The sequence below is a fragment of the Callorhinus ursinus genome, unplaced genomic scaffold, assembly GCF_003265705.2.
Source record: "Callorhinus ursinus isolate GAN/ISIS: 27379988/994484 unplaced genomic scaffold, GSC_fseal_2.0 scaffold12, whole genome shotgun sequence".
Classification (NCBI taxonomy): domain Eukaryota; kingdom Metazoa; phylum Chordata; class Mammalia; order Carnivora; family Otariidae; genus Callorhinus; species Callorhinus ursinus.
In genome coordinates, this window is record NW_027397074.1 from 84,823,082 (window position 1) to 85,086,312 (window position 263,231).

General features: G+C 54.6%; 9 protein-coding genes, 2 long non-coding RNA genes and 10 other non-coding genes across 66 annotated transcripts in view; 14 read left to right on the forward strand and 7 right to left on the reverse strand.

Moving 5' to 3' along the window:
- Positions 1–14,753: 14,753 nt before the first annotated feature.
- Positions 14,754–14,825, forward strand: TRNAC-GCA (transfer RNA cysteine (anticodon GCA)). The gene has a single exon. It is a non-coding gene; the product is annotated as a tRNA-Cys (tRNA).
- Positions 14,826–18,837: 4,012 nt separating this feature from the next.
- On the forward strand, positions 18,838–18,909 carry TRNAC-GCA (transfer RNA cysteine (anticodon GCA)). Its single transcript has one exon. It is a non-coding gene; the product is annotated as a tRNA-Cys (tRNA).
- Positions 18,910–19,862: 953 nt separating this feature from the next.
- On the forward strand, positions 19,863–19,934 carry TRNAY-GUA (transfer RNA tyrosine (anticodon GUA)). Its single transcript has one exon. It is a non-coding gene; the product is annotated as a tRNA-Tyr (tRNA).
- A 1,319-nt stretch (positions 19,935–21,253) lies between these two features.
- On the forward strand, positions 21,254–21,325 carry TRNAC-GCA (transfer RNA cysteine (anticodon GCA)). The gene has a single exon. It is a non-coding gene; the product is annotated as a tRNA-Cys (tRNA).
- A 6,633-nt stretch (positions 21,326–27,958) lies between these two features.
- On the forward strand, positions 27,959–28,030 carry TRNAC-GCA (transfer RNA cysteine (anticodon GCA)). Its single transcript has one exon. It is a non-coding gene; the product is annotated as a tRNA-Cys (tRNA).
- Positions 28,031–34,865: 6,835 nt separating this feature from the next.
- TRNAC-GCA (transfer RNA cysteine (anticodon GCA)) lies at positions 34,866–34,937 on the reverse strand. Its single transcript has one exon. It is a non-coding gene; the product is annotated as a tRNA-Cys (tRNA).
- Positions 34,938–39,916: 4,979 nt separating this feature from the next.
- TRNAC-GCA (transfer RNA cysteine (anticodon GCA)) lies at positions 39,917–39,988 on the reverse strand. The gene has a single exon. It is a non-coding gene; the product is annotated as a tRNA-Cys (tRNA).
- A 3,533-nt stretch (positions 39,989–43,521) lies between these two features.
- TRNAC-GCA (transfer RNA cysteine (anticodon GCA)) lies at positions 43,522–43,594 on the reverse strand. Its single transcript has one exon. It is a non-coding gene; the product is annotated as a tRNA-Cys (tRNA).
- A 3,907-nt stretch (positions 43,595–47,501) lies between these two features.
- TRNAC-GCA (transfer RNA cysteine (anticodon GCA)) lies at positions 47,502–47,573 on the reverse strand. The gene has a single exon. It is a non-coding gene; the product is annotated as a tRNA-Cys (tRNA).
- Positions 47,574–50,950: 3,377 nt separating this feature from the next.
- Positions 50,951–51,022, forward strand: TRNAC-GCA (transfer RNA cysteine (anticodon GCA)). Its single transcript has one exon. It is a non-coding gene; the product is annotated as a tRNA-Cys (tRNA).
- Positions 51,023–56,319: 5,297 nt separating this feature from the next.
- KRBA1 (KRAB-A domain containing 1) lies at positions 56,320–84,565 on the forward strand. 5 transcript variants are annotated; one of them, XR_012380393.1, is made up of 19 exons: positions 56,320–56,556; positions 62,787–62,913; positions 63,315–63,434; positions 64,108–64,254; positions 64,885–65,040; positions 65,921–66,052; positions 66,280–66,462; positions 67,447–67,602; positions 68,254–68,472; positions 68,942–69,115; positions 69,479–69,652; positions 71,504–71,656; positions 72,306–72,488; positions 73,351–73,527; positions 73,619–73,750; positions 74,646–74,747; positions 75,210–75,371; positions 76,787–83,044; positions 83,726–84,565. XR_012380393.1 is itself a non-coding variant. In XM_073899338.1 (18 exons), exons 1-18 carry the CDS (start codon positions 56,416–56,418, stop codon positions 77,707–77,709), a joined length of 3,561 nt encoding a protein of 1,186 aa, XP_073755439.1. In that variant the 5' UTR covers positions 56,320–56,415; the 3' UTR covers positions 77,710–84,565. The 5 variants fall into 5 exon arrangements, 4 of the variants coding, with proteins under 4 accessions (XP_073755439.1, XP_073755440.1, XP_073755441.1 ...); XM_073899338.1 differs by having other exon boundaries at positions 76,787–84,565; XM_073899339.1 differs by having other exon boundaries at positions 64,888–65,040; positions 76,787–84,565.
- An 8,184-nt stretch (positions 84,566–92,749) lies between these two features.
- On the forward strand, positions 92,750–99,399 carry LOC141373928 (uncharacterized). Its single transcript, XR_012380395.1, has 3 exons — positions 92,750–92,949; positions 98,635–98,701; positions 99,267–99,399. It is a non-coding gene; the product is annotated as an uncharacterized lncRNA (long non-coding RNA).
- Positions 99,400–101,709: 2,310 nt separating this feature from the next.
- On the reverse strand, positions 101,710–110,079 carry ZNF467 (zinc finger protein 467). 6 transcript variants are annotated; one of them, XM_025854839.2, is made up of 6 exons: positions 109,685–110,079; positions 107,918–108,028; positions 107,531–107,606; positions 106,913–107,029; positions 106,015–106,128; positions 101,710–103,584 (listed from the first exon to the last, which is right to left on the reverse strand). In XM_025854839.2, the coding sequence occupies exons 3-6, from the start codon at positions 107,562–107,564 to the stop codon at positions 102,086–102,088; spliced, it is 1,764 nt and encodes a 587-aa protein (XP_025710624.2). In that variant the 5' UTR covers positions 107,565–107,606; positions 107,918–108,028; positions 109,685–110,079; the 3' UTR covers positions 101,710–102,085. The 6 variants fall into 6 exon arrangements, with proteins under 6 accessions (XP_025710624.2, XP_025710623.2, XP_025710626.2 ...); XM_025854838.2 differs by having other exon boundaries at positions 109,598–110,079; XM_025854841.2 differs by lacking the exon at positions 109,685–110,079 and adding an exon at positions 108,971–108,989.
- A 3,019-nt stretch (positions 110,080–113,098) lies between these two features.
- Positions 113,099–164,867, forward strand: SSPO (SCO-spondin). The gene is given in 125 exon segments (XM_073898559.1): positions 113,099–113,136; positions 113,372–113,420; positions 113,422–113,531; positions 114,169–114,232; positions 114,235–114,253; positions 114,369–114,548; positions 114,804–115,048; positions 115,143–115,242; positions 116,238–116,396; positions 116,485–116,564; positions 117,019–117,156; positions 117,381–117,552; positions 117,757–117,940; positions 118,237–118,397; positions 118,400–118,428; positions 119,212–119,326; positions 119,412–119,586; positions 119,671–119,899; positions 120,103–120,268; positions 120,488–120,722; positions 121,486–121,624; positions 121,627–121,677; positions 121,821–121,915; positions 122,102–122,358; positions 122,687–122,736; positions 122,739–122,823; positions 123,495–123,691; positions 123,821–123,948; positions 124,033–124,042; positions 124,044–124,143; positions 124,474–124,623; positions 124,788–124,881; positions 124,978–125,147; positions 125,345–125,470; positions 125,667–125,747; positions 125,750–125,887; positions 126,351–126,511; positions 126,513–126,549; positions 127,318–127,409; positions 127,503–127,743; positions 127,876–128,028; positions 128,146–128,286; positions 128,376–128,558; positions 128,666–128,816; positions 129,440–129,593; positions 129,731–129,785; positions 131,300–131,404; positions 131,725–131,910; positions 132,010–132,119; positions 132,742–132,895; positions 132,990–133,174; positions 134,441–134,609; positions 135,320–135,646; positions 135,938–136,081; positions 136,866–136,993; positions 136,995–137,037; positions 137,122–137,286; positions 138,018–138,197; positions 138,315–138,437; positions 138,578–138,707; positions 138,791–138,916; positions 139,124–139,215; positions 139,973–140,073; positions 140,075–140,147; positions 140,483–140,529; positions 140,532–140,649; positions 141,468–141,720; positions 142,725–142,771; positions 142,945–143,118; positions 143,401–143,526; positions 143,751–143,899; positions 145,165–145,259; positions 145,911–145,963; positions 146,133–146,173; positions 146,175–146,340; positions 146,469–146,484; positions 146,486–146,637; positions 146,742–146,821; positions 147,869–148,038; positions 148,575–148,621; positions 148,735–148,926; positions 149,017–149,187; positions 149,447–149,519; positions 149,521–149,569; positions 149,571–149,654; positions 149,994–150,091; positions 150,202–150,410; positions 150,773–150,924; positions 152,029–152,100; positions 152,102–152,190; positions 152,378–152,601; positions 152,786–152,827; positions 152,997–153,094; positions 153,097–153,145; positions 153,674–153,883; positions 154,058–154,110; positions 154,112–154,226; positions 154,975–155,106; positions 155,201–155,447; positions 155,727–155,772; positions 155,774–155,880; positions 155,963–155,989; positions 156,154–156,503; positions 156,863–157,042; positions 157,653–157,783; positions 158,028–158,152; positions 158,377–158,423; positions 158,699–158,977; positions 159,319–159,477; positions 159,654–159,770; positions 160,212–160,350; positions 160,489–160,691; positions 160,868–160,942; positions 160,945–160,994; positions 161,096–161,185; positions 161,187–161,239; positions 161,350–161,396; positions 162,189–162,373; positions 162,375–162,407; positions 162,654–162,752; positions 162,904–162,964; positions 163,261–163,286; positions 163,288–163,395; positions 163,996–164,146; positions 164,752–164,867. Coding segments are annotated over 125 exon segments (15,432 nt in total). The 3' UTR covers positions 164,775–164,867.
- A 2,802-nt stretch (positions 164,868–167,669) lies between these two features.
- On the reverse strand, positions 167,670–170,004 carry LOC141373927 (uncharacterized). Its single transcript, XR_012380394.1, has 3 exons — positions 169,895–170,004; positions 169,065–169,301; positions 167,670–167,945 (listed from the first exon to the last, which is right to left on the reverse strand). It is a non-coding gene; the product is annotated as an uncharacterized lncRNA (long non-coding RNA).
- On the forward strand, positions 169,593–205,254 carry ZNF862 (zinc finger protein 862). 9 transcript variants are annotated; one of them, XM_073899342.1, is made up of 10 exons: positions 169,723–169,841; positions 171,012–171,175; positions 172,226–172,421; positions 179,925–180,036; positions 181,834–181,938; positions 183,643–184,337; positions 186,006–186,183; positions 197,481–197,585; positions 198,435–200,549; positions 202,145–205,254. In XM_073899342.1, exons 4-10 carry the CDS (start codon positions 179,976–179,978, stop codon positions 202,318–202,320), a joined length of 3,435 nt encoding a protein of 1,144 aa, XP_073755443.1. In that variant the 5' UTR covers positions 169,723–169,841; positions 171,012–171,175; positions 172,226–172,421; positions 179,925–179,975; the 3' UTR covers positions 202,321–205,254. The 9 variants fall into 9 exon arrangements, with proteins under 9 accessions (XP_073755448.1, XP_025710650.1, XP_073755443.1 ...); XM_073899344.1 differs by lacking the exon at positions 169,723–169,841 and adding an exon at positions 170,640–170,694; XM_073899346.1 differs by lacking the exon at positions 172,226–172,421.
- Positions 205,255–205,399: 145 nt separating this feature from the next.
- On the forward strand, positions 205,400–212,105 carry ATP6V0E2 (ATPase H+ transporting V0 subunit e2). Its single transcript, XM_025854924.2, has 4 exons — positions 205,400–205,621; positions 207,037–207,084; positions 209,588–209,702; positions 210,354–212,105. The coding sequence occupies exons 1-3, from the start codon at positions 205,518–205,520 to the stop codon at positions 209,679–209,681; spliced, it is 246 nt and encodes an 81-aa protein (XP_025710709.1). The 5' UTR covers positions 205,400–205,517; the 3' UTR covers positions 209,682–209,702; positions 210,354–212,105.
- Positions 212,106–214,171: 2,066 nt separating this feature from the next.
- Positions 214,172–232,660, forward strand: LRRC61 (leucine rich repeat containing 61). Of its 10 annotated transcripts, none has more exons than XM_073899354.1 (5): positions 214,172–214,238; positions 214,306–214,466; positions 220,116–220,498; positions 220,664–220,838; positions 222,783–227,419. In XM_073899354.1, exon 5 carries the CDS (start codon positions 222,821–222,823, stop codon positions 226,019–226,021), a length of 3,201 nt encoding a protein of 1,066 aa, XP_073755455.1. In that variant the 5' UTR covers positions 214,172–214,238; positions 214,306–214,466; positions 220,116–220,498; positions 220,664–220,838; positions 222,783–222,820; the 3' UTR covers positions 226,022–227,419. The 10 variants fall into 10 exon arrangements, with proteins under 10 accessions (XP_073755455.1, XP_073755452.1, XP_073755457.1 ...); XM_073899350.1 differs by lacking the exons at positions 214,172–214,238; positions 214,306–214,466 and adding exons at positions 218,150–218,571; positions 218,694–218,816; XM_073899355.1 differs by lacking the exons at positions 214,172–214,238; positions 214,306–214,466 and adding an exon at positions 218,151–218,571 and having other exon boundaries at positions 220,116–220,284; positions 220,349–220,498.
- A 194-nt stretch (positions 232,661–232,854) lies between these two features.
- RARRES2 (retinoic acid receptor responder 2) lies at positions 232,855–236,468 on the reverse strand. 5 transcript variants are annotated; one of them, XM_073899380.1, is made up of 6 exons: positions 236,350–236,468; positions 235,122–235,319; positions 234,778–234,882; positions 233,655–233,864; positions 233,162–233,287; positions 232,855–232,972 (listed from the first exon to the last, which is right to left on the reverse strand). In XM_073899380.1, the coding sequence occupies exons 2-5, from the start codon at positions 235,293–235,295 to the stop codon at positions 233,171–233,173; spliced, it is 606 nt and encodes a 201-aa protein (XP_073755481.1). In that variant the 5' UTR covers positions 235,296–235,319; positions 236,350–236,468; the 3' UTR covers positions 232,855–232,972; positions 233,162–233,170. The 5 variants fall into 5 exon arrangements, with proteins under 5 accessions (XP_073755481.1, XP_025710488.1, XP_073755482.1 ...); XM_025854703.2 differs by having other exon boundaries at positions 233,655–233,750; positions 236,350–236,466; XM_073899381.1 differs by having other exon boundaries at positions 236,279–236,435.
- Positions 236,469–245,602: 9,134 nt separating this feature from the next.
- On the forward strand, positions 245,603–251,994 carry REPIN1 (replication initiator 1). Of its 13 annotated transcripts, none has more exons than XM_025854693.2 (3): positions 245,603–246,220; positions 247,588–247,785; positions 249,210–251,994. In XM_025854693.2, exons 2-3 carry the CDS (start codon positions 247,629–247,631, stop codon positions 250,934–250,936), a joined length of 1,884 nt encoding a protein of 627 aa, XP_025710478.1. In that variant the 5' UTR covers positions 245,603–246,220; positions 247,588–247,628; the 3' UTR covers positions 250,937–251,994. The 13 variants fall into 13 exon arrangements, with proteins under 13 accessions (XP_025710478.1, XP_025710486.1, XP_073755473.1 ...); XM_025854690.2 differs by having other exon boundaries at positions 245,605–246,220; positions 247,659–247,785; XM_073899368.1 differs by having other exon boundaries at positions 245,606–246,220; positions 247,659–247,785; positions 249,213–251,994.
- Positions 251,995–254,758: 2,764 nt separating this feature from the next.
- Positions 254,759–263,231, forward strand: part of ZNF775 (zinc finger protein 775) — an 18,273-nt gene continuing 9,800 nt past the window's right edge. Inside the window, exon 1 of one of the 4 annotated variants that reach the window (XM_025854751.2) lies at positions 254,759–255,037. In XM_025854751.2, coding sequence (XP_025710536.2) covers positions 254,896–255,037 — 142 coding nt within the window. In that variant the 5' untranslated portion in view covers positions 254,759–254,895. Of the gene's footprint in view, positions 255,038–255,125; positions 255,293–262,364; positions 262,385–263,231 lie in introns of those variants that run through there. The other 3 variants (XM_073899384.1, XM_073899386.1, XM_073899385.1) reach the window with 3 other exon arrangements.

A 263,231-nucleotide genomic window follows, 5' to 3' on the forward strand; every position in this document is an offset into this window, starting at 1 on the left:
ACAATGTGAGCAAGAATTCCAGCGAGCGCTGAGCTGCTGCATCGAGGGGGGGGGGGGGGGGTGGCGCGCGTACCTGCAACAGAGACAAAGTGAATACAAACAGGAGCTAGTTTTCAGGAACGTGACTTAAAAATCCAACTTTTGATATGTGCCATTTCTGGGTAGAAATTGCCTATCCGAGTGGATTCTCAGACCAGCTCCATCTGTGGGAAATCTTGTGAAGGGTATGGATTTCTGGATCCCGTCCCAGATCTACAGAAGCAAAATCTCTGGGGCTAGGTCCTGAGTTTTGTGGTGGAAACTTTTTTAAAAAGATCTATTTTTAACAAGCTTAGAGTAGGGGGTGGGTGCAAGGGTGGGGCTGGGGCTCTGATGCACAGCCAAGTTTGGGAAAGAATGACTGGCCCGATCTTCCACCTAAGACAAGAATCCATGGCAAAGTCCCCCTAGCTGGCTCCCCAGCCTCTGTTTGCAAAAAGCGTGAAGACAACCCCTCCCCCCATTAGATTAAACTTTATTTATTTATTTGAGAGAGAGAGAGAGCAGGAGCAAGCATGAGTGGAGGGGGGGAAGGGCAGAGGGAGAAGCAGAGAATCTCAAGCGGACTCTGCACCAAGTGTAGAACTTGACACAGGGCTCGATCTCACAACCTTGAGATCAGGACCTGAGCCAAAACCAAGAGTCAGCCACTCAACCGACTGAGCCCCCCGGGGGCCCCATTTTTTTAACTTTATTATTATTATTTTTTAACCTCTCCCCCTGCCCTTAGATTAAAGCAAGACCTGTACCTCTCCCTCCATTTCCAACTTGATGGTGCGGTCTGTCCGTATATGCATCAGAAGCAGGTGTGAGGATTTCCATGCCTATGCCTTATCCTCAGATTCTTTCCTCTCCTTTTATCCAGACAAAGCCCCCTAATCTGTCCCAGACCAGCTCATGCCCTAATTCTCCCACAAAGCCTTTCTATTCCAATCAAGTCTGTAGTGAACTCTGCCTTGGCCAAGCTCGTAACTTAATATTGGTACCATTTATTTGACACTTCGAGAAAAATAATAACACAAGGTAACGGTGTCCTAACTTGCCTCATAGATTATAAGCTTCTTGACAGCAGCGGCTATTTCTTCTTTCTTGTCTCCTCTACCGTGCTCACTAGGGTAGGTTTACAGAGCATGCAGTAATCCCATAGTATTAATCTTGACTGATTATTTTCTGTGGTGTGATGAGCGAGGGTCTCAGGAGCTCATCGCTCTCTGCTGGTCCGTTCCCATGCCCACTCCCGTCACCTCCACCCTCCCAGAAAAATCCAAGGTGGGTGGTCATGGATTATCTACAGCTCACCCTGCAGGAGGGGGGAGATGGTGAGCATGAGATCCTCTGTCAACCCAGGGAACTGGAGAGGCCTGAAGCGTGTGGTTCAGATGGTTCAAATGTAGGGGCTGCTGAGCCAGGAACCCCTGCTGTACTTCCTATGCTGGGGCAGGCATAGTTGTGTGCAGGGACCTCCATTTTTCTAGCTGCTCCCTTAGGCCTAAGGTTTTCTCTTGGGCCCAGGCACACAGCCCAGAATCTCAGTGCTAGGCCTTTCAAAAAGGTTGTGGTAGTCATTACAGCTGGCCACCAAATATTTCTAGTTGGCTCCCCTGAGGGATGTGGCTGGATTGTGTTTCCTGGCCTCTTCTGGTTGGTCTGGTCAATGAGTTGTCGTTTCTGGGCTGAGCATTTAATTATAAGTTGGGGCCTTCCAGAGATTGCTTTCCCACCACGATGGTGCTCAGCAATATTTGAGAAGGTGGAAGCTGTTCTGTTAGCCTGCATCCTGGAGGGAGGAGACACTGCATAGGACCCTCAGCCAACCCTGATAAGCATGTAACAGGAGCATACAACAAAAACAAAAACAAAAACAAACCCCTTTGCTGTAATAAGTCCCACAATTTGGGGGTCGATCGCTACCGCAACTTAACCTCGCCCATCCTGACTGATACCAGGACCCGGTGGAGGTTGGCCAGGCGTGAGGGCAGGTGTCCTCAGCTGCAGGTGGTGTCTGTTCAAGCCTGACTCCCCCCTGGCTCTGGAGCTCCTCCACTGGGCCGAGCCGGGGCCTTTCCTGGAACAGCTCAGGAAAAGCTGCACAGAGGTGGGGTTGGGGGTGGGGGGGGGCTTGTTTTCAGCTCTAAGGAGCTTCTCCGCCCCTGCTCTGTTGCCAGGAGGCTCTGGCAGGCTCCGGGACCTGGACCCCAGCGCCTCAGCAGCATTCCGCACCACATCTCTCCAAGACAGAACAGAGCAAGGGCGTGTCCCGTGGGTCTGGACGCTACCCGGAGTGGCCTCAGCAAGCCAGGAGTTGTCATACACGAACGATCACATCAGTTTTGTAGTGCCTTTATAACACTTCCATGCTTGTTTGAATTTTAAAAGATTGTTTGGACTTATTGGCTGGTGAAAAAATATGATGATTCAATGCTTCAGGTGCTTCAAGCACCTCTCTCTTGCTCCCACACCCCTCGTCACTCGGGGCCTCCCTTTGGGGTGGTGGGGAGGTCCATGCCTCAGTCAGAGAAAGCTAGCTCTGGGGTCTCAGGTGCTGCTGAGTTTCCATTCTTTTTTTTCTTTAGATTTATTTATTTATTTGAGGGTGAGCGAGCAGGGGGAGGGGCAGAGGGAGAGACTATCCAAGCAGACTCCTGCTGAGTGTGGAGCCCAACGTGGGGCTCAGTCTCACGAGCCATAAGATCAGGACCTGAGCCGAATTCAAGAGTTGAATGCCTAACCGACTGAGCCACCCAGCCGCCCCTGAGTTTCCATTCTCAGCCAACCTGGAGGTCAGCTCCGAGGTAGTTTAAGAGAGCTGGGGTAAGGTGGGCATGTAGCAAATGTGTAGAGGAAGATTTAGTGCCCTGGCATCCGTGATTGCCCTTCATACTTTCTAGAACCTTCTGTAGCCTCAGTTATTCTAATATGCTGATGTCAGAACTTGTCTACGCTGAGGGTGCCTGTGACTGATAACAGCTTAGAGAGTGACCCATTCCAGGGCCCCGGCATCTCCCATGGGGACAGAGCTCTGAGCCTCAGGAATGAAGACTTGAACCCTAGGGCATTCCAGGCTTCCTCAACAGAGGGAAAGGCTCTGGGCCTGGACTCTCTGGGGCAGAAGTGAGGTCACCTAGAGCTGGTAAAGATGAGGAGTATAGCAAAAGAATGTAGGTGGGCCTCACTTTAAGCAAACTCCCCATGTGGAAAAATCCAGACTTATATGAAACAAGCATCAGAGTTTGTTTTTAGATTTACTTTAAACATTCAATAACTGAAGTTATTGAATTTCCCCATAACTAAGTTACCCACAGCTTTTGAAAATAGGAAAATTAGATTTCTCACCACGTACATTAAAGAACACTTACTGCGCAGAACATGACCCACCCCAGCAAAGACATTATTAATTATAATAGAAACAAGCTTATTACTAGATTCTGACTCATTTTTACGAGAGATTTTGAAGTTTTATAAGGCTAACCCTTGAGTCATCAATTTTGGGTGACCTCGTAATGAATACAGTACTGCCTTATGGTTTTCGAGGGTTGTGGGGGGTAACCTGTCACAACAAAGGCTAATCAGCTGAAATTAGGAATATTTTATAGGGACACCAAGTTATTTCTAGCTTGGCTAGGGACAAAATCCACTCAGTAGAAATTAGTCAACAAGTCCATACTGAGTTACTAGCAGGTTCTCAGCCTGGTACTGGGCAGGAAGACTATATAGTCAAGGTGACCATATTTTCTAAATAAAACCTCCAGGGTTTTTAGTATCACAGAGGATTTTTTATGTCACTTACTGGTGCTAAGAGATAGTCTGGGAAATGTAATTTGGACCCTATCTCTAGAAAAATCTGGGGCAATTTAATAGATTCCAATGGATAAAAGGGAATATCTGAAATTAAAACTGTACAAGGGGGATGCCTGGGTGGCTCAGTCAGTTAAGCCTCTGTCTTGGGCTCAGGTCATGATCCCAGGGTCCTGGGATTGAGTCCCACATCAGGCTCCCTGCTCCATGGGGAGCCTGCTTCTCCCTCTCCCTCTGTCTTCCTCTCTGCCTACTTGTGCTCTCTCTCTCTCTGTCAAATAAATAAATAAAATCTTAAAAACAAACAAACAAACCCAAAACTGTCCAAGGAAAACAAGCATGCAAGTAAACAAGCACGGAAGTAAACAACTGCTCGGGGCTCAGCACAGTGATGACAGATGCATGACTGTCTAAAAGGAGCTCCCTGTCCAGTGAAAAGAGGATGAATATGGAGACAAACCCAGTAGAGGGAAGGAGTGCTCCGTTTTGCCTGGGGCGGGTGCAGCGAAGGCTTCTTGATTCCAGGAATAAATCAGGGTTGATTTAACAATGATCAATATAATTCATCTCATTAATAGAATAAAGGAGGAGAATCACACAACTTGAACCCAACTGTGAAGGGTCAGCAGGAGTTTGCTAGGCAGACAAGGTTAAGGAAGGAACATTCCAGACAGGAATCAGAAGGTCTGAAGCATGGGGTGGGGTGGAAAAATAAACAACACACTTCTAAGTAACTCATAGAAATTAGAAAATACTTTGAAATGAATGATAATGTAACTAGAACATACGCAAAGTTTTCATGTTACAGCTAAAATCACATTTAGATAAAAATTTAAATCCTTAAATTCACATATTAGAAAAAGAAGAAAGGCTGAGAAATCAATAATCCAAATTACCATTTCAAGAAATTAGAAAAAGAACAATAAATGAACCCCCCCAAATGTAGAAGGAATGAAATCATAAAGAACAGAAAACAAATGTTCATAGATAGGATCAGCAAAGCCAAAATTTGTCAGTGAATAAACTAACAAAATTGATAAGCCATTAGCAAGAGTGATCAAGAGAAAATACATATGGATAATATGTCAAAATGAGGGGCCCCTGCCTGGCTCAGTCAATAGATCTCAGAGTCAGGCTCAAGCTGCACGTTGGGGGTGGAGCCTACTTAAAAAAAAAAAAAAAGGAACGACATATGAGAGAAACTGACGGAGCCACCCAGGCATCTTCCTTGGACAGTTTTATTTTCAGATATTCCCTTTTATCCACAGGAATCTGTTAAATTGTCCCAGATTTTTCTTGAGCTAGGGTCCAAATTACATTTCCCAGACTATCTCTCAGCACCAATAAGTGACATAAAAATCCTCTGTGATACTAAAAACGCTGGAGGTTTTGTTCAGCTGACTAGCCTTCAGGTCCTGGAGACACCAAAGAGATATAAGAGGAATATTATGAACAACTCGATACCAAGACATCTGAAAAATTAGATGTAATTTTCAAGGAAATGTCAAATTCCCTGAAAAACATAATTTATTAAAACTGACCAAGAAGAAATAGAAAATTGAATAGTTTCACATCTATTAAATAGACTCTTGAACTAGAAACCTTCCCAGAAGGAAAGCTTGAGCCTCAGATGGCTTCACTGGCGAATTCTCCCAAATGTAAGGAAGAACTAATACTAAACACATATACAGCTTCCAGAGAATTAGAAAAATTGGGGTTACTTCCGACATGTTTTATGAGGCCAATGTAACATTGGTATTTAAACCTGACGAGATAAGAATGGACTAGTATGGGAAAATCTTTCTTATGAACTAGATGCATCTGAGACTGTCTAAATGGAGAAAACATCATGACCAATCAGATTTATTCCAGGAATAAATCAGGATTGATTTAACACTGATCAATATAATTCATCAGATTACTAGAATAAAGGAGGAGAATCACACAATCATTTTCGTAGATGCAGAAACAGCATTTGAGAAACTCAGCATCTCTTCATGATTTAGAAACACTTAGCATATTATTCATGGGGACTGTACTTTCTTCTGGCCACTGTAACAGATAACCTCAGACTTCGGGGCTTAAAACAACCCACATTTATTATTTTATGCTTCTGTAGGCCGGAAGTACAAAACCAGTTTCACTTCGCTGACATGAAGGTGTTAGCAGGGCGCCCGGAGGGAGAATCCATTCCTTGCCCCTTTTAGCTTCTGGTGGCTGCCCAGCATTCCTCGGTTTGTGGCCACATCCCTCCAGTCTTGGGCTCCATGTCATATTGCTTTCTCCTCTTTTGTCCGCGCAAATCTTCTTCCGCCTCTCTCTTATAAGTACACTTGCGATTGCATTTAGGGCCACCCAGATTGTCCAGGATAATCTCCCAGTTCAATATACTTAACTTAATCACCTCTGCCAAGACCCTTTTTTCCATATAAGGTAACATTTACATGTTTCCCGGATTAGGGCTTGATATCTTTGGGCGCCATTATTCAGCCCTCTGTGGAAGGCAATGTTATTAACCTGATAAAGGGGTTAGAAGGCTTTCATAGTAAGCACCATATTTATTTTTTTTTTAAGATTTTATTTATGTGACAGAGAGAGAGAGAGACAGTGAGAGAGGGAACACAAGCAGAGGGAGTGGGAGAGGGAGAAGCAGGCTTCCTGTGGAGGTGGGAGCCCGATGCGGGGCTGGATCCTAGGGTCCTGGAATCACGACCCTGAGCCAAAGGCACATGCTTAACGACTGAGTCACCCAGGCATCCCGTAAACATCCCATTTAATGAGACACTGGAAGGTTTTCCTTTGAGACTGGGAAAGAGGAAAAGACATCCAGAGTTACCACTTCTATTCAACTATGTTTCCAAGGCCCTGGCTGGTGCAGTCAGGAGAAAAAAAAAAAAGGAATAAAAAGCACAAATAATAAGAAAGGAAGAAATAAGATTGCCATTAATCACAGATGATAGTATTATGTGTGCAGAAAATCCAAAAGAATATACAGATGAGGGCGCCTGGGTGGCTCAGTCGGTTAAGCGTCTGCCTTCAGCTGAGGTCACGAGCCTAGGGTCCTGGGATCGAGTCCCGCATCAGGCTCCTTGCTCAGCGGGGAGCCTGCTTCTCCCTCTGCCTGCCACTCCCCCTGCTTGTGCTCACTCTCTCTCTCTGACAAATAAATAAATTAAATTAAAAAAAAAGAATATACAGATGAACCATTGGTATTAAGTGGATTTGCCAGGTTGCTAGATACAAGATGCCAATACAAAAATCAATTCTATTTCTACATGACAGAAATCTAAAAGGTAGAAAAATTGTGAACAGTTCTATTTCAAATAACATACAAAAAATCGACTACTGAGGAATAAAAATAAAGATGTATAATATCTCTCTACAGAAACCTATAAACCATCCCTGAGAAAAATTAAAGACCTAAAAAGTAGTGGGATGTACTAAGTTAGTAGAATGAAGGGCTAATATAGCAACAACAACAGTTCTCCTCCCATCTTTATAGATTTGAATAATCTCAACCAAAATCATATAATTTTTTGTGGATATTTACACGCTGATTCCAAAAATTTTATGGGCATGCAAAAAGGCCAGGAACAGCAATACACTCATGAAGGGGGACGAAGTTGGGTGAATTGCACCACCAGATATACTGTGTATAGTAATCAGACGGGGTGGTAATGATGGGCGAGTAAGGATGTAGGCCAATGGAGCAAAAGAGAAAGTCCGGAAACAGATCTACACATATATGGGGACTCGATTTATGACAAACTTGGTGCACAGAATAGTGAGGGAAAGAATGGTTTTTCCAGTGTGCGAGGCTGGGTTAGTTGGATAAAACGTGTGGGAAAAGGTCTAGACTCTCACCCCACATACCAAAATCAATTCCTGGTAGACCGTAGCTTGAATGTAAAAAATAAAACAATATGTTTCTGGAAGAAACCTTTAAAGAATATCTTTGTGATTTGGTGAAAATGTAACGATTTACTAATGAGAATGCTGAAAGCACTAAACATAAAGGGGAATCCTGATAAATCAGACCATTGTAGTTAAGGGTTCAGTTCATCAAAGGACAGCTTTAAGAGAGCGGAAGGTCAAAGAGAAGATATTTGCAATGCATATAATTAACAAAGGACTTATATCCAAATATAAAAGTAATGCCTACCAATCAGTGAGAAAAAAGACAGACAACGCCAGAGGAAAATGGGAGCGGAGCAGGCATTTCACAGAAAACATTGTCCAAATGGCCAATAAATTGGTACATACAACCACCCTGGAAAATTGTATGTCATTAACTATGAAACAGAATGGTTGCATACCTATGATCCAGCAATTGTGCTCCTAGCAGAAGTGCATATATAAGTTCATCAAAGACGGGCACAAGAATTTTCACAGCTGCTTATTCATAACAGCCCCAACCTGGCAACAACCTAAATCTTCTTCAACAGTAGCTTAGATAAATAATGAATATTCATGTAGCAGAATACTATACAGCTATGGAAGGAAACAAACCCTTCTTACATACAATAGTGTGGCTGGATATTGCACACAATACGGGGAGACAGATATGTAAAATCCAAAAATAGGACACAGATGGGGTCAGAAGTTAGAATAGCCGTTACTTTGGAGAGAGGATGTTAACAACTGGCAGGAGGCACAGGCATGGGTTTTGGTTGCTGGTAATGTTTCTTCTTTTTGTTTATAAAGGAAATTCTGAACATAATCTAACTTTTTATTCCAAAAAATATCAAATCTAGAGAAAAGTTATAAAAATGGTACAATGAAAATTTTTATACTCTACTGGGGTCACAAGTTGCTAACATTTTGCTACATTTGCGCATGCGCTCTCGCTCTCTCTCTCTCTCTCTCTCTCTCTCTCTCCCCGTGTGTGTGTGTGTGTGTGTGTGTGTGTGTGTGTGTGTGTGTGTAAGGTTTCTCCTGACTCATTAGAAAGTTTGTTGAGGACATCCTGGCACTCTTCAGTATTCCAACATGGATTTTCTAAGAACAAAGGCATTCTACATAACCACAACACATGCAGGAGGCTTATCAATGATATGATTCAGTCATTTATTATGCAATCCGTAGTCTATATTTCTCAGTTCTCCCAATAATGTCATTGTTAGTCGTCTTTTATTTCCCACATAGGGTCCAGTCAAGGCTCGTGCATTGTATGTGGTGGTCACGTGTTTTTAGATTGCTTTATCCAGAATACTTCTCCAGTCTTCTATTTTCTTTCATGAAATTGACAGCTTTGAAGACTCCGCGCTGGGTGACTGGCAGAACTGTCCCTGCGGTCAACATACGCATGACAGTATGCTGGATCTCACCAAGAGTATGTGAAGTCCATAAATAGGCCCAAAAATGTGTTAACAGTTAGGATAGTGGTTTACTTTTGGAGAGAAGGATTTGTCTGATTGTTTCCTCATTATTTGAAGTTCAATATTTTGGCAAAATGACTACATAGGTGATACTATGTCCTGTTCAGGTTTTATGTTTATGTTTATGTGTTATATATGTGTGTGTTATATATGTTTATCTTATGTCCGTGAATGACAGCAAGAGGCAGTGATGTCACTTGGCTCCGCTACTAATGAGATTGAATTTGGTTATTTAAAATGATGGTTGACAGATTTTTCTTTTTTTTTCTTTTTTTTTAAAAGATTTTATTTATTTATTTGAGAGAGAGAGAATGAGAGATAGAGAGCACGAGAGGGAAGAGGGTCAGAGGGAGAAGCAGACTCCCCGCCGAGCAGGGAGCCCGATGTGGGACTCGATCCAGGGACTCCAGGATCACGACCTGAGCCGAAGGCAGTCGCCCAACCAACTGAGCCACCCAGGATACAGATTTTCTATATCCTGTTCCCCAACCATCCTCACCTTGCAAATTTAGCATCCATTAATGATTCTTACCAAAATCAGTTATTACACTGATGGTTATAAAATGGTGATTTGATATTTCTATCAGTCCTTTTACATTTATTAGTTGACTTTTTTGGAAAGAACAGCTTTCCTTTCTCCACCTAAAATTTTAAAAAAGTATTAACATGGATTCATGGATTCTTTAATTTAATGAGCTATCACACATTCCTATCTTAATTTGTTTGGATGCTCAAGTTGTCCCAAACTGAGCTGTCACCAGGGCTTCTCAAGCGAGCCCTGCATTCTGTTGACTTGTACTCACCAGTGTTGGAGTCCTCTCTCACTTTCTGGTATGCGATGTTGCGTTGTTCACCTTTTAGGTTTCCTGCCCGGACCTGGAATCATCCATTTCTCCAAGAGTTAGTTCCTGGTTCCTTTTAATGGTATTTAGTAACTTCAATTCGAGCATTAGGAGTGCTCATTGCCACTGCATCGTTGTTTCTAGCCCTTTTCAGAGGGCAAGGTCAGGAAATGTGTGTGTGCACGTGTGTGCACATCCATGTGTATATTCACACTGCTGCTGACAATTCCAGTCCCTCTCTAGGGGGATTTCCAGTTCCTTGCCTTCCTCCACTCCACATTAATATCCCCTGCCCCCCATAGTTAGAGCCCTGGTTCCCCCAAGTATCAATATATTTTCTCCTGTGCTCAAAAATAGATTTTGTAAGTTATACCAAAGCAACTTACCAAGTGAAGTTCAATGTCTCATTGTAGTTCAATCTCTTTTTTTTCCTTAGAATATATAGGACTGAGAATGTTTTCTTTTTTGTGGTCATGTTATCAAATGATATACCATTAGGGTTTTGGGTTTTGTTTATATTTATTTTTAGACTTATCTCCTTATACTTATTGCAGGTTTTTTTTTTTGAAATGTAAAACATTAAAATGGTTCCAAAGTCAAGGCAATATGAAAATGTATACTCAGGGCAGAGCCACTCCCCTGTTCCGGCCCTCCACATCTCATTTCCCATCCACCTCTGAATAATGTTCTATTTCTCGATCTGGATGTAGGGTTACACAGGTGCATTTCTTTTTTTGGTAATTCATAAAGATGAACACTTACAATCTGTGCATTTGTGTATGTTTCCCACATGAATGAAAAAGTTTACAGCCAGTGCGAGACTCGATCGCAGGACCCTGAGACCACGACCTGAGCCAAAGGCAGAAGCTCAACCAACTGAGCCACCCAGGCGCCCCTCACAGGTGCTGACACCTGTGCCTGTGTGTACCAGTCCGGAGCCACCGCAACTTTCCACGACTTTCCGAGCGTCGTGGCTCCCGCTTCACTTCTGCCTCCCAGATGTCACTCAAGTTCTTCTGTCGGCCAACTCTCACTGGCACCTACACTAGGGAATGGTTCTGGGGAAGTAGTTCTAGCTATACCAAACACATGCCAATGTGCTCGATATTACTAGTCATTAGAGAAATGCAAACTGAAACCACAATGAGATTAAAACCACCGAATACAGTGGCACACCTAATAGAATCGCTAAAATTAAAAAAGACGGACCGTACCAAGTGTTGGCAAGGATGGGGAACCACGGCTAGAGGGAACACAGATGTTCTTGGTCAGAATGTAAAATGTCACCACCATTTGGATCCAGTCATTCCACCCGGAGGTATTTATCCAAGAGAAATGAAAGTATATGTCCGAAGATTTACCCATGAATGTTGATAAGAAGCTTTATTTGTGATAGCCAGATACTGGAAATAGCACAAAAGACCAGAACAGGTGAGTGGTGAGTGTTAATAGAGCCTATGGTCGACTACTACCTGGCAAGGGAAAGGAATGAACTATTGATACACACGACAACCGGGACAAATCTCAAAACAGCCATGCCGAGTGAAAGAAACCAGGCAAAAAAGTACATAAAGTGTAATTCCATTTTTATATCGTACTAGAAAATGCCAAGTAAGCTAGCGGAACGGAAGGCAATCAGAGCGTGCTTTGTTCCTCTTGTTCCTGCCAGGGTGGCCCCAGCATTGATCCTCTCTATACCGGAGGCATGGGTTCTGGTTGCCGGCTTTCTTTGGCCATTCCTGAACCAGCCTGATGGGCAGGGCTCCCCCGGGAGACGCCCCCGGAGCTCCTGAGGCACCAGCGCCGGGTCCTGGCCAGCCGGAGCCCCCACTCTCCAGAGCCCCGCCTCCAGGCTTCCCCATTCTGATAACTGCAAGCTCCTCCCTTTTTTCCTCTCAGCTCCTGGGGTTAGAAGCTTGCATTGCCCTGCCCTTCCTTCTCTTTCCTTGCACGTCCTAAGGACGGCTGAACCAGTTCCCCACGTTACATTCTGTCCGTTGAGATGCCCAGTGTCGTTTCTGCTTTCTGACTGTACCTTCACGGGCAAATCTCTCCTGATATGTGCCTCACCTTTTCACTTTCTTTCTGGAAGCTTTTTAAGCACAGAGAAGGTCTTCATTTTAGCGAACTAGAATGCATCACCCACCCTTTATTCATGGTCTTTATGCGTGTGTCTTAAGGAAGACGGTCTTCTCCTACGCCAAGTTCCTTAAAGGTTTTTCTCTTATATTTTCTTCTGAAGTTTAAGAGATTTGTCTTTTATATTAAGTCTTTGCTCCACCGGGGATTTATTTTGCGTCGGGATGTCCAGTTGTCCTGGCATCCGTATTGGAAAGCGCATCCTTTCCCCCCTGCTCTGCCTGCCACCCCTCCTCTCCCATATAGCAAGTTTCTCTCTGAGGAATGGCTCCATTTCTGGAATCTTCATCCTGCTTTATTGGTCTTGTCTGTCTATCCTCGTGCCAATACTACACTGCCTTGCTGCTTTATAATATAATCCATATCGGATAGGGCTAATTTCCTTGTCTAGCTCCTTTTCATTAGGAAAATCCTAGCCGTCCCCAGCCCTTTCTCTTCGCACATAACCTTTAGCACTAGAGTGTCAAGCGCTATGAAAATCACAATTGGGAATCTGATTAGCATTGCATTAAATGTACAGATGAATTTGGGGAACATTAACATCTTTACCAAATTATTGTTTTGTCCTATCCAAACACATAGCATATTTCTTCGTTCACTTAGGTCTCCTTTAATGTTTTCCAAGGAAACTTTAAAATAGTCTAAACAAAGGTTTTGGGGGCGCCTGGGTGGCTCAGTCGGTTGGGCGTCTGCCTTTGGCTAAGGTCATGGTCTCGGGGTCCTGGTCTGCTTCTTTCTGTCCCTCTCCCTTGCTAGTGCGCTGTCTCAGATGAATACATAAAATATTCTTTTAAAAAGGTTTTTTTACAGCTTATATTTATTCCTAGGGATCCTGCATTTTTGTTACTATTTTAAATGACATTTTTTCAAATATTTTATTTCCAATTCTTCATTACTGATGTATAGAAGTAGATTTGATTTTGATAACTTTATGTTTTATCTTGTTTATTAAACTTGATAATTCAAATAATTTGTAGGTTATTTTCTATGGAGATAATCCTAGTATCCATGAATAATGGGTGTTTTGTTTCTTCCATTCCTTTCCCCTCCCCTTTTTTTGCCCTAATTCACCGTCCCTGGTTTTAGGTACAATCCTTGCCTTGTTTCCAGCTCTCGAGAGAAGGTTTCCAACATTGCCCCACTGAGTATCATGATTTGTGGAGGTCGGTTTTTGTTGTTGTTGTTGTTGGATGCCCTCCTAATGGATTTCCTTTTTTTTTTTTTTTTTTTTTTTTTTTTGGTTTGTTTTTAACAAGAGGAATTTTAGTTTGGGTATTTCTCCGATTCCTTCCCTGCCTCTTCCCTTCTCAGTAAGAGAGGAGAATATTGCTAAGAGAGCCAGGAGACCCGCAAGGGAGAGCTGAAGGGCATTGCGTGGCCGTGAACTGGCTTATCTCTGGCAACAGAGAGGAGCGCCCCAATTCGGGGGAACGGGGGTGCCGAAGTTTGAAGGAACAGACACCAAAACACTAGCGGTGTTCATTTGGCTGATGGCACCTCAGATAATCTGTATTTACTCCACCCTTAGACGCCATTGTGAAGTTTGCTATCTGTACCGCCGTCCAACAAATTTATCGCCTGTTAACTTTTATGCTTAACGTCGTGGCGGGTACTGTAGAAAGATGTGGAGACATTGCTTTTTAGTTTTTCAACAAGAGGGACTTACTACCTGTGGAATAAACCCTGAAAGACACTGAACTAGATTGGAGGAATGATGGGGAGATACTCCCCTTCCCCGGGCTTTCCTTTGCAAGTCTCTGTGCACCGTGAGTGTTGGTTTACCTGACACACACATGCCAGGCACTCTCACGGCCTCTGGGTGGGTGTCTTTTCTCTTACGCTTTTGAGATCAATGGACTTTTGATCTTGGTCGTGTGTTGGCCAGGGGCCAGCCAGGTTCAGTTGCTAAGGCTGCAGGGCTGTGTCTCAGGGCAGGGGTCCGTCTAGCAGAGGCATCTCTGGTCCTGGTTCTCAGGCACAGTCTCTGCTGCTCCAGCTGGGCTGACCTTCTGGTCGGAGGCTCCTTGGGACAGTTGGGGCAGCTTCCTGGGCCCCAGGATGAGGGTTGCGACCTCCCCGGCTAAATACTTCTAGTAATTTGTCTGGGTTCAGTCAGGATGCTGCCAAAATCCAGGAGGTCGCTGTGGCGAGAGGGCAGAGCAGAGAGGAGATGCGCAACAAAGCCCCGGATCCATCCAGCGGTGTGGGGGATGAAGGTGGGAAGGGAGGGTGCAGAAGGCAAGTTGCAAGGAGGTGCAGCTTGTTAGGAGAGCAAGGAAGGCAGAGTGGTCCAGCTGTTAGCAATGAGTTTTTTCGAGCAGTATCTTCAAAGTGGTGCTAAGAAAAACGAGGCTGCAAGACTGTGAGCGAAGAAGTTTCTGGGAGCCAGAGTTAGGTCGGGGGATCTAAGTGGAGGGACAGGGCCAAAAGGTGCCGATTTCCTGAAGGGAAACTTTCCACATTTCCAGACTTTCTAAAAATGAATAGAAATTTCAGTGCACAGGGGAGCTGGGTGTTGCAGAACGGGTGAAAAGGTATTTCTTAGACCCATAGCAAAGTAGGGGGTATAGCTCAGGGGTAGAGCATTTGACTGCAGATCAAGAGGTCCCCGGTTCAAATCCGGGTGCCCCCTGACCCAAGTTTAGTTTTAGTACCTACACCAAATGGCACCCTCAGGCTGTCGACTGATGTTTGGCAGACTGGGACAATGGAAATTCCCAGAATCAGGAATGTGGTTCAAGCCGTGACCGTGGTGTGTTGTTAAGGTGATATATGGACCCAAGGTGTGTCTGAGCAGGAGGATTACCAGCGAACGTGGTTAAACATCCATTTCCCAGGCCCCCAATCCAGAGTCTGGTTTACTGGTCTGAGCTGGGGCCTGAAGAGCTTTATTTCTCAATAAAACCCTTCCTTCTTTTCATCCACCCACATCACAGAAACACTAGATGGTTTTCCTGGGCCGCCACATTTAGCAACTGCTGTTCGGGAGCATTCTAAATGCCTTTCTAGGGTAACATCAGGGGCTTTAGATGTCTTGGTCAGGCACTGGGCGGGAGGAGAAACTGCAGGGCTGCCAGGTGGAAGGAGGTTGGGGCCAGAGAAGGAGAAGGTGAGCAGGAATGGATCCAGTCTTTGGCGGAGCTGGTCTCGTGGGCTGACTAAAAATAAAGAGAGGTGTTGATGGGATGACACAGGTGTTTAGGAGCCAGCTAGAACAAGGAGGGACACAGAGGAGGCAGGGGGTCTACCTGCAGATCAAGTGGTCTCTCATTCAAACCACATGCCTTGTACCCCCTTCTAGGTTTTTATTTACGAAGGACTGCCTTGTCGCCGCTGGGTCCTGCAGAGCTGAGTCTCCCTGCAAGGAGAGAAGGGAGCCCAGACGGTGTAGATTTTTTGCTAGAAAGCCTCTCCAGCTTCTTGTGGCTGCACGTGAACTTCTCCAGGACTGACCGAGGCCCCCTGCTAACACTTACCCTTAGAGCCTCGCAGATGTGACCCTTCCTGAGAGTTGTCCCACCTCTATCACACAGGGCCACCTCCGTGGCGGGGAGAATGGACCTTTGCCTCCTCTCACATGCACTTCATCCCTACTGAGCTCAGGGCTGTGCCCACAGCAGACCCCTAGGGCTCCGGTCGCTCTGCCCTGAGCTGCCTTGGCAGGGAGCGTACAGAGCAGAGGGCCTAAAGGGAGGGTGGCGAGAGGGCCCTTCAGGAAGCACGCTGACTGCCAGGACCTGGCTTCTACATATGAGGGGCTGCGAGCCACTTCACTCATGAGGCCCTGTGCCACCCTGGGGCTACTTCTCTGTCCCCTGCGTTCACACAGGGACCCCAGTCACCTGCCTTGAACAGGGACCCCGGGAATGCACTGTGGGATGTCTGCTTTCCATCTGAGCAGCAGAGACAGGCAGGGCCCACGGGAGTGAGTATGCTGCAACATGTTTTTCAGGAAGATGAACAAGGTAACCTGGTCAGGGAGTTCTTTAATGCTGGCTGGTAGAATTTCGGAGTCAGACTGGAAAGACAGTGGTTTCAGTGGTGTTCTAATTAGCGCCCAGTTATACTCTGTGCCAGCATCTAGATGGTGGACCAGTTGTCCCTCGAGGGTGTTCACATTTCAGGTCAATATGCCCACATCATGATCATATGGCAAGGTGTGCTTCTCGCCCAGTCATTCCTGCAAGCTGTATCAGTCTTCAGTGTGTCAATTTACTGCTCTGTTTTATTCCACTTGAAATTCTTATTCAGGACATCAGGAAAGCTCTTACTCTGTTTGAGCTCTCCATAGACCCAAAGGCAACAACTAAAAGCAAAAATCTAAAGCCAGTCCTGCATAATCCCTGGCAGACTGCCCCCCGCAAACAAAGGAATAATAATAGTCAATAATAATATCATTGTAGATACAATCTGCTTACTCACATAAAATATTAGCCTAAGAAACAAATACCATTATGTTGTAAGGGGTAGGGCAGTTTCTTTGCATGTTTTGAAGAGTGGAAGGAAGCTGGTGCCTCTTCCAGGAAGCCTCCTTGGTTCTTGCCGAGATGCAGGCAGGGGCAATCAGGGCAGGAGAAAGAGCATAAGCAAAGGTGGGACATAAACTGCCCCCAGAGGTGTCCTAAGTGCCTGGGGACAAAGAGCAGAGGGAGTAGGCTGGAGCTCCAAGGGAAGCAGGGGCCAGGGGTTGAAGGGCTTTATATTCAGGACTCAGAATTTGGTTTTAGTTCACTGAAACCCTCCATCCTTTTTCAGCCCTCCAGACTTTTCTTTTCTCCCTCTGCTCTCTGCATCAGTTTTCATCTCTCACTGAGATCAGCTCACTCTGCTCTGGTGGGAAAGACACTGCATTGCACCCGAGACCATTCTGCCCTTTCTCCTCCAGAGGAGCACCAGGTGGTACTATTTAATCAACATTATTTCCTGAGGCCCAATGCATAAACGTGTCTTTTCAAGGTAAGCCAGAGCCAGGAGTCTCTGAGAAGCTGCATGCATCAGGACTTTACAGTGAGAGATGGTTTGGGATGAGGGCCCGTGAGTGGGGCAGGAGGGAGCGGAGGGAGTTTGCCATGAGGAGCTCATCCTTCTGAGGCCGAAGTGGGCTTTGTCAAGGTTCCAGCCAGTATAGTTTTTATTTGTAGACTTCACAGATTCAGGACCTAGCAGGTGCAAAGTAATGAAAAGTTCAGAACCGTCTATGTGGATGTTAAGCCAGACTACAAGAGGGGCACTCGGAATTGAAGCAGACTTCTTGGTCCACACTCTTCCCCTAGAAGCTGAGACTCAGGGTCTTGTTGTTCTGTTGCTATTCCTTTGTTCTCAGTGTGCCTCCCAGCTCACCAGCAGGCCTGTTCCATTGCTAGGCAGCCTCCTTGCCCTTCCCCCCCCCCCCCGCCCCGGCCTCAGCCTGGCCTTCAGCAGGCCCTCCTCATCCCTGACATCCCCATCAGCCAGGAGGGAGTGGGGATGGAGAAGCTAGAATTGCTTCTTTGGAGTTCATTTTGGCTCTTCTGGTAGCTAGGGAGTGATTAAAGTTTGTGGAAAACCTTAGATATTCAAAGAAAACTAAGCAGTTGAAACATGAGGTTATTACTAACTTCAGGAAAAACCAAAAGTTTTACCAGAATTCTTAGTTCCACTTAGCACCATGAACACTATTAACTAATAACAATGAAAATATTAAGCATAAAAACATAGAAAATTATCTAACCAAAAGTCGAGATATAGTTATAATAGAAAACTGAGAAGGGAAGGAGGCACATAAATTATGATCTTCATCAGAAAAGTACGACAGTTGATGTCTAAACTTGATTAAGTTTGATATTACATATCATGAGATATTTATATTATTTGAAATCATGGCAGCAAATAGACTAAAAGAAACAGACAAAACAGTAGAGGGTGGTTGCCTCTGGGTGGCAGGAGGGAGATACAAAGGATTGAGTTTTTTCCGATAATCTTTAAAAACAATATTTGACTTTTAAAAATAATTGCACAAGATACTTCAGTAAAAAACACAAAATATAATATTAAAAACATCCGTGTTCTGTGGGTGGAGGTGTAACTCAGGGTAGAGCTTTTCACTGTAGCTCAAGAGTTCCCTGGCTGGAATCCAGAAGCTATGTGTAGCTTCCTCATGTCTCCATGATGGTCCTAGGACAATGCCTTGATCCAGGTCGGGGACTGGAAATTTCACTAACCTCCCCAGCTGCCCCTACTACCACCCCCCAGGTTTGATGAATAGACGCACACACTGGAGAGACATCTTCAGATGTAAGCACTGCCTGCGTCTCCGAAGAGGTTAGGTAGGATCTCTTCAAGTTGCTGTTTTGTGGTGTAGAATAAGAGAAACACAGACAAATAAATCTTAAAAGCCCTCCCAGTCGTTAAAGTCAATGCTCCTTCTGGTTGCTGCAGTCACCACAGACTGAAGAACGGGGCGGGGGGAGGGGGCGGAGATGCAGGCACGTAGTGGGGTAAGGCCGGGGGCTCTGGGGAGGACCTCTCTGGGGTGAGTTTGTGGAGGAATAAATTGCTGGTTTTATCAGCTCTCTAGAGACAAATAGAAACTCCCAATGTGCAATAGGAGTTCTGGGTGTGACTATGAAGGTGAAAAGTGTTTATTAGACATCCCTAGGAAGCAGGGGGGTATAGCTCAGGGGTAGAGCATTTGACTGCAGATCAAGAGGTCCCCGGTTCAAATCCGGGTGCCCCCTACCCTATTGGTTTTCCTAGTCACAGCTGTTGCCCATATTCCAATTTCCCTTCATCCATGCTAATTATGATCCTTCCTGAAATCGGAAGCCACTGGTCAGCCCTTGCACAACGGCAATCTGGGTGGATTGCCCCTTGCATGTTTGCCTCTACTAACGCTCTGGGTATCCCTCCTTCTCTTGGCACCTAGCCTTTTCCCTTTCTGCATATATCTAATTTCTTCCACTCTATTGGGTCTTCAAAGAGAAGGCAGGGACGCATGCTGGGAATTCTGCTGGGTTTTTCCAGGGCAGACCAGAGTAGATACAACAGACTTCCCAGGATCAGACAGTAAACGGTAACCTTAAATCATCACCCTCACCCCTCCTTCCCAGCAAAAACAGTTTGGCACAGTGGAGTCGTGGTGAGACCTACGGAGACAAATCGTAGCATCTAGGTTCTCTCCATGTGGGATATACATTTCCCTCTGGGGATCTGGTTTTTCCCACACCAGAGCTCACCCACGTACTTGCTTCAACCTTCTGGGGTCTAAAGCCTGGCTTAGCTACTCTGACAAGGGAGACAGACAGTGTTGCTCCCCCAACTATTGGAGCTCTGCAACACTGTCTGAATTGGAGTCCATTTCTGTCTTCACTGAAGGGAGAAATGCGAAGGGCTGGGAGCCCCGATGGGGTGGGTAGTTTGGGAGACAGTAGGCCAGGTCCTGGGCTAAATCGAAAAGGCAATGGGAAATGGACTGCGGGTTCTTCAGGCGGCTTCTCTCCCCTTTTCCCCACCAATGACCCACCAGGGACTGAGGCCTGGGAAGCCGCAGGGCTGAGGGAGGATGTCTCACCATGAACCAGGTCTGGCAATTTCCAGAAAGTCAGTCCTGGAAGGGGGCCATGACTTCCTTTTGCAGAACTGAGTGTTACCAAACAGATGAAAGGTATTAATTATGTAGCACCTACAGTCTGGCGATATAGCTCAGGGGTAGAGCATTTGACTGTAGATCAAGAGGTCCCTGGTTCAAATCCAGGTGCCCCCCTTACTTATGTCCAAGTTTGGATAGTCCTTCCCCCTGCCTCCCAGTCCCCCTTCCATCCTAGGCTCCCAGTTAAAAAGAAAGGTGCCAGGAGGTTGTGCACCGATTGTCCAGTTATATTCATTGACTCACCGAACACCAACTATCGGCCAGTGCCAAGCCCTTCTCCATGTCTCGGAGTTGTGAAGGTAAGTTGTTCCTTGTATACATCTTGCAGCAGTAGGAAGACCTCAAGTTCCTGTGGGAAGTCTGGTTGATTCTAAGGGTCACTGGGTGAGGTAGGGAGTGTCACCCCAGGTAAGTTGCTCAGTCTCCCTTGTGCCTCAGATTTTGCATTTATAAAATGGGGGATAATAATAGTACCACCTCACAGGGTGTGTGTATGTGTGTGAGAGAGAATTTAAAGCATTTAGGACAACACCTAGTACACAGATGTCAGTTGTTATTATTAGCTGCAAATCTGCCCTCAGGTAAATGAACAGATGGTGGTTGTGAGTCCTTTCATTATTGAACTATTTTGGAGAGTGTCTGCTAAGGGCAATGATTTTGGTCTTAGTGGATGTTGAGTTATTCTTTCCAGTGGATATGAAACTCTAGGACCAATGTCCTCTGGAGAAATTCATAAAACCGGGCCACCAGGGGCAGGGGGTGCTTGTCTCTGTTCCCTGTGGCAGAGATGTTATGATAGGTATAAGTTGATTCCTGACTAGGAGGGAGTCCATGGGGCTTCTTATACTACTTGAATTTCTTTCCAGTCTAAAGAATTGTTCCTATAAGCCCAATTTATGTAGTAAACCCCCTGAATCTCTGTTGTGCTCATAGCATTTGAACCAACAGCCCATTTCTGTCTGTGGACTCCAGGGCGAGTGAGAGATAGAGACCACCCTCTACAGCTTCCTATAAACATTAAGGGAACGGAGGCATGTGATTACACCTGACCTTGCCTGCTCCCCTCGAATCAAAGTGGTCAGGGAGGCCTGGGTCTGCAGTTTTGATGGAGAAAGGGTAATCTTCTGGTGACTGGTGAAAACCAAGGAAGCAAATCAGAACCCGGCCTTGGTGACAGGTTGGCCAGCTCTTGGGCTAAAGCGAAAAGGCAATGGGTTGGGTTCTTCAGGCGGCTTCTCTCCTCTTTTGCTTGCTAATGACCCCACCAGGGACTGAGGCCTGGCAAGCTGCAGGGCTGAGGGAGGATGTCTTACCATGAACCAGGTCTGGCAACTTCTAGAAAGACAGTCCTGGAAAGGGGCCATGACTTCATTTTGCAGAGCTGAGTGTTACCAAACAGATGAAAGGTATTAATTATGTAGCATCTACAGCTTGGGGGTATAGCTCAGGGGTAGAGCATTTGACTGCAGATCAAGAGGTCCCTGGTTCAAATCCAGGTGCCCCCTTACTTTATGTGGCAAGGCTTTGCATTGCCACTGGATTGCAATGGGCTATGGCATCCTGCATTCCTTCAGGGTTCCTGCAGGGGTAGGTTCCTATCACTTAGGACTCTTAGGGCCTGGTGTGTTTGGGGAGAGACCAGGTGGGGGAGGTCTTTGGCTTCACACAGCTGTGGTACAAGACTCACGCTCTCTCCTCTGAGCCTCACGCATACCCAGTCAACCTGTAACACACTTCCAATGATGCTCTTTTTCTCTTCTTGCTGCTCTTTCTCCTGTTTCCAAGGCCAAAGACTCAGCTACCTCCTGCGGGACCTTCTGAGTCTATTAGCCTGTGGGAATAATTGTGGGCTGATGTCTCAAACAGATCGTCTGCCTACCTGGGAGAGCCGTGGAATTGGGAGAAAAGTCGCCTGGTGTTGAAGAGGCCATGGGCTGCTGAGTCAGACAAGGACTCAGAGCTGGAAGCTTGCCTTGGTCCAGAAGGTTCCTGATCTCCGCTGCTCACCCACTTACCGAGGGAGAGGGGTCTTGACGTTTAACAAGAGTTCAATGAATAGAATGGAGAGAATGGAGAGTGTGTAGTGGGCACGGAGATGTGATCCGGAGACCTCTCAGTGCCCTGTCTAGTGTACGAGGTCTAAGCTATTAGATGTCCTGCCACCCCACAGAGGAATGAGTGTATCTTCCCAGCAAGTACCTTTTCTGTGTTGAAGCCACACCATGATTTTGCCCTCCTGAATAAGCAGGGTTGACCTGTAGGCAGCAGGCAGCCTGCCCACTGAAAATGCATCTGTCTTTCTGCTGCGTACTCTCCCTTACCCCTGGGTCCCCCTGGGCCACCTCTGAGCCCTCTGCCCTCAGCCCTGCTGCCTCCCCTCCCCCATCTCTCTCTCTCCCTTGGCAGGACCAAACCCCAGAGAGCAATCAGCCCTCTCAGTTAAATTCCTCAAATGCTTCTTGTGCTGAGCAAGAGGCCAGGCCTGGGGGTCCAGAGGTGAGCCAAATCTAGTCAGACATTTTCCTTCCTCACTCTTTTCAGAGGCTCTCCTTCTTTTGGGGAAGAGTGATTTGCAACATAAAATATATTAGCTAGAAAGGAGCCTGGCGCCTCCGGGCTGACTCGGCGAGGGCTCTACGGAGATGGTGGGGTCAGCTGGGTCTGGACGGTGAATGTCAGGCAGTGTGTGGGTAGCACATGCACAAAGAAACAAAGGCGCCATGTATTTGGAGTGTTTTCTGGATCGAAAAGTCATGCACGGGTGCATGTTTCTATGTACCTGTGTGTGCAGAGTGGGTGCACATGTGTGTGTGACCATGCGTGCAGGGGTGTGTGTGTACCTGGAGGAGATTGGAAGTGTGTGTGTGGGCGCGACGGCTATGCAGGGGACAGGGGGGAGGGCACGTGACTGTGACCTAATGTCAGATGCAGACTTTCAACAAAGGAAAGTTTGTTTGTAAGGGACGTTTCGGAATTCAGACTTTGTTCTGTGGGTCACAGGGAGTCCTTCGGACTGCAAAGAAGCAGGACTTCTTTGCCAGTCCCTTTATTTAGGGGACATCACTTAGGAGACATTACAGAGAATGCTTACATGACCAAGTTTACCAAAAGACCCTTCCTTAACTGGTATTATTTTTTTTTCGAGCACCTACTATGTGCTAGTACCACGCCGGGCAGTTTATCTGAAGTGAACCGTATTTGTCACAAGAAACTCATCCCTGTTTAAGACGAGGAAACTGAAGCTAACAGAGTTAAAGAACTCGGCCAGTGACGCAGACAGAGTAAGGAAGCAGAAGCAGGGGAGAAAAGGAATTCCAGAGAGACTTTCAGGATAAAATATACAGGACTTGGTGGCTGATGAGATGTACAGCATGAGCAATAGTGTGAGAAGGTAGAGTCAGATGTGCGGATTACTTTTGTCCAGAGAGAAATACAGAGTAGCTATAGGGAAGGTGGGAAGCCTAATCTAATTTAGGCTAGAGATCGGAGCCGGCTTTTGGTTAGGGGAAGGAATAAGGTGGAGAAAGAATTGAGTCAGCTCAGTTGTGGGGACCCGAGTAGAGACGGAGTGGTTTACTTGGAAGGGAGGAGAGGCATGTTTTCTTTGAGAAGAATGGGAAAGAAGAGAGGGGAAGAGAGGGGTCTCTGAGGTGTGGTGGGAAACCAAGCCGCTGCAGTCTGGCTGCTTCTGCACGAGCTTTTGTGCTGGAGCGAGAAGACAGAAGTGGGGGAGGGAAGTATGTCCTCGATGAGCCTGTGATGGAAACGAAGGAGTCAGAGGGTCTGCTGTGGGGAGGGGTGTAGCTTTATTGGAGCTGTGGTCGAGTTCTGCACCTCTGTGAGTCCGCCTTTTGTGGACAGTGAGAAAATTGCTGTCCCCTAGAGACACTTGTCCCCACCCAGGTCAGCACAGGAAAAGTGCTAATGATTTTATTCTCTAGCTCCTTCTTTTTTATTCTAGGCAAATGCCAATCCAAGGAGTCTAGGTCACTCTCAATAGCAGACAAGGTTGCCGGTTCCCTTGCCTACACTCTGGTTCCAAGATCTGTCAGCCCCACACTAACCATCTTTTGTGTGATCCTACCAGCAAGAGAAATCTGTTAGCTCCCTGGGCTCTTGTGGATTTTTACCAGTTCCATTCCACGGTGCAGGGATCTCATCTGTCAACTCCCGCTGTCTCTTCCTATAGTTGCCAAAAGAAGACAGTAAAGGAGGCAAAAGAACCTAGAACTTGAAGGACGAAGAAGATAGATGGCTTAAACCAAAGTATTATCAGTATTGACATTAAATATAAATGTATAAAATACCACAGTAAAAAGACAAAGAATGTAACTGGATAAAAACAACAACCACTATAGGATGGTCACAAGAGATAGGTAGAAAACATAAGGATATAAATATATTGAAAATAAAAGGACAGAAAGAGATGTAACTATGACAACCATATGTCTTGTAGCTATATTAATACGGGACAAAATCGTTTCTGAGGCAAAAATTATTACCAGGGATGAAGATGGTCATTTTGTACTGATAAAGTGTTCAATTAACCAGTTAGGTACCACAATTCTAAATTTGATTGCACCTAAAAATAAAGCCTCAAAACGTATGAAGCAGAAATTAACAGATTAAAAAGGGAAAATGGACAGCCCTCCAATCGTGCGAGAGATCTTTAAAACCCTCTTTTGTGAATTGATAGGACAAGCAGAGATAATATCAGAAAGATATAAAAGACTTGAACAACATGATTAACAAATAGGACCTAATTAACACATAAAGAACCTTACACTCAGCAGTTAGAGAACTTGCATTTTTCCCCCCATTCACTCATGGAACATTCACACAAATTGACCATATTCTGAGTGTAAAGCAAGTCTTAACAAATTCCAAAGTATTTCAATCACAACAAGTATGTATCCTGACCAAATTAAATTAAAATTCAAGTAACAATAAATAACAAGAAAACCTAACAAATAATTAGACAATCCCACCTTCTTAGAAATTAAAAACTGTACTTCTTAAATAATCCAGGGGCCAAAAGGGAAATTGCAATTGAGTTAGAAGTTAGAAAATATTTGAACTACATGATGATGAAAATACCAGATATTGAAACTTGTCAGTTGCAACCATAGCAGTGTGCAGAGGGCAATTCTTGCATCCACAGCATTATGAAGAGACAAGGTGAAAATTAACTAGCTCTGCATCTATCCCAAAAAAGATATAAAAGGGACAGTAAAGCGGCGCCTGAGTGGCTCAGTCGGTTGAGCGACTGACTCCTGATTTCGGCTCAGGTCATGATCTTGGGGTTGTGAGATCGAGCCCCGTGTTGAACTCACGTGCTAGGTGGGCATGGAGTCTGCTTGGGATTCTCTCCTGGTCTCCCTCTGCACCCGCCCCACCCGCTCTAAAAAATAAAAAATTTTAAAAAATGAAAGGGACAATAAAGCCAAAGGAAAAATAAAGAGGAAAGTAATGAAGATGAATTAATGAAAGCATAAACTGATTAAATAGAAAACAAATGCATAAGAGATAGGACCAATGAAGCAAAAGTTGTTCTTTGAAACAAATAATAAGGGCGCCTGGGTGGCTCAGTTGGTTAAGCGACTGCCTTCGGCTCAGGTCATGATCCTGGAGTCCCGGGATTGAGTCCCGCATCGGGCTCCCTGCTCGGCAGGGAGTCTGCTTCTCCCTCTGACCCTCTTCCCTCCTGTGCTCTCTATCTCTCATTCTCTCTCTCTGTCAAATAAATAAATAAAATCTTTGAAAAAAAAAAGAAACAAATAATAAAAAATGTTAACCCAGACAAGACTGACAAAGGAAAAAGAGAAAACACTAATAACCAATAAAAGAGATATTTGAAAGGATACCTAACTACAATTCCAAAGACATTAAAAAGATCATAGGATTATATTATGAGTGACTTTGTGCCAATAAAATATAATATTCAGATGGCATGGAAAATTTTCTAGGACAATACAACTTACACAGAGTGAGTGAGTTTAGCAGGACTGAGCTGGGTCAGTGGAAAAATCCACGATTTTAGCTGATAAAGGTGCCAGTATACCAACTTCCTACTCAATGAATGGCAAAGCTCTTCACTCTCCTGTCTCCCAACAAGGTCATTTCCTTCACCAAAACTTCTACTCTTACATGGTCCCTCCAAACTTCCTTGTAAATACATGATACACATATATACATATCACCGATGAAGGGTTCATATCCAAAACACAAAAGGAACTTGGGCAAAACAATAAAAAGGATACAGACAACCCAATAGAAAGATGAACAAGAGATTTGAACAGGCCCTTCACAAAAGAAGACACTCAAATGACCAATCCGGATATGAGAAGATGCTCAAACATCATTAGTCTTTGGGGAGATGCAATTGGAGCCACAGGGAGATACCACCAGATTCTCACCAGGATGGTTAAAATGGAGACCGATGGTACTGAGCATTGTGAGGATATGGAGCAGTAGTAACTCTCCTATGCTGTCGGTGGTAGTACAATTTGATATAACCACTTCAGAAACCTGTCTGGCCTTATCAGTTGAGTTGAAAATGCGAACGCTCTCTTAATCAGCAAGTCTATTCCAAGCTATATACTTTAGAGTGCACATGTACATATAAGAAGGTTCATACCAGCATTTCTCTTAATAGCTTCCAACTGGAAACAGCCCGAACGTCCACCAGCAGCAGCATAGATAAATAAACCATGGTACAGTCATACAATGGAATGCTAAACAGGAATCAGAAAGAACACATTACTGTCACAGTGGCTAAACAGGCATGAGTCTGAGAACCCTGAGGTTGGGTGAAAGAAGCAAACTCAAAAGAATAAATCCAAGAACAGGCAAAACTAATCCATGGCGACAGAATGGTGGTTATCTTTGGGGAGAAGGGGCAGTTGGGAAGGGCTGCAAGGGAACCCTATGAGGTGCTAGAAATTTTCTGTGTCTTGATTTGGGTGGTGGTTTTGGGTGTGTGTATATGTCAACATTCATTGCGTTGTACATTTAAGATTTGTGTGCTTTGTGTAAATAACACTTCAATAAGAAATAAAAACAAGTTAATTACATCTTTCATTTCGAGAATGTCTTGATTAGTTTTTCGAATATATGTGACCATTTCTGAATCTTTTGCTCCTCGGTTTAGATTTCATTTCTCTCTTTTAAGATACTCTTTGATTCATTCAAATAATGTCATAGGTGGAGTCTTTGCAGGTCCAGTTCCCATGTTTCCTATTCCGTCGACTCTCACGAATGTTAGCTAGTTTCCTCGTGCGTTTTTAAATTTGCTCAGTCACAAACAGTGACATAGAGCTTCCTATGTGCCAGTCCTGGTTCAAGTGTTTTATGCGGATTAACTCATTTAATCTACCCACCAGTGCATCAGGTATATGCTATTATCATTTTACAGCGTATGCGGCGAGGCACAGAGAGGGGAAGTAACCAGCCAGAGGTCCCACAGCTGGGGCAGGACTTGGATCCAGGCTCTCTGCCTTCAGAGTCTATGCTGTGGGTCTCCATGCTATGCTGCCTCTCGAACACTTAGATTTATTAAAACCCGACCCGTGGGAGTTCTAGGAAGCTTGTTTCCTGGTGCATTCCTTCAGGGAGGATTTTCATTTGACCAGGAGCCTAGGGCACCATCCACCCGAGTCCGACAAGAATTAAAATAACTCCCTGTAGCTTTTCAGACCAGATGAAGAGTGCTCACTCAGGGCCCACGCCAAGTCAGCCTGCCAGGGGCTGTGGATGCTCGGGGTTGCTTTTCTCTTTCTTGTCTTCAACTCACTTGCTCCTTAAGAGCTTAGCCCTTGCTAAGTGCTGTCTTTAGGCAAACTTGTCTTGTTTCAGATTGCCCACCACGTGTGGGGCCTGAGACTCTGTCCCTGGGACGGCCCCCTCACCCTTTTACTGCTCCCACCTTCCTACGGGCTGTAGGCCAGGAGGGCACAGGGTGTGAGGCTTTTGAGGAAGGAGGCTGTTGCTTGTTATGCAGCATGTTGGTGAGTTTTCACTGAAGCAGGCCCGGCGGTCCCCGAGAGAGCGCCTTCCGAAGGGGTTACTCATCACTTTACAGGTGGTCTGGGTGTGGCTACACAGATGAAGAATATTAATTAAGTCACACCATAGCAGGAGGGGGTATAGCTCAGGGGTAGAGCATTTGACTGCAGATCAAGAGGTCCCCAGTTCAAATCTGGGTGCCCCCTCTTTATCCCTACCTTAAATTGATGCTGCATTTTTTTTTAAACTTCCTCTTCCTTATTAGACGTCAATGTGAAGTTGTTTTCCCCCCACCAAAACCATCAAATGGTGAAGCTTCATACCATAGTTGCTCGGTCTGCCCAGCACCTTGTGTTCTAGATCTTCTCAGATTCATCTCTAAGTGGGCATCCTCGGTGACCCGATGTTAACAGTATCAGGGACAGTCACTGTCTCTGCCTTGTGTCCTCAATACTCTCCCTTCTCAATTCAGGCATTCTGTGAATGGGGTGGAAGGGGTCTTCTCTTTCCAAGCCAAAGGGCTGGGATCTGTGGCTCAGAGGGTAGGCCCCTCTCCACATGTTCAAGTGCACATTGAGGAACTATTAAAGACAATCGTATATCTTATTCAAGCTTTACAAGTAAACTTCTGCATAAGGGACCCGTGAATTATATCACCCATCTCAAAACTAAAGTGTGTAATGCCTTTCTGTGGTTTGGAGAAGGAGCAGCGGAGCATGTTGGTAGACAGTCTCAGAATTCGTTGTGAGTTCCGAGATACGGCATGGAATTCACAAGGGCAAGCCATGATTTCTGTTATGCCTCACACCCCTCATCTTTTATGACCTTTCTCCCATTTCCCCACCCTCCAGGCTTCGATCAACAACAGAAATCTACACTTCTGATGGGCTAAAAACAGGTTCTCATAATGAATTCTTTGACAGCAAGAAGGCCTCAACCCCCTTACACCGGACGGCGGGAAAGGGCAGCATAGAAACAGCGTGGTCAGACTTCGTCTACCTCGGTCAGCTGACCCAGAGCTCTCCGTCCGACACCCCGGGTTGCAAAGGTTCTCTATCCTGCGTTCTGTTATCAGCATACAACATGAGTGCCTGAAAAAACAAGACTTCTTTTATCCTCAGGGATGTGCTTTGGAGTTTCCCTTTCATTGAAGCTGACTCCTTTTTGTTAGCGAGAGACTCAAATTTCTGACTCAGTGCTTCTTTTTCCAGTTTCGTAAACACTTGGAGCTTTGGCCGAGAGCCGGGTGGCTTGTTCCTTTCCTGTGCCTCCCCTCCCACGACACCTTCTGATGTTGAAAGTGACTTCTGGGGGCAGCCTCCGTCCGTGTGACCTCTCCCCCGCGGGACCCTCCGGATTTGTGCAGGAGCTGTCTCTGTTTCTTGCCCTTCCTGCGGGCTCCCTAGTGGCCCCCGCCCCCTGATTTAACCATCTCCCTCTTACGGGAGAGAGCCTGCGTATTTGAGGCTGTGTGTACGCGATTTTCATCACCGAGCCGGGGCCTGTCCCTTCCTCGATTGTCTTGCTCTTGAGTGTGGATACGGAAACCTTTCTCTACCTTTGGAAATGTCACCCTTTGACTTTATTGTGAGTCTCCACTGACCTGGGAGGCGAGCTTTCCTCTCATGATTTTCAGACTCCTACATGGTCTGTGGGCCCGCCGGGTGCGCCCTCCCTATACCCTTGGCACCAGAGCCTGGAGTCCGAGAGGCCTCTGGGGAGGCTGAGAGGTCGGGGCGGAGAAGCCAGGTGTGGCAGCGGCGGTGTGTGGCTGAGGGGCCGGGCGGTGCTGGGGTCCCCGGGGGGGGGGGCAGTGGGCTGGCCCTTTGTCCTCACGCCAACCGAGGACACCGTGCATCCTGGCTGGGTGGAAGTGGACGCCCGGTGTGTGAAACCATGACGACAGCGCTGGAGGGGAGGGGGGGGCAGAAAACCAGCAGAAAGGACAAATGCCTGCCACCACCACGGGGCAGGGGTAGTGGGGGAAGGACGGATCGGGAGGGGCTTGGGGCCGGCGGGGTCTAGGGAGGAGCAGGAATCAGGACGCGTGCAGCTGCGGAAGGCAGGAAAGGAAAGAATATTCGTAGTGCTTTCTCTCAGTTGTTTTTTAACCACGCAGTACCTGCAAGGCTGGAGTGTGTAGACGTTTGGGTTATTACGTGTGTGAATTGGAAAATGAAAGAATCCCCCACCCCCTCGTTGGCAGTAGCTGTCTGGTTTATTTTCTCCCATAGTAGATGATATACATATTTTATAGATGTGTTATATATAGTATATAACATATAAACAAATATACAAATTTATATCTAAATTTATATTTTTAGGGGCGCCTGGGTGGCGCAGTTGGTTGGGCGTCCGACTTGGTTTCGGCTCAGGTCTCGATCTCTGGGTGGGGGGAATCAAGCCCTGTGTCAGGCTCCGGGCTCAGCGTGGAGTCGGCTTGAGATTCCCCCTTCCTCTCCCTGTGCCCCTCCCCACCTCTCTCTCTCTCTCTCAAAAAATTGTTTTATATATATAAAAATTTATTATGTGTTTATACGTAAATATTTGTATGTGTATATAATCTTTTTTAAAAAGATTTTATTTATTTATTGGAGAGAGAGAGAGACAGAGACAGAGCATGAACAGGGGGGAGGGGCAGAGGGAGAGGGAGCGGCAGACTCCCCGCTGAGCGGGGAGCCCTACAAGGGGCTCCATCCCAGCACCCCGAGGTCATGACCTGAGCCAAAGGCAGACGCTTAACCGACTGAGCCACCCAGGCGCCCCTTATTATATAATAATATATATACCTGGTATCTTTTTAAAAGTCCAAATGAGTTCATATCATGCACATGCCATGCAATTTGCTTTTTGCCCTTAATGATATTAAGAGTCTTCTCATTGTCATACTCCGGACCTATGTTATCTTTTTCTGTTGCATCATACCCCATCCTCTGACTGCTTTGTAACCTGTTCCCTGTCAGTGGAGAGTTAGGTGGTTTCCAATTTATTGCTAACAAAAAAGATAAAAGCTGCAACGAGTCTCCACCTACAGCGTCTTTGTGCACTCACATGAGTATTTCTGAGGGATAAATTCCCAGGAGTGGAACTCTCCTAGAGTATAATTTTTCCTAAGTAACTTTTTTTTTTTTACAAAGGCCACAAACTCAACATGGAAAACTTGAAAGATAAATAAAAGCACAGAAAAAAGCTGAGATCATCAACAATTTTGTTCAGACACACGGTTTTGTAACCTGCCTTTTCACTTGACAAATTATCATGGATATTCTTTTTTTTTTAAGATTTTATTTATTTGAGAGAGGGAGAGAGTGCGAGCACGAGCAGAGGGAGGGGCAGAGGGGGAGGGAGACCCCCCCCTGAGCAGGGAGCCTGATCCCAGGGCCCCGGGATCATGACCCGAGCTGAAGGGAGACGCTTAACGGACTGAGCCACCCAGGTGCCCCTTATGGACGTTCTGTGTAATTAAGTAACCGCTGGACATGGGCTCTGAACCTTCTCTCCCCACAGGGAAAGCATTGCAACTTGTCACAGTTATGTCACCGTCCCAGTGTCCCTGACCTGCTGTGGATGCTCAACAACCATTAGGGCTGAAGAGAGAAATCTGGATGATTTTAAAGCTCTGCCCACCTGTAAAGGTTAACAAGGCGACCAGGGGCATCCTCAGCCAGGTGCACACAGTAGAGACAGGAAGAGGAAGGGCTGGCTTCCTGCAGGAGGAAGGCCAGAGCTGAGAGAAGCAGAACTGGCCAGGACATTCCAACCAGCAAAACTGAATCCTGATGTAGCAACACAGGCAAAAGGTGTTACTTATACCATCTTCCTAGCTCAGGGGGTATAGCTCAGGGGCAGAGCAGTTGACTGCAGATCAAGAGATCCCTGGTTCAAATCTGGGTGTGCCCCCTTCCTCAACTTTTAATCACAAGTGGGTTCCCTGTCCTACAAGAGTAGCTGAGCCAGAAGGAGCCCTGCAGTAGGGTTGCTGCTTAGTTTTCTGAGCCCAGCGTGCTGGCAGCCCTGCAGAGGCTCTGGCCTGAGGCTCCCTGACTCAGGTTGTGGAGCTCCCCCTGAGGCCTGCCCAGGACTCACAGACCCACGCCCCCAGGGAAGAGCAGGATTGTGCTTGGCGCTGTGGGACTGACTCCAGGGAGGGAAACGCTGAAGAAGAGAGACCTTCCGGGGCCTCTTTTCTCTCTGTCCTTGGTGTAGAATCACGGGCTCCAGTGAGGGAAAGGAAGCTGGAGTCGCATTCCAAAAATCAAGAACAGGTAAGCAACATCTGTCCTTAAAAGCTCACCTCACTCTGACAGGAAGACTTCTGGCCTCTGTCATTAATTCCAGAACTCCTTCAGACACTGACATACCCCCTCATGTCTTGTCAGTCCCTGAGACCCGCTCTGCTTCAGGTGGAAGGCATTCCTGCCCACCATCCCCTTCTGCACCATCCCCTGCCTATGCCAGCTGTCCTTGGCCAAGGACGTCAATGTCAAAGCAGGGCTGTGTCAGTGGAGGGCTCTGGACTTCTCTAAGGCCAAGGGTCCCCAGCTGGACGGCCCATCACAGCACCCGGCGTGTGAGATGGTAAGAGCCATGGCGTGTGCTTTCATGGAAATACAGCTCGCAGGCCCCAGGTCAGACTGCCTGAATCAGCATAGTTGGGCGCAGGGCCAAGGGACTCTATTTTTAACAAGCTCATGGGATGATCCCAGTGGAAAGTCAGAATTGGAAACCACCAATTTAGTTTGGTGCCCCATGTTACAGGCTTGAAAAGAGGCCATAATTAAGAGATGTGCCCAAGCACACACACCTGATTAATCATAGGGTGGGGGCCAGATCCCACATGGCTGATCTTGGGCTCTTTCCACTTCCCTAACCTGGGACAAGACGCGACGGGGCCCACTGCCTTCAGCTGCTTCCTTCCCCCCGTGGCTGAGGCTGCCCTGGGCTGGAGGAGATAGGCCTCCCCAAATAATGATCTGAATGATGTCCACCCCACATCTAGGACTAAACAGGATGAGCTCACAGCAGCCTGGGAATCTGAACTGTGGCCCTCCCGACCCGCAGTCAGATCTTTTCCCCGGACCCAGAGCTTACTTCACATCGTTTCCTAATTGACATCATTTCATGGTTGTGGCCTCCCCCAGGGAGGGACCCTCCTCCGGCAAGACCCAGTAGTTTCTATTTACTCCTGCCGGCCCCATGTCCTGGCTGACTCACCCTCTCCTGGCCAGAAGCTCCCTCCCCTTTCCCACTGACCCTCATTTGAATGCCCTGAAGCCCCCTCCGCCCTGCTCAGCCCCTCCCCTCCTGTCTCTCGCTGATACACTTTCCTACCCCCCCCCCACCTTCCCTCTTCACTCCACCGTTCCTGGGCTCATTTGTTCTAACCCCTGCTCCCCTCTCCCCCCAGCTTCACCTGTTCGACTACTGGCTGGATGGATCTTCTTTTTCCCCTTCTTCATCCCAAGGCCGAATCCCGGGGCTGAGCCTGTGGGAGGCATCTGGCCAGGAAGGCTAACACCACCCTCCCGCTGAGCAGCCCCAGCTGCCTTGAAAGGCCTCACGTCTGGGGCTTTGCACATCTGGAGGGGGCAGGGATGGGCTTTAAGGCTGCCTGTTTGGGCTACCAAAGCCTAAAAACCTTCTGAACTGGCATGGGGACTCTGACTTTGCTGGCTGAGCCACTGCCTAGGGCAGTCAGACCACACCTGCCTCTCCCTGGGAGGGGACCGCACACTGTCCCCTCCTGGAGCCACGGGCTATTTGGATTCCAAAGTGCAAAGATTCTGATGGACAGGAAAGACCCCCTGGGTGTTTTCAGTTTCCACAGTGAATGGACAGCTTCTGCATTCAGTGGGCAGGGACAGGGGTGCTGGACCCTCTGCGAGCCCTTCCATCAGTCCGGATATAAGAGGAAATCCGTGGGGATTGGTGGCATTTGGAGTTGGGATTGATTTCTCCATATCCTCTCATAAATTACAAATTTGGGAGGACTGTTCTTCCCTGATAAATGCCCCAACATTCACCCAAGAGACCAAGAGTCTCCGAATTTCAGGGAATTTAGCAACTGCTGGATCAAAGTTTGCCTCTGGTGTTCGGCTCTGCCACGTGGTGCCTTAGGCAGATTTTCTTGGCACAGTCGTCAGAAGCCCCGTGTGTCCTTCTGAGAACTGGATGTAGTATGATCTAGTCATTCCTGGGGTGTTAGAATCCGCCACCAGGGCGCTTGCTCTCTGTGGGCACTTGATTTCAGCTGACTGCAGGCAACAATGCGTCTGTTAACACTGGTTTGCTAGCTTCCTAGCCAGGAGGGACCAACCGGGACTTTTCCTGCCTTCAGTACAACGAGGTCTGGTAGTTAACCCCCGATCCCCACATATCTGCATTTCTCTGAGGATCTCTTGCTTGCAAATTACCCTGGGTACCAGTTCCCATACTAGTCACGCACACAGGTGCAAACCCAGAATGTGCCTCTGTCTGATGGAAACAGACTAGACAGTCCCTGGCAGGCTGTCAGGAGCCCATGGCCCTGGAGAGACGGTGGGAGAGTCAGGCTCCAAGGGACCCCAGCGGCCCGAATCCCAGCCAGAGCCACTGCGGAGTAGCATGCGGGGCAGGAGGCACTGTGGCCCCCAGGGGGCGCTGGATGAACCAACAGCTGCGCCGAGCTCTAGATCCTGGAATGAAGCTCACTCTGCAAAGTGTGAGCTGGGCCCCCCGCCAGCAGTCAGGGGGATAGGGGCTGGCAGTATTTGGCACATCTGTTTGGTACAGCAGGTTGCAGAGCTGGGCTTTCCACCAAGACTCACTATTTTGGTTTGGGGTTCAGGTACTGGGCAGTCAAAGAATAACACAAAGCCCTACCTGCAGCCACCAGAGAGGGCCCGACCAGCACAGCACAGTGGGGTTGGGTGGTGGAGTTCACTTGTGTCTGAGAAACACAGGAGGTGAAACCGAGGAGTCCTGGTCCATCTCTTCTTTCCTCATAGAGGTTTCAATGTTGGGGGAACAACAGCTGTTATAGGGGGTAAAAGCCAGCATAATAGGGGGCACCTGGATTTGAACCAGGGACCTCTTGATCTGCAGTCAAATGCTCTACCCCTGAGCTATACCCCCACTTGCTTATGTATGTCTAATAAGCACTCTAATCCTGCAGAGCCACACCCTGACCATCTCCACCTTGTGATATGTTCTTGGTAGTGCTCTGCCATCCTATGCCCCTGTAAGCATGCCCCACCTGCTACGCCCACCCTTGCCTCTTGCCTCTACTCAGAACTAGCGTTCTTCCTCCCCTCAGCCCCTAGCTGTAGGCCCCGGCCTTGAAAACATTGAGGTTTGCAGCTTGAACATCCTCTGGACTCATTTAGAAGGAGCAGGGCTCAGAACTGGCTCCTCAACAGACCCTCTGATGTTAGGGTTGGGGGCGGCTGGGAAAAGTCAAGGTTCTTGGGCCCCCTAAACCAGACTCTCTGGGAAGGGGACAAGGGACGATGGGAGCTTCTAACAAGCTCTTGATGATTTTGGAGCTATTGATTTACGTTGTGCCCTACCTGGTAGAGATCTGGAAAAAAAAATGACAGCAATTAAAATCATGCCCGAACAAAACACAACTTGGTTTAATGACCAAGTTACCACTAGAATCCACGTTTATGATTAAAGGCCTCTTTGCACTAAACTGGGCAGGAGATGAACTACCCCCTTCATCTATCTTCCTTTGTCCCCTTATTCTGTTTGCTGCATGCTTCCGTGTGTGGGACGGAAGATACAAGCTGAAGAGAGGGTGTAATGCATGGACAGGCAGAGAAATGGAAATGAGAGATTTATGGTCACTGGAGCCCAGACGCAGGACAGGGTGATTGCAAACATGTGGTCAGAACAAAAGGAAGGGCCAACAGGTGACACATAGCCTTGAGCCAGGGACTACCTGGTATGTGGTCAGATGCTCTGCCCCCGAACTATGCCCCCTTATCGGTTTGGGCGTTGCTGAGGGGCCCCATGTCACCTGTGGGCCATAGTGCCCTGTAACTCATCTCTAGTGCACTAAGGGGAACTGACTGACTGACTAACCTCATCCAGACAGACCTCTGTCTGACTCTGAACTTACTCTTTCCTTCTCCAGAGATGTCTAGAAATCTTCCCTGCCCACAGCACTGCCACCTCCTCAGGCTCCGTGGGGGGGGCACAAATCATCATTTAGAGCTAGAATCTTCCCTCTTTTCTTCCCTCCCACTCAGGTTTTACTTCACCAGCCCCACTCGCCCTGGTCCCACTCGGACGCTCATCCTCGGCACGATGGGGTTCTCTGGGCTGCCTTACATTGCTTCCTCTGCTGCCCCCCACCGCCCTGCTCTTCTCATCCCTTACTCCTTGGCTTTAAGGGAAGATGCCTCACCAGAGAGGTCATGGCACCATGCTGGCCCCCCACCGTCAGTCAGCTCAGCACAGCTGGATGACTTGGGACCAGATACAAGGACTGGCTATTTGAGCACCAGACTCAGGCTTCTACTGCTTCCTGGGCTGTGACCAGGGGTCTCTTCCTCTGTGGATGTTTCCCCCGGAAGTTACCCCTATGACGCTAAAAGGCCACAGAGACCCCAAGGATGCATAGAAAGGACAATCATCCAAATGCGCATAGCATGTCGAGACAGAACGAGGTAAGAAACAGAGATGCATCTTTAACAAGACCCTTTGCAGATTTGTCCGTATGGTGGAAGTCAGAAACTGTATAGGTGACCAACAAAGGCAGGTTGGCTAAATCAATTGCAGTCATAGCAGTCATACAGAAGAATCCTCTCTAGCCACCAGGAAAAGTGTCCTAAAAGCTTTTTCTTATTGGCATGAAAAAGTAATCAATTCTTTTTCATGTTAAAAACATCATAGAAGAACAGTATCATCTTTGTAAGAAGTGATATGCAAATTATGAACGTATTATCTCTGAAATGACCTATCTGCTTTTCTCCACACGAGTTAGTTTTGCTTAAAAGAAAAAAAAGGCAACAATTCCAATTGTCTGTGTCCCTTAAACAAGAGATGCTTTTATCTGAAAAGAGGCTGATTCCAACAAGATTCAAAATGGGTCAGTGGAGACAGGTCCCAACTGCCCCGATCCCACCTGCTCCCTTCCTGATGATGTTGCACCAAGGACCCAGTGTCCAGGCTGGTGGTCTCAGAGCACAGGGACATCCAGATTCAGGATCTCTGACCTCATTTTGGTGGCTCCAATGGTCTTATTATTTGGGAGAGTTTTTGCATTTCTGTAGAACCAGATGGATTTTTCTTACAAAGCTTCTGTCCCTCATCCACTGGGCCCGTCCAAGTGTGTCATCACGCCACATTCCAGTTGTTAGAAAGCAAGAAGAAGCTGAAGGCAGTTGTATCAGGTGGTATTTTTCAGCAAACTGCCTTTTTTAATTTGAGAAAAGAACTGAATGGAAATACATCACAGAATTGCTAGGAGGCAGAAAATAAAGCTTGGGAAAGGCATGGCCACATGGGCCTCAGAGACTCAGGGCAAGAGGCCAGCGTGGTCAGGGACCTCCATGTGCATGATCCAGAACCAGCCACTCTGGGCGCTTTGTCTCTTGTCCGTGACCTGAACCCCGAGGATAGCATCTACATGAGACAGCTAGCGTCAGGGCATGCCTACCCCCAAGGTATAGAAGGTCCTAGATTCCCGTTCTACCAGCCTGCATCCAAGGAAAACCGGGATGTTACTAGGAACGGAGATGGGTGTTGGGAAGCCAAAAACAATTCCTACATGCCCACAACACCAGTTTTTATTGTGGCACTTGCATCAGCAAATATATAGGAATGGCCGCTGTGCTTGACCAAGGAAATAGTCGTTGTCACATCTGGACATATGAGAGAAAGGGACCTTAGGAGTTCAGCGTTTTCCTGTTCTTTATCTTTTGCTGACGTGTCTGCTAAATACCCCCTTGACTAAGTAACAGGGCTGTTTCTCTTGTTACAAACCTCAGGTCATTACTGACTAAAAAGCAGAAAGGCTAGGCCATTACATTCGCTCAAACGGGAGATATCAAAGTTTGTGTGTGTGTGCATGCGTGCAGGTGCACGTGAGTTAAATATTAGAGAAAAGCTTTGAGGATTATAAAGTATAAAAACATACATACACGGAGGTAGAACTTGGCAAGGAGTCGCCATCCCCCTTGTTCTTCCTGACCATTCAGGGAGATCCTTTGTGCCTGAGTATTTTGTCTTCCCTGGAACCATTACCTGGGTAACAGGAAAAGCCCCAATGAGGCCTAAGGTGAGAGCAAGATGTAGCAACTTGCTTGTGGAATTTGAGGAGGTGCCCTGACATCCCGGGAAGCTTCACTGCAGCGGCAATGCATCCAAGAGGCGGGTGCAACTGTGAACCCAGCTGGGCTCGCCATTGGATGGTCTTGTCTTTGTGTTTCAGGATCTCAGTCACTCAGCAGCACGAGCTGAGTTTTTAGTGCAGTGGTCAAGAAGTCTGCCGTGTCTGTCCCCGTCAGAAGAGAATATAGACTTGAGCTTTCCATTGTATGACACTGAGCTTCCCTAGACTATCAGCCTTGGCTTGGCCCTTCATCCTGTTCTATAACAACAACTGGTCCCTGAAGGTTTTGTCCTCCCGTGGGAACTCTATTCCAAGAAAGGGTGATACTCAAAATATCTAGCCATCTCTACAGCACGGACATTGACCAGAATGGACATCAACCATAAACAGCCATTAAATGCTTCCCAGGTGGATAAGCTGCCACCAATCCATTGGTCAGTTGAATCTACGTGATCGATTTATCAGCTCATTTACCACTGAGAGCCCTTGGGTTCTCAGATTTCCAGCCCTGAAGAATCCACTGGATTTCCACTTTCTTCTATCCCGAGTAGGGCAGAAAAGAAATCCTAAATCCACCCCACTTTTCTCTAATATTTAACTGACGTGCACCTTTTGCCTGCAACCAACTCCAAATGCTGTATCAGCCTAGGCACACTGTCACAGAAACAGAAACTGGTTCTGTCCATGGGAAAAGATGAGACAATCATTGTCCAGGTGGCAGGGAGCCCGCAGCCCTGAAGGGAAGGTTGGGGCTTGTAGGTTCAGGGGGCAGGGGCGATCCAAGGGGACTCAGCCTGCGAGGCTCTTGGGTACCGGTTAAGGAGCTGCTGGACGGTGCTTGAGCTCTGCCAACCCTGGAATTTGTGTCACTCGGTCTGAGTGTAGTGTGAGTCAGGAGCACCTGTTTGGCCAGAAGTGCTAGGGGGAGAAAAAGGGAAATAGCCTTTAATTCTGCAGCTGCAAGCAGAGCCATTTCTTCCACCAGGGCTCACATAATTGGGGATCCTCAAAAGATGGAAAGAGGGCTCAAAGGTTGGGAGGGAAAAAGAACACATCTGAATCGGAATCAGGGACTTCCAGGTTGTCAGTCAAATGCTTTACTCGGTCTTGTCTAATAAGTGTGTTTCAATTTTGAACTTCATTGTGGAGTCAAGTTATTAGTTATGGGCTGTCATCAGGCCTAGCAGGACTGGGCCCGTGTGACCTGTCACCATGCTACCATGGTCACATTCTCTTACCTCTGCACCCCCGGCCACTCTCTGTGCTTCTCGCCCACCTCTTACAATTCCCTCGGTCCTGCGCTGAAGGCACTAACTTGAAAAATCATTGATGTTTGCCACCAGAATGTTGTTTAAAATGACATAGCGTTGTAAGTTCCAAAATAATTTTCCAGCCACTTGGAATGAGTGGATGTTACCATCGAAGTTAGTGGGGGGGGTGTGCCTCCCCAAAACAGAAGCTCCCAGGCACCTCCTCAGTTCTACTAAATCCTAATTCCTAGGGCTGATCTGTATTTTTACTATGGTCCCTAAGTAATTCCGGTGCAGACAGGCTAGGTAACCGCTGATCATAACATAAACTTCAAGAGGGAAGTAAGAAACTTCTACCACATACATATCATTAACAACAGCACCGTGACATGCGCCTTGCCCCAGAATTCACTTGGGGAAAGTGACACAGACTCAGGGAGGGTGCTGATGTAGGTGACTTTACAACGAGCAGGACCCTAAGTGAGGTTGTTCATTTGCACTTGGCAATAAGGTAAGCCACCTGCAGGGGGCACCCGGATTTGAACCGGGGACCTCTTGATCTGCAGTCAAATGCTCTACCCCTGAGCTATACCCCCTTACTAGAGTTATAGTCCTCTTTAGCATAGTTCACTCGCGCTGCCACACCCAAGCATTTCCTAGTGCACTGGACATTCTATTCTCTCTTGGTCCACCTATGAAACTGGCAAGCCCACCACAAACTGGCTGGAGACCACCCTCTGGCCAGGAGTTGGCCCTTCCATTCCCCAGAGACCTTCCCTTGTCTAATAGTCCTTTTCTACTCTGTAGCGACAACCTGAACTCCTTGGATAAACTGCAGTCTCCTCCCCTCACCTCACTCAGTACCTGGTGGGAGGGGAAGGGAGAGGAAGTGTAAGAATCATGCCTGGATTAGCTATGTCCACCATAATGCTTCATAACAAATCATCCCTAAATCCAGATGAATGCAACAATAAACATTTATTTTCATGCATGGCAAGCAGTGGATCTAGTCTGGGCTTGACCTGGTGGCCCTGCTTCAAGCTGGGGGTCCATCTGTGCTTGGATCCTTGTTGTGAGTTGGGCTCAGGTTTGCTGAAAGTCTGTTTATTCCTGGGTCCAAGTTGGAAGAGTGGCAGCTAGCAGGGGCACTTTTCTCCTGGCAGTGGCAGAAATGCAAAAATGTCCTGCCCAACTATGCGAGCAGGTTTCAAGCCTCAGCTTGTAATCCATGTGCTAACAACCCATCAGTGAAAGCGAGTCTCAGGACCAAGCCCTACATCAAGGGCAGGGAAATCTGTTCCTTGGGAACATGAGAGCATCTGAAAAGTCTCATGGCAAAGGGTGCACACAGAATAAGCTCAGAACCGGGGCCAACATTTTAATCCACTGCGGTCTGCCCTCTTGGTCATAATTACTTACCTCTCTCCTGCATGCGTAATATACTCAGCTTTTACCTTTTGCTCCAGCCAGAGCCCCCTTCTGGATCCCAATGTCAGTATTTGTCAGGCTTTTCACAATAATATCATATAACAAACCACCCCAAAACTCAGTATGATTAGATTCTGGTTCTGCTGCCTCGGGAGAGCTCCCCGTTCACTGTTTTTGCATGACTCTGAGAAGTCTTCCTTTTCCTTCAGGCTTCTCTGCAATTTTTTATTTATTTTTTTAAAGATTTTTATTTATTTGACAGAGAGAGACACAGCGAGAGAAGGAACACAAGCAGGGGGGAGTGGGAGAGGGAGAAGCAGGCTCCCCATGGAGCAGGGAGCCCGATGTGGGGCTTGAACCCAGGACCCTGGGATCATGACCTGAGCCGAAGGCAGACGCTTAACAACTGAGCCACCCAGGCGCCCCCTCTGCAATTTTTTAAAGAGATCATTGGAAAATATGTCCTTTCTGGTGGCTGAGCTTTCTTCTCAGCTTGCTTCCCCCGGTAGAATGTTAGAAGCCCAGGTCCTTTTAACTTCCCAGTCTTCGCGTCTTTTCGTCCAAGCTCGTAATGCTTTTGATAGTACAGTTCTCTCAAGCAACGTGTGGGTTTTCTATTTATTTGACTCCATGTGCCAAAAGCCACATGATCACAATTCTTTTTGACATATGCTCTCCCTCCGGCTCAATTATAAGTATTTGGGCACACCCTTAGTCTTTCTAGGAATACTTTTGTCCAACTGAGAGGATATACTTGGTACCAGTTTAATTCTTCAGTGCTCTTAATAAAGTGCATTCAAACTATGAGTGTATTAAGCTTGACTTGGTTTGAGACTATGTCTTACGGGAAGGCTCTGGAGTTAGTCTTTTTCCTAAAGTGCTGTAAGAAGGGCCTCACCTTTGTTTTGGAGAGAATGGTTTCATTTTTCTGACTATGCAATTCTGAGCTATCTAGATTGCCTCTAAATTCTGACTGCAAACCAGTAACCTCTCTTCTGAACTCAAATCTTTTTTTGCAGTACCTTATCAAAAACAGCCTGTAACAAAATAGCTCACGCATTCAATGTTTTTCCTTGAAATATCCTACCCTAACACTACAAGTGCAAGCACATTTTCTGCCTTCCAGGTTACCACGAGCCTCTGATCTTCCTGCCAATAGTACTTTCCTATTTTCCCACTGATTGTTAACAGCTCTTTTGCTGCCCATTGCTTCATTGCAAAGGCATGCCATGTACTTTAGCCTTTTGTTATAGCAGGAGCCCCCTTCTGTATGTCACTTTTAGTATTTGCCAGTCTAATCCACAATAGTGTCGCAAAACAAGCCACCCCAAACCGGTGACACACAACAATAAGCACTTATTCTCATGCCCGTGGGTCAGAATATTGAATGTGAATCAATTGATCGAGGCTGGGCTTGTCTGAGTAAGGGCGCTTCAAGCTGCGGGTCCAGCCGGCCTTGGCTCCTCTTGATGAACTGGACTTAAGATTGGGCCATGTGCGTCCACGCTGGGGTCCAGGCTGAAGGGGCAGCCGCTCACAGGATAAACACATCTCATGGTAATAGCAGAAGTGCCGGAGGACAAACCCAACCTTGCAAGTTGATCTCAAGCCCCTTCCTGCATAACCTGCTAACATCCTGTTGGCCAAAACAAGTCACACGATGTGCCAGCGATCAATTTTTTGACTCTCCGGTCCAAATTCATGCCCCCATACCTGCCCTGCAATAACCGACTGGTTTCTGTAAGCGTTTCTCCTGTAATATGAACAGCTGTCAGTAGAGGGCGCTGGAGGGACGTTGCTGGAGAAAAGGAAATTGTCTCCCGAATTTCTGCTGCGTGTTGTTGTTGGTGGTGGTGGTGGTGTTTTGTTTCGTTTTGTTTTTTTCCCCTTCCCCTTGGTCTCTGTTGCATGGTTGGTCAGAGGTGTGGGTGTGTGAGGACCCAGCCAGGCCCCCAAAGAATGGAGTCCCATGGCGACCTCGTACCCCAGCGGGGCTGGCGACCACCTCTCGGGGCCCTCCCAACTCTGTGTATGCACCTGCGGGCGCCAGCCAGCCCCGCTTGTCTCTGCCCCTCAGAGGTTTGGTCCCCCGAGCCCTCCAGGCGCAGATGCTGCACGCTCCAGACCTCATACCCGCAGGTGCCTCTCCCGTGCCCAAGAGGTTTGCTTGCTGCTTGCCCGGAGACTGTGAATACAAGGTCAGGTTGCGGCAACCTGGCGAGTGGGCTGCAACCACACCTTCCCCCGGGGTCTAATTCCTGCTTTGGGGAGGGGCCCCCTTCCGAATTTGTCCTTCTTTGGGTTCTTCTCCCCGCGCATAACTTTAGTTTTCTTTGCACCTTTGTAGTAACTCTTTGCATAACACAATAATTCTTTATATTAAACTTCCCGCTTAAGTTACTGTGTGGGTTCTGTCTCCTGGTTGGTCCAGACTGATACCTATGGCCGAGCCCAGAGCAAGGGGGTGCAGAGCGCACTCGCCCGTGGGGGAGAAAAGGAAGAGTCACAAGCAAAAGCCACAGAAACCGCGAGGTGAAGAATTGCAGCCAGTGGGTCAACCACACTTCAAAATGCCAAGCGAGGAAAAGACACGGGGCGGGGTCTGGGGGAAAGTGGCAAGGAGGGCACCTGGTGACATTAAATGGATTGTGGTATCCGGGAAGCCATTCCTCCGTGTTCGGCAATAAAGCGGAGGCCCAGCAGGGGGCACCCGGACTTGAACCGGGGAATCTCTTGATCTGCGGTCAAACGCTCTGCCTCTGAGCTACACCCCCGTGCGTCAGGTTGCCTCCTCTTTACACTATTTCACCTGTGACGCCACACCCAAGCATCCCATAGCGCCCCGTGAGTTCTATTCCTTGCTGGTAGGCCTATGAGACCAGCAGGCCCAGCACAAATTCACCAGGGACCACTCTGTGGCCGTGAGGCCGCCTTCCCATTCCCCAGAGACCCCTCGCTTTGTCTAGTAGGCGCTTTTCCGCTGCAGCCGCATCCGAACTGCGGGAGACACCGGGTTTCTGCGGGACCCCGCCCCCCACCCTCCCTTCCTTCCTTCCTTCCTTCCTTCCTTCCTTCCTTCCCTCCCTCCCTCCCTCCCTCCCTCCCTCCTCCCTCAGCTCCACCGGCTCTACCCCATCCTCCCCAGCCTAACCCTTGCTGGCTCTCTGTTTTCCTTCACATCTCCACCCCACCCCCACCTTCTCCCCGGCCCAGTCCCCTCCTGAGGCAGTCTCCGAGGGGCTTGGTTGAACCCGGGAGAGACAGCGCCAGCGAGGCAGTAGCCCCTGAATCCTTCCGGCAGCATAACCGAGGGGGCTAGAAGGCTGCTGTTTGGGGGCCCACAGCCCCGACCCAAGGGCCCCTGCTATAAGGTCAGAGATCTCTCTTTCCTCTGCCCCACAACAGGAGAGCCCAGGCCGTGCGTATGCCCCCCCACCCCCTCCCCCTCCCTCCCTCCCTCCCAGCTTGCAGACCTTCATTCACACGGTGAGGACACCCACCAGTCCTTCGGAGGAGGCATCAGGGCAGTAACCGAGGGGATGTTAGGGGGCATCAGAGACCGGTGAGATTCACTTTCCAGAGACCGCAGAGGACACTGAGCCATGGGAGATAGGGGAGAGGAAGGGAGATTCTTTCCTCATTCCCGTGCAGCCTACCTATAGCATTCCTTTGTACACACACAGGTAACCTGTTTCACTTCAAAAACATGATGTAAACTCAAAATAAGTGTTCCAGTGAGAACAAAGCAGCGCCCCATCCATGATGTTTCTAACATAATCCACCTGCTTCCATGCTGCTGGCTGCTGGCTGCTTGCCCGGCCTCTAAAACACCATCTTTTTTTTTTTTTTTAAAGATTTTATTTATTTATTCATGAGAGACAGAGAGAGAGAGAGGCAGAGGGAGAAGCAGGCTCCCAAGGAGCAGGGAGCCCGACGTGGGACTGGATCCCAGGACTCTGGGATCATGACCTGAGCCGAAGGCAGACGCTTAACCATCTGAGCCAGTCATTTGCCTGGCATTTGCCAGGTGCCCTAAAACACCATCTTTTTATTAGGGGAGGTAATTGGAAAGTTGGGTGCCCTTCCCTGGCATGGCCAGGTTTGGGGGGCGGGGTGTGTGAAGTGCATTTGGTGGAGCTGGCTCCTGGCCTCCACGCCTGGTTTTGACCTTTGTTTCTGAGTCCACCGGATAAACGCCGAGTGGGTGCGAAGATCCCACTCTTTTCTGATTCGTGTCCTATCTTTCACACATGAGACAAGGATACTGTTCCTTTAACTGACCTTGTAAGTCAGTAACCCACTTTTGGTTGGAGGCCTTTTCAGTTATTCCGAGGTAAGAGTTAAGGCTCTCTGCACTCGGTGCTGGCTAGAGTAGAGGGTTTATACATTTGAACTTCATTTTCTCTGAGTTCCCGTGCTGACAGAATTAGCCACTCTACTGTACGGTGTTTGCTGGTGTTCTATGGTAACTTAGTACATCAGGGCCTGGCCCTCCCCGGGCACTTCGGTCCAGGTGACCCAGTCAGTATTGAACTTCCCTGCTTTGTCACTGTGTGTCAGTGACTGATGACTGCCAGGTTCCAATTCCTGAATAACTGGCCGGATGGTCACTGATTTTAGCCCCAACCAGACCAGATAACCAATGCCATGTTCCCCTCATTTCCTGCACCTGACTTCTAGGATCAGTTTTCACACGGCCAGCATTCCATCTCAAAAATAGAAACTGATAATGGCTAATTGAAGCAAACAAGGAAATGACTGGCACGAAGACAAAAATCTCAGACCTCTCAAGGAAACCTAGCAATCTACACTCAGGAAATGGGCAGAATTAAAGGACAGCCAGGAGGTCAAGATCCTTTGCCCCCAAACAGCATCCTGGTTAGGGGGTTGGTGATGCCCCCACTGCACACTGGCTGCAGCCATCAGCCCCACCGCCAATGTCAGAGCTCCCCTGGAATAAATTCCAAACTCCTGCCTCATTCCATGTTCCAAGTCTCAATCATGTGTGTGTGACTGGCTAAGCCGAGGGCATTGCTGGGGTTGGTGGGAGGGCAAAGTCTGGTACTTTTGGTAGTGCAGGTAGGTCCTGGTTTCCACCAGTCATGCACAGCTGTGGATCCCCCCAAATGGAAAGGAATTTCAAACATTGGGGGTGTAAGAAAGATAGTTGCATATTATCTACCGCAAGTCTCATAAGTGAGACTGGATCAATGCCAGAATAAGGAATGGGGGAAATTGGATAGTGCTGTCAGAGCCTGGGGAGGTTTTCTGGAAAAGGCCTGATGTGCTGCTTCTCTCCTCCCCCCCCTCCCCTTTCCCCCCTCCCTTCTCCTCCTCCCTCTCCTCCTCCCGCTCCTCCTCCTTCTTCTTCTTCTTCAATTCCAATGTGGTTAACATCCAGCATTATATTAGTTTCAGATGTACAGTATAGTGATTCAACACTTCCATATATTATACGTATATTACTCAGTATTATATGTATATTACTCAGTGCTAATCAAGATAAGTATACTCTTAATTTCTCTCTTCTTGCAGGAAGAGGCAGTTATCTGGAATGCCCACAAGTCTAAATAAATACGGCGGCAGGTGCATACCATGGAATATTATTCAGCCATAAAAAGAAATGAGCAAAGCCTATAGCTAAGTGAGAGAAGCTGATCTGGAAAGGCTACATATAGTATGTTTCCAACTCTATGACATTCTAGGAAAGGCAAAACTAGGGACAGTAAAAAGATCGGCGGTGGCCAGGGATTGGCAGGAGGGGAGAGGAATGACTAGGTATAGCAGGCCGGATTTTTACAACAGTGGGACTATCCATGACGTTAGTTAATTGTGGATACGTGACATTATGCATTTGTCAAAACCCGTTAAATTGTTGGGAACTTAATGTAAACTATCGGTGTCAGTTAATAATAATGTATCGATTGATATTCGTTCACCAGTTTTTAACACTAGTGCAAGATCTTAACCACAGGGAAACAGTGTGTGTGTGGGGGGGGTATATGAGAACTCTCTGTACTTTCTGCTCAGCTTTTCTGTGACCTTAAACTGCTCTAAGAAATAAAGTCTACAACATACATATTTTTAAAGACAGCCGGTGGGGGCTCCCTGAATTACGGATCAGAGACCGCGGGATATGTGTTCAAATGACCCGCCTAGGAGCAAGGCGCCTTCCCCCCCAGCTGCCGTACGCAGAGCTCTAACCCGGCAAGTAGCCGACGTCTTCCGTGGGCTTGCCTGAGACCGGCGGGGTCTGCTGCGCCGGGACGGACCGCTTTGCTACCAGGCCTCCTTCCGCACCTGGCAGCTTCTCGGGCCCCTGCCGAGGGCACCCGCTTTGAGAACCAAATACATTTAGGCCAAGCGCCCTTTAGAATCACCCAGCGTAGTCCTCCCCCAAATGCGCCTGTCAGATCTAGGGCGCATCGGGATGGAGGGGGAAAGGAGGAAGGGTAGAGATAGACGTCATTTTTACAATAAAGGTGCCCTCCCGGCCTCCTGCATCCGGGTCCCTGGGCTGAACCTATGAAGTCACTTAGGAGAGATCAAACATATACGTAGGTCGTCAGAGGGTCAGGACAAAACCTCCAATTCTGGACGAGCAATTTTTCCATCTCCTGAAGCAGAAGATGGCCTTTCCCACCATCTGTCAGCTGAGCCCCGGGTGGAAAGAAAACCGACAGGGGGCACCCGGATTTGAACCGGGGACCTCTTGATCTGCAGTCAAATGCTCTACCCCTGAGCTATACCCCCACACATGCTATGAGCCTCTAACTAGCACCTTTTTACTATATTGCAATAGCCGGCTATCCTCCAGTATGCTAACTGCCATTCATTCTCAATGAACCTGCAGAACGGCATCCCTCTGGCCATCAACCTCCCCTACAAACTTCTCTACAGACTCTATTTCAGCTGGACTGATTTTTTTTTTTTCTTCTATGCGAAACTAGTTAGCGGTCATCCATTTTGTCCCGTGGGTCTATACCGTCTTTATTGCTTTATTATAATCAGGAAAACATTCTTATTTTAAAAATTTGTATGTTTAAATGAAAATATATACATAAATAAAGTAAAATTAAACAGATCTAACAGGCAGATCTATATTTTAGTAGGAACCCCCCACATTTTCCCCCAAAGTAAAAAATTCCAACCATAACTCAAATCGCCACAGCCTCAAATGTACAGTTTGCACTGTTCGTTGACATAAATATGCTCACACTAAACCCAGGATGGTCATAATTATTAAGGATTGTTTAAAATGCATATTTTCTAAATCATGTAATTCCTTCCTTTATCGTGTGTGTTATTTAAAAAAATAGGTTGTAGTTGAGAATTATAATCCAAAGTATTAAGCACTGATATACATGACCTTTTAGTTGTGTAGATCTTGAACCACGGCATTTTGAAATTAAAAAAATTTTGATGCTTTGGTGAGATGAATAATTGAATAATAAAGTTGTCTTTATTGATATTTTATACTATTATAAAATTAATATTTTTTACATATGAAGAAAAATAACCTCCTCCAAGCCTGCATTCTGGATCCAGGTAAACTAATATTTAAGCACGAAGGCAAAGGAAGGACATTTCAGATGAACAAGATCTGAAAGCATTTATTAGAGCAGAATCTCACTAAATCCACAGCTGACGGAGAACAGAGATGAACCCTGGGGAGAAACAAGGACACGAAAAGCCCATGGATGACGGACCCTCCATTGGGACCTGCAGCCTCCTTTCGGAGCCAGCGCCTCATACTGGACATCCTCATTCAAGATCTAATAGGCCCCTCAAACCAAACATGGGAGGAACAGAATTATTACTTCTCGCCCCTAGCCAGCTCCCCGCTGCACCCCGTGTTGCCCACCTAAGTGGTATGATTCTCCTGGCGACTCGGGCCAAACCCCTGCCAGCCACTGTTGGGTCACTTCCTTCTTTGGCATCCGAAGCCGGCAGCAAGTCCTGTTGACTTGACTATGTGTATCTCAGCAGTTCTCGTGGTCACGACCTGCGGTCCAGGCCCACCTGACCTGTCGTCATACTCTCTTGGCAGGTCTCCCCCTGCCTTTTCCCCCTACTTCCATTTCCACTGAGACGACCGTTTCAGACGGGGGTCAGATCATGTTTCCCGCTCTGTTCAGTACCTTTCCGCTCCCGAGAACAAAATCTAAGTCCATGCTGCAGCCTATGGGACCTGCGGGAGCTGGCCCTGGCTGCTTCCTCCCCTAACTCCTTCCCTTTCTGCCTCCAGCCACACTGGTCTTTGCTGTTCTTCCAAGGGCGCCCCTCCAGAACCTCCCGGTGCTCCTTCTCTTCGCTCAGGGCTCTGCCCACCATCAGTTCATCAGCAAGGCCTGGTGAGTTCTGTCTCTGGTGGTTCTGTCTAAATTGTACCCCATCACTTTTATCCCCTTGCTCTGTTTTTGTTTTCCTCACAGCCCGCATTACGGCCTGTATTATAGTAAGATAGATTTTTGTTAATTATCTGTCTTTCTCACTACTCATGGCTTAAAAAAATGACTCATAGCAAATTAAGAATAGAAGTACATTTCTATGAAGGAAATCTCCAGACAAGAAAGTCTGGCTGCATCTCTGGAGGAGAATGCCGTATTTCTACGTTCTAACCTGGATACTTTCCTTTGTGGGGCCAAAGATACCTTCTTGTCTTCTGCTTCATTTGTGGACAGGAATAATCTTGCAACCCCCCCCGCCCCGAGCCTGAGTTTGCTGAGACAAACTAGGCTTTTGAACTCATCCTGGGCTGCTCCAGAGAGAAGAGGTGCATGTCTGCCTTTACTTGCTTGAACAAGGTCTCCCCATATTGGGGAGGGGTAGAAACCTTTTTGGGTGTTAGTTTACTAAATGGGAAAATGGGAAGAGGGCTAACTGACAACTACGAGCACCCCAGTCGGTCCTAGGCAGGCATTGGGAGGAGAGGAGAGGGACCTCAGGACACTGTCTTCGGTGGAGTGAAGGCACCAGTGCCTGGTGAACATGCAGAAGTAACGGTGGACAGGTGCCTTGGGTGTGGCTGCAAGTATGACAAGGGCCTGGTCACAGGTGTGTGGAGGTCTAGAGCAGTGCTTCTCAAAGTGTGGCCCCAGACCAGCAATATCAGCATTACCTGAGAACTCGTCATCACAAACCTTTGGCGTGGGGGCCCAGCCATCTTTGTTTTAACAAGCCCTCTAAATGATTCCGAGGCACCCTAAAATTAAGAACCACTGATCTAGAGCAGGATTCAGAAGATGAGCAGTTTGACCATGGTCTTTGGTTTTAATCCTGGCTGATCCCAGCGGGCGCTGGAATCCAAACCCATTCCTTTTTTTTTTTTTTTTAGGTGTTGCAGTACCCGAGTCTTCCTGCAGGTGGTGCAAAGGGAAGCTGAGATAGACCTGTGGCAGGTGTTTCTCAAAGTGGGTCGGTCTCCTGACTTTCCATAAGGAGCTTGTTCCTAACCCCAGATCGTATCTGCATGTTTGACAAGCTCCCGAGATGATTCCTAAGCACAAAAATCTGAGACTGGCCCAAGGGATGCAGTTCATGCACCACATCAAATCCTGGTGTCCCCCATTAGTTTTCCCCTTTGGTCTTTGAGCTGTGTGGCACATTCATGCTCTATGAAGCCTGCATTCTAGTCCCCTGATGGTCTGAGGTCTGTATAAATCTATTCAGATGGCTCCAATTATGTGGCCTTTACATGTTTTGACCGATGGAAGATAGGGCCAAGAGGAAGATAAGAGAGTCGCTGGTTCAGTAACAGGGTTCTAAACCCAAGGATCACGAAGAGTGGATTCAGGTTCTGATCCCCTTAGTAAAGGGCTTTGTGTGGTGGAAGACTAGTAATCTTGAATGTCTGTATTCAGATGCCCACTGTGAACGGCACAGACTAGTGACTCTGAAGGCCCTTCCAGCTTTAAATGTTGGTGTCAGTGCTCTTCCAGAAAAAGCAAGGAGGCAGCTACAGGGAGGGGAACCTGTTGCTTGTTTTGCATCAGAGAGAGAAAACTGTAGCGAGGTAGGCTTGGTAGCTTCCAGGAGGCCCGGCCAATGAATATTTGGTACAAAAATTTATAGGGGTGTTGGGTGTGGCTGCACAGGTAAAGGTATTACTTGGGTCCACACCTACATCTGGGGGTATAGCTCGGGGGTGGAGCATTTGACTGCAGATCAAGAGGTCCCTGGTTCAAATCCAGGTGCCCCCTACTGTCTCTCACTTTTGTTCACTAAAGATTCAGCTCCTTTCCCTAATACTGAGCCTTAGGATATTGAGACTTCCCAAATCTGGAAAAAAAAAAAAAAGTCATGGGTAACTTAAAACCCTGTCACTGAGCACCACAGCCCCAGAGTGATAGGTTCCTCCAACTCTGACTTCATATTTCACTTACCACAGGTCTTGTTCTACATAGGCTTAGGCTTACTTTTTCTACACATTTTCATTGCTCCACATCAGTGGTATGCTGCTAAATATTTAACAACCAGCTCTTGGGGGAAGGGCATTACTGATTTTTAGTGTTTCCCAGTTCCACGGTATAAATAATCTCACCGTGGTCAACTTCAAGCTACAAACATAAGATCACCAAACATGGAATGGGGCAGATATACTAACAAGTGACTCTCCGGCGCGAGCCAGCTCTAGCACTCCACTGTCCCTAATCCATCTTCCCCAAAGAGGCATGGATGGGCTTTTTGGCCCCTACTCCATCCTAACAATGTTGTCTGACATCAGAGCAGTGACTGACATTCATCTGTTCATCCATGGAATCATCCATTCACTCAAGACATATTTGATTCCCACTTGATATCAGACATAGGAAAGACAGAGCTGAGCAAGAACTGTCTCTGGTGGGCAAAACAGTCAAATGAAGAAATGGTCATGTGACTGATAAGGACAGCTAGACAAAAGAGCGGGCTATTTTATTTTTTTATTTTTATTTTTTTTAAAGATTTTATTTATTTATTTGAGACAGAGAGAATGAGAGAGAGAGCACATGAGAGGGGGGAGGGTCAGAGGGAGAAGCAGACTCCCTGCCGAGCAGGGAGACTGATGCGGGACTTAATCCAGGGACTCCGGGATCCTGACCTGAGCCGAAGGCAGTTGCTTAACCAACTGAGCCACCCAGGCGCCTGAGAGGGCTATTTTAAAATAAAAGGATTTCTGTTACCAGAAATATGGTAGACTAGATCATCTAAAACTCCTTCTACCTCAAAACACCCAGAATTGAAACATAAAATATCATTTTATCAAATGATATCAAACAAATATCCAATCACAGGTACAGCTGATCTCGCATGACAATAAAGGATTATCTTGGAGGTGGGGTGGGGGATGAACTAAAGTTCTGACCCCAAGAATGCCCGTGGTTATGGTGAGACAGCTGAGGTGTTGGGTTTTAACAGCCATGTGGATCCAGGAGATTAGGTCTCGACCTGAAATGCCCCTCCCGCATGTAAAGTCAGACTCCCAGAGAGCCACACCATTAGTAAAAGGGTGGGCTAATGAGACATCAGCACAAGCAGACAAGAGGTCTTTCTCTTGGGTGGGGGGGGGCATCTCCCCTGAAAATTCATAACCGCAGATCTATCTTCACACTTGTTAGAACTTTGAATTTACACTACTTGCATGGTTCAGAAATTCCCCAAGCTAAAAGTTGACATAAAAAGTGTGCCTAGGCTAATAATGATTATGGAGTACCCAGAAAAAGCAGACACAAACACTGAAGGGCACATCTGCAAGCCAGGCCACACAGAATTCCTATGGATGAAACCTGGCTTAAAATGGGTTCACAATTCAAAATAATAAAATTAACAAGGAATCAGCCAACCATGAGTGAAAACCATCAGACAAAATAAAGAATGTCAGATAGGAGAAATATCATATAGATACTATGAAGTAAGTGTGGTCAAAATTATTAAAGACATAGGAAATTGAATGTATGAGAATATATGACTTTCAAAAAGAGGAAGCAACCTCATCTAAAATGAAAAATACAATAATTGAAATTAATAGTATAATAGCAGATTAGGCAGAAAGAGGAGGGATTTGTGAATGAAATAGAATATAAATCTTAAAAAACTACCAAGAATGAAGCACAAAGGTCTAAAAAAAAATGCAAAACAAAAAAGAGTGGCTAAGAGAGGTACAGAATAGAATAGAGTTCTGATAAATGTCAAATATGAATTCTACACGTATGAAATATAATGATATAATACCTGAGAAATTTCCAGACTTGTACAAAGACCTCAGATTAGGAATGAGTTCTAAAAAAGATAAATCCACATCTAGGCACATGGCAGAGCCTGAATACCACAAAGGGATGATCTTAAAAGCAGCCAAACAGAAAAGACAAATCATGTACAAAGGAATAATAATTAGAATCACAGCAGACTTTTCAACAGAAGCAATGATGGGTGGAAGACAAAGGAAAAAAGTATTCTGCATGATGGGCACCTGGGTGGCTCAGTTGGTTAAGCGACTGCCTTCGGCTCAGGTCATGATCCCGGGGTCCCAGGATCGAGTCCCGCATCAGGCTCCCTGCTGAGCAGGGAGTCTGCTTCTCCCTCTGACCCTCCCCCCTCTCATGCTCTCTCTCTCTCTCTCTCAAATAAATAAATCTAAAAAAAAAAGTATTCTGCATGAAAGACAGTAACATAAGTTAGAATTCTCTACTCAGTTCAACTATCATTCAGAAGTGACAGAAATATAACTGAAAGCATTTACTTCTAAGATATCCTTGCTGAAAGAACTTTTAAAACTTGTAATTCTGAAAGAACACTGAACCCAGAAGGAAGGAGAAAGACAAGAGAAAAAATGGTGAACAAAAATACTAGTGAGCATACTTGTAAATCCAAACAGTGCTGATTATACAAGACAAAAAAATGAGTTGGGGAGGGCTTAAAAATAAGATTTAACCAAAGAGAACAATTACACAGAAGACAAGGGCAATGATGTGATTGAACTAATACATTAAAGTTCTTCTTTTGTGTGGCAGAAGGGTAGAAATACTAATTATTGTTAGACCATATCAAATCAGATGTGTGTGTAAAAATTTAAAGAGTAACCCCTAAAAGTATAGAAAAGGAAGACTAATTAATTTTCAAATTAGTAGCAACAGGTGAATCAAGGTGAATTCCTCAAAGGTGAATAAAGAAAAAGTGACCAATTCAATAGAAGAATGGAAAGAAAGGCATAGAAAAAAATCAAAATAAATAGAAAGCACAAAAAAGATGGGAGAAATGAATAAAAATATGTTACTAATCACAATAAATGCAAATGGACTATTTGCCAATTGAGATAGAGATTGTCATACTGGATTCAACAACAAACTCTGCTATATGCTCTTATAAAACACACTCCTGAAACATAAATATTCAGAAGGCTTGAAAGTGAAAGGATGGGAAAAGATATACCAAACGAATACTAACCAAACTAAAGTTAGTTTCACTATATCAATATCAGATAAAATGAATTATAGATTAAAAGTATTATTAGGGCAAAGAGTGTTACTTCATAGTAATAAAATGAACTTTCCCTGAAAAATACAGTTCTATACTTGTATACACAGTGTCAAGATATACAAAGCAAAAATTGTCAGAAATACAGGGAGAAGTTGACAAATGCACATTAATCGATTTTAATACATCTTTCTTAGTAACTGATACATCAAAAGGCAAAAAATGGTAAGATGGAGAGGACACAACACAATCAATAATCTTGATTTAATAGACCTAACTAGATCCCTACAACCAACGTTAGAATATATATGCTCTTTCAAAGAAAACATGGAAAAGTTTCAAATATTTATTACATACTTGATTATAAAGCAAGTCTCAGAAAATCCTTAACAAAAAGCAACATCGTATACTATATTCTCTTGTACAAGGTAAAACTCAATAACAAAAAGGTAACTTTAAAAAAGGACCCATACGTTTTGAAGCTAAAAAGTACTTTTAAATAACCTCATGGATAGAAAAAGAAATAATGAAAACTAGAAAATATTTTTAAATTGAGCCATTTTCACATGGAGGAGTGGACAGCACCATTTATCTTTAAGAGAAAGCTAGCCGATTTGCTTGGGAAAACTATAGCTGGCTAATTCACCAAAAGCCAATTCACAGAATGGCCAGGTAGCCAAAAGCCAAATGTGATGAAAATTAAACCACTGGATATCGATTTGCTGCAAACCCATCTGAATTATTGAGCATTTAAAAAAAAATCTGTTCCATCCGCCCTCCTGCCTTTGTCCCTGTCCAGAACTGCCAAATAAACACTTTAAATGGAATTTAAGACAGTTCTCCACAATCCTCTTGCACTGCAGATACAGAGGCGGGGGGGGGGGGATGCAGGAATGGGGTCGGAGGTACAAATAAAACTTTGGGCGTGGAGGGGTAGGAAGGTTTCTCAATCACTGGGAGAACTGGCCATTCAGCAAATTGAGTTTTGGCAAACTGGTCATTCAGCAAATTGGCTGTTGGTGAATTAATCTTAGCCACGGCTGACCCAGAGTCTGGTGTGGGGGGCAGGTACACGCTGGCTAGTGGGAGGAAGTCTACCTCAGCAAGAACGTGGGTCACAGCACAGGCAAGGGTTTTACCACAAGGCTCTATGGCCTTTAGGGGTCCCGAGACAGGGTGCTGAGCTTGAAGCTTTCCTTTTCCATGCTCTGAAACGCTTGTGGTATCTTCAAATGCTCCTACAACCCGCTACACAGACACACCCTGGTCCGGTGTCAGCGATTCTTTAGGTCTGAAGGAGGGGGCTTGGCCCGGGTATGAAGCTGGGCAGTGACTGAGAGTGGTCTCCCCCCGCGCCTTTCCTTGGAGGCCGAGCCAAGGATGTCAACACTGTACCCCAGAGTTCTGGGAGGTGACCAGCAGCAAGGCCAGCGGAGACCCATGGCAGGCCAGAGCTGCTGCAGGGACCAACACTGGGACTGCTGCGCGAGAAATTCTCTTTCCCCAAATATTCCAGAGGAAGAGAACCTACCCGGGAGGGAAGCGGGGGAAGCGGGCTCCCCTGGCGGCGGGCCTCTCCGCTTCGCTGGACCCCTGCTTCTGTCTCGCAGAGCCGGTTTGGCTCCACACGCCCACCTTCCCTGAGCTGTTCTAACGGGGGGTGGTCCTCCAGAGCGGGAATAAGGCTCCTAGTCCTCAGCCGGGGCCCTCCCCCCACCCCCAGCCCGCCGGGTCCAGACCAGGACAATGGTGGGGCCCACGCTTCGTTCACTCATCACACATTTATTTGAGGGCGTTCTACGTTCCAGGAGCTTCTGGGGTCACCTAAATCAACCAAATAGGCCAGCAATTGGTCACACACGAGATGTCATGACCCGGCTCGATGCTCTGCTGAGCGAGGGGACGGGGTGGCAGATCTGAGGATGCGCGGGGGTCTGGCAGCCACTCAGACCCACCCCCGACCGCGGCCCGCGCAGTCTGGCCTGCAGCCCCCTCCCCACCCCAGCGGCCGCTCCCCCCCCGCCACACACACACACCTCCCCGCGGCCTCGGAAACGGTCGGTTTACGGGATGTGACCTCTGGGAGAGGCGGGTCCCGTTTCATCCGAGCGTCTCCACCTGGCACAGAGGACGCACTCAGTAAATGTTGGACCCAAGAACAGATGATGGATGGATGATGACGGATGGACGCGTACCTCGGAACAACACATCCGCAAGCTGGCCACCAGGCGGGACCCGGCGCAGAACCCCTCCCGGCAGCTTCCTGAGGTCTTCAGCGAAGCAGGTGGGGAGGGGGCTTCAAGGAGGCGGCCCGCGGCACCGCCCCCCGGCCCGCGCCGCGGCGCCCTCTGGGACGGGTAGTTCGCGCCTGCGCCCAGCGGGCCGCCGAGGCTGGGGGTCTCCGGGCGGAAGCCCGACCACCCCTCTTGGAGTGGGGGGAGCCGGGAGGCCGGGGCGTGCTCGGCCTCCCCTTTTCCCCACTGCCCGCGACCCCAGCCCCGCTTTCTCCCGCGCCGACCTCAGTCGCCGCTGTCGCCGAGGGTCGCGGCACAGTCTGCGGCCGGGTTACGGGCGCCGCGGGCCGCGCCGGAAGCTGAGAGCGGACGCGGAGTCCCGGGATGGCGCGACAGGTGAGGCGAACCGGGAGGACAGACGGACCGACGGACGCCTCGGCCGGTCAGCTAGGCGCGGCGTGGTGCGGTCTCGTGGTAGAGGGACAAAGACGCGGGGGTCCGCCAACTTTGGTATCGGGCTGTGCTCGGCCGGGCGGGGCTGGTGCGCAGGATTTCGCGCGGAGAAGTCGAGGTCCTTGGACGACCCCGGACCCCCTCCCCAAGCTCCGTTCCCCAGTACCCTGTACGTGGAGCCTGTCTCCACCTTCGGATACTCGTTCCTTTGGGTTACACATCGCCCTCCCTCGGCGTGGCTTCTTTTAATTTCTAGTTATCCTGGGAGTCGTGGGCGTGAATGAAGGCCTCGGGGGAATGAGTAAATCTGATGCTTTTATTCTTGGTAGGATCCTGAATCCTTGGGGGAGGGGGCATGAAAGAAGGCCCCAGGTTTTATCTACCTGGTAAGGTGTGTAGATTCTAGAGGTGGAGAAGAGCCCCCATCTGTCGTAGCCTGGGCAATGCGGGCGGGTAGTGTGCGGGGCTGGGAAGATGCCAGAAAGATATGATGATACCAGTGGGGAATTGTTGCGGTTCCTCAGGGTGGGTGCAGGGAGCCAGTTCTGTAATTTTCGTGGCCGTGAACTTGGGCCAACCTCAGTCAATTGTAGACTCCGTGGTTTGAAGGTGGGTGGGTATTGGGATATGGGCCTGGGCATTTTGTGGCCGGATCTAGCCAACCAGAACCAGAACCTCCAGTCCTTCATGGCCCGCAAGCTCTTGGGAGAAGCCAGGAAAAGTGGATGTTGTGGGAGCAGGGGCAGCCTTCGTTGCGGCTCTGGCTGCGCAGTGAAGCAGCCCAAGGACACCCTTGCTCGGGTATGCCCGCTGGTCCTGTGCGAGGCTCTCCGCAGGCTACAGTTTCCTCTTCTACAAAATGAGGGGTTTGGACCACCAGTCTTTCAGGTCTGATGTTCCAAGAAGGATGCATCCTCACACTGTGTAGCTTCACAGAGAAGGTGGCTAGGAGTGGCTTTGGGGGGGGGCAGTAGATAACAGTCAGATGGATCGTTACAGGGAACGCCTCTTGTCCTGTCCATTGTGACTCCCAAAAGCCCAGGGATGTGTGAGCACAGCCCATAAGTGAGGGGCAGCAGCGTGCAGGGTTCAAACTGGGAACCCAAGGCTGAGGCATGCTGGGGGAACGGGTCTAGGCTGGGAAGGACTGCGGAAAGATGGATGGGTCCCGTGGGCACAGAAGCTGTGGTTTTCATGCTGGGCTAATGACAGGGTAGAAGGGGTGTTCTAGGAGGACCGGCATGGCTGCAGCGAGCTAGGAGGCTGCACAGTTACATTAGTCCTGGGTCAATCCAGAAAGCTTTTCTCCAGTTGGTTGAGGGAGCGAGGCCTGAGAGCCACAGAGGAGGTGAAGCAGGGCTGGAGGAGACAGCCGGTCCAGATGCAAGCCAGCAGTGTGTTTCCCTCCCCTGAGGCAAGCATTGGTGCCTCACGTGTTTGCACACTCATGCTTGCTCACACACGCACTCCTCACTTTTCCTCCGCTTTTTCTGGGCAGAGGGAGGCCATTGATTGAACCCTCTGTACTGGCCACAGCCAGGTCCCATTTCCATTTTATAAGAACTTTGTCTTGAAGAATGTGTCTTGAGGCCGAGACGGTGAAAGACCTGGAAACCGTCTCTTCCAGATGTCTAAAAGAGTTGGGTATATTTAGCGAGGAGATAAAGAGGCACTGGAAGTCAGGAGTAATGTGTGAGGAAGAGCCCATTCTGTGTAGCTGGGGCTTCCGGCTCTGACCTGCAGGCGGACCAAACAGGTGCGGGGGCTCTAACACTAATCACAGCGCTTACGACATCCCAGCCTTTGTTCCAGGCACTTTTCCTATATTAATTCATTTACTCTTCACAACATCCCCATGCTGCAGGTCGTTATGATCCTGATTTTATAAATGAGTTCACCAAGGCCCATGTGGGTTAAGTAGTTTGGCAAGGTCGCATAGCTAATATGAAGCAAAGCAGGGATTGGAATTCTGGCAGCCTGGCTCCTGGCTCTTGACCAGCTCTGACTTCCATGCGGTACCTACCTTATCTGTGTGCCCAGGACTGCTGCTGCTTCCTTTTTTTTTTTTTTTTAAAGATTTTATTTATTTATTTGAGAGAGAGAGAGAGAACGCATGAGCAGGCGGGGAGGGGCACAGGGAGAGAGAGAAGCAGGCTCCCCACTGAGCAAGGAGCCCTGATGCGAGACTCCATCCCAGGACCCTGGGATCATGACCTGAGCCGAAGGCCGACGGTTAACTGACGAGCCACCCAGGCGCCCCTGTGTCCAGGACTTCTTAAATGCCAGATTGGGCCAGGGATAGGACCAGCTGCCGGGAATGTGGTGAGCCACCCATTACTGAAGGCATTCAAGGAGAAATTGAAGAGACATCCCATTTTGGGTGGAAATTGGCATTAAATGATCCTTGCTCCTTAAAGGTCTAGGCAGTTGTCTGATTTCTGGTTCACAAATGCACAACGTTTGAGAGCTGGCTCCTGGGAAGAAAGAGGGCCGAATCTGTTTTCAGGGGTCCGTTCCCCAGCATACTTTTCACTTCCAGCAGGGTTGGGCAGGACTCCAGCCTATGACTGGGCTGCAGTGCTTCCCTGCCCTGTGGCTCTAAACTGAGAATGTGTCAGAATCACGGGAGGCTTGAAAACGTAGCTTTCTGGGCTTACTCCTGATTTAGTAAATCAAGGATGAGGCAGGGAAATCAGCCCTAATTAAAAGGAACCTGAAGTAAATCGTTTGAACCTAAAAGCGCTTTTGTTTTTTCAGTCATTATAATGGTTGGAAAAAGCTTTTTTTTTTTTTTAAAGGTTTTATTTATTTATATGACAGAAAGTGAAACAGCGAGAGAGGGAACACAAGCAGGGGGAGTGGGAGAGGGAGAAGCAGGCTTCCCACCGAGCAGGGAGCCCGATGTCGGGCTCGATCCCAGGACCCCGGGATCATGACCTGAGCCAAAGGCAGATGCTTAACGACTGAGCCCCCCAGGTGCCCCTGGAAAAAGCTTCTGATGGGAGAAGCTGAGGAGAGAGTATTTTTCACTCAATTTGTTAAACAGAGAACTTGTCTGCTGACATCTCGGGATAAACTAGCCCCCCCCAGTGTCACATGACTCTGCTGGGTCCTCCCACGTTCCACGTCCCAGCCAGAGCAATGCCATTTGGACTCTGCCATTCAGCAGTGTCTACAGGAACATTTCTTTGAACTCAAGATCTGCCACTACAAACTTGACTGGGAAATAATAATCTTGAAAAATGAGATGTTTGTTTGATGGTTGTTTTTTTAAGGTTTACCAAGGTCATTGGTTATTACAGTCACAATTAAGCACAGCAGAAAAAGCACCGAAATCTCAGCTCAGAGGGCCCCATTCCTAGACTTGGCGCTGTGGTGGTCTACCAGCTCCACTCGCTGCTTCCCCACTTGGCACTGTGTGAACCCTCACCCCACACGTGGGGTAACAGTGTCTGACCAGCTGCCTGCAGAGATCCGTTTTGTTAATCGATGAGAGCTCTGAAATGCTCCGAAACAAAGGATCCCACATCTGATGTCTGGGTCCCTTGAGAATAGAGCCTGCATGGGACACAGCTCACTTGGCATCCAGCAGAGTGCCCATAACATGCGAGTAGTGTTCAGGTGAGCCGGGCCGGGCTAGGCTGAGTGTCTTGCGTACCTGGTGCACGCGCAGGGTAGCTTGTGTCGGGGGAAACCTGGCCTGCAGAGGAGCGGCCACATGCCCTGATCTCCGGCAGTGGCCGTCAGGTGGGATATGCTCAGGCTGGCTGTGGTTCACATGACCTGCGTCCCATGGAGAGGGCGCGGGGAGAGGGTCAGCAGCTAGACCCTACTGTTGGCTGTGTTGTATCTGTCCAGAATCCAGCAAGAAATGGGGATGGCTCTTTGAGAGATGTTTTTGAGGGTGTCTGAGCGTGTTCCTGAAAGGGAGACACCATACTTGGGCTAGAGGGGTGGGGAGGACTTCCAGAAGGTCTGCTGGCTGGCCGGGAGAGCTTGAGAACCACTGGACCAAAGGCAGTAGGCCGCGGAGAGGCTGCCTCCAGCCGGCTGTGTGGACGGGGTCTTGACCGGTTCAGCAGCGCAGTGGAGGGCAGTCGTGACCATACGGTTCCAGCTGTCAGGGGGACGGGCAGAGTGGGGGGCAGATGCTGGTGGTGACAACGCTGAGAGTTGGTAGCAGCAATAGTTTTTAAAGTCACTGACTTGAGTTGATGAAACAAGGCGGTAGATTAACTTCTTTATTAGGAGTGTTTTCATTTTATTCAGTCATTTTTCTTACAAATTTTTGCTGTAATTTTAAATACATGCCTATCAGATGCTGGTAATCTTCTGGGGTCTGATAGCCATTTTAAAGCCCACTTAGTGAGGATTTTTTAAAGAAGTTAGGACAGAATGTTTCTTGTATCTTGCAAAGCAGGGGATGCTGTCCAAGGGTGATTCCACGTCTCTTCCAGGCCCTTCCCTGCAGAGTAGGCCACAGCATACCAGGCTGCAAGCCCACAGGGATGCAGAGTGGAGAGGTCCAGGAGAGGGCTGGGATGGGGGGAGGGGAAGGGGGCAAGGAGGCCTGACTGGTGGCCTGGAAGGGCTCCTGCAGAGCATAGTATCCATGTGCTGCACGGGCTTGGTGGTAAATGCCATGGGTCACAGCCACGGGGATCACGGTGGCTGGCCGGGGCCTGAAGGTCAAGTGAGACTGGGAAAGTGAGGGCAGGCTCAGCCCAGCACGGGCCTGGGGTCTGGCAGAGCAGCTGGGCCATAGGATTTGGGGTCTGAGGATCGAGGGCCACTGGTGAGCATGGGTGCGTCGACAGCTGTTCTTCATTCCTGGTCGCACGGTCGTCTGCCCTGGTGTGGGAGCCTTGGCCTCCTCGAGACGTCCCGGGCTGTTTGAGATGCTCTCTCTCTCGCTCTCTGTCTTGGGGTGTGGCTGGGAGGAGCCCCGTAAGCATTCTGCCTGCTTGATTCCTGACTGTTGTGTCATCCCCACTAAAAGGTACGGAGTGTTTTGTTCTTTGTCGTACTTACTATTCGTTTTATCTATGATCTTGTTTTAATGCCGTAGCGATAGGACCTCAGGTCCTTGCACAGTCGAGGCGAAGTTTGCTTATTAACTCCAGTGACTCTCCCGTGGTGAACTTAGAGCTGGCTGGGCTTCCCAGCCTGGAGTCGGCCTTTTCTTAGGCCCAGGCTGAGGGCCACGGACTGTGAGGACTTCTGGGGGCGGGGTGCCTGTAACGAAGTACCACAGACTGGCAGGCTTCACCGGCTAGTGGATCCTCTCACTGTGCCAGAGGCGAGGGAACCCCAGCCAGGGCCGTGGGGGGCTATGCCCCCCGAAGGCTCTAGGGAAGGGGCAGAAGGTGCTCTGCTCCTCCTCTCCTCCAGCCTCCGGTGGTCCCACATTTCCTTGGCTTGTGGCTGTGTCACTTCATTCTCTGTCTCCATTGTCACCACGCCTTCTCCTCCCCGTGTGACTGTGTGTCTTCTCTTCTTATGAGGACACTGGTCATACTGGGTTAGGGGCCCACCCTACTCCAGTCTGACCTCACCCTAACTACATCTGCAAGGACCCTATTTCCAAATAGGGCCACGTTCATGGGGGACAAGGGTAGGGACTTCAGCACACCTTTTGGTGGACACAGTCCGAACCCCATCTCTGTCTCGTGAGCAGATTCCCGTGAAGCACTCCTTCACCTGCTCCCACGTGTCAGGCCTCCGCCACACTCTCACTGCTCCCCACTCCCTGGTGTACCCCTGGAGACACGGTGAGGCTGGCGGCACTGGGAGGGAGCCACCAACTCCCTGGAGATTGTGCCCACAGGTGTCCGTGGCCTTCCAGGACCTGGCCGTGAGGTTCTCCGAGGAGGAGTGGCAGCTGCTGGGGGAAGGGCAGAGGGCACTCTACCGCGACGTGATGCGGGAGAACTACGAGACGCTGCGCTCCCTGGGTAAGGAGCCCGCCCCAGCCCCGAGGAAAAGTGAAGGGAGGTGGGATCCAGGACCAGGCAGGTCCTGAGTCACCTTGAGCCCGCCAGGCCTGAGTCTTAACTACAGAATGAATACAGTTTGAGGTGGTGTTCCGAGAGCCTCAGGCTGAGCTGAGGGCCTCACAGATCTTTTATGCCATTGTTTCCATAGTCTGCACCAGGGTTGTGGGTAAGATTCGGTCAGGGCACCCCAGAACGGGCCAAACACCGAGCAGCCTGGTCTCTGAGCCTCCGGTGGCCCCGCAGTTCTTGGGGTTTGGGTGATCATGTGAACACACACGTAAACAGGTGTATGCGTGATTGTGGTAGGTGGAGGCCAGCTTCCATTCCCAGGGGCTGTCCCTCCCTCTTTTCTTTCCCAGGGACAGATGAGCTGCTCCCCCTCTCTGCCTTCCTGTCTCCTACGGCGCCTGGAGGAGCCACGGAAGGCAGGAGCTACGCTGGTGAGGGGCAGGAGCCTCCTAGGGGAGGAGGCCCCCTGGGTGAGTAATCCTGATAGTTGAGGGTCAGGCCCCGTTGGGTGTCCTGGGCCCAGGTGGACTCACTCTAGTCCCTTCCGCCATGCAGTCCTCAGCCCCTGGCTTTACTCCTCAGGGAACACTGTGCCCTCAGCCCTTGGCACACTCTATAGCCAAATCTCTCTGTGACCTTTCACCCTTTGCCGCCCTGGGCTGTGAGCCTGGCACACTGTTGCCCGTTGTATGCAATGCTAGGAAGAAACCTGGGGTCACCCGTGGAGAGCACCCCGTATTCAGGCCTCCTTCCTGCCACTGATGTGCAGAGCCAGCCTGCAGCTTCCGAGGGTGCTGCCACATGGCTGACCTCAGATGCTAGATATGGCCCACGGGCCCAGCCTGGGTGGGGCCGCAAGGGCAGGGGAAGGGCAGAGGGCCCGGCCGGTGGGAGGGGTGGGGAGGCCGCCCTCCGTGGCATTCCCCTGGAGCAGTACCAGGTAATGAGGGACACTGCCTAGAGTCCCCAGCCCCTGGTCCCAGCTGTGCCTGGGGCAGATCCTTTTTACTTCCCGGAGGTCAGTCTCCTCTGGGCTGCTACCCACGTGGTAGGAGGATGACATGAAACTCTGGGTAGTAGTCGTATGCAGAAGCGTGAGTGCTGAGCTGAGGGTGTGGGGGTTCACTGTGGCCTCTTCGGCAGGAGGCACGCCCCCGCACAGCCTGCACCTCACTGCCCTGGTGCAGCTGGTCAAGGAGATTCCGGAGTTCCTGTTCGGGGAGGCCAGCCCGGAGAGGGGGAGCGGGAGCGGGGCAGCCAGCCTGGACGGGGAGCAGGGGAGCCCCGAGGGTAAGTCGGACAATATCAAGTTAAAGCTGGGTGCTGTGGGCCTGCCAAGCCCCTGCTAGACCCTAGGTGGAGCAGTCTGGGTCACGAATTCCCTGGTAGCATGTCTGCCCCCAAGAAGGCATGGGTAGTGCGTGAGACTGGGCTCCTGGCCTTTCTCATGCTGGTTTCTACCTGTCACATCATGCCCTGTGTGGCGGGTGAGGCCAGGTCCTGTTCTGGAGATGAGAAGGAAGCCATGCCCAGTCTGCATGGCCAGTGGGGCCCAGTCCCCCAGCCTGTGCTCTGCCCATATCCTCAGACTCTTGGTCCTGCCCCCTGCTCTGCTCACTGGGTGCTTTCAGGTCAGACCGTACTTCCTCGAGAAGTCTGTCCCCACGAGCCCTGGACTTTGAGCCCGCTCAGTGGCAAATGACCCAGAAAGTGGGGGTGGGGAGGATCTTATCAGAACAATACTGGGGCTATGAATCTGTGTTTCAGAGCCCGGGAATGACAATGCAGAGGATACTGACATCCGGGTCATTGTCAGTGGCACAGGGCAAGGAAGGGCCCGGATGGGACAATGGTGGGGGCGTTTTACCCACTGCTGGGCTTAAGTCTAGTTTTGAGTGTCCTCTCCCTCCTCCCCAATAGCAGCTGTGACTGTGGAGACTTGCCCTCTCCAAGGCCTGCTCGGCTGCCTTCCAGACACGCCTACTGGCTGGCCCCACCTGGCCACCACATCTAGCAGTGGCTCATCGTCCAGCAACCTGCCTGGAGCCGGGGGCCAGGGGAGCCCCGTCCCCATCAGTGAGTGCGACCCAGCAGGGGCAGGGCTCTGACCCTGGAGGCAGGGAGACTGGACTCTGTGCCCTCTTCATGATCTCTAGGACTCAGTTTCTCTTATTGCTAAAGTGGGCTCGCTCCCCAGAGAGCAGGACAGGGGCCTCTGTCCGTAGAGCAGAGAGGAAGTGTGATACTCGGTCCCTGAGCAGCTCTCTCCTAGCCCTGCTTGCAGAGTCCTGTGTGGTCATGCACAGGGAGCGGAAGGCAGTTTCCAACATGCTGGCCTGTTGGCAAGGGACACCCCTGTGTGCGCCTGACCTGAGTCTCAGACCTTCTCACCAAGGCAGCCCTAAGAGCAGAGGAGGGCAACTAGAATTTCTCTGGGGTCTTATTGTATTTCTAAAAATTCTTGCAAATTTTGCATTTGTTGGAATATCTTTCATTTAAAATATTTTAAATGAATATGGACTAAAATTGGCTCTCCTGAAAAACAGACCCCATTTTAGGTGTCACTTGGCAGATTTGCTCTGGGGGTCCACATGCTCAGATTTGAGAAGCATGAGTACAAGGTTGGGCCCTACTTGTCAAGGCTGCCGGACTCTCTTATTGAGCCAAAGTCAGAGGCTGGAGTTGGGGGGTTCCGTGTTACTCAGAGCAAGCAGTCTTGGTGTTTACAATGACACCGGAAGGAAACAGGGAAAGGAGCCCTGCCTTTGCCAGGATGGGTTCCTAGGACAAGCCTGCAGGAGTTGACTCTGCCACAAATCCAAGTTTCCAGGACTTGGCTGCCCCCCAGGGATGTGTGGGGGGCTGAGAGGCCTGTCCTCTATGGGGACCAATCTGGGGCAGTTCCTCAGGGCCAGGAGCCAGGGCTAGAAAGACCTTTCTGTCTCTCCTGTAACAGAAACTCCTGACAAACCAAGACCTACAGAGAAGGAAGGCCCGGAAGCCCCAGGTGGGGAGCCCAGCCCTCCTCCCTATAGCCCCAGCAGGAAGAAGGGCCACGGAAGACAGGGGAGAGCGACGCTGGGGGCAGGTGAGAGGCTGGCTCTGCTGAGAGCGGGGTGTGCCCTGGAGCTGAGCGGGGGAGGGAAATGGAGGCATGCTCGGTTCACACAAGCCTGTCAGGTGGCTCTCTCATCTCGGCCCCCTGACGGCCCTACATGGCAGGTGTCCCTGTTCACACAGGTGGGAATCTCAGACCTTCTGAGAGTCCCATAGCCACCATCATCAGGGCGGCCCTGACCTTGGCTGGTCTTGCAGGTGCTGTAGGAATCTCTCCTGGGAGCAGCCCCTTGCAAGGCCTTATCAACTGCCTGAAGGAAATCCTTGTGCCTGGACCCCAGCACCCTGAGGTGTCCCGAGGCTTGCTGCCTCCTGACCCCGGCCAGGGCACCTCCCAGCTAACCGGAGCGGAGCTGAGGCCTGAGAGCCCACCCTGGGGAGGTGAGTCCCCTGGGGACCTGTCTCCTCAGGGCAAGGTTTCTGAAGCCCCAGAAAAGCTCAAACTGCCTTTCTGTGGCCGTGTCTCTGCAAATACAGTCTCTTCCCAAAGGAGCATTCCCAATACGGCTGCCCTACTGTCATCGGTGGCCTGTTGCTGGAGCCGGGTGGCTTTTTTAGGAGAATGACATTTGGTCAGCTGGTAGAAGGAAGCTCAAAAACAGACTTGGCCCTGGATCCTTTTGTGTTTTTAACTCGTCCTAATACGGGACCTTGAGGAGGAGCTGCCGAGTTATCACTCTAAGTGGGCACTTAGAGTGGGGGGGGGGCGTGCTAGGGGCAGGAGCTGTGAAGACTATGAGAGGTTCCTGAAGCCTTTGAGCCTTGGTTTCCCCATCTGTGAAAGGGGATCATCGTTCCCACCTTTGGGTACAGTGAGTCTCAGATACAGTAACGTACTTGTGTGTGTGTGTTTGTGAAAAGCTTGGTCCTTAGAGAGAAGCTTTGCTTGGGGCCCAGGGAGCCACGGGCAGGTAGGGACCTGTCTGCTCGCTTCTTTCCCCCTGTACGTGCCCCACCTTGATGCTGCACCTTCTCCTCTCCCTCCTTCCAGCCGTCTGCTTCAGGGAGGTGTGAAGACAGGCCTTTTTTTTTTTTTTTTTTAATTTATTTTAGAGAGGGGGGGGGTTGGGGGGGAGAGATAGAGGTGGTGGGGAAGGGGCAGAGGGAGGAGGAGAGAGAGTCCTAAGCAGACTCTGTGCTGCGCACGGAACCCAACATGGAGCTCCATCCCATAACAACTGCGCCACCCAGGCGCCCAGGACAGGCATTTTTAAACTAAGCACAAGGAGACAGTGGCCTGTGCGGGTCTAAAGGAACTGCAAGAAGACCCACATTTCCAGATTTCTGGCCCTTACCTGGACTGTCTACTTTTTGTTGTTTGTCACGACTGGGCTCAGGGTGAAAATGCGTTCCTTTTTTGTATAGTGAAGACAGAGGCAGCTTCCGGGGCTTGTCCCCTCCAGGGTCTGCTGAACTGTCTGAAGGAGATCCCGGAGGCCCGGCACAGGCGTCCTAGCCTCTCAGGAGTAGGGGACCCACCGCTACAGGAGGACCCAGGGACCTGCCAAAGGAATTCTGGAGGTAAAAGCCACTGACTGGGCAGCGAGGGCCCCAGGACAATATCCGTTTCCTTTTCCAGCTCCAAGCAGGCCTCCACATCAGGCCCTTAGGCCCTCGCCTCTGCGTGTAGGTCGGAGTTGCCACATGTTAGGGACCATCCCTGTGAATGGAGTTAGGCCTGTAGGAGGTGCTTCATCAGTCCATGATCACTATCCAGGTTGGCTGTTAGAGTAGGGCTGAAAGTTCCAGAAGGGAGGAATGGAGCATAGGGACGGGGAGGCCCGAGAGCAGAGATGGCCCGTGGACACCGGGGGCATATCTTGAATTGGGTGCTCGCGTCATATTCATGTGGGCTTGCGTAGTGTTTCCACACACTGTAGCTCACCAATACTCGGTAGCTTCTCAGACTGCTGAGGAAGTCGAATTGACACAGACTTGCTGGCCTTGGAGGAAAGACCTTGATTTGGTGCCCCCTGAGGAGCCTGATGTGGCGTCCCTCAGTAGAAACCTCTAGAGGTGCCCCAGAGGCCCTGGGGCAAGATGGGAGTGTGAGCTGCTCCATGTACTAGTGTTTGAGCAGTGACCACCTTGGAGCCAGAGACTGCTGTGGAGGCCAGGGGCCTTGGGAGCCCTGTCCTGACCCTGTAATGGCCTCATGGGGGCTTCCCACAGGGCCCAGACCCCTGCAGACCCCTCCTCCCGGGCCTGGTCCGGGAGCTGGCAGCGTGCTCTCTGTGGTGAAGATGGAGGACGGCTGGGCCCAGAGCCTCCCCGTGCCTGCGTCCTGTCAGCTCAGCAAGTGGACCCACAGCCCCTCTGCCGCCAGCAGCCAGCGGGGCGACGGAGAGACCAGAGGGGCCCGAGTGCCCAGCTGGGGTCCCATAGCTCAAGGTGAGGCCTGGGGGCATCTCTCAAGTCCTCCAATGGGATTCTCAGCCTCACCAACAAGGTTCTGCCAGCCCACAGGGGAGGGAGCAGGTCCAGCCCACAGGGGGAGGCCCTGGCTGTCCTTCTCAGGCAGTGACTCCCGTCTCTCCACCTACATCCTCCTTAATCCAAGGGCCTGGGAGCTTTCCATCGTAAGGACTTTAGTTTACAGAGATTTCCTGCCTGTCAGGAAGCTGGTCCCTACATACATGTGGGTCTCTCCGCCCCACCCCTGGGCTGGGGTACAGATTTGTCATTGCCCTGTAGGAACAGAGAGTGAATCAAAGTCCCCCACAGGGTGTCCTGCCTGGCAGGCCTCCACGCCTGGTGCAGGACTTGCTGCCCCTGCAGAAGGCAGGTTGGGGCAGCCAGCCTAGGGCCGGGCCAGGGGAACGTGCCTGAGATGGTGATAGGGCCATCTCCCCTGTCCCAGCCGGCAGTGCCTCGAGCTCACCCCTGGAAGCCCTGGAGGCCTGTCTGAAGGGCATTCCCCTGAGTGGGTCGTTACCTCCCCAGCCGCCAGCCACCTCTGGATTCCAGATCCCTCAGCCAGGAGACCCCGGGTCTCAGAGGCCCGAGCTGCAGCCCTGCAGATCACACACTGAAGGTAGACGGGGCCCTGGGCTCAGGGGTGCTGAGCCCATTGTTAGGTGCCCCGCTCCTCATCCTGGGCCTCTGGAGGTGCAGGCCCTTCTGTAGCCCCTTTATTGATAAGAGTTCCCGAATGTGGTGGAAGCCCGACTCTTCCTGCCCACTGCCCCCTCTGAGGGCTCCTACTTTCTAGCCCCATGAGACCAACAGTTGGGTTCACGTGGGTTTTTTAACCAGTGCTTGAACCCCTAACTTAAGGAGAGACCCTTCTGGGAGATCCTTTAGGGTAGGTATCCTGGTTGCCCACCCCCAGCCCAGGGCCCAGGGGACCTCTTGTCCAGTGGCTTTCTCGTGATGTCAGCTGTGCTGTTTCCTACAGAGGTGACTGTGGGGCCTCTTCTGGCTCTGAGTCTGCAGGGCTATGTGAGAGGCAGCCCTGCCCTCCCCTCAGGTCCCCACAGCACCCCTCCCAGCTTCTCCTCGTCCAGCAGCACCGATGGGGACCTGGATTTCCAGAGCCCTGGGGGCAGCCAGGGGCGTCCGCCTGGAAAAGGTGAGCTGGCAGGCCTGAGCCTGGGGGTCAGTCCTGGGGAAGGATGAGAGGCCCCCTGCCTACCGTCATGTCTGGCCCAACCGGGGTAGGCTGCCATCCCTGGTGTCTGGACCAGAGCTGGGGATGTTGAGGCAGGAGCAGACACGGGACTTACTGCAGGGGGGGGGGGGGGGGGGGGGGGGGGGGGGGGTACTTAGCTCCGAAGGGGCAGGACAACAGCTAAGACCCCTTACAAAATAGAAAAAGGTCTCCTTTAGTGTCAACTTTTTCCTTATCCCAGCCACAAAGAAATGCCTCTGACTGAAGACAAAATGTCCCGAGGTTCATATAAAAGCACCTTAAGGAGTGTCTGTGGTGACCTATGTCTCTCCAAGCACCCGCCCCCCCCCCCCCCCGCCCCCGCCTGGTGAAGAGGTGGCCACAGTTAGCTGTCACACCTCTTGGGAATTTTGCAGGACTCTGTAGTGTCCCCCTTTGAATCATCCAGGCGCTCTTGGTCTGCCTTGTCCACGCGCACTGGGTCCCCTGTTGACTCGCCTTTGTATCCTGTTGTCTGCGGAAGGCCTAGAGCCGCCCCCGCGCTCTGCCCCGGGCCAGCTGGAGCCTGTGGAGCTCTGGGGCCTCCTGGTGCCCGCGGCAGCCCGGATTCCTGCCAGGCCGTGGGGGCTCTTCCCTCCCCCCCAGGGCAGCCAACTTTTCTTTTTAAGTTTTAGTTTTTAATAGGCAATCACAGGGTTTTGTTCAAAAGCTATAAAAGATTGCAGAGGAGAGATGATGTCGCCCTCCACCCCCCCCCCCCCCCCCCCCCCCCAATCCCCCCTTGCGTTCTCTCCCCTTCCCAGGGCAGGCTCTGCGCGGCCCAGCTGCTGGTTCCCTCACACAGGCGGTAGCATTCTGTACGCAGCTTTCCACCTTGCCTTTTGTTTTACCATCTCCCTTTGGCATCTTCCTGAATTTTGTCTGCGTTTTTCTTGGACCCTAGCAGCACCCCATCCCTCCTAACCACTGCTCGGTACCCGTCCATAGGGGTTAGCACATTGCTTGTTTGTGCGGCCTCTGTGGGTGCACTTAGCTTTCTAAGGAACCCAAACCACAGGAGAGTTCGTGCTGCCTTTTAGAAGCTTCCAGCCCAGCTCCCCAGCTCCCTCTGTTGCTGTAGAACTCAGGGAAACTGCATTTGGGACTCTTGTAGTTGAACTTTAATGTTCCGGCCCCACGCGGCAGCCCAAAGCTCTGATACTCTCTCTTCGTGCCCTGCCTGGCCTGGCGTCAGCAAATGCCTTCCAGAAAGAGCATGGCCACGATGTCAGCTCACGCAGGAAGGGCCTTTCCTTTTTGGACTTTCGGCTCATCTACTTTCTGCTGCTTCCACGGCTCTGTCACTAGAAATGCAGTATTTGCGATTTATTTGTTTTTTTTCCCCAAGTTGCGACTGCACTAGTGTTGGTCTTCTCAACCTGCTACATCATATCTGGAGGTGAAGGCACCTTTAGCGTTTCCCTCCACTAGTGGAGGGGGCTTCAGGGCTGTCTGCGGGCGAGGCAGCATGGTGGCCTCCCTCCCAGGGGTGGAGCAGGGTGTCATGCCTGTGGCTGATCGCCCTTGTCACAGCCCACTGACCAGTTCTGTGTCGATGGCTCAGACAGATTGGCTTCTTCCAGGGCCAGCCCAAGTGGGCCTGCCCACAGCCAGGACTGACACGTGTTGGGGACCAGGTGCCTGGCATGACAGGTCCTCTGAGCCTCCTCCGTGGCCCCAGCTGCCCTGGCCACAGGGGTGGCGGTGAGGCTCCCAGGCTTTGCAGAGACTGAGCCCTGACCATCCAAGATTGCAAATGTTGGGTTTTCACAGGAAGCCCAGTGGGAAGCTCCCCGCTCCAGGGCCTGGAGAACTGTCTCAGAGAGATACCTATGCTCAGGCCGCAGTCAGCCTCGTCCTGGTCCTCAGCAGGGGACAGGGGGTCCCAGAGAGCGGAGCCCAAGAATTGGACGGCAGACAGGGAAGGTAAAGCACGGCTGCCCCAGCGTCGGAGAGCAGGGAAGGGCGACTCTCACAAGGCCAGCCCCGGCCCTGTCCCCCCCACGCAGTTGGCAGGCCCACCTCCAGCCCTGAGAGGAGAAGACGCGGTGGAAATGGCCTGGGCAGAAGCTTGTGTGAGGCCGGGAAGCCAAACAGTGCCGCCAGCCTCTGAGTGGTGGGTGGAGTCAGGGCAGGACACCCAGGGCTGCTTGGGGCCGGGGCTGGAGCCGGGGCTGGAGCCGGGGCTGGAGCCGGGGCTGCGCGCCTGGGACGGGCCAAGCAGGTGAGTTGCAAGCCCTGCCGTCTGTTGCTCGAGTCCAGGCCTGAGCCAGGGCCTTAGCAGCGGAGTACCTTTCGATCCTGGCTGTGTTGGCTTCGAGGGCCTTGGTGTCCGGCACATTCGCTGAGCTGTGGGGCCCCCAGGACTCCAGGTGGCCAGGTCTGGGGATAAAGAGGTCCTGGAAGGTTTGGGCGGCTCCCGGGAACACCTGCAGGCCTAGCGTGTGTCCCGCACCTGGAGCTCACTTGCCCAAGAAGCCAACAGTGGTGGAAGCTGTGCTCTGTCCAGTGACTTCCTTGCCTCAGTGGGCAACCCCATGGGGCTGACAGGCCTCTTGGCTTCTCATTGAAACAGGACTGAGAGGCGAGGCCTGTGAGCCAGCTCATCTGGGACAGAGTCAGGGGGAAGCACCCACCCGGAGCTTCCGGCTGGCCAGCCCCCAGGCGCTCACCTCCAGCAGCGGCCCCATCTGCTACCAGCGAGGGCTCAGAGACCATGGGGCCACCAGGCCAGGGCCATGGAGGTGGCCCCAGGATGGTGAGCTGACATCTGTCCTGCTGTTCCGTGGCATGTCTTCCCTCCCAATAAAATCTTTGATGAGGGACTCGATTCCCCCTTCCCTCTCCTCTGCTCCCTCCACCCCAGTGCAGCGCCTGGCTCCCGGGCAGCTGGGGCGAGTGTGCTGGCTGCCCCACGGCTCGGCTCGGGCTGCGTGCTGGGGTGCGTGCTGGGGCGTGTGAGCATTCCCCAGACTCCTGGCTGCAGTGCTCCGAGGTGTGCTGGAAGAAGACCGTAAATGGGTCGCTGAAAGGAAAGGGGGGGACGGTTTTCAGTGGCCTTGGGGTTTCTCTGGGAGACAACTGGTTATTTCCTTTATTGCAGTAGTTGCCTGGGGTCACGGTGGGGGGTGGGTAATGGGGGTGGGGGGATCTCCCTCTGCTCTTGCTGCTGCTCATTTGTACTTACAGCGGTGTTCCTTCCTAGCCCTGCCGGAGTCGGCTGGCAGGGTCCGGCTTACTTGGATAAATGTGGTATTTCTAAATATTCCCAGCAGAAGAGAATTGGCTCTGGGAGGCTTCCTGTGGACAGGACTGAGTCTCTGCTCTTGGGCCCCTGGTCCCGAGTGAAGCAAGTAGGGGCCGCTGGGCTCAACACCCGGAGCCTGTCTGGAGCCAGACTGCTGGCGGCTGGTACCAGGGACTTGAGACTTCAGGAAAGTTCCCCGCTGGCTTTGTTCCTCCCCACCTTCCATGGCCAGAGAGGGTCTCCCAGAGCTTGTGTGGGGCCGTTGGCTGAACTGCAGGGGGACCAGCTCTGCGTGCCTGTGCACTAAAGTAGGGGGTCCTCCTGCCTGTCATAGGCTGATGGACAGGATGTTCTTCTGTTGTCATTTGCCCAGGCGCAGCCACAAAGCCCTCCCCACTCCACTGTCTGGAGAACTCTCTGAAGGGGATCTTGCCCGGGAGGCCCCTGCGCTTCGCCTGCTTGGCAGGTCCCAGTCCCAGCCCCAGCCCCAGCCCCAGCTCCAGCTTCAGCAGCTCAGAAGGAGACGAGTTCTGGCAGCTGCTCCCTCAGGGTGAGCTTGCAGGGGACAGAGGAGGCCAGGGAGCCATTCCCTCCTCCCCCGGGGTGCAGCCACTGCCCTGACACCAGCTTTGTGTTGCCAGAGAGGGACCGTCTTCCTGGCTGCAAGGCCCCTGGCCCTCTGTCCCCACGCCCGGGTGGCGCCCCCACTGGCAGCAGCCCTGGTGAAGGCCCGGGGAGAGCAGAGCCCGGGGACCGCTGCAGGCTCGGTGCAGGTGAGCCCGGAGACTCCTGGGAGGGGGCCTGGATTCTCACTTTGCCTGACTCTTGCCGGAAGTTCTCTGCTTTTGTCATGCTTGAGTTCCCTGCAGGTTCAGCCGGGTTTGAGAGAGAAGGTAGGGCCCAGGGCCCCAGCATTGTTCAACAAGTGTGTTGAATTAGAAAGCCGGGCAATGAACCTAATACATATACATGCTCTCTCCCTAGAACACCTACACGTTGTATGTGCTAATAACGTCTGTACACATATATAGTGTTGTGTTGGTCCCCAGCCTATCAGAGGTGATGCTCTCAGCGAGGGATGCCTGGGGCGCTCTCCCAGCCCATGTTACTCGTAGGGAGCCCCGTGGACATTTACCCCCCCACCTTGGGGTAAATCCTGTGGTTCTTAGAATCATAGGACGCATGTCAGCAAAAGCCATCAGGGACCCTGGAGGAACAGGATCTATGACCCCAGACCCCGCGGGGCATGCCGTGGGGTCCCAGGTAGAGAGGTACAGCAAGAGTAACGCGCACGCCCGGGACTCTGCCTTTACTCAGCTCCAGAGTGCAGTGTCTGGGTTCGGCGGGTTTGCTCTTCACTGGGGAATTTAAAACATCCTAGCGGGAGTTAGGGCACAGGGAGGGGGGAGCGGGGTCGCTCAAGTGGCCAATTATCTAAATCTCCGTGACACTGGGCCTTCTGAACGAGGTCGGGCAGGGCAGCCTGGTTCCATGTCTGGAGGGTTTGCTCGTCGCTGGGTCCAGCGGCCGACTGTATGTTTACCCAAGATGGATGTCTTCTGAGAACTTCGAGGTCATCCTGTCAAATGCCTGCCCCCCCGCCCCCCCCCCCGCCCCCAGGCAGCCTCGCTCCTCAGTCCAGGCCTGACCCGGTGTTTCTCCCCGCAGGAAAAGCAGAAGAGAAGACAGGGGGCAGGTCCCAGTTGCCCTGGAGAGACGTGTACTCAGAAACTCCGGGCCGGCCTGGCCCCCTGGGCAGTGCTGGAGGAGGTAGGGGTGCGGTGAGCAGTTGGGGAAGGGAGCTCCCTCCCAACTCAGCCTTTGGCCCCTGCACTGGCTGGGCCGTACCCGTGTTCCTCCCGTGGGACACGGCAGAGCAGGCTGGGCACGGGCCAGTTTCCCATGGCCCATAAGGTGCCCCCCTCACCAGGGTGGGGCCTGCAGATCATGGTCCTCTCCATCTGCTCCCTCCGGCCTTCACCTTGTGGTAGAGCTAGAGGTGTCAACCCTGGCTACGGAGGACTCCAGGACGAATCCACTCTACCCTCCTCACACATGCCCCAGCAGGCCATTCAGCCAGGGTTGGGCTCCCTGACAGGCCAGTTGTATCTGTCTTGCATCCCATTTAACCATTGTTTGAAAGTTGAAAGTTCAGTTTTTTTAGGCCATGTCCAAATATCCGCATGTCAGAAGGGGTATCCATGCCCCCGGTGCTCTGTGCTCTTTCTGCAGGGGCAGCTGGGAACCCCTGCCCTGCTCCTCAGCCAGAGAAGAGGCCTGGCCCAGGGCCCTGCCAGCCTCTTGGATCAGCCCCTGGGCCCCTGTCCTGGAAGCCCAGGGTCAGTGAAGAATCCAGGGGTCCAGGGTCTGGAAATGGAAGACCAAGTGTTGCAGGTGAACCTGGGGCTTCCCTGTCCCCTCAAGTCATCAGGAGCCCTGTGGGCAGGGGTTGGGCAGGGGATAGGTACCTGCGGTGGCCCCCCACCTGCCTTCCCTTCTGCTCAGCTCCTTCCCGTGGGGCAGGCTGGTCGGAAGCCTGGGGGAGGCTTGTACCTAGCAGCCTTCATAGGGTCATAGGCAGGAAGGGTCTCTCCTCGAACTCTAGGTTGCTATTTCATTCAGTGTTTTCTCACAGAAATAGCTGGTTTTTTCATAAAAGTACTTCCTAGAGGCGAGCCTTCCAGTGTAGATAACACCCAGATTCAAAGTCTGGGGTTTGAGGAGACTTTCCAGAGAGATGAGGAAACGGGCCCAGTAGCGTTGAGCGACCTGGCCAAGGGCGTCTGGAGAGACAGGGTTCTGCATCACACCTGACCCCGAGCAAGCTCCTCCCTGTACCTGTCAGAGGTGCGCGGAGGGAGCGCGTGGGGCTGGGTCTCCTGGCTCACTGTAGGGCCTGCGCCGAGACCCTCACCCCATCACTTGGCTGGGGCTCCGTCGCTGGCTTGCCCCTTCCGCTGCTCTGCAGGCACAGCCGTTTTACTGAGAGCACTGAGCTGGCCAGAGGTCGCCAGGCCTTAGCTTAGATCCTTCCTGAAGAAGCTGACCAAGCAGCGTTCCAGCCCATCAGGGGTGCCCACGGTGCTCCACAAGTCACTTCTTTCTGTCTGTAACCTGGTGGTGTTGAAGAGGGGGCAGAGCTGGGCTGGGGTGCAGAGGACTGGGGGAAAGCAGGTCAGCCCCACCAATCAGGGGTGGTAACCGGGCTTTCTTGTGAGGTTTGTCTGGAGTGGAGGCCAGTTCCAAGGGGCTTTACAGTGAAGGATTAGGTGGTTTTTTAAAAAAATAAGATCTAAGATCCTATGACTCTGACCTCAGAATTGGGAGGGTAGAGGTCAGGATGGATGTGCTGAGTCCCCTGCGTCACTGGAAGCATCCTGCCCCTGGCTGCTCTGGCCCTCTTGGGCCCCTCTCCCGGATGCTGTCCACGGCCTTGGCATCTTGCTGTCTGCTGAGCTTTCTCCAGACCCTGCCCACTGACACAGTAGGGCAGCGTTAGGTGGTCTGGGATGCCATTTGCCCTGAAGAGTGGTCCTTCTCCTAGAAGGTGGGAAGGCCACTCACTGTCCTAGGACAGCTTGAGACCCAGCCCGTGGCTTATCCTGTCCATGAGTTTGGGGAGCAGCCAGGAGATGCGCCACCTCTGATGTCGTGAGCACTGGCATCCATATTCTCAAGCCTGAGTCACTTCTGTCCCATCTAAAGCCGGGCCTTAGTGGATGGGGAGGATGCTGAAGGAGTCCCCTGGGGGCAGAGAAAGGTTCCGACAGCCTGTGAACGCTCATCCCGTGTCCCTGCTTTGGTTGCAGCCGGGTCCCATAGGAAGTCACTTCCCAGAGGCCTGCCTGAGCCACCCCCTGCAGCTACCGTCCGTCCGGCTTTGCCGCAGGCGCCCCCCCAGCCGTGCCCCTGCGGAAGCTCTGTGCAGCCCGAGCTCCGCAGCCTTGGCGCCGCCCTCTCGGAGAAGCTGGATCGGCTGGCCGCGGCCCTGGCAGGCCTGTCTCAGGAAGTAGCCACCATGAGGACCCAGGTGGATCGGCTAGGGAGGCGCCCTCGGGGCCCTGGGCCGAAGTGCCAGGCTTCCTGGCCGTGGGCCCCCTCCCGGGGACCTCGCTGGGCCAATGGCCCTGCTCACAGACACCTCCCCTACTGGAGACAGAAGGGGCCCACCAGGCCGAAACCAAAGATCCTGCGTAGTCAGGCGGAAGGCGGCAGGGCTGGTGACGCCTCAGGCCTCTCCTGCCGAAGGTTCCGCCCCGTATCTCAGCTGCCTCCAGATGCCCCCACGGCAGAACCTTCTGGGCCCAACTCCAGCCCTTCCCAGCAGCCGCCCTCCTCAGCACGCAGCTGCCGCGCCGTGGTGCCTGTGCATGCCTCCCTTGGACACACTGGGGGTCACCGGAGTCCCCCGACCCCTTCAGTGCCTACTGCCTTACCCCCACAGATGGCTTCTGCAGCCAGGGTAGATGCAGAGCCGCAGTTTGCAGCCATGGTGCCGCCTGGGGCCGGCAGCCAGCCCAAGGATCCAAACAGCCTGATGGCTGGGGGCCAGAGAGCCCCTGAGGAGCAGCTGTGGGGTGGGGAACATAGGGCGCCGAGGTGGGGGGCCCCTAACCACCTTCTTCATCGGCTCGGTCCTGCTGAAGCTGTCCCGAGCCTGGCCACTTCTCCTAGGGGCTGTCCCGCCCCCTCACCCTGCTCCAGCCGAACCTTCCCCACTTCTGGGCTGTGAAGGGGCTGGGAGTTTTGCCATTGGCCTGAGCACCCCTGACTCCAGGACGCTGTTTGCTCAGGGAGGCCGCTGTTGGGGGTGCATTTCTCAGCCACGCCTCTGGTCTTCTTGGCTCAGGTTCATTCAGATGCTGCTTCCCCGTCTTGTCCTTCCCACTGGAACTGTCGTAGCTTGCAGGTGACTGGTGGGCCTGCACGCGTGCGCACACCACGTTTGCCTGGGCACTCCAGCCGCTGCAGAGGGACCACGAGCACCCCGCTTCCTAGCATCTGCCCTTCCTGATCTCAGCACTGAGGAGGGCTTGGCCCTTGCTTTCCTGGTAAATCGAGGGCATGGGTTTCACTTGGAGAGAACCCTGCCCCTCGGCTGAAGCTGGATTTGCCCGTGTGGAGTCTGACAGGAGAACTGGGGGACTGAGGGAAAGGCCCTCGGCTCCTAGGAAGGGGCCCTGCAGGGCCGGACCAGGGCCACTGTTGGTTCTCTTAGCAGGACGAGTACCTAGTCGGCTCAGCTGCCTGCCTCTCTGCACCCTCGAGAGAACTCCGCAGTGTCCCGGAAGGCTGGGAAGATCAGCTGCGGAACAGAATTCCCAGATGGGTCCTCAGAAGAGCCCCGCACATTATACTGTGAGCACAGACCACAGACCACAGACCGGGAAGCGTGAACAACGCACACTCACTCTCACAGCCTGGAGGCCAGAGTCCGGGCTCAGGGTGGTAGCCGGTCCGGCTCCTACTGACACAGTGAGGGAGAGTCTGCCCCAGGGCTCCCTCCTGGCTTCTCACTGGCCGTCTTCATGGCCACGTAGCTTTCTCCCCCAACGCGTGCGTCCAGATTTCCCCTTTGTGTAGGGACAGCGTCGGACTGAGCCCGCCCCAGTGCCCTCACTGTGACTTGATCACCTCTTTAAAACCCTGTCTCCAAGTAAGGTCATGTTCTTAGGTACTGGGAGTTAGGACTTCAACATGGATTTCAAAACATAACACGTGTAAGGGACTGGGTTGGTCTTCTTGAGTTCGTCTTGGGAGGAGAGGCCCCCAGAAGGGCCTGCTCTGGGCCCCACCCCACTCGGTCGTATATTGGGAGTCCTGCCTGTGGCTTACCTGCCTCATGTCCTTCCCCAGGCTCAGAGCTTTTCCCCCAGCCTTATGTTCCCACTTTTCGTCCTTACTGGATGTGAAGAATCTTCGGGAACTGTGTGCACGTTGCCCGGGAGGGGCCACCGGGCCGGGCTGGTGTGGTCAGCTCAGCAGTCAGGGAACCCAGGTGCCAGGGCTGAGGCCCAGCCCAACTCGGGGCCCAAAAGGGGCTGTAGGCCTGCGGCTGTCATGTCTGCTCTGGGTCCCGGGACACAGGCAGGGCCTGGCCTGCGCTCCTGGCTGCCCCTCTGGAGGGAAGGGGGAGGGGCTGGGCTGCCCGCCGGTCACAGTGGGGTCGTTGCCCTCTGTTCAGGACTAAGTCCCAAGAGGACTGTCTCGGAAGCTAATGTCTAGAAGATCATGTCATTGAATGTTTAAAAGAAGCAGTGTCTTCACGTGTAGCCATACTTGATAAGGGCAAAAGGAACAAAAAACTTCTAGACTTTCCCCTCAAAGACCTCAGGAAGATGAGTAAATTCCTTTTCGGGCTTCAGCGAGCGAGGGCTGGGCACGTTTCGGAGCCCATGGAGAGGGGAGGACAGGGCTGGGGGGAGGGGCGGAGGGTGCTGTCAGGAGGAGGAGGGTTCTGGGTGCCCCTGCTCAGCCCCCCCTCAGTCCTGCCCGCTGGCCTCCTGTCCCTTCTGCCCCTAGTCAGCAGCGGTCATGGAGGTGGTCAACACCCACTTTGAATGGCATTTTAAGGTTTTGTTTGGTGGACTTCATGAATATCAGGCATCACACAGACCCTTAGCAGCAGGAGTGAAGGAGCAAATGAGCTCAGAGGGCAGAGGTGACCTTGAATTTGCAGAGCTTGTCCTTGGCGGAGCCTGCAGGAGCACTGCACCCCTGTCGGTGCTTGGCAGCCGGGCACGTGCCCTCACCCGCTGGGTGACCCTCCTTCCAGCCTTCCCCTGCGCTGCAGACAAGGATGCTCGGGGCGAGCCCAGTCTCGGTGGTCCAGACCCAATCCGACCATATAGGAAGCTCAAGTCTTTTTTTTTTTTTTTTTTTTTTTTTGGAGAATGTGGAAAACAAATAATAAAATGAATGGTAAGAAGCTTCCTGATCTGCGTGTTCGCCTCACAGGTCCACTGCCCCATGAGCACAAAAAGCTTTTATGGTTGTTAACTGGAAAATCTAGAATCACTAATTTGGTGGAAAATCTGTATGCAGTTTAGTCGGTGTGCATCTCCTTCACCTATTTCACAAGGAAATGTGGTCTTTGGTGAGATGAACAGAGGGGCCTGTTTGAACTCAGGAATTCCAGGGGCCTGGGGGGGGGCAGCAGGGGGAGAGCAGAGAAGGCTGAAGCTCTGCCTGCCCCCACTGTGCGGAATCTTCAGCGAATGGCTGCGGACTGACCAGGGTACAAACCTCCCCCACCCTGAGCTCATTTCAGGGGCCCTTGAAGTCTGCCCTCTGCCTTCCAGCCTGTAAAGCAGGAAAGTGAGAAGGGGCTTAACCTGTCAGTCTGAGCGGGCTCCCCACAGCCTCCAGGCCGGTGGAGGGGTCCAGTGGGAGCGGGGCTGCCAGGGGGGTGGGAGGGTGCGCAGACCACAGTTTGCTGCCTGATGCATGCCCTGATGTAACCACTCCCTCCCGGAGGAGCTTGACACACTGGCAGACTGACTTGACTCCACTTTTTTGTGTCTTTCTGTTTCAGATGTGGCTTCTGGAAAGAGCCTACAGTGGGACTTTATTTTTTAATCCAGCTGGACAAGTTCTGTTCTTTATTTAGAGCCCTTAATCCATTTATGTGTAATTATAGATTTAGATTTGAGTATACAGTCTTATTTTATGCTTACGTTTGTCTCACTTATTCTGGGTTTTTTCCCTTCGTTGCCTTCTTTTATTTTTTTTTAAGGTTTTACTTGTTTATTTGAGAGAGACAGAGTGAGCAAGGGAGGAGCAGAGGGACAAGCAGACTCCCCGCTGAGCACAGAGCCCGACCTGGGGCTCTATCCCATGACCCCCAGATCATGACCAGAGCCAAAATCGAATCATGCTTAACTGACTGAGCCACCCAGGCACCCCTCCTACTTTCTTTTTAATTGACAGTGTTGTGGATTTTGTCTGTTTGGTCATTTCGTCTTCCCTCTGCTAGCGTCAACATTTATTTATTTTTTTAAGATTTTATTTATTTATATGACAGAGAGAGACAGCAAGAGAGGGAACACAAGCAGGGGGAGTGGGAGAGGGAGAAGCAGGCTTCCCGCAGAGCAGGGAGCCCGTTGCGGGGCTCCATCCCAGGACCCTGGGATCATGACCTGAGCCGAAGCCTGATGCTTGACCACTGAGCCACCCAGGCGTCCCTAGCCGCAACATTTAAAGAACTAGGAGGAAAAACATCCAAATTTGCAATCATGTTTGGAAGTTTTTAGCACATCTTTTTCAGAAATTGATAGAACAAAGCAGGAAAGATACAGATTTGAACAAGCCAACTAATATATGGAACACTGAACCATAGGACTACAGGAGGCCATCCTGTTGTGTTTCCAGCTCCGGCGGCCGCCTTGCTGGGGGGCGGTGTGGGGCAGGTCCTCCAGTGACACCCCCCCCCCCCAGAAGGCATGGAACCAAGTCCTAGGCAGTGGGCTGGCATCCAGAGCCTTCCATGAGTGGCCACGTCAGCGGGACTTCTGTCGGAGCTGGGCTGGGCTTCTCACCGTTCCCTGCGCAAGCTGAGGCCGTTCAGGTTCCTTGCTGCTCCCCACCATCGGTACCCTTCGTCCATGGTCACGTTTTGTTTGACTAAGTCCACTTTATTAGCAAAGTCCAAAGTGGGTGCCTCCACCGAGATTCCTGCACTGGGAAGAAATAGTCACAACAGTAACGGCTCGGCTCGTACTCTGTAAGCACTCCCCTCTGTCCAGGAATGGTGCTCAGGGCTTGCAAGGTATTTCATCCTCAGAGCAATCGTAAAAGGTAAAGTTTGTTGTCCCCGTTTTACGGGTTCAAGCACTGAGCTTCAGGGGTGCTGAGTTCAGTAGCTTGTCCTAAATCACAAATCTCAGAGATAGTGGGGCCTGACTCAGCCTGTTATTGGGGGCTGCTCTCTGCTGCCCCCTTCTGTTAGTGCAGCCTCAGCGTTTCCACATGACCCTGTTGTTTCACATTGTAATTCTATCGCTGAACAATATTCCAGGCAACTGAGGCCGGTCAGTTATTTAGACATCTTTCTACTGTTTGCCTTGCAGTGAACAGCTTTGTGCTCATGGCTTTTTTTCCTGTTTTCAAGTCTCCGGAAATAGGATCACTGAATATGTGCATTTTAGGGATCTGGACAGGGAAAGTCTATTGTTTCTAAACACATAATTTCTTTGACATTCACAGTAGCTAGCTGTATCAGTTTTACAAATATATATCATGGAGTGGAATTGATATTTTTCGCTTTAATTTCAAACCTGCAGAAAATGTGAAAGAATGGTGCAATTAACATCCATATACACTTCATCCAGAATTCACCAGATGTTAATATTTAGCCACAGTTGCATTGTCTGGGTCTCTCTCTGTGTCTCTCTGTCTCTCTGTCTCTCTTTCCCTTTCTCTTTCCATATATATGTAGATTTTTTTTTCTTTTTTTGCTGAACCATTTGTAGGTATATTTCAGACATCAGGGTATTTAACTACAAAATATTTCATCATATATCTTAAGCGGAAAAATCTCCTGTATAATCATACTATTACTAACACCCCACAAAAAATTGAACATTGATATAATAACATCACTGCCCAGGGGCACCTGGGTGGCTCAGTTGGTTAAGCATCTGACTCTCGATTTCAGCTCAGGTCCTGATCGTGAGATTGAGCCCCACGTCAGGCTCCATGCTCAGTGTAGGGTCTGCTTGAGATTTTCTCTCTCCTTCTCCCTTTGCCCCTCCCCCCATGTGCACTCTTTCTCTAAAATAAATAAACCTTAAAGAAGATCGCTGCACAATGCAGTCTATATTCAGAAATTTTCAATTGTCCCCTGAATGATTTTACAATTTTTTTGTCCATGGTTCAACTAAGAATCATGCATTGCATATGATTGCCATGTGTCTCTTTCATCTCTTTTAATCTAGAACTTTCCCTTACTCTTTTTTCTTCTGTGACATTATTTCTTAATAGGTCAGAGAATTTGCCTTGCACAACGTCCCATTACCTGGATTTGCCTAATTGTTTCCTCATGGTTGGATTCAAGTTCAACATTTTGAGTGAGTCAACGACATCGGTGACATTGAGTCCTTTCCATTGTTTCCTGTCAGGAAGTGTATATTGTCAACCTGTTCCATGATGATAAACGTGATCGCTTGATTACAATGAAATCCACTAGATCTCTTCCCTGTGAGGATACCTTTTCCCCTTGTATAGTTGACCCTCGAACAACACGGGTTTGAACTGTGTGGTCCAGTTACATGCGGGTTGTTTTTGATAAATACGGTACAATAATATAAATATATTTTCTCTTCCTTATGATTTCCTTAACATTTTCCTCTCGACTTTATTGCAAGAATACAGTAAATAATAATATAACATACAGAATATATGTTAATTGCCTTTATGTTATCAGTGAGGCTTCTGGTCAGCAGTAGGCTATAAGTTAAGCTTTGGGGGAGTCAAGTTATAGGTGGACTTTTGACCTCGACCCCAACATTCTTCAGGGGTCATGTGTAATTAATTGGCTATCGGTGAGGTGATTCTTTGAGACTTTGTATACCTTTCAGATGTGTTAGGAGATGAATTTGTACCTTGAAGATACCTTATTATTAACATGTACCTCAAAGATCCATGTACAATGTTGAAATTTTGTCCTAAGATCTGTAAATATTTGGAGAGAGAGAGAACCCCCCCCTCCCCTGGCCTGCCCACTCTGCCTCTTCTCTCCGTTCCTGCAGCCGAGCTTCCTGTTTGCCCTGCTCTTATCCTTCATGGCGCATCTACCCAATGCACAAGCCTCAGCGACGTCATAGGTAGTCCGGGCTGTCCAGGTGTGGGCAAGACATGAGGGAGGAGAGGCATCTGCCAAGGAGGATGATTTCCAGCTTGCAAAGCAAAGCACTCCTCTGCCTACTGGCTGAGGGAACAGGGCAGAGGAGCCCGTCACGACGCGGGACACTGAGTCTCCTCCCTGGCCCTGGGGAAAGGGATGGAGAGCCAAGCAGAGGGGCCAGTGAGGAGTCCTGAGCCTTCAACCAAGGCCCGGCCCCCAGGAAGGGGGAGAAGGGTACAGCCCAGGGAGAGAGGCTCTCCCCCACCAGGTGCACCCCTCAAGGTGGGCCCTGAGGTGGCCTTAAAGCAGAGGTGGCCGAGGACCACTGCTGGACATAGTGGTGGCTTCGCTCCCCGCCCTTAGGCTACTGACCCAGACGCCGCGCCACACCGCATAGGACGCGCACTGTCTTTCCTGACCCCACCTGGCACGGTCAGGCAGCCTTGCTCAGCCGCGTTGGGGTGGGCTGGGCGTGTGGGCTGGCCTCTGTGGCCCAAGCCAGCCTCCAGCAGGAGGGGGGCCTCAAATAACACCTTTGAGCACTTTTTATTCAAGACGGGGAATCTAGTGTTTATTCACGGGGGTAGTCTGCGAGGGAGGACACCTTTGGGAAGGTGAGGAACCAGGTTTGAAGAGAGAAGTTGGGGGCGCCTGGGGGGGCTCGGTTGAGCATCTGACTCTTGGTGGCGTCTCAGGTCGTGATCTCAGGGTCGTGAGATGGGGCCCCACAAGGGGCTCAGTGCTCAGCTGGATGTTCTCTCTCTCCCTCTGCCCTCCCCACCCAAATAAATAAATAATAAAAAATAAAGGGAGAAGTTGTCTCACATTCTGCTGGGGAAAGCCTAAAAAGGCCTGCTGTGGACTGAACCATGTTCGCCCCCTTCACATGTTGAAGGAAACGCTAGCCCCCAGTGGGACTATATCTGGAATAAGTAATTAGGGTGACAGAAAGTCATGAGGGCGGGGCCCTGGGCCAATGGGATTCGTGCCCTTATAGAAAAGAGGCACCAGAGAGCTTGCTCCCTCCGTGAGAACACGGGGAGCCTGCGAGCCAGGTAGCGAGGCCTCACAGGAACCCAGCCAGCCGGCGCCTTGATCTCGGACTCCCAAACTGGGAGAAAGAAATGTCTAGCTGTCTGTGCACCCAGTGGGCGGCGTTCTGTATGGCAGCCCAAGCTGAGAGGAGGCGAAATTGAAATTTGTAAGGGGACAACACGAGCAAGGCCTCGCGTGCCGGTGCCCAGATGGGAGAAGGGAGCGCTCCCGGAACCGCTGACGCGCAGAGCGCAGGCCGCGGGGCGGGCGCTGGTAGGCTCCCGCCCGGCTCACTTTGGGGCTCTCACAGGCGGCCGCCAGCCCGCCCGACGGCTGCTTTGGTACCTGCACTTCCTGCATTTTGCAGACGGAGACAGGGTGACGGGACTAGCTCCCGGTGGAGCCAGGGTGTAGACCCAGGCAGGTTTGGAGTCGGGAGGTGCGACGGGCAGACCTCCTGCAGTCCCTGCCTACCCCGGCAAGTTGTCCGACCTCTGTGGGTCCAGGCTTCCTCTGTCGGAGCAGCCGCACGTCGCCCCGAGACGCCGCTGCCGTCACAGGATAGTCCCGAGGCCAAGCCCTCAGAGAGTGGTGGGTGTTATCCTTTGGAAGGGGCCACCCCTCGCCCCCAGTCTCATGCCTGCCATGCAACTGGAAAAGGGGTGTTTTAGACAATTTTTAAAAAGATTTTATTTATTCATTTGACGGAGAGACACAGCGAGAGAGGGAACACAAGCAGGGGGAGTGGGAGAGGGAGAAGCAGACTCCCCGCTGAGCAGGGAGCCCGATGCGGGGCTTGATCCAGGACCCTGAGATCATGACCTGAGCCGAAGGCAGACGCTTAACGACTGAGCCACCCAGGCGCCCCTTAGACAAATTTTTAAAAAGATTTTATTTATTTGAGAGAGAGAGAGAGAGAGCACAGAGGGATAGGGAGAAGCAGATCCCCCACTGAGCAGAGAGCCTGAGGTGGGGCTCCATCCCAGGACCCTGAGATCATGACCCCAAGATCAAACACGTAACTGACTGAGCCATCCAGGCGCCCTCTTTTAGACAAATTAACAGGAATCACTGTGCAGTGAAAGGTGGGACTCAATGTTCCACAGCATCTCAGGGATCATTCGTCTGTGGTTCTCAAACCTGACTGCGCCTCGGGGTAAGGGGGTTTGATGAGTCTCCGTCTTACCAGCAGACACTCTCTTGGCTGGTCCGATGAAGTAAGCACTGAACGTAGCCACCTTCAGAAGAACTGCAGGCGACCTCGGGTCTCGGGTGGCCTCCAACCAACACCCAGCAGGCCGCCACAGCCCCCAGTCCTGCAGCCACAGGAAATGCGTCTGCCAGGCCAAGTGAGTCCAGAGCAGATTCCTCCCAGCTGAGCCTCGGATAAGAAAGCAGCTGGGCTGACACCCTGATTGGACGCTGGGGACCCTGGGCAGATGACCCAGCTGGGCTGTGCCTGGACTTCTGACCCACAGACACCGTCAGATAATGTGTGTTGCCTACAGAAGATAGGGGAACGGCAAGAGTATGGAGAAGCAGTGCAAGTAGCCCACAACATCTCTCACTTCTCACGTGCTTCCCATGTGGCAGGCACTGAGCACCCGTATTAAGACCACATGGTGCCGGCCCCCGGTCACAGCTGATCAGAGCGGGGGTAAACGTGACCTTAGCCTAGCCACTGTTCTCTTCCAGGAATTTGGAACTGAGGTCAGTCAGTCGTTTGACCACAAGGGTAACAGGTAAACGTGGAAGCCGTGGGAGGCCACTTTCACCATGCCACCGGCATAAAGAGGCAGAAAAGCTGGTCCGTGGAGAAGAAGGAGTGAACAGATGCAGAGGAGCCGGGGCGGGGGGAGAACCACTTGTCTGGTGAGTCACCCCGGCAGAAAGTGGCCATCCTGAGGGTGCACTGGCCTCGCGGGGGAACAGTGCGGACTGACAGCGTCCCCTCGGGGAGCCAGCGACTTGGAGGGGCCCAGCGAGCACCTGTGAGAGAAAAAGTCGCGATTCTAGCAGCCTCCTGCCCCTCAGAGACCACTGTGCCAGATGACACCACCGCCCCAGCCTAAGGAGATCTTTCTTCCTCCCCTGCACCCCGCCATCACCCTGGGGGGCCAACTGAGGCACAGAGAGTGAGGAGGAGGAGGGAAGGTCGAGGTGGAGAGCCTGAGACCTGGGGCTCTTTCCTCGCCCGTCTACCAGAGGCATGGCCAGCCCCGAGTGGGAGGCGGTTCGGTCAAACCCGGACTGAAAATGAGGCTGGGGGATGCACCTGCTACCCGGCCGGGAGTGTGGCTTGTCACAAAGATGGCCGCAGCCCTCCCTGCTCTGCCACGGGACTGCCGCTGTCTCCCGATTTCCTGCCTCTTGAACCGGGGCTGGCCTTGTGACTTGATTTGATCGAGAGAATGCACCAGAAGTGACATTGTGCCCGTTTTGGAGCCAAGTACTAACAGACTCTGCTCCCACCTCTCGAAATACAGAGTTGCCACGTTAGGGAGCCCCGGGCAGCCTCCTGGAGCAGGAGGGGCCCAGCCGGTAGCAGCACCAACCCCCAGACACGTGAGCCACTGAGCACATGGCCCAGGTGAATGGGGCCCACTGAGGCCATCCGAGCCCCAAAGCCACAGGATAACTGCAACTGTGTGGACCCCAGGGACGAGCAGCCCAGGGCGCTCACCCGCAGAGCCGTGAGCAAACCGGTCCGTTCTGGAGTGATTTGTTGCACCGCAGTGTAAATCCGGTACGGTGGACTGACGAGCCTGATGGAACGCGTTCCAGGATGATGAGGGGAGAAAAAAATAGTGTTTCTCTTGCCTCTTGCTCACCAACTACCCAGTTGCGTTTGCATTTAATGAACCAGTTGCGTTTGCAGAAGGCAGATCCCCATGGTGATACTGGGCAGGTCCTCAGTGTTTTTCCCCCAGGTATTCTCAGGTGCCCAGGGACCTACTTGATTTAAAATGGATCTTTCGAGTTTCTGGCCAGCTTCCCTGTCCCGCTCAGCAGTGGCTGTCCAGGCATCACCCCACAGAGCTGCTGAAAGCTCAGACGACTAGCACAGCCCCAGGAGGTGAGGAGAAGCCTGCGTCCTGACCTCAACCGGGAATACAAGTGGGGGTGAGGGTGAGCTCTCGCTGCTTTGTTTGCTTCCTGAAACAAAGCTCAGCAGCGGAGCCAGATGATGCATCTTGCATCCGGCAGGCAGCTGTGAAGTGAAGAGCCCCTAATCAGGCTGTTCCTCCCAGACGGGGGCAGCTTGCGAGCACGCTATTGGGCTTTCTGGGTCCAGCCCAGCTAGGCCTCCCAGGGGTGCACTCTGGCCCCCAGGCCTCACCAGGTGGGTGGGCTTCCGTCTGGGTTTGGAGGCAAAGCAGGGGGTGGGAATGGGGATCCTTTGGCTAATTATGAATCTGGATTTGGTCCCAGGCTCTCTCCCCCTGAGTTGTGGGTTTGAATACCCCACCTTCCCCAGGCTGCCAAACAGGAAGGCGGTTGCAGAGCGGGGGTGTTTCTCTCGCCCCACAGTGGTTCCCAAATTGCCTTTAGGCTGCTCCTGTGGTAGGGGCAGCCCTGGCCCAGCGTCACAGGGAGAACCGGACATCTGGTAGCAGGGCTGGCCCTGGAAGACCCTCAGATTCCATCTCTCCTTCCCTCCCCCAACCCTTCAGTCCCAGCAGGGGCCTCTCTCCTTCTCCAGGCCTTTGTTCTCACATGTGCGGGATGAGGGGTTAAAACTGGTCAGAAACCAGAGGTTCTTAAGCCAGCTTCGGGGACCTTGAGGGCCACGGATGGGCTTGCAGGGGTGTCCACGTTCCCTCTGAACTGATATGCAAACTATTATTTCTATGCCACTTTTCTGAGGAGAGCTTTAAACAACTAACAGTGTGTTTGGTTAGGCAATACAGAAGGTTAGGAACGTCTGCTCTAGAAAATTCCCAGTCCCCTCCGACACCCGTGTTCTTGCTTTCCCTTTCTGTACCCTCCCCAAGTGTGGCACTCTGCTCGTCTTGGTCTGTGCGGCTGGCTTCTCATCTAGGAGCACACGTGGCGAGTGGCTCCAAGAACCCCAATAAAGATGGTACGTGACAGTAAGGCTCTTAGTGTGGGAGAGAAGTGATGTATGTGGACGATACCAGACCTCTAACTCCGACAGTGGATCTGAGCGGTAACCTTAGCTTTAGCATTCTGGTAGCCAAGGGAAAAAAGTAGGTTGCTGAATATTGATTAATTATCCAGGATTTGCGCTTTGGCTGTTACTGCAACTTAGCCCAGAGCTTTAACTCTGAACAGGTGGACTCTAGGCCCTAAGGCTCCCTAGCAGGGCAGAGATTTTGAGAAAGGGGGCCTTCTGAAGGCTCTCTTCTTCCCACTACCCCGTTCAACAAGCTTGCAGTCATGGGAAGGTACCGGGTCCCAGGAATCGGGGTGAGTAGACATGACACCTGCTCTGGGCTCCTCCCAGGTGGCTGGGGAAAGCAAGGCCTTCACACCCATATGGCTTACCCCTTCCGAACCTCACCTTCCATACCTGTGGGATGAGGATGATAATTCCCCATCAAAGGGGACTTCGGAGAATTCACCAAGAGCCTGGGTCACAGTAAGCGGGTAGTAACACTGAGGTGTGTGGACATGACCGCATGCAGACAGTATCTGATAAAGTGGCAAACAGCAGGTCCCAGGCACTTGAAAAGGAGATCCCTGTGGCTGGGCCCTCAGGACAGGCCACCCTGAGGAGGGGGCCTCCATCTGGGCTTAAAGAGGAAGTCAGGGTGGGTAGGCACTTCACGATGGGGAAACCAAGGGAGGCGAGGAGGGGAGATGGAAAGGCCTGGGCATTTTTGGGAGACAAGAGCAAGATCTGTTGGGGGTAAGGGAGCGTTTGTATCCAGGAAGTTTGGAGAATAAGTTACGAAGGTTTGTCGGGGCCAACTGCAGAGGGCTTTGGATTAAAACCACAAGCGTGTATTGAGTGCTGGCTGGGTGATGGGCGCCAGGCTGGGCACCAGGGAAGCTCCCAGCCCGTGGCATGCGCCAACCACTCCGGAGTTCGGCTATTCTGACTCTAGATGCACTTAAGTTATAGGAAATGAATGAAAGTGTATATAGCTGGTTATATAAATAACAAGTTAAAGGAAGACCAACCTGCCAGTTGTTGAATAAATTGCAAGGCAGAAGCAGCTGAAGACCAGATCTGAGAGGAGAAGATATTGATAGTCCAGGTGGCCCACAAGCCTGGACCTGTGTGGACGGCCAGTTGAGGATCAAGTGCGGCAGCGGGAACGTGCATCGGGAGGTACAAGTGTGCTACGGCGGTGAGACCCATTGTTCTGGAAGAAAGGATCCCCATGGCCCAGCCTACTCAGAGAGAGTCAACCTCATCCTCCAAAACGTCAGCCCTTCTGGGAAGAAGCCATGGCACAATGGTGGTCTCTGAGGGCCCCGTGACAGCCCTCCATGGAAACCTTGGGAGGAGAAATCCCAGTGAGAGAAAGGGGGCCTGAGCTAGGCAGGAACTGCCTCCCTGGGCTGGAGGAGAGCCCAGGGTCTGGCTTCTGGAGAGCCCGAAGGAGAATCCAATTTGCAGTGCTCCTAATGATGTTACATAATGACGTTATGTAAGCCCATGACATAAATCCATGTCCTGGTGTCGACCAAGAATGCCCCTGACCTGAGGCTGACCTAAGCCTGGCCTGAAGCTCTGGCCTCTGTTGGATAGTTGGGAAAATCTGTTTCCTAAAAGCTTTCCCTAATGACAGTGCCTTTTCTGGAAGACCCCCAGTGCCCCCTCTCCCCAGTTGCTGCTTTTCGATTCTGTATGGCCACAGCACAGCACCAGCCTTTCCCCAGCCAAAATCTCTCAGGAAAAGACAGGACGTCACCTATTTACGACAGAGTGATCACCTCTGATTGTGAAGTAGAAGACTTGTCTCTGGTTAAAGAAATTCCAAGGATCAATAGGGAGTGAAGAGTCGTTTCTCCCACCCTGGGCGGGAGGTTGTCTCCCTCCCAGGCCCTCGGAATCACTTTCCTCCCAGACAGCGTCTGCCATGCTGTGACCACAGGCCAGGTTCTGCCTCAACACCAAGGAGGGGTCTTGAGTAACCAGGGGCAGACAGAATTTCCACTATTGGAGACTAACCTGTACTTTGACCTCACTGTCCCACCCTGTCCTGCCCACTTCAGTCTGCCCACACTCTCCCCCAGGATGCTGGCTGGGAGCACCCCCAGCTCTACCATCCCTCCAAACCATCCCCGCCAGCCCCCCTTCAAACTCGCTCACCCCTCGAGGGAAGCGTCGCCCCCGTGTGGTTCCTCCGTGCTCTATCTCTTCACAATAAGCCCCAGCGCAGGCAGGTGCTCACACGCGTGCGCACACACACACACACACACACACACACACACACACGGTTTACAGAAACACTAGATGACAGTCATGTTGGATGGAAGATTGCTCTGTTCTCTGTTGCTCCTACAGTCACCTAAAACTCAGCTGTGCTTTTTTGTTTGTTATGGTCGTCAAAGCTATTTTACTGTTAGAGAGGTAAGAAAATATACATTTAAAAACCACTTGTAGAATAAAGGACCGCAAAGCAAAATCATTATCTTTTGGCTTTTTTGAATGCTGTGATGCATCTCCAAAAGGGGCGCCTGGGGGGCTCAGTCGTTAAGCGTCTGCCTTCGGCTCAGGTCATGATCCCAGGGTCCTGGGATCGAGCCCTGCATCAGGCTCCCTGCTCCGCGGGAGGCCTGCTTCTCCCTCTCCCACTCCTCCTGCTTGTGTTCCCTCTCTCGCTGTGTCTCTCTAAGAATAAATAAATAAATAAGTAAATAAATAAATTAATTAATTAAAAAAAAAATGTCCAGCCGATCGCAGTGCAAGTGCCAGAGCTCGGGGGCATGCAAGCCGCTGGAGAGCCCAGGTCCGCCACTGCCCGCGTCGGATCAGAACTGTGCTGCCCGCAGCCCTCCCCTGACAGACTGAGCTGGCCCCTTCCTGGCCCCTTCCCCGTCCTGCCCCGTCCCGTCCCCGTCCCATCCCTGCCCAATGCCAGGACCCTGCACTTCCATATCTCCTCCTCTAGCTGTGGCTCGGTATTGCAGTGAAGCTCTATATTCTGGGTTGAACACTGCCCTACATGTTGAAGGTCTACCCCTCTGTCCCTGTGAAGGTGACCTTACTTGGAAATGGGGTCTTTGCTGATGTCATCAAGTTAAAATGAGGCCGTTAGGGTGGGCTAATCCAATGTGACTGGATCCTTCTAAGAGACACAGAGACAGACACACACACAGAAGACCACGTGAGAACAGAGGCAGAGATTGGAGGGATGCATCTATAAGTTGTCAACCTCAGAAGCTAAACAACAAAGAGTATCCAGCAGCAAATGAATGGGAGTTAGCACAGGAATTGCAACTTGGAACACACCAAAAATGGGGAACCATGGGCAAGTCTGGAGGGCAAAGGAAGACACTGACCTTTTATAGAGGAAAAGGTGAATTTGAGATGGGGCGTTATGAACAAAAGTTCATTGGAAGAAAATGGGAGTCCAGAGTGGGTGTCAGCCTCTCATTGGCTGCAGGAGATTGAAGTGCTGACCTCTCATTGGCTGCAGGAGATTGAGGTAGGGACCTCTCATTGGCTGCAGGAGATTGAAGTGCTGACCTCTCATTGGCTGCAGGAGATTGAGGTACTGACCTCTCATTGGCTGCAAGAGATTGCAGTGCTGACCTCTCGTTGGCTGCAGGAGATTGAAGTACTGACCTCTCATTGGCTGCAGGGGATTGAAGTACTGACCTCTCATTGGCTGCAGGAGATTGAAGTGGTGACCTCTCATTGGCTGCAGGAGATCGAAGGGGTGACCTCTCATTGGCTGCAGGTGAGGGCAGCTTGCGGTTGCAGGAGAGGGAGGAAATCTTTCTTCTTCCAGCTGTACTATGTGAGCTAACGCAGGTGGTAGTGCGCGAGGGCCATCCCTTCCTGGCTTTCAGACTCCATCTTGAACAAGGTTACCTTTATTCATTTTCACAAAGGCAGGGAACGGCCGGGAAGGATTGCCAGTAACACCAGAAGCTGGGAGAGAGGCCTGGAACGTATCCTCCCCCGGCAACTTCAATGGGGCATGTGGCTGATTTTGGACTCCTACCATCCAGAACTGTGGGAGAATACATTTCTCAGTTTCCCAGTTTGTGGGACTTTGTTACAGCAACCCTGGGAAGTAATCCAGTGCCTTTGGTGAAGGAGCCCGGTGTGTGTGTGTGTGTGTGTGTGTGTGTGTGTGTGTGTGCGCGCGCGCGCATGCGTGCCGGGGAAGCAAGGCGAGCAGGCAAGCTAGGCAGGCAACGTGCAGGCAGGTCTCAATCCTGGGGCCCGGAGATGGGCCCAATCTGGGCAGCGTCACTAAATCTGTGATACGTAGCGTAGGCTCTTGTCCCCGATTCCTACCCACCTGCTCCATGAACACATCCTGAGGTCCTTGTGTTCCTCAGAGCCTCTCTCCACCCTGTCTCATCCCCTCTGCGATTCACTTGCTGGACACCAGCCCCTCTTCCCACTGCCTCTGTTCAGGATGTTACAGTATGTGTTTACTATGGAGACTAAGCTTCATCCTGTGACAGTTCCTCACTACTAAAGATCACAGCTGACGGCCGCCCTTCCACACAGACATCCTTCTCACCACTCAGCGTGACTCCATAACTCACAATCGCTCCCGGAAGGAGAGCATCTTGCAACAGATGCTCAAGCCCACATTCAGCAGCTTCGTGTTTTTTCTCAGGTCTGTGCCACCCGGAAATGTGGCTTCCTGTCTTGGGCCACTGGGGCAGGAGCCCCTTTCTCTCTCCCAGGAGACAGATGTGCACTAATGCAGTGGGACAATGTGGCCACATGGCCGAGAGCCTAGTCCAAGGGACATGGTCTCAGCAAGTTACCTCACCTCCTCAGAGAGGACCTCCTGACCCTCCAGGTCTAATTCATTGCTTCCTACCCTTCATCCCAGGACCCTTCACATAAACTTCCCTTATACATTGACCCACTGGGTCCACCCACCTGAGCTCCTTGAAAACCAGGAAGGTGAGCATCCTTTCTGGAAGGAAATAACAGAGTCTGGTGTACAAAAGTAGAGGCTCTAGGAAAATGCAAATCAAAACCACAATGAGAGATCAACTTACACTCATTAGAATGGCTATGATCAAAGACCAGAAAAAAGCCAAGTGTTGGTGAAGATGTGAAGAAATTGGAACTGTTGTGCCCTGTGGATGGGAATGCAAAATGGGGCAGCTGCTGTGGAAAGCCATGCGGTGGTTCCTCAAAAAATTAAAAATAGAACTGCCCCATGGTTTAGCAATTCCACTCCTGGGTGTATACCCAAAAGAATTGAAAACAAGGACACAAAGAGATATTTGCACATCTGCGTTGTTAGTGGTATTACTCACACTAGCCAGGAGGTAGAAGCAACCCCAGCATCCCTTGATGGATGAATTGATAAACAAAATGTGATGTGTACCTACAATGGAATATTACTCAGCCTCAAAGAAGGAAGAAAATGCTGCCACATGAGACAACATGAATGAACCTCAAGAATATTACGCTGAGTGAAATAAGCCAGTCACAAAAAAAAACTAATATTGTGTGAGTCTACTTCTCTGAGGGACTTAGAGTAGTCAAATTTGTAGAGACAAACAGCGTGGTGGTTGCCAGGGACTAGGGGGTGGGGAGTGACTGGGAGCTATTGTTTAATAGGTACAGGATTTCAGTTTTGCAAGATGTATCAGTCAGAGTTCTGTAGAAAAACAGAACTCATAGGATGTGCTTAGAGAGAGAGAAAGATTTGTTACAAGGAATTGGCTTGCGTGATTATGGAGGCTGGCCAGTCAGACGCTGCAGGGGAAGCCAGCAGGCTGGAGGCCCAAGGAAGAGCCTATACTGCAGATCATGGCTGAAGGCCTCTGCGGGCTGAAGGCTTGTTCCCCAGAGAAGGTCAGTCTTGGTTCTACTCATGTCTGAAGCTGGTTGGGTGAAGCCCACCCACATTATGAAGGGCAAGCAACTTTACTTAAAGTCCACCTATTGAAATGTTCATCTCATCCCAAAACACCCTCAGAGAAACATCCAGAATAATATTTGGCCTAATAGATGCGCACCATGGCCCAGCCAAGTTGGCACATAATATAGAAGCATCACACAAGATGAGAAGAGTTCAGGAGGTGGATGGTTGTGACAGTCGCTCAGCGATGTGAACACACTGAATGCCACTGAACCATACCCTTAAAAAGGGTTAAGATGCTATGTGTCAGGCTATGTGTATTTTACTACAACTCAAACAATCTTTTTTTTTTTTTAAAGGGACAGGCTCTAGAACCAAACCACTGCGTTGCTTTCATCGTGTACAGCTGTGTGATTGTGGGCAGGTGACTTAAACTCTCTGAGCCTCTTTTGCCTACTCAGAAAAACTAGGGCAGTCCCAGAAAAACTGGGACAATGATGCCCACTCATAGGGTGGTAGTGAGGAAAAGGGAGCAGCCTCTGCAAAACCCTTAATTTGTGGAGTACTTAGCACAAAGTAAGTGTTCAAGATATTTTAGTTTATGACTGTTATTCCCAGCATCTCACAGTGCCAGGCACGTAGCAGATACCCCATTCATGTTTGTTGAATGAATGAATGAATGAATGACCTCGTTCCAATGACTTAATTGCTCTGTGCCTCAGTTTCCTCATCTATGAAAGTGGGGATAATAATGGTAGTTATTGCGAAGATTGGGCTGCGTTTACACACACACACACACACACGCACGCACGCACACGAAGAACTCAGGTCAGGGCCTGGCACACAGCAAGTATTAGGTAAATATTAGCTACTATTATTACTAGTGGTGGTAATGGCAAACCCCTCTCGTACCACCTGCCCCGTCCCTCAGCAGCTGCTTTGGAGCAGCCGACACAGGGAGGTGTGGTGCGGCAGGCAGCTCTGTGAAGTGCTGTGGAAGAAAGGAGTCCTGATTATTCGATGGCCCACCAGCAGAGGAACCGGGGAGGTGGGTTTGCTGTGCACTGATGCTGAGCTCGACAACCCCAAAATACCTGACCTCTGGGGGCACCGTGCCTGACTGTACAGCTCAGCACTTAATTACCCGCCATCCTGGATTGTTCTGGATTCTCCCACCTCCTCTCTGTCTGCTCTGGTCCTGGCATCCTTCAAGACTCACTCAGGACCCTCCTACTTACCAAGCCGGCCCTGACTGCTCTGGCCCGCGCCCTTCCCTTGCCTGGACCCCTCCTGTGCCCATCGCTGGGCCATACCACCATATGTGAGGGGCTGGGTGTTTCGTGAAGCTCAAGCCTTCTCTCCCTAAGGCTTAGGTTTGTGAGTCCGGACTTTGGCTTTTATTTCTTTGGGGTCTCCTGGAGCAGCCGGAATGCTGGGTCCCAGAGCAACCCATGGCTTCTCTCTGGACTCTAAATGCCACGAGGGCAAGATCTTTCATCGAATTCCCTTCAGTGTTTGCACAAGGCTGGGTAGACATTAAAGCTCAGCCAATCTTAATGCGTGGAGGATTCAAATGCCAGAGCGTCCCTGCCTGCTGAGGTGACCAAGCCTGGGGGATGTATGGAGTCTTTCTGAGTTGAGATTCATAGGGATGTCCGGCAGGTCCCTGTGACCAGCGGGTCTCCTTGTCCAGCCCTACTGATGGAGAGGGGGAAGAAATGGGAGGTCAGGCTGCACGGAAGTTTCTTTGTCTTACTAACATGGACCAGACAGACTTCACTGAAGCCCGGATTTAGTATCTCATACGTTTACCCACTACATTTTGCTCATTTCACTGCTGCCAAATACCCTCTTTATCACTAACTTAATTTCCCAAGCATGGTGTCACCTTGAAGGACAATAGGAACAGTCTGAGCATCTGGATATCTTCCAACACAAAGTACACCGGCCATATGTTTATTGGCAGCGCACCAGGCTGGCTCCTTCACTGACCCTCTCCCCTCCTGCTCAAGATGAAAAGCAGCAAGAGCATAGGAATGGAGTGCGTAGGGGCGCTGTGTGCCCCCGCTCACTGGTGTTCACGCTAGAAGCAGTGGTGGAGCCATTGGGGATGGTCCTGAAGTCCCAGGCGGGTAAGAAGCACCGTCTTCTGTTCACCACTGTGCCCTGGTGCAGGAGGCCAACACGGTTCTTCGTCTTTCTCTGCCTCCTCCAGCACTATGGTCATCACCAGAATGGCCCTAGGGCTGTATTCCATCTAAGATCTCCCAGTTAGATCAATTGGAGGTTAGGAGATTGGGATAGGAGGAAGGTGGGAGCCGGGGAAAAGACCTAGAGGAGGGGGAAGAGTTTGTCAATCAGGACCGAGTCCCTTGCTCTTGTGAGTACAGATCACCTGAGTGGTGATGGCCACCAGAAATCCTGGAAAATAATAGCGATAAGATAGTGGTCCCCAGCCCATCCATTTGAGATGGAGTGGAGCTGGGCTACAGAGAGGCCAGAGGACTCTAATAAAGTCTAGGCCACAAGGAAAGGCTAGGTGGATGCCTGGTGGGGTTCAGGCCTCTACGGTGTTTGTCATGTCTGTGAACTATTACAATTCAGGGAAACCTGCTGGATACCCACCCCTTCAGTGGTAAGTGAATTTGGACCCCATCTCCCTCACATGCAAGAACTCAGATCTGTGGGATGGAGGAGAGTTTTCTAACCTGTTGGCAGCTACAGGGATGTGAAGCTCCTTCTCCCAGCCAGCAGGACAGTGGGCCGGGCTCTAGGGCAGCCCCCCCTACCCCCCACTAACACTGCAGGCCTGTATTGCCTTCTCCCTGACCCCAAGGACAACCTTACTGACATGTGCCATCACATAAAACACAATGGGATGGAGTTTCTGTTTGGGATGAAAAGGTCCTGGAAACATAGCAGTGATGTTTCCATAACACTGTGAATGTACTTAGTGCCAGTGAAGTGTATACTTTAAAATGGTTAAAATGGTCAATTTCATGTAATGTAGATTTTACCACGTTAAAAGAAAAGTTTGGGAATCTCAAACGGTTAGGCGAGAAGGGGGAGGGTCACCGGCTGTGAGAGAGCAGGATCGGAGGACCCCACGGGGCTTCGGGGCTTCGAGGGACGCGGGAGAGAGGTGTGCGGGGAGAAGGTGGGGATGGAGCTGTCCTCTCCCTCCTTCCTTGCCTGGGAGCTGGACCCCACCTGCCCAGCTCTGTGTTCAGGCCCTCCTCTCCCGCTCTGAGCTCTCTGGTCTTTAGAGCCACAGAAATGCTTATGTGGCATTTCCTTGACATTCATCTCTCATGTTCAGCGTAAGCTCCTGATGGCCATGTGGTGTGGTTAGACACCTCCATGTTTCTCTGTGCCTGGTACAGACGGGCGGGGGAAGACCGGGTACTCGCCACCCAGTGGCTACCGTCTATCTTTGTTTGGAATACGATCGGGGAGAAATAAATAAATTTTAATGAGTTAATAAAACGTTTTGTCTTCTATATAGAAACAGTACATTTGTGCTTTACTTCTCAGAGCATTTTCACATGCTGGGATGTGGTTCTAAGGTAAAAATGTTGATGCTTTCCCAAGATGGTCATACCTGGCCTGGCTCCCATGGGGGGCGGCATGGGGGGTATATATTGTCCGCGAGACCACCACTGTTCCACTCTGCACTCCTCCCTGGAAGCATCCCTCAGGGATCCCAGCCTTCCCTTGCAGATACATGGCATTTTTTAGCATCATCTCCTGTTTTGACACTAAATGCCTTGACTATTTGCCAACAAACTCCAAGAATTCAAAGATACACCTTGTCAAGAAGATTCAAGAGAATGGGAAGTCCTGTAAATGTCTGGCACATGGTAGGTCTCCCCAAACATGCTGCAGATCTAAAAGCTGTTCTTTTTTTTTTTTTTTTTAAGAGAGAGAGCATGCAAGCGTGGGGGGAGGGGCAGAAGAAGAGGGAGCGAGAGAATCTTGTAGTTTTTTTTTTAAGATTTATTTATTTACTTGAGAAAGAGAGAGAGCATGCATGCTTGCATGAACGGGGCGGGGGGTGGGGCAGGAGAGGGAGGAGAATCCCAAGCAGACTCCCTGCTGAGTGTAGAGGGGGATCTCATGACCCCTGAAATCATGACCTGCGCCAAAACCAAGAGTCAGATGCTCAACTGACTGAGCCACCCAGGAGCCTCCGGAGCAAAAGAATCTTAAGCAGGCTCCACACCCAGCATGGAGCCCATTGGGGGGCTCAATCTCAGGACCCTGAGGTCATGACTTGAGCTGAAATCAAGAGTCAGATACTTGAACCAACTGAGCCACCCAGGCGCCCCTAAAAGTTGTTCTTACAGAAGAATTCCAGAATGTTTAGAGAAATATAAACACTGGTATAACCAACATAAATGTTGCTTTCATGTGTTTGATTTTCAGAGTCTGCAAGATTACTTTTTTTAGCAGAAGCACAAGTTCAGTGCCTGGGAGGCCTGGGAGGCAACTCCAGAGAGCACAGCCGAAGGGCAGGCCGACGGCCCAACACGCTGCGCCTCCTCCCCTACGTCTGAAGAGGCCAACTTCCTCTCAGCTCCAGCCACTAGTCTGCTGTGTCTTCCAGCTTTTCCCAAGAGAAGCTGAAATTCCAGAGTTTCGAGGGAAATTTCCAAGTACTGAAAATGCTGCTGGGGCCAAACTCGGTGGCTCCTACTTATGGCCGCAGGGCCACAGTCACCTGGAACCCCCTACTCATTCTTGGCCGCAAAAGTTAAACTCCCTGCATTTAGAACCACGTGTCCTCCTTCCTTCGCCTCACGGTCAAAGGGGCCTCCTGAGCCACCTCGGCCGTCCACCGGCACCTTGGTCTCATTTTCTTCTACCTTCTAAGGGCCTGTGCATTTGTGATTCACCGTTGCAGCCTGAATTCCGTCCCCACTGCCCCAGAAGCAGGTCTCAGCAAGGCTGCCAATGATCTCCTCGCCGCACGATCCAGAGGATTCAGAAGTTCTTATTACGTGATCTCTCGACACCCTTCAGCTGGGGACTTCCTCCTCTATCCGGAAACACTGCCTTTCTTCAGCCCCGCCGTGCATCTCCGGGTTTCCCTTTCCACTCTCTGGCACCGCACGCCCCCAATCTTTCCAGACTTCTCTGCACGCCATCCCCTGAATGGGAGTGTCCCGAGGGTTCTGTCCCAGGCCCTCTCTTTGCTCACTCCGCACTCGCTTCTCTCGGATCATCCACTGCCCCATAGCTTGACAAACATGTCGATGGGCCTCAGACCTCTCTCCGGCCCAGACCCCCCTCCAGAGCTCTGCATCCACATGGCCTGCTTCCTGCTGGGCACGCACTGTTTCCATCTCGCTCAGCAGATTCAAGACCGCTCCCCCTCCTGTGTTGCCCGTCTCAGGGGAATGCTGCTGTTGGGTAGTCGGTCGTCAAGCAGAAATCACACCCACATCGCCACCCCGCTTCTCCCTCTCTGCACTGGGCAACTTATCCCGTGCCTGGTAAGTGTCTCTTCGGTCTGTTACTTCTCTCCATCTCCTCTGGCACCACCACGGTCCACAGTCCCCACCGCCTGTCACCTGGACTACTCATGGGCAGGTGTCCTGCCGCGCCCCCTCCAGCCAGCCCATCCTCTGCAAGTAGCCAATCATCTTTCTAAAATGCACCCATGTCAACATCATTCTCTTCCTGCCCTGCCCAAACCCTTCCATGGCTTCCCACTGCCCCTGGACAAAGTCTGAGCTCCCTGGTCTGTGCTGAAGGCCTTCCTGGTCTGCCCTTCCTCGCCCTCTTTCTTGGGCTCCTCAGGTCTCTCATTCAATGCTCACTCTACCGGCCAGCGGTGCTGGACTTTGGACCTCTGCATGCACCGTCTTCTCCAATCCCCCCCTTCAGCTGGATCCTCATGCTCATTCTTCAGGCCTCATGGTAGAGATGTCCTGCAAACCTCCCTTGACCTTTCCTAGACTTGGGATGTCCTCACCACACCCCCCCCCCAAAGCCCTCTGGGCTCGCCCTAGCCGAGGACTTCTGACATTTCTTGCAACTCTGTCTGTCTCACTATTCTTTCCCAGTGCCTAGTGTAGTGCTTGGCAGGCAGTAGGCACCCAATAAATATTGGCTAGGGTTATTTTTGGTGATGGTAATGCTAGAGTTGGAAACGGTCTCAGCCCTCATCAACCAACAATCTATGGTAATGAAATAGCTGAGTTGCAAGAAAATGAATGCTCCGCTCCAAGTCCTATGAGAGGCACAGGAGGGGTCAGACCTGAGCCTTCTCCAAGTCCAGCATGTTCCCCATCATCCTCCCCTCCCCTTCACTGCCAGGCAGCCAGCCAGCCAGCCAACCGGCTGGGCACACACAGCTACAGAGACGTCTGGATCAAACATCCATCATAAAGACAGAACGTAGGGGAAATGGTGTTGGGAAAGCAACCTTCATCTGCTGTTCATGTCCTTCCTCAGGCTGCCAGGCAGGGAGGCAGGTGGGGCTGCTGTTCCGAGATCTCCTCGGGAGAGTCCCAGAACCCACGGTGTTGCACGCCATCTCCATGGGAATGGCCAAAGGGCGCCCTGCCCTTCTCTGCATTCCCTACAGTTTCAGCCTCAACACCTGCTATGAGAAATGCATGTTCATGCTTCTTCCATCAAATGTCTGAGCTAGAAGCAGGGAGCAGGATAGTGGCTTAGCAATTAGCTCTATTATATTTTCATTTGGTAGAGCCCATTACCAACGCCTGGCTAAATTTAGCTCACCTGGGGTAGGAAGGGATGGTCCTCTGGTGGAGCACTCAGGTGGGGTAGTGGATGAGAAGAGTCAGCTGTTCCCCCCACCCCCACCCCCACCCCCGGCTCATGTAACAGCCCCAGAACCTTCAGATTTTAATTTTAATGACACTTTAAGTACACACATAACCATTCTTTCACTCCCCCTGGAAAGGCTCCTGACCCAGTCAGGCCTTGGGGGGGGTGGGGTAGGAGGGTCCAAAAAACAAACGTTCTGATGGGGTCTCTTGTGAGATTCTTGCCGAGACTCATGCCTGAACTGTTCCCAGCAAGGGTTCACTCTTAGCATTGTCTTTGTCACAGAATGTCCAAGCTGGTTATCCTTTCCGGACTTTTCTCTCCGGCAAGATAAAGAGGGAAGAACAGCCATCGGGGTGCAGGCCATCGAGCTCACCGCCCAGAAGATCCCCAGCATGGGTCTCTCCAACCAGTGAGCCAGGGAAGGGGCCCGGAGAGAACAGGGCTCAGAAGAAGAGGGGGGGCGCTGGCACCTCTGTGGGAGTGGGCCAGGCTGGGGCCGAGAGGTCGGCGTCGGGGGCAGGGTGGGCGGCTTCGCCGTGGATGCGCTGGTGCCGCACCAGGTGGGTCTTGCGGCTGAAGCTCTTGCCGCATTGCGGGCAGGAGAAGGGGCGGGAGCCGGTGTGGATGGCCTGGTGGCGCACCAGGTTGGTTTTGGAGCTGAAGCTGCGGGCGCAGACGGCGCAGGCGTGGGGCCGACTGCCCGTGTGCACCGCCTGGTGGCGGCCCAGGTGCGACTTGCGGCTGAAGCGGCGGCCGCACTGCGCACAGGCGAAAGGCCTGGCGCCGCTGTGGGCTCTGGAGTGGGCGACCAGATTGGGCCTCGAGCCGAAGCGGCGGCCACACTGCGCGCAGGCGAAGGGCCGCTCGCCCGGGTGCACCCGCCGGTGCCGCGCCAGGTGCTGCCCGTGGGCTAAGCCGCGCCCGCAGTCCGCGCAGGAGGACCGCTCGCCGGCGGGAGCGCCCTGGGTCGCCGGGGTGTCTCCGGGCGCGCAAGCCAAGGGCTCGGCAGCGGCGGGGTCCACCGTGGTGCCCAGCGCGCACTCGTCGCACCCAAAGGGGCGCCCCTCGCCGCGGTGCAGACGCTGGTGCGTGGCGAGGTTCTTCTTCCAGCCGAAGCTCAGGCCGCAGTCGGAGCAGGAGAAAGGCTTGGGCCCGGGAGGGGACGGGGTGGGGGACGGGGCGGGGGAACCCGGCGAAGCGGGCGCGTCGGGAGAGGATGGGGCGCGGCCGGCCGCCTCGTGCACCCTTTGGTGCCGCACCAAGTGCTGCTTGTGCGTGAAGCTGCGTGAGCACTGCGCGCACTGGTAGGGCCTCTCGCCGGTGTGGATGCGCTGGTGGCGGATCAGGTGTGTCTTTTTGCGAAAGCGCTTCTCGCACTCGGTGCAGGGGAAGGGCCGCTCGCCCGTGTGCGTCTTCTGGTGCGAGCCCAGGTGTATCTTCTGGCTGAAGCGCTTGCCGCACTCCGCGCACGGGTAGGGCCGCTCGCCGGTGTGCGTGCGCAGGTGGCGGGTCAGGTGCGCCTTCTTGCTGAAGCGCTTGTCACACTCGGAGCAGGGGAAAGGCCGCTCGCCCAGGTGGCTGCGCAGGTGCAGCAGCATGTGCGCGCGCTGCGCGAAGCTGCGGCCGCAGTCTGGGCAGGCGCAGGGGCCCTCGCCGCGATGCAGCCTCTGGTGCAGCCGCAAAGTCAGCTGGTCCCGGAACCGCCGCTCGCACTCCCCGCAGCCATAGGGCTTCTCCGAGCTCGGGGCCCACCCGGCCAGCGCGAGTCCGTCCAGTGCCCCCTGGGCCCCGGGCTCCAGCTTGTACGCGGCGGCCAGAGGCCCCAGGTCCGGCGCGGGAAAAGGGCCGGGGAGTAACGGTAGATGCTGGGGCCATTCGCCCTCCTCTTCTGCCTCCTGATCCTCCTCCTCCACCTTCACCTTCCGTATCATCCACTCATCGCCTGAAGAGTCAAAACCAGACGAGCCAATTAAGCCCCACTTTTACTTATGCCACGTTTATTTGCCAATAGGAGCACCACTTCTGGAGCCCCGCCAGTCTGGCTCTTGTTCTCTCCCTTCTACTGGAAGCTTCCCGGGAATGACCAAATCCGAAGGGCACCGTTCGGTCCACCTCCTTGGTTCCTTGCAGCCCAGGAAGCTGCTGAGAGTCCCCAGCTCCTCCCGCGTGGGGGCTTTCTCCTAGGCTCCCGCGGGGCTGGGGAGTGTTTTCCCTGCCTCTGCAGAAGGCACGGGGGACTTTTGTGCCCCCTGAATATAAACGTTGCTCAAAGTTCAATCCTCAGACTTCACTCCGGGTTCATCTGCTCACGTAGTTAGCTGCCCCAGAGCTTCCAGCCCTTTCTGGAACCACAGTCTCCCATCAGCTGAGCCGCTCTAACTCCCTTCTAGTGGCCACGGAGTTGCCTCTCCAAGGCCCCCCCCCCCTTGCCCCTAACTCCCTTCACTCTTGCCTCTGGAGCCAGGTGGGAAATCCCAGTTTAGGAAGAGGAGGATGGAGTTTACAGGAATTGGGGAACCAGTGAACAGTGCCAACCTCTGGAGAAGCAGGGAGCACCCTCTGGGGGAGCAGGTTTGAGGTGGGTCCCACTGGCCCTTTGCCTCTCTTGGGCACTGCAGGGGTCCAGCCAAGAGAAAGGAGCTCAGGGCCCAGACTGGGAGCATCCACTTGGGTTCTCCTCTGCCACTAGCCAGTAGTGTGACCTTGGTTAACTTACCTCTGTTACCGCTCTGAGCTCACTGTGTTAGTTTGCTTAGGTATAAGGGTTGTGTTAGTTCATGGTTCCTAAACATGGTGCCACATCATAACCTCCTGGAGACTTTTACCAAATGCATCTATGGGAGCAGGGTGCATGAATCTGTTCTCTTTCTTTAAAGCTCCCAAAGTCATTCTTGTTTAAGAACCATTGAACCAGATGATCTGAGTCCTGTCTGGCTCTGAAAATCTGTAATAGCCTGAGCACTAGTGGACATGCGCACACGGGCTGTCACAGTTAGACTTACTCCCAGTTTCTTTCACCGATCCATCAGTTCCAAACAACTATTTATCCTATTGTGATACTGCTTTCGTTTTCATTATGCCACTCTTCTACTCAAGAACCATCAATAGCTCCCTGTTATTTACAGGATAAAGTAAGTTCGAGCTGCATCTGAGGTTCATGCCAACCTAGTCCAACTGTCTTACTACGTCCAGGCATAAATGCTCCTCCGCAGCCAAGCTGGTCTTCTCTAACCCCAACCACACGTCAACTTTTCTGTATTAAAGTCTCTTCTCAGCCTAGAATGTTTTCCCATCCTCCACCCCACCATCAGAGCTGATGTCTACACCTCCCTCAAAATGTAGCAGAGATCACCAAAATCTTTGACAAATCCAATGCATGAGGCTCTCTTACCTAGAGCACTTACTGTTAACACCGTTACACTGCCTTGCAATGTGGCTTTATTGTTATTTGTTCTTTTAATTCCTTACTCTAGTTCATATTAATGTCATCTCAGCTAGACTTTAGCTCCTGAAAGGCAGATGTCTTGTGTTCCATTTCTGTATGTGTCTGATACAAACGAGGATTGCCACCATTTATTGAGTGCCAACCACAGATGACACACGGTCCATCCACTGTCACAAAGCTTCCCAGGAACCATGAAGTGACTCTTCTCCTTGCTCACAGGTGAACAAACAAGCTCCTGGAGGTGAAGGAGCCTGTCTAAAGTCACTGGGCTAGGAAATGGAGAGGAAGGATTCAAACCGGGTCTGTGTCAGCCTAGGAGCAACCTCTGTGTTCCCTTCTACCTAAAGCAGCCTGGACCTAGCAGGCCCTAAATAAGCCCCTGGAATAAGCGACATCAGTCAGGCAGAAGGTGCTCAGTGTGGTGGGAGTGGAAGGGAGTGATGGCAGCATTGTGGAGAGAGAAATCAACTGTTCGACCAAACTGGGTGTCGGGGAGATGAGTCCAGTACCACAGATTTGGAGCCTTTGGGGACCACCGAGGCCAGTGGAGATTTGGGGGAGGGAGCTTGTTTGGGGTGGGGGAGGCAATGAAAAGGTAGGTCTTCGTGGGAAGGGTAATTCAAGTGGTCAACAAGTACACACATAGACAGGGGGCGGTAGGAGGAGAAGTTCAGACTTCTAGAGGATGTTGAGGTGAGGGTCGGTTTCTCTGGGTGACCAGCCTCTCTCCTCTCTGAGTCCTGTCATCTGTGATGTGGAGTTCCCCCTGGGGGCTGAAGCTCTACCTCAGAAAGGTGCCAGGGACTGATTCATCTTAGGTTGGAAGGGCCTAAAGGGGCTGCCTCATCAGATAGCAGCCGGGAGTTGACAAGGCCCCTGTCCCCTCTGCCTGGGCCCCCAGTGGGCTGGAGAGATGGGTGGACTTACCTGGGCAGGAGCCCATGGGCTCGGCCTTCTGTGGCGTGCACACCTGGCCTCCTCTGCAGGGGGCTTGAGCTTCTTCAGTGTGGGCACCATCCACTGGTCTGGGAGCCTCGTGCCCTGGCAGAGAACAGGCTACCTCAAGGACTCCAAAGACATCCCAGATGGACAGAGGTCCCCACTAGTGCCATCAAGCAGGGGCTTTTGCAACCCTAGTCCCAGCCCCACTGGCAGGATTGTGTCCCACATCATACCTGCAGGGACTGAATTCCCAGCTGCCCCTGGGCAGCCTCAGACTCCTTCAAGCAGGAGCAGCTGCAAGCTAAGGCTGTGGGGTTGCAAGAGCCACCACTGTGAGGAGCTTCTGGAATATGTGTGGGAGGTAGGGGAAGCAAGGAAAGGTCCCTGCCCTGGGACTTGCATGAGACTCCTGGGAGGGGGGCTGCAGACCTCCCAGCCACCAGAGGGACCCAAGTTCCAGGCAAATCACTGCACAAGATCAGAATGTCAAGAAGCCAGACATGGGAGCTACTTAGCCACCTTCCTCACCTCTTCCAAATCTTGCTCAAATCTTACCTTCCCAGTGGGGCCCACTGTCACAGTCACACGATTTAATCCTGCAGGCCCCCTCACCCTGCTTTATCCCTGGCCCTCCCCATAGCACATATCCCCTTCTGACACAGTTTATAAGTACATTTGTTTTTATATTTGTTGTTTGCTGACTTTCTGCCCTCACTAAGATTAAGCTCTTGGAAGGCAGGGATCTTTATCTGTTTGGTCACTGAGGTATTCCAAATATGGAGAATAGCACCCTGGCACTTAACAGGTGCTCAACAAATACTTGATGAGGAAGGAAAAGGTAGATCCCACCCCGAGCCACTGCTCATGGTCCCCACCAACTTACCAGAGCATGTGCCCAGCATGCTGTCTTCCCTGGAAGGGGACATCTGTTGCTGGTTATTATGGGACCCTTCCCCAGGCTCACTTTGGGGGGCCATCTCCGGCTGTCCCACAGAGAATCCTGTTATAGGCGGAAGGATGGGACCAAGTAAAGCGTCTAGTACAGGTGATCAAAGGGAGGGGCTCTTCCCCTTCCCAAAAACAGCTAAGGGACTTTTTTCAACTTGGCTCAGGAAGGAAGGGTCTCTAGCCAGCATGACAGGGGAGAGCCAGGCTCCCCAGCAGCCTGGCCAGGTATCCACCTCAGCCCCTTTGCACTGAGTCAAGGGCAGGTGAAGGAAGCGATAGACTAGATTTAAACATCCGGGGGCTCTGGGAGTCCGCATGTGCACACGTGCACATGCAATCCCGCACACCCTCCACAGGGCCAGGCGTGGAAATAGACCCTGATGGAGCTGAGGCTGCCCTACAGGCTCCAGGGGCGGGGGGGGGGGGAGGGAGGTGTCTCTGGGGTCTCAGGGTTGCCATCTCCTGAGGACAGGAGGTAGGGAAGCAGCAGGCCTAGGGTGCTGCTGAATCCTGCCTTCCGCCCACCCACGTTCCTTGAGTGCTGCTGGCTCACCCAGAGAGCTGAGGGCCTCAAAGGTCTCTCTCATGGCAACCCAGGGTAGCTCCTCCTGGGAACCAGGCCACACGCCCTAAGGAGAAAACACATCCTTGTTCACATTCTTCTCCCGACAGCTGCCCCTTGGGCCTTGGCTCTGCCCAACCTCTCCCCATCAGCCATCCCCAGGAGCTCCAAAGGTGATGTCCCCAGGTACAGGTAAGGGGAATGAAGGAAGATGGGTTTCAGAAAGCCAAGAGATCTTTGAAGGCCAAGGCCAAGGCCCTGAAGCCACTTCCGCGGGCTCTGGTCAGCTCCAGAAATCAGCTGCAACCCTACCCTCACCTGGCGGGTCTCTGAACCAGGCCCAGCCCACCAGTGCGCCCCACCCCCCAGTGCCCTTGCCTGGGGACGTCAGGAATCAATCGATTCTCTGGGGAGAGGGTGGACAGTGGAAGACCGGGGTGGGGAGCCGGGAACGTCATCTCCTGGGCCCTCCGGCTGTCACTGCAGGAGCTGGTGAAATAGGAGCCAGCCGAGGGGCGAGGGGCGGAGGTGAGTGTCACTATTGGGCAACCGGTGGGGGAGGCCCTCCGAGGAGGGTCTTTGCTGAAGGCAGGAAATGGCTCTTGCTTCCTCTCCCCAAAACCCTACTTCAAAAGCCATCGCCCCTCCCCCTCAGGGCTTCCCCCGGCCGCCACACCCCGCCCCCCCGCCCCCTTCCCGGTCTCTCTGGCAGCCTTTCTTCTGCCCCTCCCTTCTCCGGCTCCCTCTGCCTTCCGCCCTCTCTCCCCGCCGAATCCGGCCGGCTCCCCAGCCCCGCCCCTGCCCCGCCCCTCCGGCTCCTCCCCCCCCCGCTCACAGCCGGGCCAGCCCCTCCCGGCCCCCTCCGGTAGGCCCTCCCCAGCCACCGCCCCCCTGACCCGCAGCTCCGGGCAGTCTCGGCGACAGAGCTCCCCTCCTCCTCCCCCGGCTCAGGGCCGCCTTTCCCTTCCCTCCCGGTTCTCCCCCAGGCTCCATCCCCCTCCCCGGCTGCACACCCTCTCCCTTCCTTTCCCCCTCCTCTTTTCCTTCCTCCCTAACGCCGCCCTCCTCCTCCCCGCTTTTCTCCCTCACCCCGCACTCCCCTCCCCTCTCCCTCTCCTCCCCCCCCCCTGGTTCCCCTCCCTCCCCCTTCCCCCCCTCCCCTCAGTTCCCTCCCTCCCTCCCCCCTCCCCAGCCCTCCTCCCCTCTCCCCACACCATCCTCCTCCCTCTCTCCCCGCCTCCCTCCTGCAGCTTGCCTTCCCCTCCGAGGCCCCCGTCTCCCTTCCCCCTTTGCCTCCCCAGCAGGCTCTCGCTTCCCTACCCTCCCGGTCCCCAGTCCCTAGAACCGCTCTTCCCCTCCCCCTTCCAGTGCGCTCCCCGAGCTCCCTCCCTTGTCCCCAGGCTCCCCCAAGCCTGGGAGTCTGTGGCTCACGGCTCGCTCTGGACCTTCTCACTGACCCTGCTCCTCCCCACCCCTGCCTCCCAACACACCTCCGCTTCCCTCCCCTCTCTCTCAGTGGCTACCTTCCCCATTTCTGTTCCCCACTGACTTCTACCCCCCCCAAGTTTTCCTCCCGACCAGACCCCTCCCGTCCCACCTCCCCGCCTCCGTTTGTCCCCGAGAGCCTCTTCGCCCAGACCTCACTCCAGGGCCCAGCCCCTCCCCGGCTCCCGGGCTCACCTGTCAGCGCCCTTCTCTCCCGCCCCTCCCCAAAAGGCCAGATCCCTTGGCCTCGTTGTCCCCCCTTCCCCCACGGCCCCCTCCCACCCTCCCTCTACCCTGTCCGGAGACTCCTCACTCCCTCCCCTCGGGAGCCTCCCAACCCTCTCCCACCGGACTCCCACCCGGCCCCCTCTCCCCAGCCTCCGCCCCTCCCTCCAGATCCCCGGTCCTCCTCCTCTTCACGACTACCGTGCCCACCCCCAAGCCAGGCCCTCTCTCCCCAGCCCCAGCCCCTCCCTCCTCCAGCCCCTGCCCCTCCCCTGCCCTTTCTTGCCCCCCCCAACCCCACCTCACCCCCTCCGGCGCTCCCAGCGCCCCCACCCCCGGGGCTGTCACCTGCGCGGAGCGGGCAGTGACTGAGTGTCGGTGTAGAAGGGGAAGCGGGCGGAGCCGCCTGCCGCTGGGCGCCTCCACGGCCCGTACCTGGCGGGCTGGCCGGTCGGGTCTCCCCGCTGCTGGCGGGACCCAGGCGCCCCGGCCTTCTGCCCCGGCCGGTTCTGCTCGCAATGGCGCCCGCTGCCTGTAGCTCGGGTGCCGACTGCCCGAAAGACTGACAGACTGACAGCCCCGAAACTTCGCGGGGAGGGGAGAGGAAAAGACGCGGAGGGAGCGGGAGCGGGGAAGCGGCGCCCGGCAGGGGGGAGGGGAGCGCGGAAGCAGGAGGGGAGCTGCGGGGCACCCCGTGGGGGAGGTAGGGGCAGGGGGGTGCTGGAGTGGGGTCGCAGGAGGGCGCACGGCGGGGTTAGGCGTGCAGGTGACGATGTGGAGGGACGGAGGCCCAGAGTAGGTGATGGAAAGTGGGAGCCTAGGAACGAGGTGGGGGGAGGGAAGAGGGGGAAGGGAAGGGAGGAGTGTGGGGGGAGGGGTGGAGGAGGGAGAGGAGGCAGGGAGGAAGGGCACGCGGGCTGCGCGGGAGGGTGCTCGCAGGCGCCGAGGGAGGAGCCAGGGGAAAGGTGGAGCGCGAGGGGAGGGGGTGCGGTGGGGAGTTGGGGAGGGGAAGAGGAGGGGGCGTGCTCGGAGGAGGAGAGCCAGTGAGTGTCTGCGCTGCTGTCTTTGAATCGCGAGTCTCCCCCCCCCCCCCCCCCCCGGAGCGTATCTGTGCGGCGCTTCGTCGCGGTGGGATCGAGTCTCCCGACAGTCGGTCTGTGGGGTCGATCTGGGAAACTCCGACCCCGCCCCTCCTCTCTACCCCGATTCCACCCGGATCCGCTCAGACCCACAACCGCCGGCAGATTCCGGAGGACCCGAAGCGACACCCGCGGCGGGAGTCGGGTCACTTGGGGCAGCGAGGGGTGGTCGAAGGAGACCGAGCTGGGCCTCAGTGCCCGCCGAGAATGGGCCCTTTGAAACAGAAATTGGGGTGGGGGCTTTGAGCCGGGTCCCCAGGGAGAAGGCGGGGCTGGAGAGGAGGCACTAGGGGGTGAGGCTGGAGACGGGCTGGGCGGAGACTCAGAGGGCGGGGTCCCGGGGAGGGGGCTGCTGGGAGGGGAGACTTCTCTGGGCGGGGTGGGGGCTGGTCCTCCTACTGGCCTGGAAACCTGTACCGGTTAGGTGTGGAGGGATGCCCGCAGCCCTTAGATCCGGTTTCGGGGGGGACTTGGGGTCCCCGCCCGGATTATGATGGTTTTCTTCGGCCTTGCCACCCAGGCACCTGACTCTGTCTGAAAGCTCCCTATATCCTGTTCTTGTCCCGCTGAGTGGGCTGGTTATTCCAGGCCCCCTCTCCCATCTCTCTTTCTCCAATCTCCCCTGGCTTCCGGCTTCCTCCCTCCTGCCCTCTTTAGGGGAGAGGGGCATTGTGACTTGGGTTTCTCCCCAATCCAGGCGTTGCCTTATCACCTGCGGTTAGAATCCAGAGCGGGGAGTGAGTCCTCCAAAGAGAAGCACAGCTCTCAGCAGGGGCACCATCAATATTCCTTGCCGTTTAGGAGAGACATGGTAGCGGGTGGTACTCGGGAGAGCACTAGGTACCTCGGAATCAGCTGGGAAAGGCTCTTCAACCTCCTGGATGGGCTCCTTCAGCTAGTCAGCGCCCAGTGGGCTCATGGCCCCGGGAGTAGAGTGTCTCTTTGTGCTAGGGTGGGGCAGGAGCACTTGTGAGACCTGCAGCAGGGGTGTGAGCCTGTGAAGCAACAGGGGGAGAGTGGATGGGGTACATGTGTGAGAGATTAGGAACAGCAACATGCTCATGGCCCAACCCTGGCCTTTTCTGAGGACCCCACCTGAGAGCTCCCTGAGGGACTCACTGCACCCTCTTTGGGCCACAGGACCGATGGTGGGCCCAGGAGAAATGCCTAGCGTGGCTCTGGTTCCCAGCAGCTTCCTCGCCCGAGGTGGGGTAACTATGTGGAATGCTCAGTGGGACAGCAGATTTAGGGGATGGAGGTCTATGGAATCTGAGGCCCGGGCCACATTCCAGCCTGGGTGTCCTGGGAGTTGGTAACCAAATGTAACCAGGATTCACCTGGGCCACCTGCTGCCCCAACCGGATACTCAGATGATCCTATCCGGCTGCCTTGCCCCCAGGGTTGGGGGAGGCTGCCTTCCAGGTCTCTTTGTCTCCTACCACCTCCACCACCCCCCACCCCTACCCCCCCACCCCACCCCACCCCCGCAACAGACACACTTTCCACCCTTGCCACTCCTCCTGGAGTCTTGCTCTGTTCCCCTGCCCAGGCTTCCTGGTTCTGGACCCTAGGAGACTCTCTCAAAAGGAGACCAGAATGGACCCAGCCAGCCACACATAATCACCCCCAGTAAGAAGTCGGACCACAGAGGAAAGGGCACATGCTCTCCCACTGCCTTCACACAGTTCAACCAGCCTGAAAACTCAGCTCCTTCTGCTCACTGGCCCTGGCTTCACAAGTGCCTACTGCCTACAAGAGGGGGCAGGAGGAGGCGGGAAAGGGAGCAGGGAGAGAATCACGGTCAAGTTTAGGGCTAGAAGACCATATCAGTCATATGGCACAATAACTTAACCATTTTGTGGGGTCCTAGTTCCTCTTGAGAATGTAATAACAGTTATGGAACTACAGGAAAATGTGTACACACACAATTTCTTTTTTTTTTTGAGATTTATTTATTTGAGAGAGAGAGAGAGCAGGTGCAAGGGGGGGAGGGGCAGAGGGAGAGCAAGAATCTCAAGTAGACTCCACGCTGAATACGGAGCCCTGATCCCACCACCCAGAGATCATGACCTGAGCCGAAATCAAGAGTCCGATGCTTAACAACTGATCCAGGTGCCCCTGCACACACACAATTTCAAAGTGGAGGCCCTGAGTCACCCACAAGCATCCCTGGGAAGCCCCTAAATTTTTTACTAGCAAGGAAATTGAGGCTCAGAAGGAGGTGGCTTGTTCGGAGTCCACCTTAATTTATGGCACAGCCTGAGGGTGGAAAAATATCAGAGGCTCAGGGTGTCTGGCTGTGACCTGGACCACATGCAACCCCCCGCTGAGCGCACAGACACGAGTAAGCACATGCGCACGCACACGTGCACACACGCACACACACACACACACACACACACGAGGGGCAGGAAGGGGACTGTTTCCAGGGAGAGCTGGCCTCTGAGGGGATTGTGCCGTGTGCAGGCAGGTCCAGTCTGGTTCTGAGCAGCTGGTGCCCCGGGGCATGGGGCTGAGATAAAGCCTCCCCAGCCCCACGGGCCTCGTTCTAGCTGTCTGGCTGCCTTGGACACACTGAAGTCTGGCTGCTAGAGACTGCAGCGTGGGGCGAGGAAGGCCAGCACTGGCCTTTCCGCTCACCTGCCGCAGCAGTGCCTTCCCCAAACCCAAGCCTCACAGCCCCCCAAAGGTGACCTGGGCGGGGAGCACCATGCTGCTCTTTGGGATGGCATGGGCACTGGCTAACGGGTAAGCAGCCCAGCCTGGGGCCCCTCTGACTAAGATCCTCTGCTCCTGCCTCACGAACAGGACCCTCTGGGGCAGCCAGGTGCCCTCCCCTATGCTTCTTGCTCCCAGCCAGCCTCCTCTTCAGTTCACTAACCCTTCCCTGGGAGGGGCTCTTTGGGGAGTGGGACCACAGGACACGGCTTCTTGGCAGTAGAGGGGCTGGTGGCAGTAGCTGTCATTCCCCAGCTGTGGGCAGGCGGTGGTGTGAACATACACGAACCTTCCTGGTGGAGGAGGAAGTGGCCCCCCCGCCAGGAGGACCTGGTGCCCTGCACCAGCCTCTACTATTACCAGCGCCCGGGCTGGCAGCTGGACCTAACCTGGAGTGGACGTGCCGGGCTCTGTCCCATCTACAAGTGAGTGAGGGTCGGCGCCTTGGGTAGCTGCTGAGCAGGAGAGAGGACTGGAGCCAACGTTCTGGGGGGAAGGTGAACTGGGTGGTGTCCTGGAGAAGCAGGCGTTTGGGAAATAGGTCTGGCTGGGTTCAAGAAGAGTCGGGTGTGGCGTTGGGGACAGGCAGCACAGGGAGCAGGCAGTGTGGGGAGAGGTACAATGTCTGCTCCCTGTGCCTCCCCTCCAGTCAGCCTTCCCAACATCATTCTCCCTTTGCACAAGGGGAAATTAAGACCTGGAAGAGATGGGGCGCCTGGGTGGCTCAGTCGGTTAAGCGTCTGCCTTCGGCTCAGGTCACGATCCCAGGGTCCTGGAATCGAGTCCTGCATCGGGCTCCTCGCTCAGCGGGGAGCCTGCTTCTCCCTCTGCCTGCCGCTCCTCCTGCTTGTGCTCTCTCTGACAAATAAATAAATAAAATCTTTAAAAAAAAAAAACCTCCCAAAAATATATTTAAAAAAAAGACTTGGAAGAGAAATTACATGAGAGAGTCACTCAGAGAATAGATGACCAGATTGAATGTCCCAGGCCATTCTCAGAGACAGGGACGGGGCTGCGCTGAACACTAACATCTTCTCCCTGCTGCCCTTTCGGTGGACCCAGGGCCCCAGAAACCCGGCTTGCTGCAAGGAACCGGACAGTGAAGGCTTGCTGCCCAGGCTGGGGGCGGGCAGCCACCGCACCCTGGGTAAGCACCTGCTATTAGCCCAGATCTGTGGTTTCATGGAGGCTTCCCCGGGGAGGGAAGTTGGGTCCAGGCTGACTGTCCGGGTCGCCCCATTCTCTCCCTCCACCTGCCACAGCCCTTGCAGAAGCCAGCCCTGGGGGCCATTGCTTTGCCACTCGGCAGTGCCAGCAGCAGGCCGGCTCAGCTAACGCTTCTGCAGGAAGCCTGGAGGAGTGCTGTGCTTGGCCTTGGGGACAGAGCTGGCGGGAGGGCAGCTCCCAGGCTTGCCTCAGCTGCTCCAGCCGACCCCTCCCAGGTGGGTCTGCAGCCCTGGCCATCACTTTCTCCCCCTGCCCAGGCACTGCCACATAGAATCCTTGAGCTCTGGGCCTTCCTGCAGGGCCCATGCCCATTCCCTTGCGCTCTTGGATGAGTCACCTCCCATCCCTCCCGCCTCCAGAGTGACCATTCACTCTCCACCTGCCTCCTGCTCTGGGGGAAGCCCCACGTCCTCACCCTCCACCCTCCTGCCTTCACACTCAGCGGCTCACAGTCGGTGTATCTCCTCCAGGCAGCACTCCCTCTCCAGCCTTCCTGCAGCCCCCGGCGGGGGCCGTGGCCCAGTTCTGGAGCCAGCGCCAACGGCCCTCGGCCACCTGCGCCACCTGGTCAGGCTTCCACTACCGGACCTTTGATGGGCGCCACTACCACTTCCTGGGCCGCTGCTCTTACCTGCTGGCGGGCACTGCTGATGCCACCTGGGCCATCCACCTCACGCCCAGGGGGCACTGCCCCCAGCCTGGGCACTGTCAGCTGGTGAGGGAGGGAGGTGGGGAAGGACACAGGAAGGGAGCTGCACAGGGGAAGGAGGTGAGCCACTGAACACCTCTTCCACTCTGTCTCCCGCAAGGCCCGAGTAATGATGGGACCCGAGGAGGTTCTGATCCAGGGCAAAAATATCTCTGTGAACGGGAAGCTGGTACCTGATGGGGAGTCTCAGCTGCTCCAGGGTACTGTAGGCAGCAGGGGACTTCCCAGGGCCCCATTTGTTCCTCAGGGACAGCCTGCCTACCCCCGGGGGCAGGGGACAGCAAAAGGGGCAGCTGAGTGGGAGACTGCTGCCCCACCCCCCACTGCGACTGGGGGGTATTTGGAAATGAGGGAGCCTGCTGAGTCCTGGAGGTCATGGACCTAGTCTCCAGGTTGACTCCTGCAAGCCACCCCCGCTCGTTCCCTCACAGTGTGGCTTGGGGCCAGTCCCTTACTAACCTCTTTGAGTATCAGGACGCCTGGCTGGCTCAGTTGGTAAAGCAAGGGACTCTTGATCTCAGGGTTGGGAGTTTGAGCCCTTTGGGTGAGGCGATTACTTAAAAACAAAAACTTTGAGGGGTGCCTGGGTGGCTCAGTTGGTTAAGCCTCTGACTCTTGATTTCAGCTCAGGTCATGATCTCGGGGTCATGAGATGGAGCCCGGTGCCCGGGCTTTAAGCTCAGCAGGGAGTCTGCTGGGGATTCTCTTCCTCCCCCTCTCCCTCTGCCCCCCCCCCCGCTTGTGTAATCTCTCTCTCGCTCAGGTAAATAAATCCTTTAATAAAATCTTAAAAAAAAGAAAAACCCACAACAAATCTCTTTCCCCACCTGCCTCTCCGTGGTGGGAGGAAGGGCTTTTGTACTATCAGGTGGGACCCTGTCTTACTAGAGCTTTTTTCCTGGGCTTCGGTCCATGAAGTGAGGTGGGGGTGGGGTTGTGTGTGTGTGTGCTCACAAGAGCTTTGTAGTTTACTTATTTCTTGGAGTTACTTGCTCAAGAGAGCATCTGTAGTGTCCACGAGCTTCTCAAAGAGCGCTCTGATGGGAAAAACCAGTTGCTTCTCCTTTAAAGAGTATGAAGTGCAGAATTCTCTAGAATTGTCAGAATTCCATCTCCTCTCCTTCCCTGAGCAGTCTGCGCCTTGGCGTGATGGTGGGAGGGGTGGGAAGTGTGACTCCTGCCTTCTCCTGCCCAGGGCTGAGCCTGCAGTGGCAAGGGAACTGGCTGGTGCTGTCAGGGGGCCTGGGGGTCACTGTGCGCCTGGACAGGTCCAGTTCGGTCTCCGTTTCTGTGGACTCTGAGCTCCAGGGACAAACTCAAGGTCTCTGTGGAGTCTACAATGGCCAGCCTGAGGGTAAGTGGGCATGACTCGGTTGCTGGTATAGGAGGGAAGGAAAGACTGGAGAGCCCAGACAGGGCACCTCTGCCTCACCCTTCCCCAGATGACTTCCTGGAGCCTGGAGGGAGACTGGCTGTGTTAGCTGCCACCTTTGGGAATTCCTGGAGGCTCCCTGACTCAGAGGTGAGACTACAGCCCCCAGGGAGCCCAGGCTCACTGCCCTGCTCCTGGTTGCTCCCCAGCTCCTCCAAGCCTCTGTTCTCTGTCTTCATCACTGGCCTTTTCCCTGGTACAGGGCCTGGCCCTCTCCCAGACCCTTGGTGGGGGGCAGGCTCAGGATCCCATGGACTTCAAGTGGTGAACTGACCACCCAGGGGACACACTCAGCAACCTGGTCACTGACCAGTTTTGGTTAACTAGCTAGTTATGAAACCTCCTGCCTGTGGGTTGATGTGATCCCAGCTCCCCCACCCCCTACCAGAGCTTACAACTGTGTGGCCCCCCCAAAACCCCAGGTTGTCTGGGCTGGTGGCCATGACAGTGGGGACTTGAAGCAGCCATGAGGGTAGTGGCCACTTTCCTGGTGTCCTGGTTAATGTCCCCCCTCCCCTACTGACCTGAATTCATTTGTCTCCAGCCTGGGTGTCTGGATTCAGTGGAGGCAGCCCAAGGCTGTGAGGACCCCCTGAGCGGCACAGAGGCAGGCACGGAGGCTGAAGCCCAGGATGTGTGCCACCAGCTGCTGGACAGTCCATTCAGGGAATGCCATGCCCAGGTATGGGTGGGGGTGGAGGTGGTATCCACCACCAGGGGGGCGGGAAGGAGTGGGTGCTAGAGAGGTGCCAAACAGGGAATCTGGTCCTGTCGTTGCTTTGAATGAATGATCTCAGAGGTCCCTTCTAGTGCTCATTCTGTTTGATTCTAAGTCAGAGCATGATTGAAGCAAGAGGAGGGAGTGCTGGTGAGGCGGTTGACTGAGGGGCTGTCCTTTCTCTGAAGGTTCCCCCTGCTGAGTACCACCAGGCCTGCCTCTTTGCCTACTGTTCTGGGGCCCCAGCAGGCAGTGGGTGAGAGGCCCGTCGGGAAGCCGTGTGCACCACCTTGGCCAACTATGCCCAGGAGCGTGCCAAGCCCCATATCCATGTGGGCTGGAGGAAGCCAGGCTTCTGCGGTAGGGCTGGTGCCTGTCCCTCTTTGCATAGCCCCTGGTGTCCCCACCCTGCGCAACTGGGACCATTCTGACAGCAGCCCTGTGACCCTGGTTTCCTGAGCGCTGGGCCTCCTCCCACGCGCCCTCTCTTTGGGCTGCAGGCAAGCGGGGTCTGGCGGGAGGAGGGGGACCCTTGGACCTCACAGCCCACTCCCGTGCCCACAGAGCGCCTGCGCCCTGGGGGCCAGCTGTACTCGGACTGCACCTCGGCTTGCCCAGCCAGCTGCTCAGCAGTGGGTGAAGGAGGGGAGGGGTCCTGCCGGGAAGCGTGCGTGTGCCCGCCCGGCCTCTTCTGGGACGGCGCCCTCTGCGTGCCGGCCGCGCGCTGCCCCTGCTACCACCGGCGCCGGTGCCCCCCCCCCCCCCCCCCGACACCGTGCGCCAGCTGTGCAACCCCTGGTGGGTCCGCGGGCCTCGCTGGCCCTTTGGCCGCGTGGTCCCCTCGGAGCCCTCCCTTATGCTATCTCCTCAACCTGTCTCCCCTTCCGGGGGGCCCCTCACAAGGGACCTGTGACCTCTCCTGGCATAATTGATGGCCCTGCTTAAAGACCTAGCCAGTGACCTCCACCAGCTGACCTCCAGGCCTTGCAGGGTTACAGGGGTTGCTGGCGGAAGGAGGGCCACGGGGTTGGCTGGGGGCAGGAGGTCGTGGGCTCCGAATCAGAGCGCGCCCCCCGCCCCGTGCGCCCACGGCGTGGGCCAGGACGGCCGCGGGCTCTGCGCGCAGGCGCCGTGCCCAGCCGAGTGCGCGGTGGGCGGGGACGGGCATTACCTCACCTTCGATGGGCGGAGCTTCTCCTTCCGCGGCCGCCCGGTTGCCGCTCCAGCCTGGTGCAGGTGGGTAGGGGGTTAACGCCGGGAGGAGCCCTCAGTGGGGCGCTGTAGGCGAGAGGTATGTTTCTCATCATAAATCAATGAGAAACACACAGTCGTTCCGGGAAAAGCTGAGAGAGAACCGACTCTGGAGGGAGGATAGCTTGCCGCAGACCCCTAAAACCTGCCATTGGGGTCCTCGCCTCCGCCTTAGGTTCCCGTGAATGTTCCCGCCCTAGCCCAGGGCACAAAGCAAAACCCATCCTCACAGTCCTTTCTCACAAATCGGACTGGCTGGGCTTATCACAGGCTATTTCCTGCAAAACAACCCCAGGAGAAAGCTGGGTTCTCCTTCCTCCCCAGCCCTTCCCCAATCAAGTTAGGTGACTTAACCAAGTTCAGGTCCAGAGACACAAACAGATGTGGACATATGCCGCAGATTTAGCACGTGCGTACACAGAAACAGAGAGATGAGCATGCATACCTGCGGGGAGAAGGGAGGGGAGGCATCTTGCACCAACACGCACACACACGTGCATGCACACACACCTCTACATACTTACACACGCATGCCTGTGTGCACACACACATAGAGATACTCATAAGTGCTAGTGCTGGCCAGGGTTAAGCCCTATACCTCACCAAGAGTGTGGCTGGCAAGAAGGTGCTCAGCACGTGCGTTGGGTGGGAGCTGCCTCCAGGTGGGTGCTGTAGGTGTCCTGTAGAACAGGAGAGGGTGCAGAACAGACCCTGTTCTCGGGGTCTTCCCCACCTCCACCCTACCACATTCCTCACCATCTGCCCCAGGACTTGAAGGGGCAGCTGCTGATTGTGCTGGAGCATGGGGCCTGTGACACTGGGAACTGCCTCCACGCCATCTCTGTTTCTCTGGGGGACACCCACATCCAGCTCAGAGACTCAGGTAGCCCTCTCCCGCGATGTGTTCCCCGCCAATCCTCATCAGCTCAATCCCGAAGGAGTAGCCCCTCACAGGCCCCCTCTTCCAGGGGCTGTACTCATCGATGGGCAGGACGTGGGCTTGCCGTGGCGTGGGCCTAAGGGCCTCAGTGTCTCCCGAGCCTCCTCCACCTTCCTACTGCTGCGCTGGCCTGGGGCCCAGGTTCTCTGGGGAGTGTCTGACCCCGCAACCTACATCACTCTGGACCCCCGCCATGCCCACCAGGTGTGCTGGGGGGGCAGGTGAGTGGCTGGGCAAGGCCACGGTGGGCCAGGATTTGACTGTCGCATGCCCACTCCTGTGGCCTGGGTGCAGGGTCTGTGTGGCACCTTTCCCTGGAACCAGCGGGATGACTTCCTGACACCTGCTGGCGATGTGGAGACCAGCATTTCAGCCTTTGCTAGCAAGTTCCAGGTGGCAGGCGAGGGAAGCTGCCCCGCAGACGACAGCGCCCCACTTTCCCCCTGCGGCACCCACACTCAGCGCCACATTTTTGCGGAGGCAGCTTGTGCCGTCCTGCACGGCCCCACCTTCCAGGTAGCCGGATTGGGGGTGCTCCTGTTCGCACCTGTAAGTTGGGGTCAACACCTGCTCTGCCCTCGCCCTGGGCTACTGGGAGGGCCCTGCTCCCTGCCGTGGCTGGGCTACCAAGCCCAGGGAGGTGGCAGTGAGGACCCGAGGGAATAGGGCAATCTGTGGAGGGGGAGCCAACCCAATTTTTTCCTCCTCTCCCCCCTCAGGAATGCCAAGGGCTGGTGGACAGGGAGCCGTTCCACCTGCGCTGCTTGGCAGCTGTGTGCGACTGTGCTCCTGGCAAGGACTGCCTGTGCCCTGTGCTCGCTGCCTTTGCTCGTCGCTGTGCCCGGGAGGGTGCCTGGTCTCTCTGGAGGACCCACACGCTCTGCCAGTGAGTCGGCTCAGCCAGCCAGCCCCACCCTGAGGCTCCTCCTCCCAGCCCCTTCTAGCAATAGCCCAGAGGGATCCAAAAGCTTTGCCGCAGGGGAAGGTGCCCAGGAGGCCCTCGGACCTTGGCAGGTTGCTGGGCTTGCCTTGTTTCGGAATTCCAGAAGGGCGGGCCAAGCAGCAGCAGTTATGCCCCTGACCTGCATGTGTCTCTGTGCCCAGCTGTCCCGTGTCCTGGGGGCCAGGAGTACCAGGAGTGTAGCCCAGCGTGTGGTCGAAACTGTGGGGAGCCAGAAGACCTTGGGGAGCTGGGCAGCTGTGTGGCTGGTTGTAACTGCCCCCCAGGACTGCTGTGGGACCCCGAGGGCAAGTGCGTGGCCCCCAGCTTGTGCTCCTGCCAGCTTGGAACTCATCGCTATGCCCCTGGCAGTGCCACCATGAAGGACTGCAACCGCTGGTGAGGGCGGTGGCCTTGGGGGGAGGCACAGGGCTTGGGGGTGAAGAGGTGGAACTTAGAGAAAAGGGGCCGGGCTTGTAGCCCTGTGGGTTAGGGCCTGGCATGCACTCGCGGGGCAACAGAGCACTCATGGCTTCGCCTCGTTGTGGAGCACTTCAGGCCTATAAAGCACTCTTGTACATCATCTTATGTAATTCTGCCTCATTCTTACAATGACCTAGTAAAGTAGGAAGTGGAAGAATTGTTCCCATTTTGCAGATGAGGAAACTGAGGTTCTAATAGGCCACACGGCTTGCAGAGTCACACAGCTGTTTAATGATGAAGGACTAGAACCCAGATCTCTGAATTCTGGTTGAGTGTGGTCCAGAGGCTCTTCCAAGGGTTAGGGAGAAGTAAAGGCCAGTTCTGGACCTGTGGAGGCAGGGCCAATGGCCAGGGCTTGGTGGGTGAGGATGAGACTTCAGAGAATCCCTCTCCTACCTGGCTGGGAATGGGGTTCTTTGAGAACCTCAGAGCCCAGAGAATGGCCCCATTGGAGCTGGGGCAGGAAAGGGTGACCATGTCCATCCCACATATGGCTGGTGCGGGGAGCAGCCCCACTTCCTGTGCTTGTAACTGAGGTGTGGGGGGTGAGATGCTCAGGTCTCCAGAGTCAACGTTAGGGGCTTGGACTCCGTGGGTTCCTGAGACTCTCCCAGGTCAGACCAGAGGCGCCTGGGCCTGCCTTGGGCCTGCCTCTTACCTGCCTCCCATTCCTTGGCAGTGTCTGTCAGGAGAGGGGCCTCTGGAATTGCTCTGCTCACCACTGTGGCCCCCAGCAGACATTCTGCCCCCGTGACCTTGTCTATGTCCCTGGTGCCTACCTCCTCACTTGTGACAGCCCTGGTGCCAACCACTCCTGCCCCCCCCGGACAGCACAGGGAGCTGTGTCTGTCCCCCAGGCACCGTGCTGCTGGTAAGTCTGGGAGGGGGCTGCACGGGGCACCGTGGCCCCTACTCCACCCAGGGCGCTGCCCTAGCCCCCCTGGGTGTCTGAAACAGTGAGTGGCGGGTCAGGCAGCCCCCCAAGGTGCCCCTTTGTCCCCGGCCTCTGCCCAGAACGAGCACTGCGTGCCTCCTGAGCTCTGTCCCTGCCGTCACGGAGGGCAGTGGTATCCGCCCAATGCTACCATCCAGGAGGACTGCAACATTTGGTATGCCTAGCCCCTTGAACTGGGATGAGGTGGGATATCCAGACTGGCCTGGGCAAGGGGAGCTCTCCAGGACTGCCCCACGCTCAGGGTCTGCTGCTTGGAACCTGGACAGCTACATCCCCTGGATACAGCTCTGGGTCTTTGTTCTCATGCCTCTCTCTCCCCAACCCCACTCCTCACCCACAGTGTATGTCAGGCTCGGCAGTGGCACTGCACGGGCCACCGGTGCGGCGGATGGTGCCAGGCATCGGGTGCCCCCCACTACATGACCTTCGATGGGCTGGCTTTCACCTTCCCCGGAGCCTGCGAATATCTGCTGGTTCGAGAGGCCAGCGGCCGGTTCAGCGTCTCTGTCCAGAACCTGCCCTGTGGGGCCAGTGGGCTCACCTGCACCAAGGCCCTGACCGTGCAACTACAGAGCACTGTTGTGCACATGCTCAGAGGTGGCCGCAACGTGGAAGGGTGGCACTGCCGGGGGGAGGGGCACGCCGGCGGCATCACACTTCTGCGGGGGGGGGGGCAAGGCCTGGGGTCCCCCACCGCTCCCCCTTCCTGCAGCGGGGCTGGTGCCTCTCCTCTCTCCTCTTGGCTGGGAATCCTAATTCTGGAAGGCTCCAAGAAATTAAAGCCCAGAGAGGCCTAATGACTTGCCCAAGGGCACGTAGCTGGAGAAGCAAAAGGAAGGTTGGAGGCAGGCTGGGGAGGGGTTCCTGGGGATCTGGGAGCCCTTCGACTCCAAGGCAGAGCCCGAACGCCTCTCTTCCTCCCTAGGCCGGGCGGTGACCGTGAATGATGTGAGCATAACGGACCGCAAGGTCTACACACAGGCCCTGGGCTGAGTCTGCGCCGTGCTGGTCTCTTCCTGCTGCTCACAACCCGCCCGGGCCTCAGCCTGCTCTGGGATGGAGGTCAGGCCCCCACCCCTGACCCATGCCCGCCTTAGCATCATGAGGCTGACTCCCCCCCGCCCCGACTCTTCCTCTTCCATACGAGTGGCGGGAGTTCCCAAATTATGTTTTTAAAATTATGTTTCTCTTCAATGTAAAAGCAATACCTCCTCACCAAAGAAACATTTAGAAAATACACAGTTTGGGAAAGAAGAAATGAAAATAAACCTAACCTCCCACCACCCAAACCCAAGCAGTTGGCATTTTAGAAATAACAGTTACTGAGAAATTGAGGAAAACCAAAGTAACCCCTGGCATGGGAAGGAGTTCTCTGGTCAGCACGGTGGGGCTGCCCTCTGAGCCTCCGGCCACCAAGGTCTCTGGGGCTGGTGGGTGTCACAGTCTGTCTTGGAGCCTGGTTCCCGCCCGGAATCCAGCCGGCTGGAGAATTTCCCTGCTCCCCCTAACCTGGGTTTGGTCGGGAGAGTAGGCTCCCACTTTCGCCCTAGCCCCCCCAAGGTGTATGTCTCTTATCATCGTCAATCAGCCTCCGCAAAAAACCAGGTGGTGGTACCTGTGCAGACGGTCAAACAGGCCCACAGAATACCCGCCCTCGGTCTTCTCCCGCCCCGGGCCCTGAGGAAGGCCCATGGGGTCATTTCTCCACAATGCTGCCCCCTGCGGCCCTCCAGGCACCCGGGTCCTGGTGCAGCTGTCCCCACAGTTCTGTGGCCGTGTGCCTGGGCTGTGTGGAGATTTTGATGGAGATGCCAGTAATGACCTGCGGAGCCGCCAGGGCGTCCTGGAACCCACAGCTGAGCTGGCTGCCCACTCCTGGCACCTGAGTCCGCTCTGCCCCGAGCCAGGAGACCTGCCACACCCCTGCACCGTGAGCACCGGCAGGCAGGGGGAAGGGCGTGGGGGGCCGCTGCAGGAAACCTGTGGGGGGCGGGAGGGGGGATCCGGAGGCCGGGTGCTGCGGATGGGGTCTGGCTGGTCCACGGTGCTGTGCCCACAGGTGAACGCCCACCGGGCCAGCTGGGCCCGCGGCCACTGCGGGGTGATGCTGCAGTCACTCTTTGCCCGGTGCCGCGCAGAGGTGCCCCCGCAGCAGCACTACGAGTGGTGTGTGTATGACGCGTGCGGGTGAGAGGGGCGAGCCGGGGACAGGGTGGGAATGGGGGCCAGGGGGTGGGGACGCATCCAGGGGCTGACCGATCCCTTCCACAGCTGCGATTCGGGGGGGCGACTGTGAGTGTCTCTGCTCGGCCATTGCCACCTATGCAGACGAGTGTGCCCACCACGGGCTCCCTGTGCGCTGGCGCAGCCAGGAGCTCTGCCGTGAGTGTGCCCTGCACTCGGTCCCCAGTGCCCAATCCCACCGTGCCCTCAGCTCCTTCGTGAATGTTCCCCCTGGCCTGCAAGCAAGCCACGTGTCATTCAAGGGCAAATATGTGTGGTGGGCACACTTTTCTAGATGAACCAAGCATGCCGAGCTTGCTTTCCCGTAGAACTTTCATGTTGCAAACAGCCTTGGGAGGGGCTCAGCAAGAGTCTGCACCTTGCTCCCCGTGCCCTCCGTGTGTCTCATCTTGGGCTGCCTCGCCTGCTGCTGTTGCATCCTGGTGCCCTTGCACCACGGTGACCCAAGCCTCTCTCCTCTCTCCCCAGCTCTGCAGTGTGAAGGGGGCCAGGTGTATGAGGCCTGTGGCCCCATGTGGCCCCCGACCTGCCATGACCGTGGTTCTGAGCCCGGGTGGCACTGCCAGGCTGTCGCCTGTGTGGAGGGCTGCTTCTGCCCCGAGGGGACTCTGCTGCATGGTGGGTAGGGTCAGAATCTGCAGAGGGGAGGCAGGGCGCCGGGGTGGGGGGGGTGGGGGGGGGGGGGGGGGGGAGGGAAAAGGGGCCCCGGGGCCATGGGAGCAGGGCTGGCGCTAGGGGCCGCTGTGCCCCTTTTGCTCCAGTCCTGCCCTCTGTGATCCCAGGAGGAGTCTGCTTAGAACCAGCTTCCTAGCCCTGTGAGTCAGGGGGCCGCTTCTTCCCGCCGGGGACTGTGCTGCAGAAGGACTGTGGGAACTGGTGAGTGGGGGAGGGGGGAGGGCCCTGGGGAGCCTCCCTGCCCCCGGGCTGGCAAGGCCCAGTGCTGTGACTGATCCCAGGACGCTGTGCGCTCAGCACAGGCCAGGAAAGCCAGTGGCTCTGCGGGAGCGACAGTACCTGCTGTGGGGAGCTGGAGCCTGGCTGTGCGGAGGGAGAGGCCCCATGCCGGGAGAGTGGGCACCGTGTGCCCCACAGGTGGCTTTGTGACAACCAGGATGACTGTGGTGATGGCTCAGACGAGGAGGGTGAGTGTCCTTGCCTGGCTGGGGCAGTGGCTGAGTGACGGTCAGTCCTCGAACGCATCACTACAACGTGTCCTGAGCTGCTGCTCACAGTGGCAGCAGTTATGGCTGGTGGGCAGGGCTGTTCTGGTCTTTCTGGCGTCGGGGGGCTCCTCTAGGACCCTTTGTCATCCTGACCCTGACTGCTTGCCCCATGCCAGGCTGTGCCACGCCAGGCTGTGGGGAGGGGCAGATGTCTTGCAGCTCCGGCCACTGCCTGCCCCCCGCCCTGCTCTGTGACGGGCATCCCGACGGTCCGGACGCCGCTGACGAGGAGGCCTGTCTGGGTGGATGGGCTAGCTCAGGACTCCAGTCCCCCAGGCAGCCCCTCCCACTGAGCCCCAACCTTCCTGCCTCCCCTCCTTCACCAGTTCACGTTCCTGCTAGGAAGCTCGCACCCGGAGGTGTGTGAATAGGGGCACCCCAAACAGCCAGCTTAAGGGGCAGTGCCTTGGGACCAGCTCCAGCTTTCTCCGGCTGCAGGGCAGCTGAACTGCTCTGCTGGGGAGCTGTCCTGCATTGATGGCACCTGCGTGGGGGCCGTCCTGCTGTGTGACGGAATCTGGACTGCCCGGATGGAGCCGACGAGGGACCCGGGCACTGCCCCTTCCCTTCGCTGCCCACTCCCTCAGCGGGCACTGTGCCTGGCCCTTCCGCGGGTTTTGGGGGGACTGCACCAACTCCCCCGGCCAGCGCCAGCTCCGGTGAGTGTCCTGGAGGAAAAGGGGTGAGAGAGCCGGAATCCAGAGGCCTGGGAAAGAGGGGTGGGAAGAGCATCTCAGAGGGAGGCACTGGGGCAGGTGCTGGGGGTGAGGAGCGGGCACAGACCCAGCCTCCTGAAAGGGGTTTGAGAGCGCCTGGAAGAGTCCCGGTCTTACTTCTTGACATCGAGGCGCTCCCACTGACATGAGGGGATTGGGGCGGTCAATGCAATTCCTAGGCGAGGGGCGAGCTTTTGGGAAGCCAATGGGGGGGAGGCGGCGAAATGCGGGCGCGCCTGGACGTGGAGAGGGGCTGGAGGTGGGGGAAGTCGGGCGCAGGAAAGGGGCGGGCAGGGCCGGCGCGGGGAGGCGGGCGGCGGAGGCGGCGGAGGCGGGGGTGGGGGGGTGGAGGGGGTGGGCCGGGCGAGGCTCCCCCCGCCGGGTCTAGCGCGGGTGCCCGCCGCAGCGCCGCCCTGCGGCCCGCTCGAATTCCCGTGCGGCAGCGGCGAGTGCGCGCCCCGGGGCTGGCGCTGCGCCCGCGAGGAGGACTGCGCCGACGGCAGCGACGAGCACGGCTGCGACCCGCCCTGCGTGTCCCCCGCGCAGCTGTGCGACGGCGTGCCGCACTTGCCCCGACGGCTCGGACGAGGGCCCCAACGCCTGCGGTGAGAGCCGGGCCGCCGCGCAGCCGGCGGGGCCCCGTCTCTCCCCACCCCCGGCCCCAGCCGCACGCCTGCGGCCTCGGAGCCTCCTTTGATCTTTTTCACGAAACTCTCTTTGAAGACCTTTGCCCTCCCACCCAGGCCCAGGGGAGAGAAGAAAGGGGCTTTTGTCTCTGCCCACATTTGGGCAAGAAGGGATAAGAGAGTGGGCAGCGGCTCTGCAGGCACGGGAAGTGGGCCTGTTTGGAGGGCTAGCCCTCCAGCTCCACCCCACCAGACCCGGGCGTTCCCTTTGTGCCCCTGCGAAGCAACCCCTCCTGTCCCGGCCACCGGTCCCTGGGAGGAGGGGGCAGCTGTCCACAGGCTCCGACTCCTCCCCAGGTCTGCCTGCCCTTCCTGGACCCCTCCCAAAGGTGTTTTGGAGCTAGGTTCAGGTTCAGTGTTGGCTCTGCCTCCTGCTTGCCCTCCCCTGCTTTGGTTCCTCCCTGCCGGCCCCTCTGCAGAGATTGGGTGGGAGGCGCAGGGGCTCAACGGGACACTCCTCTGGTGCCCACAAGCTCCCCCCCCCCCAGCTGTCCCCTGTGGTTTGGTTCCCCAGCTGTGCCTGAACCCTGAGCAGCTCTGTGATGGGATCGCTGACTGTTCCCAGGGCGAGGATGAGCTGGGCTGTGGGAGGGACACTGCTCCCCTGATGGAGGCCAAGGCTGCTGGTGGGGGGTGGGGGTGGGGGGCAGTTCTCACTCCTGGTCTGTTTTCTCTTCCCTTCCCCAGAGGGAATGACAGCCCCAGGAGGCCCCAACGGAACCAGGGCTCCCTGCCGGGAATACTCCTGCCCTGATGGCCCCTGCATCAGTTTCCAGCTGGTGAGGGGGTGGGGTGGGGGAGTGGGTGACTCAGGAAACAGAGCCATTGTGCCACCCAACTCGAAAGGAACCTTGCTCCCGTTCCCTCCCCAGGTTTGTGATGGGCAGCCTGACTGTGATTTGGCCGGGGAGCTAGGGCCTTCCCCAGAAGAGCAGGGCTGTGGGGCCTGGGGCACCTGGAACTCATGGGGGCCATGCAGCCAGATGTGTGGTCCTGGGGTGCAGGGCCGGAGCCGCCACTGCTCCCCCCCCCCGCCCCCGGGTCTCCCGGTGCTGCAGCACTGCCCAGGCCCTGAGCACCAGACTCAGGCCTGCTTCACGGCCTCCTGCCCAGGTGAGGGGCCTGGGGTGCCTGGGAGGGCCAGCGGGGCAGGTGGGGGCCCAGAGAGAGCAAGGGAGAGGAAGACCACAGGGCTCACAGCCTGGCCTCAAGCCCACCAACGCGTCCTGCCCCTCCTGCTCACAGTGGATGGCGAATGGACCTCCTGGTCTCCCTGGTCCCTGTGCACTGAGCCATGCATGGGCACCATGACCTGTCAGCGACAGTGCCACCCTCCCCAGAATGGGGGCCGGACCTGTGCCATGCTGCCCGGGGGCCCTCCCACCACCTTTCAGACCAGTGAGTGCCAGGAAGGGGGGGCACAGCTGGGAGGAGGGTGTGGTGGGCTTGCTGGTGGGTGGCTTGTGTCCGCAGGGGACCCACCTTTCCCAGACTCTGGTTCTGATTTTCTCTCAGGGCCCTGCCCTCAGGATGGCTGCCCTAATGCCACCTGCTCTGGGCAGTTGGTGTTCTGGCCCTGTGCCCCCTGCCCTCTGACTTGTGCTGAAATCTCTGGTCAGGCTGTGTGCGTGGCTAACCAGACCTGCAGCAGCCCAGGTAAGGGGGGCTCTGGGCCCAGGGGGTGGCAGGCGTGTCTGTGGAGGTGGAGCTCTCTGCAGGGAAGCCTCACCCCGGGCCTCCCCTAGGCTGCTGGTGCCCTGCAGGCCAGGTGCTGGGCAGCGAGGGGCGGTGCGTGTGGCCCCGGCAGTGCCCCTGCCTGCTGGATAACAAGCGGTACTGGCCTGGGCAGCGCATCGAGGCCGACTGCCAGCTCTGCACCTGCCAAGACGGGCGGCCTCAGCGCTGTCGGCCCGACCCTGGCTGTGCCGGTGAGGCCCCGCCCTTGGCCTTTCCTCAGGCCTCCCTCGTCCCCTCCCAGGCCACCCAGCTGGGCACCCAGCCCTCTCCCAGCCCCTGACTCTTGGCCCTCCCTCAGTGAACTGTGGCTGGTCCTCCTGGTCCCCCTGGGCTGAGTGCTTGGGCCCCTGTGGGAGCCAGAACATTCAGTGGTCCTTCCGGAACCCCAACAACCCCCACCTCTCCGGCCAAGGTCGCCAGTGCCGAGGCATCCACCGCAAGGCCCGCAGGTACTTGCACCTTCCCCGGGGACCCGCAGGGACCTTTTCCCCTCGCCTCTGGCTCCCAGTTAGGAAGCTGCTGGTGAGCTCTTTCTCATTCGAGATGCTTCCATATGCACCGTGGACCCCAGATGAGGAAACCCCCCCCGACTCTGAGCCTTATTAGTCTAAACACCAGGACTCCCAGCACAGTTTTGGGGAACCCCTGGCCTTCTCCTGCATCAATGTTACACCCTCCAAGTCTGAAAGGGGGATGTAGGGAGCCCACAAATCTAGGGACAGGTATGGGTCCTCTGGTTTGCACCCCCATGCCTCTGAAGGTAGGGGGGGTCGGTGGGGGGGAGGGTTGCGGGGTGTAGTCATATCTGCCTGTCCATCCCCCTCTGAAATGGGCTCCATGGGCCAGGGTTGTGGCACCGCTTGCTTCCACACCCCTCTCTGGGGCTAGTTGCAGTTTCTCGGGTGCAGGGGTGGGATCTGGGTGATAGGAAGCCCGAGCATCCCAGTCGGCTCAGGACCGTGCCAGTTTTATCACGGGGAAGTCCTGGGAAGCCACTCACTCGAGGCAAATCAGGACAGGTTGGTGGCCTGGGTGAGCCCGCTGGGCAGGCATGCGGTGGCCCTTCTTCCAGGTGCCGGACAGAGGCCTGTGCGGGCTGTGAGTGGCAGGGCCGGCTCCGCGGCGTGGGGGAGCGCTGGCGAGAGGGCCCCTGCACACTCTGCCAGTGTCTGCCCAGCGGCACCGTGCACTGCTCCCCGTACTGCCCACTGGGCAGTTGCCCCCAGGTGAGGGGGCAGAGGGGCCTGGGCTGGGCCGGGGGAGGCGCAGGGTGCAAAGGCCAGGGTTGCAGGCAGCTGATAGACTGGGTCGGAGGTTGGCAGTGGCCAGCTCGGCATGTCCAGCCTGACTCTTGTGTCCACAGGACTGGGTCCTGGTGGAGGCAATGGGAGGTTCATGTTGCCGCTGCGCCCCGCCTGGTGAGTGGCAGGGTGACCCCAAGGGCAGGAGGACAGCAGGTGCTCAGCGGGAGCCCCAGGTGGCAGCACTGAGTCCGGGGGTCCGTGGCTACCCAGGCCTCAGGGTGCTGGGAGCCTGGGTCCTGGATGCTGGGGAAGGAAGGGGCCCTCTGGGTGGGAGGACTGGTCTCTGCCCTCCTGAGGTCAGGTCTCAGTCTCTGCCTGCCTCCTCTGTCCTTTTGGGGCTTTCTGCCTCCCGCCTTGAGGGTGCTTTCTTTTCTCTGATTCTACTGGGCCAGGTCTGGGGTTGCTTCCCTTTCCCCTAAGAGCAACTGAGACAAAGTTGAACTTTTTATTTTTATTTTTTTTCAAGACTTTATTTATTTATTTGCCAGAGAGAGACACAGCAAGAGAGGGAACAAGCAGGGGGAGTGGCAGAGGGAGAAGCAGACTTCCCGCCGAGCAGGGAGCCCCATGTGGGGCTCGATCCCAGGACCCTGGGATCATGACCTGAGCCAAAGGCAGGCGCTTAACGACTGAGCCACCCAGGCGCCCAAAGTTGAACTTTTTATTTTATTTTATTTTATTTTATTTTTTTTAAAGATTTTATTTATTTATTTAGAGAGAAAGAATAAGACAGAGAGAGAGCATGAGACGGGGAGGGTCAGAGGGAGAAGCAGACTCCCTGCTGAACAGGGAGCCTGATGTGGGACTCGATCCCGGGACTCCAGGATCATGACCTGAGCTGAAGGCAGTCACTTAACCAACTGAGCCACCCAGGCGCCCCAAAGTTGAACTTTTTAAAGAGGAAACCGAGTTATAAATGAAATAGCAAGGGGCACCTGGGTGGCTCAGTTGGTTGAGCATCTGCCTCCGGCTTAGGTCATGATCCCAGGGTTCTGGCCCCTGCTCAGCGGGGAGCCTGCTTCTCCCTCTCCTCCCCACTCATGCTCTCTGTCGGTATCTCTATCTCTGGCAAATAAATAAATAAAATCTTTAAAAAAATAGAAATAAGTAAATGAAACAGGAAAATACAAAGACTTGAAAACTAATGCGTTTATGGGTCCGGATTCCTTATCTGTAAAGTGTACCTACAGGCAGCTGAGGTTAGAGGAGAGCCAGCGTACACAGTTGTACCGGTTGTTCACTGTACAAGTTAGTTGGCAAGTGGGAGTTAGATCCCAACCCTGCTTCCATCCAGAGATACCCTCATATAGCGCCCACAGAAGTCCCCTATTAGCAACAGTAGCCCTGGATTAGGAACTGCCGCTGCTTGGTCCTGGTCCTCAAGTGATTTCAGACTGGCGGTTTTATTCTACGTTCTCTAAATATTCAGTGCAAGTGGAAACCATCAGCTCATGCCAAGGGAAGGAGGACAGGCCTTTTCCAGCTGGGAGGTTGTTCTGGGGGCTTCCGGGAAGTCCTGGGAGAGAAAGTGCTCCAAGAAATGGGGAGAGACCTGGGTGCCGGGCCAGGGGTCAGTGTGAGCCTATCTGCAAGTCTCTCTCTCCTGAACCCTGAGTTTCCCTACACAGGAGAGAACCAGACGGTCCACCCCCTGGCCACTCCTGCCCCCTCTCCAGCCTTCAGTGCCCAGATCGGACCCCCTCTGGTCACCTACGTTCTGCCTCCACCTGGAGGTGAGGGCCACGAGCTGTCGTGGAACAGAGAGTGGACATTGCCCAGGGGTCACCCAGCCAGGAGGGGAGGCAGGCTGGCTCACTGGGATTTACCCCCGCCTTCCATGGGGGGACAGTTACCCTAAGGATCTGGAAGTCATCCTGGCTCAAGTTGCTGGTCTGACTGTCCTCTCTGGACCACCCTTCCATCCCGGGTCAAGGTCAACATGGGGCCCTTGGCATGCCTCAGCTCCCCTTGTGACCTCCTGACTGTTCCCCTGGTAGGCTTCTGCCACCGTCTGCTCTTCTCCCACTCCAGTCCCTCTCTCCTCTGCACTCAGACCCCTGCTATTCCCCGCTGGGCCTGGCCCGCCTCCCCGAGGGAAGCCTGAAGCTGGAGCCCCCCACCCAGGCTGCCCTCCTGGGGGCTCCCACCAAGGGGCCTGGCTATCCGGGTTGGAGCACTCAGCCGCACACCCGGCCCCCCTACCTGCTGTTGGACCTGCTGCTGCCCCGGAACCTCACTGGTCAGTGCAGTGGGGGTGGGGGCTGGAGGACTGGGCTGTGATGGTGGGCTGGGGGTGGCGCTCACTCTTTCAGCTCGGACCCCTGCCCCACCCCCCCAGGCATCATGGCGCAGGGGGCTGGGTCCTCGGCCTTGCTCCAGTTCAGCAGCGATGGTCTACACTGGCACAGCTATACTGACTTCCTGCCTGGTATCCTGCCCCCAGCCGAGGTACGGCTGCCCGAGCCTCCTGGGTCAGTGGCCCATCATGCCTCTTTGTGGGTCCCACCGTCTTTGTCCCCGAGCGCCTTCCAGTCTCCCCGAGGGACATTCCTACCTTAGAGGCCTGTTGAACACCTGTCAGGAACAGGGGCTGTCAAAAGGGCATCAGAGGCTATCACAGTGGCTGAGGTGCAGGGCAGGTGTGCAAAGCTCTGGGGGGGGAGGGAGTAAGGTGACATCAAGTTCATTGAGGATGGCAGGGACCACGTCAAGAGCAGCTGGGGCACAGCCCTGCCCTTATGGGGTTTGTATCCTTCCCAGGGAGACAAGCCTCCCGAAGCAGGAGGAGCCTCCCGAAGCAGGAGGAACCAGTTTATACCATGTATTTACTCTGAATTCTGTCTCTGGGGATACATGAATGGGCACAACCTGGCCTCTGCCCTTGGGGCAGCAGGGCCAGAACCCACAGCCTTGAGGGGTTCTGATGATTCACGCCAGGAGAGCAAGAGCTCTTCGTGCCTTGAAGTTTGGGGGGCTTGAATTGGGTGGGCCCACTCAGCGGGGTCAGGGGAGGCAGCCTGGAGAAAAGGCTGGCCCCAGGCCCAGTGAACAGGTATCCCTGTCTCTGCAGCTTTTCCCTAGGAACCGGGATGACGGGGCCCCCACACTGCAGACGTTTGGCCAGATGGTGCAGGCACAGCATGTCCCGGTGTGGCCCCAGGTCCGCCATGGTGACACCAACCACAGCATTTCCCTGCAGGTGGAGCTGCTGGGCTGTGAGCCAGGTACCGGTGGGCTGGGGGAGGGAGGGGCGGGCGCAGGGGGAGGGCCCGACGGGAGCCCTCAGCCATCCCCTCCCACCAGTGTCCCCGCTGGCAGTGCCCCCGTGCCCAGGGGGCAGGCACTGCTGTGCCGGTGGCGAGTGTGCTCCGCGGGGGGAGCCGTGCGATGGGGTGCAAGACTGTGAGGATGGCTCGGACGAGGAGGGCGGCGTGCCCCTGCGCGCGGCCACTGACAGGTATGGGGTGCCCTGCTGCCCAGCTTTGCCTTGGAGGGCCCGGCCTGTGAGAGATGCCTTGAGCCACCTTCAGCCCTGAGGTGCCCGTGGCTGGAGGCGCCTCCCACCATGGGATGCTCGGATGCGATGCCCTTTTTCTAGAGTCTGGAGGTTAGTGGTTCTGAAAATGTGGCCCCTGGACCAGCAGCATCAGCATCCCCTGGATGTTGTGAGCAAATGCAGATTCTCAGGCCCCAGCTCAGCCCTACTGAGACAGACCCTTGAGCCTGTAACAGAAATCTGCTTTACAAGCCCTCCAGGGGGGTCAGTACACTGAAAACCACTGGGTAGTGTCCACTTCATCTAGTCTTAGCGGACAGTGCCCTTCCAGAGTGCCCCAGCCCTGCCCTGTGCTGGGCCCACCCAGGGAGGGCACTGACCGCCCTGCCGGGGGCGGGGGGGGGCGTGCTCTGAGGTTGGGAGAGCCCCTGGAGTCCTTGACGATTTGTCTTCTCAGAGTCTGGTCCACAGCCAGGACCCCAGTGCTCTCGTCCACCCAGCCTGGACAGCTGCTCCTCCAGCCCACAGAGGTGAGTGGGGAGCTGCAGGCCCAGCAGGAGGGGTGCAGGGCATGGAGAACCCCGGCCCCAGGGCCTCAGCAGCCATGTTCGCTTGCCCCGCCGTCTTCCACCCTCTCTTCACGCCTTCAGCCAGCATTGCCTCCCTGTGTGTCCCTGATCGGCTCTTGTAGTCTGCCTGAGCCCATGAGACTTCTGGGGGCCAGCCCGGTACTGGATGGGCAGTTGGAGGCCAGAGGGGCAGAGAAGCCCCGGGCAGATGCTTGTGCTGGAGGAGTTTGGGAGATCAGAGAGGTCTTCACCACTGGGTCGTGAAGTTATGCCCACAGGGCTGGCACCAGGGCCTCAGGCGCTCAGAGCTGGGAAGAGCCCTGTTTGTCCCTAGGGGCCCCAGAGGCTTCCTGGAAAAGGCTAGAAAGATGAGGGAGTTCTGTAATGTGGAGCGGAGGGGTAGACACTCCCTCTGGAGAAGAGCCTGGTCAGGAACCCAGAGGGGAGAGTGATCATAGCGCCGAGGCCCACATGTGTGGGTGCCGGGGGAAGACGGGTTTTGGGGGGCAGGAGCTGAAGCAGAATCCTAGGCGAGGTGGTGAGAAGAGCCCCTGAGCTCCCAGTACCTGGGGTGTCCAGCCCGGAGGTGTGCAGGGCAGTGGGGCTGCACTCCCCAGCTCTACCCTGCACTTTGAGGACAGGGGAGGGGCTGTGGGACCGAGGCACATCTCAGTGGGAATGAGAGGTGGGTGCCTAGTCGCCAGGCAGCACTGCCCTTGGGGCCCAGGCTGAGCCCTCTCCCTCCATAGGCTCTGGCAGAGGCCGAACGCTGGCATCCCTCGCGAGGGTCACCCATACCCCCCACAGGTATGTGCACAAACTCCAGGCCCCTCGTCCCCAGTGCGCAGGGCGAGGGACAATTACATCTCAGCGGTCAGTCTCCTGCTGACCCCTGACATCCCTCAGTGGAGCAGGGTGACCTCCAGGAGGAAGACCTGGTCATCATGGCCTCCTTGGCCAAATCCTGCCCCCGCTCACCCTCCTGGATTCCAGGGTCGGATGCTCCAGGCTGGCTCCCAGGGCCAAGCCTGGGCCCCGCAGTATGGCTGCCTTCCCCAGGTCCCTGGCCGGGACAGGTCTCCCTGGGGCTGTGGAACGCTGCCTGGCCCCACCTGCGCTCCCTCCGCTCACCCATGAATGCAGCCAGGCACCCCTTTTGGAAGGGCTTGCTGGCAGCAAATGACAGGGAGGATGGGGTCACCAAGTTAGCAAGATCCTAAACTGGATGAGGAAGGAGCTCCACACGGCTGCCTGATCTGTCACCTGCACGTTAGCCCGAGGAGAGCTGTCCCAGAGCGAGGTGGGGAAGGGGTGGGCTGTTCTTTTGTAAAAAGCAGATGAAGCAACTTGTACCGTCACTAGAGTCCATAACACACAGACTGTGGGATGAATTCTAATGTCATTCTAAATCTGCTTCTAGAAAAACGGCTATCTTTTAACATTCATCTCTTGTTGGCAAAGAAGCGTCTCAAACCCCTTTTCACTGTAGCTGCCAGGAAGTTGTCGGGTGCGGGGCCTTAAACACAGTACTGTCCCTTTGACTTGGAAGCTGCCCCGAGTGTCTATCTCAGCTCCAAACTAAGCCCTTTTCTACTTTCATGTAAAACCCTCTTGTGCTCCTTGGACTGCAGAATCCCCCTTCATCTGTGGTCTGAAGCCCCTCGGAAGGTGGGTATGGTCTGTCCTCACCCTGCACCACCCAGAGCCTGGATGCCCTTCCGAGAGCCTGTGTCTGCTTCATCTCTTGGGAGGGGAGCTTGTGGGCCTCACCCCTCTCCCTCCCGCACCCGCAGGGAAGGGACCAGCGACTCAGGCCCTAGCCTCCGAGCCTCCTCACTTGAGTCCTGGGGAATCTGTGCAGACCATGACCACCACCCCCATATCCCAGGTGACCCCAGTGGCCCCTGCTGGTAAGATTCCGTGGTCTTCTGCCTGCTAAGTCCATGCATCCCAACAACGTCCCTGTTGGAGAAACAGAGGCCCCAGGGGGTTAGCCACTTGGCTCAAGATCACATAGCTTGAGGTCAGGGTTGTAGAAGGACCTAGGACCACACCTCCTGAGGCAGCTCATGACTTTTCCCATGGTCCCAAGAGAGGCAGGAAGTGGGGGCACACCAGTCAGGAGGAGGGAGGTTGGGGGCCGAGGGAGGGAGGACACCGTGGGCAGGTGTCCCCTCAGCTGGCTGTGGTGGTACCCACAGTCCAGAGCGTCGCCCCGGAGCCCTTCCCCCCTGCAAGGTGCAGCCCAGGCCAGGTGCCCTGTGAGGTGCTGGGCTGTGTGGAGCAGGGGCAGCTGTGTGATGGGAGGGAGGGCTGTCTGGACGGCTCCGACGAGAGGCACTGGGGTAAGCAGGGGTCCCTCAGGGCACCCTGGACGGTTTGAAGTCATGTGGGTGGCAGTGGCCAGAGGGCTTTAGGTTTGGGGAAGTCTCCGCCCCCTAGTCCTACCTCATCTGGGAAGGAACTGTGGGAGGCTGGGGGTGGCAGAGAGTGAAAAGAAACTGAGTGGGTAAAACAGCCAGGAATGTGTGTGTCTTTGGGGATCGTCAGAGGGGCAGATGGGACCGATCTCAGGTCCTAGCCTGTTTCACAAACCCTGTCTGATCTTTGAGTGGATTCCTCTAACCATCCATTAATCCATCCATCTACCCATCCATACATCCACCCACCCTCCATTCACCCATCCCTCCACCAGCCAGCCTTCCAGCGTTCATTCAGCCACCCCATCCCTCATTCCTCATCCATCCATCCATCCATCCATCCATCCATCCATCCATCCATCGAAAGTAGATTACTATGCTCCAAGCCTAGTCTCTCAATCAGGGAAGGGGCACCCCTGGGAGCACCCATTCAAGAAGAGGGTATCCTAGGGAAGGAACTGTTCTAGACAGTTTGCTCTCTCTCTCTGGACACCCAGAGCCCTTAGCAAGCAGAGAGACTGTGTGAGAGCCTGTGGCGAGCACAGACCCCCGGGGCTCACCCACACAGAGTAGAGAAAAGGCTGCCCGGGGTGTGGGCAGGACCTCTGGTCAACAAGCTGCTCTGCTCTCGGCCTGAGGTTGAAGGGGCTCAGTTTATCTTCGGGTCAGGAATCACTTCGTGGCTCTCTTCCCCCGACCTCGCGGGCAGCGAGCCCTGTGCCCTTCACGGTGCCCACCACGGCCCTGCCCGGGCTGCCTGCCTCGCGAGCCCTCTGCTCCCCGAGCCAGCTGAGCTGCGGTAGTGGGGAGTGCCTGCCGGCTGGGCGGCGCTGTGACCCCGCGGCCCGACTGCCAGGACGGCTCTGATGAGCACAGCTGTGGTGCGTGCCTGGCCAGGGGACACCTCCGATGGCCCCGCTCCCGCGTGAGCCCTCTCTGAGTGCCGCCTCTCCGTCCCCCTGCAGCGGACTGTGGGCTGACGCCCTGGTCTGGCTGGAGCCTCTGCAGCCGCACCTGTGGGCCGGGCCACGCCTTCCAGCGCCGGGACCTGCTGTGGCCCCCCCTGCCTGGGGGCAACTGCCCATCTGACAGGCTCCGCAGCCCGCCCTGCTTCGTGCAGGCCTGGCCAGGTAACCGGCACCCAGGCCTCCTCAGGACCCCCGGGTGGGAACACCTACCATGGGCTCCCATCCAAGACCCACACCAGGGGGATGCCCTTGCTCTTCTGGGGACCACAGGGTCCAGGCTCCTCTCTGGGACTCTAGGAGACCGCCCCCTTCTGATGTCCAAGCCTTGTGCATCCAGAAGGCTAATCGGGAAGCCTGACCCTGGCCCTTTTCCCTTTTGCTGCCTGAGTGGTTCTGGACGGGTCCCTAACCTCGGGTGTGGGACTAGAGCAGCAGAGCGGGTCCCACTTCAGAGTGAGGGTGTTAATATGCTGTGCCCAAGACCTGTAGCCCTTCTGTCCTGTAGATGCGAGGGAGTAGTCCCCACCTTGCCTCTGCATTGCAGAGAGGGGCTTCCTGCACCACCCCCGGCCTCCTAACCTGGTTTCTGTCTGCTGCCACCAGGAGGCGCCCTGCTCCAGGAGTCCCACTGTCCCAGCCCTTTCCGAGGGACCAGAGCCTTTATCCTGGGAGGCACCTAGAGCTCTTTGCTCAGGTCCACCCACCTAGGGGAGGTTTCCTGGGACAGGACTGGAAGCTCACCCGTCACCACGGGAGTCCCCGCGGTGCTGCCCTAGGCCACGTAGCTGGCCACTGGTCCAGGCTCCTCTCTGCTCTGCTGCCTTGCTCTCTCCGGCACAGTCTGCGTGTCTTTGGGCTGGTCTGGTCCACCTCCATTCTTTCTTCCCTCACAGTGGCTGGGGCGTGGGCTGTGTGGGGGGCCTGGGGGCCCTGCAGCGTCTCCTGTGGCAGTGGCCATCGGAGTCGCCACAGGAGCTGTGTGGACCCCCCGCCCAAGAATGGTGGTGCTCCCTGCCCCGGGGCCTCCCACGAGGGGGCACCGTGTGCCCTGCAGCCCTGCACAGGGGGCACAGGTAAGGGAGCTGGGCTGGGCGGAGGCATCCAAGGGTGGAGCCCTGCAGGGGTGGGGCTGTTGGGGAAGGTCACCGGGCCTCCTGTACCCACCCCACCTAGTGTCCATCTCCCACCAGACTGCGGGCCGGGCCGTGTGCATATTAGTGCTGAGCTGTGCCGGAAGGGGCTGGTGCCCCCGTGTCCGCCCTCCTGCTTGGATCCTGAGGCCAACAGAAGCTGCAGCGGGCACTGTCTGGAGGGTGAGGCACACCCAGCAAGCAAGAGGGCGGCGGGCAGAGCCCTCGGGGGGAGTGTGGGGTGCTCGCCGGCCCTCAGTCCCCAGCCTCCCCTCCCCACTGCCCCCTACTTGGGGCTGAGGGCCCTCCTGCCTACACCCCAGGATGCCGCTGCCCCCCTGGGCTCCTCCTCCATGATGCTCACTGCCTGCCCCTCTCTGAGTGCCCTTGCCTCGTGAGTGAAGAGCTGAAGCAGCCGGGGGTGCCCTTCCTCCTGGACAACTGCAGCCGCTGGTGAGGGTGTCTGCTCTGGTGGGGGGGACCTGGGTCAGGGGACCAGCCAGTCCTGACCTCTTCTGCCTCCCCCTCCCCCGCAGCATGTGTGAGAAGGGGGCCCTGCTGTGCGAACCAGGGGGCTGCCCCGTGCCCTGTGGCTGGTCAGCCTGGTCCTCCTGGGGTCCCTGTGACCGCTCCTGTGGCTCTGGAGTGAGGGCCAGGTTCAGGTGTGCAGGATGGAGCCATTGGCGGGGGGTGGGGAGGGGAAGGTGTGCAGGATGGAGCCATGGGGGGGAGGGGAAGGCGTATGGGAGGAGGAAGGGACGGAGGTGGTGGAGGGAGGGTGGTTGGAGGGTGGTTGGAGGATAGGTGAACAGGAAGACGGCTGAAAGCAGGGAGAGGGGCGGGGATGCTCAGGCTCCCTCTCCCTCCAGATCCCCTTCCAGCCCTCCGGCTGCTTCTGGGGGCGCCCCGTGTGAAGGCGACAGTCAGGAGCTGCAGGCCTGCCACGTGGAGTGCGGGACAGGCACATTCAGGAGCCGGGGTGCAGGAGCCTGCTACCCACCCCCGACCCCCATGCCCGCCTCCCTCCTCCCACACAGACAGCCCAGGTGCCATGAGCAGACTGGTCTTGGGGGAACAGGGTGTCTGAGAGCGGGGGTGAAGCTGGTCCTGTTGGCCGAGGGTGAGGCTGGGGTGGACAATCAGAACAGAGACGCCAGACGAAGGAGCCCAGACTGTTTCCCTCTTCCACTGCCTGGGGTCCCCTCAGGAGAGCAGGTGGGTGTGACGGAGGTGAGAATAGGGGTCCCTGGGGTCTGGGCCATGCTCTTCCAGCGGGGGTGAGAAGAAGGGGGCAGTGGAGCTACTGGGGCACTGACAGGTGTCTGATTGACAGGCGTCTGATTGACAGGCGTCTGTGGGGGCTTGGGTTTCCAGCATTGAAGCTGAATGAAGGACAAGTGTTTAGAAGACTCTGGAAGAGTTGAGCTGGGGGGCAATGTGAGGGTGGGTAGGGGACGTGAAGTGCCATCAGGGCCCACAGATGGGGTCCGGCCTGAGCTGGAGCTTGGCTGAGCAGGAGGCCGTTCTTTGAGAGTGAGACCTGGGCCCGGGGGTGGGGGTCCCAGAGGGGCAGAGGCCGAGCCTGAGCCCAGAGACGCACTCCCCATCTTCACGAGTCCTTCCCTGGCCCCCATAGCTTCTCAGACCCGACCCGGCCTCCCAAGCCTCCCGGCTCTGGCAGGACCCCTGTGCGGAAGGCCTGCCCTTTTCCCCTCCAGAGGCGCCGGGCTGGACCCCCCGGGCGCCCTGGTCCTCCTGCTCTCAGAGCTGCCTTACCGTCGGAGGAGGCCCTGGTCGGCGGCGTCGTTCCCGGCTCTGCCCCGGCCCCGGGGGACACGTCCTGCCCAGGAGAGCCCACCCAGGAGGAGCCCTGCAGCCCCCCTGTGTGCCCAGGTACGCCCCCCTTTGCCCCTGGAGTGGCCTGGGCACTAGGATGGAATAAGGAGCAAAGGGGAAGAATGACCCCTTGGGCGGGTTCTAAACACCTGGGGCGGGGAGGGCGCAGGGGGCTAGAGCAGACCTGTTGTCCGGAAGCTTCTCCTCCGCCCCCAGCTAGTGATTAACAGGGTGGGCCTAGCCTGAGGGATGTTTGGGACAGCCCTGGCGGTGTGGATGTGGCTGAAACTGGTTCTGACCCGCGCACCACACAGCCCTGGCCCGCCTGCGCCCCACCCCCTGCCCACACCTTTGCCCGCGTCCATGATGATGGACTTGGCTCTTCCTCACAGTGCCAAGCGCCTGGGGTCTGTGGGCTCCCTGGTCGGCCTGCTCGGTCCCCCCTGTGATGGAGGCATCCAGATACGCGGGCGCAGCTGCTCTGGCGTTACTCCCGGGGACCCCGAGTGCCAGGGGCCTCACAGCCAGACCAGGGATTGCAACACGCAGCCCTGCACAGGTGCCAGTCTCCCCCCACCCCCACCCCTGCCCTTCTCCACTCGGCCATGCCCAGCCAGCCCCTGGGGAGGCAGACCTCTCTTTCACCCCACCTTCCCACATCACTGCCCTCTGGCTCCAGGACAGGCCAGACCCTGAGCTAAGAGGCTGCCGAACGTCCTTGTCTCCCTCCTCTGGCTCCTGTACTCTGGGCACCGGGCACGGGCCGTGGCCCAAGGCTCGGGCTCTTTGCCCCTCCCTGCCCAAGATCTCCTTCCCAGGCACGTGGCTCAGAACCACAGAACCACAGAACCACTCACTGCGGGAATTGCGGAAAGCAGAGCTGGCCCATCTTTAGAAGCCCCTGGCCCCGTCTCCCTCGCTTTCTCCTTTGAGCCCCCTCCTGGCCCAGTGACTGCTTTACTTTCAAGGATATTTGTGTTGGGACGCCTGGGTGGTGCAGTCAGTTAAGTGTCCGACTCTTGGTTTCAGGCCCTGATCTCAGGGTCGTGGGATCGAGCCCCGTGTCAGGCTCCGAGCTTTGCACGGAGTCTGCTTAAGATTCTCTCTCCCTCTTTCTCTGCCCCCCACCCCCTGCAAATAAAAAGAAATCTTAAAAAATAAAAGGATATTTGTGTTCAAGTTAGACAAAGCCATGAATCTTTACTGGCAACCTTCTGGGCACTGGAGCGAACCTGCAAAGGCAGGAGAGTGGGAGGGGGCTTCCTCCGGCTTCGCAGTCCTGCTCGCCAGTCACCTGCATGCAGCCTCCTCTCGCCCCTCCCTCTCCTGGCCCTTTCCTCCCGCCCATGCTGAGACCCGCTCTGTCTTCCCGTCCAGCCCAGTGCCCCGGGGACATGGTGTTCCGCTCAGCAGAGCAGTGCCAGCAGGACGGGGGCCCCTGCCCTCAGCTGTGCCTGGCTCAGGACCCTGGGGTAGAGTGCACCAGCTTCTGCGCCCCTGGCTGTGCCTGCCCCGCCGGCCTCTTCCTGCACAACGCCAGCTGCTGGCCCCGCACTCGGTGCCCCTGCCAGTTGCAGGGGCAGCTCTACGCCCCGGGAGCACGGGCTCGGCTGGACTCCTGCAACAACTGGTAGGCCACCAGCCTCCGGAGAGGGTGGGGGAGGGGCTCGGTGGCCCCAGGGGTGGACAGGCGTGGACACACACCCCAGGGGTCCATTCGCCTCCGTGGTGCCAGGCCTGGGCCCTGGGAATACCAAAGCGAGTGAGGGGCTGCGTGGTCACCGGGCTGGGCGTCCGTGGGGAGACTGAGGCTCAGAGAGGTGCGGTGATTGGTGGACGAAGTAGGGGCCGGTGAGGGTCTTCTAGCCTCCCCTTCCAGTCACCGTCCGCTCCCTTTCCTGGCTGTACTTCCCTACCTGGGATCCACTTGATTTCGGCTCAAACACCTTGATGCTGACGCCGGGTCCTGCCAGCAGGGGGCGCCCTCCCCCTGGTTCTTCCCACATTTTTGTTTTCTTACCTTTCCTTGTCTCCATTCTACATGTTCCTCTTCCTTTTTCTTCCCTATCCCCTGCCCCCCAGCCCCCCCTTCATGCTTCCTTTCCCCCGCCCTCTTTCTCTTTTGCTTTTTCTCTCTCAGATTCTTTTTCCGGAATTTCCACGTATTTGAGTGGGGTTGGGGGGGCTTTAAACCACTGGAGAAAAGTAAAAGGAAAGAAAAGTACACAGTTCTTCTTCCCAAGAGACGCAGGCTAGGGTCTGCTCCTTCTAAATCCCTCCTGCCCCGCCCTGAGGAGCTGTTCAAAGTCCTTTCCAAACTGTAATAAATACGAACAGAATGAAAGTATGTAAAGGTGACTTCTTGACCAGAGTGAGGAAGGAAGGACAGCACGGTGCTGGGGGCGTCAGGGAGCCCAAGAGCGGGGGGACTGGGTGGGAGGGTCCGGATGAGAACCCTCAGTCACCTCATGAAGTTCGAGGGGGACGCGGGGCGACTTGCTTTACTTTCTAGACCCTCCCTCGGGTTTCTCTCCTGTGCGGTGGATGCGGCGGTGCCGGCCGTGTGCCCCTGGGGACAGGTACCCAGAGCTCCACGGGCAGGGCCTGACTATGGCCCCGATGGGTTCTTGGCAGTACCTGTGTCTCCGGTGAGATGGTGTGCACCTCGGAGCCCTGCCCAGGTACCCCCGACGCCCAGGAATCCGCAGTGGTGTGTCCTTAGGGACCATAGAGGATGCTGGCCCCTCCAGGTCAACTCCTGGGGTGTTCATGGTGCCCCGGGGAAGCTGGGGACCAGGGACGACTTGACCTGGCTTCACACCCGCTGTGTCCCTCCCCACCCCCACCCCGCCAGTGGCCTGTGGCTGGAGCCCCTGGACCCCATGGAGTCTCTGCAGCCGCAGCTGTGACATGGGCATTCGGCGGCGCTTCCGGGCAGGCACTGCGCCCCCAGCTGCCTTCGGGGGTGCTGCGTGCCCGGGCCCCAGCATGGAGGCCGAATTCTGCAGCCTGCAGCCCTGTCGGGGTGAGAGCTGGGACCGAGGCCCTCAGAATCCTCCAGAGAGCAGCCAGGAACACCCCCAGTCACTCCCCCCAGACCCCAAGAGAGGTGCAAGGGCCTACCCTAAAAGATGCCAGGAAGTGTCCCCAGAGAGCCCCGAGAGTCATTCCCTAAGAAGGGTCCTCCGTGGAGGCCAGCCGCGCTCCAGGCCGAGAAGGAGTGAGGCCTCCTGCAGTGTTGCAGGTGTGAGAAGGGGTGTGGTGGGTGTGGGAGGTAGGGCCCGCAGTGACCTGTCCGCCACCCCCGGTCCTGGTGGGAAGTGGGGCCCCTGGTCCCCGTGCTCCGTGCCCTGCGGCGGTGGCTAGCGGAACCGCACCCGAGGCGGTGGCCTCAACAGCCCTATGGAGTTCTCGGCCTGCGGGTGGCAGCCCACCTCTCCGCTGCGCCCCGACCCTCAGTAATCATCTTGCCCAACCCAGAGCCTTGTCAACCCCTCCCTGTCACCGCAGGGGCCCCTGTCCCCGAGCTGCCGTGCGGCCCTATGACCCCCCCCCCCCCCCCCCCCGCCACCGGCCACACTAGAGCTGAGGCCTCTCCTGGGTTGGGAGCCCAGGGCAGAGTTGAATGGGCCTGGGCTGGGCTGTCAATTTCTGTGTCCCCAGGGCCCGTGCCTGGCGTGTGTCCCAAGGGCAAGCGGTGGCTGGACTGCGCCCAGGGCCCTGCCTCCTGTGTGGAGCTCAGTGCCCCACAAGGGACAGACCAGACCTGCCACCCCGGCTGTTACTGCCCATCTGGGACGCTCCTGCTGGTGTGTGTCTTCCCTGACCTGACCTCCTTGGGAGGGGCAGAGCCAAGGGCATGGGGCTTCGGAGTTGAGGAAAAAGCACTGAACTCAGGGGTCACGGCTCAGCTCTGCCAACAGTCAGCAGGTGACCCTGCGTGAGTCATATGTGTGCTTCCATGAGCCTCTCCTTTCCCATTTGTGAAATGGTGATCAGTCTAGAAGATCTTTATGATTCATGCCTACTTGAGCGCTCTATTCACTTACGTTATCATTAGTTATTTATTGAGCACCTTGGCTGCTCAGTCTTAGGGGGGCTACGCCATGGGGAAAAAGTAGATTCTGCCCTCGAGGAGCCTCTAGTCTGGGGAGACCAGACCCAGTGCACCTAGAATGAAGATAGAACCATCCTTACACGGGAAGTGAGCTTTGCATATTGTGGAGCTCGGGATGCAGCCTGGCAGGGGCTGGGTCAGTGGCAGCGGGCTTCCCGGAGGAGGTGATCCTGATCGGACTGTCGGAGATTGCAGGGTATGGAGAGCTGAAGGCGGCGTTGCTGTTGGAAGGCAGTGAGACCCAGGCTGGGAAAGGAGGTGGGGGCCGTGGAATCTGGACAGAAGCTTGTGGGTGGTGGGGAGGGCTTACAGAAGGGCCGCTCAAGCCTGGGGTGTGGGCAAGGGCCAGACTCCCGTGGGGTCTGAGTTCAAATCAGACTCTTCTACTAGGAGCTCAGTGACGTTGGGCTGTGTAGTCTTGTGCCTCGCTTTCTTCATTTGTCAAATTGGGGTGATAATGTGCCGAGTCATTGGAGTCTGTAAAAGGCTGACATGCCTCCCAGGGCCTGGCCCACACCTCAGTACACTTGGCTTTGAATCATGTGCTGCTGGATGGCAGTTTTTTTTTTTTTTTTAATTTAAGACAACCAGCAACTTTTGTCCAAACTCCCTGTGTGTATAATTTCATCAGTTCACATGTTCTTGATGAAATGTGGAATTTTGTTTTAAACATCGTTGCTCTGTGAATCGCACATTGCGTGTTTTGTTAGCTGATCCCATGGACACTTGACAGTTCAGTCTCACGTCCAGCAACTGGAGATGGCCTTTTGCCCCTGTAACCGGTGGTGTACATTTCCTTGATGGTGGTGGTGGGAGCAGACGGGCTGTTTGTGGAAAGAGCATGGGTGGCATTGGAGGGGGGGAGCCTGGGAAGGGGTGCTGGGTTCTGACTGTGGGGAGCAGGCCGGGCCAGACCCACCTGGAATCCGGCAGATGACAGAGGGTTTTTGGCTCCAGAACAATGTGTGTGTGCCCTCCCAGGACTGCCCCTGTGCTCATGGGGGGCGCCTTTATCCCCCGGGCAGTGTGTTGCTTCGTCTCTGTGAGAACTGGTGAGGACCCCTACCCACCTTGGCCATGACCTGTGAGCACCTCGCTGTCCCCCCCTTAGCGCCAGGGGATGTCGGCCTCCAGGGGGCTGTGGAGCTGCCCCTTGCCCCTCAGGCACAGCTGTCCAGCTCCCTGTGGCCCTTGCCCACGCCCTCCCTGCCCATCCTTTCTTTTCCCACCTGTCTTGGTCCGTTGGGTGCCACAGCAGACCCAGGGCATGTCCTCTCACACTTCAGGAGGCTAGAAATCCAAGATCAGAGGGTCAGCGGGGTGGTTCCTGCTGAGGCCTGTGGGGCAGAATCTGCTCCAGGCCCTTCTCTTCTGTGGTTGCTAGTGATCCTTGGTGTTCCCTGGCTGGTGGCTGCAACCCTGCACGCCGCCTCCGTGGGCTGCCTTCTCCCTGTGGCCCCCTCTTCACTTCGTCCCCCTCTGTGCACGTCTGTGCTGAATCCGGATGTCCCCTTTGTAGAAGGACACCGGTCACGTTGGACCAGGGCCACCCTAGCACCCTCACTGTAACTCGGATCACCTCTGCAAAGACTTTGTCTCCAAGGTCACATTCTAAATCCTGGGTGTTTGGGCTTCATGGAGGAATTTGCAGGAACACGCTTCAGCCTACGACAGCACCCTGACCTTCTGCTGTTTTCTTCCAGCTCCTGTGTTTCTGGGCTTATCACCCACTGCACCTCCTGGCCCTGTGAGGAGGGTGAGAAGGGGGGCCCCCACGCCCCGACGGTGCCCCCTGTGGGCTCCCTACCAGGGGAGAAAAGCTTGGGCGGAGTAGGGGGAAGGGAGGAGGGGCACTCTACCCAGGCCAGTGCCTCCAGCCTGCGCTCACTCCATCCCCACTCTGCTTTCCCTCCTGTGTACCCCAGGCCAGCCCACGTGGTCACCCTGGACCCGATGGAGCGAGTGCTTCAGCCTCCTGTGGACCTGCCCGACGCCACTGGCGCCGCTTCTGCTCTGGGCCCCCTGCCACGGACCCGTCTGTCCTGGCGCTGCCATCCTCACCAACCTTGCCTACTCCTCTTTGCCCAGGCCCCGACGCTGAGGAGGAGCCCTGCCTCCTGCCAGGGTGTGACCGTGAGTCCCCTGGTGCCCAGGATGGTGCCCTCCATGCTCTGGGGATACCCGCTGCCTTGCACCAGCTGGCCCCCAGCCCTGGCCAACGCCCCTCCCCCTGACAACTGCTTTCTTGGCTGTCATCCCAGGAGCTGGGGACTGGGGGCTGGGGGCCCTGGTCCAGCTGTAGCCGGAGCTGTGGGGGAGGCCTGCGGAGCCGGATGTGAGCCTGTGACCAGCCCCCACCCCAGGGCCTGGGGGATTACTGTGAGGGGCCTCGGGCCCAGGGAGAGGCCTGCCAGGCTCTGCCATGTCCAGGTACCGGCCAGGAACGGGGGACAGTGGGCAAGGAGCACTCTGGAGAGACGGGGCCGGAGTGGGCCCCCCACACAGCTCTCAGCCCTGCCCACCCCCTTCCCCAGTGACCGACTGCACCGCCATTCAGGGGGCAAAGTACAGCCGCTGTGGCCCTGCCTGTCCTCGCTCCTGTGACGACCTCGTGGTGAGTCTGGCTCCCTCAGGACGAATGCCCGCCTGACCTCTGGCCCCGAAGGTCACTTTACAGGAGGGCAGGGTACGGCTTTGGGTCATGACCTCTTCGGGCCTGGGCAGCCTTGCACCGGTGGGGAGTGATGGAGTTAGTGCCCACCAGGCTGGTTCCCCTTTGTTCCAGGGAGAGTCTCTGGAGTGAGCCTCACCGAGCAACCTTGCGTTCATAACATCAGGCCTTTCTGAATTTAAAGATTGTATTACAAAAAGAACGTAAACACCTAGGAAGGGGGAATTATCCCATTAGATCATCTTAAACACCATGAGCATTTCGGTGTGTGGACCCTGAGTCTGAGGGTACGTGTGCATGCGTGTTCGCATCGGTGTGCTGGTGGGTGAGATCACCGAACGCCTGGCCAGCACCATGGAGAGGGACAGAGGCATGAGCGCACAGGGTCCCCGACCACGACCACAACCACGGAGCTTGCAGTGTGGGGAGGAAGCTGACCCGAATCAGGGATGCCCAAGGGATGGTGCCATGAGGCCCCGCGCAGGCGTCTAAGAGGGGTCAGGGAGGTGCCGCACGCACCGGGTGAGCAGGGGGGAGGAAGGGCCGGTGCCTGGCTCCTGGCTTCCCCAGGGGACCCCAGCTCCTTCCCAAATGACCCCATGCCCCAAGCCAGCTTTCTGTTGCCCTGCTCCCTACGTTGCGGGGAGGTCTGGGAGATGCCTTGGTTCCCAGGCACTGACCAGGCCCCCCATGGAACCCGCCACAGGGTTCACATTTGGAGGACACTCCCCTCACCCCCGCAGGGCAGCCCTTCTCAGGCTCTTGTCCCTCCTCCCCACTCCTGCTCTGGGGAAGAGACGAGACAGAAACGGTGTTTGGACATAATGACTATGAACGGGAGCTCAGTGCCTCCCGCCTCTGCACCCCTCCGCCTCCTCCTTCCCTTCATGTTTCCCCCTGGCCCTGCGCGACTCCCCAGAGCACCCCTCCCTGCCCCCTCGGTCCTGTCTTCTGCTGATCCGAGCCCTCCCTTGCTGCCCACCCCCCCAGCACTGCATGTGGCGCTGCCAGCCCGGCTGCTACTGCCCTCCTGGCCAGGTGCTGAGCGCCGACAGGGTCTTCTGCGTGCCGCCCGGCCACTGTGACTGCCTGGACCTGCTGAGCAGGGAGCGGCACCGGCTGGGGGCTCAGCTGCCCAGGCCCGACGGCTGCAACTGCTGGTGAGGCGGGCGCGTGGGCGGCTGGAGGGGCCTGGGTGAGGGCGGGCTGCACCTGAGCTCTCCTGGGTCTCAGCGGATGCAGGTTAGACTCCCACGATCCCCAAGGAGATGCGGGCAGGCACGCTCACCCGTGTCTGATCGGTGGGGAAACCGAGGCAGCCAGCTCTGTGTGTCTGCCCTCTGGGAGACATGGCAGGCTGGGTGTGTGCTCGGAGGGGAAGGAGGGGTAACAGGCACCGTGTTCCTCCTCACTGTCTGGCCCCGGTCAGCAGCAGACTACCTCTGGCCCTTCCCCAGTAGGACACACCAGCCAGCGACCAGCAGAGAGCCCACAGGACGCCTGAGGGGTCCCTGAATAGGACAGAGAGCAGGGTCTGGGTGCTCTGGAGAATGGCCAGAGGGCATCTGAGACCCTGAAGGGAAAGGGGGGCATTGGGGTAAGGGGAAAGGAAGAGGCAGCTTCGGAGGGGTGCGCATGGAGGGCAGGGGAGGGCTGAGCTGCCGCTCTCCTTCCTGTGCCTGCATGCCCCGCCCAGCACCTGCTCGGAGGGGAGGCTGAACTGCACAGACCTGCCTTGCCCAGGTACGTGTGTCCCAGCTCGGGGGGAGGCAAGGAAAACTGGCCAAGGTCACCGAGGGGACTGGGACTGGGGAAGGGACGCCTGCGCCCCAGTGCCCTTCCATCGTCCCCTGCAGTGCCGGGTGGCTGGTGTCCGTGGTCGGAGTGGACAGCGTGCTCCCAGCCTTGCAGGGGTCAGACGAGGACCCGCTCCAGGGCCTCTACCTGCCCCGCTCCTCAGCACGGGGGGACCCCGTGCCCCGGTAAAGCAGGGGAGGCAGGGGCCCAGCATCAGAAGGAGACCTGCCCCAGCCCCCCCGACTGCCCAGGTGAGATGCCCCCACTAGTCTGCTCAAATCTCAATAGGCTGGGCACCTCCCAGGCCTCCTAGGGCAGGTGATTCTGTCTTCCTGGCACAGTGGATGGAGCCTGGAGCCCGTGGGGACTGTGGTCTCCCTGTGACCCGTGCCTGGGGCAGTCCCATCAGAGCCGGGGTGTATCTGGCCCCCCCACCCCTGAAGGAGGCAGGCCCTGCCCTGGGGCCTACAGGCAGAGTCGCCCCTGCCAAGACAATTCCACACAATGCACAGGTGAGGGCTTCTGCAGAGGTCTGGGAGGGTCCCTTAGAAGGCTAGGGAGATGCTACTTCTGACTTTTGACAGCAGTATACATATGCATGTCGCTTCCTTCGTGGGGCAGCCCTTAGATCACTCACCCCGTAATCCTGGGGCAAAGTGGAAGGCAAAGCAGGTGGAGGGCGTGGCAGGAGGGCTTGTCACCTGCATGCTGGCATCCTTCAGGCTGGGCCCCTGCTCAGCATTCACCCTCTCTGCTTCCGTCCCGCCACAGCCTGTGGGGATGGCCAGGGTCTTCTCCCCTGCGGGTGGCCCTGTCCCCGCTCCTGCTAGGACCTGTCTCCTGGGAGTGTGCCAGCCAGGCCCAACGGGCTGCCAGCCTGGCTGTGGGTGCCCCCCACCCCGGCTAGCTGTCCCAGGATGGTCTTTGTGTGCCTCCCGCCCGCTGCCGCTGCCGCTGCCACTACCAGCCTGGAGCCATGGCTCAGTGCTTCCCTTTGCCCTCTCCCAAGGACCCCCGAGCACTGCAATGCCCGCCCGCCTGGCCTCCGCCCATCTGCCCGCAGGACCCAGCCCGGAGCGGCAGGATGGAAATGGGCAACCCGTCCTCTCCGATGCTCCAGGCGTCGTCTCCCGCGGATCCCACGGCATCCCGGGCCTGCTCTGGTTGGGGCTTCCATCTCCCAGGCCCACGATCTGGGGCGCCATGGGGTGAGGGCTGAGAGGGAGGGAGGGAGGTGGAAGGCAGTGGGGTAGGAGGAGGGATTCAGGGTGGGGGGCACCCTGAGCCATCTGGAGTCCCACCCCCACTCATGCCTTCAGGGATTCCTGAAAACCAGAGCCGGTCAGCAGGGCCTGGGCTTGGCTCCTGGGAGAGCCTGGAACCTGGAGAGGTGGTGACTGGGCCCTGTGACAACCGGTGAGCCCAGGGAAGCAGGGGGAGGGGAGTGGGCTGCAGAGCCGGGCAGTAGGGCCCGTGGGGGAGGTGGCCGGGCTCTTGTCTTCTGAAGCCCCCTTCCCTGTCCCCAGCACCTGTATGGAGGGCCTCCTGAAGTGCCGAGAGGTGCCTGGCTGCCCCGGCCCTGGGATGTGGGGTTCCTGGGGTCCCTGGGGTCCCTGGGAGGACTGCAGTGTCTCATGCGGAGGAGGGGAGCAGCTCCGCTCCCGGAGACGTGCCCGGCCCCCCTGCCCTGGGCCTGCCCGCCAGAGCCGCACCTGCCACACCCAGGTCTGCAGAGGTGAGCCCCAGCCCAGGTTCCGCCCCTGACGCTCTAACTTAGGTTGGATTCCTACGTTGGCCTTTGACACAGACTCAAAGGTGTCTTTGCCCTCTTCCATCCCATCCGCATGGGCTGCCCTCTCCCTGGGGCCAGTGGTGGGCAGGAGGAGGAGGAAGTAGCCAGATTCAGGGAGGGGAGCCTGTGGGAGGGTGTGACATTGGCCCCGAGGGGCACAACGCAGGGAGGATATCGTGGGCACAACTGGGGAGCCATGGGAGGGCGGGCGCAGGGGCGAGTAAGCAGGTGGCGGGGTGGGCGTCGAAGGAGCCACCGTGGGCAGCACAGGCCAGAGCCGGGCCCTGATGCAAGGGTTGCCCCAGAGGCAGGCTGCCCGGCTGGACGTCTGTACCAGGAGCGCCCCCCCGGCGAGGGGTGCCCCTTCTCCTGCTCCCACGTCACTCGGCAGGTGGGCTGCGGGGAGGGCTGCCACTGCCCCGTGGGCACCTTCCAGCACCGCTTGTCCTGTGTCCAGGTCAGAACCCTCTCAGCCAGGAGCCCAAGCCCTCCCTCCCCTCCCCTCCCCTGCCTTTCCTCCCTCTCACCCACAGCTGCTCAGCCCTGCAGACCCTGTCCTCTGGACAGCGCCGCGCTTCCTCACGTGACCCCAGGCAAGCGTTCGGCCTGCCAGGCTGTCTGAGGCCTTGGCTGCCCGGGGCAGTCAGGCAGAGGTGGAGCTCCCCGAGCAGGCAGCTGGGGTGATGTCACCGGTTCCCTGGAACGGGGGCCTTGCCTGGGCTCCTGCTCTTCAGCAGCGACTCCTTGGCTGCCAGCTCCCGTGGCGGGGGGGGGGGGCTCCCACGTGGAGCCGCCCGTGGCTGGCGTGGGGCCAGGTGCCCCCCTGCCCTCAGGGCAGTTTCCTGCCAGGCCCAGTGCTCTCCACACCATTCAGGCCACAGCCGGGAATCGTGGGTCTTCACTGCCCCCTTTCCCTGCCACACCCCGGTGGGGGAGCATACCCTCACCTTTACTCTGCCCCAGACTCCTTGTCTCCCGCTCTGGGGTCCAGACAACAGGCAGGTGCCAGCTGTGCTCTGCGGAGCTCTCCAGGTGCGTGGGGATTTTGGTCCCAGGCTTTAATCCTAAGCTCGAAGCCGGTGTCGGGTGGCTGCCCCCAGCCAGAGTTCCAGAAGGGCCTGAGCAGCCACCTGCCTGACGTAGAGCTGATGACACTGCGTGAGCTGCAAGAAAGGAAAGGGACACACCGGGTCATGTAGACAGTTATCGGTAAAACTAGGGACCGGGTGTCTGATTCCTGGCTGAGCCTCTTTCCACCTCCGTGTTCTCTCCAAGTCCTGCCCTGGAAGGACTTCTGCTGACCCTGCCTGGGTCCTAGCTAAGTGCTGTATGCAAGAAAGCCACTGGCCATCTCGGGTCAAGTTCATAGGCCACTAGTCTCTCATGTTCACAGCCCTGACTCAGGGAAACTGTCCCATTTGCTCCAGGGAATGCTCTTCTGGGGCCCAGAGCAGCACCCCCAGCCTCACATGCCTTCCTCCCCGCCTCCCTGGGCCGCAGTGCAGACAGCGGGCACCGGGCCTAGACGATTGCACCTTCCCCTCTGCTCCCGCCCCGCCAGGAGCGCCCTTGTGTGCTCACCGCCTCGCTGCTGTGGGAGCTGGGAGCTGCCGGCGCTGACCCTGGGGCTCGCCCCCCCCATTCTGGGAGAGGGTGGTCAGCCCCTTGGGCCTGGGGATGAGTTGGGCTCAGGCCAGAGCCTTCGTACAGGCTGCAGGAACTGGTGAGGGGATGGCGAGAGTGGGGGAGATTTGGAGCCAAGGGAGGGGGAGACACCGGCTGCCCTGCCCTTGCCTGGCCTGACTACCCTTGGATCTGTCCCTTCACCCTTTGGGGCGGATACCCTTGCCCACCCCCCTTTCTCTCAGGGTCTATCCTGCCCGCACCTCACCCCCATGCCCTTTCCCCAGCTCCTGTGTGCATGGGCAGCTGTCTTGCTCGGTGGGGGACTGCTCCAAGGCTGTTGATGGCTTCAGTCCCTGGGGGCCATGGGGCCCATGCTCCCGCTCCTCTGGTGGGCTGGGCACCCGAACCTGCACCCGCCAGCGTGTGCGGCCCTCCCCAGCTCCAGGCAGCCAGGGCTGCGGTGGGCCCCGCCGGGACCTCAAGTACTGCTCTAGCCCAGACTGCCCAGGTGAGGGAAGTGGGAAGGGCGAGTCTCGCTGCGCTTGGGGCCTGGAGGGCCCGTGGGAGACCCAGCAGGAGGGAAGGGCTGAATCAGATAGGGGTGGGTTTAGAACTGGGCCACCAGCCTCAGGTTTGGTCCTGGGGCACTGCAGACTCAGAAACATCCTGAGCAGGGCTTTTCTTTGGCACAGGGGCTGGAGGGTCCACAGTGGAGCCCGTGACAAGCCTTCCAGGTAGCCCAGACTCCGTGGGTCCCAGCCCCAGACTGGCTGTACCCCTCGCACGTGGCCTCCCTTTGGGAAAACAAGCCCAGAGCCTCCTTCCTCCCCAGCCCTGCTTCCCGGGAGGCCGGGAGCCCAGGGTTGACTCAACAGGAGATGCTTCTCCCTCCTATCCTCGCAGGCGGCTGGGGCCCATGGTCCCCATGCTCTCACACCTGCACAGACGCCACTCACCCTGCTTGGCACAGCCGTGCTTGCCTATGCCTGGCAAACTGCACCGGGGGGGGGACGCGTCACAGGAGCGCCCTTGCAACCTGCCCTCCTGCACAGGTGCGCCTTCCAGTCTTGACCTCTGACCCTGACCCGTGTCTGAACCATGGCCGTCCCCTCTAAGCCCAGCATCCTCCCTCCAGCAGCTCATTCTGACCCCCAACCCATGTCCAACCTCCCAACCCCAACATCTAATACCCTTGAAGCAAATACCGAGTTCTCAGACTGATATGGAATCATGAATCCATGTGTGACTCTGGACCCGGGGTGCTCTGTGCCAGGCTGGGCAGCTGTTGGGGCCTCCAGGCCCTGCCCACACCGGCAAACCCTCACTTGTGTGTGTACTGAACACTCACCCAAATTCCCATTGAATCCCTGAGCATTCCGGTGAGTCTGGGACCACGCACGGCCCCCTGAGACCTCGTTGCCAAAGCCTCGAAACAGCCAGTATCAGATCCGAAACAGGACCCCAGAGGTCTGGACGAGGGCCTGGCCGGCCCGGTGGATGAGGAGCTCTGCGCTTGGGCTGAGGCGGGGGAGTCAGGGCTGGCTCCAGCTCGCTTCGTTCCGTCCTGTCCCGGCCCGCAGGGCTGCCCCTGTGCCCCAGCCCTGGCTGTGTGGCTGGGAACTGTTCCTGGACCGCCTGGGCCCCATGGGAACCTTGCTCCCGAAGCTGCGGGGTGGGCCAGCAGCGCCGTCTGCGGGCCTACCGTCCCCCAGGGCCCGGTGGGCACTGTTGCCCCGACATCCTTACCGCTTACCAGGAGAACCGCTTCTGCAACCTGCGGGCTTGCCCAGGTGAGGAGGGCTGCTAAGGACCAGCGCAGGCCCTTCCATGGCCCCAGGTGCCCCTGTGGCGCTTCCATCTTAGCGCGAGAACCCTGCCCCAAGGCTCCTGGTGCATGGGGGGGGGGGCCCTCCCTCTGCCTGAGCTAGATCATCCCTCATGTGGCCCTTCTCTCTGCCATGCAGTGCATGGAGGCTGGTCACGCTGGAGTCCCTGGTCCTGGTGTGACCGGAGCTGTGGGGGGGGGGGGATCCCCGAGGAGTCACAGCTGCTCAAGCCCCCCACCCAAGAACAGGGGTGCCCCCTGTGTTGGGGAGAGGCACCACGCGTGTCTCTGCAATCCCTTGCCCTGTGGTATGGTGGTGGGGATAGCGCATCCCTGGTGGCCTTTGCCCTCTGCACAGCTCTCCCCATCCCACCCCTAATTTAACTCCCACGACACCTTGCGACGGAGACACTCAGTAGCCAGCAGAGAAAACAGGCCCGCAGGGTCGGATGGCGGGATCCGGGTACCGTGCGCGGGGACTCGCTGTGGCCAGGGCTGAGCTGCCAGAATGCTTGCCCCTGCCTGCCCCCACCCTGCACCAGAACTGATTCTCGAAGTTTTGCCCACCCTCCCATCTCCTGAAGAACCACCTAGCCCGGTCAAGATTTCCGGAGGATTTGAGGGTTACAGTCAGGAGTGCACCTGCTCCTGGGGTGTGGGTGGCCACTTGCAGACACGCCGCTCCCAGCTTCGCTTCCTCATTGGTCCTTACTGGTCCTTCCGAGCTCCCCAGTATCCCTCATATCGAACACAAAGGAGCTGTGGAGGTGAGCATGTTCTTAGATGCACAAGTTCAGTCCAGCTCAGTGACATTTTGTGGGTGCCAGGCTAGGTGCTGAGAACCCCCAGGTAGGTAAGAGGGACTCCCTGTCACGCAGAACGTCCCGATCCCACGGGTCTCCCCAGGACTCCACGTTTCCAGGGGCACCAGCAGGGGGAGAGGGCTGGGAGTATAGCTTCGTGGAGGTAAGAGCAGTTCCCGGGCAGGCAGGCGGACGGTTTCTGAGCCCCGGTGCTCAGGGCCCCTCTTGACTCAGGTCCTCCCTGTCTGCTCAGAGGAGGGCTGCCCGGCAGGCATGCAGACGGTCAGCTGTGCCAACCGTTGCCCCCGCCGCCACTCAGACCTCCAGAAGGGGATCGCGTGTCAGGACGGCCAGGCCTGCCAGCCGGGTTGCCGCTGCTCCGAGGGTAGGGGCGGCCCTGGCCCCGCGGCGTGTCAGCGCGGCTCAGTGGGAAGGCCGGTGGGCCCCGGCGCAGCTCTGCAGGGCTGCCTCCCCCGCAGGCTTCCTGGAGCAGGACGGTGGCTGCGTGCCGACTGGGCACTGCGAGTGTTCAGAGGCCCAGGGCCCCAGCTGGGCCCGGGGCAGCCAGCACCAGGAGGCCTGCAGCACCTGCACCTGCCAAGCTGGGCGCCTCTCCTGCACGGCTCAGCCCTGCCCACTGCCTGCCCACTGCGCCTGGAGCCGCTGGTCAGCCTGGAGTCCCTGCAGCAGCTCGTGTGGGCCCGAGGGGCAGCAGAGCCGCTTCCGGTATGGGGCTGGGCCAGGCTAGCGTCACCTCCCCCAACCCCAGTCTCCCACCGCCTGGACTCGGTCTTCCTCTCTGATACAGAGCTCCTGGATCCTGCCCCCCCCCCCCCCCCCCCCCCCCGGCATACCCCCCGTGCTCTGGCCCCAGCTCTTGGCCCGGGTCATCCTTGCTTTCCTTAGCCCCCCCAGGTTTGCCCGTCAGGTGTCTCACCAGGAGACAGCGGAGCGATGAAGGGCCCTGGGCTGTCTCTCACCTTCTCTGCCCCGGGCTCCACCCAGGTCCTCCACATCGGGCTCCTGGGCCCCAGAGTGTCGGGAGGAGCAGTTCCCAGAGCCAGCCCTGCCCTCAGCCCCCGTGCCCACCCCTGTGCCTGCATGGTGCCCGCCTCCACACCCTGGGGGACAGTTGGCTGCAGGGCAAGTGTCAGCAGTGGTAAGCCTGGGGCAGGGGGAGGGACGGGGTGGTACTGTCCTGTAGGAGGGCAGCGTCCCTGAGTCCGGGCTCCTGCCCTCAGCTCCTGCACCCCGGAAGACAGCGAGTGGGGTTCCATCCCAATCCCACCCTCCCTCACCCTCCTAGCCTCAGGCCAGCTTGCTTGCTCTGTCTCACATTTCCCTCCCAGCCCTATTCACCGCTGCCATCCCCCTGTGCGGTGAATGCTCGCCCCCCCCCCCCCCGGCCTCTCTAACCTCACCTGTGCCCTCCCACAGTACCCGGGGCCTGGACGCTCTGGTCCCCCTGGTCTGAATGCCCTGTCTCCTGTGGAGGTGGAAGCCGGGTTCACACCCGGGTCTGCATGGCCTCGGCCGCTGCCCGCAGGGGGGCCCCCTGCCTGGGCCCTGGCACCCGGACCCAGCACTGTGGAGGGCAGTCTTGCCTGGGGCTGCTGGAGGCCTGCTCCTGGGGCCCGTGGGGGCCCTGTTCCCGCAGCTGTGGCCCAGGCCTGGCCTCCTGCTCTGGGTCCTGCCCGTGCCTACGGGCTGAAGTCGACCCCGCCTGCAACGGCACCTTCCTCCACCTGGACACCCAGGCCTGCTACCCAGGGCCCTGCCTAGGTGAGTGTGCATGGGGCAGCGAAGCCCGCTCCCCTGATTGCCTGCCTCAGGAAACTTCAGCAAGTAACATGGTTTCCCAAACCCCAGATTTGCTCCCTCAAATGTGTATCTATCTCCCTCATATTTTGCTAGTTTCTTTCCTCTTCTCACCATCTTCTCCTTTTGAGCTCTTTGGGATGCGCCCCTCGCCCCTGGGTGACAGAGAACACAGCAAATTAGGACTTGTCTGAATTTTTGGCTCCCTTTTGCCCTTTTGCTTTGCAGGGTGTTGGCTGGGGCTGGGGGAAGAGTGAAGGGGAGGGGAAGGAGGAGGGAGGCTGGAGGAGCCTGGCTGGCACCCCCCCCACCTTGGTCCCTAGAGGAGTGCCTGTGGAGCAGCTGGAGCGGCTGGACGTGATGCTCATGCCAGGTGCTGGTCCAGCAGCGCTACCGGCACCAGGGACCAGCGCCCACAGCGGGAGCGGCACGGGAGGGCTCTCCCTGCACGCGCCTGGACGGCCACTTCTGGCCCTGCCCCATGGGCAACTGCTCGGGGTGAGGCCCCAGGAGCGAGACGCCAGACAGCTGAGCCCCAGCAGGGCCTCCCAGCTCCTCTCCAAGCCGACCTCCATGCCCCCGGGCCCTCGGAGCAGGTGCCCTTGCCTGCACTGAGCCGCGCCCTCAGCAGCCCGGTCACTCCCCTGCTTCACCCTCAGCTACTCGCACATCCCATCCCGAGGCTCCGCTCCTCTCCCCTCCCGGCTCCGCTGTCATTTCCCCGCTTTGGAGCTGCAGGCTTTGTCCACTTGTAGCAGCCCCCTGGGCACAGAAGGTCTTGCCCACCTCCTGTGGTGGCCACCCTCCTGTCCCCCATCCGCCAACCCCGGGAGCACCTGCCAGGCCCCTAGCTCCCTGAAGGCCGCATCCTCCACGCAGCTACCTGGCTCTCCGCGGCCCAACCATCATGACCCTTCCTAGAGGCACCGTTGGGGGCCGAGTGGGCACTCGATGGGGCGACACTAGCCAGTCCTTAGGGCAGCCTGGGGGCAGGTTTGCACTCTTACAGGGAGACCCCAAGGGGCCTGGAGGGGATCGTGTCCTGTGTGCTCCGGGCTTGGGCGTGGAGGGTGTCTCTGGGCGACCCCCCACCAGCCTCTGTTCCCCGCACAGAGGACAGCTGCCCACCTCCCTTTGAGTTCCGGGCCTGTGCCCCACCCCGTGCCGGGCTCTGCGCCACACACCTGAGCCATCGGCTCTGCCGGGACCTGCCGCCCTGCCAGCCGGGCTGCTACTGTCCAGAGGTGAGGGGTGGGGCTGGGGGAGGTGCCCCAGGAGGAGGGGGGCTCTGTCCACACTCCTACGCGGCCTCCCTTCCGTGATGCCGGGGCGATGCCCCTCTGCATGGTGCCCCTGAAGAGCCCCTCACATTCTGCCTTGTGCCCACGTGCCCACCACTGGCTCACCCGCCGTGAGCAGACACAGTATGGCACCAGGGTACAGAGATGGCTGCCACACATCCCTGTCTCCATGTCCCCTTCTGCTCAGGGGCTGCTGGAGCAGGCCGGGGGCTGCATTCCCCCAGAGCAGTGAAGCTGCCTGCACCTCACAGGAGAAGGAGCCACGGTGACCCTGGCCCCCGGGGAACGCCTGCACCTGGGCTGCAAAGAGTGGTGAGTGATGGGGTCGGGGAGGCAGCATCAGAGGGCTGGGGTCAGGGGATGGGGGGCGGGGAGGAGGCCCCACAGGGAAATCCCCCAGGCCCCGGGGCCCAGCTCCAACCTCATCCTGCTCCAAATGAGCCCAGAGCCCACGTCGCCCCTACATCAGCCCCCCAACCACCGCTCTGGGCTGAGTCTTGCCTCAGCAAACCTACCCCGACCACCCCCTCCCACAGTGAATGCCAGCACGGAGAACTGCATTGCACCAGCCAGGGCTGTCAAGGTAACTCTGGACTTGAGAGACCAGCTGTCCCCATTTGCCCAGGACTGGGGGCGGGGGGCAGTTTCCCGAGTCTGGAACTCTTAGTGCTGGGACTCGGACAGTCCCAGACAAGCCAGGACAGTGGGTCACCCTACCCTGGCTCCCTGACACCTCCTACAGCCTTTCCCATTTCCAGCCCTTCCTGGTCGTAACTGGGGCTCCTCCCTCCCCATCCACTGGGATCTGTGGTCAGGGGGAGGGTCCCTGGGAAGGTGCCCACTCGCTGCCCTTCCTAGGTCTTCTTCCTCTGAGTGGGTGGTCCGAGCGGTCACCCTGTGGGCCCTGCCTGCCCCGTGGCGTGCTGGCCCCTGCCTCCAGGACTGTGCTAGAGGAGCGCTGGTCTCAGCACCCAGCTGGCCGCTCCCCGACCTTGGCCCCCTGGCTGGCTTCGGGGCAGCACCGCCATCGCCTCTGTTTGGACCCTGAGACGGGGAGGCCGTGGGCTGGAGACCCAGACCTCTGCACTGCACCACTCAGCCAGCAGCGCCTCTGCCCGGACCCGAGGGCCTGCCGTGGTAATGAGGAGGGGCAGAGACCAACAGGGCAGCAGGGAGCCTGAAATGAGAGTGGTGGGGCACCTGGCCAGGTAGGGCTGGGCCATGCTGTTTATTTCAGTAGCCAGGGGGTTAGCAGGCCTGCTAAGCCTCCTGCTTGCCCCCAGGGCCTGCTGGATTTCACGCTGGGTGGGCCCGCAGCAGGGAGCATCCATGCAGCCACTGAAAAAAGGAGGAAGGGGGTCTGAGGGGCTCAGGGCATGTCAGAGTGTCTGCAGGGCTAGAGCCTGAGGCCTTGGGGTGGAAGCAAGAGGCAGAGGGGAGGTGGGCCCTGGGTACTGACTTCCATTTTGTCTCCCCAGACTTAGGCCAGTGGAGTCCTTGGGGGCCCTGGAGCCCCTGCCAGGTGCCCTGCAGTGGGGGTTTCCGGCTACGCTGGAGAGAGGCAGCGGCACCCGCTGGAGGGGGCTGCCGGGGGCCACGGGCTCAGACTGAGAGCTGCAATGTGGGGCCCTGCCCAGGTAACCCCCATGGCAGAATCTGGGGGGGAGGGGCCAGGGACTGTAACATACAAGATAGCGCCTGAGCAGGATGTTTGTTGCCTCTGCTGCTAGAGGCATGCGGGGGAGGGGAGGGTGCTGTCCCGGGGGGCCCAAGAGTTGGCCCCCAACACAGACTCCTACCTTCTGGTCCTCAGGGGAGAGCTGCGAAGCCCGGGACACCGTGCCCACCCTTGACTGTGCCAACCGATGCCCCAGAAGCTGTGCCGACCTCTGGGACCACGTGCGGTGTCTGCAAGGGCCGTGCCACCCAGGTGGCCAGGCCATGCCTGCAGCCCAGCCTGGGAGCTCTAGGGCCTCTGAGCAGGGCAGCTTGCTTCGCTGCCTCCTGCTTCCAGAGAGCGTGAGACCCGTGGGCGGGGGCATGCTCCTGTACTGGATCTTGGGTGACAGGGCAGCAAAGTGGATCCTTGGGTCACTTTCGGCAACTGGGTAGGGCTCCTGCAGAGAGCGAGCCTTAGCCAAGATGGGCTGTGTCTGTGAAGATGCTCTCAGGCAGCCTCAAGGGTTCCTGGGGTGGGGCCCACACAGGCTAGAGCGACCCCTTCCTGTGCTCCAGAGGTGGAAACAGTGTGGGGGCTGGGGCTGGGGCCGGGGGAGGGTGCGCCTGAGGCTTTGGACTCTGACGGGCGGCCAGGGGGATCCTCTGTGTGTGCCTGCGGAGCGTGAATCTTGCTTCTGCTCCCCACCCCCAGGCTGCCGCTGCCCGCCTGGCCAACTAATACAGGATGGGCCCTGCGTGCCCATCTCCTCCTGCCGCTGTGGCCTCCCCAGCCCCAGTGCCTCATGGGCGGTGGCCCCAGCTGAGGTGGCACAGGTGCACTGCCAAAACTGGTATGGCTGCCCACCGGTGGCCAAGCGGGGGGCTCGGGAGCTTTGGGTGGGAGGCTTGGGGCAGGTCAGGGTTATGGGCATTACTGGGAAACAAAGGCTCTGTTCCCCTTGACTCGTGCCCTTGACCCCTGTCCACAGCACCTGTATCAACGGGTCCCTGATGTGCCCACACCACGAGTGCCCTGTCCTTGGGTCTTGGTCAGCCTGGAGCAGCTGCTCTGCTCCCTGTGGTGGGGGCACTACGGAGGGTCATCGGAGCTGTGAGGAGGGTCCTGCGGGGATACCATGCCAGGGCCGGGACACAGAGCAGCGGCAGGAATGTAACCTGACGCCCTGCCCTGGTGAGCACCTGGGGTGGTGGGCACCTGCCCCTTCCCTCTAGTGCCGCTGAGCTCTGGCCCCCGTCCCAGCTGGCCTTCGCCAGGGCAGGGGGCCAGTCGGGAGACAGTCCCTTCCCCGGGAGCAGTCCCTTCCTCAGGACTCCACCTCACTGTCTGTGCGCTCCCCCCCACCCCAGAGTGCCTACCTGGCCAGGTGCTCAGAGCCTGTGCCACCGCGTGCTCACGCCTCTGCTCGCATCTGCAGCCTGGTGCCCCTGTGTGCAGGAACCCTGTCAGCTTGGCTGCGGCTGCCCTGGAGAGCAGGTATGTCCAGGTGCCGTGTCCCGACTCCCGTAGGGGGAGCAGCCCGGTGGGGGGAGGGGGAGAAGTGGGTCTGAGTATAACTGGAGCCCGCACCACCCCAGCTGCTGCACAGTGGCACGTGTGTGCCCCCCGCTGCATGCCCCTGCACCCCGACCTCTCTGCCGTGGGGCCTTACCTTGCCCCTTGAAGAGCGAGGCCCGGGAGCTTCCCCCAGGGACTGTGCTCATCTGGAACTGTACCCGCTGGTGCGGACCAGGGGGCTGAGGTGGGGAGGGGGTGGAGGGCAGGGCTGCTGAGAATGGCGGTGGGGAGCAGGGCCTCGGAGGCATCGGAACCCATGCTTCTGTCTTCCCAGCATCTGCCGAGATGGAGCCTTCAACTGCTCCCTAGCCGACTGTCACGGTGAGATATGGCTGTCTAGGCCCCTGCTGGTCCTTCCAAAGGCGGGGGGCGCGGGGCGGTGGGGGGTGGTTGGCCCTGCTGAGGACAAAGGCAATGCTATCTCTTTCAAGAAGCCCCTTCCCTGCTCTGTCCACAGTGATGTTGAGGGCATTCCTGTGTGTGCCCAGAGCAGGGCTGTGAGCGAGGCAGGAAGTGGAGGGTTCTTTCCCTGCAGAGGAGGAAGCAAAGGTTGAGAGCATGAGCTAAGACAGGGTCTTTGTCTGGCAGTCCCCCGGGCAGGTGGTATCTGCCCTGTGCTGTTTTGCCCCCATCTGGTCAAAGTCAACAGGCCTTTGCTAAGGGCTCACCTGTGCCCCGCCCTGGCACCCTGGGCTCTGTGTGGATTCAGAGGCACACAGGTATGGTGGGACCCGAGCACCCCAGCCTGGTGCTGCTGCTGAGGGCAGACTGACCCACCAGAACAGAGACAGGAGACGGTTTCTGGCCCACTGACAAGCAGGCTGCACCCACAGGACGGGAAATCAGTGCCACCAGAGGAGAGGTCACGGTGGACAGGACTAGTCAGGGGAGGCTTCCCGGAAAAGGCAAGATGCGAGTTAGGCCCTGCTGGTATTTGGGAAGGTGCGTGAGAGCAGAGGGCTGTGTTTGGAGGCCCTACAAGTGCAGAGTGGGCAGCACTGGGGAGGGAGGAGGGACTCTAGGGGTGCCTGGCGTGGGACGGGGGAGAATCAAGGCTGGACCTAGGGCTGACCTGAGTGGTGGTGGTGGTGGTGGTGGGGTCTTCCCTGGCAGAGTGCCCCTCCGGGGAAATGTGGCAGCAGGTGCCCCCTGGGGAGCTGGGGCTGTGCGAGAGGACGTGCCGGGAGCCCAACGCCACGGAGATTCAGGGCAGCTGCAGTGCGGGGCGGGCCCCGGGCTGTGTGTGCCGGCTCGGGCACTTGCGCAGCCGGGCGGGCCTCTGCGCGCCCGTGGACCACTTGCGAGTGCTGGCGCCACGGGCATCCCCACCCGGTGAGGCGCCGCTGCCCCTCCTCAACCCAGGCCTCCCTCCCGTCCGCGGGCTCCTCCGCTCTATGCCAGGGCCATCCCACTGGGACAGTCTCTGGGCTCTGTCGGCCCACCTCCCTCCTGAAACTCCTGTTGCCGCCTTCAGTCGCTGGCTGCTGGTTTCAGGGAGGGGGTAGTAGCGTAGAAAAGCCTAACCAGCAGAGAGATGGAGATCGAGGCGGAGAGGAGGATGTCCCGCATTCTCCCCAGCCCCGATCCGAATGGCAGGAGGACTGTGACAGCTGCTGCTGCCTCCGTGGGAGGAGTGTCTGCACCCAGCGCTGCCCACCCCCCCCCACCTGTGCCCAGGTACCGCCAGCAGCCCTGCTGCCCTCTCAGAGCAGCTCCCTGGGGTCCTTCCTCCGTCCCTCCCCAGAGGCTGGTCTTAGGGCCTCGAGCAGGCAGTGCCGGGGCACCTGGGCCATCCTCCTGAGTGGGCTGGGGACCACTCCCTTTGCAGGGCGAGGTGACCGTGCAGGAGCCAGGGAGCTGCTGTCCCACTTGCCGCCAAGAGACTCTGGGTATGCCGGGGACCTGGGGCACTTCCTGCCGTGCCTTTTCCTGCTCTGGGCCCTTCTCCCAAACTACCCCCATGCCCACCCTAGGAGGCCTGCCTTCCCCAGTGCAGCCTACCATGAGGATTAGGGGAGTGGAGACCCCTAGCGCTGCCTCATGGCGCCTGGCCACCCCTGTCCCAACAGCCGCAGGTGCCCCTCGGGTCCACACGCTGCTGTCCCCTTCACACAGAGTCCCCTCATGTTGGCCTTCTCTCTCTGCCGTGCCCCCACCTCCTGCATTCACCTGCTCCTCCCCACAGAGGAGCAGTCAGCCTCCTGCCGGCATCTCACTCACTGAGCTGCGCAACCTCACCAAGGGCCCCTGCTACCTGGACCAGGTAGAAGTGAGCTACTGCAGCGGGCACTGTCCACCCAGCACCGGTGTCATGCCTGAGGTGAGCCAGGGGGCTGCCGTGCACCCTGAGGGCCTACCACGGCGAGCCTAGACCTGGGCAAAGACCCCGGGGACGTGAGGGATGCAGTCAATCTCAAGGGGATGCAGATCAGAGCCCGGGTGACTTTTCACCAAGGTGGTGGTCTCCACCTGCTGCCTGGCCCTGTGACCTCCACCGGGCTTGGGCTCCAGAGCAGGCCTCCACGCCTGCCAGGGGGGTCTTCTCCTGCTGTGGGCCTACCAGGACATGAACAGGAAAGGCATAAATTAGGAGCTAAGTTAGGCTCCGAAATCACAGCCCAGCCTATACTGAGAAGCTCTGTGGGACAGGCCGTTTACACACAGCCTCCTCCCAGACATTCCTGGCAAGGCGTTATGAGCATGTCCCAGGAGACGGATTGAGCCCTGCCCTGCACTTGCTCTCCTCAGAACCCTCCCAGAACCCTGCTTCTCCCCGACCCGGCTGGCTCCCGCGCTTGGCGAGGAGTGTTGGGATCTGGCCCTCCCCGGGATGGGAAAGGCGGCCAGGGGGAAGGCGGGGGTTTTGGGCAAACGCGTTTGGCCCCGCCCCAGCCCAGCCCCGCCCCCCCCCTCCCCGCAGGAGCCGTACCGGCAGAGCCAGGGCGGCTGCTGCAGCTACAGCCTGGACCCCGAGAGCCCCGTGCGGATCCTGACCCTGCGCTGTCCCGGCGGCCGCGCGGAGCGGGTGGTGCTGCCCGCCATCCGCAGCTGCCAGTGCAGCGCCTGCCAGGGTGGGTGTGGGCGGGGCCGGGCCGGGGCGGGGGCAGGCGGGGGGCTCGGAGGGGGGGGCTCCGGGGGCGGGGCGGGGCCGGGGCGGGGCCGGCACAGGCCTTCCGAAAGGCGGTCCGTTTCCCAACTCGCAGGCCCCCGCGGGATTCTGCCTTCTTGACCCCTTCTGACCCGCTCCATCCCGCTTCTTGGCTCTCTTGTTGGATTCTTCTCCAATCATACGCACGCTTGGGGCTTTGGAGTCAGTCAGAGCTGCTTCACAGCAGCCCGTCTCTTTCCTTCCTTGCTCAGCGTCCGTGACCTCAGCCTCACCGCCTGGCTGACAACGTGCACGGGCTTGTTGGGAGGGCTTAGTGAGAGCGCACGTGTGAAGCGCCTGCCAGGTGCTCGGTTCTCGTTAGGTACCCGGGGCCACACTGTGGCAGGTGAGAGAAACAGGTGCAGGGACACTGGTACCGCCTGGACGGAGCGCAGGGCAAGAGCTGGCCTTTCTCTGGCCTTCCTCCTGGCGGGTCTCCCTCTCCTGCCAGTTTGCGCCGCTGTCCACCCCTTCCGGGCCTGACCACTGCCTCCTTGCTAGTGCCTCTCCCGCTCATTCGTCCTCCAGGAGGTGACTTCTCAAAGCACTGACGGCTCCGCTGCACGAGGCTGCCTCCACCCCTCGTGTCATCACCGGGCTCGGAGGCACTGACTCCCTCCTCCCGTGCCGACCCGCCCACTCCATGCCCTGGTACCAGCATCTCCCAAATAAAGTGACACTGGTAGCAAGCCCGTGTGCAGAGTCTGCCTCTGGGGACAAAGGGGTAAGGGGGGCAGAGTGGGTCTGAGCCCTGACCTTGACCTGCACAAGGACTGTCTCCAGGAGGCTTCTGTTAATCTGCCATGCTGGTGAACTTGGGCGAGTCACTTCCCATGTATGTGCCTCAGTTTCCACATCAGCAGGTTGCACATAAAGTCTGAAGTTCTCTGGTGCATGGCTTCTGCTGGCCAGTTCTGCCCCTTCGTCCCGCAAAGAGCCCTCTCCCAGTCTAGTTGGTGCTGCCCAGCTCCACCACCCTCTCCTGCTTCCAACTGCCATTTCCCCTCATCCAGAGAAGAGTTCAGCTGGTGGGTCCCATTCCTTGTCATGGACACTCCATGTGGATAATCCATTCAGTTCTCACCCCTTTATATACAGTGACCTTCCCCTTCACTCCACGAACTCAGCTGTTTTCAAACACTTTCCAATATTTACTTACTGATCACGACTTCCCATCCTTCCAGCTTACGTGCTCTAGTGCCCCACTGCTATCATTTATTCCAAATTCATTGAGCCCACCAGGTTCTCACTTTTCATTAGCTCCCTCCTGTCTCCCCTCAGGAGTCACCGTCTGCATGGTGATTCTCAGCACCAACTGCGCATTAGAATCACCCGAGGAGTTTTGAAACCCTACCAATGCCCAGACCCCATCCTGAGCCCATTAAATCAGATTCTTTGGAAACCTCGTGGGTAATTCCATGTGCACCTAGCTGGAACTGAGAACCACCTTTCTGTCATTATAAATCACTCCAATGCAAGTACTGTTAAATCCCTCACTTTTCTATCTCCATTCATCCCCACCTGGCAATATTCTAACTCAAAAATGTGCCCAAGTTTCTGCTTCTAGACAGAATTTTGCAGATAGGCTGTTTTTACCTTGAACTTGTAATCACAAACCTCAAACAGGCCTTTAATTCAATTTGACCCTCCTACCTCTTCTGTTTCCCTGTAAACTCTATTTCCTGTTCTCTGCAATGACTATGCATGCCTTCTCTTCCCCACTCCCCCGTCATTTTCATGAGATGACCTTGTCCCACAGAGATGTCATCAGATGGGAAAATCTATAGCACATCCATAACAAAACAAACCGACATCCACTCCAGCTGTTCCTTCTTCCCTCGTGGTGTCATCTAGAAGTATCCCTACCCCTGGAAACGGCCCTTGATGCTGTGGTCCTGGCTCCTCTTGCCTCCTCAAGGTCTTGGGTCCTCGCATTGCCCCACCTGGGCTTAACCATCAGTTCCCTTCCCAACAACAACAGAAACACTATCCCGTGTCTCGCATCTTAGCCTCCTCTCTTGACCCGGTGTTTCCCTCTAGATACTGCCCCATCTTTCTGTACCTTTTCATGGAGAGCACTCTTTCAGTTACCAACCCTAGCTGTCTCAACCACCTTACCTCCAGTGTTTAAACCCCCAAACAAGAATCTGTTATAAGGAGACAGGGATAACTCGGGCAGAAATACGGCTCTCTGAGGTACATACAGAGAGGGATGGCTATGGCTGAGCTGGGAGCTGGAGATTAGAAGGCCACCTGGAGTCTTCGATCTCATTTCAGAGCATCTGTCTCATTTTTCTTTCTCAGAAGCACAGACTCCCCTACCGGTGACTGCACCTGGCCAGAGGGAGGCTGCTCAAAGCACACGAAGCTATGAACTGAATTGTATTCCCCCCAAACTCCTCTGTTGACTCCCCCCTAAACCCCAATGTGACTATATTTGGAAATAGGGCCTATACAGAGGTAATTAATGTTAAATGAGGTCAGGAGGCTGATAGGATTAGTGTCCTTAGAAGAAGAGACACCAGAGAGCTCATTCTCTCTCTCATTCTCTCTCTCTCTCTCTCTTTCTCTCCCTGAGAACACACAGAAAAGAGGTCATATAAGGACACAGCGAGGTGGTGCCACCTGCAAGCCAGGAAGAGAAATCTCACCAGAACCAACCAACTGGAGACTTCTAGTCTCCAGAACTCTGGGAAAGTAAATTTCTCTATGTTGTTATGGCAGCCTGAGCTGAGGTCAAATATTACAGTTCTACTCACATGGATTGAATGCTCTCACATTTCTAGAAAAGGTATTCCCATTGACCCCTGCTGAGTTTAGCTCTATTCAACCCTGGCTGGAAGAGCAGAGTCGTATAGTATAATGGAAAATGGTTACTTGGGACCTGCTCAGGGGTGATACTCAAAATATTTAACAATCAGTGTGGCAATATGTATTAATAAAAATTTTAAACATAAACTATGCTTGATTTTTTTATTTAAAACTTTGAATTGTGACTTAAAACGCATACATGTAAAAGTACATCAAACATTTTTATAGTTAATTTTACCAACACCTTTATAATAATCACTTCCTTATTTTCTGTCATTTTTCCCTCCATGTATACATAAAGGGAAGGCCATGAGGGAGCTTTCTGGAGTGCTGGAAATCTTCTGTATCTGATCTGAGTGGTGGCTACCTGGTACGCATGCAAAAACACATCAAGTTATACCCTTAAGATTTCTGCACTTTACTATTTATTATTTGTACTATGATTATTATACATATTACACCCATATATATTACAAACTAAACAATATGTTATTATAATAACTTCAAATAGTTTTTTATGTCTGTAACCAGGGCACAGGGGTTCAAGGGCATCTGGCTCCGGGGGTCCCAAGCAGACCAGGTTCAGCCACTCACTGCAGACAAAAATCCAAAGACAGAGATGAGCAGTGGTGAAAAGAGAAAGGAATTTATTTCAGTGAGGCCAGCACCAGGAAGACAGCAGACTAATGTCTCAAAGACTATCTCCAAAGTGCTGAAAATACTTCTAAGTTTATAGAAGGCAAATGTGGGACAAAAGTTGATGGGCACATGCAGGTGGGCAGGAAAGGTCAGGTTGATCAGTGTCTTGAGGTCGGTCACGTGGGGTCTTGCTGGCTCAGGGCAGCGGTTACTGCTCGAGGGGACAGTCTTTGTTCCCATCACAGAATGCTTTGCCTGAGTTAAGACATGAGCTGGAAAGAACTGAATCAGTTAGGAAGTACAGACAGGTCAAAATGGAGGCAGGTGAAGTCTTCTTTCATGTCTTTTAAAGAAGATTAGAGAAGAAAGAGCAAGTATATTTTTATGGAGTTTGGTCTTCTTTCTTTCCTCCTTAAATTCACCCTCTAGGGCGCCTGGGTGGCTCAGTTGGTTAAGCAACTGCCTTCGGCTCAGGTCATGATCCTGGAGTCCCTGGATCGAGTCCCACATTCGGCTCCCTGCTCGGCAGGGAGTCTGCTTCTCCCTCTGACCCTCCGCCCTCTCATGTGCTCTCTCTCTGTCTCAAATAAATAAATAAAATCTTTAAAAAAAAATTCACCCTCTACTCTGCAGTAGGACTGATCCAACTAAAGTGCAAATTTGCCCACACCATTCACTGGCTTAAAACTCATTTCAAACTCCCTAAGGGAGCATACACTGCCTTCCACATCCAGCCCCCAAGTATCTCTCCAGTGCCATTTCCCATAATTTCCTGTCTCACACCATCCCTGCACACACCACTTGCTCAGCTGTCTGGCTTTGCTTATGCTATTTCTTATGGCCAACTGCCCTCTTTGCAACACATTTCTCTCCCTCCCCCCGCCCACCCCCGTTTTAGTTAACTCAGGCTACCATAACAAAATACCAGAGACCGGGTGGCTTAAACAACAGACATTTATTTTCTCACTGTTCTGGAGAATGGGAGTTCAAGACCAAGATGCCAACATGGCTGGGTTCTGGTGGGGACTCTCTTCCTGGCTTACAGACAGCTGCCTTCTCGCTGTTTCCTCATATGGCAGAGAGAGACAGCATGCTCTCCTGTGTCTCTTCTTGTAAAGACACTAATCCCATCATGAGAACCCCATCCTCATGATCTCGTCTAAACTTAACTACCTCCCAAAGGCCCCACATCTAAATACCGTCACATAGGGGTTACATACAAATTTGGGGGTACACAATTCCATCCATAGCACTTCACCTCGCTACCGCCTACCCCTTAATTCAGTTCAGGTGCCACTTCCTCAGGAAATCCTTGACTAACCATCCCGTAGATTCCCACAACCATACTCTAGACAGTGACAAAGTGTGCGTTAGTGGGGTCTTGTGCTTACCTCTTTCCTTGCACTTGTGTCTTTATTTTATAGTTATCTGCTTCTGGTCAGTTTCCCCAATAGACTATAAGCTCCTCGAAGGCAAAGATTTGTTTCATTCAGCTGTGCATTCCCAAACCTTGCACAGTGCCTGGCACGGGGCAGGCAACCAACGATGCTTTTTGAATGAATGTTAAAAAAAAAAAAAATCCCTTCTAGATTAAATAAAATCTGAAACCTTCAAGGCTGACGCTGGCCCTAAAAGTGAGAGGGAACAGACACAAGATCAGGCATTCTCATAGCCCAAAGAAAACGATTTGCCATCAATGCACGGTCTGGGAGAGCGTGGTGCGGGAGCTACCTAACAACCACGGTCCTCCAGCTAGGCGGGAAGGGCGGAGAGCGAGCTGCTCGGCGTCCAATCAAGGCCCCGCATTTCGGGAGCCAATAGCGGTTTGAGAACCGCTTAACTAGGCGGGACTACGCTTCCCGTGATGCCCCGCCGTCTAGGGCCAGGCGGCTGCCGTAAAGCGGTTCGCTCGGTACGGCGCTAGTCCCAGCCGCTCGCCTCTCCCGGCCCAGGGAGCGCTACCGCTCTCCCGACGAGAGAGCGCGAGTTCCTGGCGGTGCGCGCTCCCCGTCCGGGCGCCCTGCCCCCTGGGGGCCCCGGTCCCCAAGGTGGTCGCGGCGGCGGCATCTTCAGGCCAGGCCGCGGGGGGAGGGGGCGGACTGGAGGCAGTGGCGGGGTCAGCACCGGCCACCGCAAGCGGGGCCATGGAGCCCAGGGAGTCGGGGAAGGTAGGCCTGGAAGGGCCCTGGGGCCGCCCTCTCCCCTCCGGTAGATCCCTGACCTGGGCTCCGGCGAGGCGGGCGGTACGGGCGGAGTCCCCACTGATGAGCCAGCCTTGCAGGGAAGGACTCGCCCGCTCGCCCGCCACCTCTTTCCTCCACTCGGGCGGCCTTCTCCCCGCGGGTGTCGCAGGGAGGAGCGAACGCACCGGCCCCGACGCCCCGCGCGGCCTCCTTGTCCCCCCCGCCCCTCCCGCTGGCCGAGCCGTCCTCTGCCCAGTGGCCCGCTCGGTTGATGCTGGGGTGGGTGACCCCGCTCAGTGTAATGATGTAAAGGTGCTTCCTGTTTTCCCACACCTCCGTCGGGAGTTTCGAAGAGGCCCAGCGTGTTTTAAGGCTGGTTAAGACCGAAGTGGAAGCCAAGGGGTAGGGGTTACGGAGAGGCAGGGTAAGGGTTTGGCCCTGACTACATAGATCCCCCTTCCCAAGAAAGGGCTGAGAAGAAAAAGAGAAGGCATCTGGCGTATTTCCTGCCCACTTAGAGTTGCTAGCTTATCTACTTCGTGTAGTAGTGGAATCGCCTGGAAGCATATTCCATAAACTTCCTTCAGGCTTGGGGCAGGAGGCTGTGAGCTGGAAGAAAAGGTGGGAGAAAGTGCCTGACGGTAGAGTGAAGTGGGTTTGACAAGATTGCCAGAGCTCAGAGGCAGTGTCAAAAGACCATTTTGGTTGTAGGCATTTGATCTGGAGACAGTGGCAGCCTCTTGGGACCAAGATCTTTCTGGATGTTCTTTGCTGCCTGCTTCCAGTTCTTGAGGATTGCTTCTTTGGCGCGAAGGGAATTCCTTCCACCTATTTTCAAGTGTGTATTGAGTCTCTCCTTAAAAAAAAAGAAAAAGAAAAAAAAGTTAATAAACATGTGATCAGTGGTTTAGTGTGAGGGAGATGGTGGAATACAGGATAAACATGAAGTGACCACATTCCCCGAGTTCTTCCCACAGATCTGACTTCAATAACTAGGACAAGCCTGGAAGGGTTGTCCCATAGACAAAAGAGAGAAAGGATAATGAGATTATTATTCACGCTGTAGCTTCTCCTGAAAAGGCTGGGAAGGACTGAGTTAACAAAAGAGTTACCCCTTACTTAAGCCTCTCTTCCACACTCCCTCCCCTTCACAAGCTACAGGGATGCATTTAACAGTTGAAACAACCAAAGTAAACAGTCTAAGACAAATAAAGCTCAACGGAACCTAACTAAAAGATTGAAGGTGAACTGTGTGCCAGCCTCATGTTAAGCACTACAGGGGATATCAAAGAAGTAAAGGAAATGGCCCTTACTCTCAGGTAATATCCCCGGATTCGTTTCGACTGAACCAAGTTTTGGGAGCAAAATGTAATGGGGAAGAAGGATCATAAGCAATTGGCATTGAAAGTTGGAATTAGTAATTTGAGGTTGATTTCAAGCTATTCCGTTTAGTTGCAGGCTTTCTTAGCTTTTGTTATCACATTTTATTTTATTTTTTGTTTTTGGGAGAGAGAGAGAGAGAGATTATGTGGGAGAGGGGCAAAGGCAGAGGGAGAAAGAATCTTAAGCAGGCTCCATGTGCATAGCCCCATGCAGGGCTTGATGACCCTCAGATCATGACCTAAGCTGAAATCAAGAGTCAGTTGTTTAATTGTCTGAGCCATCCAGGTACCCCTAGGCTTTCTTGGCTTTTAATGGGAGAAGAGAGAAATGTAAACATTTTGGGAGGTAGGGGAGAGATTTGATGTCATCTTTAGGCCCAACCACTAATTGAAAACCCTGGAGACTGGAACTTTCACTCTAGATTCTAATCTTGATTTCGGGGTGTCTCAAAAAGATGCTCACCCTTCCACAGTGTGTCAGTTTCCTAACCTGGGAAATTAGAAGGTTATCCAAAGATGAAATAAACTGATTGAAAAACAAACTGGCAGTGTTAGATCTCTTGCAAATGAGTGGCAGCAACTAGACTGGGTAGAATGTCTGTGCTATTCTAAAGTCCCCTTGTGAGTGTGTGTGTGTGTGTGTGTGTGTGTGTGTGTGTGTGTGTTTATGTATATACACACATGTTTGGCTCAAGCCTGGGAGACTGGGGGTCCACTTGAGGTAGTGGCTTGGTCTATTATTAGTATCTTCCTTTGGTGCTATTTTGTGATATTTATTAACTAAAAGCAGTCTTGGCCTGTTGGATTGGGTGTGGGGTATCTTGCTTGCCATTGGCAGAATAATGGATAGAAGTCAAAGACTTGCCCCCATCACTCTATCCCATTATCCTGTTTTATTTTCTTCCCAGCCCTTATTACTATGTAAGATTCTCACATTTATTTATTTATTTACATGTGTGCTGACTTTGCTCTCTGCTATATCCCCAGCTAGGACAATGGAGCCGCATCTGGCATTTCCTAAGTTCTCAGTATTTTTGGAATGAATGACTCATAAAATAGCATCATTCCAGGAGCCCTTCTGCTGCAGGGTGTGAATGCTCTGAAGAACACTGCAGTCTGACACCTCCTGTGCCCTCTGGGAGACATTTGATTTTTGGTGCTGCCAAATAGGAGTATTTATTGTGTATGTATTTACTGCCTCCGCATTTCTGGTTCCTACCCCCTCTGGCTTTTCCATGGAAGTGGTCATTCTGATCTCATTTTTCTCTGGGCCCAGTTCCGTTATTGCACTTATATCATTGATGCCTGTCACCTCCTGATAGATTTTAATCTCCTTAACGATAGTGGTTTTGTTTTCCATGTCTTAGGATCACCATGCACCAAGCACGTGAGAAACAATAATAAATGTATGTTGCATGAAGTAATTAAGTGCCTATGAAAAACTTTCTGCATAATGTGGTAGGGGTAGGTGATGGTGAAGAGGTTATAAAATAAGCCAATCAGCATAGGCTTCCCGAGTACCTCCAGCTCCGTGAGGGATGCAGAGGCTTCCTTGCTCAGGGGAAGGAGAAATGCATAGATCAGGTGGTTAGGAAATCCCTCGTGAAAGAGATGGAAGGTGAATAAGACCCTGATGAGTGGGTAGACTAAGTAGGTAGGGGGAAATAGGCAGAGTCAGGGAATCTGAAGGTTGGGTGTGTAGAGGGAAGAAAGCTGCAAGATACGTTAAGTGATTGCAATTACACTAATCTATCTGCAATAGAGATTCCAGGTGGGGCATTACGTAGAGCTGAAGTTAGGAAGGTGGGTTAGGTTCAGATCGAGGGGACTTGGTGCTGGCCTGTGTCAGAGTTCTGCCCTATAGACAGTGGGAACCACTAAAATAGAACCTCCAGAGATATTCTTTGCTTTATATATAGATAAGAAATTGCTCTTGATTCAAGATTTGTGTTTTCTTTACATTGGAATCAGGCTCTTGCCACATATTGGTTAAAAGGGAAATACCAGTTAGGACAGTCACTCTTGTTGGGAAGACACTTCTTTATTATCTAAGCATTCAGTCCTGCCCATCCTCTTCATCCTTGTGGATGCTAAAGCTAAAGTGATGGATCTCTTGGCTTTCATTATAAGCCCACCTGTTCCCTCGGGAAGAAGAGGGGGGTGGGCATGAATAGGGAGTCCTGCTTGTCCTTGGTCACAAGTTTAACCTGCCCCAGTCGGAACAGCTTGCTTGCTAGTCCTGGTGTACAGTAATCATCCTGGGATCTGCCTTCAGTGTAATCTCAAATGTTCTCTTCCCCTCCCCCATGTTGGCTCTCCTTAGCCCATTTCTTTTTTTTTTCTTTCAGATTTTTTTTTTTAATTTATTTATTTGACAGAGAGAGAGAGCGAGAGTGGGAACACAAGCAGGAAGAGTGGGAAAGGGAGAAGCAGGCTTCCCGCTGAGCAGAGAGCCTGATGCGGGGCTCCATCCCAGGACCCTGAGCTGAAGGCAGATGCCTAACGACTGAGCCACCCAGGCGCCCCTCTGTAGCCCATTTCTTATGTGTACCCCTTTCCTGTCTGACTGCCTCGTTTAGTGGAGCCCATCTTCCAGCAGGATTTTGGAAATATAATCACATTTTGCTTTGGAAGACACTCTAAGAGCAAATAGTTATTTAAAACATACATATTTGGCAGGGACAATTCTATTTTTTTAAATTTTATTATTGAAATATAGTTGCTATACAATGTTATATTTGTTTCAGGTGTACAAACATAGTGATTGGAAAATTCTATACGTTACTCAGTGCTCACTGCAAGTGAGGTTACCATCTGCCACCACACAACATCGTTAAATATTATTGACTATATTCCCCATTCTGTATTGTTCATCCCCATGTCTTACTTATTTTATTACTGGAAGTTTGTACCTCTTAATCCCTTTCACTTATTTCTCCCACCACCATCCCTCTGGCAACTATCAGTTTGTTCTCTGTGTTTATGAGCCTGTTTCAGTTTTTTTGTTAATTTGTTTTGTTTCTTAGATTCCACATATAAATTAAGTCATATTCTATTCGTCTTTTTTGTCTGACTTATTTCACTTAGCATAATACCTTCTAGGTCCATCCGTGTTGTCACAATGGCAAGATCTCATTCTTCTTTATGGCTGAGCAATATATATATAAAACATCTTCATCCATTCATCTATCAATGGATACGGGTTGCTTCCATATCTTGGCTATTGTAAATAATGCTTTAATAAGCATGGGGGTGCATATGTCTTTTTGAATTAGTACTTTTGCTTTCTTTGGGTTAATACCCAATAGTGGAATTATGGATCATACAGTATTTCCCCAATTTTTTGAGGACCCCACCCATACCGTTTTCCACAGGGGCTGCACCGATTTACATTCCTACCAACAGTGCATGAGTGTTCTCTTTTCTTTATATCCTCACCAGTACTTGTTATTTCTTGTCTTTTTTTTTTTAAGATTTTTAAATTTTTAAGTAGTCTCTACACCCAGTGTGGGGCTCGAACCCACAACCCCGGGATCAAGTCACATGCTCTACTGACTGAGCCAGCCAGGTGCCCGTGTTATTTCTTGTCTTTTTGGTATTAGCCATTCTGACTGGTGTGAGGTGATATTTCATTATGGTTTGATTTGTATTTCCCTGATGATGAGTGATGTTGAACATATTTTCATGTGCCTGTTGGCCATCTATATGTCTTCTTTGGAAAAATGTCTATCCAAATCCTCTGTGCATTTTTTGATCAGATTTTTTTTGGTGTTTACTTGTGTAAGTTCTTTATGTATTTTGGATATTAACCAGATATATCATTTACAAATATCTTCTCCCATTCAGTAGGTTGCCTTTTGTTTTGTTGATGGTTTCCTCGGTGTGCAAAAGCTTTTTATTTTGGTATGGTCCCAATAGTTTATTTTTGCTTTTACTTCCCTTGCCTGAGGAGACATCTGTAAATATGTTGCTAAGGTTGATGTCCAAGAGATTACTGCCTATGTTTTGTCTTAGGAGTTTTATTATGATTTCAGTTCTCATGTTTAGGTCTTTTATCCTTTTTGAAGTTTTTTGTGTATTGTGTAAGAAAGTGGTCCAGTTTCATTCTTTTGCATGTAGTTGTCCAGTTTTCCCAGCACCATTTATTGAAAAGTCTGTCTTTTCCCCATTATATATACTTGCCTCCTTTGTCATAAGTTAATTGACCATATATGAGAAGGTTTGCTTCTGGGCTGTCTGTCCTGTTCTGTTGATCTATGTGTCTATTTTTGTGCCAGTACCATACTGTTTAGATTACTATAGCTTTGTAATATATCTTTATCTTGAAATCTGGGATTGTGATACCTCCAACTTTCATCTTTTTTCTCAAGATTGTTTTGGTTATTTGAGGTCTTCGAGGTCTTTTGTGATTCCATACAAATTTTAGCATTATTTGTTCTAGTTCTATGAAAAGTGCTGGTGGTTTCTTTCTTTTTTTTTCTTTTCTTTTCTTTTATTACGTTACGTTACATTACATCATTAGTTTTTGATGTAGTGTTCCGTGATTCATTATTTGCATATAACACCCAGTGCTCCATTCAATACGTGCCCTCCTTAATACCCATCACCGGGCTAACCCATCCCCCAACCCCCTCCCCTCTAAAACCCTCAGTTTGTTTCTCAGAGTCCGTAGTCTCTCATAGTTCGTCTCTCCCTCCGATTTCTCCCCCTTCATTTTCCCCTTCCTACTATCTTCTTTTTCTTTTTTTTTTTAAACATATAATGTATTATTTGTTTCAGAGGTACAGGTCTGTGATTCATCAGTCTTACACAATTCACAGCGCTCACCATAGCACATACCGTCCCCAATGTCCGTCACCCAGCCACCCCATCCCTCCCACCCCCACCACTCCAGCAACCCTCAGTTTGTTTCCTGAGATTAAGAATTCCTCGTATCAGTGAGACCATATGATACTTGTCTTTCTCTGATTGACTTATTTAGCTTAGCATAATACCCTCTAGTTCCAGCCACGTCATTGCAAATGACAAGATTTCAGGTTTTTTGATGGCTGCATAATATTCCATTGTATATATATTCCACATCTTCTTTATCCATTCATCTGTTGATGGACATCTTGGCTCTTTCCATAGTTTGGCTATTGTGGACATTGCTGTTATAAACATTTGGGTGCACGTACCCCTTCAGATCACTACATTTGTATCTTTGGGGTAAATATCCAGTAGTGCAGTTGCTGGGTCATAGGGTAGCTCTGTTTTCAACTTTTTGAGGAACCTCCATACTGTTTTCCAGAGTGGCTGCAGTGCTGGTGGTTTCTTGATATGGATTACACTGAATCTGTAGATTGCTTTGGGTATTATGGACATTTTAACAATATTGATTCTTTCAATCCATGAGCATGGTATATCTTTCCGTTTGTGTGTATGTGTGTGTGTTGTCTTCATTTCTTTCATCAATGCCTTATAGTTTTCTATTCCTAAGTATTTTATTTTATTTTTTTGGTTCAGTTGTAAATGGAATTGTTTTCATAATTTCTCTTCTACTTTGTTATTAGTGTAGAGAAATGCGACAGATTTCTGTATATTAATTTTGTATCCTGCAACTTCACAGAATTCATTTATTAGTTCTAATAGCTTTTTGGTGGAATCTTTAGGGTTTTCTATGTGTAGTATCATGTCATCTGCAAATAGTGACAGCTTTACTTCCTCCTTACCAACTTGGATGCCTTTATTTCTTTTTCTTGTCTGATTGCTGCAGCTAGGACTTCTGGTACTACATTGAACAACAGTGGTAAAAGTGGACATCCTTGACTTGTTTCTGATCTTAGAGGAAAAGCTTTCAGTTTTTCATCACTGAATATGATGTTAACTGTGGGTTTTTCATATAAGGCCTTTATTATGTTGAGGTATGTTCCCTCTAAACCTACTTTGTTGAGAGTTTTTATCACGAATGGATGTTTATTTTATCAAACGCTTTTTATGCATCTATTCAGATGATATGACTTTCAGCCCTCCTTTTGTTATTGTGATGTATCACACCGATTGATTTGTGACTATATAACCATCCTTGCATCTCTGGAATAGATCCCACTTGATTGTGGTGAGTGATGTTTTTTAATGTATTGTTGAATTTGGTTTGCTAATATTTGTTGAGGATTTTTGCCTATGTTGATCAGGCATATTGGCCTGTAGTTCTCTTTGTTTGTGGTGTCTTTGTCTGGTTTTGGTTAATGCTGGCCTCACAGAATGAATTGGGAGGTTTTCCTTCCTTTTCTATTTTTTAGAATTTTGAGAAGAATAGGTATTAACTCTTCTTTAAATGTTTGGTAGAATTCACCTGTGAAGCCATCGGGTCCTGGACTTTTGTTTATTGGGAGTTTTTTGATTACTGAATAAATTTCATTCCTAGTACTCAGTCTGTTCAAATTTTCTATTTCTTCCTGATTCAGTTTTGGAAGATTGTATGTTTCTAGGAATTTATCCATTTCTTCTAGGTTGTTCAATTGTTGACATATAATTTTTCATTGTATTCTCTTATAATTCTTTCTATTTCTGTGGTATCCATTGTTATTTCTCCTCTCTCATTTCTGATTTTATTTATTTGAGTCTTCTCTCTTTTTTTCTTGTTGAGTTTGGCTGAAGGTTTATCAATTTTGTTTATCTTTTCAAAGAACCAGCTCTTGGTTTCATCGATCTTTTCTATTTTTTTTTGTCTCTGTTTCATTTATTTTCACTCCAGTCTTAATAATTTCATTTCTTTGGGCTTTGTTTCTATTTCTTTTTCTAGTCCCTTTAGGCATAAGTTTAGATTGTTTGAGATTTTTCTTGTTTCTTGAGGTAGGCCTGTATCGCTATAAACTTCCTCTTACACTGCTTTTGCTATGTCCCAAAGATTTTGGATCATTGTGTTTCCAAACCATTTTTATTTTAAAACTGTTCATTCATACATACTCATAGACAAAAGACTGGAAGGTTACATACCAAATGTCAATAGTACTTCTTGTTTTGGTAAGGGGGTTGTGGGTGATCTTAACACTTTTTTTCTGCTCACTGTCTAAATTTTCTGCAGTGAACATGTATTGACTCATAAGAAGAGTACTCGAATTATTATTTTAAGTATACAACTCAACAGTGACTGGTAAGAATTATCTGTATTGTTTTTCTCAAGAAGTTTCTACTGTTGAAGTTAAAATAGATATTTCATGTGCTTGAAATCTGACCATAAAGTTACAAGGTGATTTTAGACAAATATACTAGAACTTGTCATAGATGGAAAAGAAAGTGTCCCTTTCACAGTTGTCACTCTGGAAGGACTTCTACTTACCCCAAGATACTGTTTCCCAAAGATGTTGTTTTGCTTTGGCGGTGGGGAACTTATTTTTTGTTAATAATTTTATTTATTAGACTAGGTGATAAATGTTCATGGTATGAAATTAAAAGGATAAACAGAGCAATGGTTTCTATTTCCTTTTCTGGTTATTTCTTTTATAAGGGTTTGTTGCATGGCCACAGTAGCTTACCTCTCTGAGGCTATGATGATAGTTTTATTTTTGTAAAGTTTTCTTCTCCATGCCTCATGTTCATTTCCTCAGTCCCTGCCTGCTTCTTTCCCCTGCAACTGTCTGCTTTGGTCTCTTCAGCCCTGTGAGAGACTTTCCTCAGATGTCTGGTAGTCAAGCTGTTAGCTAACACTTAATAGTCAGAAACCCAAATTCTAACTGGAAGCTCTGAGCCCACGGAAGGGGGGCTTGTCAGTGCAGAGCCGTGCAGGGGAGTCTGGACAGTCTTTTGTTGGAGAACAGCGTCCCACCCAACCCCTTCTTATGGTCTCAGCCTTACTGCCGTCACTGCCAGGGTGGGGGTTCTTGGTGCTGCAGACCCTGAGCCCTTTTTGGATTTTCTGGCATAAATTGGGTTGTTTCTTAATTTGTCTGCTGCTGGGTGAGGATTTGATTTTCTTGGATCTGCTAAGTTATTTTTCACGTGCTTTTCAGTTCCCCAAATTGTTACTTTTGTCCTCTTGTTTTGTTTCCCACCCTGGTGGGGATTTTGCTTTGAAGTGTTTTGGTGGGGAGGGTATCTTCTAAATTCACAGGAAGGATACAGAATTCAGTGTACTTGTTCAATCTGCCATCTTATTCCAGTGCTCCTCAAAATATTTCCTGAACCCCATACCGTTTTTTGGCAGAACAGAGCCACTTTACAAGCCCCATGGGATATAGTTCTCCACTCTAAAGCTTCGTCTATCTTGATCACTGATTTCATTGACAGACATAGTTCTGAATGACTTTCAACTGTTTCTAGGAATCAGATACATCCTCCTTACCAGGTTCAAGATTTTGTACAAGAATTGCCATAAATTGTTGCTGAGTCCCCGGCTGAGAAGTGCTGCGTACTGGGGCAGGCAAAGAGCATGTTAGGGAAAGGATAATGGAATTCCTGAGTCAGCCTTCTTGATGACTCCCATTTTGGTGTGTGACCCTTCCTAGAAGAGAGTCATTCCCACTGTGATTTGGACCCAGGAGGTGAGAGAGGTGGGGTGTAGGTCTTATATGGAGATGGACAGTGCCCCTCCCCCAATCTGATAGGTTCCCAGAGTATAGGTGCCCTCAAGTGGTCATGAACACAGGAGTGGAAGGCTAATCTAAGGAGGAAGTTGGTGCTTAGCTGGTGTCATTTTTCCCTCCAGGCTCCTGTGACGTTTGATGACATCACCGTATACTTGCTTCAGGAAGAATGGATGCTGCTGAGTCAGCAACAGAGGGAGATCTGTGGTTCAGACAAGCTGGTGGCACCACTAGGTATGGGTTCCTTTTCACTTTCCTGCCACCTGAATCTAGATCAGCATTCCAGATTGTATTCAACTATGACACACTTGAGAATTTTCTGGACTCCTACCATTTTTTTTTTCAGATCTGTTTACATTATTCATCTGCTCAGTCCCATATGTAACTTAACTGCACGTGGATTCACATCCCACCCTTTCTCTTCTCCCCTTCAGTTGACCAAGAGAAGTGGGGAAGTCGGGCATGTCAAGACTGGACCTTGATGCCTCACCATATCACAGGGTGCCAGGTGGGAAGCCCCACCTGTGGTCTGTGGAGCTGCAGGATGGATTTTGTTTCAGGTGCCCATAGGGCCCTGGGAGGTAGTGAGTGGTGGTAGAAACAGGATCATCTGGTATGTGGGAATCTGCTCTCAGTCCCAGCCTCCACCACGTGACACTGGGGTGCCTTCGACCAAACCCTTTCACTTTTTTTTTTTTTTAAGACTTTATTTAGAGAGAGAGAGTGTGCGTGTGCAAGGAGAGGGAGAGAGAGAACCTCCAGCTGACTCCATGCTGAGCGCAGAGCCCAACGGCCAGGCTTGATCCCACAACCCTGAGATCATGACCTGAGCCAAAACAGAGTCAGATGCTTAACGAACTGAGCCACCCAGGTGCCCCAAACCCTCTCACTTTTTAAGCCTTGGTTTCCTTCAGAGGGCTGTCGTAGAGGCTTAATGAGGTAAAACTACTTCAAACTTGGTGCCCATGTAGGTATTTTTCATCTTTTCCGTTTTCTGAGGGTCTTTTCTCTGCTTCTGTGGGTAGACTTTCAGTACCATGGACAGAAGTGATCGTCATTCCGCTGTGGGTACAACATATGTACTATTTTCTCAGTTCACCTTGATGACCACCTGCTGTGCCTTTCTCTTCTTGTCATGTTGGCCCCTGTCCAAGGCTAATGGGAGCAACAGTCTCAGCTCTCTGTGGGTGGAGGGATTGCAGCTGGGTTGGGTCTTCTCCCATGCCTGCCAAAACCAGTTTGAAAACTTCTGGTTCTTTTAAACCAGGAGTTGCAGAGTAGCAGCTCATGGGCCTTTTTTTTTTTTTTTTTTTTTTTTGGCTTTCATCACTTTTGCTTGGTTTCTTTACAATTAAAAAATTAAAAATAAATTTTTTTAAGTTCATTTAAGTAATCTCTACACCTAACGTGGGGCTTGAACTCACGACCCTGAGATCAAGAGCCACGTGCTCTTCCGACTGAGCCAGCCAGGTGCCTCAGTTTCTTTACAGTATTTAATAAGTTGTCAATATTTAACCCCTGGGAAATTTCACATGGAATTATGATTTCTGGTTTTTCTTGAAAAGCAGGACAGTCTGGCTATGCTGACCCTGAGTTCTGAGTTCCACATGGTGGCCTCCCCCTGGGGGTGGGGAGCAGCGGCTGCCCCCACACACAGGTCACCACAGCCTCCTCATCTGGCCTGGTTTCCTCAGTTATGGTATTGGTCTGACCCCTCTCAGCATTTGACTTTATGAGCCTCTGTTCTAAACCAGTAGTTTTCATACCTTTTCAGCCTCAAAAGGGGCACAGAGCCTTGTTTGTGCCTCTCCTTGCATTCACTCAGACCCCCATTCTTTTGGGGACCTCATGGATATCTGAGTTTCTGTCTGAGTTTCCAAACCACCGTGCTAAAGCATCGAGATTCCTACCTGTGTCCTTGACCAATTATTTTACAGTGCGGGGAGGATGTCCCAGGTAGACCCTTCCTTAATGTTGTGATGTGACCTGGATCCAAGACTTCATAAGTGCCTCTCTCTGTTCCTGACTCAGGACCGACTATTGCCAACCCAGAGCTGTTCTATAAGTTTGAGCAAGGGCCAGAGCCATGGCTAGGAAATGTCCAGAGCCAGAGGAATGTTCTGAGCCACCACCCAGGTAAGTGTGGATCCGCACGGGAGGAGGGGTGCTAGCTGGAGAGAGGGAGCAGGAAGATGGGCACCAGGGCTCCTGTCTCATCCTTGGCCTCTCCCTGTTCTCTGCCAACTCACTCACACGCATGCTGTCCTTCCCCAGCCACCACCTTATCTGAAATATGCACATCTCCCTCAACATTGTCCTCCAACTTCTCCATCTCCCTTTATTTTATTTCTTCCTGAGAGTATATGTTGATTTTTAATTCTATATGCTAAGTTCCATGGAGACATGACTTTGTCTTGTTGACTCCTGTAGTCCCATTGGTCTCATTGCTGAGACCAATGCCTGGCGTACGGCAGTTGCATGATAAATAATCACTGAATGAATAGACAGATGTTTGTTAAGGTCTAGGGATTTATCTTGGCTTTTCTCCTCTGAGAAGCCTGTCCTGTTGAGGGACTGGCTTGGCTAGAGTCAGGCCAGGTGACATCTTGTCATTGGATGAGATGGTTGAGTGGAGCAGCCCCCACTGTAGGAGAAAAGGGAGGACAGCTCTTACGGGAGCTGACTCACAGGCATCTGCTCTCCCCCGTGATCTGTCTCAGAGGGACCACATGGAGCCCAAGACTTCAGAGATACTAATTTATTTTGTTTTCCAATGCTTGGCTCTTTTAAAAAAATGTTTTATTTATTTATTTGACAGAGAGAACACACATGCACAAGCAGGGGGAATGGCAGGCAGAAGAGAGGGAGAAGCAGGCTCCCTGCTGAGCAGGGAGCCCAATGTGGGGCTCCATCCCAGGACCCTGGGGTCATGACCTGAGCCGAAGGCAGACCGACTGAGCCACCCAGGCACCCCCAATGCTTGGCTCTTAATTTTGACCCGGCTTTCTCTTTATTAGCCATTTTGTGCTCCTGAGTTGGCTACAATTAGAGCAAATACCGTTGAGTCCTTGGCCACTGGGCTCATGCACTTACGTTGATGCACAAGAAATGGCTGTGGAGGAGTTTAGAGCGTCTAAGCTGCATTTCAACTTAGGAGTGAATAAAGAAATTTCTAGTTTAACTTGAGGAAGAAAAATCTTAGTTCATGAGAGTTGTTGCCTCTTTGGAAGGGCTGTGGTGTGAGAGTGGACTTGTGTTTCTCTGAAGGGCTGAAGTAGAGACCCTGGGTGGAAGTCACTTAAAAGTGGAGCACAGCTTAAGGCAAACTCTGGGGACCAAAACCATCTACCCAGGAGGTGGTAGGCCGTACCCTTGCCCGAAAGATACGTGAGCAAAGTGCAAATGCCTGTCTGGCAGGGGTACCGGAGAAGGGGATTCCTGCTGAGGATGGAGTTGCAGGATTTGGCTTTAATTATCTTCTTTAACCGACATTTTATTAAGTTCAGCGTTCTTATCCATAAATAAGTTGGAACTCCTGAAGATGGTTCCACTATCTTAGGTTGCAGAGATGAAACTGTAGAGATCTTTTTGGCCAGGCGTATCTGCCCTTTAAACTTCAAAAAGGGGGAGATGCTTAAAGCTCACTTGATTGTCTTCAGGGTCAGGTGGGGTGGGCCTGGGGAGCTGGGGGTCTGAACGAAGAGAATTCCAAGTAGAGCCTGGGCCACTCTTGTGTGTGATTTCCAGCTCTCATATTTACTACACCGAGAGGCCCATGAGGTGCAGTGGCTCTAACTATAGGATTTCTGAGCAAATTCCATTGGTCTCTTTTCTCTAAAGGGAAAAACAAGATGGGCTGCATGGAAGAAAGGGACTCGCGAAGTCCTGCCAGAGAAGCCGGACTAGATCTGCCCCCACAGAAGAAAGCCTGTCTTTCCCACTTCAGCACAGAGCATGGCAACATTGAGGTAGACTGTACAGGGAAAAGCAAAAAACCCTTGAAGCCCCGCTCTATCCAGAAGTCTTGGTTTGCGCAGTTCCCATGGCTGGTCATGAATGAGGAGCAGACGGCTCTCTTTTGCTCTGCTTGCCGCGAATACCCATCTGTCAGGGACAAACGGTCAAGATTAATAGAAGGTTATACAGGACCATTCAAGGTGGAGACTCTCAAATACCACGCCAAGAGCAAAGCTCACCTGTTCTGCGTCAATGCCTTGGCAGCACGGGACCCCATCTGGGCGGACCGTTTCCAAAGCGTCCGAGAGGAATCTGGAGATGTCCTGGCCAGCCCTGAGCACCTCTTTACGGCAGACTATCCCATATTGTACCCCCCGGGGCCTCTGGGAGCCTATGATAACATGGCCCAGCTTCTGCCCAGCCCAAGAGCTGACCTGGAGGACCCTGGGGGGAATGGAGCATTTCCTACATTGTATCTAGACTGCATTTCTGAGTTGAGGGAAAAAGAAACTGCTGATGATACCCACAGGTCATCAGATGTCAACATTTTGGGTGATGCTGCTGAACCCGGCGGCCAGGTAATGTGTTTGTAATGATTGCTGTGTCTCAAGGGGAAGGATTCCATCCTAGCAACAACACGTGTCGCATGACGATGATGGGAAAATTATAATAGCCATACCTGCTGCAAACATTATAATGTTCTAGACCCTAACATGCTTACGGTGCACTAGGCATTGTTTTATGTGCTTTACTAATGTTACCTCATTAATTAATTTATTTAAAGATTTTCTTTCTTTATTTTAGAAAGAGAGAGCATGCCTGGGGGGAGGAGCAGAGGGAGAGGGAGAGAGAATCTCAAGCAGACTCCCTGCTGAGCATGGAGCCTGATGCGGGGCTTGATCTTACCACTCTGAGATCATGACCTGAGCCAAAAACAAGAGTCAGCCATTAACCAACTGAGCCACCCAGGCACCCTGTGTTATTTATTTAAGACAACAGCCCTATTATTTTCATCTCCTTTCGCAGATAACAGAACACAATTAGTGGGACAGAACGTTCCAACCTCTGATACAAAGAAAACTTCTTAAGTTCAGGATGATAACCTTTATCCAGAATCCAAAACAGTCACAGAACTCAGTAAATAATACGTGACCACAGAACAACCACAGAGCTCTTAAATAATTAATTTCTAAAATGTTTTTAACTTTAACTTCAGAATTATGCAGCAGCATTAAACACTGCAGAATTTCCTCACACGCGTTGTTTTATGTAATGTTTTTGATGCTGCTCTGAGGCTGGTGGAGCAAGTCCTATTAACTTGTCTTGTTGGGAGGACACAGAGCGTGGGGGGACTGACCTGGCCAGAGCCCGAGGGCTCGTGGTGCACCTACGCCGGAGCATGGCCACCAGCCGGCGGCGCCTCCCCTCCACTCCCTGCGCACGCGCACGTGGGCCCGGAAGCTCCAGCGCTCACCTCGTGGGTACCTTGTAAGTTCCTAGGTCTTTGCAAAGGTGGCTGTAAGGAACCTGTGTGAACTGGAATTTTGAGTAACGAGATCCTTCACCATTTCTCAACTATTTCATATAAGCAAGATTTTACTAGAAACCATTTTGAGTACCCCTCGGGTATTCCCATGAGAATAGCTCAGCTGTTCCTCAGACCTCACATCATAAGGGCCCAGCCAAAGTTAGTAAGCTTGAATTTTTCCAGAATCTAGAAAAGTGACGAAGCTCATTTCTCTTCATGTTCATGTTCATTCTACTTTTTAGTATTAGAAGCTAATAAATAGGTCTAACGAGTCACTGAATATAAGCATCTTTCGTTCTTCTGTACTACGTCTTTTTTCCTTCCTCTCCCAGTGGGAAATCTTAGCAGGTGCTAGAGGCAGATGGTCACCATTGTAGTCATGGTTGAGTAGAGGGCACCCCCTTAGGACTGTATAGGGCAAGATACAGTCATAAGGCTCTGCCAGGACCCCTGTTCTTCAGCGCTTTTTTATTACCTCCTAAGAGACCCTAGGATCAGACTGAGGCTCGTTTTTTTGTTTTTTTTTTTTTACCTACTAACTCTGGGCCTCACAAATTTGCTTCTCTAACTTTCGATGGATACATTAATTCCTCGGAGTTACATCTGGGCCTCTTGGCAAGCCTCCCAAGGGAAATAGGCCTTGAGAAGGACCCTAAAAGTATCACGCTGGGTGTCTGGCGTAAGAGGCGTATTGAGTGACTACTGCTCTTTGTTGCAGGATCCTTCTGAAGAGGGGCTGTTTGAGGAGGTTCCTGTGGTGTTTGAGGAGCTCCCGGTGGTGTTTGAGGATGTGGCGGTGTATTTCACCCGGGAGGAGTGGGGCATGCTAGTCAAGCGGCAGAAGGAGCTGTACAGAGACGTGATGCGGATGAATTATGAGCTGTTGGCTTCCCTGGGTAAAGATTCACGTAGACCTTTGTTCGCCACCATCATCTGACATGGGAAACCCACAGGGCAGCTGTGGCTTGTGGTCATCTTCCCATTTCTGCCCCTCTCCCTGTACATAGAGAGAGATTATATTTTTTGCACCCCAGAACTCTCCCTGCTTTGGGATACAGTACTTTATCCACTCTTCATCCATCTCTCCGTCCATCCTCCATCCTCCACCAAACATTTATTGACTACCTCCCATGTGCCAGATGGACACAAATGAAGCAAGGTCTCTGCTTTCAGGGGGCTAGCAGGTTTTCGGGAGAGACAGACACTTGAATGGGAAACTCTAAAATAACACAAGCTCCATAAGAGAAGTTCAGGAAAAGTGCCCTGAGGCTGCTGAGGAAGGACGATTTCATTTTGCTGGCTGTTGGAGGGAGGGATCGGGAAAGTCTTTACAGGGTATGATATGTTTTAACTGAGTGGGGCGACAGGACAGGTGGACAGGGAGAAGGAAGGGCATCTGGACATGACAGAGGGAGGGACGGCATGGGCAGAGGCGTGGAGGTGCCTCTCCTCCTATGCCAGGGCTGTTTCCTCGTGCCCAGGGGCCGACAAGCGTTGGTGGGCTTGGCCGAGGTGTCACTAGTGGGGGTACTGGAGAAAGATGAACATAATAGTGCTTGTTACCTTCTCAGAAGAGTGCTCTCTCTTGCATCTGCCTCTTGGTCTCTTTACCTTCTGTTTCTGTCAGATACCCAGGGTTTTCATCAAAAAGGGAAGGCAGGGGGCATCAAAAAAGGAAGACAACTTTTCATCTTAGAAAACTCTTATTTACTTACTAGCATATCTGGTAACAGCAACCTTCCAGAAGAGGCTGCTGTGCATGACTTAGGAATACAGCAGCAATCTGCATCGTGACTTCTACAGGATAAGAGCTAAGAATATCTGTGATTTCACTGATGTCCTAGCCCTTGGTTTATACCACCCTTTCATGCGCAGCTAAAATATGGATTATTTTCTGCACATTCCTGACCCATATGCTTGTTTTTATCATTGTTCGTAATTTTTAAATGGCTCCTCAAACATTCAGAAATGATGTAAAAACTGGTTTCTTTTGTGACAATAGAGGTGTTGTCTTCATGCCCTCGGCCCAGGGCACTTGTACAAAGTACGCCTTCAAAGAGCATCACTACCCCTGGCACTGTTTAAAAGCAGTGAGAATGAAGGGAAATTCATTTTTAAGAAGTACACACCCACTTACAAGAAGTTGGCTTTTGCTTGAAAGGAATGCACCCTAGTGATGTGCTTTGCCCTGGGGACTCCTGTGGAAAGCAGCGGGTGACTGGTATTGAGCATGGGGTGTCTCCTGACACTGGGGCTGGCCGAGCTCCATGTAAGCGCTTGGTCAGTTTCTTTTTAACTTATGTAAGTGAGGAAAGGGGGAAATCTTCGCTCCCTGGGGGAAATAAGGGACAGTTCAGTCTGGGTTATGTTTTGTTTGGATGAACAATAAGTATAGTCAGAGGAAGGGTAATTAAGTTTGCTTGAGGGTTGCAGCAGGAGTCAGGGAAGGCTTTATAGAGAACGGGGCTGTCCTCGTCACTCATCTGTGGGACTAAAACGGGTACAGAAGTCTGGAAACAGAGTTGCATGTGTGATCCCTTTTTGTGACTTTAATTAGGTCTTCAGTGATTATCCTTTAATTGCTGTCTGATTTAGACAGTTTTCATGTGTGAAGTATAAAACTTTAAGGAGACTTCAGAATATAACTGGGGCCAAACAAAAATGATTTATATGTTTAAATATGAACTTTTAAAGGGCATTGAGCTGATCACTGGGATATAAAACAGTGTTGAAATACAGTGCAGGTGCTATATTGCTTTGGTGAGTGTTTTTTCTCCCACATTTCATCCTCCTGTGACAACCACTTTAAGAGTTGAGAATCAAATAGTATTTGGTGCTATCTTTGAATTATTAGTATTTTTTTTTTTTTTTTTTACAAATAGGACTTCTCCTTGGAGTGACCTTAAATTTTGAAAAAGAAAATCCCATCATAGTTTTCACAGCCAAGAAAAGTTCTGTTGGCCTTTGAACAAAATCTCCCATCCCTTTTTAATGTTTCTTATATTTTGTCTTAAAAGACTGTGTGTGATCTGCTTATACTGGGTGTTTCAGGAAGCTTCTGTGTCTTTCTTTTATTCTTATGTCTGGAAATCATAACAGTGGCTTCTGCTGGTCACTGAGTATCTACTGTGTGCAGGTCCTGTGTTGAGTCTCATATATATATATCCTCTCTAATCCTTAAACCAAACCTCTCAGGCAGGTAGTAGTAGTCTTTTCAGATGAGAAAACAGACCAGGGAATCCCAGCTAAGTAGCTAGAAAACAGAGAAACTGAAATTCTTTCTATTCTGTGCATTGCGTGTGCCTTTACGCTCCTTATACTTCCTGCTTGTGGATGTTTACTGCCAACTGGACTCCATCTCTTTCTGTTTCAAGATTTGTGCTAATCATGTTGTTAATATATAAGAACAATAATAATAATATTATTGTTATTATACACCAGGTATAAGATGAGATTATTTAAGACTTCAAACAGTGTAAGAATTTTCTAAAAGTCTTCACTCCCATCCCCAGTCCCCCTTGCAGGAGGTTGCCAGTTTTCCCAGCTCTTTCAGACCTTCTGTGCAGGTTGCTGTTAGCTCCTTCCCTCCACGAGAACTGGCTGGAGAAAGGGGACTGGGTGCCCCCGGTGATCAGCTCATGTTGCTGCAGCCCAGCTCAGCTTAGGTGGTGGGACGTCGGGTCTGCAGGTCATCATGCTGTTGATTTCCTGTTGCTCAGATCCTTTGAGGGAACCCAGCTAATTCTTCCATTGCTCTTCTTAGGGTTTACAACTAGTAGATTTGTTCTTTCAGATTTTATACTTGTTTTACCTGTTCTTGAAAAGACAGTCTCAATTTGATGTGATCAGACGTAGTATTAATTTCTGTCAGGTATTTGGCAGTTAAACTGCATGGACTGGAGCTCTGCAACAGATGGAGCGTTCCCAGGGTAGGTCCACTCACCTGTCACACCCTCCTTGGCCTCATTGCCTGTCTTATCAATAGGACTGAACATGTAGAGGACAGTCACTTTGTTTATGGAGAAAAAAAGAGGCGTGTGTTTTGTTTTTAACACTTTCCTTTTTTTTTTTTTGCACAGAATTTTTAACTTTGTTATCAGCTACTGAGCTATGAGATACAAACCAATCAAAAAACATTAAAGTTGCTTGAAACAGGTGTGTACATTTACACTGCACAGAAGCCAGAGTCCTATCTTCTGATCCCAAAGCCATTCCTCTGGGGAAGGATGGCCTCAGCTTAGGGGGTAAAGGAACACTGTTAAGTTACAATAGTAAGAGTCTCGTCCACCTAGGCAAGTAGTCAACAACTGCAGCCACATTTTTTATGGGCACCAAAAACTTACGTGAAATCAGTTTTTAAAGGTTCTCTTAATCATAAAGTTTTCAAATGAAAACAGGAACCCCACTTCCCCTGTCGGCATTCCAGCTCACTACCCAAGAGACTTGAGTACTTCTCTTAAGGCAACCGGAAGCCCACTCTAGCCTTGAATGGTGACTTCTGCCCGGTACGTGACCTGTCCTTTGTTCGCCAGTAAATGCAATCCGACAGAACGTGCCATGGGGGAAACAGGAATTTGTGCAGTGCTGCCCTCTGGTAAAAGGGGAACACAGCACTCAAAGCAAAAGGCCACGGAAGGCTCCCTGAGAATCCAGTAGATCCAAGAGAAGCCTTCAACTTTCCCAATACACTTTGCCGCTGGATCCAAGTAGGACAGTGCCCTGCAGCAAGGAGTAGCATATAAGCCAATGAGAGCCCCCAGCTTCCAAGAACTGTTCAAGGGGCTTCCAGAGTCAGTCTCTCCCATTCATAGCACACCTTTGCTTTGATTCTTGCTCACTACACATCCCTCTGGACAGAGGGGTTTGTTTCTAAGTCTCGAACTTCAGCACAGGGCTGAGAGACTTCCTGAAGTATTCTTCCCCGTGTCCAGCCATCTTTGGCAGCTCTCCTCACAGTGCCTTCACCTTCCCACTGCCCTGTGGGGGGGCAGAAGGACGGGTGGTGGGAGAGCCTGGGCTCTCACTCAAAGGAGATGGACAAGCTCGGCTGCCCGGGGCCAGCTGCTCTGGCCTCACAGTCTCTAATCATTCGCCTCTTAGGAGCAACGGAGAACTGGAAAGCAGCAGAATTTACAGCAGGATGTTTTTAACACTTTCCTATTTCAGCCTTTTCTTATGTAGACTTGTTTATTTAGAGCTATTTACTTTATCATTCTACAGAGTTTCTGACCATTCTTTTATTTCTGTACTTTATTTTTTTTTAGTAATTTTATTTATTTATTTGAGAGACAGAGAGAGTGAGAGAGAGACAGGGTGAGGGGCAGAGGGAGAAGCAGGCTCCCTGCTCAGCAGGGACTTGATCCCAGGATTCGGGGATTATGACCGGAGCTGAAGGCAGACGCTTAACCGACTGAGCCATCCAGACGCCACTCTTTCCATACTTTAAATTCTGGTTTCAGACTTTGGTCATATTTGATGACGTCTCTTGCTTTCCCCCAGAAAGAAGACTCAGTTAGATTCCATTGTTAAGAAACTAATATTTGTCAGTAACAAAAGTAGACATGCCAGTATAAGGACTTTGTGGAATCCCTTGTTTTTATTAGTAAAAGTGTCATTACATGCTAAGTGGCAGGTCATGCACTTCAGGTGGGCAGTGCCTTTTCTACAGGTGAGGTCATTAACTACAGCTAGACGTCACAGAGCTGGGGCCAGAAGTCACGCCTCTAGGTAGAAACCAAAACTGAGTGGGTGGGCCCTCAGTGAGAGATGAGCAGGAGTTCAAATGCTGTGTAGGAGGCCACAGCTGCATGGTGGGCCGGATGTGATGGCCCCCAAGTGGGGGCGCTGCAGGAGCTAGGAGAGAACCAAGGCAGGGTGCCAGCTGTCTCCCAGTGGTTCACGGGTATGGCCTGCCAGCCTTGGGATGGCATTAACCCGGAAGGGCTGGAAGTCTGTGTTTGTAAGCCAAACCATTTTTATGGACTTCATGGGATACGTGTGTGTGTGTGTGTGTGTGTGTGTGTGTACACTTGCTACAGTTAGGTCCCCTTTGCCATTTTTCCATTACTAAGACTTAGAAAAATCTGTTTGAAATTTCCCTCTGTCTCACTCGTTCTGAAGGGGACAAAAAGAAAAGGTTTGGGGCAACATTTTAGCCACAGCTTCCAGGAAGTCCAGTTGGGGTGCACAATTCCTGGGGCCAGTGTGGTGGTGGTGGGGCAGGCAGGGGTGGCCGAGCCCCAAGGAAGATATAAATGAGGTGCACAGATTTGGGGATATTCAGTCTCCTGTGTGTTTCCAGTTATTTACAAATATTTCTTCATAATTACTTTTTTTTATCTACGTCGTTCTAACAAGACTTAGACCAAAAATGACAGGATGCAATCAGAAGACAGCTTTATTCTTTCCCGTCACTACCTGTTTGGATCAGTTCTGTGCAGCTTTTTTCCCCTCACCCTTTGGGTTGTCAAGAGAAAATTCAGGGAGCTTTACTTGGTACGAATACCGTATTGAGCAAGAAAGTGGCTGTTCACGAACAGGGAGACTTCAAACCCAAGGTGGTTAAGAGCTTGGCTCTCGGCATTTAAAGCTCAGTTTATAAAATAAGAAGGAGGGAGTACTTTGGGTTTTTTTTCTTTTTTTAATTGTGATTGGTTACTAGAAATTTAGATTCTTTTTAGGGTAGTAGCCCTGTGTAAGTTTTCGTGCGTGTAGCCAATTGGCTTGGAACTGTGGTCAGGTTACACTGTCATGAAGAAAGTTTAAGTTTTGTTTAAGGCCAGCATCCCATGAAGGTGAAATGAGGGCAGTTTAAGATTTGATGGCGTGTTTATGAGTGTCTGGTCTGGGGCTCTATTCAAACTGTGGCCTCCATTCTGGTTTCTCTTTAGCAGGTGAAATCAGTTGTCACACAATAAATTCTCACAAATCCAGTGGCTAAAATTTTAACTTTTTTCTTATCTTGTAGTTCTAGAGGTCAGAAGTCCAGATGGGCTCAGCTGGGTTCTCTGCTTAGGGTCTCACGTGGCCAAAGTCAGGGTGTCCATCAGACTGGCCTCTTGCCGGGAGGCTCTGGGAAGAATCGCTGCCAGCCGCATTCAAGTCATTGGCAGAATTCAGTTCCTTTCGGTTGTAGGACTGAGGTCCCCGTTTGCTTGCTGGCTTCCCACCAGGCATCATTCTCAGCTCCTACAGGCTGCTCTCACGTCCCCTCCACACGGCCTTCTCCATTCTCCGGCCAGCAGCCGTGCGTCGAATCCTGCTGGCGCTTTGGAGATCCGACTGGCTCTGCTTTTAAAGGGCTGATGTGGTCGGGTGAAGTCACCCAGATAGCCACGTAACGTCACATAATCATGGGTGTGGTGTCAGGTCACAGGTTCTACCCAGACTGCAAGGAGCAGGGATGAGGAGGGGCCGGGGTCATGGGAGCTCATGTTAGAGTTCTGCCTACCCCAGGAGAGAAAGAATGTCTTTTTTCTTTTTCTTTTCTTTCTTATTGATTTTTTATTCATTTGAGAGAGAGAGAGACAGACAGAGAGGGCACATTCAGGGGGAGCAGCAGAGGGAAAGGGAGAAGCAGGCTCCCCGCTGAGCTGGGAACCCGACGTGGAGCTCGATCCTAGGACCTGGAGATCATGACCTGAGCCAAAGTCAGACACCCAACTAACTGAGCCACCCAGGCGCCCTGAGAATGTCCTTTTCCTTGAGTGATACATGCAGAAATATTTAGGGATGAAGGGGGTATGAAAACATTTTCCTCTCAACGGTTCAGAAAAATGTTGCATCTATATTATTTATATATTATTCATACACATACATAGAGGAGACAAAGGGTGGAGGGGGAGGGCACATGAAAGCATGAGCATGATGCAGCAAATGGGACAAAATGTAAATGATTGGAGTTCTTTGTATTATTATTGGAACTTTTTAATACGTTTTAAATGCTACAAAAATGTACACCCTCCCCCTAAATTAGGAAAGAAAAGTGTAGTCTTTGTGTAGTAGTCAAAAATCCAGACTTCAGCTAAAGCTAAAGTTTCTCACCTCTCCCAGCTCAGCCTGGCCCGGGTGTGGAATCTGGAATGTCATGGTAGGAAGGAGGGGCTTCTCCTCCTCCTCCGCCCCCCAGCTAGTCCCACGACGTCTGCTGTGTCCTGGGTGGGAACCGTGGCGGGTGAGTGGGGAGGAGAGGTACGACAGGGGTCTGACCTGGCGTCCATCTGTGGCTGCGATCGGGGCAAGCTGACTCTCTGGGTGAGTTTGTGGGTTCTCTGCGCCGCTGCCGTCACTCGCTGCAGTCTCCCCTACACCAGTGACCGTCTGCTGTGGCAGTCAGCCCCGTCTGCGCTCGTTCTTGGGCTGCCAACAGCCAGGGGCAGAGTCCCTCGAAGTGGCCCCAGGCTTCTCTTTCCCTCGGGGGCCATGTCTGGACCACGGAAAACATATCCTTTGCTCCAACAGACCCTGGGAATGTAGGCTGTCCCCGACATGGCCGCCACGAAGGAGCCCATCTGTCAGATTCTGCCTTTAGTCTTCTGCAGGCCTGGATTCATGAGGAGCCCCATATCCCAGAGGATAAAGGTCAGGATGTCATTCCTATTAGGCTTAAGGTCAGGGGGAAGCGCCCACAGCACCCCCCCCCCGTGGTAGTGGGGGGGGCTCACAGTACACTTGACATCTCTTTGCAGAAACATCTCTAATATCCAGCTTCCTGACCTCTTCACTTCCAGCACTGTGACTCCTTCTTCTTGCCGAGGGCTAGGGTCACAGCCCCGTGTTTCGGCCACCCTCCTTTCCAAGTCAGGCCTCGGTCTAGTTTTGGGGTGGGGGACAGTTGGCTCCTATCTTTTTGGACCTTGCGCCAAAACAGGCAGGCAGACTCACACTTTAATATCCTGTTGCATATTTCTATTGCTATTCCTGATCTGTCGATTTTACATGGATATTCTCTCTTGATTCCTACCGTGGAAGATGAAGATCCAGCCCTCTTCCGTCACCCCGGGCCCCTACTCCGTCCCTCCACCCTCTCAGAACAAGTACATCACACTTTCTTGATTAATTCAATGTAAATTGTTTGCCTACTTATGATTATGTATTACTTATTTCTGATCAAAGTGGCATATTATGATGATTTTCCTTTGTTGTAGGATATTTCCTCCCTGGAATTGAAATATTTTCTTATTTTTTATTTTGCTAGTTTTCTGTCCTCTCATTGATTCTTCTCTAACTCTCCCAGGGAATTATAAAACTCCTCTGAAGAGCCTTTTTTTTCTTTTTAAAGATTTTATTTATTTATCTGACAGAGAGAGACCCAGCGAGAGAGGGAACACAAGCAGGGGGAGTGGGAGAGGGAGAAGCAGGCTTCCCGCTGAGCAGGGAGCCCGATGTGGGGCTCGATCCCAGGACCCCGGGATCATGACCTGAGCTGAAGGCAGATGCTTAATGACTGAGCCACCCAGGCGCCCACCTCTGAAGAGTCTTTTCCCCGTGATCAGGCATCCCATGACAGACCAATTTCACTCTTTTTCTGGGGACGTCCATTATCAGGCCTTCCATCCTCCTGCTCTGTCTAAACTGGCTGTTATTTCGGCTGTTACTTAGTGGTCTCACACTTTCCTTTGTCCCACTCCTGTTCCCTGGCTCTATCTCTTCTTCCAGGTTTATATCTTCATTTCGTTGGAGCTCATCTTCCAGGAACTTCCCAAGAAAGGGCACGTGGGAGAACATGCCTTACTCGGTCCTTAGAAGCTTGGTTGGGCATAGAGTTCTAGGTTGGAAAGAGTTTTCCTCAGTATTTTGAAAGCATTGCCTTTAGGTATTACTGGTGCTGAGGAGAAGTCTAAATGCCTTTTTAAAACTAAATCTTTGAACACAGCCCATTTTTCCTACTCTGAAAGGTTTTAAGATCTAGTGCAGTGTTCTGAAGTGTTTAATAGTATCAGTGATTTTTCACTTCTCATCCTGGGTGTCTGGACACCGTTCCCTTCCATGCGAAAACTCAACGTTTTCCAGTTTGGGGCAATGTTCTTGTACAATTTCTTCCTATCGATTTTCTATTTTCTTTCTTCAAGAAAGTCCTGTTAGTTATATATTGGACTTCCTAAATTGAGCCTCTGGTTCTATTTTATTTTCTTCTTCTTCTTCTTCAATTTTCTGCGTCTTTTTTGTTCTACTTTCTTGGAGATTTTCTCAGGTTTATTTTCTAAGAAGTCTGTTGCATGTTTTCATTTCTATCATATTTTTCAAAAAGATTTTATTTCTTTATTTGACAGAGAGAGTGCATGCTGGGGGAGGAGCAGAGGAAAAGGGAGAGGGAAATAACCTCCAGCAGACTCTGTGCTGAGCGCCGAGCCCCACAGGGGACTCGATCCCATGACCCCGAGATCACAACCTGAGCCAAAACAAAGAGGCAGAAGCCTAACCGATTGAGCTACCCAGATACCCCTCGTCTCTCTTATTTTTACTCTCAAAGCCCCTGTTGCTCCTTTTGCAGATGACTCTCACGACTTTTCTCTCTGGGAACATGAATAACAGTTTTTTTTAAGTTCTGCTTTGTTCCCTGCAGTTTCTGTAGTTCCTCCAATCCCTTTTCCTACTGGTTTCGTGTTAGAGGCTTGTCTTAAATAAATATCCTGCGGTTCATTCAGGTTTAAGAGTAAAGCCTTGAGAAACCTGGCAGGCAGCCCTGCACGGTGGCTGGGGCTTGTCAAGCTTTCTCTGCCGGTCTCACTGAAGAGCTGCAGAAGTCAGTGTCCCGTGGGCCTTTGGGGCAGGAGGGGATGGGGAGGGGCAATTCTGTTTCTCCACAGAAGACTCACCCCAGCAGCCCAGCCTGTGTCCTTGGAGCTGAGTAGCGCACCTTTCAGAACACAGACTCTTCATCACTGCGGCCCTTTGCCTTCTTCTTCCGGTATCCCCCACTCTCCCCGGGTCTGGAACCTTTCAGTTCAGTTTTTCCGAGAACTAAATCTCCATTCTCCTCCTCGGGTGAGGGTGGGCGAGGGTGGCAGCGTTCTCGGGTTTCCTGGAATGGGTGGGAGGCCCCGGGCTGGAGTGGTCTCTGCAGACTAGGTGCCCACCCTTCCCACCTGTTCCTTACCCACCACCTTCTGCCGCCTCCAGTCCCGGGGTCTTTGGGGGATTCTGCAGTCAAACGCACTGCTTTCTCCTTCCTGCCCCCTTTGTCAGCATTTGCTGTTCGGCTCTGTTTGTTCTGCTCTCTTATCTCCTTTCCTTCTTCCAAAAGTGTATTAACATTTCTTTGTATTATTAATGTTGCTACTGTTACTCCTTTGTCCTCATCTTAGAGATGTTTTAAGAAGGGTGTGTGTTCAGTCTACCACACTTTAGCAATGTATTTAATTATATTTTTATTAGTAGTAGATATACGGATGCACACACACACATATAACAAATATAAATATATACATGTATTCAAGTGATCCAAGAGATGCAGGGCGACCGTAATGACTATGGCCCGAGAAGCTGTTCCTGTGTCCCTCCACAGAAAGTTTATGCACACATTCACACGCATACCAAGGCATGTAAGTGGATATTAATGGGTTTTATTTTAAATCAAGAAAGCAATTTCTTTTCATACCCCTGAGAATATTCATATCTTAAATAAAGGTCAGTGCTTAACCCAAAGGCACGAATCTCTTCTAGTCGGATTTCAGGTTTCACGGCAGCTGGTGGACATTTTTAAGGGGACTTTCAGGTGCCCCTGAAAACAACCCATGCAGTAAGGCACCTGCCCCGCGGCTAGCCGTGGTGGCTCTGGGAGCACGGGCACAGCAGAGTGCTGGCCGGCGGCGGTCTTCCCCGTCTCGCGTGGCCCTCTTCATCATCCCTGCCCTCTGCGCCTACTGCACCCCGTGCCCGCCCCCGCAACGTCCACCTCCCTCCAGACGCGCTCAGCTGGCCCCTGGCTCCCGTGGCTGGCCCACGGGGCTAAGGGCGTGATTTATCCTGGCTAAGGGGTGCACCTGACCCCGACTGCCTCTTGGGTTTTAGGAATAGACTGGTACACAAGATGGGAGTGTTTTCGTCGTGGCCCTGGCTGCATAGACTTTATAGAGAGACAGAGACTCAGAGGCTGAACTGAACACTTCAGTTTCCACAGATAGCTTCGGGCAGGCTACCTGACTTGATTCCATAGCAGTGACCTCAGTTTTACTCTCCGTCCCTGCAATAGGGCCTGCTGCTGCCAAACCAGACTTGATCTCAAAACTGGAACGTCGAGCTGCACCCTGGATCAAGGACCCAAACGGGCCAAAGTGGGGGAAAGGTCGTCCTCCAGGTGAGTCTTGCCCTACCGAGTTCTGAAGGGCACATCCCGGGGCCCGTGTGGCCATGGCAAGTCATCTGGTGTCCGTTTGGCCGCCCCTGTCCTGCTGCTGTTGCGCACTGGGCCTCGTGTCAGGCTCTGCTGGACAAAGAGGAGTAAGAAACGAACTCTGCCCTCTGAGTGTCAAAGAGGGAAACAGGGACAGTATGGGACAAAGGAGGCCCTTTGATGAGCAGAAGTGCTAGCGGGACCCGTGGCGGAGCTGATGGGGGTGTGTGCGGGAGGCCCTGGTTGTGAGGAGCTGTGTGACCCAAGGGCCTGTGAGCCGCCCTTCTTCCCTCCTCTTCCGGTTTCCAGCGGCAGCACCACTGGTCCGGGCGAGCTCGCTGTTTTGTGTATCTCAGGGGCTTACTGGCTCAAGGCTACTGTGTAGACTGCTCGACCTCCCCTTCTTTCTAAGGCTCATAGGAAGACTTGCAGATGTTTAACCTCATTTCTTTGTGCTGCCTCGAAAGAGGATTGAAGTCACCTGTTTATCCAATAGCATCTATAGCCAAGGTGGCTGGTTAAGCTTATTAGCGGCTGATGTCCAATGATCTCGGGGTAGCTGTGTGGCTAGCGACCGGGAGGCTGGCTAAAGAGCCCACAAGGATTAGCACACATCTCTTCGGGAGCAAGCTAACTTGCACAGATAATAATGGGAAAGGGTTTAAAGAGAAGTCACTAATGATCTCTAGAAAGGTGGATCACAGTCAACTCTGCTTTTCATATGGGATACTCAGTAAATTGGGATGTCTTAACTGATGGGAGACTGCAGAGTTCTAGGCAGCAAAACCGAGCTCATTTTTATTTGCTCCAAAGGGAAGAAGAAGATGGTGGCCATAAGAGAGGCAGACACACAAGCCTTGGCTGTAGAATCTGCAGTGCCTCCAGCAACTTCTCTGGAGACCTGTAGCTCCTACTGCAATTCCAGCCTTTGGGAAGTCGAAATAGATGGCCCTAGGAAAATCAAGAGGACTTACAGACCCCGTTCCATTCAGAGGTCATGGTTTGGGCAGTTCCCATGGTTAGTAGTTGACCCAAAGGAGACCAAGCTCTTCTGCTCAGCTTGCAAAGAAAGACCGAATCTCCACGACAAATCGTCCCGGTTAGTCCGAGGTTACACGGGGCCTTTTAAAGTGGAGACTTTAAAATACCATGAGGTTAGCAAAGCACACAAGCTCTGTGTCAACACTGTTGAAATCAAGGAAGATGCCCCTCCGGCTGCCCTGGTCCCAGAGATCTCCAGCGACCTGATGGCGAACATGGAACACTTCTTCAACGCCGCCTACTCCATTGCGTACCACTCGAGGCCTCTGAATGACTTTGAGAAGATCTTGCAACTCCTCCAAAGCACCGGGACCATGATTTTGGGCAAGTACCGAAATCGCACCGCATGCACTCAGTTCATCAAGTACATCTCTGAGACCCTGAAGAAGGAGATCCTCGAGGATGTCCGGAACTCCCCTTGCGTGAGCGTGTTGCTGGACAGCTCCACAGACGCCTCGGACCAGTCCTGTGTGGGGATTTACCTCCGCTACTTTAAGGGGATAGATGTGAAAGAGTCCTACATCACCTTGGCCCCTCTCTACAGTGAGACGGTGGATGGCTACTTTGAGACTATCATCTCTGCCCTGGATGAACTGGACATCCCCTTCCGGAAGCCCGGTTGGGTGGTGGGCCTGGGAACCGATGGCTCCACCACGCTGAGCTGCAGAGGAGGCCTCGTGGAAAAGTTCCAAGAGGTCATCCCCCAGCTGCTGCCCGTCCACTGTGTTGCTCACCGGCTGCACCTAGCTGTGGTAGACGCATGTGGGGGCATCGATCTGGTGAAGAAGTGTGACCGGCACATTCGAACGGTCTTCAAGTTCTATCAGTCCTCAAACAAAAGGCTGAATGAGCTGCAGGAAGGCGCAGCTCCCCTGGAGCAGGAGATCATCCGCCTCAAGGACCTGAATGCCATCAGGTGGGTGGCCAGCAAGAGGCGCACACTGAATGCGCTCATCGTGAGCTGGCCTGCCCTGGCCCGGCACCTCCAGGGCGTGGCGGAGGCTGGGGGCCAGACTGGGCACAGGGCCAAAGGCATGCTGAAGCTGATGAAGAGCTTCCATTTCGTCAAGTTCTGCCACTTCCTTTTGGACTTCCTGAGCATCTACAGGCCTCTGTCCGAGGTGTGCCAGAAGGAGATCGTGCTGATTACAGAGGTGAACTCCACGCTGGGACGGGCCTACGTAGCCCTGGAGACCCTCCGTCACCAGGCGGGGCCCAAAGAGGAAGAGTTCAATGCCGGCTTCCGGGATGGGCGGCTCCACGGCATCTTCCTGGACAGAATGGAGATGGCGGAACAGCGCTTCCAGGTGGACCGGGAAAGGATGATCCTGACTGGGATCGAGTACCTCCAGCAGAGGTTTGACATGGCCCGGCCCCCACAGCTCAAGAACATGGAGGTGTTTGACACCACGGCCTGGCCAAGTGGGATGGAACTGGCCAGTTTTGGGAATGAGGATATTCTTGCCCTGGCCAGATACTTTGAGCTCTCCCTCCCTGCAGGATACAGCGAGGAGGCGCTCCTGGAGGAGTGGCTGGGCCTGAAAGCCATGGGCAGGAACCTCCCGTTCTCCATGCTGTGTAAGAACACCCTGGCCCAGCACTACCGCTTCCCGCTGCTGAGCAGGCTCGTGGCGGTAGTGGTGTGCGTGCCCGTCTCCGCCTCCTGCTGTGAGCGGGGCTTCAGTGCCATGAACCGGATCAGGACTGATGAGAGGACCAAACTCTCCAACGAGGTGATCAACATGCTCATGATGACAGCGGTGAACGGGGTGGCAGTCACGGAGTACGACCCCCAGCCTGCCATCCAGCACTGGTACCTGACCTCCTCGGGCCGGCGGTTCAGCCACGTCTACGCGTGTGCCCAAGGGCCGCCCCGTGCCCAGGCACGTAAGTACACGTGACGGAGTCCCCGGGCAGTCTTACCTTCCCGATCCCATGCTGGCCTTGAAGTCTGGGAGAGCCTGGCAATGGCAGCCATCACCAGAGGCTTGGTCTCAGGTATCCCCAGTGGGTCCTCGAGATGTGACACGTACCCTCAAAGAGCTTCTGATCCAGTGAGGCAGGCGGGACACACACACACTGCAGGCAGCGGGGCATAGTGCTAGAGCACGGATTTTCAGAGCCAGTCTGCCCCAGGCTCAAATTCTGGCTCTGCTGACCTCGGGCCAGTTCACCTCATTGTGCTTTGGTTTTTCTTCAGAAGAGGGCACAGCATCTGGCACGTGATGCCAGTGGCATTCTGGAAAGGTCCAGCCCACTACTGGAAGTAACCAGAGCACCGGACAAGCTAGGGCAGTGACGGCACATTCTCTGAGGGGCTGGGTAGACTCTTTCGGGAGGGAAGAAGTCAGTGCAGGTCAGAGTAGCCGTGAAGAAGGTGCTAGGTGGAGGAGAGGGTTGGGGCATGCCGGGTGGGGAGGCGTCTGTGAGAAGCACAGCCTCACAGTCCCCTCGGAGCACTAGGCTGGAGGGCTGGAGTGGGGACCGGGCTGGAGGGGAAGTTATGTTACATGGCAGGTGCGTTACCGAGTCTTAGGCAAGACATTTTCCTCTTTTCAAGTAGTCACTGAAAACCAAAGAAGTTCTCCAGGCTGGTCTTGTTTTACTTCCCAGTGACAGCAGTGAAGCTTCTTCCTTGACACCTTCTTATTGCTGGTCTCCTTCCAGCACTTGTGCTCTCGTGGGTTACCGCCTGGTCTGTGGTCAGCAGTGGACTGGGTCTCAGGATTGACAGAGGCTCCATAGGAAGTAGAGTGGCCCCTATCCTGTTGCTGGGCAAGGGGAGGGGCCTGGGGTCGAAGTGGAGAGAAGAGACAGGGAGGGCCGAGGGGGGGGACCCAGGCAGTGCATCCTTCACCCACGCATTTGCTGCGTGAGCTGCTCCCCACATCCAGCCCTGTGGGGGTGAAGGAGAAAGACACTCTCAGGTATGTTCTCATTGGGACAGTGGGGCGGGTACATCTGAAGCAAATAGAGGACACCACCCAATTTGATACGATAAGGTCCTCTTTCCCGGGCAGGGTTCTCAACCTCAGCACCGTTGACACTGAAGGTCGGATCATTCCTCACTGTGAGGGCCGGCCTATATGTGGTAGGATCTTGAGCATCCCTGACCGGCACCCCTTACGTACTCACTGGGTCCCCATAGGACTCACCCAGCTGTCGCTATCAAAAGTGTCTCCAGGCATTGCCATGTGTCCCCTGGAGGGCAGAGCTCTGGCCACACCATGGAGATGGGAGCCCGGGCCTCCCTCCCCCATTCACAGAAGGTGCCCAGGTGAAACCTGCGCCCGAGGGCGAGAGATGACCAGAGCAATACTAGATCTGGCCTGCCCAGAGCAGCCCCTGTCCCGTCTCCAGCCTGTTCTGCATGCCTTCCTCACCGAGCATACCTTGGGGTGCAGTTGGGCTTGGGAAGGGGATCGTCATCCAATCTGTTTTCCCCTCGGTGTAATTGTGGGTTCTCTTTCCTCTCACACAAGGAGCAGGGCTCAGGAAGGAGAAGATGGGGGCGCTCTGTATGGAGGAGGCTGTGACCCGAAAGCCACCCATTCCATCCTACAGGGAGCCAGTGGAGGTCCTGAAGGACTGCATCATGGACCCTCCCGACAGACTCCTGTACCCCCATGCCAGCCAAGAGGCCCCTGAGCTGTCCTGACAGAGAGCTCCCGTAGGAGCAGGATTCCTAGGGATCACCTTGGAGACCCGCTGCTGCCCTGCCCCTTGGAATCATGGTGACAGGCTCTCTGCAGAACCTAGGCTACCCTAGAATCTTCGTTTGGGGGGACTCTAAACACCAGAAGGGGGCAGTGACAAGATAGTTAAGCCCACCTCCCGGAGAGGCAGGGTAATCAGGAGCACAAGCCTGTTCACCAAGGCCCCTCTCTAAGTAGCGGTGACCTCACAGCACTGAAATGGGCCGAAAGGTTCCGATGTCAAATTCATCTTTAAGGTGCTTCAGGAAATGATCCTATCAGGAAAGATTTCACCCCATGTTCTGGGAGCAAGAGGACTTCTCTGAAGTGGGAGAGACTGTTGGGGGGAGGGGCTTAAGGGGGCATCCCAGCCCCCGCGGATGGTTGGGGAGCTGCAGTGGCATAGAGGAGGCACCTGGGGAGGGGCGGAGGGTGACCAGGCTCTGGGACAACTGGCCTGGCTCTGGGATCGGTCGTCCTGGCTCCATGGCAGATGCAGGGAAGCCTCCCCTCCAAACGGGAGACTCACAGCAGAGAATTTCTCTACCTCCTCCCAGGGCCTCCCTTAGGATGAGGCAAGCAAAACCCTCCGCACAAAGCACTCAAGAGGTCCTCCTCCTACAGCCCCAGGACCATGGAGGAAAGGCTTTACGGGAGGGAGCCTGCTGCCTCTCACCGGTGGCAGCCCTTCTGTGTGACCTGCACCAGTGTTGGACGTGAGCCTGGCTTCCTGAGGAGCGGACACGTCCGAGCTGGCCCCGGGGAGGCTTGTGATCCGGCCCCAGCTCTGCTGCAGGCAGAGGTTCAACCATCATTAATCCCTTCCTCTTCTCGGGGCCTCGATTTCCCGCCCCATGACGTGGCAGCAGAGAATTCAAGTGCCTGCTGGCTCCTGGTCTGCCCCAGGACGGACAGCGTCCCCAGCTCCCTGAAAGACAGACCTCGGGCGGCACAGAGTGGGCTCAGCTGCCTTCAGCCCTTGTCCTTGTCTCTTGCTACCAACGTCCTTACTATGGGAAGAGGTGCTCCCAAAGTGCCGCTCTTCTCGATTTTGCTCTGGGACCCAGCCTGGGAATCACTAGGGGTGCTTGTTAAATATGCTCCCCCCATACGTGCCGATCAGATCCGCGGGACCAGGGCTTAAGGATGGGCCATTGTCCGCAGGATCCTCCAGGAGCCTTGTGGGCCCACTCAAACTTTAGGACCCCCACCCCATCTCTCCGGCCTTCCGGAAGTAAAGCACTTTCCCCTCCAGGGCAGTTTCATTTTGGCAGGTTCCTAGGCTGCTTATCTGGTGGGGATGATGTGGGGCCTAGGTCCTGCCTTCCTAACCACGGATTGTTTGCCCCCCTGCCTTTCGAGTTTCAGACAGGCAGGAAATGGTGCGTCCCGGCCTCGCATCTGGGGTCCCTGCCCTGTGCTGTAAGTACAAGTTGTCTGGCCCTTAACCAGCAGTCTGTTCTCCTCCCAGTCCTAGGGTGGTGCTGGGATCCACTGTCCCCCTGGTTCCTGAGGTTTCTGACTCTCCCTTCCCACCACCCACCCTTAGCACTTAGCCTTAACGCCATCGCCTTCCTGTTTTCTTTAGCTGTGGGCCAGGAATTCGCTCTCACTCTCTGCCTTGTATTTAGCCTGTGGAAATGTCTCTCTCCCAGCCCCATGGTCTAGGGTCTGAGGTATACCGTGGGCCCTTGCAGCTACAGCTCTGGCCATACCGTGGAGATGGGAGCCCGGGCCTCCCTCCCCCATTCATAGAAGATTCTGTGGGAGTTCAGGAGTCTGCCTGAAGCTAGGTGTTGTGGGTGTGAATTGGTGGGATGGAAGAGAGTAAGACCCTTCGAAGTGGGGGCTGTCAGCCCCACCCTATTCCTAGATTCCAAATTGAGGTGACTTTCTGGCAAGCCTCCTCCCCATGGCCCCTCCCATTCTTTAAGAATCCTCAGAGCATGAGGCCAGTCCCTGAAGCAGTGTTGTGTGTGAGTTCCACACACACAATTCCCTGTGTTGCTCTCGGCATGGAGGTGGAGGCCAGGTAGGGAAGCACCCGGCCGCCACATCCATGTACTGAGGAAGCCTCCATTGCCAGCTTTTGGGAAGGTTGGGCCCCTTGGAGGGGGTGACCGAAAATGCTGTTTATCGTAGAGGTTTGCACTATCCACATTTCTCATGGGGGCGCAGGCATGCTAGCTAATGGCAAAGACAACTACCCACCTTTCTGTGCAGGACCCAGGGCTGACACGTGGTGAGCACCCTTACCGGAGACTGTTACCCAACCCGAGCTCTTTGTTTTGTTTCAAGACACTCGCTGCGCTTCAAATCCAGGGCCTGGAGATACCCGTGTTGGAGAGCCGTCCTATTTTTGCCTCACAAGGAAGAAAGCTGAAGGGCACGGGGAATAGAAGGAGCAAGCCTTTGGCCAGAGTCCTAGCTACGCCTCCGCTCCCCTTTCCTTCCTGTAATCTTCGTAGCATCTCCACGTTCTGATCCTGGCACTCCGCCCATCTCTACCCACACCCCATAACTGCTGCCCACAGGGTCTGACGTTCTGAGTTTTAACCGGCATTATAACCGATGGTTTGATTCCAGTAGCCATAGAGACCAGGCGGGAGGGAGCGACCTCACCCCCCTGTCCTCGCCAGACATCTTCGACAGTATAACCTACTCTAGACCTTTGCTTCTCTCCCAAGGCCACGTGGAGTTCCTAGGGTGCTAAGTATTTGGCAAGACGGTGTGAAGATTGGCCAATTGCCGCGTGCAGGTGTCTGTCAGCCAAGGTTACTCAGGGTGATTGGCAAGGGGATGTCCTCTCCTCTTCTGGTTTCAAAGAGGTGCAAATGAGGTTTAAAAAACCATGTTTGATTCTCAACCTTTTGCTACCTGAATAAAGCAGAGTTTATTTCGGCACATGCCTCGGTCCTGTTAAGTCCCGCGGGTCAAAGCTTATCAAAAGCTGATCGAAGCTAACTAAACCGGGCGGCTCGGCAAGCCCGCCCCCGCCGGAGTGACGCGCTCGCGCCTGCGCAGGGGCGACTGTGCGCGCTCCCGGGGGCCTCCCGGTCCTGCTGCGCATGCTCGGCGCCCACTGCCCGGCCGGGACCCCGCGCGCCCGGGAGTCTGCTGTTCGGCCCTGCGCCCCAGCCTGGGCACCCCGCTCTCGGCCATGACGGCTCATTCGTTCGCCCTCCCGGTCATTATCTTCACCACGTTCTGGGGCCTCATCGGCATCGCCGGGCCCTGGTTCGTGCCGAAAGGACCCAACCGCGGGTAAGGATGGCGCGCGGGCCTGGCCTCCCTGCGGACCCCTCCCCGGGCGGCGGCGAGCAGTGCAGTGAGCCCTGGGCCGAGGCGCGCCCGGCGCCGCACTCCTGCCTGTCTGCACCCGCCGCGTTCGGCTCGCCAACAGGCAGGCGGTCGGGGCCAAAGGGCAGAGCCGGTGGTGCTTTGGAAAGGTGGGAGAGCCGACTGACACCGGAGGCAGTTAAGGGGCCTTCCCCTTTTCCCCCTCCAGCCAGCGAAGCTAGAGGCCGTGAGCCGCGCCTGATGCGGTTTGTCCCCCCCCCTCACCAGCAGTGACCTTGAGCGAATGCTACCCCTTCAGGCCTCACTTTCTTCATAGGTAAAATGTGGATGAGGCTGATACCTGCCTTTTAAGGCTGCCGTGAGGGCTACCCGAGGTTTATGCTTGTAAGACTCTTATAGCGCATGGCACGTATTCTGTATTGAATAATTTTTAGCCGGTGTTACTGTTTTTTGAAGGGCCCCTAGCAGATTTCTGTATCTGTTGCACCATTTAGCAGTGTCTGCATCTTATTATCCTCAGTTACGAAGTGCTCTCTCCTCTTGATTGCAAGTTCCTCTAGGTGGAAGATTGTCTCCTTCACCACTGTAGACCCCAGTGCCCAGCACGGGACTGGCCCAGGAAGCTTAGCAATGTTCAAAGAATGGATCAAGTGTAATTTTTCTGGCACTGACTTTCAGGTGCTTTAGGCCAGGGGCCCTGGGGCCTGGTTTGGATTAGGTTTAGCTTTGGCTGGAGGCTGCTTGGATGGATGGGTGCGGTCTCTGCTCTTCAAGATCTGCAGGGCGGGGGTCCCACGGCATTACTTTGTGAACCATTTTAGTGTCTCACCTCTTCTGCAAACCCTGGTGAGTTCTGTCTAACTGAAGTCTCTCCTGCTGCATTTTAAGCTTCTGTCTCCAGTCCACTTCGTGTGGACACAGGTAGCTAGTCCTTGCTCCCTTTACAACGACTCACGCACCTCAGAAGTGGCTCACGGTCTCCTTGCCTCTTGCCAGCTTCTGTTTTCCATCCGTTTGCCCAGTGAAGTTTGCACTCCAGAGACCACTCCATGGTGGGTTGCTGCAGATGCTGCTGGGGCTGGTGGTGGTGCCGCATTAAGATGGGGAAAGAGTGGGTGTGGACAAGGGAGATGAAGGGAGTTCGTAACACGACTTGGATGTGGACAAGGTGGGCTTCCCCCTAAGGTGACCCTTAGAGTTTTTATCTCCCATCTTACAATTCTCACCCTGAATAGAACTCAGCCTCCTGTGTTCAGGTGGCATCAGGAAGGCCAGCAGGAAAGGGGCCGACACCGGGAGCTCTTTAGCTCTGGCCCTGGCCAGGCCTTCCGAGGGTGCTGGTCCCACCCATCCTGATCTGACAGCCTCTTCCATTGCAGAGTGATCATCACCATGCTGGTAGCCACCGCAGTCTGCTGTTACCTCTTGTAAGTACTGCTCCCCGGCTCACAATCTTCCCTCCTCTCCCCAGCCCTGCTCTCCCCTCTGTCCTGGTGGTGACAGATTCCACTTTTGAAAGGCTGAGTCTCTAAAGCCTAGGAGAGTTTGCAGCCTCGTCTGCAGTTTCAGACGGCAGAGAAAGCCGTGGGCTGGAAATCCTGGACTTTGGGGTCTGCTTCCAAATGTGCCACCTGAACAGGCTTTGTCCCGTCCATAGGCTGCAGTGAAGTGAATGCAGTGAGCCAGCTCCGTCTGGGCGTCAGGCCCTCCTGGAGAGACTGCAAAACACAGCTCTCAGGGCCACGCCCTAGGCCCACTCAATCACAGTTTTCAAGTCTGCACTTAGGAGTTCATCTTTTTAATACATGCCCCGGGCATCTGTGATGCAGCCGGTTTTGAACCACCAGATGGGCGGGAGTCTTCAGACTTGGGAAGGGGGCCCTGGGGATAGCGAAGAGGAGTTCCAAGGGATCCAAGGACCTGGGCCGGGTGAGGGAGTCAGCCTCCAGGTCTCGAATGCCCAGATGTTCTCTTCCTAAGACGGCCATTCACCATAGCACCTCCCCCGTTAGGGAAAAAGACACCCCTCCTTCCACCCCGAGTCCTTTTATGTCACCTTGCTCCACGTTTAAATCATCCTACCTGCCAAACCAGGGAATAAGTCCCAAGTTCTGGTTCTTAGGGAAGGCTCTCTGGTGATCAGTCAAGCCTCGGGAAGCCTGTATGGCTTCCCATCATCCTGGGTCCCATACACTCTTTTTATGAGGTAGGCTTGGCACAGTTGGGGTGTACTGAATTCAGAACAGTCAAAATAGGACAGGTGAGGGGCGCCTGGGTGGCTCAGTCGTTGGGCGTCTGCCTTCGGCTCAGGCCGTGATCCCGGAGTCCCGGGATCGAGCCCCGCGTCGGGCTCCCTGCTCGGCGGGAAGCCGGCTTCTCCCTCTCCCGCTCCCCCTGCTTGTGTTCCCTCTCTCTCTTTCTCTCTGACAAATAAATAAATAAAATCTTTAAAAAAAACAAAAGAGAAGACTGATAATCCAGGAAAATTTAAAAAAAAAAATAGGACAGGTAACGGTGATGAGCTACTGATTCTTTAAAAGGTAATGGGTTGTTTTAAAAGTAACTGGAATAATAAATTGAGAAATAACAGTGACTGGAATATTTCTCAAGACTGTCAAATTTTTCAAAATACATAGCATAAGGCCCGCACTTAAAGAATTTTTTACGTGATTGCTTTCAGATTTGGGGTATGTTTTGTAGTTAAAACCTGTTTTATCTAATTGGATCACCAACTATTTATTCCTGTTAGCCGGTTCTCTCCTTTCACTTTGTCTAATGTTAAAGATTTTCTACCTCCTATTAACAACAAAAAAATAAAACTTGTTAAAAATAATGATGACTCTTAGATGTCCGCTTACATATATGAGTGTGTATGGTTTTTCAGAATTCTCCCCACACAGAGCGTCTCTAAGGCCTGTTAGGCTGTTTCTTGGTCCTTCAGGGCTTGGTAGAATGTCCTCATCGGTCCCAGGGAGGGCCGTGGAGGGGCCGGGGTTTGCTGGCTCAGAGACTGGGACAGAGCGGGTGGTGGCTGGGAACAGGCATATGCTCAGGCTGTGCGTAATTGCAGACACCGTCTGGACATCTGGGAAAGGGAGGCTGGCTGCAGAGCAGGTGCACGCAGGCGGCAAGGCGGGGCAGCTTAAGAGAATGCTAGGCCTAGAAATTATGTTTACAAAATATCAGCTCGGGGACCATGCGGATGGTAAGCAGGCTGTGGTTTCTGACAGCCTGCTTGGGGGCACTCAGGGGAAACAGCTAGAGCCTTCCTGATAGGACACCGGGTAGAGCCCCTCTGGGACCTGTCAGGCATGTGAAGCCGTGCCCCTCTAGAGTCTTCGGGGGCCTGCTCCCGTGGGCACCCACAGTCATGCCAGTGGGGCCCGACCCCCCACCCCCAGATGTGCAGCCCGCCGACAGTCCCTGGAAAGCTCACGGGCCTGACCAGCTCCTGTCCTGGCCCCAGCAGGCCTCAGAGTGGGGCTCTCTGGTCGTCAGCCTTCCACAGGAGGTGGTTCCTTCATCTTGCTCCTAAATGTAGGTGATTCTGACGTGCTTCCCGTCGGATCTGTCCTGTCTGCTCCCAGGTGCAGGCTGGGGGAGGCCTAGACCAGAGACGTACTAGGGCACCGCCAGGAGTCGCTTTCAGCATAACCTCTGGAGGCTGTCTTCTCTCATCCCAGAGCCCAGCCCCAACTCGGGTCTTATCCGTCGACAAAACATCAAACGAAACATAAGCCCAAACCCACAAGCCCCAAGGCCACGCTCGCGCGCTGGCTAGGGTGTGGGTGGCTTCCCAGGGCCTTTTGCTCCCACACACAGGCCCTCCGTCTGCTGGGTTGGCCGTGTGATCAGAGGCAGTGTGCGGGGGTGTGGAGGGTGGGGTTCCTCATGTGTCCTGGCTCACCCTCACTGTGCTGTCCCTGGCAGCTGGCTCATCACGATCCTGGCTCAGCTGAACCCCCTTTTCGGGCCGCAGCTGAAGAACGAGACCATCTGGTACGTGCGCTTCCTGTGGGAGTAACCACTGGCACTTCGGCCCCAGGTACTGAGGGCCCAGGCCCTGCGGGTGGGAAAGGGGACTGCTGTGTAGCAAGAGACCAGGCAGGGCAGTCATGAGAGTTCATGTTTATTTTATTTCATTCTGTTTTTTATTTGAGAGAGAGAGCACAAGCTGGGGGGCAGGGGGTGGGGAAGAGGCAGAGGAAGAAGAAGAAGCAGGGAACCCAATGTGGGACTCGACCCCAGGACTCTGGGAAGGCCGATGCTTAACTGACTGAGCCACCCAGGCACCCCAAGAGTTCATGTTTAGGTTCAGGCACTCATTTATTTGGCAAAAAAAGGAAAAAAGAAAAAGTTGCAGAGCACCTAATATTCTTCCTGCCTGGTGCCATGCAGGGCAGCAGGGATTGAGGGAAGACCCGGGTGCTCAGGGGAAGCAGGTCAGGCCGAGCCACGGTGGTGGGTTCGCGGGCTGCAGAGGCGGTGGCCGGGGGTGCAGCATCTTTTCTGAGGGAGGGGGCACTGGGGCACAGGGCCGTGAGACAGTAATCGGACAGAGGGACAGCGGAAGTGAGCTGAGAGGCCAGGGTAGAGACAGGGACGTGGAAGTTCCCCAGGGAGGGTGTGAGAAGGGGTGGTGAGGGGGGGGGCTCCACAGCAAGGAGGTGACCCGTTCATGTGATGTGTTTTTCAGGTGCCCCAGCTCTCTGGGTGACTTTGGCTGTCCTTTCCCTGATGAGCCCTTTGTCCCCACCCTCACAGCTGTATCTGGGTCCCTGCATGGCTTCCCCAGGATCTGCCTGGCTCTGGCAGCTCCTGCCTTCTCCATCCGGTCCGGGCCTCGGGAAGCCTGCAGCTGAGTCAGGCTGGAACAGGAGATACCAGCCCTCAAACTCCCCCTGCCTCTCCCAGGTAGACCCCGGCCGGGAGCTGACACGGGTGGGACTTGCCTTTTACAAATGAGGCAGCGTGTCCTGGGGACAAGGGGTGTCCAGCCTGGGATGCTCCAAGCCTGGGGCGGGCTGGACCGGGGAGAAAGCCCCGGATGGGGAGTCCGCTGGTTCCCACCAGCCCTGCCACTGTCCTGCTGTGCGGCCCTGGGGAGCATCCCTGCCTCCGTGGGCCTCCTCATCTGTGAGATGGAGAGACCCGATCGGGGTGTCACAAAGGCCTCTCCTGGGATTCTTTAATTTTTGGACGCATATAGATGTGAAATTTCTGTAAAAGTCAAAAGTAATGGAAAAACATTCACCCACAAAAAGCGACATAGTGATCTGGGTCGGGATTGAAGCCAGTACGTTTAGGATTCTTTATAGTCACTTAAATGGGCTAGCTCAGAAAACTGTGTCTCCTTAGAATATGCTGTGCCAGCTTCCTCCCCTGTCTTGGTCCCTCCTCTGTGGGTGAGCTCCCTGCTGCCTGGAGGCTCAAGGTGAGCACAGCCCCAGGCCTGGATTCCTTCATTTGACAGCAGTGGGGTGGATTTCAGAGTCCCCCCCCCCCCCCCCCCCCCCCAGTAGCAGCCGCTAGGTCGCCTGGAGTTAGGATGAAGAGAGACAGGTGTGGGTGAGGTTTGGGTGGCACTGTGGCCCTCTGGGCCCATCCTGGCCCCTGAGGCCAGCACCAGACCCGCCTGCCCTGGAGTGGCCTGGGCTCTGTCCTCGGATGGTGAGGGTAGAGGAGCACCTAGCCTGACAAGGCCTGGAAGGCAGAATGTGCAGGCACCAGACCAGAAGGAACCTAGGACCCCCACCCGTGCCCTCCTCCCAGAGGAGTTGAGGCTGAGACCTCAGGCACCCCCCCCCCCCCCCCCCCGGCCCTCCCACCCCCACCACATTGCCTCCCCGGGGGAAGACGCCAATCTTGAATATTTATTGAGTGTATTTATGTGATTCACATTCCATTTAGTGGGCATTATCTTTGGAACAGTGGTCAATTGCGATACTTACCATGTAGATTTCTTGGTTCTGGGCTTGGCCTGTCATTCAGAGCTCTGATTTGGGCCTCCCTTTGACATCCCACCTCACCCCCCCTTTCAGACTCCTTTCCTTGGGATGTCAAGTATGGGTTGTCCTGAAAACCTGATCCACGTCCAGTGGCTCATGAGTGGTGGCCAAGTCCTGGCTGAGGCCGAGTTTGCTGGCTGCCGGTCCTCTGTCCACCCAATTCCCACATGCTCAGTGGGTGGGTTGGGGGGCACAGGAGAGGGGCGTGGGGATGGAGGCTTGGAGCTGCACCTCTGGATCGTGGACACTGAAAATGATATTCTCCTGAGACCTGAAGGAGAAGGTACAGCTGTCCCGGGTTCTGCCCAGAAGCAGTCCTGGCAGAAGGAAGACATGGGATTGTTCAAGCGGAACTCTGACCACCACTCGTCTGTACCCCGGATACAGAGTGCAGGGCTCCTGAGGCTGAGCAATAAAGCAGGTCCCCCAGATCTCCAGAGCGTGGCCTGCCTCATTCCTAAATACCTGAGCACGCCCGTCTGCCTGCTCCCCGGCCCCGGGTCAGTGACCAGCTTCCTGCAGGGGGCTGGAACAGAATGAGCAGAAGGGACTGGCCCTCCAGGGCCAGGCAGTGAAGTTCATGGGTGGCAGTTTAAGAGGTTTAGGGGTGGGGAGGCACATGGAGGAGGCACTGGGACAAATGAGGGACCAGACCATCAGGGGCCTGGACACCATCTGAGGAGCTTGCATCGATCCAAAGGGCAGTGCAAGGCACGAAAGGGGAGTGACATGACCCTATTTGATTTCTAGAATGATTTCTGTAGGGTGTTTCACGGACAGGAGCCTGTCGATAGGGCACCGGATGAGAGAGGTGGTGAGGACGGAGGCGAGTGGGCCGACGGAAGGTCCAGTTAGGGCTGAAGGTGACCAGCCTGTGGGCTGTGGGAGAGGGGGAGGCAGGGATGGATGTGGACTGCTCTGGGCGGGGGACCCTGTGGTGAGCAATAATCAGGAGGCCGCTGGTCCCGGTGGCTAGCCGGGCTCCGTGAGAGGCCACAGAAGAGCAGGTTTCAGAGGGGAAACGGTGGCCTGTGGTTTCCTCTGTTTCCTGGCGAGTCAGGTGCGTCCAGGGCATCCGCACGGAGATGTCCGGTGAGCGGTTAGATCAGGGGTTTGAAGAGTTGAGGGCCTTCGGCATAAGATAACGGATGGTCCCTGAGGCCATGGGGTGGATTGCAGTGTGAGGTAAGGCTGGGAAAGAACGTTCAGGAATGCCAGTGATCGCGGGGTGGGCAGATACAGATACAAGAGGTTCTCAAGGAGGCAGGAGGGGAGCTGGGTGCCTGTAACTGTCACTGAGTTCCTGCAAGTGATTCAAGAGGAGGGAAGGTCCAGCATGTCAGAGGGCCCCTCCCAAGAAGTCAAGGGGGAGGGGAGAAAGACAAGTGACAGTGGGACCCTCTGAAAGACCTTGGGAGATAAAGGGAATGATACAAGGAGGGGACCTTCTTGGCTTGCTTTTCCTGGGTCCCTGCGGGTCAGGCCCTGGGCCTGGGGACATGCCCTGTAAGGCTGCGCGGCATCTCCATCCCTGCTGTTGTAACTTAAGCTAGGCCCATCGCCCTGGGACCCGGGCTCCCCCAGCGGCTCAGGGATGCTGAAGATCATGGGCCCGGGCCCAGGGTTGGGGGTGAGGGGGGTGACATATGGTTGCTTACGCTGGCTTCTCAGTTTCCCTGGTGTTGGACTGCTGCAGCTCCTCTCAGACTCTCCCAGGATGTGTGTCTGTCCCTCTGGTCAGGGGGAGTCCTGGGGAGCGTCCCCTGCTCTCCTGGCCACCTCTGAGCAGCTCAGGGCTGGCAGCTCCTTCCCCGGCTCAGTGACTTTCCCACCGATTCCCACCGTTCTGCCTGCACGGCCGTTCAGGGACAGAGGAGAGCAGCCGACAGCATGGGTGCACGCTCCCTCCCAGGATCCCATGCTGCCCCACCACCACCACTTGGTGAGGATTGCGTTCCTATCAAAGCTCTCACACCCACACCCCAGGCGGAAACCGCAAGGTGAGCGGGATTTGTCCAACATAAACACAGCTGGGCATCAGTTAAAGCGGTGAAAGCAGGTTTCATTCTGTAAGTACTGACGGCAAGGGAAATCTGAGCTCCATCCCATCTGTGCTGAGGTGAGGAGCAGTTCAAAGGGAGAACGAGGGAGGAGGGAGAGGGGGCAAGCGGGGGCTCAGGTAGAGTCAGGGAAGTGAGAAATCACAGAAGGTTGGTCGGTGGAAGTGCCACTAGGCCGGCTGTGTCTCCCCACAGGGACTGGGACTGCGGCCCGATCCTTCCTGATTTCCTTTTGGAGCAACGGGGCTCAGGTCCTGGAGAAAGACATTACTGGGCTGCAGGAGATCCATACACACACGTCTCACAGGGACAGAGGAAGGATTCGTGATTGGAAGCAGTTCTTTTTAGTAAATGCTCTAAGAAAAGGCAGAGGGCAGAAGGTCAGAGGTCTGTGGTCAGGTATTGGCTAGAACAGACGGTAAGTTCTGACAGCCTAGAACTTTTTCAGACAAGAACTCAACGGGGCTAGGCTGTCGCAGGGACCCAGCCTTAGGCTGTCTGAAGCCTGGCTAGGTTGGTTGAGTCTCTTGGTGGGGGGTCTGGATTGAAGCATTAGGTGCTGATATCAGTTCTTTTGCAGTTAGTTTCAAGCATCCACTGCCTGCCACGTGGGAGGCCAAAGATCCGTACGGATGGGCGGTGGCAGAGTAGGATATCCCTGCACCATACCTAGTGGGGAAACAGCCTCGGAGACCACCCTGGGATCCCACAAGCCCAGAGAGAAGACCTAAGGCAGCCAAGGTAATCTAAGCTGCACACACACAGGGTGGCCGACAGAGGGCAGTGCTCCAACGAAGGATCTACACCTCCAGAGACCCATTTATGCCACCCCCGCTCCCCATGCCTCCAACGATGTTAGGGGTGGGGGCCTTAGAAAAGGGCTGTTGGGGGGGGGGGGGGGGGGGAGCAGGGACAATTCTCCAGAAGAGACCACAGCCTGGGTGAAATGTCCTTCAAGGATATGTACGAATAGCCACGGCTAATGTTTACTGAGCAGTTGTAGGTGCCAGGCACTGCTTGGGAAAACCAAAGGGCAAGGAGCTAAGGAAACTTGCCAACTTGCTGTTCTGATGCCAACCTTGCAGGCAATCTTGTGTGCCTTTTTCCCACCTCAGCATCCCTTCGGGATGTGGCATATTCCAGTCTATAGAAGGAACACCATCAGCCCAGATTCGGAACGGGGGAGAGGAGATACAAACAGAAGTGTACCCTTACTGCAGGCCACAGAGTTACCCCTCCTTGCTGAAGACCCTAATGCCCCTCGGTGAGTTTCAGTTGCTTGGAACAGAATTAGGTTAGTTAGTAACAATGGGAATGTGAGGAGCAGAGGTGAAAGCCAGTGGGAGTGGTTATAAGCTCCATGTCTGTGTGCTTGGAAGTGACCTTTGTTTATAAACCTTGGGGTTTCCCGGAACACAGTCAATTGGCAGCCACCAGAGTTTTGCTTCACATGTAGCACCAGAAAAGTGAGGGCAGATGACCCAAGTCTAGCCTAACTCAGACCACTTCCTGTGTTAATGAACCTGTGTAGGCATCACTCAGAACAAAACAAACCCATTGAATGCTAGGACCCAATTACGTAGCGTACAACAGAATCTCCAGGGGTGGCGTGAAGATCCCAGACTTGTAATGTGCACTCCGGGTGGTTCTTAAGTCAGGCCCACACAGGTCGAGGGACCAGAGTTTTGGAATCAGGATGGGATACGGTCCACGTAACAGGAGAATTATCTGCTGTGCTTGAAAACGCGGATTCCTGGGTCTCCTTCCAAAGCCTGCTGGATTCGAATGTCACAGATGAGACTCAGGGTTTTGCATTTTAAACAAGCCTCCCAAGGGTTCTTGTGCTAGCTGAAACCCTCTAGAGAGGGTTTCCCAACCTCGGCCCTATCCGTAGTTTGGGCTAGATAACTCTTTGTTGGGGGCCAGGGCTACTGCCCTGTGTTGAGGATGTTTAGCAGCACCCCAGACCTCTACTCACCAGATGCCAGTAGATTCCTTCTCCCAGCTCCTGGTTGACAACCATCTATGTCTCTAGCCATTTTGAAATGGGGGCAAAGTCCTCCCCACTCCTATATTGGGAACCCCTGCTCTAGAATCAACCACTCAGGTGATTGATACATTTTAATCAGTTTATCAACCCAGAGCTCCTGCGAAAGGGGGTTGGAAAGCTTGAGTGCAGCTGATGCCCTGAGCCTCAGGTGCCCTGTGTGCCTTTCCCAGCAGGATCCGGAGCTCCTGACCTGCAGACCACACCCTGGGGAGAAGGAAGCACCCAAGCTTTAGGGGATTATTGGGAATCTGAGCAGACCCTAGTCCCAGTGCTATGCAGTCCAGCAATAAGCTGGGGGCTCATCGGAGGCCGAGTGAGGGAGGGAGCTCTGGTGTTGCACTGAGTCCAGTAGAACCTTGAGCTCACCCTGTCACCATCTTCCGCCGAAAATCGTAGGTGGGATGGTTAGAATGGATATCATCAGAAGCTCACGGGAACTACCACCTTGGCTCCTTAACCTCGGCTTTAAGGGTTGTGATAGCAGCAAGGCTCTTCCCTTCATCTGAAAAGGTCAGTCTTTCAGGTCGAGGTCAGCCCTGACAAAGACTTGGGAGACACTGCGGTGGTCAATCTCTGTACCGGCACATTCTGTGGCTCACACAGCAAGAACATTGGGCCTGGAAAAGATAAATGCAGGTGCTGTGACCTTGATCAGTTGTGATACCAGGTGCAACAACTGTGTCCTTGGTCTGCAGAATTTGATTCAGCAAGCATATTTTTCTCTTTGTTCTTTCTGCCCAGCCTCCCAGAAGCCCTTTACCTTGCCTGAGCAGCTCAGCTCAGTGTCAAGGTTGAGAGTGCACAAGCAAGAACTGGGCTGCCTGGGTTCAAATTCTTATTCCACCGACTGTTGGTTGAGTGAAAGTTACTTAATCTTTATGATCTTCAGTTTTATTGCTCAGTTGGTGTAGTCGTAATAGTGCCTGCCTCATAGAGATTGTGAATATGAGCCAAGAGAATGAATGAAAGTGACTGGCTCACCAATAAGTGGGAGCCCTTAATCACATTAATTTTTATATATGTTAGTTCCATGCCACTCTTTACTCTGCCAGGATCTCAGCTGCCTTTGCCTGTTTTTGTTCCCATCACGGACAGCATGCTGATCCACTTTGTGGAAAAGGAAGTGGCAAGCACTGTGAGCATTCTGATAGGACCTGGGATTGAGGGCCATGAAAGATACCTGGGGCCTGTTTATGTATCTGTGTTTCTATGTTTCCTGTCAAATGTCCATGACATAACTTACACATGCAGTACCAATGAAAACACTAAAGATTTGGGGGAGGGGAGGAGGTTACTAGAATACACATGCTTATTCGCAAGTTCTCAGGAAAAAATAAACATGGCAAGAAATAACCAGGAAAACTACTGAAAAAAATAGTATTAAGAGGGATACTCCCAGGAATTTGGAAGTATGATAGTCACGATTTGCAAAGCCCCAGAAAAGAAAACAACGGTGCTGGCACAGAGACATCTCTGAGGCATGGAGAGAATCAAGAAAGGTTTAAAAAATGACTCGAAAAAGATGTATGTTCTTGACGCAGAGGTCCTGGTTTTAGCCTCAAATGGAGGACTGACCCAGCCTGGAGTTGATTTGCTTGCGGCCAGAGGAGGGGCGCTGGAAGGAGAGGGAGAAAACGAGACCACCCCTGGGAAGATGAATAGGTAGGACCGCCCGGGGCCGATAGTGACCCCAGGCTCGGTCCTTCTATGCGTCTGACGCCAGAGGTGGAAAGAAGCGCAAGGTAGCCTGCGAGACAAGACGTGGGCACGTTGGTGTGGGGGTGGGGGGGGTCGGGGGTGGGGAAGGGTCCGTCTCTGCTCAGCCCAGGGAACGCGGCCTTTGTGGCCCCTGAACAGTTCAGTTTGGGGAGGTGACAGCGCCCCAGGGGACGCGGGCAGGGACGTCCCCTGGCTCGTGGGCGAGGCCTTCGCGGCGTCGGCAAGCAGCGGGAAACTGCCCCGGGAGACACCTTGGGAGGGCTTCCTGAAAGGCCGGGTGAGCCTTCCTGGCTGGAAGAGACTCTGACGGGAGGACCATTACCGTTGTTGGGCGGGGGCGGGGGTCTTCTGTCGGCGCGTGCACGCCAGACGCCGGTCGCACTCCCGACAGATTCCCTGGGCTCTGGCGCAGGGAGCCGGGTGGGTCGGGACCCTGGAGACCGGTTAGTGGAGAAAGACTGACACCGCTTAACCAGCGCTATTAACTTAGTACGGAGGGACGAACCATGAGTGACTATGGACTGCGAGAAACAAACTGAGGGTTCTAGAGGGGAGGGGGGTGGGGGGATGGGTTAGCCCGGTGATGGGTATTAAGGAGGGCACATACTGAATGGAACACTGGGTGTTATATGCAAACAATGAATCGTGGAACACTACATCAAAAAAACTAATGATGTAATGAATGGTGACTAACAAAATAAAGTTAAAAAAAAATTAGTATAGAGGAGTCCCAGTCACGGTGGAAGATAACGCGCGACTTCCGGCGGGCAGTCGGTGCAACCCCATCGCTTCCGGCCGTGGCCGCCCGCGCCTGCGCACTGGGGGCTGGCTGCCGGCGGGAGGAGCGTACCATCCGAAGGCAGGGGTGGGTGAGGGTCGCTCCCGGAAGTAGCCCTTGCGCTTCCGGAACCCGCGCCCCCCTCCCCGGGCCCCGGAGGCTCCCGCGGTGGCTAGCGGGGGAAACGCGGTGGCCGGCGGGGTGGTGGCTGGGCACTGCCGGCTGCCTCGGGGCTGTCCGCTGTGGCGGGAGTCGCACCTGGCTTCGCGGCTTCGCGTGCGTGCTCTCAGCGGGCCAAGGTAAGCCGGGGAGGGGGCGTTTCGGTGTCGCTTGACGGACCGGGACGCCGAGGCTCAGGGGTCGGGGCGCCCCGGCCTGTCCCGCCCCGCCCCTCGGACGGCCCGGCTGGGGCCCTTTCCAGGCTAGCCGCCCGCCGGTTCCCAGTGCCCCGCGCCTAAAACACGCCCAGTGAGGTGGCCTGTACTGGACAGGGGTTCGTGTCCAGCACCGCGCTCTGTGCCAAGGACTGCCCCGGAACACTCCTGTACGTGTTTTAGCTCACTTAACAAGCCCAGCGGGTGGGTGCTGTAATCCCTGTGGTGTAGATGAAAAAGCCGAGGCCGGCTAGTGCAGGACCAGAGCTGCTGGGTGGCAGCCAGGACTTCAGCCCACGTACGCCGGCCGTGGACTTCATGCTCTCAATCCGTTTTGGAAAGTAGCCTCACAGAAAAGAGCAAAGGGTCTCCTGGTGTGTACTTTAAAGCAGGTCTCATTTTGTCACTTTTGCATAATGTGAAATCCAGTGATGCACGATTATTTACATGTCAAGAGTTTGCACGGGAGTCAAACCCCAAAAATACATAGTAGTTTGCTCTACTCTTTTCCTTCCACATGTGCCTTTCCTCCCATTCTCCTCCCCACCTTTCCTCTCCTCACAGGTGAGTGGGGGGGGGGGGGGTGAGAAGCCCAGGACTTGAGGGCCCAGCAAGCGCTTGGCGATCTCCTGGGGTCTGGGATGGATCGACAGTGCAGGAGCTGAGACAGGAGGGGGACTGGGCAGTGGAAACTCAGGGAAAGGTGTGGCATAGTTACGGGATGCCCTGGGTGGGCAGAGCTCTGCACAAGCCCCTGGGGTGAGGCAGGCACGAGAGCACTAGAGAAGTGGCTCCTTTCCTTCTGGGCGCGCACATGGGAGAAGGGCTGCTAAGAGTGGTTGGAAGGAAGCCCCTGATCCATGCAGCCGGCACACATGTAAGTGCTGAGGCACCTCCCATCTCGGGCTAAGCCAGCAGGCTGCTTCCTCTGGAGATGCATACCTTCCCCTTGGAAATCTGTAGGCTCCGGGCATGAACTGCCGCACTTCTTCCCCCACCCGCACTCAGGGGCTTGCCTGGCACCACAGCCTGCCTGCCTTTTTTGCTCTCAGAAAAAATAGATTCTTTCTCGTTTCCAGAGATAAACCCGCTCACCGCCTTTGCCCTGCATCCCTGACCCTGTATCTGTCACATGTCCTTGTAAAGGCTTGTTCCAGAAGAACCTCAAGTTGATATATTCAAAAGTGAACTGCGTTAGTAAATGGGATCACGAGGGAGTCCTTCTCTATCCCCTGGTTCTCCTCTGCGTCTGAACTCAAGCATAGTCTTCCTCCAAATTAGCTCTCCAAACTGTCCCCGCAGCGGCTCTCCTGACTGCTGCCTGCTGGGGACCCCAGGGGTCTCCATCTTGTAGCTGTCCTCAGATGTGCGTATGTCATCTATGGCGAGAAACATCACCAGTAGCTTCTTACTAATAATCAAAGTATTGGAGTCTTGGAATGATTCCCTTTTCAAATTTTACATTTTAGATTCACGTAGAGGCTCTCCCTGGCATCAGCCTCGTAGTCATCATCCCGCTGTGCTTCAGTGGAAGGGAGAGCAGTGGTATGACTGTCGCTTCCAGTGATCATACAAGACCCCAGATCTACCCAGGGAGCCCGTTAGGAGTTGAGGATCCCGAAGCATAGCCTAAGGTAAGTGATTCTGTCACAAGACAGAATCTAAAGTCAAATGTCATAGGTTCATTTTATCCGTAGGTCAGCCCTGAGGCCTGGCCTCGGCACACACACCCCTTGCCTCGCTCTGGCGCCATGGACCCACTTCCAAGTTGTCTTCTTGTCCTGAGCCCTGAGCACCAGCCGGGCGCTTCCTCTCCTGTATTTGTGTCTTTAGGGCACAGTGCTGGCTGATGGTAGGTATCTGATGAATTCTTGTTACATAGTCGAGTGGGTGGAGAGTATCTATAGAAAACAGATGTGCGGATGGGACAAGGCTAATTGGAGAACAGAACGGGATTGGTGTGGCCCCGGCTGCAGTCCTAACACACAGGTTTTTCCCTTTCCTTGGCCGTCACCAGTGAGGCAGGTCTGGCACGGGCCTGGTTTCAGTAGCCTGCTCTGAGTTCTCAGTGGGGATGATGCCTACAAACTGCTTCTGGAGGCCCGCAGCCAGCTCTGCTCTTCCGCTCTGCCACTGATCATCACGCTCCCACTCTGGATTTCCAGTTCTTCAATCATAAAATCAGAGCTGAGGTAAGCCCGCTCCAGTTCTGACATCTCAGGGCACTTCTGGGACCAGGACGGTGTCTCCCATCTCATCGGAGACCTCGTCCGGCCCATCCACAGTGCCCCGTGGAGGTCAGACGTTTGGTGTGGTGGCTGAGTTCCTAGGCAGTGGGCCCAGGGTGGTGCTCTGGTCCTTCAGAGATGGGGGCTCAGCACGAGCATCACGTTGCCCACCCTCCATGGGCAGAGTCTTCCTGGAGCTGCCTCAGTGGGCTTGTCACCTGTAAAGGCGGTCCATCCCTGCCATCGCTGGTGATTCTTCTTAATGTTTAACATCACTCAGTGTCAGAATGTACTGGTTTTAAATCTCATTGAGCCTGTATGTCATTCTGATGTGAGAAGACAAAGCCCATTTGCTTATCGGTGTGTGTGGTGGGGCTGGTAGGTCACCTTCCTATGACTCTCCCTTTGTCCAGAGAAACGCATTCTAGCGCTGGGCTTTTCCTTTCCTTTCCTTCCCTTTCCACATACTTTTTTTCTGACTTCTTCGTGTCTTTTTTCTGTTGTGCCTGAATCTGAATGTGACCTAATCTCTAGGAGAACGAGCAAGGGAAGGGAGTTCAGGATTGTGCCTCGGCTTGGGGTCGGAGCATCTGGGCGAACAGCTTTCCCGCTGACGAGATTGCAGTGACCGTAGGAAGAGCAGGCGGAAGAGGGGAAGCTGAAGAGAGGTCTCTGAGCCAGACAGAGGCCCATGTGTCAGTGTGTGAACGCAGCCCCAGTTGGAGAGGGTGTGAGAATGAGATACGGGGCTTGGGCAGGAACCATGGGCAACAGCAGGAAGGAACAGGCGGGAGGAAGAGGGAGCAGACCAGAGACTGCAAAGGAGTTGCAGGTGAGAGGAAAATCAAGAACGTGGGGTGCCCCAGAGCCACAGGAAGGTGGCGTTCCAAACGGAGGATGTGGGCCGGCAGCCCAGCACTTGCAGAGACGTCCATTGGAGGAGGTGCCAAGGGGGACGCTGGTGACCTTGGCAAAAGCAGTGTCAGGGAGTGGCGGGGGCCAGAGTCAGAGGAGCAGGCTTCGAGGGGAGCGGGAGGTGAGGAATTGTAAGCAGCCCTCGGGAGTCTCTCTGGGACAGGGAGAGGGAGTGGCAGGACACCAGGGGGCACGAGTCTCTGGCATTAGGGGCTGTCCTGTTCTGTGCGCCTGCCCTGTGTTTCCGAGTGCAGGCTGACTTCGAGAAAAAACTTCAAAAGATCTAGCGAGGCCACTGTGGCATCGCTGCCTAGTACCTAGTATCATGACCTATTTCTGGTGCCCTGCTGGGTGACAGGTACAGCCCAGGTGTGCGGGCTGCAGAGACCCAGGCTCCACTCCCTCCTGGCCTGAGCTTACAGCACCCGGCACCTGCACCTCTTCCAGGGAAACCTGCCTGACATCTTGGCGAGGTCGGTCCCCTCCTGGGGTCTCACAACTGCAAGTGTCGCTCCTTCACACCTGCGCGGTGGCTCTAGCTTTCCATGATGTGAGCACGAGTCTTTTATTCATGTCTGTCTCGCCGGGCAGCCTGGAAGCCACGGTCACACGGGGGCTTTGCCTATCTTCTGGTGGATCTGCAACAAAGGAAACTTGCCACGTGCCTGCTAGATTCTCAGTAAACATGGAAAGGAAAGAGAGAAATCTCCCCAGTTAGCTTGGCACAGAGGGATGTTGAGCCCGCTAAGGTACAGAGGGCTGTGGGGATTCCTGTTGAGGGCCGCTCCATCCAGTCTGCAGGAGTGAATGCCAGCCCTCACCAAGGAGGTTGTGGTCTTGAGAGTTTTGTCCTGGGGCTGATTTCCTAGGATCTCACTATGCCTGCATCTTCTGCTCGCTCCTCTCCCCTCCCCTCCAGCCTTGCCTTCCCCCTCATGGTCCCCAAAGTTGAGTAGGGCAGCTGAGAGCCATTCTTTTCATCTTGCTTTGCAGCCTGGGTCCATCTTCTCATTTCCCCCAAGTTCCCAAGCATGTTGGAAGTAGAAACACTCAGGAAGCCCCCCAAGAGACATACACCTTCAGGGTCAGTGGCCCTGGAGCCGCCTGTGTGTGCTGACTCCTCCGTGACCAGACCCAGGAGCCCGGCTGCTCCCCTGGCTACTCCTAGCTCCAAGTTTCACACCAGAGCTACCAATACCTCTCACGGACTTGGCTGGGGTGCTGGGGGGCGCCTGCTGGAGACTGAGGTTAAACTAGAGTTTGTAGACATAGAAGAGAGGGCTGTCAGTGGTCACAGGAAAATCAGATCCTCTGTATCCCCAAAGGGGAGTGAGAGGGATCTGCCCCTACCGAGGAAGAGACCTTACCCCCTCCCCAGTTCCTCGTCGGTCCCTTCACCTGGCCAAGTTTTCCTGGAGGAGCAGGAAGAAGGCACCCTGGGCCTCCATGTCTACAGCAAGAAGAGAAAAGCCTGCTCCCTGGGGAGCCCTGATCTTCACCCGGCTGCCTCCCATACAAAGTGCCTGGCCAGCCCTGGGCAGAATAAGCCAAAGGGAGACTCTGGCCGCTGTAGCCTCAAATCTGTGCTTGGGCCGGAGCCCCCTGGGCAGCCCGAGAAGAAGGTGTCCAAACAGAAGGCACGTGGACAGAGAGAGGAGGGAGAGCCGACACTGAAGAAGTCGAGAGACCCAGCGCTCAGCTCTGGCCAGTCCCTCTCGACCCCAGCGCCGGTCCAGGCGGCCAGTCCGGACAGGTCCAAGGTGGGCCAGCCCAGTGAGAGCGAGAAGGTAAAGCAGGCTGACATCCTCATAGCCCATCTGGCCAGGGAGGTGCGGCGCCTCAAGAAGTGGAAGAAGAGGCATTTGCTTGCTGCTGTCGGGGAGACATCATCCCTGGTGAGCCTCCAGAAGCCGCCCTGCCTGAAGAAGCTGGTCCGAACTCTGAAGGCAGAGACCAAGGGCTGGGCCTTCCCCAGGCATTGCCCCGGCGCTCTGGACGCCGTGGGTCCGAAGCCCGCATCCGATATCAGACAGCTCTTTACCACTGACTGCAAGAACGTCTGCCATGTCACCTGCACTCTGTGTCATGCCAGTGTCAGGCACGGCAAATTGAAGGGGCATTTCCAGGCCTCAGGCCTGGTCCACCACTTGGTGAGTAAGCACGGGCTGGAGAGAGACAGAAGGCCCACTGCAGCCCGCCCAGGGGAGAAGAGGGGAGGGACCGGGGACAAAAAGCACAAGGGCCTGCCCGCCAGCGCTGCTAGCCTTGCCCCCAAGGGGTTCCGCTCGCCAGGATGCTGCCCCAGTGCCTCCCCTGAGCAGCTGTTCCCGGCTCCACCACTCTTGCCTGCTTCCACCAAAGATGAACCTGCTGCGCTCCCGCTGGCGGTCACGGAGGGCCAAGGTGGCGCCGCCGCCCCCTGCCCGCCCCACGCGCAGGCCTGGAACCACGGCATCGCGGAGTTGCTCTGTGGCCTGGCGTTGCCGCTCTCCTTTGTTTCGTCCCTGCCTTTCAGGAGGTTTATGGCCCAGGCCGACCCTTGCTACCGCGTGCCACCTCCGGCCTTCTTCTCCGATAAAGCTTTGCCTCTGCTCCGTGAGGCGGTCGGGGAGCAGGTGTGTCAGGAGATGCAGTGGGCCGAGGGCAGCTGTGTCCACCTCACCGTGTCCACTGCTGCCCAGGACGCAGATGTGGACTATGTGGCCGTCACGGCCCACTGGGCAGCGATACGGCCGGGCGGTCGGCTGGCGGCGGCGGAGAGCCCGAGAAAGCACGCCGTGCTCTGGGTTCGAGGCCTGCCCCAGGAGAGCACTGCAGAGGAGAGGCAGCGGGAGCTGCGGCAGCAGGTCAGCCTGTGGCTCAGCCGAAGCTCCCTGCGACCAGGCTTCCTGGTATCGGGCAGCTGCCTCAGCCTGGAGCAGGCAGTGAGGACGGAGGGCTACACCCACCTCCCCTGCTTTGCCCACTGCCTCGACTCCCTGGTGACAAACTTCCTGTGTCACCATCAGAGCGTCCAGGTCATCCTGGGTACGGTCAGGGCCATCTGCAGCCATTTCCAAGGCTCTGCAGGGGCCCGGCGGCTCCTGACCCAGCTGCAGCGGCAGTGCGGCCTCCCGGCCCACCAGCCTTTTTGGGAGCTCTCAGACCACTGGGGGTCCGCCTACCGCTTGATGGAGTGGCTGGTGGTGCAGCAGCGGCCGCTGCGGGAGTACGAAGAGAAGCACCAGCTGGGCAAGGCCGGCGCGGCCCTGTCGGCGGTGTTCTGGAGCCTGACGGACAGTCTGGTCACGCTCCTGCAGCCCTTCCAGATGGTGGTCCGGGAGGCGAGCGCCGCGCAGGCGTCCTTGAGCCAGGTGCTGCCGCAGCTCCGCTACCTGCATATCTTCCTGGAGCAGGTGCACCGGCACTTTGAGGAGCAGGGCGGTGCGGAGGTGGGTGCCGCCGTCCGGCTGGCCAAGGGCTTGGCCCTGCAGCTCGCCACAGACTGCCAGCTCAACGAGCTCTTCCACCGCAAGGAGTTCGTGCTGGCAACCCTGCTTGACCCCCGCTTCAAGGGCAAGATCGAGGCCATCCTGCCCACGGGGGCCGACATTGACCACTGGAAGCAAGTTCTCGTGTACAAGGTGAAGGAGATCATGGTGTCTGAATACTCCTTGCCTCCCTCCCCCTCCCCGCACAGCCCGAAGAGCATGCATGCAGGCGCCAGGAGCCTTGGGGCCGAGGGGAAGGGCCAGAAAGAGCCCGCACACAGAAATGGCTCTGGGTCTCTGCTGCTCGGCCAGAGGGAGAGGAGCTTGCTGGAGCAGCTGGAAAGTGTGGGGCTGCTGGCGTCCGAGAGAAGCGGGGCCTCCCTGTCCACTGAGAGCCACCTGGCCAGCGTCATCGTCAAGAAGTACCTGCGTGAGAATGAGACAGTCGGTGCCCAGGAGGACCCGCTGGTTTACTGGGAGAAGAGGCAGGAGGTCTGGCCAGCTCTGGCAAGACTGGCCACTGTCTATCTGTCCTGTCCCCCGACAGGGGCCTTCTCTGGACATGTCTGTGCCTCCCTGGACAGCCCTGCCTTTGTGCAGCCCAGCGCCCCTCTCCCAGTGGAGACCGTTGAGCGTCTCCTCTTCTTGAAGACCAACCTGGAGAATTTCCCCAACTACACTGCCCCTCCCCTCCTCTTCCCCTGTGGAGACCTGGCCGAGGGGGAGCAGACCAGCGAGGCGGACCTCCCTCTGACTCCCTGAAAGTCTGCCTGTGGGAACTCTGCCCGGGCTCAGAGGGGAGAGCAGAATGTGCACTCTAGGGCATTAGGGACGGCCGGAGTCCTAAAACCGTTTGGAAGGAATTAGGACAGTTTCTCAATTCTTGACAGGTTGCCTTTGCCCCCCAGGGAGATGTTGTTTTTCCATCCACCCATTGCTTCATTTATTTCTAGCAGTTTGTGCATAGGAAAGGGTAACTGTCCAGAAGTGACTGGAAGTTGTACTACACACTTCTCTAAGCTGCAGCGCCCTTTCGCAGTGTTGGTGGGTAGTAAGGGCCCGTGCAACTTGTCCGTGTACGTCTCACGCCCTTAAGAGCTCTGCTTTCTCAAAAAGTGACCAGGGACAAGAAGAGGCGTGGGTGTTGGCAGGTGGGAAATCTGCTCAGCCAGCTAGGGCCTGGTAAGCTATGGAAGCTTTTGCCCCAGTTGCTTTCACTGTAGAAGAAAGAAGCGCTGAGGTAGAGTAGCCGTGTTAAGAGGGAAGTGTGTGCACACACGCACACGCCAGTCTTCTTGGGGTCGGTACTTTCTTATGGATTCCAGAGTGGCCAGAGCACCCCAGTTGATGGGACTGCCCAGCCGGTGAGGAGGTGTGAGTTACGGACCGCCGATGGACCCAGTCCTCCGAACGGCCTTCTTACCCGTGGTTTGTTTCCAGACTGCTGGAGACCCTGGGGTTCCTTCCTTTCTACAGTGAAAGCAGTCTCCGAAAGCACTTCATGGCTATCCAAGCTCTAGGTAGCTACATGTATATCCCACCTGCAACGCCCACACCTCCCCTTCTCCCTGGTCACTTGCAAAGTGCAAATCCCCTCCCTGGAAGCACGAAAGGATGTGTATCAGGCCCACTGGTGCCAGACTGCCCAGAGTGCCTTCAGGGCAGGGTCCAGAGCTGAGCGCGCAAGCCCCGGAAGCTGGTGGGATCAGACGAGGAAAGAAGGAAAGGGAGAGCCCGGAGGATCGGCGGCAGGCCTGTCACCCCGCGTACGACACACACCCGGCTCTCCTGAGGTGCTTGGGTGCCTGAAGGGTGGCTCTGAGAGGGAAGGCCGGTAGGCGGAGGTGGGGCAAGGCACTCGAGGTCTAACTTGGGCTTGGGCCCTGGCTGTGGGGGTGAGCCTGGGACGCTTGTCCCCTGGCCCCCCTTGGAAGGGTTGGCAGTCATGTGTTGCTATGAGTAATTCACTGTAGGACATCTGGAAGTTACTGATGATGAAAGGAAGCAGGAAAAATTAACCATAATCCTTGCACTCAGATAGCCTTGTTAATACTTGGACATACTTCGTTTTTTTAACCTTGGGATCATATTCTCTGTCCTGTTGAGTATGTTGTATTTTCATAATTATCTCCTTTCTTAAATAAAGGTTTGTAAAGATCATATTTAAGGGTTGGAGTGGCATGATTTAAAGTCTGGCCTCCAGATTGCTTAGGTCACATCTCCCTGCCCACCCCCCCCCCCCGCCCCACCCCAAGCTGTTCTAGGCTCCCCTGGGACTGGAGGGGAGGCTTGTCTGGGGGAGGGGCCTGGATGATGGCTGCACGTCTGACGTCCCTAACTCCAAATCAAGTGCAGTTGGGTGGTAAGGTCAGAGCGTGGCCCTGGGCCTCTCCCTGCTGCTCTCAGCTGTGCGGCGTCCTGTACCTCCCTCCCAGATTAATGAGTCAGTACGTGGGGTGGGAGACAGGAATGTGAGGTGCCCTAAAGTCGCCGTGGGGGGGGGTCATGTTGCCCTGCACTGCGGTCCCCTGAGCTGTCCCTGCTGTGTGGTGTCACTGAGCTGGCTTTGCAGTGTTGGCAGGCGAGAAGGGCTAGGCAGCAGGGGCGGGAGCATGTGGGAGTCGGGGAGTGGAAGAGGGTGACAGAGAAGCTTGCTGGTCCCAAGCCGTAGCGCTTGGGGTGGGGGTGGGGGATGCAGTTTTGTCCCTCAGGGGACATTTGTCAATGTTTGGAGACATTTGACTGTCACGGCTTGTTGGTGGGATTGCTCCTGTCCTCTCGTGGGTGGCAAACAGGGATGCTGCCGAACATCCTCCAAGGCACAGGATGACGTACCTGCTCTTGAGTGGTGGTGGTGCGGAGGTAAAGAGCCCTGATCTGCACTGTGAATGGGGGCGGGAGGGACGGGCCTGAGGAAGGGCCTCCAGGCTCCCTGCAGCAGCAGGTGACCGCACTTGAGGCTGCTCTGCGTTGACCACCTCTCCCCGGGACAGAGCTCTGGCCTGCCCTGGCCGGCTCGTGGGCGTTCTTTTCCGGCCCACTCCCTAGGTAGGTAACTGGGACTCGGCAAAGGCAGTTCTGAACCAGGAAGGACAGGCGTCCCGCAGGAAAGCCGAGCAGTGGCTGTGCCTTCGTCACAGTCTCATCCACGTAACCAAGCCCTGTTGGCAGACACACGTGGGCCCGGGAGTTTCTGTGCGCTCCTTTCCACGGCAGGGCCAGGATAGGAGGACTCTGGTTCTTTAGAGAGGAACGCTGAAGCAGCTGGGTGTGGAGGAGCCATTCCATCCTGCGGGGCCTGCCCTGTGCTGCCAGCCTCTGTGGGAGCTGGGTTTGCACGGCTCGGGGCGGGGAGGGGTGGGGCTCAGTCGTGCCCACGCCTGCCTGGTTGAGGTGTGCAGATGTCAGGTAAGGTGGGGCCGGGAGCAGAGCAGAGGTCCGTCGGCTGGAGAACCCGTGTTTTACCTTGGTGACTGTGCATTGTTGTCACTGGCGAGGGCCTGGGGCGCAGGGTGGGAGGCACAGAGCCGTGGGCCGGAGGGCTGTGGTCACCTGCCAGGCAGGGCTTTGGGGGCACGGAAGCCCTGATTTCCAGTGAATGTGCTCTTGGCTCCTCTGTTTGCTCTTCTGCAGAAGTGTCCCTCCCAGCTTTAATGTGGGGGCACGTAGTGTTCCCCCCCCCCCCTCCTGGTCCCCTTGTCCTTTCCTGCCACAGCAGCCACCTCCATCCGTACGGTCCCTGGGGTCACTGAGCCCGTTCGTCCCTCGGGGCATCACTCCCTGACCATCATGCTTGGGCTGTGGGCTTGCCTCCGCCTGACCCTGCTCTACCCAGCAGCCTCCTCAGTCCAGTGGGCATTTTCACACAGTGTCCCTTGCTGTGTTGTCACCCGCCTCCCTCTGGCTGCTTGTCAGTGCCCTCCATTCAGCCTCATAGACGTGGTGTTCTCTCGACGGCGGCCCATGACTGCTCCTTTTCACTAGACGCCAGGGCCTCCTGACCACTTTCACCCCCAAAATAGTGTGTGGCTAGGGAGGCTCTGCATCATCCTGGAGAGAGGCCTGCAAATACCTAAAGAGGGCTGTGTCCCCCGGAAAGGCTGGCCCAGGGAGCTGCACCTTCCCACTGGGCACCTCTGCAGGTAATGCTTGGATCCCTTCAGCCGAGAGCTCCAGCTGCCTCCTAGGCCCGCCGCACCAGGTGACTGGACAGCTTCTTGCCTCCCCGCCCGTCCTGTGTGCCCCCATGCACCCAGTAACGGGCTAGATCCTTGGAAGTGGTTCTAGACTCCGGAGAGCGCTCCTTTCCAGCGCTCACTACCTTCGGCGAAGGCCTTGTCTCCCTGGTGTTTATGGCAGCCTTCTAGTACCTGGTGCCCTTGCACCCCTCCCCGCCATGGGCAGCAGGTTTAACCCCCTCTCGCTGCTTACAAGCCCTAGCAGGTCCCGTTCGAATAGTGACCTGGACTTCTTAGTGGGTGCCTCGAATGAATCGCTTTTGGAAAGAAATGAAGTAGAAATGAAGGAGTGTTGCAGAATAGAGGGGAGCTAGGTTAAGATGAGGGGACCCCCTGCTCAGAGATGGGGGGAGGAGCTCTGGGCCCGGTGAGGGAAATCTCCCTCGGAGAGGGAAATAAAAAGTGGTGTGGATTATGTAAACACAGACTTGGGACTCCTTGTTACCCTGGAGCCCAGGCTTTATAAATAGCAGGAGTGAATAATCCTGTGCCTCTTTGCAGGCGTCACCCTGCCTGGCCCAGGCCTGGCCCGAGTCTGCAGGGTTGGGAGGCTGCCACTTGGAGCAGAGATCCCTTCTTGTTTTCCTCTCTGCTGAAACCTTGACCCCTCTGTGGGCGGCACTGCCGCTATCCTTCCCCCAGGCCTCCTCCCTCGCGCTAGCACCTGGCCTCATGCCGCCCCACAGCCACTGGCGCCTGGAAAGGCCCTCCCTCCCCTGCCTTTCTGGAACCCAGGTGCTAGCCAGGTCCTTCCCTCCGGCATGGCTTCTTTGCCTGGCCTTCTGCCCCGCTCACCTTCTCTGGCCAACCCTCGCCCGTGCTGCCTGGCAGACAGGGATTGATGCCCTTATGTCGGCACCAGAATAAAGAGCTAGTGTGCAGCAGGCGCTGGGGCTGAGGGCAGGCGGTGGCGGCCTCGGGACTGCCCGTGCTGCCACCTCCTCTGGGGGCCTTCGCTGGCCCTTCCTTCCCTTGACCTCAGTCTCCCCATCTTGGGCGGAGAGCTGAGCCTCCAGGCCCCACGACCACAAGCAGAGGTTACAAGTTGGCCCACGCAATCTGGAAACCATTTTGAATTCATTGCTCATGTTAAAAGAAAGCACTGAGCCGAGGGCATTTTTGAGAGAACGAAGTGAGGCCCAGCATGCTGTCTTCTGTGTCTGCTTGTGGAAGGAAACAGAAGAGGTGGTTCATGGTGGTGACCTGTTAGTTACTCTGGAGTTAATTGAAATGGTTAAAAAGAAACACCTCAGAATTAATGAGAGATCATGAGCGGGTGCCAAAAAAGGAAAATGAAGAGATTTTGCCTCCGGGTGCTGATACGGAAAATGGGAAGAATCAGTCCCATGGCACCCGAATTCCATTCAGTACAGCGTAACTGCTGGAGCCTGTCAGGGGTTCCTTTGGTGGGGGCCGGAGCCTGGTCCCCCTCCCTCAGGAGGGCTCTGTGTCCTCAGGTCTGGCCGGGCTGGCCCGGTGGGAGAGGCTGGGAGACACCTCGTGCTGTCATCTGCTGCGGGCTCAGGCGGGGCTCAGGAGAGGCCCGCTTACTGGGTGATTTTCTCTCCGTAGGAGCCCACTGGCCCGCGAGCAGGGGTGTCGGAAACGGGCCTCCGGCGCCGGCCCAGGCAGAGGGGATGGTGCCTTTTTCGGGGCGAGCCGTCAGCCGACCCCCAGTGGTGCCCGCATCCCCGAGCCAGAACCGCCAGGGCCCCGGCCTCCCGGACGGACTTCATCCGATGGAGCCCCAGGGTGAGAAGCCGGCAGAGGCAGACGGGGTGCGTGTCACGCCCCAGTTGCTCAAGTCGCGCTCGGGTGAGTTCGCCCTGGAGTCCATCCTGCTGCTGAAGCTCCGGGGCCTGGGGCTGGTGGACCTGGGCTGCCTGGGGGAGTGCCTGGGGCTCGAGTGGCTGGACCTGTCGGGCAACGCGCTCACCCAGCTGGGCCCGCTGGCCTGCTTGCGCCAGCTGGCGGTGCTCAACGTGGCCGACAACCGGCTGACGGGGCTGGAGCCGCTGGGCGCCTGCGAGAGCCTGCAGAGTCTCAACGCCGCGGGCAACCTGCTGGCCACCCCTGGCCAGCTGCAGTGTCTGGCCGGCCTGCCCGGCCTCGAGTACCTGCGGCTCCGGGACCCCTTGGCCCGGCTCAGCAACCCGCTGTGCGCCAGCCCCTCCTACTGGGCGGCCGTCCGAGAGCTGCTCCCCGGCCTGAAGGTCATCGACGGCGAGCGCGTGAGCGGGCGGGGCAGTGAGTTCTACCAGCTGTGCCGCGACCTGGACAGCTCCCTGCGCCCCGGCTCCAGCCCCGGCCCCGGAGCCGCGGAGGCCCAGCCCTGGGTAGAGCCGGGCTACTGGGAGTCGTGGCCCACCCGGAGCAGCTCCATCCTGGAGGAGGCCTGCCGGCAGTTCGAGCACGCCCTGCAGGAGTGCCACGACCTGGACCGCCAGGCCAACGACAGCCTGGCCCAGGCTGAGCGAGCGCTCAGCCCTGCCGGCACCACCTCGTCCTTTGTGTTTTGAGTATGCCCGTGGCCTGTGACGGCCGGGCACACTGTGGCCTGGCTGCCCGCATCTGCTGCCGGGCTTTGGTGCGTGTCTTCGGTTTCATCATGCTGGCCACGGGACCTGCAGACCCGGCTCTGTTTTCTCCGTGTTGCTAAGAGCAGTGCGCCCCCCCTTACCCCCGCCGCTCCTTCGGGAAAATTCCACATCTCCCTGCACATGGTTCAAGGACATGCCTCCCCAGTGGCCTCTAGCAGGGGTAAAGGCCCTGCTCAAGCAGCAGGCAAAGCGTGAGGCCGGCCCACCACCTCCGCTGTGAGCCTGGGAGGGAGGCCCTGTGTGCAGCCAAGTCCACAGCCGCTGCCCTGCCCGCCCCCCCCCCCCCCCCCAGCCGCCCCAGCCGCTGGGTCCAAGGCTCAGGGGGAAGAGAGTTGCTTCTTCCTAAGGCTAGAGGTGAGAAAGGCAGGGATGGGGTGGGCGCTGGCCCAGCGGTCCTGGGAGAAGAGGGGGTGGAGCCCGGAAGCTGGTGTTCGCCCACCTTCCAAAGTTGCCTGTCCCAGTAACCCTCTGCCCTGGTGGCCTCGTCCTGTGTCACCCTGGAGCCCTCGCTGCCCATTCTCACGCATGCTGATCCCTATTAAATCTTTCTGTTCTAATAAGCATCATTGCCTATCATTTTCCGTGGGTGAGCTTTGTTTTCCCAAGCATGAGCGCCTGAAGGCAAGACGAGGTCTCCTCGGGGCCTGGTCTCCTGCTTCCTGGGCGGTGGGCAGGAAGTCTCCCGCGCCTCCTGCAAGACTGCACTCCTGCAGCGGGGCTGAGGAGAGGGGGGCACGCAAGAGGGGGAGAGAGCGAGTCTGGGAGAGCGGTTTATTAGCTCGGGGATAATGGGATTGTCCTCCCTGGGCTCAGGGACGGCGGGTCGGTCTGTCACTGGTTACCTCCTGCAGCTGTCCGGGAAGCGGGACAAAATTCTGGAGGAAAGGAAAAAGAAACCTAAGATTTGGGTGTGAGGGAGGCTGTTTGGGTCGGTCCGGACTCTTTTCCCAGGCTCTGAATCCTTCCCCCGCTGCCGCCCTCAGCCCCACACTGGCCCAGCTTCCCTCCCCAGACGCGCCAGCGCCGTCCCAGCTCCGTCCCCCGCCCCTTGTCGGGGTGCCTACCGTCAGGCCTCAGCTGGGGGGCAGGGCCTTGAAGAAGGCAAACTGTCCTGGGAAGTAGTAGCTGTGGGGGTCCTCGCCGGCGCGCGCCACCCTGTCACACTGAGTCTCCTCCTGCTCCTCAGCCTCCTGCCAGAGGCAGCGGCTGCTCAGGCCCAGGGGCCAGCAGGGCCCGGGGAGGGTGTCCCCCGGGAGGGTGTCCCCGGGGAGGGTGCCTGCATCCTCTTTGGCACGCACCTCCACACCCCTTAGGGAATAGCGGGGCCGGGCCCAGAAGCCGTCCTCACCCCTCCTCGGCCCTCCTCACCCCTCCTCACCCCTCCTCACCCCTCACCTCCTCCTCTTTCCTCCCCTCTTTTCTCATACCCCCTTGCCCCTCCTCAGCCTCTGCACACCTCAGTCCATGCTCCACCTCTGACCTCTCCTCCAGGCCCAGCTTCTCCACCTTCCCAGCCTCTCCCCCAGCCTCCCCGCCTCCTCCTGTGCCCGCTCTTACCCGGTGAGCCTGTGTGTGTATGGGGCAGTGGACCATCCGGCCAAGGACCTTATCTGCAGCGTTCAGTTTGATGCAGGCCAGGCATTTCCGCTTCCTCTGGGGAGGGGAGCATGGGGCCCGGGGGAGGAGAGAGGTCAGGGCAGGCATGCGGCCCCAGCAGGGCGGAAGCTGGGGGCTGCCTGCAATGGGGACCGGCTCCCCTGGCAGGCCCTAGAGCAGAGAGGCGAGGGGTCGTGTGGGCCAACTGGCTTCTGGCGCAGCCCACCCGGGGACTGGGACGCTTCAGACGTCAGCCCGTCCTGCAGTTCTCAAACTATAGAACGAGTGTGTGGGCAGGACTCCTTCCCCAGATGGGTTCTCCCCACCTGACTTTCACCTCGAGTCACTCTGCTGGTCTGTTATATTTATTTGCATGTCCTTAAAAGATATGGTATGAACACAAGGGTCCTGACATAAAAGTCTGGAAAATCACTGCTATGATCCAGTCCCTCCCTTAGCAGATGGAGGGAACAGGCCTTCAAAGAACCTCTTGAGTCACAGGTTGGTGCTTGGAACAGCTGGGACTGGGGGCTCCCCCACAGCCGCGGTTATGCCCCCAAGGGGGCCGATTACAGTCAAGCCCTGTTATGAGTCAGCCCAGGCTGGGCCATCTGTACTCGAAGACTCACAGAAAGGGGGGAATTCACCAGGCCTGGGGCGGGAGCCAGCCAAACCCCATGCCGTGGGCTTCCTCCACCACTGACCTGAAGCCTGGGAGAGGGGTCCGGGTGGGAAGACGACTCTCTCTGAAGAACATATGTCCTCAGAGTAGCCCAGCGCTCCCCGCTGTTGCCTGTCCCAGCCCTGGCTGCCCACAGCATCACAAGCCCAGGCTCAGACTGAGCCAGGTCTGCTTCCAGAGAGGCTGCTCCACAGTGGGACCGGTGCCCCAACCTCGGGGCTTCTTGCTGGCTCTTTTCCTGAACCCCAACTACATACCCTCGCACTGAGCAAATACATGCCCCATCTCTTTCTCTCTCTCTCTCTCTTTCTCTCTCTCTCTCTCTCTCTCACACACACACACACACACACACACACACACACACACACACAGACACACACACACAGACAGGCCTTCACTCACCCCGTTGGGCTTGATTTTGCACTCCGCTTTTTTCCAGTCCTTCTTCCGGCAGCTCGTCTGCTGGAGCTTAAATTCCAGCCTCACAAAGGTCCCTGCAGGGAAGGGCTGCACACGGACAGCGAAAGGCCAGCAGCCAGCTGAGTGGGCAGAGCAATTCCTGGATGTGACCTGTCCCTCCTCCCCACCCCCCCCACCCATGAAACAGCACATCTGAAAAGGGGGCTGCGGTGTTGGCCTCTCCTTGGAGAACTGGGTGCTCTTCGAGCCCAAGCGCTATTGCACCTGCTTCCTGGGAATGTGCTTGTGGCCCTAACGCCCTTCCTTCCCCAGGCGACGCCGCTAACCGTTTCCGTGGCATTGTCCATACTGGTCTTCTTGAAGGCCCACTGAACGGGCGGGTGCTTGTGAAATTCTTCCAGGGCCACCTGCAGGCCCCGCTGCTGCGCCACCGTGAGCTCGGCTCTGCCCAAGCCCACCGCGCCCAGCCACAGGGCCAGAGACATCAGCAGCTGCCACATGGCGTCACCTCGGTCACCCGGGCCCTGCCGAGAGTGTTCAGGCCTCAGCTCTTCATGCCAGCCAGTGGAGCCACCAACTCCCTGGCCCTGCAGCTGGGGGGGCGGGTGCCTGACAGAGCTCTGGGCTGAGGTTGGAGGGACAGGAAGTGGCCCTGCAGTCGGAGATCCCCCTGGCATTCCCCTGGTCCTTGCATTCCTCCCTACCCTGCCCCCCACTGTTCCCTGGGCCCAGCTCAGCCCATGTTCGGCCTTGTCCCGGGTAGGTGCTGAGTTGGCTGTTGTCCTCAGGCCAACAGCCTGGGAAGCCCTCCTGTTGCCCACGCTCACCCTTCCCCCTCACCCTTTTCTGGCCCGTTCTTTCTCCCCCACTGCGTCTCTGATCCCCTTCCCTGCCCTCTGCCCTCAGAGCCCCCCTCGGCTTCCCCCACCTCAGCCTCTCCAGGTCTGCTTCTCCCCCGGCACTCGGAGCCTGCGGGCTCCCTCCGGGGCCTGGGAACCGCCTTCGTCCCCCAAGGCTAACTCAAGGGGGAGGGGGAGGGGCAGGATAGAGAATGGAGGCCAGCTGGAGGCCGAATATTTTTGGGAGGACGTAAACACATGGGAGGGGCCCAGAGCGGGGTGGGCACCGGGAGGATGCTTAACCCTCCCTGTGCTGGGGCTGCTCCTGATCCCTGGCCCTACCCCTGACCCCAGACACCGGGGTCTCACCTCAGCCCCACACGGCCTTCTTCTTAGGCAGCTCCTCCCTCCCTTAACTTCTTTTCTGGGGCCTTCCCCACCGCCCCTCTCCCAGCCCTTCTGATCCTGTCCCCTAACCCGTGACTGGGGTTGCCCGAGGCACGCACTCACCCCAAGAGCTCTGTGTGTACTGGTGGTCTTAGGACCAGAAAGCTACAGATGTGCAAACCGAGGCCTCTCCTCAGGGAGAGACACTGGAGTGTTGCCTTACAACAAGGGTTTACGGAGGGATTGACAGATCTCACCCTTGGAGCTGCTCCTTTTGGCTCGTCTTCTTCCACCCAGCTGCCTCCCTGGCCCACTCTCCCCTCCTCACCTCCTCTCCTGTGCCTTGGGGTCTCTGCTTCCCGTGGCTGACTCTAGGCCAGGCTGTCAGCCTCTTCCCCCCCCCCCCCCCTCCGGACGGCCCCCATCTCCTCCCACTCACACCCCCTGGGCCCCTCCAGCTCCCAGCCTGCCCAAGGCTCCTCCCCATCCCATTAGGACGGGCCTCCTGGCAGCCAGCCCTCTGAGACCTCCCTCCCATCCACCCACAGGCCTCCCAGCCAGGACCTTGCTGCCAGACCTTGACCCCAACCCTGGCCAACCCTGGCCGAGCCGCCCTCCCCTCCCGGTCCGCTGGCCAAGGAGCCCAAGCATCTGTCTGGTCTTGGCGCAGCCTCCCCTCCATGGGGTATGGGGCCGCCCTGCCTGCCCCCCCGCCCCGCCCGGTCCTGCCTCATGTAGGGCTGTCCTTTTCTTTGGCCCCTCCTGGGTGACCAGTCCCCAGCAGCCTCAGACACACATTTCAGGAAAGTCTTCCCGGAAATATAGACATCTTCAAACCCAATGAGACCTTGGGGAGTCATTTGACCCCTTCCCCTGCCTCCCAAGCCCTAAAGCCACACCGAGAAGGAAGGCATCTCTGTCAGAGACGAGTCTGGGGTCCACCAGCCTCTATAACCAGCACGCCTGTTCGGTCTTGATCCTGCGGGTCCCGTCCTTGGTGGCGAGAAGTTCAGGGGTCTCACGTGGGCTCTTGGGAGCCTGCAGGCACGGCAGAAGGGTGTGATGGAATTCACAAGGCTAGTGTGGGAGGGGGGAAAAACTGTCCAAATATTGCTCAACTCCCATGCATCCTGAGCAAATATGAACAAGCTCAGGGACTCGGTGGGCCAGGAACCAGCCCCGCCATTTCTCTGGCTCCAGGCCCTAAGCTAATTGCCCCAAACAGGGTCTCATTTACCTTCCCAAATCCCTAGTGACTGATGGCCCAGTGTTTGGCACAGATTTTCTCCCCGTCCCTATTCACCCCTGCCATGGATCTCCACATGGAGCTGACAGCTTCCTTTGCAATGTGCTCTGGGGGCCCCAGAAAGACCCTTGGCTGTAGTTAGCTCAGGTAGCTATGATGTTCCTTCCCTGCCGTCTTGTGGAACGCGTCCTGTGTCTCGTCCGTGGTTGTCTGCTCTCCCATTTTGCTTCTCCTTGTGAATTTATACCTTCTTATTCATTTACCATTGTTCTGATGGAGTTTTGGGAGGGAGTAGGGATAAACACATGTGTGTGATCCGCCATGTTTAGTCAGAGTCTATGAGTTACTAAAGAAGAAAAATCACTATCTCACTACTATATATATATATATATATATATAGTGTGTGCCCCTAAAATTCATACGTTGAGGTCATAACCCCAAGTACCTCCAGAATGTGTATTTGGAGGTTTGAACTTTAAAGAGGTAATTAAGGGAAAATGAAGTCATATGGTGGGGGAGGGAGGCAGGACCGATCCAATATGACTAGTGTCCTTTTAAGAAGAGATTAGGACACAGAGGGAGGACCATGTGAAGACACAGAGAAAAGACAGCCACCTACAAGCCAAGGAGAGAATCTTCAGAAGAACCAGCCCTGCAGACGCCTTGATCGTGGGCTTTTGGTCTCAGGAATTGGGAGAATGAGTTTTTATTGTCTAAACTACCCAGTGTGTGGACAGTCCTAGCAAACCTACACACACACACACACACAGAGGAAATCCTTTCCTAAGACTAATCAGGTGCTTTGTGATCAAAAGAACGAAGCTAGAATGGCTAATACTAAGCTGAAAAAAATCCAAACATACGTATCCTGTATTTTATCTGGAAAAAAAAATATATAAGAAATCAGGATGTTTTAACGTGGCAGGAAATGAAACTTGGATTTTAATCAGTGGAGGTATCTTAACATACCATTACTTTTTTTTTTTAGATTTTTTTTGTTTATTTAACAGAGATAGAGAGAGAGCTTAACTAGGCAGAGTGGCAGACAGAGGGAGAGGGAGAAGCAGGCTCTCCGCCGAGCAGGGAGCCCAATGCGGGGCTCGATCCCAGGACCCTGGGATCATGACCCGAGCCGAAGGCAGTCGTTTAACCAACTGAGCCACCCAGGCGCCCCATACCATTAACGTTTGGAAATTTATAATAACTCTTTCAAGAAAATTCAGCAGACTTATAAAAGGAATTTGCATCTTTATGAAGTACACTTAAAGAGTCAGCTTCACGGGTGCAAAAATGTTTTCCTAACTCCAAGTGGTGGGAAGGCAGATAGATAACCAGGCTGAAGGTTCATGAAATCTCATGGAGTCCATTCAGCCTCCCTCCGGGATCCACCACTAGATGGAGTTGGTGAGCACAAGCGAGGTCCTTCACGCTGCCCGTTCTCAGCCCGTTTTTTCAAGTAACAGGCTGTGGAATTATTATTGTGGGAGAAAGAGAGAGAGAGAGAGAGAGAGCAAGCAGGGAGGGACAAAAGGAGGGGGAGAGAGAGAATCCCAAGCAGGCTCCACACCCAGCACAGAGCCCGGTGCAGGACTCAGTCTCACACCCCTGAGTTCATGACCTGAGCTGAAATCAGAGTCGGGGGCTTTAACTGACTAAGCCACCCAGACACCTCAGGAATTATTTTTCTTACATACTTGTGGTAGCCTGTGGTCGCTTTTTGGTTCCTGGTTTAACCGTAAGAACTTGTTTTAACTCCATCTGACCCATAAATCATGCTAACTTGTTGCAATGATTTTATCTACCATACCCACATTTATTAGAACTGCACACCAGGGCAGGCACGGATAGTTAAGCAATCTCCGCTAGTGGAAGGCACTTAGAGCAGTGTAGACGCTCTGAAATTAAATACTTTCCAAATGTTCTTTTCAGAATTAATTTTATTTTGTATGTTATTTGTCAGATGTAGTAATTTAATAGAATGTTACCGTGTAGTAGTCAAACATGCTCTATTGTTGTCATGTCTAATAACGTCCCCCAAATAAGCCTTCTTAAATCATGTTAAGAGGAAACTCTCTTCTCGTGTTTTTAAGACAGCTGAGGCAAACCACTTCTGAGAACATCTGACCCAGATTTGGTCTTGGAGCCCATGAGGAGGCTCTGAGTTGAAACCAAGTTTCTATTCTGACGCACCGCCTGAGGTTATCTGAGAAGGGTCTGGGTAGGAATGAGCTATGGCTGGAGGTAGTGCGTCTGTTGTCTGGCGCACACGTGTCTGTGCACAACAGCTCGTGCCACCAGCAGGAACAGAACACGAGCAAACACACCCGCTTCTGCGAAACTGTGAAGACGTCACGGAGATTCTGTTGAGAATTTCCTTGGCGTTTCCAAATCAAGCTTGGCTTTTAGTAGATTTTAAACCAAGAATGGATACACACAAGGCTTCTAAATCCATCTTTTGAATTCAGTTGAAGAAGACACAACCTGAAGCCAGTCTGGAGTAGAAAAAGACATAGCATCATAATAATAGATGAGATTGCGGGGCGCCTGGGTGGCTCAGTTGTTAGGCGTCTGCCTTCGACTCAGGTCATGATCCCAGGGTCCCGGGATCGAGCCCCGCATCGGGCTCCCTGCTCCGCGGGAAGCCTGCTTCTCCCTCTCCCACTCCCCCTGCTTGTGTTCCTCCTCTCGCTGTGTCTCTCTCCGTCGAAAAAATAAATAAAATCTTTAAAAAAAATAACAGATGAGATTGGACCTCGAAAAGGTAAAAATGGAGATCTCTAGGTAAAGTCAATTACCTTCTGTCTTGGCTGAGACACCGCAATGGTTCCTTGCCGGGCTTCCTGGCGGTGTATGGTCCCGAGAGCAAACCACCAAGCAGTGGTAAACCTGGTCTCCGGAGCGTCGGGCGCCCTCCTCCCCCGAGCAACGGTCCCCCTCAGAGCCAGAGGTTCCTCAAAGGTTCTTGCATTCCTGTCATTCTAGAATAATGTTCCAGATAAAAGGATATGTCGAAGGCACTGCTCCCTACAATCAGAGTCCTTCAAGGGAGAGAGTTACAGACTCAAGTTTTCTTCTAAATGTCGTCTTCTTTGCCTCGCTCACATACGGACTGGAATGTTCCTATGAGGAAAAGTATTTTTCTCTCACCTGAAGTTCTGTCAGACTCCCATCATCTGCTTAACAAGCAGGGAAGAGGGTTTGAAGTTTGCAGGTTAATGATGGTCCAGACCTGTGTGGTCTAATCCAGTTCGCTCCCCGTGGGCTCGAGCTCTCCCATTTCCTTATTCATTTGGCCCCCAGGTGCTTAGCCGTGGACCTGAGGCCCTTCTAGAGGCTGGCTGTAGGAGAAAAGGCCAGATCCCTGCTTTCCGGCGACATGAGCTTCGCACAACAGTAAAGCCGAGTAGGGGAGCTGGGAAGGGATGGCGTCGGAGTGGGTGGTGGGCTGATGAGGACCCTAATCCCTGCTCAGGTCCGAATGGTTGGAGTCGTGAATGTTACCTTACGTGGCAGAGGGGACTGCAGATGTGAGTTGGCTAAGAACTTTGAGATGGGGAGATCATGTTGGGGAACTATAATTAAAAACAAAATCTCCTACCAACTCAGAAAACCTCTCTGCAGAGGCAGAAGAGGAAGGAAAGTTTTATTATCCAAAAAGCACGAAAGCAGAAAGAGATGCACATCACAGGCAATCCGCTAAGAGATTAGGAAACTGAAGGAGATCCCCCCCCCCTTACACAGCCCAGCTGACGCAGCCGCGCACGGTCTCCAGATAAAAGTGTAACTCCTCCTCAGCAAGAGGACTTCCCCAATGGCGCCGTTTGTCACCCAGAGTTCATCCTAAATTCAGCTGGCCATTGGGGTGGCCACCTGTTTGCTAACTGCCTTTCTCCCAAGGAACAGGGCGCGTCTCCTATCTTTATGACAGGGGATAGTTCTGCAGCCTGGAGCCGGGCACCCCCGGAAGTCAGGCCCCCACCCACCCTCCTGTGGGTCACCATCTCCCTTGGTGTTTACATTTCAAGGAGGTGGCTCCCAGGGCTTGGAGGGAGGTGCGGGGGGGCGGTTGTAAAGCTCACAAGAGGCTTGTGTAACTTTTGGGAAGATTTACATGCCTCTCAAAGGGGCAGAGACATTCACAATGACAACTTTTCTCAAGTAAATGCTCTAAGGAAGAGGTGGGAGAGAGAGAGAGAGAGAGACTCCCTTTTTGCCCCAGGGAGAATTAAAACATTTGTCTTAGTTTTAATTTATGTTGGCCCTCAGAGTTAGCCTGGGTTGTCTGGGCTCCCCGACATGCGATCACAAGTGTCCTCACGAGAGGGAGGTCGGGGGGGGGTAGCTCTGACTCCAGCTGGGACAGAGGAAACGACTGAAGGGACATGCTGGCCTCGAAGACGGAGGAAGGGGCCGTGAGCCCGGGTGCACAGAATATAGCTCTAAAGCTGTAAAATGTGAAGGGACCAGATTTTCCCTTAGAGCCTCCAGAGGGAACAAAAGCCTGGCCAACACCTCTGTTTCTGCCCAAACTGATTTTGGACTTCCGGCCTCCAGATCAGGAAGAGCACGGATGCGTGTAGTCTTAAGCCACTGGATTTGTGGTCGTTTGTCACAGCAGCCACAGGAAACTCCTACAGGTGGGGGGTGCGGAGAGGAGAGAGGCGCGCTGGGAAGCGTGTTTTGAGGAGAGGATACCTGAGCCCGAATCTGAAGAAAGTGTTGAGTGAACCCTGTAAAGATCTGCAGGAAGACCTTTCTAGGCAGAGAGAACAGCCAGCGCAAAGGCCTCGGGGCGGGGGGGGGTCGGCTACTGGGGCCGCGCAGCGACCGGCCAGACCTCGGATACTCCCAGTACATACTCCCAGTACAGAGACGGGTGCGCTCAGACCAGGTGCAACCTTAGAGGCCCCGGCAGCCGTCTCGTCTGCGAGGTTCTCGAACTATGCTGTGTTTCAGAGGGCCACGCTGACCAGGGTGGTGGGGTGGGGGGGTACACACGGGCCTGGGGGCGGCCGGAGGGGCTGCACAGGGCGGGGGGTGGGGTGGGGTGGGCAGGGGCGCGCAGCTGGGAGGCGCCCAGGCACGGGCCTCACCGCAGCAAATCAGATCGCTACCTGGCTTCCTTTTGACCAACCCTGTGCTTTTCCTTCTAGAAAAACAGACTCCCTGGGGCACCTGGGTGGCTCAGTCGTTAAGCATCTGCCTTCGGCTCAGGTCATGATCCCCGGGGTCCTGGGATCGAGCCCCGCATTGGGCTCCCTGCTCAGCGGGAAGCCTGCTTCTCCCTCTCCCACTCTCCCTGCTTGTGTTCCCTCTGTCGCTGTGTCTGTCAAATAAATAAATAAAATCTTAAAAAAAGAAAGAAAAGAAAAAGAGAAACAGACTCCTGGAACTAGTATGCAATAGCAGAGGTGCAGCCAGCTCGGGGTGACATTCCCTCTGGCCCTGCTCTTACAGGGGGGTCCTTGCCATGCATAAGGAGGAACGCTGTGATCTTTTCCTGGGGAGTTTCCATGCCACCTAGCAAGATCCCTTTGCCGGAGGTGCTGGCCTGGGACGCTCAGGGCCTTCCTCAGCGGTGAGGGGGGCGGCGGGCGGTGGCTGCTTCCCCCGCCCCATGGAGGGCTGCCTGAGCACCTGCAAGGGGTCAGCAGGCGTGGCCTCCACCCAGCTCAACGTGGGACCTTTCTGCCTCCTCCCACACTGTCCACGAGCTCCCAGAAGGAGCTCTGTGAGGTTTCCCATCCACCTTCTGGATGCTGTCTGAAGCTGGACTTAAAAATTGTTAGCTGCAATAGAGTCAAGTTCTCTCTTCTCTCTGGCTTCCTACTCTCCTCCAGCTTTTCAACGGTCATCCATTCGAAGCTTATCAACAACTACTTGGTTTGGGGGCGCCTGGGTGGCTCAGTTGGTTGAGCGTCTGCCTTCGGCTCAGGTCATGATTCCAGGGTCCTGGGATCGAGCCCCATGTTGGGCTCCCTGCTCAGCGGGAGTCTGTTTCTCCCTCTCTCACTCCTGCTGCTTGTGCTCTCTCTGTCCAATAAATAAACAAAATCTTAAACAAACAAACAAACAACCCACCAAGTACTTGGTTTTATTTCATATTAAGTACTACCCCAAGAAAGATTTCCATCGCTAAACTGGGCTGAGAAGTCCTCTCGATATCCTTTACCGTTGTGGGGAAACAGCCAGACCATTTCTGTGTGGCTCATGAGGAGGCCCAGCACGTGGGCCGATGGCCGAGGGCGGGCCCTGACTCAGTGTCTGTTGGATGTGCAGCGAGTCCCATGGGGAGGGCTGGGGCAGTGTATCTGCGAGGGGCGGATGCAGTTTGCCCTCTTGCAGTTACGGGGCTGCCTCTAAGCTATACTCGGTCCTCTTCGTAGAGGATTCTGGAGACATTGCTCCCCTCATCCCCTGGCATGCCCGCCTCCTTTGCCATCTAATCCAGTAGTGGGGGCCAGGCTCTGTTAGAGGGAAAGAGGGTCCTCCCAGAGCTCCTGTCAATTTTTGCTGTCTGTTGGGTCCTCTACCCTGTACCGCCCTATCATTCTCTGGCAAGCATGTCAGAGCTGAGACAGTCTCCATTGGGTTAGGCCATTTGGCTGGTTGCTGTACCATCCCCCCCTACATCCTCCTCTAAGGCATATTGAGGGGCAGAGTCCCAAATACCAAGGCCTGGAATTCCTGGCTGGCAGAAGGCTTGGGAATCCCTCACAACTCCTGTGTTCCTTACCCTTCTGCAGAGTGAAGGCCCCGCCGTTTCCTCTGGCTATGCCAAAAGAGGCAGGTACAGCGGATGGCTAACTCCTGACTGGGTGGGAAGACACTTCTTCTAGTGGGGGCCAGGGAGTGAGGGAATAGTTTATGGACCTAAGTGAAGGGCCTTTTGGCTAAGAGAGACTGGTTACCCAGAGGTGAAGATACTCTGGGGGTCCATGAAGGAATTTCCTTTTGAGGGTGCTTGCGGGAAGTAAGTGTTGGATGTGCCACATTTACTCATGAACTGATAGGTAACTCACAATTATTCTGTACTGGGCCCAACACTTCGTGCTTTTCCCACACATAAAATTTTAGGGGTGAGGAGTAGGGCTGGTTTCCTGTCAACCCCTGTCTAGCTGTGTGGCCCTGGGCAAATTCCTCCACCTCTCTGAGACTCAGTTGTTTCATTTGTGGAATGAAGACTAGAAGAGTATGGTTTCTGGGTTGTTGAGAGGATTAATTGAAATGTGTATGTGAGGAGTTTATCACCATGTCTGACACAACATAAGGACTCCCTACATATTAACTATCCTTAATAAGTACTTAGGTAAAAACTAGAATATCTTAGGGGCACCTGTGTGGCTCAGCTGGTTAAGTGTGTGACTCTTGATCTCAGCTCAGGTCTTGATCTCAGGGTCCTGAGTTCAGGCCCCCTGGCTGGGCTCCATGCTGGGTGGAAGCTACTTAAACAAACAAACAAACAAACAAACTAGAGTATCATCTGAATGCACTGATAGACAAATCCATTCTTCTGTAATCATCAAACTTAACATACATTGTACAGTATGCTTTAAGCTATGAACATATTTTCTGAACTCCAAAACTCATGCTCTGACAAGTTTTTCTTTTCATGTGTGTGAATTTTTATTACATAAAAAGTATAAACTTATACATCGAACCTATAAATAGAAACCTTGACTGTGAGAGATAAAATAAGCCCTGAACAAATGGGGGGGGGGAACATGAATCTTAAATCTCTTCAAATGGATTTTAAAATATTGACAAGAAAAATTTTTAAATATTTGACAAATTCTAAAGTTTATTTGGAAGAATAAATGAGTGATTGTAGCCAAGAAATATTTTTTGGGGGAAAAAAGGAATCTGTGTGTAGGGGGAGTACTTACACTATTAGATATTAAAACTTATTTTCTGTGATAAAAATACACACATAAAATTTAATTTGGGGTGCGGTGGCTGCTCTTTATGTGCACCAAAGGCAGAAACTATAAAAGCCTTTTACTTTATAAGATATGAACCCCCAAACAATGTGAAATAAAACCAATTTCCCAACTTTAAAAAATGGACAAATAAAGTGAGCAAAGGGACATAAGCAAATTCGCAAAAAAGAAAATACAAACAGGCAATAAATATGTGAAAAAACAAGCCAGCTAACTAGTAATCTAGGAAATGAAATTCAAAACAATGAGAAATAATGACTTTAAATTTGAAAAAATAGCCAGCGTCTTCAAGGATATGGAAAAATGGGCATTTCTCAAGGGAAAGCTAATAGATGTTCCTGGAAGACATTTTAGAAAGCATTTTAAAAATATACTTTGCCTTTGATCCGTCAGTTCCCCACTCCTTGAATTTTAAAAATCAGCCATGTGTGATAAAAGATGAATCTCTAATGATATAGAAAACCAAGAAAGTTTACTTGTACATTTATGCTGCCATTAAGAATCACGCCATAAGAGAGTATCTAATAAAATGGGGGAAAACTCACAATATTGTTAGTGAAAAGGGCAGAATACATTTTTGCAACGCATTATCCCTATTACGTCAAACGTGCATAGGTTAAGTATAGAAAAAAACACCGGAGGAGACATACCAAAATTTGAAATGTAATTGACTCCAAGAGCTAAAAGTATGAGAGATTTTTATATATTCTGTTTCCGATAGAACTGATGCAACAGATTTAAGTGTTTTAAAAATGATTGCGCAATTAACATCGACTTTGTTGAAAAGCGTAAAAGTACATGACACTGTACTAGCCTGGAAAACCCAGGAAGTGTTTGGTTCGTAAAGCCACGGCCACCTGCTCGGCGGTGAGTCACGGGCGCAGGCTCGCGCCTGCCTCCCCGGCTCGCCGACCGGCTGCTGCGCGGTTCCAAGCGAAATGCCCGGGGCCAGAGCGACCACTGGGCCAGGCCCCGCGCCCTCGGCCACGGGAAGCCGGGAACGCCTGCTCGTGGTAATTTCTGGAATAGGTGGTATTCTCCTTCTTTAAAGTTCACGCGGTCGGGCCTTTCCTTTCTCCACTGTGAACAAACCAGAAGCCAGACTTTCGGGTCAGCCGCGCCGCCCCCAGCCAGGGGCACTTCGGGGCTGCAGCGCGGCCAGAGGTCGAGGTGGCCGGCGGCGGCCGAAGCAGTGAAGGGGTGGCCCGGGGGCGGCGAGCGCCCTCTCGGAGGAAGCCAGCCGAGGCCGGGTCTAGCCGAGGGACCGCGGTCCGGCCACGCGGTCGCGCAGGGACGCGTGTCCTCCGTAGGGACAAAGGGTCGGGAAACTTGAGCCGGGCCTGTCCCGGAAAATCCGGGCTCCGGTCGCCATGGCTACGGAGCCGAGCTCCGGGCTGCCGCCCCCGGCCCAGCCCGCGAGGGGGCGCTGGGAGGGGGGCGCGGAGGGGACGGGCCCCGGCCGCCCGCCCCCGGCCGCCCCGCCCTCCGGCCGCGGCCGCCGGCCCCAGCCCGCGACTGACCCTCGGCAGCTCCTGTAGTCACGTGGCGCTGGGAACCGGCGGGGGGGCTGGGCCCGGGCCTGGCAGTTGTGAACTCGAACCTGCCGCTGTCGCCGCGCGGGGTAAGGAGCGCGGCCGCCGGCGCCGGCGTTCCGGCCTCATGGACGCGCGACGCGCCTCCGCGCACCCCGCCGGAGAGGTTCGTCCCGGGCAGGGCGCGGGGTTCCACGCGGGCCCGAGGCGGGCGGCCCTACCTGCCGGGGGCGCGTGACTGTGTGTGCGCTGTGTGGGGGGGACAGTGCTGGACTGAATGGGGGGGGCGAGCCCGCGCACCTGCGCACAGGCTCCGCGAGGTGCGCTCTGCGTGGGCACCCGAAAGGGCCCACTCGGGGTGCGCGGAGCCGTGTGTCCGCGACGTGGACAGGGGACACTCGCGAAAACAAAAGGGGGGGGTGTGGGAATCTCCACGACCTTTTGCCATCCAGAGGTGCAAGGGGATTGTGACCGAGACCTGGCCACACTAGCTCGCCCTACGCAGCCCCTTGGGAACCGAGCCTGGAATTCCTGTTTGGGAGGAGGGTGGGGGAAGGGGAGCCAGCAGGGATTCCAGAGTTTCTGCCATCGGCCCGGCCTTTGGCCATCAGCATGGAGAATTCATGCTGTGACCTTACCCGTGGAGGAAATGACCCCCAGACGCTGTCGAGTACTTCCTTGGTGAAGGGGGCACATTCATCTATTAATCCAGTATCCGTTAAGGTTCCTCGGCCGCTCGGGGTGTGGGGCTTGGGTGGGGGGAGGGGGTTGTGGCTGGCGAGGACACAAAGATGACTGCCCTGGAGGAGCTCAGAGCCTCATGCGTGTTTTCTCTCCCCTCCCCGCAGGTAAGGCTGGCCTCTCTGCACTCAGAGGTCTGAGCTCTGCCATGGGGGTAGGGGTGTCTTTACTGCTGCAGTTTTCTCTGACATCTGGGGGCTACCAGAGTGTGGGCCGAAGCAGGCGCTACAGCCACAGAAGTATCCCCAGGAACATCCCCGGGAGGAGCTGGAAAAAGCCTCATCTCCAGCTCCACGGTCTCCAGGGTAGAGTCTGGCCTTCTTTGTTGGGTTCCCAAACCGTTCCACAGCCCCAGTGCTCAGATCTCCTCATCCTGGAGGAAGGCAGTCACCTGTAGGGGGGAAGGATGACCTTCCCATACCAGCGTCTTCCCTGTGCTCAGTCTGGCCATGGGGAATGAGTCATGTCTGAGCTCTTCGAGAGGAGTTTGCCTCTAGGGAATTTAGGAGGATGTGTCTGGAGCTTGCAAGCCGGCAGTGGAGGTCTATTAGGAGGCTAACCACCACCCACCCCTCAGTGGCTGCAGGAAGCTGTCCTTGAGGAATCTGGGCTCCCCGGCACCGTGGAGGAGTGAGGAGTGCAATGTGGGGCAGTTCCTGGTGGGGTTGGGGCATGACCTGGCAGAGGACAGGGGTTACAGTCTTGTCTTTCCTCCCCTTCTCTTGCCCCGGTAGTAATTCCGACCACCCCTGGGGAGGGTAGCCGGCTGTGGGTGTTCCTTGGATTCAGGAGAGCTCTCCTTCCTGCGATGTGCTAATCGTGTGTGTGGGTAGAGGAGGGCAGGCAGGCAGAGTGTGGGCAGTCTGGACAGGCAGTGGCCTGGCCTTACAGAGCGCTGCGAGTAGCATCTAGCACTCCCCTCCTGTTCCCCAGAAGCGCTGTCTCCTGCTCTCCAGGCTTCTGCCCTGAGCGACTGAGGTTGGGGAGGCCAAAAACGCTCCCCTGTGATGTGATTAGAACCCAGGAGAGGATAAATAGGGTAAAGGCTGTAGGAGTTTCTTTCTGTGGGAACTTCACAAACCCAGGCGTTTTAGAAGCAAGAACACTGGCCTGGGAGTTTAGAAGACCTGTCCCCCGGTCTTGGTTCTGCTCTTGGTTTATTGTGTCCCCTCGGGCAAACCCCCCCTCTCCTTTTTATGCCTCAGAGTTGCTTCATCTGTCAAGCTGGGAGCTTCATGTCTGCTTGTCCCACCTCACTGTTGATGTGAAGCTCAAATGTAGCGGCAGGAAATAATAGAAACGAGCAGGGGGCAGCAGGGAAGCGCCTGTAAAAAGCCTAAAGCACCATAGGGAGAGGTGACCACGTTCTCTGGTGAGTCTGAAGGCAGGAATGTTTGTGCAGCCAACGCTGGAGTGTTTACTCCATGCCAGACACGGGGTGACTAGCATGAGGGGGGATTCCAAGAAGTGTCAGAGTTCCTCCCTTCTGGTAGTTTCCAGGGTTAGTAAATACTGAGTAAATACTTGAATACACTTGAAATGGTATCTAGAAGCGCAAGATTGAAATGATGTAGGACAGACAAGGAAATAGAAGAATAGGCCAGATTCGAGGGCTCTAGGAGTTCAGAGGGACGAGCTCCTCTCAGGCCTGGAGAGGAGGGGTCGGCCAGGGAGGAACTGGGGCAGGATGAATTGATCTCCAGAAGTGACACTGCTTTTCCACCCTCAGCAGAGGAGGAACCCATGCTGGAACGTCGCTGCAAGGGCCCCCTGGCCATGGGCCCGGCCCAGCCCAAGGTCTCTGGGCCCTCCCAGAAGTTGCCCCAGACCCTGGAGAAGGAGCCCCAAGGGCTGAGGTTACAAGGCACTTCCGTGGCCCAGTCGGGCAGCCAAGCCCCCAGTAGGGCCCATCGCTGTGCCCACTGTCGAAGGCATTTCCCGGGCTGGGTGGCCCTGTGGCTTCACACCCGGCACTGCCAGGCCCGGCTGCCCCTGCCCTGTCCTGAATGCGGCCGTCGCTTCCGACACGCCCCCTTCTTGGCGCTGCACTGCCAGGTCCATGCCGCTGCCACCCCAGATCTGGGCTTTGCCTGCCACCTCTGCAGGCAGACCTTCCGAGGCTGGGTTCCCCTGGTTCTGCATCTACGGGCCCACTCGGCTGCAAAGCGGCCCATCGCCTGTCCTGAATGTGAGAGACGCTTCTGGCGACGAAAGCAGCTTCGAGCTCATGTGCGGAGGTGCCACCCCCCGGCCCCGGAGGCCCGGCCCTTTATATGTGGCAACTGTGGCCGGAGCTTTGCCCAGTGGGACCAGCTAGTCGCTCACAAGCGGGTTCACGTAGCCGAGGCCCTGGAGGAGGCAGCAGCCAAGGCTCTCGGGCCTCGGCCTAGGGGCCGCCCGGCGGTGACCGCCCCCCGGCCTGGTGGAGACGCGGTCGACCGCCCGTTCCAGTGTGCCTGCTGCGGCAAGCGCTTTCGGCACAAGCCCAACTTGATCGCCCACCGCCGTGTGCACACGGGCGAGCGGCCCCACCAGTGCCCCGAATGCGGGAAGCGCTTCACCAATAAGCCCTACCTGACCTCACACCGGCGCATCCACACCGGCGAGAAGCCCTACCCATGCACGGAGTGCGGGCGCCGCTTCCGCCACAAACCCAACCTGCTGTCCCACAGCAAGATCCACAAGCGGTCCGAAGGGTCTGCACAGGGCGTCCCCGGCTCGGGGAGCCCCCAGCTTCCGGCCGGCTCCCTGGAGGCCTCGTCCGAGCCCCGCGCCGAGGCCCCGCTGAAACCTGCCCGGGAGCGGGCGCCCGAGCCTCCGCTGGAGGCCCCGGGAGCGCCCCCGCCCGAGCCGGCGGCCGCGCCCCCCTCCCTCTTCAGCTGCGAGGACTGTGGCCGGAGCTTCCGGCTGGAGCGCTTCCTGCGGGCCCACCAGCGGCAGCACACGGGGGAGCGGCCCTTCACCTGCGCCGAGTGCGGGAAGAACTTCGGCAAGAAGACCCACCTGGTGGCGCACTCCCGGGTGCACTCGGGCGAGCGGCCCTTTGCCTGCGAGGAGTGTGGGCGCCGCTTCTCCCAGGGCAGCCACCTGGCGGCCCACCGGCGCGACCACGCCCCCGAGCGGCCCTTCGTCTGCCCGGACTGCGGCAAGGCTTTCCGCCACAAGCCCTACCTGGCGGCCCATCGGCGCATCCACACCGGCGAGAAGCCCTACGTCTGCCCAGACTGCGGCAAAGCCTTCAGCCAGAAGTCCAACCTGGTGTCCCATCGGCGCATCCACACGGGCGAGCGCCCCTATGCCTGCCCCGACTGCGACCGGAGCTTCAGCCAGAAGTCCAATCTCATCACCCACCGGAAGAGCCACATCCGGGACGGCGCCTTCTGCTGCGCCATCTGTGGCCAGACCTTTGACGACGAGGAGAAGCTCCTGGCCCATCAGAAGAAGCATGACGTCTGAGCGGGCAGGGGCTGCGGAGGCCGAGGGGGCAGGGCTAGGCGTCATTTACACGAGAGTGTTGCTGTGGGCCTAGGCTGTGGGGGGCCCGTGTTGCTGCTGGTGTAGGCAAGGGATGGGAGAGCGGCCGGGGAGCTGGGCCCTGTTAGGGAGGGAGGTCCGGCCCCGGGCGCCAGGGAAACCACTCGCAGAGCATGGGACTCTGGCCTCCAGCTGGTGTTTGCTAAGGTTCTGCCCCGACTGCCCTGGGCCCCGGAAAAGTAGCAATAGCAGCTCCACCTACCCCTTAGAGCCCTCCTGCTGGAGGGGCCACCAGGGGCCAGGAAGACCCTTCCCCTCTGGTGTTAACGCCTTAATGTCCCTGTCTTTTATTATGAGTTTCTTCAGCTCAGTTTTTGGAAGTAGGTGTGGTACAGTCCTTAGTAAATGAGCACTTGGGAGGAAAAGTGGACCAGCTGGATACACCTGGGAGAACCTGCTGGCCTTGTTAGCGCGCGCCTGGGCCTTTTCCAGCACCGGGAGGTGAGGCCGCGCTGCTCTAACCTGTCCTACCCCGTCCCCTTCCTCCTGCCCCTGCGTAGGCGCCGGGACTCAGGCCCATCTACTGTCAGCGCTCAGCCCCACTCCCCCTCCCCGAGATCAATGCACCACCCTCCCAGCGCTTAGAGCATCCCCTGGCTGTCAGCAGCCCCGTGTCCAGGCTTTTGTCTGAACACCCCAACCCTCCACTCATTCCAGAACTCAGCATGGTGGAAAGGACTGCCCCACTGATCATGGAGGGTCGGCTGACAGGCAGAAAGGGGCGAGTTTCCTCTTCTACATTTCTAGGTTATGGATGCCCAGCCTCTGCTTGAACACTTAGGTGACAGGGAGTCTCCCCACCTCCTGAGGCCCTGGTTCTATTGTAGGATAATTCTAATTGTTAGAAATTCTTCCTTATGATGAATGGAATCTGCTTTCCTGTGATTTCTACCTATTGGGCCTTGTTCTATTCTCTGGAATGAAACAGAACAACCACTTACCCTCCTTTTCAAACTAGAGAATAAAGATTTGGTTTTAGAGCTGGTGGCCGAGTGTTCCTTTCTCCCGGTGAGCTGTGTAGTTTGAAAGAGGAGCAGCATGCTCTGCTCTGGGCTGGGGGACGGCGGGGGGAGGGGGCGAGGCAGGGGGCCTCGGGGCAGGAGGGGTGTTGGTAACAGGGCAAGTGCCCCCACTTGAGCTCCTTTGCACCTTGCTCCCAGTTCTTCCCCAGGGGAGGCCAGGCACACCCAGCAGGTGGGGCTAGTTCTGCAGGGACTTAGCTTTCTGTGGGGTCAAGTGAGACCTGTCAGGGGCCAGTAATTAGGAGGACAAGTTCTGATTTGAATGTTCTGCAATGCCTTCCTGGCTGGCCCCCTGATGCTTCCCTGTACTGGCCGTTTCGTACACATTTGAGTGCCTATTCTTGACAGGTGACAGTAGGCCCTTTTCCTGCCAGTTTGAGTAATTTCTGCATAGATCCAGCACCATGCACACCGTGCATAATAACCACCACAATTTGTTAATGGGAGTGGCACCTCGCAAAGAAGTTTACCTAAATGATCTCAACATAATCCCCGGGTGGTAGGTACTCTTCTTTTACAGATGAAACCATTTGCTCAAGGTCACATAAGTGGCAGTCACCAGAGGCGATTTAAACCCAGGTCTCTGACTCCTGGAGCATGTGCTCTTGACTACTGCCACATATTTGTTGGGTGAATGGCGTATGCTGCTGCTTTGGTGAAGATGGTTATCCAGTGCCTACCATGCTTGAGGTTGTGGTGGCAACCGGGGGTTTTACCAAGGTAAGACCTTGTCCTTACCTCTAAGAGGCCCAAGTCTGGGGAGGACGTATATGTGTACACACATAGTGAGCAGAGGGAGATGGATGGCGATGAGTGGGACTCCAAGTGTGCGGGATGGAAGCAGATAGCTTCCAAGTCTCGTACTGGTTGAAGCCACTTCATGCCTTCATGGAGCCCCTTAAAAACCTGTATAGTTAATGGCAAATTATCTTTCAGAGACTAGAAGCATTGACTCAAGAATGCCACCCTTCAGTATGTCTCTTTAAGGGACCCCAGGGCTTCAAGGGAAGGGGAGCAGTGCTTTTTGGGGGGCAGGAAATTAGGTCGTCTAGGGATGATGGGCAGGGAGCAGGAACCAGGTCCTCAGGCACCTCAGGTTTGTACTTGGGGGTTGGGGAAAAGGATGAGGGCGAGGGAATCCGACCAGGGCTCCTGACTTTGAAAGAGCACCTTTGAAGGAAATGCTTGGGGGTGGGGAAGGCCGGCACTGGGTGTCCACTAATGCTGTGCTGCACCTGCTTTGGGGTAGAGATGGTTGAGGAGAGGTCCGAAGTTCAGGGAAAGCCACAGAAGTGGCCTTGAGGGTGCTGGTCAAGCTGGGACAGAGTGAACTTGTCCATGGGTCCTTCCTGGGTCCCTCAGAGGACCTGGTGGTTCCCATGTCATTGCTCAGCGTGGCACGTGCAGACAGCAGCCTCAAGGGAGGAACTGCTCAGGTTGGAGGGGCCACAGTTCTGCTGACAGGAGCTACGCTGCTGTTCTGAGGTGGCCACGGTCCCCCCCCTTTTCTTCTACAATTATAAAAGTACTCAATTAGCTTGTCAACGTTTAATAATGCAGACATCTCTTTTCTAAATATGGAAGTCTTTCATTCTCCCCTCCCCCCGTTCTGTCTTTTCTCTCTTTTCTCTTAATGTAAATAGGATCCCAGATGTGCTTCATTCTTTCCGACACTTGGTCATGAAACGCCAATCTGGAGGAAGACTTTCACTCTGTAGAGGAGGAAACATGCCCCAGAGAGAAGTGGGTTTTCTCACTCACAACCAGTGGCAGATCTGGACCTAGAATACTGGGAATTCCACAAGCTTTTGGTAAACCCCCTCCAGAAGGTACTCCAGAAAATAAAGAGATGAATGGGATTCTTTTAAAAGTTGATGGTCTAGTCCTATCTGGCCTCTGTGTAGGGTTTCATACTTTACAAATGTTTCTATAGACAACAGAACCAATTTGGGTCCTGCAAAAGTCTGGAAAGGTAGGTATGTAACTAGGAAATTACTCTTTTACAGGTAAGTCAAAGTCCAGAGACAGAAAAGCTGCACAGAAGTTAGTGGCAAGACCGATAGAATCTCAGTCGGCCGGTGTCTATTGTCCTGAGGCCAAACAATAGCTGGGCCCACAGCAAATGCTTAGTAGGTGGCTACTGATTCATTAGAATGAGGTCCACCAGCCTCACGGTAGGTTTGTAGGAAGTCTGAGAGAGAGACAGAGGCCAGCTTCTGTTTTTATCAACCTCGAGGCCTAAGGGCAGTTTCTAAGCAGCTCCGGAGAGAATACTGCCAGTGGGAGTTGACCTAGCTAGCTTGAGGTAGCAGTGTGTGGAATCCTATTGGCATAAAGGAGCATTCCTTCCAATTAGTGTGGGTAGAAGAGAAAATTCTCTTTTCTGAAGATTTCCAGGCCGCCTGAACCCTGCCTCTAAATCAGTAGTGACACTCCACCTAGGAACGTGACCTCTTCAGACCGCTGTTTCCTGACGAGAAAGCGAGGGGGTGCATTTAATGAGGTCTCTCTCTCTCTCTCTCTCTCTCGTGGAGACCCCAGGATCGTTTATCGGGCGCCCACGACGTGCCTAGCGCCGCGCAGGGTGCGGATGGCGGTTTCTCTCGGGTCGCGCGAGGCAAGCACAGCTTCTCAGCCTAACACTTGGCGTACTGTAGTGCCAGGTGCCACCGTGTCACGTGCACACTCGAGTGTGCGCGTCAGGGTGGGGCTCGTGCGTCCTGTGCTCCCGGGCCCCGGCACTAAGAGCGGTGCGGGCTCGTCCCTAAGTCGGACGGAGAGCTGCGGCATGACGGGGTCGATCTGAGAGCGCGTCCGCGGGGCCAGAGCCGGAGGGAGAGCCCGGCGGAGGGGAAGAACATGGTGCCGCGGCGCCGTCCGGTCACCAGCACCCGGCCTCGCCCCCGCTCCTCCTCCCCTCGGAGCCCTGAACAAGGGTCCCGAGCCAGCGGCCAAAGCGTTAAAGCCGCGCGGGGGCCCGCGAGGCCCAGCGGGCGGCGAGGTCAGCCCGCCCACCAGGGCTATTGGCTCGGGAGAACAAAGGGGCCGCCCCGCGGGCTTCTCCGATAGGGAGAAGCTGGTCATCTGAGCGGCGCAGCCAATCAGGCGGCGGGACGGCCCCGGGGATGGCCGGCCCGTTAGCCAATCAGGGGGAGGCGCCCGCCCCCGCCTGTCCCGGGACTGGCGGGGCCGGGGAGCCCAGTGCCCAAGTCGCCCCGGGGTGGCAGTTCCCGTTAACCTTAACCACAAAGTCAAGGTATTTATTCCCGTCCCCTCCCTCCGAGTCCCTCCGAATCCGGGCGGGAGGGGCGTGCGGAGGAACGGACCGTGCTGTGGGGCCAGCGCCCGGCCCGCTCCTCGCGCGCTGCCTCCACCCAGCCTCGGGCTGGCGGCGGCCTCGGGGGTCTCGGGGCCCCCTGAGCCCCCGGCGCTGCGGCTCCGAACTTTCCCCGCCCCCACACAGCCCCTGGGGAAAGGGGCCCGGGTCGTGCGTGGGAGGGGGCTGCAGGCCGGGGCAGAGAGCAGGAGGGGGGCCGTGAGAGCGGGAGGGACGGGATGGTGAGCGGGGCCGGGGGGGGGGGGGGGGGGGGAGGGGGGGGGGGGCGGGGGGGGGGTGTTGCTGACCCCCGGTCCCTCCGGGCGCGTTCTGCCCAAGCGCTGGCCCTGTGTTCGGGGCTGTGTCAGCTGTGTCGGAAAGACCGAGCTTTTGGAGGGCAGGAACCCCAGTGCTTGCCGCACAGTGACACAGAGTAGGTGCTTAATAAATGATTAAATGAGCGGGCATAAAGATTGGGAGTGCGAACAATGAGAGGGAAGCACCACAGAAATTGGAAGTGCGTGCGTGTGTGTGTGTGTGTGTGTGTGTGTGTGTTGGGGGGTGGGGTTCCATTCCAGGAAAATGGGCACAGGAGTCAAGACCTCAGTGGGGGTGGGGGTAGGAGCTGGGGGCTCCCTTCCCCTGTAAGGGCGGAGGAGAATCCGTCCTTTGGGCGGGTGGAGCCTGGAGCGTGTCCTGGTCAGCTAGACCTGGGGTTGGGTGTGGTCAGAGCCCAGGAGCTTGACACTGGCTGATGTCCAGCCTCCACTCTTCTTTTTGGGTCCCTGTATTCATCTGTAAAATGAAGAGATTAGAGGATATTAGTCTCCTTTCAACCCTAAGGTTCCATGAGTCTGTGCTTCTAATCCGTGTTGGATTTAAATTTCTGTATTGTAAGTGTTTCTTTATTAAAATTTTTGTTGATGGTTTACAGCACATGGGACCTTGGGCTGGATGTTGGGGACAGAGAAATACTTCATGTTAAGATGTTTATAGTTTTGTTGTGGAGACAGGTAAATTATTATACCATCTATGTGGTAGCGGGCTGCGTGGGTACACAGGTCAAACAGAAGGGCCCCTAACTGAGCCTGGCATGTCCAAAAAGGTTTCCCGCTCAGAGGGATCCCTGATCTAGCTGGGCAGAGAAGAGCTGGGCAAGAGTGTTCCAAGACTGGTCACAGGCCAGCCAAGATGCTGCAAGGTCAGGGAGTCACATGTTGGGACAGTGGGGAGCTGGGAGGCAGGAGAAGCAAGCAGAGGCCAGGTTCTAAATGGTCTTGCCGAGAAATTTGTAGCTGAACCTGAAAGTGCTGGGGACCCATTGGGAAGTATTTTGAGCAAAGTAGTAACATGTCCTCATTTTAATTTTAGGGAAATTGCTTTGAGTTCTGGGTGATGAATGGATTGCAGGGGCAAGATAAGCTATAAAACTAGTACAGTCTTTGGGCAAGAAACAGGCCTGACCTGAGGTGGGGCAGTAGGAGATCTTGGAGGTATTAAAAACAGCACTGGTACAACTTAACGATGTATGTGTTGTGACAGTTGTACTCTGGGGTAGTGAAGGGTGGTGGTGGTTTTGAGAGGCCTGATGAAGACCACTGTCTCCCCTGAAGAGGCAAGGGCTACCCGGGACAAAGTGCAGAGCTTGGTGGAGGTGGGGTGACCCGTGCACCTGCCCCGTTGGTGAGGGTTAAGCTGAGGAATCCCAGATTTCCTAGTGCAGTGTTGGCTGGGAGGGAAGAATGTGTTCAGAGCGTGCAGGAGACCTTAGGTCTTACTGTCTATGAGGCAATGGATGTCACCTCTGGGCTTTACTTTCCTCATCTGGCAAGCGGGGGGTCAGGGGGGAGAAACACTCCTTACTCTTACCCTTTCCAAGCTCTTTTGAATGAAGCAAGGGGTTGGAAAGTGTTTATAAATGAAAATGTGACATCTGTTCAAAGTGTTGTTGGCAGTCAGTTTCATGTCTTGCCTTCAGATCGGGTCATGGGGGTCGCCAGGCCTTGGCGGGCTCCTGAGTCTTGGACCTTGGGCGAGGAATGTGGGTGCTGCTCTCTCCTCTAAAGGGAGACGGGTTAGCAGAGCCTGGGGATGTGGAGGCCACAGGTGAGGGACAGGCATAGAGGCAGGGAGGTGGGGTGGGGCAGTCCCAGCAAAGGGGTGAATGCTGGGTAGGTGGGGGCAGAAGTCCTGGAAGGAGGTACCTCTGAGACTGGCCTGGGGTTACATCTTGGACCTCCGGGAGTGGGGGCAGGCATGATAGGATAAGGCAGCTGCCCCCGCTCTCCATGGACTTGGTTCCCAGGGGACGCTGGTGGAAGCAGGCTGAGGTCATTAAACTGGGCTGTTCTTACCAGGGCAACCCTGAGTTACAGTTCTTATAATGTGGGAGGCAAAGAGGGGGTGACGGCAATGTGGTGACCTAAAAATAATGTCTTGCACTTTGTGAATGTTTCCCACTGTTTCCCCCCCCCCCCTTGCTTGATAGGACAAGTCTACCCATAGGAATAAGTGTTATTATTTTCCAAATAATCATTTGATAATTTCTGTGGAAGGATGGCCCGCCCTTTCCCCTTGCTCCTCTGACCCCTCTGTTAGGACTGAGGACCACAGTGTTTGGGAGATCGAGGTCTGGAGGTGCTGGAGCAGAAGAGGGGGAAGGGGCAGGGCTTGGAAGAAGGGCAGCCGTGGGAGGTGCACGGGACACTTGATCCAGTGCTGAGTGCGGGTCTGGGGAAGCTGGAGAGGAGGGAGGCCTTCTTAAGGAGCAGGGCGGGGGAGGGGAGAAGAAGGTGGGGTGGAGGCGCTGGAGGGGCTGGGGACTCTTGTGGGAGTCGTAGAAGGACGTTGGGCATGCTCATGCTGGGGTGAGGGATGGAGGTGGGCCTTTAGGCGGTGGCCGTGACACTTCCCTGTTCTGAGCCAGGACCTCTGGGCCTGCTTGTCTGTCTGTGGGCCCGGGGGCCATATAAGATGGGAAGCAGGTCTCCTGGGGCTCTGGCAGCAGCTGCGCTGTGTTTCTGATAGCATTTTAAAGCCACTGGTTTGTGTGTCCTCGTTGGTCATGAACTCTGGATGAGAGGAAGGTGGGAGGTCTGATGTGTCCAGTGGACTGTCCAGAGGACAGCCAGGACACAACCCCAGAGGACAGACCTTGTACAGGAGTGGCATTTGTAGGACGTCCTTGGGGGAGGGCCTGGTGGCTTTGGAACAGGTCCTGGGAGACAGGAGACACTGCCTCCTTCCCCTCAGTGAAGCTGAGGCTTTGAGCCATAGGCCAGCAGAAGCATCCAAAGCTTGTAGCCCAGCCCCCCTGCCTGGCGCTCAGGCCCCCCAGCCTCCAGCCCTGCTTTCCTTACCACCGTCCACATAGCCGCCTCCGCTCCTACCCCGTGAGGTACCCGCACCCAGCCCAGAGCCTACCCCAGGGCTGTTGAGGGTCCAGTGACCTATACAAGGAGCTGTGCACGGCCTTGAAATGGTCCCGACAGGAAAATCTGTGCACACCTCTTCCTCCTGCCAGGCCTGCTCACATTGGGGAGCAGAGTTTGGGGTGACTGGGTGGGTGCTGGGGGCCTCTGAAGATTCTGAAGCAGCTGGAGGAGTGAAGGTTTGGGAAGAGTGAGCAGCAGTGGTCCTTTGGGGGGGGCTTAGGAAATGGGGAGTGGGTGAGAGAGACATGGCTGGTTTGTAGGCTGTGGGGAGCGCAGTGTGCTGCAGATTGGTCCTGTCCAGTGCTTGAGACAAACCTGTGGGCAGGCCTTTTCAGTCACCTTCACCTTGGGAGCCCAAGGCCCAGAGGTACAGTGACTTGTCAACCACTGGTGGCTTAGAACTCAGGGCCCTGATTCCCAGTCTAGGCCTGACAGGGGCCTGATGTGAGGGTCCTCAGGAGAGGGCAGCCTTTGGGAGCAGACTCGGCTGAGTCAGGGTCAGCAAAGGTCAGCAGACCCTTTCCCAGGGGAAAGGGTCTGCTGCTTCCTCTGGGGCTAGACCCCCTGCAGGCCGGCCCCGGGAGGGGTCTCTTGCTGCTCTGGGCTTGCCCAGCAGAGCCCAGTTCTCTGTCTATGGCTTTCTGTGCTGGGCCAGCTTCTGCCCAGCCAGCCGCAGCCCTGGCTGCCCCGTGCCATCCCCCACCCCCAGCACAGGGGACCTAACAGGTGACCGTCCCCCATCATACTGCCTCGCTTCCGTCTCCCTGAGTTCCCTTTCTTGGAGCAGTGGGCAGCTGGGAGTGTAACTGTGTGACGCAGAGGCGCACATGTCTGCGCTCACGAGCGCGCTGTGTAGTGTTGGTGCTGCTGTGGTTCGCGCCCGCGCCCTGCTTTCTGTGGGTCTGCAGGTGTATCTGTGGGTTTCTCAGTTTCTTCGTGCTTTACATACAGTTTTGCAGCTGTTCTCTTATGTACAAGCGTCTCCGTATGTTTGCACCTCTGTATGTTTGCATCCGGTTTACTTAGCTGTGTTCAATGTTAGATACGGTGGTTTCTGGATGTGATGGTGTGTGCAGTTAGCGTGTACATCAGTTTCTTCTCAGGTGCCTGTAATTGCATATTGTAGATGAAAACATCCACTGACAGTAATTGCAAGTGGATTCCCAGGCAGAAAACCCCATCACCTTGTCCCTAGATGATTGTCATCAGTGACCAAGGACTGGGGCCAGAGGAGCCCCCTCTTCACTCCTCCACTCATTTATTCATTCATTCAGTATACAGGCACACCTCAGAGATATTGCAGGCTCGTTTCCAGACCCCTGCAGTAAAGCAAATATTGTGATAAAGCAAATCAAGTGAATTTTTTGGTTTCTCAATGCATACGAGTTATGTTTACACAATACAGTATCTGCTACGTATGCAACAGGCTTATGTCTACAGTGACAACGTGCACACCTTCATTAAAAAATACTTTATTGCCAAAACGTGCTGACCATCGTCTGGGCTTTCCGCAGGTCATAATCACTGATCACAGATTCCCCCTCACAAATACAGTAATAATGAACAAGTTTGAAATATTATGAGAATTACCAAAATGTGACACAGAGACAGGAAGTAAGCAAATGCTGTCAGGAAAAATTGTGCCAGTAGACTTGCTCAGCGCAGATTGGCCAAAAACCTTTAGTTTGTAAAACAGTGCAACATGTGCGAAGTACAAGAAAGCGAGGTGTGCCTGTAAACAGAGGAAGGCCGCTGCCCTCCAGGAGCTTCCAGTCCTAGTGCAGCGCCATCCGGTGGAGCTTCGGGAACATAGGAATGTCCTCTGCTGTCCTTACAGGAGCTCGGGCTCCATGAGGCTCTTGAGCACTTGAAATGTGGCCAGTGTGATTGAGAAACTGAATTTAAAATTTAATTTATGTAAACTTGAATAATCATATGTTGGTATAGAAGCCAGACTCCTGAAAAGGAGGGATGGGTCGTTTAAGGTTTGCTAAGTCCTGGACTTTCTTCTAGGAGGTGACATGGCCCCCGAGTAGGAGCTTTGGGGGAGGCAGGTTGACCCCAGTTTGGTTCTGGCTCTATTTCTTACTAGCTCTGTGACCTTGAGGAAATGACTTAACTTCTTGGAGCCATGGGTCCTCAGCCGTAATTGGTCGTGAAGGATGACATGGGCGATGCCTGCTCAGCGTTCGGTGCGCAGTGGTGCTCAACAGCCAGTGGCTCTCTCCCGGTCCATACCGGAGTCTTGGCTGAGCACCCCTTCTTTCCACGGCCAGATCAATATCAGGATTTCAGGGATGTCCTCCATGCCCCTCAATAAATGAGGTTAGGAGAGGCAGAACGTCGGCCCCTAGGGAGCACTCTGAGAGCATCCCTCCAGGGTGAAGGCTGGCTGGAGCCTGAGTGGGGCCACCCCCTTACAAATGCTGTCCTGAGCCACAGTCTTGAGTCTGGTTCCCTGTGAGCAAGCATGGCGGGTCAGGGCAAGGAGACGGAAAGTGGGGCCTGCCTGCAGGGAACCAGGAACTCCCTAGGAAAGAAAGCAGGGGGCGGGCCTGGCAGATTGGAGCATGGGGGGGTGAGGGTGGGAGACTGGGGGGGTGGGCCATGCCCTGTGGACCAGGTGGGCTCAGACCAGCTGAGGGGTGGGAAAGATGTGGTTAACGGAAAGGGAGGCCATTCGGGAAGCACGGCAACCTTGCTGGTGTGGCAAAGGGGGTCAGCTTGATGTGGAGGGGGCACTTTGGGAAGAGGACCCCCTGCCCGGGTTTTCCTGTGGGGGCAAGGGGCTGTTGGTGTAGGGGAGCAGTGGTGGCTGGTGGAGGACCTGGGTGTGAGCCCGGTGGGAGCTCATGGCTGAGAAGGACCTGGAAGCTGGGCCTTTTGGCCATGGTTTGGGGAAATGCCACCCCTCCAAGCCTCAGCTCCTGGTGGGTGCATGCGGCCAATCCCCGCTCCACCACTGACCAAGGACACCTGAGTTGCCATCCACTTCCCCTGCCCCGCCTGAGGCCTGATCTGTGAAGAAGGCTGTGCTTGTCTGGTGGAAAAGTTCCAGGGGCCTGAGGTTGGGAGGATGTGGGGAGCCGTGGCCATGTCCCTGAACTGCCCCTCCCATCTGTGGCCTTTCTCTTCCCCCAGCTGCTGTCTACTCCCCTCCCTGCCCCCAGGATTCTGCTGAGAGCAAAGCCCTTCCCCTGCCCCCAGACCTCACCACCTGCTGCTGGGCACAATCCTCGCTTTGTGTGGTCTGGCAGTTGTCGTGCAGCTGCCCCTCCTGGAGGCTTCTCATGGAGGGGGCTCCCATCCCAAGGCAGCCTGACCCAGTGTGGGAGGGCCAGGCCCAGAGCCAGGTGCTGGGAAGGCGGAAGTGACCAGGGCCTTGTCCCGAGACCCATCCCTGCATGTGTCCCACACTCCACAGAACTTGCTCGGCCAGGAGGGGAGAGGTCACTGGAGACTGGGGTGAGGGCCCTGTGTGATAGGCCAAGCGGCCTTTGGAGAGTCAGTGCGGGCACTGGCAGCGGTGTTGGATCGGCCCTGTTGCCTTCTGTGTCTGGCAGGGGCATTTTGCTGGGCAGCCTGCATGCCAGGCCAGGTCAGGGGAGCCATGGGTCAGGGAGGGTGGGTGGGTGGCGGCTAAGAAGGGGCCTGTAGGGCAGCGTAGCAGGGTGGAAGCAGAAGAAGAGGGAAGGTTAGAAAAGATGCAGCTTGGGGGGGGCCTGGCTGACCTGCAGACACGTGGCTACACGCAGACACTTCCCTCTGTTTGGCTTTCTCAGGGTTTTACCTGCAGATCACCTGCTGGCCTGTTTTCTAGACACATCCCACCTGAGCACACAGTTGGAGGCGGGTCCTCAAGACATGGGGGCCTGCCCCCCATTCCTGTCCTCTGTGCCTCTCCTGTCCCCTGCCCTCTCATTTCTTACTTCTTCCCCTTGGGCCCACGGGGGTCCCCTTCCCTCCTGTGCTTACTGGGACCACTCCGAGCCCTGGTGTGGCTGGGACCGAATACCCAGGGACGCAGGGAGCTGCTCTGTAGCTTGCTGTGAATTATTCATCAAGAATTGAAGCCTTTCTGCCACCTGAGCTGATTTGTAGGTCCCAATACTCCTGGGAAGACAGAATGGATCAAGTAGGACCTGTTTGATTGGGCTCAAGAGGCCCGTCGTTGTGTCATGTAGGGGTTTTGTGAATAAGGCCAAGGTCCTACCCTCTGTCTTGAATTACCCTGGCCTTCGGCCCCTCTGTCTGAGTTTTCCTGAATTAAGGTGCCTCCGCCTTCACCAGTCCTCTGAGCCTCTTTAGGAGGACATCTTATCTGCGGTGCGTGAGAGGCTTCCCCAAGGCTTGGGACACACAGTAACCTGGAGGAAAGAGGTGGCGCCAAGGCAGGAGCATCCGTATCCATCCATCCACCCATCCATCCATCCATGCGTCCATCC

Excerpts from the sequence above, each read along its gene's own strand:
- KRBA1 (XM_073899338.1), top strand. The coding sequence starts at position 56,416 with ATGTTGGACCCAAGAACAGATGATGGATGGATGATGACGGATGGACGC. Across the intron at positions 62,914-63,314 it reads CGAGACGCTGCGCTCCCTGG|GGACAGATGAGCTGCTCCCC; the intron begins GTAAGGAGCCCG and ends TTTCTTTCCCAG. Across the intron at positions 72,489-73,350 it reads ATGGAGGTGGCCCCAGGATG|GCGCAGCCACAAAGCCCTCC; the intron begins GTGAGCTGACAT and ends TCATTTGCCCAG.
- ZNF467 (XM_025854843.2), bottom strand. The coding sequence starts at position 107,564 with ATGAGAGAGACCTTTGAGGCCCTCAGCTCTCTGG. Across the intron at positions 107,030-107,530 it reads TGAGGCCCTCAGCTCTCTGG|GATTCTCTGTGGGACAGCCG; the intron begins GTGAGCCAGCAG and ends CGCCTATAACAG. Across the intron at positions 106,129-106,912 it reads CATGCTGGGCACATGCTCTG|GGCACGAGGCTCCCAGACCA; the intron begins GTAAGTTGGTGG and ends GTTCTCTGCCAG.
- ZNF862 (XM_025854865.2), top strand. The coding sequence starts at position 169,818 with ATGGAGCCCAGGGAGTCGGGGAAG. Across the intron at positions 169,842-179,924 it reads AGCCCAGGGAGTCGGGGAAG|GCTCCTGTGACGTTTGATGA; the intron begins GTAGGCCTGGAA and ends TTTTCCCTCCAG. Across the intron at positions 197,586-198,434 it reads GGGGAAAGGTCGTCCTCCAG|GGAAGAAGAAGATGGTGGCC; the intron begins GTGAGTCTTGCC and ends TTTGCTCCAAAG.
- ATP6V0E2 (XM_025854924.2), top strand. The coding sequence starts at position 205,518 with ATGACGGCTCATTCGTTCGCCCTCCCGGTCATTATCTTCACCACGTTC. Across the intron at positions 205,622-207,036 it reads CCGAAAGGACCCAACCGCGG|AGTGATCATCACCATGCTGG; the intron begins GTAAGGATGGCG and ends CTTCCATTGCAG. Across the intron at positions 207,085-209,587 it reads GCAGTCTGCTGTTACCTCTT|CTGGCTCATCACGATCCTGG; the intron begins GTAAGTACTGCT and ends TGTCCCTGGCAG.
- LRRC61 (XM_073899354.1), top strand. The coding sequence starts at position 222,821 with ATGTTGGAAGTAGAAACACTCAGGAAGCCCCCCAAGAGACATACACCT.
- RARRES2 (XM_073899380.1), bottom strand. The coding sequence starts at position 235,295 with ATGTGGCAGCTGCTGATGTCTCTGGCCCTGTGGCTGGGCGCGGTGGGC. Across the intron at positions 234,883-235,121 it reads TGGACAATGCCACGGAAACG|CCCTTCCCTGCAGGGACCTT; the intron begins GTTAGCGGCGTC and ends GTCCGTGTGCAG. Across the intron at positions 233,865-234,777 it reads GCAAAATCAAGCCCAACGGG|GGCCTGCCAGGGGAGCCGGT; the intron begins GTGAGTGAAGGC and ends TCTCTGCTCTAG.
- REPIN1 (XM_025854690.2), top strand. The coding sequence starts at position 246,146 with ATGCCCGGGGCCAGAGCGACCACTGGGCCAGGCCCCGCGCCCTCGGCC. Across the intron at positions 246,221-247,658 it reads GCCGGGAACGCCTGCTCGTG|TTTTCTCTGACATCTGGGGG; the intron begins GTAATTTCTGGA and ends TTACTGCTGCAG. Across the intron at positions 247,786-249,209 it reads CCAGCTCCACGGTCTCCAGG|CAGAGGAGGAACCCATGCTG; the intron begins GTAGAGTCTGGC and ends TTCCACCCTCAG.